Source organism: Chiloscyllium plagiosum, unplaced genomic scaffold (genome assembly GCF_037043375.1).
Source record: "Chiloscyllium plagiosum isolate Xiang-an unplaced genomic scaffold, Cpla_swu_hap1 HiC_scaffold_1, whole genome shotgun sequence".
Taxonomy (NCBI): Eukaryota; Metazoa; Chordata; class Chondrichthyes; order Orectolobiformes; family Hemiscylliidae; genus Chiloscyllium; species Chiloscyllium plagiosum.
Window position 1 is genome coordinate 11,046,737 of NW_028270139.1, and position 288,358 is coordinate 11,335,094.

The following is a 288,358-nucleotide window of genomic DNA, read 5'->3' on the forward strand; positions in this document are numbered from 1 at the left end:
GGATGGATTAAAGCGTGTCTGTTACAATGCAAGGAGAGTCAGGGATAAGAGTGATGAACTTGCAGCATGGATCAGTACTTAGAAATACGATGCTGTGGCCATAACAGAGACATGGATTTCACAGGGGCAGGTATGGTTGCTGGATGTTCCAGGGAGAAGAACAGGGAAGGGAATAAAAGAGGAGGGGGAGTAGCATTGTAAATTAGAGGGTGCATCACAGCTGCAGAAAAGAAGGTTGTTGAGGAGGGTTTGTCTACTGAGTCAATATGGGTCGAAGTCAGTAACAGGAAAGGAGCAGTCACTTTATTGGGTATTTTCTATAGACCCCCCCAATAGCAGTAGAGAGATGGAAGAACAGATTGGACAGCAAATTTTGGAGAGGTGCAGACATAACAGAGTTGTTGTTATGGCTGACTTCAGCTTCTCCAATATTGATTGGAACCTCATTATTGCAGATGGTTTGAATGGAGCTGATTTTGTCAGGTCTGTCCAGTAAGGGTTCCTGACTTAAAATGTAGATGGGATGACGAGGGGGAGGCCATATTGGATTTGGTGCTATGCAACGAGCCAGGCCAGGTGTCAAATCTTTTGGTTGGGAGAGCATTTCGGTGACAGTGACCACAACTGTCTCACCTTTACCATAGCCATGGAGAGGGATAGGAACAGACAGTATGGGAAGGTGTTTAATTGTATTTAACGGGGGGAGGGGAAATCATACTGCTATTAAGGCGGAGCTATGGAGTATAAATTGGGAACAATTGTTCTGCAGGAATGAACAATAGAAATCTAAAATTGTAAGGGGCATGAATAGGGTAAATAAACAAAGTCTTTTCCTTGGGGTGGGGGAGTCCAGAACTAGACGGCATAGGTTTAGGGTGAGAGGGGAAAGGTATAAAAGAGACCTGAGGGGTAACCTTTTCACACAGAGGGTGGTACGTGTATGGAATGAGCTCCCAGAGGAAGTGGTGGAGGTTGATACAATTGCAGCATTTAAAAGGCATCTGGATGGGTATATGAATAGGAAGGGTTTGGAGGGATATGGGCTGGGTGCTGGCAGGTGGGACTAGATTGGGTTGGGATGTCTGGTCAGCATGGACGAGTTGGACCGAAGGGTCTGTTTCTGTGCTGTACATGTTTATGACTCTATGGCTCGAAATGTGAAGGCTGCTAAGGAGCACTTGTTGCGCACTTTGGATAACTTTGTCCCACTGAGACAGACAAGGAATGATAAGGAGAAGGAGCCTTGGATGACAAGAGAAGAGAAGCTTCTCATCAAGACGAAGTAGGAAGCTTACTTAAGGTTGAGGGAGCAAGGTTCTGGCACAGCTTTAGAGGATTACAGGGTAACTAGGGAAGAACTCAAAAATGGACTGAGGAGAGCTGGGAGGGGGCATGAAAAAGCCTTGGCAGGAAGGATTAGGGAAAACCCAAAGACATTCTACACTTAGGTGGGGAATAAGAGAATGATCAGAGAGAGGGTAGGGCCGATCAGGGATAGTGGAGGGAACTTGTGCCTGGAGTCTGTAGAGGTAGGGGAGGCCCTAAATGAGTTTTTTGCTTCAGTGTTCACGAGAGAGAGGGACCTTGTTGATAGTGAGAATATGGTGGACCAGGCTAATAGGCTTGAACAGATTGATGTTAAAAAAGTGGACGTGCTGGAAATTCTGGGAAGCACCAAGATAGTTAAGACCCCAGGGCCAGACCAGATATATTCAAGGTTACTACGGGAAGCAAGGAGTGAGATTGCCGCACCTCTGTCGATGATTTTTGCATCCTCACTCTCCATTGGAGTAGTACCGGATGATTGGAAGGAGGCGAATGTTCTTCCTTTGTTCAAGAAAGGGAATAGGGAAATCCCTGGGAATTACAGACCAGTCAGTCTTACGTCTGTGGTAAGCAAGGTACTGGAAAGGATTCTGAGAGGTCGGATTTATGACTATTTGGAAAAAACATAGGTTGATTAAAGATAGTCAGCATGGCTTTGTGAGGGACAGGTCATGCCTCACAAGCCTTACTGAGTTCTTTGAGGATGTGAAAAGACAAATTGCAGGTGACATGATGGCTCAGTGGTTAGCACTGTTGCCTCACAGTGCCAGGGACCCAGGATCGATTCCTACCTCGGGTGACTGTCTGTTTGGAGTTTGCACATCCTCCCTCTGTCTGTGTGGGTTTCCTCTGGGTGTTCAGTTTCCTCTCACAATCCAAAAATATTCGGGTCAGGTGAATTAGTCATACTAAATTGCCCATAGTGTGAGGCACAATAGTCAGAGGTAAATATAGGGTAGGGGAATGGGTTTGGGTGGGTTACTCTTTGGAGCGTCGGTCTGAAATGTTGGATTGTAGGGAATTTCCATATTGTGGGGAATCGAACCTAATCTAATCTAAAATTGACGAAGGTCAAGCAGTGGATATGGTGTATGTGGATTTCAGTAAAGCATTTGATAAGGTTTCCTTCGGTAGGTTCTTTCAGAAAGTTAGGATGTATGACTTACAGGGAAGTTTGGCTGCCTGGATACAGAATCAGCTGACTGAAAGAAGACAGTGAGTGGTAGTGGATGGAAAGTATTTCGCCTGGAGGTCGGTGACCAGTGGCGTCCCACAGGGATCTGTTCTTGGGCCTCTGTTCTTTGTAGTTTTTATAAATGACTTGGATAAATAAGTGGAAGGGTGGGTTAGTAAGTTTGCCAACAACACAAAGGTCAGTGGTGTTGTAGATCGTGTCGAGGGCTGTTGCAGGCTACAACAAGACATTGACAGGATGCAGAGTGAGGCTGAGAAGTGGCAGATAGAGTTCAACCTGGATAAATGCGAAGTGATTCATTTTTATTCTGAATACACGGTTAAAGACAGGATTCTTGGCAGTGTAGAGAAACAGAGGGATCTTGGGGTCCACGAACAGGGATCCCTCAAAGTTGCCACCTGAGTTGATATGATTATTAAGAAGGCTCATGGTGTTTTGACTTTCATTAACAGGGGGATTGAGTTTAAGAGCCGCAAGGTTTTACTGCAGCTCTATAAAACTATGGTTAGACCACACTTGGAATATTGTGTCCAGTTCTGGTTCCTCGTTATAGGAAGGATGTAGATGCTTTACAGAGGGTGCAGAGGAGATTTACCAGGATGCTGCCTGGATTGGAGGGCTTGTCTTATGAAGAGATGTTGAGTGAGCTAGGGCTTTCCACACTGGAGAGAAGGAGGAAGAATGGTGACTTGATCGAGATGTACACGGTAATGAGAGGCATAGATGGAGCAGATACCCAGAGACTTTTCCCCAAGGCAGAAATGACTGTCACGAGCAGTCATAATTTTAAGGTGATTGGAGGAAGGTTTAGGGGAGATGTCAGAGGTGGGTTCTTTACACAGAGAGTGGTGGGTATGTGGAATGCACTGCCAGCGGTGGTAGTAGAGTCAGATACATTAGGGACATTTAAGTGACTGCTGGACAGGCACATGGATGGCAGTAAATTGAGGGGTGCGTAGGTTAGGTTGACCTTAGATTAAAATAAGTGCTTGACACAACATTGTGGACTGAAGGACCTGTTCTATGTTCTTTAGGGCAGTGAGCTTGACATCTGTCTTGGGGAAGGTGTCAGAATTAATCATTAAAGTGTCTGTAGCTGCAAACTTAGAAAAACCCAATGTGGTCAAGAAGATTCAGCATGCTTTCAGCAAAGGGAAATCATTTTGAATCTATTGTTAGACTTCTTTGAAGGAGTGGATGCTGGGAGATGTACTGCACTTGGATTTCTTCAAGGTTTTTGACTGGAGCAGGCACTAAAGGTCATTGTGCATAATAAAAATTCAAGCTGTCGTGGGTGACATAGTAATCTGAATAGAAGCTTAGCTGGCTAACAGGAAGCAGAGAGTATGTATGAGAGGGTCTTTGTCGGACTGGTAGCCTGTGACAAACGGATTCTACAGTAGTCTGTGCTAGGATCTCGACATTTTGCAATTTATGTCAATGACTTAGATGAGGGGAGTGAAGGCATGATGGCTAAATTCACAGATAACACAAAGATAGATAGGAAAATAAAAGATGGCTTTGCAGAATTATAATCATATCATAATATAATAATTGCAGGTTGTGTCAGTGGGTGTAAATCTCGCAGGTAGACTATAATTTGGAAATTGCTCATTTTGACAAGAAGAAAAAGCAGATTATTGCTTAAACAGCGATCGACTGGCTAAATCTGAGGTACAGAGGGATTTAGGTATCTCTCATAAGTCACAGAAAGTTAGTCTGCATGTTCAGCATTGCAATCAAGAAAGTTAATGGGATTCTAACCCTTATTATGGGAAGAGTTGAATACAAAATTAATATTGCATTTCAGTTACACAGGGCATTGTTAAGCCCATATCTTGGATTTTGTACGCAGTTATAGAATATAGAACATTACAGCGCAGTACAGACCCTTCTGCCCTTAATTTTGTGCTGACCTGTGAAACCAAATTGAACCCCATCTAACCTACACTATTCCATTTTCATTCATATACCTATCCAAAGATAATTTAAATGCCCTTAAAGTTGGGCACTACTACTATTGCAGGCAGGTCATTCCATACCCCTACTAGTATCTGAGTAAAGAAACTACCTCTGACATCTGTCCTGTATCTATCACCCCTCAACTTAAATCTCTGTCCCCTTGTGCTAGCCATCAACATTCAAGGAAAAAGGCTCTCATTGTCCAACCTATCTAATCCTCTAATTATCTTATGTGTCTCAGTTAAGTCACCTATCAACCTTCTCTCTAACGAAAGCAGCCTCAAGTCCCTCAGCCTTTCCTCATAAGACTTTCACTCCATACCAGGCAACATCCTGGTAAACCTCCTCTGCACCCTTTCCAAAGCTTCCACATCCTTCCTGTAATGCAGTGACCAGAACTGTATGCAATACTCTAAGTGCGGCCGCACCAGAGTTTTGTACAGCTACAGCATGACCTCATGCCTCCAAAACTCAATCCTGCTACCAATAAAAGCTAACACACCGTATACTTTCTTAACAACCTTACCAACCTGGGTGGCAACTCTCAGGGATCTATGAACATGGACACCGAGATCTCTCTACTCATCTACACTACCAAGAATCTTACCATTAGTCCAGTACTCTTTATTCCCATTGCTCCTTCCAGAGTGAACCACCTCACACTTTACCGTACTAAATTCTATTTGCCATCTCTCTGCCTAGCTCTGCAGCTTACCTATGCCCCTCTGTAACCTGTAACATCCTTCGGCACTATCCACAACTCCACCGACCTTAGTGTCATCCGCAAATTTGCTAACCCATCCTTTTACGCCCTCATCCAGGTCATTTATAAAAATGACTAACAGCAGTGGCCCCAAAGCAGATCATTGCAGTGCACCATTAGTAATTGAACTCCAGGATGAATATTTCCCATCAACCTTGCTGCTAGCCAATTTCTGATGCAAACCACTAAATCACCCTCAATCCCATGCCTCCATATTTTCTGCAATACCTTACCATGGGGAACCTTATCAAATGCTTTACTGAAATCCATATACACCACATAAACTGCTTTACCCTCATCCACCTGTTTGGTCACCTTCTCAAAGAACTCAATAAGGTTTGTGAGGCATGACCTACCCTTCACAAAACCGTGTTGACTATCCCTAATCAACTTAGTCCTTTCCAGATGTTTTTAAATCCTATCTCTCATAAAGTTTTCCGACACTTTAGCCACAGCCGAAGTAAAGCTCATTGGTCTATAATTACCAGGGCTGTTTCTACTCCCCTTCTTGAACAAGGGAACCACATTTGCGATCCTCCAATATTCTGGTACTATTCCTGTAGAAAATGATGACATAAAGATCAAAGCCAAAGACTCTGCCATCTCCTCCCTGGCTTCCCAGAGAATGCTAGGATAAGTACCATCCATCCCAAGGGACTTATCTATTTTCACTCTTTCCAGAATTGCTAACACCTCCCCCCTGTGAACCTCAATCCTGTCTACTCTAGTAGCCGTATTTCAGTATTCTCCTCGGCAACATTTTCTTTTTCATGTGTGAAATATGGTCTCCTTATTTAAGGAAGCTTGCAAACGCATTGGAAGAAGTTTAAAGATGTTTTATTAGACTAATTCTTGGAGTGAGTGGCTTGTTTTATGAGGAAAGGTTAGACAAACCTTGCTTGTTTTCACTGGTGTTTAGAGAATAAGAAATGACTTGATTGAGTTGTATAAGATCCTGACGCTTTTCACAAGGTTAATATAGAAAACATGTTTTCTCTTATGGATTACTCCAGAACTAAGAGTCACTGTTTTAAATTAGGGGATGCCTTTTGAGGACAGAGATGAGGAGACTTATTTTCACTGAGTGTTATGGGACTTTGGAACTCTTCGCCTGAGAAGATGCTGAAAGCACATTGGATATTTTTAAGGCAGAGATTCAGCAAGGGAATCAAACAATTTCAGGAGTAGAGAGGAATATAGAAATTAAGTCGAAACAGATCAATCATGATCTTATTGAATGGTGGAGCAGGTTCAAGAAGCCAAATCATCCATATCTGTTCCTATCAAGTCTATGTAACTCTGCAATATTAAAGAAATATTACTGGTTATTATTGTTAATAAACTTCAAGATATCTGTCGAGTTTCTCTGAGTTTTTCTTTCTTTTTCTTTCAGATCTCCAGCGTCAGCAGTATTTTGCTTCAACTTGAGTTTACATCATGTTGCCATTAACCAGGTGAAATGATCAACCAGTTCCTAGGCAGATGTCAAGCCAAATGTAACAAATGTGATTTCATTGAGGCTAACATGGCTGTTGGCATTTGGAATTGATCGAAGACCCTTCTGAATGAACCTAAGGAATTTAAGGTCAGATATGGCCGCAAGAGTCCTACCAAACCATAGGGCTACCCTCCCATTAGAGAGAGCTGATTGGTGGTGAGGGTCACCACCTCTCCGATGAGGGGAGAGGTGGAGAAGGAGAGTCATCCATTATTACCTTAACTGGGGTGGGAATTGAATGTGGAAGAATATACTTAGATCCTGTATGAAAAGAAGGATAAAAGCTTGAAGCAGTTCGAGCAGGCCAGCAAGATGTGGAAGTGCTTGACTCTGCATCAACTATTACAGCTGTCCACAGGTTGAATGGGACATCGAAATCTTGTATTAGTGCATCCTGCCTCACCCACCTAGACAGTACCCAGAATTAAATGTCATATGAAAGTTATGTTTTACACAAGAACATTGGACTAAAATGTGTAAAAGAAATTCAGTCACCCACAGAAACCCAAGGTCCAACATGACGCACCACAGCATCATGTGAAGAAGAGACAACCAAGGAAAAATACCAAAGAAGCTTCCAGAGTTCCCTCCATGGCATACAAGTTTGTTAACAAATCCTCAGAAAGTAGCCACAAGGTTCTAGCTTGTACACCCGAGTCAGACAGTAAACATGGTAAACCTGACACACACAGACACCGTCAGAAAAGTTAAATGAAGCCTTTACCTCCATCCAAGTGATTACATCCTAAAATGAGTGAACAACATGCACTATATATCTAAATCAACACTGGTCTAATGCAAATTCATCCTTTAATGAATCTTAAACAAGATGTTTTCCAACGTCATGATTTAGTTCACGCTACATTTCCTGCAGTATGGAAACAGGCCTTTCGGCCCAACAAGCCCACACCAACCCTCCAAAGAGTAACCCTCCCAGACCCATTCGCCTAGCCTATATTTACCCCTGCCTAATGCACCTCACATTGTGGGCAATTTAGCATGGCCAATTCACCTAACCTGCTCATCTTTGGATTGTGGGGGAAACCCAACGCAGACACGGGGAGAATGTGCAAACTCCACACAGACAGAGGTAGGAATCAAACCCGGGTCCCTGGTGCTGTGAGGCAGCATTGCTAACCACTGGGCCACCAAAGAAAAGCTAGCTACTTTCAACAGATCTCGATAGCTGTGTGCTTTGGCATTGCCTACAATAAGTTGCAAATGTCAGTGAGCACTCCCTTATTGAAATGCGGATGTCAGAAGTAATACTCCTCAGTGAGGTTGAGACAGGAGAGTTGTTTCCTTCTTCCTCCCTCTTTGAGCAGCTGCCTTCCTCTGAACTGTCTCAATTCAGTCTTCTTATTATGTTGCAAGTCAAGGTCATTACAGGCTGTAACAATCACTGCCCTGGGAACTAATGACTGGGAACAGAAGCGTATCTTAGACTGTGAAAGCAGGATCAATGCCTTCAATGTGTACCATATATAGAGGAGATAATGGCCTAATAATAGAGAGTAGGTATACTTAAAAGTGAAATGACAACCTGGTGAATCAATAAAACAGGACAATTTGCATACCATATAAGGTGAAAGGCATGTGATAGACCGAGGTGAGCGATGTCAAAACCAACAGATCAGATCTAAGCTCTGTAGTCTTGCAATATCCAGTTGTGAATAATGGTAGACAATCAAACAACTCATTGGAGGATGAGATTTTAACAATATCTCCATTGTTAATCATGGAAGAGCCCAGCCCATTAGTGCAAAAGATAAAGCTGAACCAATCTTCAGCTCGAAGCACCAAGTGGATGATCCATCTTGGCTTCCAGAGGTACCCAACATCACAGACAACAGTCTGCAGCTAATTTGATTCACTTCACATAACATCAAGAGATTGTTGGAGCCGCTGCGTACTGCAAAAGCTCTGGGCTCTGTCAACATTCCAGTAACTGTACTGAAGGGTCTTGCTACAGAACTTATCGCCCAGCTGTTCCAGTGCAGCTACAACACTGGCATCTACCTGACAATGTGGAAAATTGTCTAGATATGTCCTGCGAACAAAAAGCAGGACAAAACCAATCCAGTCAATTACTGTCCCATCAGTCTATGCTCAATCATCAGACAAGTGATGGAAGATGTCACTATCCATATTTTTGTACAGGATGTACTCAGCAATAATGTCCAGTTTGGATTCTGCCAGGGCCATTCAGCTCCTGACCTCATTGCAGCCTTGGTTCAAACATGGACAAAGGAGCTGAATTCCAGGGGTGAGGTGAGGATGACAGCCCTTGATAGCCAGGCCCCTTTCAACTCATTGTGTCATCAAAAGGATCCCGAGCAAAATTGAAATAAATGAGAATCAGATGGGGAACTCACCGGTGGTTGGAGACATACCTGACCCATCGAAAAATTGGTTTCGGATATTGGAGGACAGTCATCTCAGCTCCAGGACATCTCTGCAGGTGTTCCTCAGAGGAGTGTCCAAGGCCTAACTATATTCAACTGCTTTATCAGTGACTTTCCCTCTATCATAAGGTCAGAAATGAAGATATTCACTGAAGATTGTACAATTCCACACCATTTGCGACTCCTCAAATGCTGATGCAGTCCATGTCCAAATGCAACAAGACAATATTCAGGCTTGGGCTGACAAGTGACAAGTAACATTCACACCACACAAATGCCAGGCAATGACCATCTCCATTAAGAGACAATCGAATCACCAGCCCTTGACACTCAATGGTATTACCATCACTAAATCCCCCACTATCAACATTCTGGAGGTTACCATTGATGAGAAACTGAACTGGACTTGCCATGTAAATACATTGGCCATGAGTATACGTCAGAGGCTAAGAATACCGCAGCAAATAATTCACCTCCTGACTCCTCCAAGATTTGGCCATCATCTATAAGACACAAGTCAGGAGAGTGATGGAATACCGTCCACTTACCTGGACGGGTGCAGCTCCAATAAAACTCAAGAAGCTTGCCACCATCCAGGGTCAAAGCAGACAGCTTGATTAGCACCACACTCACAAGCATCACTCCACGTCAATGTTCAGTAACAGCAGTGTGTAGTATCTACAAGAATCACTGCAGAAGTTTACAGGCAAAACAGGCTTACGTGTGGACCCCCTCGCAGATACAGGTCCAGTGCTGGTCGGAGGAGGCAGAGGATCAACTCCAGTGCTGTGTGGAATCGGCTGATTGGGCCGTGTTCAAACAGGCCGCAGGTACCTTGGGCGAGTACACCACCATCCTCACAGACTTTCTCAGCAAGTGTGAAGAGGACTGCATACCGAGGAAGTCAGTCCAGGTGTTCCCCAACAGGAAACCCTGGATTAATCAGGACATAGCGAACCTGCTTAAAGCCAGGCAAGAGGCCTTCAGATCAGGAGACCCACTCAAATATAAGGAATCCAAGTATGACCTTCGCAGAGTCATTAAACAGCCTAGGACTAAGACTGATTCAAACTAAAGACCCAGACAGACACCCAGCGACTATGGCAAGGACTGAATGACATCACAGATTCTAAAAAGAGACAGTGCAAGATAGCAGTCGATGACACATCCCTCCCAGATTGTCTCAACACCTTCTATGCTCTCTTTGAGCAGAATTTCAGTGGAGAGGTAACACCTATTCTGACAAGTCCTGACGAACCTATCCCAACAGTCAGATCAGTTTTCCTTCGTGTGAATCCAAGGAAAGCAGTGGAACCAGACGGAGTACCAGGCTGTGCACTCAGAGCATGCGCAGATCAACTGGTAGAGGTCTTCTTGGACATCCCTGCAGCAGGCTCCTGTCCCTGTCTGTTTCAAGAGGGCCAATATCATCCCTGTGCCTAAGAAGGCTCATGCAGCATGTCTCAATGACTACCGCCCAGTGGCCCTAACTTCGGTGGTCATGAAGTGCTTTGAAAGGCTGGTCATGGCATTAATCAACTCCAGCCTCCCCACTACTCCTGACCCACTCCAATTTGCCTATCGGACCAACAGATCGACATTATTTTTCCCTTATCACCTGCCCTTCACTCCTCCCGAGAACATCTTGACACCAAGCACAGCTACATAAGAATCGTACTCATTGACTGTGGTTCAGCCCTCAACACTATTAATCCCCTTGAGACTGATTACTAAACTTAGCAATCTTGGACTAAGCCCCACTCTCTGCAACTGGATCTTCAGTTTCCTGAGGCTACAATCAGTGAAGATTGGGGACAATATTTCATCCTCATTAACACTCAACACTGGAGACCCTTGGGGTGTGTACTCAGCCCCCTACTGTACTCACTATATACCCATGACTGCATCGCCAAATACCAGACTAATGCCATTTACAAGTTCGCTGATGACACCACCATAGTCAGTTGAATCTCAGATGGCAACGAAACAGACTACAGACGGGAGGTGGAAGACCTGGGAAAATGGTGCACTGAGAACAACCTAGCTCTCAATGCCAGCAAAACCAAGAAACTCATAATTGACTTTCAGTGGGATGTTACTCATGCCCCCCTATACATTAACATGTACATCCTGTCCCTCAGGATTCCCTCCAACAACTTGCCCACCACCGACATCAGGCTCACTGGTCTATAGTTCTCTGGCTTGTCCTTACCACCCTTCTTAAACAGAGACACCACATTAGCCACCTTCCAGTCTTGCTGCACCTCACCCGTGACTATCTATGATACAAATATCTCAGCAAGAGGCCCAGCAATCACTTTGCAAGCTCCTAGGGTACACCTGATCAGGTCCTGGGGATTTATCCACCTTCAAGCGTTTCAAGACATCCAGCACTTCCTCCTCTGTAATATGGACATTTTTCAAGATGTCACCATCTATTTCCCTATATTCTATATCTTCCATGTCCTTTTCCACAGTAAATACTGATGCAAAATACTCATGGAACAAGTGGAGAGTGTCAAACTCCTGGGAGTGGTCATCAAGAACAGGCTTTCTTGGACTCTTCATGCGGATGCACTGGTTACAAAGGCCCAACAAATTCTCTTCTTCCTGAGGCAGCTGAGGAAATTTGGCATGACGGCGAATACCCTTGCCAACTTTTATAGGTGCGCCATCGAGAGCATTCTGTCTGGATGTATCATTACTTGGTATGGCAGCTGTACCATTGAAGATCAGACACAGTTACAGAGAGTGGTGAACTCAGCCCAGAAATTAACAAAGGCCACCCTCCCATCTATAGAATCCATCTACCAGGCCAGTTGTCAAGGAAAGGCCGCCAGCATTCTCAAAGATCCATCCCACCCTGGCAATGTTTTTCTACAACCTCTACCATCGGGGAGAAGGTACAGAAGCCTGAACACACCCACCAGCCGATTTCAAAACAGTTTCTACCCTACTGTTGTTAGAATACTGAATGGACTCACAAACACTTAACATTCGCCTGTACCTGTGTTTTTTGTTTTTGCCGCTGTTTACCTATTATTTACTTATTTATGCTACTTAACTCTGTGATCTGCCTGTATTACTCACAAGACAAAGCTTTTCACTGTGCCTCGGTACACGTGACAATAAATTCAGTTCAATTCAATTCAATTCAATTCAATTTAACGAGAATCCAGAGAACACATATTCCTGTTGAGAAAAAGGAAAGGTTGGTAGGTGTAGGGAATGCTGGAGAACTAACGAAATTGAGGGTTTGGTTAAGAAAAAGAAGGAAGCATATGTCATGTATAGACAGGATAGATTGAGTGAATCCTTAGAAGAGTATAAAGGCAGTAGGAGTATACTTAAGAGGGAAATCAGGAAGGCAAAAAAGGGACATGAGATAGCTTTGGCAAATCGAATTAAGGAGAATCCAAAGGGTCTTTACAAATACATTAAGGACAAAAGGGTAACTCGGGAGAGAATAGGGCCCCTCAAAGATCAGCAAGGCGGCCTTTGTGTGGAGCCGCAGAAAATGGGGGAGATACTAAATGAGTATTTTGCATCAGTATTTACTGTGGAAAAGGACATGGAAGATATAGAATCTAGGGAAATAGATGGTGACATCTTGAAAAATGTCCATATTATGGAGGAGGAAGTGCTGGATGTCTTGAAACGCATGGAGGTGGATAAATCCCCAGGACCTGATCAGGTGTACTCTAGAAGTCTGTAGGAAGCTAGGGAAGTGATTGCTGGGCCTCTTGCTGAGATATTTGTATCATAGATAGTCATAGGTGAGGTGCCGGAAGACTGGAGGTTGGCTAACATGGTGTCTCTGTTTAAGAAGGGTGGTAAGGACAAGCCAGGGAACTATAGACCCGTGAGCCTGATGTTGGTAGTAGGCAAGTTGTTGGAGGGAATCCTGAGGGACAGGATTTACATGTATTTGGAAAGGCAAGGACTGATTAGAGATAGTCAGCATGGCTTTGTGTGTGGGAAATCATGTCTCACAAATTTGATTGAGTTTTTTGAAGAAGTAACAAAGAGGATTGATGAGGGTAGAGAGGTAGATGTGATCTATATGGACTTCAGTAAGGCGTTCAATAAGGTTCCCCATGGGAGACTGATTAGCAAGGTTAGATCTCATGGAATAGAGAGAGAACTCACCATTTGGATACAGAACTGGCTCAAAGGTGGAAGACAGTGGGTGTTGGTGGAGGGTTGTTTTTCAGACTGGAGGCCTGTGACCAGTGGAGTGCCACAAGGATAAGTGCTGGGTCCACAACTTTTCGTCATTTATATAAATGATTTGGATGTGAGCATAAGCGGTACAGTTAGTAACTTTGCAGATGACACCAAAATCGTAGGTGTAGTGGACTGTGAAGAGGGTTACCTCAGATTACAACAGGATCTGGACTAGATGGGCCAATGGGCTGAGAAGTAGCAGATGGAGTTTAATTCAGATAAATGCGAGGTGATGCATTTTGGGAAAGTAAATCTTAGCAGGACTTCTACACTTAATGGTAAGGTCCTAGGGAGTGTTGCTGAACAAAGAGACCTTGGAGTGCAGGTTCATAGCTCCTTGAAAGTGGAGTTGCTGGTAGATAGGATAGTGAAGAAGGCGTTTGGTATGCTTTCCTTTATTGTTCAGAGTATTGAGTACAGGAGCTGGGAGGTCATGTTGCGGCTGTACAGAACATTGGTTAGGCCACTGTTGGAATATTGCGTGTAATTCTGGTCTCCTTTCTATTGGAAAAATATTGTGAAACTTGAAAGGGTTCAGAAAAGATTTACAAGGATGTTGCCAGGATTGGAGGTTTTGAGCTATACGGAGAGGCTGAACAGGCTGGGGCTGTTTTCCCTGGCGTGTCGGAGGCTGAGGGGTGACCTTATAGAGGTTTACAAAATGATGGATAGGATAAATAGACAAAGTCTTTTCCCTGGGGTGGGGGAGTCCAGAACTAGAGGGCATAGATTTAGGGTGAGTGGGGAAAGATATAAAAGAGACCTAAGGGGCAACATTTTTACACAGAAGGTGGTACGTGTATAGAATGAGGATGTGGTAGAGGCTGGTACAATTGCAACATTTCAGAGGCATTTGGAAGGGTATATGAATAGGAAGGGTTCGGAGTGATATGGGCTGGGCGCTGGCAGATGGGACTAGATTGAGTTGGGATATCTGGTCAGCATGGACGGGTTGGACAGAAGGGTCAGTTTCTGTGCTGTACATCTCTATGACTCTATGACTCTAATTACTAAAGATCCTCAGAAGGACTTTCCAAACCCACAACTAATTCCATCCACAAGGACAAGGGCAACAGATACATAGGTATATACTACCAGCTGCAATTACCTCTCCATTTTATTCACCGTCCTGGCTTGGAAATATATTGCCGTTCCTTCTGTGTTGCTGGGTCAAAATCCTGGACTTCCCTCTCTAACTGTATTGTGAATCTCTACCTCCAGTAGATGGGCTTCAGCAGTTCAAGAAGGCAGCTCACTACTCCCTTCTGAAGGGTAACCAGCAATTGGCAATAAATGTTGGTCAGCCAGTGTTGCCCACATCCCACCACTGAATAAATTTAAAAAAACACAACTCCCCGAGGATTTCACTAAGTTTAAATAACAGTATAAACATCAAAACACTACTGCTAACAAAGCAACAGCTAATAGAAATCAGTCAGGAAGTAACTTGAAAGCAGTTGATGATCTCTTTGAATTGCGCTGCTTGGTTCTTCATGCTGAATTCATGTTCAGCTGGCTGCAAAATGTCATTGCTAGTTTCAAATGAGCAGTAAACACTCACAACCACCCTACTGGCGGTTCCAGAGACTGACACAGATATATTCACGAGAGAAAGTTGTTCATGTGCATCCGACCAGTACATCGTAAAACCATGACCTAAATTTTAACTCAGAGGGTGAGATAAAATATCTTGTTTCATTAATTCAGCAACATCGTGGCGAGTGGCAACACAATATTGAGTCACTATGGATGAGCTTAGTCAGCAGCTAACTTGCATTAAAATGTACCTGGATGTGTTTAATTTTGACACAGAGCAAAAATGAATGTAAAATATTAATTGATTGATTTAATTGTCACATATACTTGTTACACGTATTCGTGAAAAGTGTTGCAAAATGTCGCCATTCTCCGGCACCATCTTAAAACACCGAAAATAAATCAAGGCATGGAATGGAAAGGTACAAGATAAGGAAATGAAGTTAAGACTTCAACTTTACAGTTGTTCTGGTGAAATGCTGAACCATGGGCCTGGATTTTAGGCTGCTCCACCCTAACGTTGAGACCAACATCAGCACGATGCAGTTTGGCAGCCTCGAGTCCCTTTGCCACACTGCTGCCACGGTAACAGAGTTGCATTTCTTCAGCGCCATCTTGCTGCTGCTGATCTCAGCAATGTAAAGTTCAATGTTACTCAAGTCAGGCTTTATTGAGAAGGAAAACATGTAAAGTGCCCCTTGTGAAATGAAGTTCATTTTGAGACATTGAGTAGCAGTGGAACAAAGGTGCAGAGTATATATTTCTGAGTGAATATTATGGTACCAGGCAGTTAAGATCCTGTTGTGGTTTTCGGTGAACAGCAATGCAGAGCTAATTAACATCGAGATAACCTTTGCAGTGTTCTAGTTGGCTGTTTTTAGCAATAAAAGGAAATGAGGCAAGCAAGGATAAAAGAGGTTAGTTGACATGTTTTAATCTACTTTAAAGTCGTAACGGTGCTCAAAGGCCACTTTTATTTGATTCGTGACTTAAGTATCTGCCTACAAAAAATTCAAACGGGAAAAATAATCATGGCATATCTGACATTTTTTTCCAAACTACTCATCACTATTGGTAAGTTAATTCTCTTTCTTTTAAATTTATTACATTATAATTTCCTTCTTGTTAGTAAAGGAATCTCTGTGGGTTTTTTTTTTAAACTGAGCTAGTTTTGATGTTGTAATGTGCAATTCTTTGATTATTTGCTAAGTGTTATGCTCCTTATTGGTGCTCCTTGTGCAACACCATTGTGAGCACATGACCTTCTGTACTAAAGTGTGATTTTGGCATTCTTTCTAACTTCCATGCCCATTACTATTCCAGGACTAACCAAATAGTTCTAATTTGGTTAGTTGGATCCATTCTAGTATCCATTCTTGCGTCCATTATAGTAAATTAAAGTATAGTCTGGTTTCCTCCCACAGTCCAAAGATGTGCAGGTTAGGTGAAGTGGCCATGCTAAATTGCCCGCAGTGTTAGGTGAAGGGGTAAATGTAGGGGAATGGGTTGCTCTTCGGAGGGTCGGTGTGGACTTGTTGGACCGAAAGGCCTGTTTCAACACTGTAAATAATCTAATCATTACTTTGCTCAAATGTTTGGCTTAAAAATGACAAACTAAGAGGGAAGGTCCAAAACACTCATCTTGAGTTCATTGAACCACTTAAGCCCTTGAATGATATTCAAATGTTACTAGTTTTTTTCTGCTTTTAATGCCCATAATGGATTAAAGGTGATAAATGGCTTCGTAACTGGAGGACATGTGTTATTCAGTGAAATTTGTAGTTCCAGAGAAAACTATACTGTAAACCAAGATTTGTAACACCTTTGTGATTTTTTTAATACCAGAAATCATGGTAAATTCAGTATGCAATCAACATGCATAATTTTAATTGTATTTTAGTAGCAGCCTTGATTATTCAGTAGTGGGCATTATGCCCCTCATTGATGTTATTTTGTGCTATAGATCTGTAGATCAGGAATTGTGTTCATTTTTGGGAAGACAGATTCCAAAAGCAAATTGTTCTTTTTTATAGCTGTGAAAGCAGTAATTCTGAGACCCAGCTACCAGTGAAGGCAGTTTTTAAATCTGTTAATATTAAGCAGTAATGAGCCCTGGATAGTAGATGCATCTCCTTTTGAGACACACACACACGGTTAGCGAAAAGGCGTATCTCATCTGGAAATGACATTTTTTCAAAACTACGAACTTACTGGAAGGCAGAAATGTCTTATCATGCCAATTTCTTCTTTTGGCTAAACTTGAAACTGCCTGAAGATCTGACCAAAAACTCCATGCTATATTGTCAGCTAATATACATGTTGTTAACACAAGTTTCTAGTAAATCCTTAAATGCAATTGTTTTCAGATTGATAATCATTTTACGGTCTGAAATCCTGTTGCTAAAGATAACACTTTTGCCACCTCCATATCCTCCGATAACAAAATGCAAACTGTTCAAAGCATTTTGGGCTATACTCTTGTTTATGTCTTCAACAAACTAAAGCCTGAGATTTCTTTTCAAATTTTTTCTGGAAATGTTTGAGCTAAGATTGTCGCAATAATATTATTTTAGATGTGGCTCAAATGAGCTGGGACATGTGCATGATTTTTAGCAGCAAGATGCTATTGCCATATAATTAAATAATATCGAAAATTATTTGATTAAACAAAATGAATCTATTTGATTAGACTCTGGATCAGATTTTCATTAGATATACTGCCAATTGCATGTGGAAACAATATTTTTCAATATGTTTGAGTGAATAACCAAGAAATCTGAGGTTTCTTTTGAACTGCACATCCTGTTTATTTCTTTAAAAACAATCAAAGAATACATGTCTGCAATACAGTAAAGGAAGGCCAAGTACTTGCTTTATTTAGTGTGAAATGCCAATTCTTGTAAAAGAATCTAACACATCAGGTTAAGAGAGTGTCACATCATTAATACTTCATCTACAAAACCTTATGATTACAAAGAATTGTCACAATCTTCTGTTTTGTTCACTTTTGCCCTTTATCAATAAATCTATGTTTTATTCAAACATGAGCGCTGAGGTCTCATGAGATGCTTTTATTTGCAGTCCATCAACTATTTGTCCATTTCCAATAATACCTTCTCTGCCAGCTCTGTCCTATTTCGAAAGCAAGTCAATATTTGGAAGTGTTAATGTGGAACCATACCCCTCAGCCAAACTAGTCTGCGTGAAACAAAGAAAAAGCGTCACTGGACTCGAAACATTGACTGTTTTTTTCTCCATAGATGCTGCTAGACCTGTTGAGTTTCTAGGTCAAGATTAAATTGGTGCTGGAAAAGCACAGCAGGTCAGGCAGCATCCGTGGAACAAGAGAGTTGATGTTTTGGGAGAGAGCCCTTCAGTTTCTTCCAGCAATTTCTGACTTTGTTTCCGATCTTCAGCATGGGCAGCTCTTTGTTTTATTTTTACATTTAATCGTCTCACCTCTTTTATCAAAATACATTACCTCATGCTTTTCTGTAGAAAATTCCATCTGCTACTGAAAATATCAATTCTGTCAGCCTCTCCATGCCCTACGACAGTCAGTTAATATGAGTCTTACTCTTTATTACCCTTCCAAATTCACATCATGGGCAAAATATTAAAAGATTACTCTGCACTCCAATATTCATGTTGCAGATCTGCAGTGGGCGTTGATAAATCTACATAATGAACGTACCTCCATAGAGATATGTATGAAATTCCTCTTATTCATACATGACGGCAGAATGCTGTCTTTCCATGTTGCCATATCCAGCCTCAGCCAAGATTAGAGCTCTGGATGTCCAAAGTAGTGGCTTTTCTCCTTGTACTGGCTATTCCCAGTCCTTTTATAGTAGCATCTACCTGCAGAATGACACATTTCTTTCTGTGAGAAAGTGAGGATTGCAGATGCTGGAGATCAGAGCTGAAAATGTGTTGCTGGAAAAGCGCAGCAGGTCAGGCAGCATCCAAGGAGCAGGAGAATCGACGTTTCAGGCATGAGCCCTTCTTCAGGAATTCCTGAAGAAGGGCTCATGCCCGAAACGTCGATTCTCCTGCTCCTTGGATGCTGCCTGACCTGCTGTGCTTTTCCAGCAACACATTTTCAGCCCACGTTTCTTTCTGTCATAATATGACAGAAATATCTCCTGGTACATTACCTTTCTGTCTTTTTCAAAATCCTTGTTGTATACTTTCTCAAGTAAGTCCAATAAAATGGGTATCATGATTTCCCTTTTACCAAATCATGTTGACTCTATTTGATTATTTTGAATTTTAATATTCCCTGCCATAATATCATAAATAATAGTTTGAAACATCTTTCCTATGACAGGTGTTAAGCTAACTGATTAATTGTTTACTGCTTTCTGTCTCTGTCCCTTTTTGAATAAAGGTGTTGCATTTACTATCTCCTCCAATCTAGGGAGTTTTATCAGACAATTATTTTAAAACTCTACGCTAAAGTCCATCAGGATCCAGGGATGTATAAGCCCACAACTCCATCATTTTGCTCAATATCACCTCCCTGGTGATTGTAATTTTCTTGGATTCCTTCCTCCCTTCCATTTCTTGGTTTATAACTAATTGTAGGATGTTTTTTATAACTTCAAGAATAAAGCATGATGCAAAATGTCTGTGTAATTAACTACACTTCTTTTTATTTTTCTTTATTAATTCCCCAGATTCATTTTCTATCAGACAAAAATTCACTTTGTTAACTTTTCTTTTTGAAATATCTGTAGACACACTTACTATCTATCTTTATATTTCTAGCTAGCTTTCTGATATTCTAATATTTGTCCCCTTATTAATCCTCTGCTGATTGTTATTTAATATTCTGTTCAATATTTAGTTCTGCCTTCTGTCTTTGGACAATTATATAACTTCTCTTTAAGTTTAATACGAACTTTAACATTTCTCGTGAACCACAGGTGGCGGCTCAAACATTTCCTGCTTTAACTTGTGCCTCCACCTTGGACCCAGATATCATATGTTGTTCCTTTATATTCTGTGTATGTCATCACTAATTCTTACTGGAATATATCCTGCCTTATTTTAAGGCCCAAAGGTCGATATAGGAACTTGTACCATCCAAAGGGTTTGGGGAATAGCACCAGCAGTGGGTATCTCACATCCTGTTTTATACTTCTGGCATTAATCTTTCTGAAAACATTCACCCCCTGCCAGTCCTGGTGTGATCTATTCCAGTGTTGGAATAGGGAGAAGATCCCCCTTTTTGTCTTGATTAAGATCTTTGGAATTCAGGTAAATTCCCGACCCCATCCATGTGGCTTCCCTTCATCATGTTGTAATCTTCTCAATCTGTTGTTTCGAATTCTGGAGGTCGCCTGCTATGTTTTCCATTTCTTGGAATTCTCTTTCAAGCTTTTCCTTCAGTTCTAATGCATTTTACATGGGAATAAATCACTGAACTCATTGCTCAGTCAGTATGATTGTCCTCAAAACGATCAAAGCATCCAACCATTTTATCGAAACATTTTGGATTCATTTGCAACAGATCTTCTCTGCAGCTGATTCTAAGGTACTTTTCAATTTGTTAACAATCTTCAACCCTCAGTATAATTTACCTCATGATTTGCTGAGATAACTTGCATCTCTCTTCAACTGTTCAGCCCCAGGATAGCAGGAACACTAGTAATGCAGAATATCTAATAAGCATCTTTTCCTTTGTGGATCACCCCAATTTGAATTGCTCAAATCAGTTCCTCAATATCCAGCTGGCATCATATTGTTTAGATTCAGGACACCTTTCCTTGGATAATTATTTTTTTCTGACAAATGTTCAGAAAAGAACTTGCAGTATCGTCTGAGGAGGGTTGACCTTGCTCTGTGCCCCAGTATCAAGCTTCACCCACTCCCACTGAAATGGGCTTTTTTTTCTCTCTCACTATCGCCCTGATCTGAACGGTTGTGAAAATTTCTTTTCTCCAGGAACAGTCACAGTCATATTCAGACATTAATATAATTCCAATGTCTAGAGTCGAGTGTACGGTGCTGGAAAAACACAGCAGCTCGGGCAGCATCCGAGGAGTAGGAGAACTGACGTTTTGGGCAAAAGTTCTTGATGAAGGGCTTTTGTCCGAGATGTCGATGCTCCTGCTCCTGGGATGCTGCCTGACCTGCTGTGCTTTTCCAGCACCACTCTCGAATCTAGTCTCCAGCATCTGCAGTATTCACCTTCGCCTGATTCCTATGTCTACCCTGTTCTCAAACCCACTGGCATCTTCCAGGTTACTGGATTTTCCCTGTATCTCCAGCTCTGGTGATTTTTCTGTTACCCTCTTCCTTTTGTTCAACTTTCCCAGTAATTGGCCTTTCCATCAACTCTGCTGATCTGAGGTTATGTGAAGTACATCTTTCTGTCTGGGAGTTCACGTGGTCATCCATAGCTTCAGTGCATCTTTCTCGTTAAGCAAAAAAAAAAATTGAAAGAACTACAAATGCTGGAAAACAGAAACAAAAACAGTAATTGTTGGAAAAACTCAGCAGGTCTGGCAGCATCTATTTCAAGAAAGCAGAGTTAATGTTTTGGGTCCAATGATCCTGCTGAGTTTCGCCAGAAATTTCTGTTTTCATTTGAAATAAATGAGAATTGGCATTCACTTGTTCCTCCCATGGTGGTCATTCATGAATGGACAATGAATTGCCATTCTATTGTTGGAAGCTGTTTTATTAGAGAGTATCATAAACCCAATTGGTCCTTACCCAATGTCTACATATATGTACAGGAGTCACTTGATAACACTTCTAACAACCCAAGGTCAATTCGAGTTGCCAAATTCACAGTCTACTTAAAATCAGCTCTTGCATCATGGACTAGAAAATGCATTGATCTGAATGGCTCAATTTCTCAGCATGTGGGGTCTGTTACCATGCTGTATGACTCAATATGGTGACATGTAAATAGTTGGTAATCGGGTCAGGTCACAGCAGAAATTATATTCTTGGTCTGAAGAGCTATTCGAATAAATGGCAAACTAATTAGTTTTCTTTTATTAAAGGTATCCTGGATGCGGTAACTGATGGTGAAGCCATAATCTCAAGTCAAACAAATGTAACAGAGTTTTTTCAGTCTGCTTCAGTATCTGATCCTGAAATGAATTTCAGCACAGTTTCACCCAGTGGAGAGACTTCGAATCCTAAAGGAACATTGGATCTTGGAATCATAAAAGCTTCTGACTACCATGCATCTGTAACTACTGAAATATCTAGTCATCTAAATACTAGTGACACTCAAAGTCTTAATCAAACAGAAGAATATGGTAACAACTCCTTCCCAGTTGACAGCTCCAGTGTCAGAACCACAGTCCTACCTAGTTCAACAGTGTCACAAAAAATACCAGTAAGTCAGATGCCAGACATAGACGTGTCTTCAGCAGCCACCATGACTTCGATTGTCAGCACTTCAGGTTTCAAAGGAAGCAGCTCTCTTTCACCTTATAGCACTTCAGCTATTCCTGATGGAGCAGCAAACACTTTGGGTAAGTCATTTCCACATTGTACCAATTAACGTTGCACTAAGACCATGGATCAGTTAAAAGAAAACCAACCAATGGAAATCAAATCTAAAACAAAAATATGTCTGAACGGAATTTTGTGTTGCAATTCCAGAAAGATTGTCAGATCTGACCCTGAGGTGGGGCTCAGTTATCCACTCATGTTCATTGTTATGTTGGGTCAATGGAGAGAAGATGAACAGAAGCAGTTTGCATGCAACTTTATGAGTGATGCTGTTTTTTGCTGCTATATTTAAGCACCACCTATGTTAACATTGCAGAGCATAGTCATGCCAATATGCCTGAAAGGGGTTGATAAAGGATGTTGAAATATTTTTATGGCTAGGATAAGCATTCCTTCCTGTGATGCCGGAGCAATGTTCCAACCTGCTTACTCACCTTCCACTGCTGCCGACCACACATTGCTCTGATTTTCTCTTTGAGTTTGGAACTGTCAGTCAACTCCAGTAGTGGGCACCAGACTTTCTTCCTCCCAGTTGTAGGTCGTGCTGCAAAGGCACAGGCAGCATACCGGTCCAATCAAATGGAAACCTGACCATCGAAAGAGTTTGATCTCTGCTTGGGGACATTGAGCAAGCATCTTAGTTTTTCTTCCCACTACATCTCACATCAAAATCAACGATCCTCAAACAAATTCTTCATCACGTAATTATGAAAGTATAAACAAAACCAGTCTCTGTGGTGCAAATGGTCAGCGTGTTCGGCTGTTAACCACCCAGGGACACATCTATCACTGTTCTAGGGTGACACGGTGGCTCAGTGGTTAACACTGCTGCCTCACAGCACCAGGGACCTGGGTTCGATTCCAGCCTGGGGTAACTGTCTGTGTGGAGTTTGCACATTCTCCCCATGTCTGCGTGGGTTTCCTCTGGGTGCTCTGGTTTCCTCTCACAGTCCAAAGATGTACAGGTTAGGCCGAATTGGCCATGCTAAATTGCCCGTATTATTAGGTGCATTAGTCAGGGACAAATGTAGGGGACTGGGTCTGGATTGGTTACTCTTTGCAGGGTCGGTGTGGACTTGTTGGGCTGAATGGCCTGTTTCCACACTGTAGGGAACCTAATCTAAAATATACAGAGGAGCTAAGTTCATGCTGTCACTGATATCTGTTGGAGTTGGAATTCTATGAAGGTTCTCCCAATTGCCTGCCTTAAGTTTAAAGGAAAAACAGCAAGCATCAAAGAAACAGCATGAACAATGTCCCAAGGGATTTCCACTAATGTTTCACTGAGATTATAATGGGTGGTCAAGAGAAATTCCTACGTAAATGCTAAACCTCAAGGGTATCTCATTGGTAGGCCGTAAACCAGGACCATCCTTCAAACACTGAATTTTACCATTTCTATTAGTTTCAAGAGCTTCCGACTCTTGAATTAATACAGAAACATAAAAAATAGGACCAGGAGCAGGTTGTTCAGCCAACTGAACCTGCTCTGCCATTTAATATGATCATGCTGATCCTCTATCTCATTGCCATAGTCCTGCTCTCTCCCGAAATCCCTTAATGCAGTTAGGAAACTGTTCCTTTCTTATTTATTTTCAGTGACTTGCCCTCCACAGTCTTACTGGAAAAGACATCCATAGGTTCACGACATGCTCAGTAAAGACATTCCTCTTCATATATAATTGGTAGGATAATACGTCAGACTCTCTTTGAATATTTTATGCACCATCAGTTAAATCAAAGCTGACCCTGAAAGGGTTTGGAAGATGTCATAATCCAATTTGACCCTGTTTTTAAAGTTATCAAGCTGATGTATGAATGTTTATGGTTGTTGGAAAGAAAATAATATCTAAGACTGCAGGTGTACTGTAGTTTCAGTGTAATGTCCTCAAATGTACAGTGTTATCTTACTTCACAGGAATCATGATTTTAAGTGTTCTTTTTGAATGTTTAAAAATGCCAATTGCTGCTAATTCCTGATGGCAGAAAATAGCTTTCTACTCTGTCAACTCTTCAATTGTTAAAAGTTACATCTACAGCAAAGGCTGGGAATCAGCACTTTGTCCGGACTGATTGCACATTGAATGGAGCTCTGTTTTCTCTCATTCAACACCAGTGCAACTGAACCACATAAACATGGTTCCTCACTCAAATTACTATGAGAAGGGTAATTGTCTGTAGTAGTGAAATCAGAACTTAAAAGAAAAGCATAAACTTAAATTTTATGCTCATTAACCATTTTAGGAACCAATTTTTTTTAATTGCTTCAAGACACTGATTACATTTTGTAACCATGTTACTTCAATCTAAATTATGTAGAATAACAGATACAATGTGATAAAAATTAACAGATAACAAGCTTTACTGTAGGAATAGACAAAAGATGAATATATCACATATCATATGAATATATTAATGTATTTAAACCCATAGGACTTCTGATTATATTGTGTTTTATGCGAAGTAATTACTGTTGAAGTGCTTATACCACAGAGAAATGAAGAAAAGCTTTAAAAGAAGACAAACCAGTTAGCAGTAAATTCTAAGCTGAACTGTACTGAATTAGTTTGATGTCATGCATATGCATATAAATAAATGCACAAGGAGAAAAGATGTGATTTAACTGAACAGAATTGTTCCATAATGTGTATTGAGTACGTCAGCGGATATTTGTTTTGGTTTAGTATCCAGTACCTTAGCAGCAATACCTCATCAGTCAGATGCCATTCTCATTGGCAAAACTGTCTCACAGACATTTAAATTGATGACAGTTCCAGCCAGCATGGAACTGTACTTAATACCAGTGGAGACACATGCTTGAACCATGATCTCACGTTGAAATGTTCTAACAGTTGCCCCGTATGATCTCATGTCCTTTTGGGTATAGGTCTCCTTCTCTCGGAAACACTGGGCATTGCATTCTTACTGTTGTGAGATCATCGACTACAAGTCTATTTTGGTCCAGGAATCATACCCATGTTTTGATCCTCAGCCCATATCCTTAAATGTAGTCCTCTAATCTAGCACATACCGGCCCCCCTCTCCCAATAACCAAGTCCTTCTGTGACTTTCATATGCTTCCTTTGTGGAAGTGAAGGACGAACTAAGCTTCCTCTTGCCATTATTGGCCAAAGTATTCCAGATGCTGGTAAAACGAAATGCAAAATAAACAAAATAGGAAAGTTATGATTAATGTCTACCAAATTGTGTTTTGATTAATACATTTCTTCCATTGCCTTGGTCTGCATAATGAACATACTGTAGAAGAAAATATCACATATTTCAGTTGAATTATACACTTTACAAATATGTGTTTCTGGCATCAAAAGAGAAAATGCTGGAAAATCGCAGCAGGTCTGGCAGCACCTGCAAGGAGAGAAAAGAGCTAATGTTTCAAGTCTAACTGACCCTTTGTCAAAGCTAAAAAAAGGGGAGAAATACCTTGTTTCTGGCATGTTTAAAAATCACTGCTATTGAAATTATATCATGTTAAAATACAGAGTTTTTAAATTCTTCTTGGTTGCTGGATACAATAGAAAACATTTCTCTTCTTTAATGTTCTAATAATTAGAATTAAATGAAACTTCCTTATCTAATGACATTCATACCAGTTATAGATACTGGTCAAATAACCACTCAGGGAGCTATTTACTTAATAAGCAATTTACTTGACCATCCTTAATCTTGAGGTCTAATCAAGTACAGTCAGAACTTGTCATTACTCATTAAATCTTGAACTGAACTCGACTATTCCCTACTTCTAATTACCAGCAGGAATCCAGCAGTGCAATTTGGGAAAAAAAAACTTTCAATTTCTCTAACCCCCCCCTATCTTACCCCATCCTTCACTGTTAGCAGCAAACCTAAGAATTAATACAACAATGATTTGAGGAATGGCTCTGCACTAATTCTATCCATTCAACTTGTGGGGGAATCTTTTCTCTGATTGTTCGCTCCCATTATGGGAGTTTTGAGTTTTGGGACTTTTAGGAGCAAATTTGCTCCCTACTCCTATCTCAAACCTCACCCCCGTGTAACTTGAGTGTTGAGTAGAACGCTTCATTTCACTAATGAGCAAGTAGAATACTAATTTTAGCATGCACAGATTACTTGGAACGGAAGTTGGTGTCTCGAAAGGCAACAAAATTTCTGGTTGTATTTCTTTGTCCTTGCTACTTGAGAGGTTTACATCAATGAACGGAAGCATTCTTAGATTAATTAAAAGGACAGACCTGAATAAAGCTTCTGGTGAATCATTAACGGTTTAGAGAAACAACGTCAATTGACTATTGAAATTCAGCAAAACCATCATTGTTGGGTGAGGAGATCATCATCGGCACGTAAAAACAGGAGTCTTTCTCAGATGGAACATTGTGGCCATATCAAGGAAAGTCTACATTGATTGAACACAAGAGCAAAACAGATAAGAACACATGGAATGGGAGATAAGAACACTTACTCAGACCCACTGTAATTTGATATAATCAGGGTCGATCTACTACCTCAATTTCAATTGACCTTTCGCTCCCCAAATACATGATTCACTAAGAGACGAAAGCTCAATTTCTTTACAGCTTTATATAAACCCAATGATGAAGCATCCAAAACTCTCTTTGGTATGCACTCCAGTGGTATCCTCTCATTGAAAGCAATAGTTCCTCATTTTAGTCCTAAAGTTCCCTTATTCTAATACTCTGTTGCTATGTTCTAGATTCCCCAGCCAGCAGAAACCATCCAGGAGAAGGTGAGGACGCAATTGCTGGAGATCAGAGTCGAGAGTGTGTTGCTGGAAAACCACAGCAGGTCTGGCAACATCCGACGAGCAGGGGGATCAACGTTTCAGGCCTAATGAAGGGCTCCTGTCCGAAATGTCGATTTTCCTGCTCCTCGGATGCTGCCTGACCTGCTGTGCTTTTCCAGCACCACACTCTCGAGCAGAAACCATCTCTCAGTTTCTACTAACTCCAGACTCTTTAGCATCTTGTCTGGTTCAATGAAATCACCTCTCATTCCCAGAAGACATTGACTTAATTTATTCAACCTTCCTTCACAGGATAACCTCCTTCATCCCAGGAATCAATCAAAGTAAATATTGCCTTCAAGAGAATGACATCCTCCCTTAGATATGGATACTAAAATTGCACACAGTATTCCAATATCACCAAAGCTGTGTACAACTATAGCAAGACTTACTCACTCTTGTAGTCCAAGTCCCTTGCAATGAAGGTTATGTGTTGTTTGCATTCCTCATTACTTGCTGTACCTGCATGCTATCTATTTATTTTTCCTATATTAGCACACTCAAGTATCTCTGAACATTAACAATTAGTAGTGTCACGCTGTTAAAAACACATTGTTGTATCCATTCTTGCCATCAAAATGAATAACTTCCTCTCACTCACAGGCAGAGCTTCAGCCTTTAGAGAGGCAGTAATAATTATAATATTCTGAAATCAGCCCCATGAGAGAGTGCAACATGATAAGGATTAGAAAAGACCGAATCTGGAAGTAGCTGTGTAAGAGATGACGTCTAAGGCCAAATTTCTATGATGAGCTAATGAAGCGACCCAGAACAACAAGGGTCAGACATGAGCAGTCACATCATCTGAGCTGGTACAACAGAGAGTCTTCTGACATGCAACAACAGTGCGTCTTCTGAGATGGTACAATGGAGCTTGATTTCTGAAAGTCAGAGTGAGAATGTTCAGAGAGATGGTATCAGGAGCAAGACTGTGTCAATAGGATTTTAACTTATTGTTGAAATGTAGACTTTACTCTGTTTGAAGTGTTACCTGACCATCTTGATCGAACATGAAGTTGGTGGGGTTTAACTTGAAAAAGAAGCTCACGAGGAGAATGTTGTAATACCTATGAAGAATGTGTTGGAGAAGCAAGTAATGTTCTTTTACATTAAAGAGAGATTGGTACTGATGTCATTTGATTTTTTTTTATAAATGAAATAAGATGGTATCTGCTTTGGCCCATGTCAGTTGGATATGAATGAAATGGTTTTGTTATTGCATCATTGCTGCTGATTTTGCTTGGGGATAGTCCCTGAACTCTTATTTTTCAGATGTTGCGAGTTATTTAAATTATGTCTATGTGTAAAAATAAATCTGATATGTGATTACATCCATTCTATGCAATGAACTTTTATTTGACACTGATGATGGTCATGATGATCATGGTGTTCTGTTGTTACAATAATAATCACACAATGTTATGTTATTCTCAGTCGTGAACTTGATGAGCCGTAGATTGTGGAATGGTTGTCTGCACAGCTCACTCTCAAGTGAAAATAATGGTCATAGTCAGACACTAATATATTTATTCAGAACTGTTGACATATAGATCTGCCACAGATAAACCGCACTCTGATCTGACTCATAGTTAAAATAAAACTTGCACTGCGAGTTTATATCTGCTAACAGGATGATACTGCAGACTTATACATGTCTGCCAAAAGTAAGCTGTACGGCAATGAAATGAGTAAAAGAGAAAAGTGCTCATCTTTCTTAAAAGTTAATTAAAGTTTCTAACATTACGAAGAGACTGTTGGCACCAGCTACCTAAATTTCTTCTCTTTTCAAAATACAGAATAATTTTCCTATTTCTTGTGTTCAGCAAATTACTTGAAATTTCAGACCCATCTTAAACTATAGGTCTCCAATTCATCACAAGCAGCTCATAAAAATAATACAATTTTGAGAGTTGCTATCCACGACAAAAAGGACTCCGCAATTTGAGTCTGAAGCTAACATACATTATGCTGCTCAGAACAGCTATATTACTCAGTGTCTTCTTGATTTCTGTCTGCCATTTTTACCAGTCTAAGCTCAAGGCTCATATGACTGTCATGGTACAAATTTTGTTGACTCTGCCAGGAATAATTGATTTTCTGTCATGAAGGCACTTGAGGTTGCTTCGTGAATGGATGCATAATGCAGAAAAAAAAGTCTTTAAATTAGGCTGAATAACTTTAGCACTCCCATCGAGTTAGTTTATATGGCACTCAAATCATGACTTCTCTCAGTTTCTCCTGCTCTGTTGTTATTAATTAAGAAAACGGTTTTCTGTTTATGTTAAGGTGGCAGTGTAGGAAAGTCCCTGAGAAAGTTGGCCCGCTTACATTTCAAAACTATTTTCTTCCTTGCTCTTTCCCTTGGGTTTTATTTCCCCACAACGTTCCATCACTTGAATGACCAACAGCTCTCAGGCCTCCTCAGATACAACTGCAAAACACATTTGATTTGGATGCTCATGAAAGACAACTCAAATGTTTTTTTTCTCTGTCTCATGAAGGATTGCTCACATACACCATTTAAGTTTAACATATGAGCAATGATTGCATTAAAGCAAATCCACACTAATACCACCCGCAGTGGTAACCACAAGGGACAGATCATTACTTTTAGTCATTTTTCAAAATAAATAGTCACTGAATAAACAAATTGCCCTCTATGCATGAAAGCTTTGTAACTGAACCAAGGCTTAGCCATTTGATAACACAAAGATTATTCTTTCAACCAGCCAATTGTTTCCAATCATGGACGTAGGATGCTATGTAAGAATAAAGTTGCTATAGTCTTACCCGAACATAAGGTTGCTCTCTCATTGGAGAGAGACAACTTGTGGAATTTAACCTAATGGTCACAACACCTTCAGTGAGGAGAGAGATTTAGAAGTGGAATTGTTCATGGTAACCTCAGCTGGTGTTGGAACTGACCCCATGCTATTAACATCACTAACTAGTTGTCCAGCCAACTGAACTAAACCAACCCACATGCAAACAGATAGACAAGACATATGAACTAAAAAAAGAAGCTGGATTAGCCCACACACCCTCTCAAGCTTGCTCCACTGAGTATGATTTGATTTAATTTATTATTGTCACACGTACTGAGATAAATGAAAGGTCTTGATTTGCATGCTATCTAGACAAATCACAATTGGATAAATACATCAGGGTAATAGAACCAAATGCAAAATATAGTGCTGCAGTTGCAGAGAGGGTGCAGAGGAAGATCAACTTTAATGATAACAATGGGGAAGAAGCTGTTCTTAAACCTTGGTAGTTTTTTCAAACTTTTGTATCTATTGCCTGATGGAAGATGGTGTAAGAGAGTATAATTGGGTTGGGAGAGATCTTTCATTATGTTGGTTCCTTTCTTAAGGGAAGTATGGATGGAGTCTATGAATGGACTGGGCTGTGATCACAACTATCTGTAATTTATCGCTGTCTTGGGCAGAGCAGTTGCCACATCAGGCTGTGATGTGTCAGAACAGGATGAATCAGATCCACCCCTCAACTTCTTCTCTACTCCAAAGAAAACAACCTGATCTTATCCTGCCTCTTTTCAAAGCAGAGATGCTCAATCCAGATATCCTCTGGTAAATCTCAACTGCTCACTCTCCAAAGCAAACAGATCCTTCCTATAACATGGTGGTCAGAATTGCTCGCAGTACTTCAGCTGCGACTTAAGCAAAGTTGTGTACACCTCCAATATGATCTCCTTGCTCTTATAATCAAGGTGAATTATTTCACAGTTCCTCAGATTCCGCTCTATTCTCACTTTGTATCCCATTCCCCAAACCTATCTATATTTCCTTGCGACCCCTTTGCGTCCTTCTCTCATCATCAAACTTGGATACATTATTCTCCATTTCTGTTAGTCATTAATTTGGAGTGCATATGGCTGAAACTCCATCTCTTTTCAAGCATCATTAAGAGGCCATCACTTAAATAATGGTCAGAAAATGTGGTATTCTCTAAGCATTATTTAACATTATGACCTAGGTTATGGTGTGAATGCTGACTGAACAGTGTCATTTTCTTTTCAACTTTCTATAGATCTTTGAGCTTGTTGTTGTACTGGTTAGTGTCCTCATCAAGGAGTCTGAGATCTTTGCCATCAGGGCATCCAATTGTGAGCCTCTTTTGTCAATCAGATTGAAGGATTCTTAATTACTACTGAGAAATATATGAAAACAAAGTAAGCTAGAATGTATAGTTGAATGCTTCTTCAATATTTAAGAAAGAAAACTTAACAAAATAAGGAAGTATTAAGCCAGGGATAGAAAAAAAAACACATAAAGAAAAAGAGAGACAGAGATTGACACTATCCTCTGTGGCAAAGAATGAAACACCTGAAGGCCCCATAGCAGGAAGCAGCACGTCTGCTCAGGACTGGAGAGGAAGTTACAGTGTGAGAGTAAAGATCTTGTCATCATGGAACTAATGACAGTCAAGGCAAAGAAAGATCTTTTGCATGGTTTATGAGAACCTAGGGACCAACTTTTCTTTTGTTGTTAATTAATTTTACTACAGTGTTTAATACCAAGTCAAGTATAGTTTGAATGAATAAGTTCCCCCCCCTAAGAAAAGTTAATGCTTAAAGCGTGGTCATTTAGGAGTAATTAAACTTCTCAGACTATGAAAAATTCATTTGCATCAGAATGGACAAGGGCCAGCATTAACTGACAAGTTTAGTCAGTATCCGTCAAGTAAAAGCAGCAACTTGGTACATTTATTGTTTGGAAGCTGAATTTCCTAGCGAGGTACTCGATAATCGCTGTGAGGAACTGGCAAATTTGGAGAACAATTTTCTTCTATTTGTGAAATTCCTAGAAGTTGCTGTCCAACTTAAGCCAAAATAAATCTGATAGCCTCATCATTATTTTTATCACAAACGTCAGGCCAGTATGTTTTTAGGATTTTGAATCAGATTATTTCCTTGTGCTCAGATCCAAAGGTCACCCTGACTTCTGAGCTTTGTTGCTCTGTTGATCCAATTTTGTATGTCGTGTAAAGGTCAAATTAGAAGTTCAGGGGTTGAAAGATGCACTGTTTTTAGTTCATGCAAAACATCACAAGCCATCTTAAGACCTCTTCCACTTTGCAAAATGGTAAACACTCTGATTCCATGGTATTGGCTATAAGTTATGGAATAGGTTTATTAATAATAACAGATAAGCCACAGCAAAGATAATACTGGAGATTTTTTTTGATATATAGAATTGCGCTTTCCCTTTGGTTACCAAAAAATAAACAAATGCAATATTTTGCTGATTCTACTATACTAAACCTGCAACTGGGCAGTGCTAAGGGTTATTTGAGTCAAAAAAAGTCTTGATTTTCTAAATGGCCATCGTGATCTTTGCAAATGGATCAGATAAGGAACGATTATGCCTATGTTATTTCTCATATTAAAGGAAATGTGTACTTATTTCACAGTGATTGCACTTACAGGAAATAATGCACCAATTCAGTGCTCACTCATTTAACTCAATGAAAATCATTCACCTATAAAGTCAAAATTTGGTCAGCACTGAATCAGATTATGGAGGTTTACTTTGTCAAGTGTGGTCAAAGCACTTCCATTTGGTTGTCACATGGCAGTCAGGTATAAGTTGCACTCAAATTTACATTGATTTTTCCTCAAAGTATTTGCATCATGAAAGCAAAATATTCCTATGCCATAGGCCAACGTTTTTTAATAAATAATTTATTACTTTTTTCTTAAAACACTTGAAATATTTAAGAGGACTAACCTGGTGCAGTTTTATTAATGTAGCTGCAAATTGTTTTTATCACAAAAACTGCATTTTATGTGTCATAGTCTTGTCTATCATCTCTGACTAAATCCAGCATGACTTAATGCAAAATCTAGGTCAAAAATGTGCAGTCCAGCTATTTTGAGTGTGCCAGCTCAATAGAGTTCCATCTCACCACTGTAACCCACACCTACATTGGACTATGAAATAGAGCTGCATTAAATTACACAGGCTCCAGATTTTGGTCCTCATTTGGCACATATACTGTTAATCTAAATGATTTCCTGCTTTTATATATGCTGTGGTTAAAAAGGCTGACCGTCAACTTAAGACTTTTTTAACCTTGGTTTTTCTTTTGCCTGAACATCCTTGCTTCTTTGGACAGTTAATGCCCTCTAATGCAGGAAATGTCTTAGGTATAGCTGAGCCTCCATTCATAGCGATATTGGCAACAACCAGGTACTAGACTGAGTTCAAAATGTTTATTCAAAATGTTTATTCAAGATTTTCTACTCTGGAGAAAATAGTCAAAGCAGAGATAGAATGGATTTTTGTCTGTTGGGCATATGGAGAGTATTATGAGCAGCTAGGAAAGTGAAGTTGAAGACACAGCTCAATCATGATCATGTTGAATAGTGGGTCTGGCTTGATGGACTGTATGATCTTCTCAAGCTCCTGTTATACTCTTACATTCTTCCTTAACGTATTATGCAGGAGCAGAGGTTGTTTTCTTGGTAGGTTCCTGAAGCTTTGATTTGATTTGATTTGATTTATTGTTGTCGCGTGTACCTGAGTACAGTGAAACGTTTTCCTTTGCATGCAGCAGAGTCAGATCATGACATACACGACATACAGATCACAGGGTGATTTAATAGAATGAGACGTACAGAGTCATGGCTACACAGGAGGTACACAAAAACAAGATCAACATTAGATTTGAAGTTTGAGGGGTCCATTCAGCAGTCTGATAACAGCGAGAAAGAAGCTGTTCTTGAACTGTTGGTACATGTATTTAAGCTTTTGTAACTTCAGTCTGAGGGAAGAGGTTGGAAGAGATTATAACCGTGGTGGGAGAGGTCTCCAATAATGTAGGCTGCTTTTCCGTGGCATAAAGAAGTGTAGGTGGAGTCAGTGGATGGGAGCTTGACTCGCATGATGGTCTGTGATGTGTTCACAACTTTCTGTAGTTTCTTCTGGTCCTAGGCAGAACAGTTGCCATACTAGACCGTGATGTACACAGATGGCATGCTTTCTATGGTGCATCTATAAAAGTTGGTGAGGGTCCTCATGGATGAGCTGAATTTCCTTCGACACATGAGGAAGAAGAGGTGTTGCTGTGCCTTCTTGACCGTCGCATCTACGTGGGTGGTCCAGGACAGATTGTTGGTTATAATCACTCCCAGGAACTTGACGCTTTTGACCCTCTCCACTTCAGCTCCATTGATGTTGCCAGAGATCAGACCTACAGGGTTGTAGTCATTGAGGCTTGCTGCATTTGTTTTCTTTGGTATTGGGATGATAGTGGTCCTTTCTTCCTGTAGTTGATAATCAGTTCTTTCATTTTACTGACATTGAGGGAGAGATTGTTATCTTTGCACTATAACACCAAACATTCTATCTCCTTCCTGTATTCTGTCTCATCATTATTTGATATCTGGCCTATAATGGTGGTGTTGTCAGCAAAATTGTAGATAGCATTTGGATGAAATTTGGCCATGGGTATACAGAGAGTACAGTAAGGGCCTGAGAACCCATCTTTATTGGGTGCCGATGTTGAGGGTTATCATGGAGAAGGTGCTGTTATCTAATTTCACTGATTGCAGTCTATGGGTGAGGAAGCTGAGGATTGCAGAGGGTGAAGCAGAGATCTCGGTCTTGGAGTTGGGAGATTAGTTTTGTCGGGATTATGGTGTTGAAGGCGGAGCTGTAATCGATGAGTATTAGCCTGACATAGGTTATAATCCAGATGTTCCAGGGATGAGTGATGGGCTCGGGAAATGGTGTCTGCCCTGGATCTGTTGAGCTAGTAGGCAAATTGCAAGGTAGGTTGGGAGGCTGGAATTGATATAGGCCAAGACTAGTCTCTCAGAGCACTTCATAATTATGGAGATCAGGCCTACAGGGTTGTAGTCATTGAGGCACGCTGCATTTGTTTTCTTTGGTATTGGGATGATAGTGGTCCTTTTGAAGCAGGTGGGGTCTTCAGGTTGTAGCAAGGACAGGTTATAGGTGAAAGATGTCAGTGAATACCAGCTGATCTGCATAGGATCTGAGTGCATGACCGGGGACTCCAACTGGGCCAGTCGCTTTCCTTGCGTTCCCTCTCAGGAAGGCCAATCTGTCTGTAGCAGTGACTGAGGGAACAGATGTGCTGGGGCTGTCGGGACAGGTGACACCATCCCACTGGCATTCTGCTTGAACCAAGCGTAAAAAGTGTTGAACGCATCAGGAGGGATGAGTTTTTGTCTGTTATTCTGTTCTGCTTCATTTTGTATCCTGTTGTGTCGTGTAGATCTTGCCGCAGTTGACAGGTGTCCGTGTAGTTAGGTTGGGTGTCTAACTTGGTCCGGTATTGCCTCTTGGCATCTCCAAAGGCCTTGCAGAGGTTGTATCTGGATTTCTATAAAGGTCTGGGTCATTGGATTTGAACATCACACGCTTGGTCTCCAGTAGGCAATGGATTTCCCAGTTCATCCATGGCTTCCAATTGGAGAATATACGGATTGACTTCTTTGGCACGCAATCGTCTACGCGCTTGCTAATAAAGTCTGTGACACTGGTGGTGTACTCGGCTAGGTTGTCCACTGAGCTCTTGAAAATGGCCCAATCCACTGATTCCAACCAAGCTCTTCTGCTGCCTCAGACCAGTATTGTACTTCTTTGTGTGCTGGGTCCTCACGTTTCTACTTCTGTTCGTAAGCGTAGTGATCTGACTTTCCAAAGTGCGGATGGGGTATGGAGCCATATGCACCTTTGATGATTTTGTAGCAAGGATGTTCGGCCCCCTGATGGAATAAGAGACGTTGATGGAATCTTGATAGCATCTTCACCTGATTGAAGGGCTTTGATGGAAAATGGCTTGACCTCAAGAAGGCGCATTGTGTAATACATCAGTTTGATGAAAGCTTTTAACAATTGGCAGGTGACTTATCAAAGGCTCAAATTACTATCAATAAGCGGTCATTTCCTAACGTGAAAACAAATGTTGCCGATATTAACATTATCGGTATGCACAATAAATCAGGTTTCAGCAACTCCGCAGATGATATTGGTTACTTGCCCTTTCCGCAGGCTCTGAAAGGAAAGCCGTTATTGCTTGAGATGAAAGTACTAAAGAGTAGATGAAACTTCAATGTTGCACAAACTGATGAATTCTTGACTATGAATCCTAAGGTCCTGGGTTTATGTCCCATTCCAACATTTGAGTACACAAAAACCAAGATTGATAACACGGTATAGAAAATGCTGTCTGTTATCTTTCAAATAAGATGTTCAACTGAATCCCCAGTTACCCCTTCAGGTGAATGTAAAAAACGCTAAATCACTGTTTTGAAGAAGACCATTTATAACCTGTCAAACCTGCTCAGATATTTAATAAGAAAATGACTGATCTGCTTGTTCTCAAAATTCCACACTCTGCACTTACCCATGACACCCTTTGAGATCCTAATCTAACAAGAATCCACCTCCAGTTTAAGAAATATTCAATGACTTTATCTCCTCCAGAGAGTTCCGAAGTTGGATATTCTCTGAGAGAAGAAATGTTCCCTTAGCTCCACCCTGAAAGGGTAATCCCTAATTTTGCAACAGTGTGTCCCTTACTTCTGGACTCACCCACAAGTGTCAACATTCACCTTGTCAAAGTCATTCGTTGAATTCATAAAATTTAAACAAACCACCACACTTCCTCCCCCCATTCATTGAAACCGAGTGAACACAAACCTGGCCTATCCAATTTTTCCTCATAAAACAACCCATTCCTTCCAGTTACCAATCTAGCAAACCTCCTCTGAACCATTTCCAAATAAGGAGACAAGACTATAGACAGAATTCAATGTCTGCTCACTAACCTGTTGTAGCTGATGCTTTCGGAAATCTCTGAACCTTGAGCATCAGCAGTTTAAGTAATACTAGAATATCTATCCCTGAATCAATATCAGAAAAGATGATTATCTGGTCATTGTCATATTAATAACCACATGCATAATTTTAAATGAAGTGTTAATGAAATGTGGCTGTAAGTTGGTGATGCTGATCCAAATGACAAAAAGAGAATTTTTTTTATGTTTCCTTTTGTGACCTCTGGCATTATCAAAATATTTTGCAGCTATTGAAGTATTTATGAAGTGTAGTTACTGTTGACAAGTACAAGTACCAACTTGCATGCATCAAGATTCCACAAACGTAGAAACATTGGAGCAAGTGTAGGCCATTCAGCCCTTTAACGCTGCTTTGCCATTCTAGATCATGGCTGACCACCAACCCCAATGCCGCTCATTCATTACCCTCTGATGTCATTAGCATATAAAAATCTATCGATTTCTGTTTTGAAAATACTCAGTAATCGAACTTCCATATCCCTCTGAGGTAGAGACTTCTAAAGATTGGCTGCCCTTTGAAAGAAAAAATGCTTCCTCATCTCAGACCGAGATAGTTTGCAATTTTGTAAATGTTAATGAGATGATGTCTCATTGGTCTAACCCTTAGAGGACACAGGTCCAGTCTCCTCAATTTGCCCTCATCCTGAACTTAGTCTGGTGAAGCCTTAAACTAAAATAAATGATCTGGCTTGGACATTTAATAATGACCAGGACACTAGCAGAATCATTTCTTTTTGAATGGTGCCGTGGGACTTTAACATTCAAGGGTAGTGTCACTTGAATATTTCCACCTTCCTCAAGACTGCCAGATTTTGGTATCATACCCAAAGACTATTTTAAAGACATTTATGAGCTACACCCAATTCAGTTCAAATGGAAACAGATGTTATTGAAGTTTCATCTAGCTTATAGTTCCTGTCTCACCTGAGCTATATCACGGATAACATTCGTTTCTTCTTCCTCACTGCCCCTCAGAAAACTGCCCCCGCTCCCCCAGGATCCTTTAGATTGCCTCATTGCCTGTTTCAGGTGTATAGAGCACAGCCGTGGATGATGTGTTCAAGGCTTTGGAGTGGGGTTTAATCCCAAAACTGCCTGAAGTGAGAATTCTTCAATAGGAATCTGATGCAGTATACCACAAGACAAGGCCTATGGGCTGAATCTGTTTATTTTTTTGTTGGCTAAGTCTGAGTTGTGGTGAAGGATTTGCAGGATGCTTCGCTGCAAGGCCCAACAAGTTTTCTGATTGCATGTTATCAAACTTGCCTCATTACCCACCCTGGCCAAATGAATCATAGAATCCGACAGTGTGGAAACAGACCATTTGGCCCAAGTCCACACCGCCCCTCTGAAAAGTACCCCACCCAGACCCATTACTCTGCATTTCCCCTGACTAATGCACCTAATCTACACATCTCTGAACACTATGGACGATTTAGCATGGCCAATGCACCGAACCTGCGCACCTTTGGACTGTGGGAGGAAACCGAAGCACCCGGAGGAAACCCACACAGACACGTGGGAGAATGTGCAAACTCCACACAGACAGTCGCCTGAGGTTGGAATCAAACCTGGTGCTGTGAGGCAGCAGTGCTAGCCACTGAGCCACTGTGCCGCCCCTGTCTGTTTCATCTGATTTCTGCCCATCTTACCAATGGCCATTCCCAGAACAGTTCACCACTCAGTGGATATCTGCTGAAACATCAATGCTCCTTGGAGTGCATCATCTTTGAATGACCGCTGTGGAGCTCGACAATATTGGCAATCCAGCCTTGCCTTCACCAATAGAGCAATGGCACAGTAGGCGATAAATACAGACTGGCCATGGCACATAACCAGCATGACTTACACTCCTTTGTACATTCAGCTCCATTCCCTCACTCTAGTTGCTGTTTAACCACCAGGCCACAAAGACTTCCTATCTGTAACTACATCCCATCTGTGTCAATGCTACCCCACTCTTCCATAGGGGAACATCACACAAGGTAAGCAATAGGACAAGTACCTAGACAAATGTGATCTCTTATTTATATGAAGTAAAAAAGGAACACACAAAGGCAACAGAAGCTAACCGTCACCCCCACAATGCCAAGAGATTTTGGCGTCACGCCCAAATATTGTTTTACAGACAGTTGTATGCTGCATCTAGTTCAGCTTACAAGAAATGAATGTCATTGACATTTCGCCTGGCTTGTAGTGCCTGCCTCACCCCAACTTGTCCTGGGTAACATCAGCTTTATCCTCCTCACTGTCCTCCTCCTTCTCCTGCTCCTCAATAAACTGCTCCTGAGCCCTCACTTTCCCTGCATCCAGGTCATTGCCCCATTGTCTGTTCCAGTTGGATAGAGCACAGCACAGCCTGGATGGTGCAACCCACTCTGATTGGATTGGACTGGAGGCCCTCTGTCCCCAAACCCAGCCTAAGCCGCCCTCTACCTTGCTCCACAACTGCCCTGGTTGAGGCATGGGAGTAATTATACCTGTGCTCTGCACCACTCAGGGAATTGTGTAATGGTTTTATGAACCGCAGTTGTTATTGGCAGTCCTCCTCCCTAGTAACCAGCTTTGTCAGGCTCTTGAATCATTAAACACACCAGGTACATGGGACTGCTGCAGAATATAGAAATCATGGCAGCCGCCAGGGTAGCAGACAGACATCTTGGGGAAGTGGTAACAGATCATCTGAACATTAATCAAATGAAACTTCTTCCCGTTGATGAATCCCACTCCCAGTGCCACATGTGTGCGTTCAATGGCACTGTGCACGTGGGAGATACCAGTTATTTTCTGAAATCCAACACCTTGGCTACAGAACTGACCACATCATGGGAGAATCCCATGAGCTCACACAAGTTGCATTGGTCACTGTCCTGATACACTTGTGGGTACATGACTGAAAGATCCAGCACAGGTCATCCATCACTCCCTGGAAGGAACCAGTTGCATAGCAGTTTAATGTCACAATTACCTTCACAGCCACTGGGAGAGGACAGTCTCTCATTCCTCAGTTTGTCTGAGCTGGGTGTTCCACAATTCCTGATGAAGGGCTTTTGCCCGAAAAGTCGACGCTCCTGCTCCCCGGATGCTGCCTGACCGGCTGTGCTTTTCTAGCACCACAGTCTCGACTGCTCCACAATCAGCCTGGTGCTGGTCCCGGTCTGGCTGTCAGTCCTGATCCTCTTGCATCTGCCTTTGCCTTCTTAGGAAGGCAGGCATAATAACCAACAAACCGCCGGCAGCGGGATCCTGGACTCTTGTTGGAAAGAGCCTAAGTTGGACACAGAAGGAGCAAAAGAGTTTGCTAAAGCTCAGAACAGCCATTGATGGAACGCCCTGCAGCTGAGGGATGAGCACAATACACCCGCTGTGAGACATTCTGCATACAGACAACGTGGGTATGTCTGCAATGGACATCCACATTCAGGCTCACCTTGGTGAAGGTGCCATGCCATGAGGGTGACTACCCAGTACCATCAAGAAAGGAGAGTTTGTGGCACAACACCACCCTTTAAACCCTGCACCCATATTTACCTTCAACTGCACTCTGCACAGACCAGCGTTCCACTTACATGACAGATGAGGACTCAAACGTGTGTGGCTCACACACAGGAGCCTTGGAGGTGGACTGAATGGTGGATCCCCTTCAGCTTGGCCTTTCGTGTCATCATTGCTGCTACATCAACGTCGTATTTGGGAAATGGCTTTTGACCAGCATCTGTATCCTAAGCCCCCTCCCCCTGAATGTATATAAATGGGTGATGCAACGATGGCAAATCTGATGTTGCTGCAACTTACAAACGGCTACGTCATGTTTAAGTTGGGATCAACATTATGGCATCCACTAAACTTGAATTCGACGTTTTACCTATTTACTTTCGAATCAACCCTTTCAGAAATGTTGCCACACTACTTCTTGAAGTAAGTGGGACTTGATCCTGGATCTCCTATTAAACTGACACCCCCTGGGTGTTGCTGTAACCAGTTTGTAGTTGCACTCCACCTCTCGAAGATGAAAAGTGTGATGGCTGGGAATGCTGCTAACAGTGGCCCCCTCCTGGTCAACCGGTTCCAATCCCTTTCTCTCCCCAAATATATTTCCTATTAGCTCACACTTACACAGCAACCCACTCCAACCTATACACCTCAACATTCAACTTCAACTAGAACTGTCCTTTCTGCCCTCTCAACCCTGGCATTACACCTTGCGGATGTCCACACTGCTCCTTTATGCTCCCCCTTTCGATGGCCAAGGTGGCAGTCACTATCACTAACCCCGCTTTCCAAAACCCACCATACCCTCTGACACTTTTCCACATTCTCCTCAATCACCTTCATGTTTCCCGCATCACAGTCCCCATCCCACTGCTCCAAATGCCTCTGCTATCCCACCCCCGGCTTTGACTTTCCTATTCCTTCTGTCACTAATCTCCTTGTTACTCATCCAGACTCCACCCCCTTGAACCCTCCTGAAAGATGGAGGGACAGGATGCCCAGGACTGTATTTACCCCAGACCTGTGAATGGTTTAAATGAGCAGTCCCCAGACTGAGCAGCTCCCTGACTGATAGGACATGAATGCCTTGACTTCTGGTGCTGCCCCTCTAAAGATTGAACGCTGGACTGTACTAGGTCAGCTGTGAGCATCCTAATGGATGACTGAGTGTTGACCGACAGTGAACCCCTCACTTGACTGGACTGAGGATTAGCCCCCAACATTTTCCCGCATTGTCATTTGGTTGAATGAATACACATTGTGCTTTCTGCACAGCATCTGGCGTTAGCTGTAGGTGTTAGAGTGACATCTCGGAGTGCAGTTCAAAAAGGTGTACCCTCAGGATAAGTCCATGTTAACAAGTATAACAAGCACCCTGTCTGTGTGTCTGTATTAAAAACACATCGAAATGGCATTTGTGACAGCCTATGAGCTGTTGTGTATTTTGCTCTGACTGAAGTGCCAATGTGCTAACAGGCATGGCATCACTTGACCAGACATGCTACAGGTCCATTATCATGGAGTTAGGAAATAAGTGAGTGAATGCTAAGATCAGTGAACAAGCCTGAGGTACGGCAAGTGAGTACTGCAGATTAGAGTGTGGTGCTGGAAAAGCACAGCAGATCAGGCAGCATCCGAGGAGCAGGAAAATCGACGTTTCGGACAAAAGCCTTTCATCAGGATTCAGGCAGGGATCCTCGGGGGTGGAGTGATAAATGGGAGGGGGGGGGTGGGGTTGGGGAAGGTAGCTGAGAGTGCAGTAGGTGGATGGAGGTGGGGGTAAAGGTGGTAGGTCAGAGGAGGAGGAGAGGGTGGAGCAGATAAGTGGAAGGAAGATTGACAGGTGGGACAGGTCATGAGGGTGGTGCTGAGCTGGAAGGTTGGAACTAGGGTAAGGTGGGGGGAGGGGTAATGAGGAAAAAGATGAAGTCCACATTGATGCCCTGGGGTTAGAGGGTCCCGAGGTGAAAGATGAAGCATTCTTGCTCCAGGCATCGGGTGGTGAGGGAGCGGCGGTGGAGGAGGCCCAGACCCTGCATGTACTCGGCAGAGTCGGAGGGGGAGTTGAAATGTTTGGCCACGGGGTGGTGGGGTTGATTGGTGCGGTATCCCGGAGATGTTCTCTGAAGCACTCTGAGGTACAGTCTGGTCCAATGAATGAACTGAGTTCCTGCCCCTATGCGCAAAGTATTCTTGCTGTAAGGTTTCAGTGCTCATTGCTGGTGTGGCCTATAATGCAAGCCTGTGCTTCCTAAGCTGTCTGAAAGTTTATCAGAGAGGTACCATGATAGTCACGATATGTTAGTGGATGTTGGATGTCAGTGCTTGATGGGTGAAGGGTGAGGGTGGCTGGTGACCATGGAATTTGCCCTGAGGTGTTATTGCCTCGTATCCAACATGGCATGTCTTTGGAGTAAGCAGGGAGCTGAATCCTGCTGTGGTTTTCTTGTTGCGGTTTCCTGATGGCTAGCTGATTTGGTGAGTATAGTAAGCCAGGAGGCTGAATATTAAGGTGGTGAGTTGAGCATTTAACAAGTGATAATCCCAGTTAATTGCCATCTGTCCATTACCTCGCAAAAATCTCACCATGCATAGAAGATGGAGCGAGGTGATCTCAATGTCACAACGGACCTCACCAAACTTTTTGGCTGATTCTTCTCCAAATTTCATTAAAGCCCACATTGCTCAGACAACTTTAAGAGTTCACTGTGTATTAATAACTTGCAATATTCTGCTTTCAGCAAACCAGGTTCTTGAGAATTTCATGTCAGTAAAGTTTACTATTTGCCTCTTGTGAGTTGTTTGTTCACTTACAAAAAAATCCAATCGCAAGAGATCTGACATCAACGAATTATGCTGCAGGTCAAAGTAATTGGAATAGGGACTGTCTATCTTAGTCATGATACAAGTAATAGGCATGATTTAGAGTCCCTGCTAGATAGACGGGTGATAGCCTTTACAAAGAAATAGAATCGAGAGTGTGGTGCTGGAAAAGCACAGCAGGTCAGGCAGCATCCGAGGGACAGGAGAACCGACATTTCGGGCAAAGGCCCTTCATCAGGAATCTGCTCTCATGCTCAGGTTCTCTCCTGCTCCTCTGGTGCTGCCTGACCTGCTGCGCTTTTCCAGCACCACACTCTCAACTCTGATCTCCAGCATCTGCAGTGCTCACTTTAGCCTTTAAGAAGAAATAGACTGGCTGGTGGAATGGTGACAGATGAAATTTCATACAAAAAAGATTGAAATAGTAATATCATAGAATTATAAAATGAATACAACGCAGAAGGGGCATGGCCCTGTCAGGTGTCTGCAAATCAACTCTGACAATCCCACTCCCAAGCCCTTGTCCTATAGGCCTGCAATTCTTTATCCTTTAGGTGCTTATTCATTTTCCTTTTGAAAGCCATGATTGAAAACCTGTACCACATGTCAGATCCTCACTGCGTAAATAAATCTTTTCCTTCTGATGTTTTGATTCTTTTACTGTTCATCTTAAGCCAGTGTCCTCAAGGCCTCCACTCTTCTGCTGACCGGTTGGCTTACTCTCAGCGGTGAGAACGTTTTTAGAAACAATAGCCTGAGACTATATTAACAGGGATTTTAAGAATTATACATTAATTAAGGAATGCCAGCACACATTTGTTAAAGGTAAATAGTGTTTGACTGAGTTTTCTGATGAAGTAACATAGACTGTTAATGAGGGCAATATGGCTGAGGTGGTATGAATGGATTTCTTAATGGAGTCAGCAGCTATATGGATATAAAATTGATTGATTGACAGAGCAGAAGCCCTGGTTTATTGGAGTGGAGGAAAGTAAACAGCAAGGATCCTCACAGGTCATTCATAAAATTATTACTTTTCTTGATGTAGGTTAATAGCATAGCTGTGTCCTCCTCTTCTTATGGGTTTCCTGCCTGAAGGCAGCTCTGACCCAATACCATGACCTCTAGCACAGGTGAGGCAAGGTGACAATTTCAAATCCACTCTGGCCAGAACAGAGATCAAACTTTGTGTGAATTTGATCCATGCCAGCCAACCACGGGTGGCACGATGGCTCAGTGGTTAGCACTGCTGGCTCACAGTACCATGGACCCAGGTTCAATTCCAGCCTCAGGCAACTGCCTGTGTAGAGTTTGCACATTCTCCTGGTGTCTGCGTGGGTTTCCTCCAGGTGCTCCGGTTTTCTCCCACAGCCCAAAGATGTGCAGGTCAGGTGAATTGGCCATGCTAAATTGCCCCATAGTGTTAGGTGTATAAGTTATAGGGAAATGGATCTGGGTGGGTTACTCTTTGGAGGGTCGGTGTGGACTTGTTGGGCCGAAGGGCTTGCTTCCACTCTGTAGGGAATCTAATCCAACCAATTGAGTCAACCAGCCTTCCCAATTCAGCAACAAATGCATACGTTTATTACATGTATGTTGTTACCTGGTGCTACGGATAGAGATGGGAGAGGCTCCAATTTTCCTTCATCAGATGGCTGGATCAGGAACCTTTCTCCCTCTTACCACCTTCCAATGTTGGAAGGGTTTCCAAGGTGATACTCAACCCGTTTGCGTTGCTACGATTCCGTATCTGCCTTGGTCAACACACCCTCAAGTGGGACTTAAAAGCTGCAACTTCTGGCTGAGAAATAAGGATGCTAAGACTAGGGCTCACAGGTCGCAATTTCAAAATGTGTTGATAACATAAAAGTTGGAAACATTGTTAACCATCAGTAGGATAATGATATTTGTTAAAAGTATGTGGGCTGGTGGAACGGCTGGACATGAGACAGGTGGAATACAATGCGGAGAAGTACGTGGGAGATAGATCTTTGAAAGTTGAGTCACAGGTGTTTAGCTCATTTTCCTTCATTATTCAGACCGTTGAGTGTAAGAGTTGGGACATTATGATGAGTTCGTACAGGACGTTGGTGAGGTCACTTTTGGAGTGCTGTCTACATTCTGGCCATCCTGCCATAGCAGGATATTATTAAATCGCAAAGATTTACCTGGATGTTGCCAGGACTACAGGGGGCACTGCTGCCTCCCAGGACCTGGGTTCAATTCCACCTTTAGGTGAAAACCTCTGTGGAGTTTGTGTGAGGTTTCTCCAGGAGGTCTGGTTTCATCTTACAGTTCCAAAGACATGCAGGTTAGGCAGATTGGCCATGCTTTATCGCCTGCATTTCCTGATGAAAGGCTTTTTGCCCGAAGCGTCGATTTTCCTGCTTGTCGGATGCTACCTGACCTGCTGTGCTTTTCCAGGACCACACTCTGGCCTGTAGTGTCCAGGGATGTGGAAGCTACGTGGATTAGCCCTGGGAAATGCTGGGATACAGGGATGGGGTAGTGGGGTGAGTCTGGGTGGCATGTTTTTCCACGGGTTAGTGTGGACTCAATGGGTTGAATGGCCTGCTTCCATGTTGAAGCAATTCTATGATTCTATGGAGGGTTTTGAGTTGTAAGGAGCGGTTGGATAGCCGAGGATTTGTTTTCGCTGGAGCATAGGAGTTTGAGGTGTGACCTTATATAGATTTATAAAATAAGACAGGCATAGGTAATGTGAATAGTAAAGTCCTTTTCCCTGGGGTGTGGGATATTTTTCAGGTGAGAGGAGAAAGATTTAAAAGTGACCTGGGGGAAAACATTTTCAGACAGAGGGTGGACAGCATTTAAAAGATAAAAGCAAATTACTGCGGATGCTGGAATCTGAAACCAAACGAGAAAATGCCGGAAAATCTCAGCAGGTCTGGCAGCATCTGTAAGGAGAGAAAGAGTCAATTACACTCGAAACATCAGCTCTTTTCTGTCCTGCTGAGATTTTCCAACATTTAAAAGATATTTGGACAGATACATGAATAGGAAAGATTGAGAGGGATATGGGTCAAATCGAATTAGTTTCATTTAGGAAACTCGATGAGCATGGATGAAATGGACCGTAGGGTGTGTTACCGTGCTGTGTAACACTATGACTATGAAAATTTGGGATGAAGTACAGGGAAGACAATAGAAAATAAGACATATAATTCTAAAGGGGGCGTAAGACAGAAATTATACAAAACACTGGTTTGGCTTTAACTGGAGTACTGTTTCCAATTCTGGATATAATTCCGGCCTGCATACCAATTCTGGACAAAATTTGGGAAAAGTTTAAAGTCTTTAGAGAGGATACAGATAAAGATTTGTGAGAATTGCGGCAGGAATGAAGGACTTCAGTTTGGCGTGCTTTGCAAAACCTGCCATTGTTCTCCTTCGAGAAAAGGAAGTTGATTGGAGATTTGTTCCAAACTGTGAGAGAAACAGAAGACAGGAATAGCTTAATTAGAAGGTGGATCAAGAAAAAATGGCACTGATTCAATCATAGGATCTTTATAGCACAGCTGGAGGCTATTTGGCCTATCAGGGCCATGCTAATCCTCTGAAGACCAATCCCGTTCCCTGTGACCCCTTACCAACCACAGCTAGCCCACCCACTCTGCACATCACATGGCCAATCCCCCTAACCCACACCTCTCTGGATTGTGGGAGGAAGCCAGAGCATCCCCTCCCCCCCCACGAGGAAACCCAAACAGACAGAACACGCAAACTCTATACAGGCAGTCACCTAAGGCTGGAGTTGAACCCGAATCCCCTAGTGCTGTGAGGCAATATTTCTAACCATTGTGCCACTGTCATTGAGTTGCCTAAAACATTGTTAGCAGAAACAGTTTTTGCAGAGCACGAGGTTATGACCTGCAATGCGCTGCCTGAAATGGCAGTGGAGACTGACTCAATTATGGATTTCAAAACAAAATGAAAAGGACCCCAAGGAAAATGAAAAGGGTAGGCAAGAAGACAGGGGGGATTGATCAGTCAAATTGGTCTAGCCTAGCTCTTGTGGGCTGAATGGTTTCCTTCCGTGCTATAAATATTCCCAGTCTACAGAGAAAATTGTCAAATTTTATGAGGATCAACTTTAAACATTTGAGAAATATCATCAAAGAGGGATGGGAAGTTTAAGTATAGATGGGGTTCTGGAAAAGCACAGCCGGTCAGGCAGCATCTGAGGAGCAGGAGAATAGACGTTTCAGGCATAAACCCTTCATCAGGAATCGGAATTTCTCCTGCTCCAGGGATGCTGCCTGACCGGCTGAGCTTTTCCAGCACCACACTCACGGCTCTGATTTCCAGCATCTGCAGTCCGGGGTTGGAAAACCTGTGGAGTTGCTTGCGGAGGTGATTATAAATGCAGTAGACTAATATATCCAAATGAAAGGTACCAAGTTCAAAAGCAGTTACGCTATATTTAAATAACAATCAGCTCCTAAGAAGGACTAAAGGAAACAATGAAGAAAACTGGTTCTGAATTAAGCCAGATTCTGGATTAGTGGTGCTGGAAAAGCACAGCACTTCAGGCAGCATCCCTGGAGCAGGAGAAATCAAGCCAGAGTCAACCCCAAATGTGTAAATCCTATTAAGTAAAAAGAGCATTGAAGTGAGAAATAAAAATTGGTGCTGGTGGGAGAAATTTAGCTACATGAGGAGGAGAAGATAAGGCACTGTGGCTCAGTGGTTAGCACTGATGCCTCACAGTTCCAGGGTCCCAGGTTCGATTCCAGCCTCGGGCGACTGTCTGAGTGGTGTTTGCACATTCTCCCAGTGTCTGCGTGGGTTTCCTCTGGGTGCTCCGGTTTCCTCCCGCAATTAACAGATGTGCAGGTCAGGTGAATTGGCCAGGCTAAATTTCCCATAGCGTTAGTCAGAGAGAAATGGGTCTGGGTGGGTTACTCTTTGGAGGGTTGGTGTGGACTGGTTGGGCTGAAGGGCCTGTTTCCACGCTGTAGGGAATCTAAGTCTAATGGGGAGGGGCATCAATTGAAGGCATGGGAATCGCAAAAGTGCAAAATAAAGTTTCTGCCTCAGTGTTGACTAAGGATAGAAAGGTAAACTATAAAGAAATCTATAGTTTATTGCAGAGCCATGTTGTGACGCAGCGCAAGTTGCGGCTGTGTGGTTGAAAGCTGAGTGACCTTCCTTTTTGCCTTCTTGACTTTATGACAACCAGCATAGTTACCAAACGGGTGTGCAAACTGAAGATAAATAAATCTCAGGAAACGTACCCAAGAACTCCAAAGGAAATTGGAAAGGAAGATGCCAGCACTCCGGGTCACATTTTACTGAGATTATGGAAGGCTAGACAGTTGTCTAGACCTGAGAAAGATCCATCCTGCAACTTAGAAAAAAGGCAGCAAGAGTGACCCGGGAAGTTCCAGAGCTTGACATCTATGGTGGGCAAACTTGTGGAAATTGTTATTGACAGTAACAACAACAACAACAACAACAACTAGGATTTCTATAGTGCCTTTCAAGAAACAAAAGGTATCATTGTGTCATTATCAAGTAGAGGGAGGGGGAAGCAGTTAGATTGGATAGCTAGTTTGTAATGTAGAATGATACGAACATCACAGGTTCAATTCCTGCATCACCTGGGGATATCATGAAGGACTCTCCTTCTCAATGTCTCCCCTCATCTGAGCTCTGGTGACCCTCAGGTTAAATCACCACCAGTCATCTCTGTAATGAGGCAGTAGCCCTATGGTGTGGTAACTTTACCTTAATTTTATTAAAGATGAAGATGGTGTAATATTGCAAACCAATCAGGTGATGAAGGATGAACGTGGAATTATACTTCCATAAACATGTGTTTGCAGAGTTACATATTGTACACAATGTCTCAGCTAACAACTGTAGTTTCAACTAATTCTTTCAATAGGGGACAAATGAATCTTCAATGAAAGTTGGGCTATCTGACTACACAATTATCATATCAGCAACTGATGAGACGCCGACTGGGGCAGTCTTATAATCGTCATATCCTGAGCTGAGGGATGGGTGAAGGCTTCAGCAGCAGATGAGCTGAAACAGTGGCAGGAAGAGACTCTGTTACAAGCAGGTGTAATGGATCTTGGTGTTTTTTTACATTTGTTCAGCGGATGTGCACATTTCTGGATACGTCAGCATTTATTTTGATCTTGAGCTGTCTTTGGTAGTAGTGAGGCTCCTCCTTGAATTGCTGCAGTCTTTGCTGCAGTAGGCACCGTCGTTGAAGTCTGGGTGGATAACTGGATTTGTTGTCAACATAAATGATAGAAACGGAATGCTTTGATTGTGGAGTAAGGAGTTAACTATAACCCTTACTTTTAGAACAGCTACTGAGCATGTGCTTAAAGAGCTACGTCAGAGTGACATCAGGTCACATGGAACTGCCAGCAGAGTCTGTAGGGCTCCAGAAGATGTTTTATCTTACCAGCACTCGAATAGGGTTAAGTTTTGTCAAGTCTCTTAATGCTCACTCACCTGCTCATGATGTTACCACAATAACTCGTCAACAAGTCCATTACTAGTGTCTTACGTAGCTGAAAGGGTGGGAGATGGAAAACTGCTTGGGCATTGGTCTTGCAGTTCTTCGGTGCTTTATACCAGCAAGGAATCATAGTGCGTGCTGCAAGGAAAAGGTTGGCAGTCATAATCTGAGAACTAAACAATGTAGTGGACCTATTATACCTGTGGTTCTACGCACAGAGACACAGCAGCTTAGGGTGTGGTTCAGCTCCACTGAGCAGGTCACCATGTACAAACTGTTTCCTGGACAGACACCCACAGGAATTCTATTTATCTGTTCTTGCTAATATTTTCCAACCAGCAAAGGAACACATTGATATAAACTTTTGATTAACTCACGTTAACAGCCACATTCAGGAATTTTAGCAGTAGGGTGAAGTTATTTATGTCTATTTCGTGGGCAGTTGTGTGGTGTATAGATTTTATTACCATGAGTAGACAAGTTCGTGGTTTCTTGATGTTTTTTAATCTTCCACTAAAAACAGGAAGCTCTGCATCGACATTTGTACCAACCAGTCTGCCCTTCAGTACTCATTTTTAGAAAATGTAAAGCTTTATTAGTACATCTCAGACATCGAAATAAAAATCAAGAATTATATTCGAAGCCATTTTCAATATTTGAACTGACAAAGTTAAAATGGGCTACAGTCTTTGCTTCTTGTTCTCATTTTGTATTTTTACCTCACAATTTGAGGTTTCACTGCTTCATGGTTCATGTTATAGGTATAAATTCAGACTTTTATTTTAACTTGATCTTTTGCCATGATTGTTGGAGGATACTCTTCTTGCATGCTTGATACAGGAAACGTCTGAGTTTTAACTAAGCTCCCCGTTACGACGGCAGCGCATTGATTAGGAAATTGTCCAATGATAGGTCCTTCCTCACAATTCCGCGTCATTAAGTCATGGAACATTAAAGGCTGGATTCTTGTGCCAACCATATTAATGATAAAATGGGGTAAAGCTCCCTTTGTTCTGTGTCAGCCTTAGTGATTTAAAGTCAGCGAACAATGGACAAAGGTGGGTGACATCAATTCTCCATTCATTTTGCCGTGCCTGACTACAGCTAGACAGTAGGAGAAAGTGAGGGCTGCAGATGCTGGAGATCAGAGCTGAAAAATGTGTTGCTGGAAAAGCGCAGCAGGTCAGGCAGCATCCAAGGAGCAGGAGAATCAACGTTTCGGGCATAAGCCCTTCTTCGAAACGTCGATTCTCCTGCTCCTTGGATGCTGCCTGACCTGCTGCGCTTTTCCAGCAACACATATTACAGCTAGATACTTCAGTTTTACTGAAATTTGGCAACAGAAGCTAAGCAAATAGACCATCCAGGTCATAACCGTGCCAATAAAATGCCTCAAATTAACTCCCACAGCTAATTTCCTGCCCCAGTTTATATAGACACAGGGTGCCATCTTAGATCACCATGCTCCATCCAAATTTGTACCTTTTTACAGAGGTTCTCCACTCAGCTTTATCCCTGGCACTATCTTCCTCATATCCCTCAAATCAATGTGTCGTCCTCCGTTGCCAATCTGAACCTCTTTTCCTACCTTTGCCCCTCAGTTCAAGCTGGTATTCTTTTCTCTCCAGTTTCATCCCCCAGTTCAACATCACATTCTTTTGACCATTCAATTCTGTTTAAACTCTTTGCACCTATCCCCATCTGTGCTGGCAAATGGGTATAGTAGCATAATGATTATAATGCTGAACTAGTACTCAAGAGGCTTGGTCCAATAATCTGGAGTCCATGGGCTAGGGTTTCACCAGCCCTCTGGCAAAATGCTGGGAAGGGGGAAGAGTTATAATATTGCAGTGAGGTGTGAGAAACCGAATGCCTGTAGGTTGCAATGAGACATTACAAAAGATGGCTAGCCTTGGGAGGACCCCATGCTGAAATATGACAAGAAGGTAATTACATCCATTAAATAAGAATTGATGAATTTTTGACCAGTATTTTAAAATTTTACATCAGGCACAAAGGATCAACTTATTCCTGGAGTAAATGACTTGATTTATGAAGAATTTTTGAGGAACTTATGCCTATTTCTGTTGGAGTTTTAGAAAAATGAAAGGATCTAATGAAAAGTATAAGAATTGAGGGACATGATTGTGTGGATACACAGAAGATAGTTCCTCTTATGGGAGAAATTAATAGAAGGGAACATTAATTAAAAAGTAAGAGGTCTCACTTTTAAGATGGAATTGCAGACAGAGAAGTTGAGTTGAAATGAAAAGCAGATGAGTCAGGTCAGCCACGGTGTTATTGACGGGCCAAATGGCCTATTCCTGCTCTTAGCTTCTATATTCCTATCAATAATCTGATGAGGTATAAGCAGATGATGTTAGAAATCACACAAGAGCAGGTTATAGTCCAACAGGTTTAAATGGAAACACTAACTTTCAGAGCACTGCTCCTTCATCAACCACCCGATGAAGGAGCAGAGCTCTGAAAGCTCGTGCTTCCAATCAAACCTGTTGGACTATAACCTGGTGTTGTGTGATTGTAAACTTTGTCCACCCGAGTCCAACACCGGCATCTCCATGTCATAAGCAGATGATGAACTTGTGGGAAAGCAGAACTGACTTCAGATAGTAGCTGGCATGAATGATAATGCAGTTAAACATCATGGCCAACTGGAGCGGCAAGTGGGGGCACAGGAGGGTGTACTGCTTGACAGCCATCTTGGCTTTTACTTCAGAGTAATTACAGGGAGCTACGATGGGGGCATTCACTCAAGGCCTTCTGTGAGGCAGAATATCACAGAAAGAGAGACAGAACTGCAATCAGTGAGCAGCAGAGCTGGTCCATGCGAATTGTCAAAATTATTCTTTCACGGGACATGAGTATTGCTGGCTAGCTCAGCACAGTTTTCCATCCTTAATTGCCCTTAATAGTGAGCAGTTTTCTTGAACTGCTGCAGTCTGTCTAGTGCAGGTACATCACAGTGTTGTTCGGAAAGGAGTGCCACATTTGTGAACCAGCAGCAATGAAGGAACGGTGATATAGTTCCACCTCAGGATGGGGGGGTGAGACTAGGAGGGGAAGTACAAGTTGTGGTGTTCTCATGCAGTTGCTGTAGCCATCTCAGGTTGTACATGTTGGGAGTTTGGAAGATGAAAGAGCCTCAGTGATTTGATAGAGTACATCTTGTAGTTGATACACACTCTGTCACTGTGTATAGTAGTTGGTGTCAAGCTTTTTGAGTGCGATTGGAGTTGTATCATTTCATGTGCAGTGTTCAGCCCACCTGGTTTATCATAGTGCCAGAGTCTACCAGGGATATGGTGTTAAATAAAATAAAGTGGAAGGTGACTTGGAGTCATAGAGATGTACAGCACAGAAACAGACCCTTCGGTCCAAGCTGTCCATGCCGACCAGATATCCCAACCCAATCTAGTCCCACCTGCCAATACCCGGCCTATATCCCTCCAAACCCTTCTTATTCATATACCCATCCAGATGCCTTTTAGATTGTAATTGTACCAGCCTCCACCACTTCGTCTGGCAGCTCATTCCACACAAGTACCACCCCCTCCTTGAAAAAGTTGCCCCGTAGGTCTCTTTTATATCTTTACTCTCTCACCCTAAACCTATGCCCTCTAGTTCTGGACTCCCCAACCCCAGGGAAAAGACTTTGTCTGTTTATCCTACCCATTCCCCTCACGATTTTATAAACCTCTATAAGGTCACCCCTCAGCCTTTGACGCTCCAAGGAAAACAGCCTCAGCCTGTTCAGCCTCTCTCTATAACTCAAATCCTCCAACCCTGGCAACATCCTTGTAAATCTTTTCCAAACCTTTCAAGTTTCACAACATCCTTCCGATAGGAAGGAGACCAGAATTGCTCGCAATATTCCAACAGTGGCCTAACCAATGTCCTGTACAGCTGCAACATGACCTCCCAACTCCTATACTCAATACTCCGACCAATAAAGGAAAGCATACCAAACGCCTTCTTCACTATCCTATCTACCTGCGACTCCACTTTCAAGGAGCTATGAACCTGCACTCTAAGGACATGTGTTCAACATAAAGACCAGCATGGACTAACAGAGCATGTTCCTATGTTGTAAATCTAAGTCATTCCACAATATTCTTCAGTAGCAGAATATATGCAATGAAGCAGTTTGAGATGTTCAGATCTTGTGAAAAGCCCTATATAAATGCAATAACTTTACTTTTAAAAATCCTGTGCAATTTGATAAAATGCATCTACTCATGACAATTGTTTTTCTTACTTGTTCCTCAGTGATGCGAGTGGCCAATAAAAGGAGACGGGGAAACAAAAAAAAAAACAAGCTATTTTATGAATCGGTAGTAACTGCCCACTCTTCAAGGCCTCCTGAGTCTAGGGGCACATCAAGATAAAATGACATGTGTTGCATTGCACTACTGAAAAAGCAAGCCAGTGTTTCAAATGTAGTGCAAATTTGCCTTCTGGTTAGGTTTAGGATTTGGGTTAGGGTTCAAGCCACAGCCACAGCCACAGCCACACAGAAATAAAATTAACCCCACTGTCTCTTTTCAAATACTGAGTAAATTTGACTATAGTCCAGCCCTGCTGAGAGAATGGTTCTCTCACATTTGCCACTACTCTTATTAAGTAAAAATGACAGCTTGCTGCCGGCTGGTAACAATGGAAAGTCCCTCAGAATGTGTTACTCATTTTCACATGCCGGTGCAGCACCTATCTGTAATTAGATTGCATTGTGTTTTGTTAGCAGGAAAACGTGCAATAAACCTAAATGCAACAACTTTAAAGGAGGTGCAGAAACAGAGAGACCAAGCGGTGCACATACAGAAAACAAAATGACATACTGAAAACATTTTAAAATACATATGTGAGGGAGAAGTTGAGCACCATCACCATCACTAATGAAGGAGTATCAGGCAAGCTAATGGAGCTGAAAATAAGTCCCGTAGCCCTGATTGCTTACATCCTAGGATCCTAAAAGAATTGGCTACAGAGATTGTTGGTTGCAATTTTCCAAAAATCCTTGGATTCTGGAGGAGGAGCAGAGGAGTGGAAAACTGCCTTTTGTGACACCCCTATTCAAAAAGGGAGGGACACAAAAAATGAACAACTAAAGGTCAATTAGCTTCACGTTTATTGCTGGATAATGGTGGAACCAATTGTTAAAGAAATAATAATAGAATATTTGAAGTTCATAATCTAATCACGCAGAGTCAGCATGGATTCATGAGAGGGAAATCATGCTGACTAATTCATTAGAGTTTCTGAAGGAAGTCTCAACCAGAGCGGATAGAGATGAACCATTAGATGTGCTGTACTTGGACTTCCAAAAGCCATTTGACAAGGTACCCCACAAAAAATTAAGCCCTAAGATAAGACTCTATGGTGTTGGAGGTAGTGTATTGGTGTGGATAGAGAATTGGCTCATGTGCTGGAAATAGTAAGTGAGGATAAGAGTTCCTTTCCAGGTTGGCAACTGGGTTTCCACAGGGATTAGTGTTGGGACTCTAACTGTTACAATGTATATTAATGACTTGGAGGGAAGTCGCAGACGTACTGCAGCCAAATTTGCAAACAACACATGAAATGGTTGGAAAGACATGTTGCTAAGAAACAGTTGTACAGAGATGTATCAATAGGTTAAGGAAGTGGGCAAAAAAGGGAGTATATTGTGCCAAAATGTGAAGTTGTTCATTCTCGAAAGGAGAACAACGGAGCAGGATATCGTTCATTTGCAGATAAAGCTGCAGAAAGCTACAACACAAAAGGACTTGGGCTCCCTAGTGCCCAAAATGGAAAGATACAGCAGGTAATCAGGAAGGGTCATGGAAGGTTGGCCCTTATTTCAAGAGAGTTGGAGTGTAGGAGTAGGGAAGTCTTATTTGAACTGTATAAGGGCTTGGTGAGACCACATCTGCAGGACTGTGAGCAGGTCCTTTCATTGTAGGCAGCTCAGGGAAGGGTAATAAGGATGGTCCCTGGCATGTTTAATGAACAAAGGTGAAACAAGTTGGGAACTCTATTCACTGGAGTTTTGAAGAATGAGTCATGAACTCATTGAAACATATAGAATTCCTAAGGCTTGGAGGGGGGTTCCTTTGACCAGACAGCATAGTCTCAGAGTAAAGCAATGTCAATTTAAGACTGAGAGAAGGAAGTATCATTCTCTTACAGGTCTTTGGAACACCTTGCCACAGAAAGCTGTGATCTAAAGATTCCCTACAGTGTGGAAACAGGCCCTTCGGCCCAACAAGTCCACACGGACCCTCCGAAGAGTATCCCACCCAAACCCATTCCCCTACCCTATTACTGTACATTTGCCCCTGACTAATGCACCTAACCTACACATCACCAAACACTATGGGCAATTTAGCATGACCAATTCACCTAACCTGCCAATCTTTGTGCGGGAGGAAACCGGAGCACCCGGAGGAAACCCACACAGACACAGGGAGAATGTGCAAACTCCACACAGACAGTCTCCCAAGGCTGGAATCGAACCCGGGTCCCTGGTGCTGTGAGGCAGCAGTGCTAACCACTGAGCCACTGTGACCCCCATATTTCTAAGGTTGAGATAGATAGATTTGTGATCAGTCGGGGAAACAAGGGTTGTGGGAAAATGCAGGAAAGTGGATATGAAGAATTTTGGATCAGCCGTGATCCTGCTAAATGGCAAATCAGATTCGAGGGACTAAACAATCTAGTCCTGTTCCTATTTCTTATGTTCTTATATGGGATCTTACTTTATTAATATCATGATAGAATGCAAAAGTAAGAACATTATCCTAAACTTACGAAACACTAGCTAAGCCTCAGCTAGAGTAGCGTTTTCAATTCTGGGCACTGCCCTGTATAAAAGATATCAAGCCTTTAGAGAAGGGTGAAGTGATTTATTGGATTTATTGGAACGGTACTGGGACTCAGGCATATCAGTTATATGGAGGAATTCCATAGACTGGTGTTATTCTCTTTCAAAAAGAGAAAGGTGATTTTCGTGGAGGTTTTCCAAATTATGCAAGTATTGTGATCAAATAGATCATGAAATAATTTCGGTAGAATAAGGACTTGTATGCAGAGTTTGTAGGTTTAGGAATTTAGAAAAGAACCGTTAGGAATTAGTGGAGGCGATATTATTTTGCACAGTAATTTGTCGTGATTGAGGATTTAATCCCTGAAAAAGTGGATGAAGTAGATTCAACATTGAAATACTTGAAGGGACCACGGGGAAGATTATGGGGAAGCATATGGCACTGGCATTACCTGCATAGGTTTCCCAACAATTCAGCACAAGCACAGCTGTCTGAATGCTCTCCATCTCTGCACATAATTCTACAAAGATTTGTATTGACTTTTATTTATTTATTTATTTATTTATTTCTACATGATGAGGCTACAAATGAAATGTAGGTATTTAATTTGGGGGTGTCACATTTCTGTACAAAATTGACACTCCCCACACACATGTTGTGTGACTTACTTGTAGCACATGTATGGGACTATGATTTAGTTTCTATACCTGATTGGGAATGATCTCAGAACCCAGTTGATCTTGACCCTGCCTGTTCACCGGAAGCTGGATAGCAGATGGTTACATTGGTTGATAAAAGCAAAATACTGTGTACGCTGGAAAAGTCTGAAGTTAAAACAGAAAATCCTGGAGAAACTCAGCAGGTGGGGCAGCATCCGTTCTGAAGGAAAGTCTTATTGAACCTGAACTGATGATTCTGTTTCTTTCTCCACAGATGCTGGTAGCCCTGCCAAATATCTCCAGCACTTTCTGATTTGATTTAAAATGGCTTCAAGGGTGACTTAAATCTATTTTTATCTAAGTTATACTTTCAGTGGCTCTTTGAGCCTGTATGAGGGAGATCTCTCAGAAGGGGTTGGGGACCTTCTATACATTTGCAGATATATTGATAATTATTTCATTGTAGCTTGACTGCAATTTCAATTTCAAGCAAAACTGGCAACAGATCAAGAGCAACGCGGAAAGATTGCTCTTTTGAGCCCAGCAACGCCTTCTCTGCTCCAGGTTTCCTTTCCCTTTCTCTTTCTCTCTCTCTCTTTTGGTTTCTCTTTCTTTCTCTCTCTCTCCACGAACTTCTTACCTGAATTCTAGGGAGCGCTTAATTGTGCTTCTCGAAGGATTGTCCAGCCTATTGAATTCCAGCCCTGTTTGCCCTTCAGCTGGCACTTCCTGATGGATTCTGTGGAAAGGTTGATGCAGATGAGGACTGAAAGTTAAAATCTCCCCTGCTTCAAGCTGCAAAATGCCTGACAGCTTGGCATTCATCACCCTCACAATGACAATAAATTATGATTTATCCATCTCCATACCCAGCACATGCCAATATTTGGGTCAGCACAATGGCTCAGTAGGTAGCACTGCTGCTTCAGGGTCCTGGGTTCAATTCCTGCCTCAGGTGACCGTCTGTGTGGAGTTTGTACATTCTCCCTGTGTCTGCGTGGGTTTCCTCCTACAATCCAGAGATGTACAGGTCAGGTGGATTGGCCATAGTGTTCAGGATGTATAGGTTAGGTGCATTAGTCAGGGGTAAACATAGGGGAATGGGTTTGGGTGGGTTACTCTTTGGAGGGTCAGTGCAGACTTGTTGGGCCGAAGGGCCTGTTTCTGTTCCCACACTATAGGGATTCCATGAATTTCGGAATGTAAGAGAAAAATTGTGCTAATAATACTGCGGTGACAAAATAAATTATGATTTTTACATAACTGAATTATTCTTGTTTGACTTCCTTTTGTATTTGTTCACTTAAGTAAAATAGTGATTTCATGCTTGATAGTGCAGTAGACTGAACCCTCTTGAACTGTGTAGGTAATTTGTTTTGTGAATTTTGTATTGAATTTTTCTTGAAAATGAAAGTTTGGATATAAAATCGGAATAGTACTTCAAGCTCTTCACCAGCAGGTGGCAGTCATGGCCCACTTGCTGGTGGAAATGAAAGTTGAAAATTAACCTCACTCACGAAAAAGGCTCAGCAAAATCTATAGAAAGTACAGCGTATGAACAGCCCTTGGCCTACCATGTCTGTGCCGATCTGTGCCATTCTAAACTAATCGCGTCTGCCTGCACATACCCCTCTATTTCCTGCGTGTTCATGTTTCTGACTAAGTGTTTCTTAAAGATCGCTATCATCTCTGCTTCTGCTACTTCCTCGAGCAGCAAGTTCCAGGCACTTACCACCCTGGGTTTAAAAAGCGTTCCTCACACATCTTTGTTAAACATTTCCCCTTTCCTCTTTAACCTATGCCCCCTAGTATTTGGCATTTCCATCCTGGAAAAACATCTCTGACTATCCACACTATCCATGCCTCTCATATACTTCTGTCAGGTCATTCCTCAGCCCCCGATGATCTCATGAAAACAATCCAAGTTTGTCCAATCTCTCCTTATAGCGATTAAACTCCAACCAGGCAACATCCTGATAAACCTCTTGTGCATCCTCTCTAAAGCCTCCAGGTGCTTCCTACAGGATGTTGACCAGAACTGCACACAATACTCCGAAGTGACCTAACTAAAGTTTCATACAGCCCCACCATGACCAGCCAACGTTTATACTCAATACCCAGACTGATGAAGGCAGGAATGTCACACGCCTCCCTGACCGCTTTAACCAGTTGGGTTGTCACTTTCAGGGAGCTATGGACTTGCCCCCCCAAGATCCCTTGATATTAATGCTCTTGCGGGTCCTGTTGTTTACTGGATACTGTCCTCTTGCATCTGACCTCCCAAAACGCATAACCTCACAACTATTTGGATTTAACTTCACTTGCCATTTCTCTACCTGACTTTCCTATCTGTCTATATCCTGTTAATAACCTTCCTTACTATCCATAACTCCACTAACTTTCAAGTCATCTGCAAACTTCCTAATCAGGCTACCTACATTTACACCCAAATCATTCATATTTATTATAAACAACAAAGGCCCCAGCACCAATCCTAATGGAACACCACTGGTTACAGACCTCCAGTCAGAAAAACACCCCACCACTGTTTCTATGACTGAGCCAATTTTATATCCAACTTGCTAACTCTCTACGGATGCCATGTGACTTAAACTTCTGGACCACCCTACCATGAGGGATCTTGTCAAATGCTTTCATAAAATCCGTGTGGACAATATCCATTGCCGTACCAAGAATCATCTTCGTCACTTCCTCAAAACACTCAATCAAATTTGTGAGACAAGAATTCTCCTTCCGATTATCATTAATGCATCTACTTTATTAAGTTGATGAAGACAACCACCTGATGAGGGAACGGCGCTCTGAAAGCTCGTGCAGCCAAATGTTGGACCTGTTGGACTATAACCTGGCGTTGTGTGATTTTTAACTTTGTCCACCTCAGTCCAACACCGGCTCCTCACATTAAGACTTTATGAATGGTTGATGAAAAACAAATAGACATTAACTTCCTGTTTGCGTCCTGCAAGGAGTGTTGGCTCTTCAGTTTCCTGCATGAAGGTAGCAAGTTAAAAACATTCGGGTGTAAATGAAATTCTCAAACTGCCATGATGGGATTTGAATTCACCCAGGTGGGATTTTCCCCTCCCTGGAGTGGGAAGAGCAACTACGAGAATATTGGAAAAATAAGAGAGAAGAAATATAATTAGAATCTTAATGTCAAGAGAAAGGTTCCCAATGGTACATTCAGTCCAATATTCCAGAACTGATGTGATTCAGAATGAGTCCTGGTATCTCTACCAATCTCCTTGTGGGTCACATTGCTTCCTTGTAGTACATGGTCTTTAGTGTTCAGTTGCAGACTGTCACTTTTTGTAACTTGCGTGGCATTTTAGCGTAGAGGGAGAGGCAGCTGGTTTGTTACGGGTGAGAACTGAGCAACCAAGAGCGTAGACATGTCTCTGCTTTGGAGGGTCAGTCCCTGCTTTGCAATTGGGTTTGACTTACCTTGTCATCCATTAGCGGAATGGCCCAATTCTCCAGTCCATCAACTTCATTCAAGGCTATGTTTTCTATGTCAGCAGTCAATGCAAAGTTAAATTCACAGGCAAGAAGTTGTAAACTCAGGCCTTTTGTTAATTAGGTGTTCATTGGAAGTAATCTTTGGGCATCTGTCTCAAAGTAAATCATTTGGTAATGCAATGGTGTAGCATAGTCTCCCCAGTGTCTGTCCACCAACTGCAAAGCACTAGTCAAGAATGCGATGGAATACTCCATTTGTCCGGATGGGTGCAGCTCCAGTAACATACAAGAAGCTTGACACCATCCAGGACAAAACTGCCTACTTGACTGACACCGTATGCCTTCTTAACAACCTTATCAACTTGGGGGGTAACTTTCAGGGATCTATGCACATGAACACTGAGATCTCTCTTTTCATCTACACAACCAAGAATCTTACCATTAGCCCAGTACTCTGTATTCCTGTTACTCCTTCCAAAGTGAATCGCCTCACACTTTTCCTCATTAAACTTCATTTGCCACCTCTCAGCCCAGCTCTGCAGCTTCTCTATGTCCCTCTGTGACCTGCAACATCCTTCAGCACTATCCGTAACTCTACCAACCTTAGTGTCATCCGTAAATTTACTAACCCAACCTTCGAAACCATCATCCAGATTATTTATAAAAATGACAAACAGCAGTGGCCACAAAACAGATCCTTGCAGTACACCACTAGTAACTGAACTCCAGGCTGAACATTTCCTGCACCAATCAACCCCACCACCCTGTGGCCCAACATTTCAACTCCTCCTCCCACTCTGCCAAGGGCATGCAGGTCTTGGGCCTCCTTCACCGCCGCTCCCTCACCACCCAACGCCTGGAGGAAGAACGCCTCAGAACCCTTCGACCCCAGGGCATCAATGTGGACTTTACCGGTTTCCTCATTTTCCCTCCCCCCACTTTACCCTGGTTCCAACCATCCATCTCAGCATTGTCCTCATGACCTGTCCAATCTGCCCCACCCTTCTCTCTGACCTATCACCTCCATCCCCACCCACATTCTTCTATTGTACTCTTTGCTACCTTCTCCCCAGCCCCCCCCCCACCATTAATCTCTCCACGCCGGAGGCTCCCTGCCTCTATTCCTGATGAAGGGCTTTTGCCTGAAACATCGATTTTCCTGCTCCTCGGATGCTGCCTGACCTGCTGTGCTTTTCCAGCACCACTCTAATCTAAACACTGGTTTCCAGCATCTACAGTCCTCACTTTTGCCCTGAACATTTCCCACCAACCACCACCCTCTGTCTTCTTACAACGAGCCAATTTCTGATCCAAACCGCTAAATCACCCTCAATCCCATGCCTCCGTATTTTCTGCAGTAGCCTACCATGGAGAACCTTATCAAACACCTTACTGAACTCTATACACACCACATCAACTGCTTTACTCTCATCCACCTGTTTTGTCACCTTCTCAAAGAACTCAATAAGGTTTGTGGGGCATGACCTACCCTTCGCAAAACTGTGTTGACTATCCCTAATCAACTTATTCCTTTCCAGATGTATATAAATCCTATCTCTTATAACCCTTTTCCAACACTTTACCCACAACTGAAGGAAAGATCACTGGTCTATAATTTTCAGGATTGTCTCTACACCCCTTCTTGAACAAGGGGACAATATTTACTATCCTCCAGTCTTCTGGCACTATTCCTGTTGACAATGATGACATAAAGATCAAAGCCAAACGCTCTGCAATCACCTCCCTAGCTTCCCAGAGAATCCTGGGATAAATCCCATCTGTCCCAGGGGACTTATCTATTTTCACACTTTCCAGAATTGCTAACACTTCCTCCTTGTGAACCTCAATCCCACCTAGTCTAGTAGCCTGTATCTCAGTATTCTCCTCGACAACATTGCCTTTTTCCTGTGTGAATACCGACAAAAAATATTCATTTAGCCCTTCCCCTATCTCCTCTGACTCCACGAACAACTTCCCACACTGCTCTAATCTTACCCCAGTCATTCTTTTATTCCTGATATACCTAGAGAAAGCCTTAGCATTTTCCTTGATCTTATCTGTCAATGACATCTCATATCTCCTCCTTGCTCATCTTTGCTCTCTCTTTAAGTCTTTCCTGGTGAACCTGTAACTCTCAAGCGCCCAAACTGAGCCTTCACATCGCATCCTAACATAAGCCTTCTTCTTCCTCTTGAAAAGAGATTCAATTTCTTTAGTAAACTACAGTTCCCTTGCTCGACAACTATCTCCCTGTCTGACAGGTACATACTAATCAAGGACACACAGTAACTGTTCCTTGAGCAAACTCCACATTTCAATTGTGCCCCATCCCGTGCAGTTTCCTTCCCCATGCTATGCATCTTAAATCTTGCCTAATCGCATCATAATTGCCTTTTCTCCAGCTATACCTCTTGCCGTGCGGTATATACCTGTCCCTTTCCATCGTTAAAGTAAACATAACCGAATTGTGGTCACTGTCACAACATGCTCACCTACCTCCAAATCTAACAGCTGGCCAGGCTCATTACCTAGTAACAAATCAAATGTGGCCTTGCCTCTTGTTGGCCTGTCTACATACTGTGTCAGGAAGCCCTCCTGCACACATTGGACAAAAACTGACCCATCTATAGTACTTGTACTATAGTGCTCCCAGTCAATATTTGGAAAGTTGAAATCCCCCATGACAACTACCCTGTCTCTCTCACTCCTATGGAGAATCATCTTTGCTATCCTTTCCTCTACATCTCTGGAACTATTCAGAGGCCTATAGAAAACTCCCAACAGGGTGACCTCTCCTTTCCTGTTTCTAATCTCAGCCCATACTACCTCAGTAGATGAGTCCTCAAACCTCCTTTTTGCCACCGTAATACTGTCCTTGACTAACAATGCCACACCTCTCCCTCTTTTACCACCTTCCCTGTTCTTACTGAAACATCTAAATCCTGGAACCTGCAACAACCATTCCTGTCCCTGCTCTATCCATGTCTCTGAAAAGGCCACAACATTGAAGTCCCAGATACCAACCCACGCTGCAAGTTTACCCACCTCATTCTGGATGCTCCTGGCATTGAAGTAGACACAATTCATACCAACTTCTTGCCAGTGCCCTCTTGCGACCTTAAAACCTTAGATTCAGGCAACAAGTCTGGCCCAGCCACCAAAGCCTACTTTTCCCAATTAAAAAGAGAGAAAATGACTTCATTACTGTAACATTGAGAGAATTCATAGCTTTGTTAGCAAAACATGGAATGCCCTAATGATTTTGATCATTTATATCTTGTCTTTTTGAATACTTGTAACTCTAAAAGTATAATAACGGGAATTGCTCATTCTATCCAGGATCACACTTTCCAAGGAAACGGAAATATTTTTTGCCTCCAAACCATGACTTGTGGATGTACACCATATGTCCAGATATTCTCCAAGGCACTCTAAGCTGTGGATGAGTTGGTAAAAGTGGTGGCAGTGGGGGACTTGCTTTAATTGAGCTCCGTTTGCCTTGCTCAGAGCAGTAGGCTAGGGTTCACACTTTATTTGCTATCCATATATCCCTGCTGGGAAATTGGAACATGTGGGCATTAGGTATGGACAGTGTTTAGTTTTCTAAGCAATGTTCAATATTATCCAGGAGAATACAGCCAGGGAGGCACGATGGCACAGTGGTTAGCATTGCTGCCTCACAGTAGCAGGGTCCCAGGTTCGAATCCAGCCTTGGGAGACTGTCTGTGGGGAGTTTGCACATTCTCCTCATGTCTGTGTGGGCTTCCTCCGGTTTCCTCCGGAATGAATTGCCCATAGTGTTAGGTATGTTAGTCAGAGGGAAATGGGTCTGGGTGGGTTACTCGTTAGATGGTCGGGTTGGGCTGATGGGCCTGTTTCCACACTGTAGGGAATCTAATCAGCATTGTTACTGTTATTGGAAAAGAGCATTGCAACCCATGCTTCACTCCCAATGGGACTCCTGTTTCTGAGAAAGTGAAATCATCACAAAGTCAAAAAAAAATTGAATTGAACTGGAGCAATCGCTATGCTGGAATTGTTCTTCTTAGTCTAAACATCAATTTCTTTAGCACTTCTCTATCTGCCTCTGCCATTTCAAAACATTTGTTTGAATTTTTTTTCTGTCCTTGATCATTACAGTGTTTGTTGTGTCAGTGGAAACACAAACTGTCCAGTTGATTGTTTTGCTAATTTAACTTCCATTTGTAACTATAAATAACGTAATAGGTTCCTTCTTCTCTGCTCTGTCATCCTCCATTATTCACAATCCATGACGGTAGCCTCTGCTGCAGCAGTATCCTGAACCCCAGAATTGATGAGTTACAGAAGGAAGCATTTGGTCTATCATACCTGCACTGGTGTGATTTTCCCAAATGAGCTATATGACTTCTTTTTCCTAGATTTGCTAATTTAATGCCAGTTTGTACAGAATTGTTGGCAATGTTATGCAGTGTCCATTGTATTTGATTTGCCCTTAATCTCTTTATTTTTCTTTTGTTTTAGGAAGTGTCTTACTTTGTATCCTGATCATTGCTTTGATTGTATTTCTCATTAGCATGCTGGTATTTTACCTGCACAGAAAGAAACGTGTAAGTATTCTCTCTCTATTCACACGAGTAAATTTATTCTCTTGAAAGGGTAACTCATACGCCTAAAGGGATTGTGATTTGCATTACGTCATTTAATTAACTGGACAAGTATTTTGTTTGCATGAACAAGAGAACCGTTGCAGATCTTAAAGAATCTTCTTGAGTTATCGGCCTAAAGGCAGATGCTGGGCAGTTATTTTTGCGATAAATAGAGCAAACAGGTAGATCCTTGAGTTTGCCTCAACCAAAATGAGGATCGAACCTGAATGCCAATTGACAGATTAATCACAAGGGGCAGTCTAGTTTCACCCCATTATGTTTCTTACCTGCATTTCTACCAAGGGAAGTGGAAACAGCCTGGTGGTGTTGCTGCTAGGCTGGTAGTCCAGGAACCTGGGAAATATTGTGCGGACTTGACTTCAAATCCTGATGAACCCGAAACGTCGATTTTCCTGCTCCTCGGATACTGCCTGACCTGCTGTGTTTTTCCAGCGCCACTCTAATCTAAACTCTGGTATCCAGCATCTGCCGTCCTCAGTTTTGCCTTCAAATCCCACCGCGTCAGGCGATGGAGTTTGAAACTTTAAAAATATCTGGAAATGAGAGTCTAATGATGGCCTTGCAGCCATTGACATAAAATCCAAGAAATGCGTTAATAGGACGAACTTAAAGGCTTTGTATCTTAATGCACGAAGCATTTCGAATAAGACAGAAAAAACGGAAGGTGCATGTCGAGGGAAATGAATACAATCTTATAGCCATTACAGAAACATTATTAAAAGCAGATCAAAACTGGGAAGTTAACATTCAGGGTTATTTGACCTTTTGGAGAGATGGGAGGGCTGGAAGAGGTGGTGGATAGCACTGTGTATGAGAAATGAAATGAGAACAGTTGTGAGAGATGATTTAAGCTCAGGTGGTGTGGATTTCATTCAGGCAGAGGGAACAAAACAGCAAGGGAATAAAGAAATTGGTAGGAGCAGTGTATAGATTCTCAAACAGTAGTCACGCTGTAGGAAAGGCTATAAACCAACAAATAACAGGAGCATGTAAAAATAAAGCAGCAATGATTATAGGTCGCTTTAATCTTCATATTAATTGGGTCAAGCAAATGGGAAAGGATGACTATGACAAGAATTCACAGTATAAATTATGGATAATTTCCCAGAGCCTCTATGTTATGGAGCCAACTAGGGAGTAGGCGTTCATGGACCTAAAATGGGGAACAAGGCAGGTTTAAGAAATGACCCCCAAGCGAAAGAGCCCATAATATGTAATTTAATATTCAATTTGAGAGTGAGAAACTTGGGTAGAAACAACTATGTCTAACTTAAATAAAGGGAATTGCAATGAAATGAGGACAGCGTTGGGTTAAGTGAAAAGCACAAGTAGACTAGCAAGAGTGACAGTCGGCAAGCAATGCCAATATTTAAGGAGGCAACCCGTGACTTTCGGCAAAAATATGTCCGGTAAGGAGAAAAGATTGTAAGAGAGGGATGAACTAACCAAAGCTGGCTCAGGTAGATTAGAAGAATATTAAGCTAAAAGAAGAAGCATATAAGGATGTAAAAATCATAGCCTGGAAGATTGGGAAAAATTAAGAATCCAGAAAAGGAGGAATAAAAACATAACTAAGACAGAGAAAATAAGCTGCAAGTGTAAACTAACAAGGAATATAAAAATATTAACAGTAAGCGCTTCTTTATAAGCGTTTAATATAAGGGCTTATTGTAAGCACCAGGGACCCAGGTTTGATCCCAGCCTTGAGTGGGTTTCCTCTGGTTTCCTCCCACAGTCCAAAGATGTCCAGGTTAGGTGAATTGGCCATAATGTTCAGGGATGTGTAGAGTAGGTGCATTTGTCACGGGTAAATATAGGAGAATGGGTGTGGAGGGTTGGTGAGTACTTGTTGGGCCAAAGGGCCAGTTTCCACACTGTAAGGATTCTATGATCTTGACTGTATTCTATGATCTAATGGAGTGTTGGCCCTTATTTCAAGGGGGATGGATAATAAAAAAAAGAAAAGTCTTACTGTAACTATACAAGGTAATGGTGGGACTACATCTGGAGTCCATTGATGTAGTCTCACCATTACCTTGTATAGCTACAGAACGATTAGTAGTTTGGACCCCTTATTTAAACGTTGATAACATATCATTGCAGGTAGTTCAAAGAAAGTTAACAAAGATGATCTTAGGTATTGAGGAATTGCTTTGTGTGCAAGGGCTCCACAGGTTGGGACTCTACTAACCGGAGTTGAAAAGGCTGAGAAGTAATCTCATCGAAACATATAGAAATCTCAAGATGCTTCACAGAGTAAATGCTGAGAGGATAATTCCTGTCTCGGAGAGTCTAGGGCCAGAGTACACAGTCTCAGAATATAGGGTCACCAATTTAAGACTGAGATGAGGAGTCCCAGGAATAATTGCATAATGAATGAGGGTGTAATTTGTGAAACATTATACTTCCTTAATATTTACTATGTCACACGTCTCAGTTTCAGACAGCCATGACTAATGAATGGTTGCCTTTGTATCATGAAGAACTATTCCTGGAATCAAATGAATGATGTCATATTCCTGGCTCTGTTAAATGAGCAATTTCCTAAGTTCTCACCCTTCCAATTTTCAATGATGACAAAACACCAGCATGCTGATCACATCCCAGAGGAGCATGTGTGTGTCAGGATACGAGATGTCTCTTTCCCAAGGAGCATAGAAAACATCATCCCAGGCCACTATTGTCACTCTGCTCAAATGTCACATCTAGATGAAAAGCAGGGCTTACAGAGGGAAAGACACAAGGTCTCTATGTACCAAAATGCCCTCGTAATGCAGGAAGGTAATTGTGGCTAAGGAGGAGCTATAAGTGAAGGAAAGTATAAAAAGGGAGAAATAGAATTCGTTTTCTTGTGATAAATTTCTCAATCCAACCTCCTGCTCAGATTTGTTCAGATCATACGTGACACATATTGGCTAGTTCAGGGAACTACAACATTTAATTCTGATCCTTTCAATGTAGGTCTCAGAATAAGCAAAATGAGGAAAGATATGACACCTCAAGTTTAGATCCAGGTTTATATAAACTTCTTCTTATCCTCTGAGGAAATTGAAGTCAATAAGTTTTAAAAGTATAGAAATTTTTTTAGATTAGATTACTTACAGTGTGGAAACAGGCCCTTCGGCCCAACAAGTCCACACCGACCCTCCGAAGAGCAACCCACCCCCATACATTTACCCCTTCACCTAACACTATGGACAATTTAGCAAGGCCAATTCACCCAACCTGCACCTCTTTAGACTGTGGGAGGAAACCGGAGCCCCCAGAGGAAACTCACGCAGACACGGGGAGAATGTGCAAACTCCACACAGACAGTTGCCCGAGGCAGGGATTTGAACCCGAGTCTCTGGCGCTGTGAGGCAGCAGTGCTAACCACTGTGCCACCGTGCCGCCCAAATTTGCTTTGAAATGCTTTGGAATTCAAACATTATAAAAGAAAAAAATTGCATTTGTATAACACCATACATGATGCGACAATACTTTTGAAGTGTGGTCACTATTATAATGTTGGGAAACTTGGGGGGTTGGTTTGCAATGAACAGCCTAATAGAACTGTGTGACCACTTTGTGGAACACCTACATTCTGCCTATAAAAGTGATCCCAAGCTCCCAGTTACCTGCCATTTCAAGACACCACCATGTTTCCTGGCCACCAACCCTGTCTTGGGCCTGCTGGAGTGCTCCAGCAAGGGTAGTTCAAACTGAAAGAACTGCATCTCATCTTCCACCAGGGAGACAGTGCAGCTTTCAGGACTCAATTTTGGAGTTTGAACACCAGCTTCCAAGTCCTTTACCCATCCCCACACCTCATATCCTGCCATGACACATATTGCTTTCAGTATAGTCAATCCATTTTCACCTCGTTGTGTGCATTATCAGCTTTTCTTCTTCCATGGCTTATTATCAACTATCAGTTTGTCTGTGATTTAGTTTGGTTGAAGAACACAGAGACAATATGAAATTAAAGGTGAATTCTAAAGAGATGTACAAGAACAGATGGGTTTAGGGGTATATGTGCATACCAATCATAATCTTCTTGAACAGCTTCAAAATAGGCTGAAGGGACTGCTCCTAGTCATAGAGTCATAGAGATGTGCAGCACAGAAACAGACCCTGAAGTCCAACTTGTCCATGCCAACCAGATATCCCAACCTAATCTAGTCCCATTTGCCAGCACTTGGCCTATATCCCTCTAAACCCTTCCTATTCATATTCCCATCCAGGTGCCTTTTAAATGTTGTAGTTGTAGCAGCTGGGTGGCAGCTGTAAGGCAGCAGGGTGGCACGGTGGCTCAGTGGTTAGCAATGCTACCTCACAGCGCCAGGTACCCAGGAACAATCCTAGCCTCAGGTGACTGTCTGTGTGGAGTTTACATGTTCTCCCAGTGTCTGAGCAGGTCTCCTCCAGGTGCTCTGGTTCCTCCCCCCCTCCCCCCCAGCCGAAAGGTGTGCAGGTCAGGTGAATTGGCCATGCTAAATTGCCCATAGTGTTAGGTGCATTAGTCAGGGGTAAATACTGGGTAGGGGGATGAGTTACTTTTCAGTGGGACGGTGTGAACTTGTTGGGCTGAAGGGCCTGTTTCCATACTGTAGAGAATCCAATACTAAAAAAATCTAACCAGCCTCCACCACTTCCTCTGGCAGCTCATTCCATGCACGCACCACCCTCTGTGTGAAAAGGTTGCCCTTTAGGTCCCTTTTATATTTTTCTCCTCTCACCCTAAACCTATGCCCTCTAGTTCGGGACTCCCCCATCCCATGGAAAATACTTTGCTTATTTCCCCTATCAATGCCCCTTATGATTTTATAAACCTCTATAAGGTCACCCCTCAACCTCTGACGCTCCAGGGAAAACAGCCTCAGGTTCTCTCTCAAATCCTCCAACCCTGGCAACATCCTTGTAAATCTTTTCTGAACCCTTTCAAGTTTCACAACATCCGTCCTATAGGAGGGAGACCAGAATTGCACACAATATTCCAAAAGTGGCCTAGCCAAAGTCCTGCACAGCCGCAACATGACCTCCCAACTCCTATACTCAATGCTATTCCTGTTTCTAAAGATCTTATGATTTAAAATAATTGCAAAAGAACAGGAAGCAATTTATTTAAAGGATGATTTACAAGCTTGTGGGCAGAACACTGGCATGAGTCTAATTGCTTAGCTTTTTCAATGAACCGTCAACCCTTCTGTGGTCCAAATGGAAACTTTGTGTGCTTGTGATTGTTGATACATTTTGCGTAGAATCAAAGCTTATGAGTCCTCACTGTATGCACGGAAAGACACCGGCAAACAGAGAAATCTGATATAGCTCAACTCTGAATTTCCACAGGGGATTTACCTACCTGATATGTGTGATATTTGATAACGATTATCTGTACTGTAAGTGTCACTTCTGATGGGATTGAACACATTGTAGAAATTTCAGTTCTCTTAAATTCTGTTTGTCATTCTTTGACAGGAATATTCTTGATGGTTTGAAAATTAACATGGCATTACTAACATCAATGTTAGTGATTATTTGGACCTAACAGTGCACTAAAATAATTGGCAAGATCCTCTGGGAAATGTTTTAAATTATATACCTGATAATAGGCTTGTCTTATTCGAGTCTGTATTGACAATGATAAGACTGGCACTGACATTATTATTTTACTTTGCGTTTTGCAGAGATATTCCTTTGACCTCTTCCACAAAACTGCTGAAGACGCTGACATTCCCTTGAGTGGTCCAATTAGCCGAGGTGCCTTTGAAGTATTTCCAGGTATCTCAATGAACCTTATGTCAGTTTTACAAAGGATTATTTTGAGCATAGGCCTCTCACGTTTCTGATGTTTCAATACCAAGTTCCCAATGTTTGTAAAAGATGATTTTTCCTGCTTGGTTTTGTAACCTTCAAACGGTGGTCTTTCTCAAGGGGAGGAGCTGAATATTTATAAGTTACTGCCAATCTAGAGAAAACCTCTCTGGATAATTAGCCTCCTAGTTGCTTCAGCTTGCGCCAAATTAAACAACCTGCCACAAGGAGAATTTGGTGCAGTGCCTAGCAAGGAGTGAGCCAGGTTATGAGGATGTGGGACAATTAATGAATAAATGCAAAGCATTGCATAGACGTCATTCCCAATTATTGGGTCAAAAGACAGGACTCTGTGCAGTGAGGCTGGGGTTGAGACTGTTTGAGATTGGCACTTTAGCCAAGCTAAGAAGTCTATTGGATAGTAAATTAGTTTGTTAAATACTATTCATTTTAAGAGATGAATTATTCATTCCTCTCTTAATTGTTAAAGCCCTATTTACTTCTGGTAAATAGACATATGCCATTTTGATTAGTAATTATGTTATTCCACAAATCAAAATCTACTTGCCAATCAATGACTTGGCCACACTTAATATGGACTGGGGCCAAATGGCCCCGATTCTTGGTGAGAGTGGTGTAGTAATTTTAAACATCATTCTCAACAATGTATATTGTGCTATCCATAGTGAGGCTGAAATGCACTCACCAAATGAAAATATGTGAAAAGAACAGAATTGTTATCGTGGGCAATTTTAATTTCTGCAGTCCTAAATGAGACTCCCTTAGTGTCAAGATTAGAGTGGTGCTGGAAAAGCACAGCAGGTCAGGCAGCATCCAAGGAGCAGGAAAATCGACGTTTCGGGCAAAAACCCTTCATCAGGAATGAGGGACTTCCTTAGGGCCAGGGCTCAGGTGGGGCAGAATTTGTTCGGTGCATCCAGGAGGGTTCCTGAAACAATGTGCAGATGGTCCAATTAGGGAAGGGTTTGTACTAGACCTTGTGTTGGGAAATGAGCCTGGCCAGGCGATTGACATTTCAGTGGGGAGCATTTTGGGAACAGTGATCATAATTCCATACGTTTTAAGGTAGTGATGGATAACGCCAACACTGGTCCGCAAGTGAAAGTGCTAAATTAAGGGAAGACTAATTACAAAAGTATGAGGCAGTATTGTGTGGATAAACTGAATTGTCAAGCATCTCTGAATATAGAATTCATTCATTACACGTCTAATCTATTTCAATATTTAATGCCATGTAATGTAGTACCAAGTTACACAATTAAACAGTGATTTTCTTTCATGAAATCAAGTAGGTAAATACACCTGTCTGATTCGCATTATATTTAAAGTATCATCAGACATCTAAAGTGTTGACTGAACAACGATTTTATTTCTCAAACAATTTGAACTTCCTTTCCCTTTCTTTTTTTTTCACAATTTAGCAAATAGCCTCAACAGAGTCTCATTAAATCATACTTAATATCTCTGAGCAAGATTTTCAGTTTGGCATCAAAACTCAGATCATTCAGCTTCGCAATTTTGAAGCCATAGTCAAAGGGACTGTTCTAAAGATTGTCGGGATCAATATGAGACAATTTTGTGTTGGCACTCCCTATTCTCTCACTGCCAAAATCTTAGAAACCGCATAAACAATGAATATAACACTGGGACCTTTTCATTTCCTTCACCAAAGTTACAATGAAGGTTTGGCAGAGGATATGTAGTAGTTGGTGTGTAGGTAGAAGTCAGGCAAGGAGTTAAACAGAAGATCTACTTTACAGCTTTAATTTAGAGATACAGTCATTTAAAAGCTGCACCTGCCGTGCAAGACTGAGTGCTGAATGAAGCATGTTGGTAAAGTGAGATGTTTGCTGAAAATGTGTTGCTGGAAAAGCGCAGCAGGTCAGGCAGCATCCAAGGAGCAGGAGAATTGACGTTTCGGGCATGAGCCCTTCTTCAAGAAACTGAAGAAGGGCTCATGCCCGAAACGTCGATTTTCCTGCTCCTTGGATGCTGCCTGACCTGCTGCGCTTTTCCAGCAACACATTTTCAGCTCTGATCTCCAGCATCTGCAGACCTCACTTTCTCCTCAAAGTGAGATGTTTGACAGACACATCAAACACAGGCAAGAAAGCAATTACAGTTGTTCACTTTTGTTACTTTGTTCACCTCAGCACTCAAAAAGCGATTCTCATCTAGATTAGATTATGATTAGATTCCCTACAGTGTGGAAACAGGCCCTTCGGCCCAACATGTCCATACCGACCCTCTGAAGAGTAACCCACCCAGACCCATTTCCCTCTGACTAATGCACTTCACACTATGGACAATTTAGCCTGGCCAATTCCCCTAACCTGCACATCTTTTTGGATTGTGAGAGGAAACCGGAGCACCCGGTTGTTCAGCCTTCATTGTTGCACCAAGCCACATACAGTTGAATCCTTATTGTGAAACTAAATTAATGCACCGCACTGGGAATTGGTTGCAAAGTGAATGCCCTCACCATTCTATTTTCAGTAAAAGTTAGCAGTTAGAAATTTCAGCCCATTGAATCACTGGCCTGAAATTCCCATGGTGGGGAGAACATAATCTAATTTCTAAGTAGCAGGTCCCCCCCAAAAAAGGAGACTATCTTCTGGTTCTGCAGAGGTCCCAAGTGTCTAGGCCAGTCCTTTAAATGTTGCTCCTTCTTGCAATCCTTTACTTTTTGCGTCTGGGCGAGTGGTGATCACCAGGAAATACTAACAGGAAAAGGCAAGGTAGATAAAGATAAACTATTTCCACTGGTTGGGGATTCTGGAACTATGGTTGTAGTCTCAAAACTAGAGCCGAACTGTTCAGGAGAGATGTTAGGAAGCACGACTCTACACAAAGGGTAGTAGATGTTTGGAGTTCTCTTCCGCTAATGGCAGTCGGTGTTAGTTTTAAATCTGAAGTAGATACATTTTTTTTAAGCAAGTGTATTAAAGGATATGAGCCAAAGGCAGGTGCATGGAGTTAGGCCACAGATCAGCCAGAATGGCGGAAAAGGCTCAAATAGAATGGCCTAATCCTGTTCCTGTGTGAAAGAAAATTTACATTCTTGAAAAGCCTCAGTTGAAATCACTCTAGACTCCCTTTTAATTAGCATAAAGGCCCCACAACTTAGTACAAGGAATTGAACCCCAAAGAAATTTCTAGCGAATAAACAAAAACAAGTAAAGAGAATTTGCTTTTTTGCCGGTTGGAATTTTTAAAGAGTTCAACTCGAGGTTAAAAAAAGTGAATTCGCTTGGATTGAGGAGGGCACTAACAACGTGCTCTTGCAGATTTTGACAGATCATATCACCACCGCAAAGGTCTCCTCCTTGCATTTCAAGTGCGATCCAGCCAGGATGAGGTCAGGTGGGATTTCCCACCTTCAGTTGCACCGGCAAAGTGGGTCCAAGGAATTTCTAGACTTGTGTCTCCCTTTTGTGTCCATTGTTTTCCATTTCTTCACCTGCCAAGCCCATGATTTCTACCTTCTAATTTGATGCTCGAGAAACGGAAGAATGCTTGTAGATACAGAACAATCCAGGCTCATATCTCCATTTGTCATCAAGTTTTTTTTATATTTCCAGACAAAGAAGACAACACTGAAGTTAAGGTGAACCAAGACATGGACAATCACGATAAGATTCCAGCAGACATCTTGAACCTGCCTGAGGAAGTAAATGAAAAACAAAGCAACTGTGAAAATGAAATAAACCACAGCCCAGGTAAATACCATTGGACATTATGAATAGGATTATCATTTATGCTGATTGATAGAACCATGTATGATGTTCAACACCAGTTCAGAAAATGAAATGTATTTAATCATCAACTCTGCAAGTGGAAATGATTATACCATTCTGGTTGTTTCTTGTTTTCTGTCATTTTTATCTGAAGTCTATTTGTACCACCTCTGAGGTATCTGCTAATGTTACAACAATCAGGAGAATCCCTGTGGAATTTCTAGCCCCATATTTATTGAATATGGAACAATTTGCAACCTCTTTTGGTGTCCTGAATGAAGGAACATTGTGCATGACGGCCAAATTAGTTAATGGTACAAATAAAGATGGGAAAGGGCAACATGGTGGCTCAGTGGTTAGCACTGTAGCCTCACAGCACCAGGGACACAGGTTAGATTCCACCCTTAGTTGACAGTCTTTGTGGAGTTTACACATTCTCCTTGTGTCTGCTTGGGTTTCTGCTCGGTGCTCTGGTCTCCTTCCACAGTCTAAAGATGTGTAGGTTTGGTGGATTGGCCATGCTAAATTGCCCATAGTGTTCAGGGAGGTGCAGACTAGATGGATTAGTCGTGGGAAATACTGGGTTACACTGCTACGACATGGGGTAAACCTCTGCTTAATTTAAAATCAACAACATAGAAAAGATTTATCCTGTGCAGTAATCTGTAAAGACTTGAGTGGCCAAGAACTATGCAAAGTAAAATTTAACAACTTTATTGCTAAAGGTATAACAGAGAATAATTAACTAACCACTATTTACAATTTCTTTGCCTAATCTATCTTTTACCTTCCCTTCTATAATATTAGTCTGATTAAACTCCCAATTAAGATTTACAAAACAACACTTCTTATCTCAAAACCAGGCAGCTGTAGGTTCTTTTATTCGGATCTCCCCTGTGCCTTCTTTTCTCCTTGTCAGGAATTTCTGCGTCACAAGTTACTGATCGAAAAGGGACTTTTAAGAGAGTTTTTTTTAAGCAGTCTGTTACATGCTAGGATTGGCAGTTCTCCCCTCAAATATTCAATTTGGCCCAGTCTTATACCCCAGACCATCGGATTGTGTCATTGGCTTTTAAGATTCCCAATATCCTCAATTCAAACTTGATTGGAAATTGGTATTTTTTCGGGGTATAATTTAAAATGATTGGACGAATTCAAATTTGTTTTTGTCTCCAAAGTTGTTCAACTCAGTGTTACATTGTTTCCTCAGTTAGAAGACTTGGTGCTGTGTCCGGTAGTTCTGCTGTTTTTAACTCTCTTCAAGGTACACCCACATCTTCATAATAACAGAGATAGAGTAGGGGGATGGTCTTTTAGAGTCATAGAGATGTACAACATGGAAACAGACCCTTCAGTCCAACCCATCCATGCCGACCAGATATCCCAACCCAATCTAGTCCCACCTGCCAGCACCCGGTACATATCCCTCCAAACCCTTCCTATTCATATACTCATCCAAATGCCTCTTAAATGTTGCAATTGTACCAGCCTCCATCACTTCCTCTGGCAGCTCAGTCCATACACATATCACACTCTGTGTGAAACAGTTGCCCCTTAGGTCTCTTTTATATCTTTCCTCTCTCACCTTAAACCTATGTCCTCTATATCTGTACTCCCCAGCCCCAGGGAAAAGACTTTGCCTATTTACCCTATCCATGCCCCTCATAAATCTCTATAAGGTCACCCCTCAGCCTCCAACCCTCCAGGGAAAACAGCTCCAGCCTGTTCAGCCTCTCCCTATAGCTCAAATCCTCCAACCCTGGCAACATTCTTGTAAATCTTTTCTGAACCCGTTCAAGTTTCACAACATCTTTCCGATAGGAAGGAGACCAGAATTGCTCCCAATATTCCAACAGTGGCCTAACCAATGTCATGTACAGCCGTAACATGACCTCCCAACTCCTGTACTCAATACTCTGACCAATAAAGGAAAGCATACCAAACGCCCTCTTCACTATCCTATCCATCTGCGACTCCACTTTCATGGAGCTGTGAACCTGCACTCCAAGGTCTCTTTGCTCAGCAACACTCCCAAGGACCTTATCATTAAGTGTATAAGTCCTGCTAAGATTTGCTTTCTCAAAATGCAGCACCTCACATTTATTGGAATTAAACTCCATCTGCCACTTCTCAGCCCGTTGGCCCATCTGATCAAGATCCTGTTGTAATCTGAGGTAACCCTCTTCACTGTCCACTTTGGAGGTCCAGTGTAGACTTGATGGTCTGAATGGACTGCTTCCACACTGTAGGGATTCTATAATTCTGTGAAAGTACGCTATAGGGGAGACACAAAATGATATATAGTGTTGGTTATTACATGTCACTGCTGGGAGTCCTTTTGGTAGTGGGGTATGTAAAAACGGTAGGCTGTCCAACCCAATAGTTAAGGTTTAATTGATCTTATTAAAAGTTAGCATTGGTAGGCAGGTGGCTGCAGATGGCTGATATTGTTTTGCAAGTTTATAACAATGTACACTCTTCAGAAGGTGATCATTATGCATGACTTCTTCCCTGCTTGAAACTTAAGAATCAAGTCCATTTCCCTGAGGTAGCCCTTCCTGTTACATGCCTACATTCAACAATCCACTTGGGCCTTTATCCTTCATTGCAACCTCCAGTATGGTGTTCTGATACCACTGGAACTGAGCTGCCAGCCATTCTAATTAACTGAATGGCTCATACAACTGCTGACAGGCAGAAGTCTCACTATCCACTAAGTGAGCCCACTAAATGAGCCCATGCGCAGCACATTGTGGCTGTGGACAGGCTGCCTCAGAGTCTGTGAGTTGACTAGAGTGAGTTTCCTCCAGGTGTGTGCCATGCATTGGCATTCATTCACAAATGGAGTATTTTTACTTGTGCTGATAAATAGAATCATCATGTAGGAAGTTCAATGTCAGTTCAGAAAATTAAATGTACCTTAATAATCATCTCTGCGTGTGGAAATGATTATATTCTTCTGGTACCCTTATCCTTCTATAGTTTGGGAAAACAGGAGGTTATCCGCTGTGGGAGGAAGAATAGAAAGCCAAAATATGAACATAAATCAGCGAGAGAGGTTAGTGTGGCAGAATGGTCTGGGTGACCTCTAACAACGAATCATCAAAACCTAGCGTACAGGTACAGCAATTAATATAGAAAGCAATTGGAATGTTGGTTCATATTGCAAAAGAGATGGAGAATAAAAACAGGAAAGTCTAATGTACAGAGGGTTGGTCAGAGCACAATACTGATCAATCCAGAATAAGAATAATCAACTGGCAGACAGCGAGGTTGACTGGCACAAGAACAGAGCTAAGCTGGGCTGGGTTGGTAAGACAGTACTTGAACACTGGGGTGCCTTTGAATGGTTTGAGTGCAGTCAAAGTATAATCCTTTAAAAGAGAAATGTAGAACAACTCAAACTCTCTAGGTGATAAATGAGATGTTAATTAATTTAAAGAAGAAAAAATGTGCTTATGAGGAAAGGCTGGGGGTCTTGGGTCTGTTCTCATTGGAGAGAAGAAGGCTAAGAGGGGATTTAATAGGGACGTACAAGATGATCAGAGGATTAGATAGGGTAGGCAGTGAGAGTCTTTTTCCTAGATGAATATGTCAGCTTGTATGAGGGGGCATAACTACAAATTGAGGGGTGATAGATTTAAGACAGATGTCAGAGACGGTTCTTTACTCAGAGAGTAGTAAGGGTATGGAATGCCCTGCCAGCCAATGTAGCTAACTGAGCCACATTAGGGGCATTTAAACAGTCCTTGAATAAGCATATGGATGATGATCGGATAGTGTAGATTAGTTCACAGGTCGGCGCAACATCGAGGGCTGAAGGTCCGTTCTGCGCTGTATTGATCTATGTTCTATGTTCACTTGGAAACTTGCCACAGTCCAGTAAGTATCTTTTTAAGCTGCTTGAGAAAAGTATAAAGGATGCAGCAATATTATCTAGATGTCACATCAAAAATTCCGACCCGACCACACGTTTCACCATAGCCTATGAGAGAAGGAGAAAATTATTCTCTCAGAATGTCATTACTGTTCAGAATTCTCTAGTCCAGGCAGTAGTGGTGACTGACTCATTTAATATATTCATAGCTGAATTAGATAAAATTTTGATCTCCAAAGATAGTAAAACCTAGTTGAGGCTGTAGTAAAGATGGAGCAGATTTAATTAGCCAATGGTCTTCTCTTACAGCTATACCTTCCTTTTCTACAATAATTTGGAATTAGAGCGGTACATATTATAGAAAGGTTAGAAGGAATACAGAGGGGATTGGAAGAGAATCAATCATTTAAAAACCTGGTCATTCAGTGTATGCTCTGATGTGGGGATGCATCAGAAGCTACCTTTACATTATGGTGGTGTTTGTAATATAAGCCTTGGGTTAGATTTTGGGCATGGTGCCTGGAAATTGGAGCTTTTTGCCCTCGTTCACTACCCAAGAGAATTTAATTAGGACAAATTTCTCACATTGTACGAATGTTGTCAACACTGGTTTGTAATGATGCTCATCCACTCATTCTAAAAGTTAGCTCACAATTACAAGATGATGAAATAAAATCACAACCAGCTGTGTGATAGCCATTGATAAATCAATCATGGTAATGAGGTTGAAATTCAGACAAATGTGATTATTTTTAGTTATTAAAGCTATGTGTTTGTGTTTGATCCTACTTACCAATTGTGACATGCTGCTCCAATAATGAAAGGCATTGGAGCCGAATTTTCTCTCTCAATGTCTTGTCCAGGAACTTAGTAGAGTAGTGTCACTTACCATAAATTTAGGCAGAAGTTTCTTTAAGATTCTTTTTAAAGCATAAAAGTATTCTAATAGAATTTGCTGCAGCTTACGTCTGAACTGCTGCCATCTCTATCTCTACACAGCAGACCATGGGCAAGGAATGATTGGCTTTTTGAACTCTGCATTTAACTAAAATCGATCACACTGAGAATTATATCTTAAGTCAACCTAAAACCAAGGGTTGGATCGTTATTGAGTTGGAATACTCTGCAAACATTTAAAAATTTCAGAGTTCCTGCGCTCATTCCTAGCATGTGAATTTTAAGGAGTGGGTGGGAGTGGGTGGAATGTAAAGTATAAAGGATAGTGGGCCTGCGATCAGTCTGTTACGTTTGTGCTAACTCTTCGGAGGAGCAATTCACCTCGTGCCACTTCCCTGCCCTCTTCCCATAGCCTCCCGTAGGCTTTTAGTACAGGTTTATCAGTAACCTTTTTGCTTTTGTATTCTATGATCCTATTGATAAAACTTTATTAACCGTTCTCTCCCCTTTTCCTATGACTTTATGGTTTATACACTTTTTACACTTTCCCTCGGCTCTCTCTCTCTTTCGAATTGTACCCATTATTTTATACTGTCTCTCTATCAAAATGATTCACTTCATACTTTTCGCCATTAAATTTCATTTATCATTGATCTGCTGGTTCCATCGCTAGGCTATATCGTTGGGCAGTTTAACACTGTCCTCGTGTCGATCTAAGTATTTTCCTACCATCTGATAATTTTGAAGGTGAGCCCTCTAATGCCAATGTCAAGATTATTGAAATACATTACGAAGAGCAGGAGTCTTACCATCGACATCTTGGGAATTCCATGGTAAACTTTTTTTTAGATTACTTACAGTGTGGAAACAGGCCCTTCAGCCCAACAAGTCCACACCGCCCCGCCGAAGCACAGCCCACCCATACCCCTACATTTACCCCTTACCTAATTTAGCATGGCCAATTCCCCTGACCTGCACATCTTTGGACTGTGGGAGGAAACCGGAGCACCCGGAGGAAACCCACGCAGACACGGGGAGAACGTGCAAACTCCACACAGTCAGTCGCCTGAGGCGGGAATTGAACTCGGGTCTCTGGCGCTGTGAGGCAGCAGTGCTAACCACTGTGCCACCGTGCCGTTCTTCTGTCCAAACATAATTAACCACTACCGACTGTTTTCTGAGCTATTTTCTATCAATGCTTCTATTGTCCTTGTTATTGTGTGATCACTAAATGCACACTTAAGTTTGTTAGGTGGCATTTTATTAAATGGTTATTGGAAGTTCATGTACACTGTTTAAACAGTATAGTACACTACTACTATCCTCATCAACTCAGTCATGAAAAAATTCAGCAAGTTAGTTAAACACGGTTTTACGATAACAAGTTCATGCTGACTTCCATTAATTAGCCTGAGTTTGCTTCAGTGATTCTTAATTTTTTTCCGAAATTATCATTTCCAGAAATTTCCCCATCTCCAAGGTTAAACCAACAGCCACGCATTTGCTGAAGTGTTTGGAACAAGGGTGTGATATTTGCAATTTTTCAGTCCTCCAATGCCAATCTGGATCTAAGAAAAGCTGTATAATTATGATCAGTATATCTGCAACTTTTACCCAAAATCCTTTAGTATCCTTAAAAGTGTCTGATCATGTTCCGATGCTTAACTAACTGTAAATACAGACAGTTTTTCCAAAACTTCATCCTTGGCAATTTTATCCCTCCCGCATGCCTGAACTAGCTACTCTTTCACTAGGATATGAGTAGCATCCTCTTCCTTGGTAAAGATTTCATTTACTACCACAAATATGTACCCTTTCCCCATGCAATAATCCGTTGTTTGTTCCTAATAGTGCCACTCCATATTTTACCACAGTTTTACAATGTATATGCTAATTTGGATTCATTTTTCAGGTTGGCTGCCAGTCTCTTCTCATACTCTGCCTTTGCTTCTCTTATTTGCTTTCTCAATCCTCACCCCCTCCCCCTTTGTTTCTCTTTTCAGTTTTTATGGAACAAATTCAATCTTATCAGAATGAACTTGGTTTTGGCTTTCTCTCAATTAATTGTTCTTACTCTGGACCATTTCTTGTTGTTTTCCTGAGCCCCTACTGACGTTTGAGTCACTTGGCATATCTCGCCTCCAAGGAATAGATCTACCATTGCCTCTTTTCTCACTGGAGTAGAAACACACTGCTGTGGAAAATCCTCCTGAGCACACTCTATGAATCGCTACCCTTCTCTTTCTTTACTATCCCAGTTTACATTAGAATAATTAAAATCCCCCATTTGGTATTGAACTCTTGCACTTCTCTAAAATGTCTTTGCCAGTTTGAAATTAATCTCACTCTAGCAAGGTTATTTAGAACATAGAACATAGAACATTTGAATGGATACATAAGAAAACACTTTTTACACATAAACATACCACACACTAACACCTCAGAAAGTAGTGTGGCATTGTGTTTAATTGACTATAATATGCACTTTAGTCTGTGGTAATAATGTCTGGATTAATCTGAATTAAGAACATACTTTGGTTTAAATTCAAGACACAATTCGGAGAAGCTCACGTTCAACATACAGAAAAGGAATGGTTGTTTGCCATTGCTTGCTGTTCTCCTATAATGCTGTAGTTGCATTCCAGTGAAAATCACTTAATATAAATAATGGGGTCAACGGGAAAAGTGGGAAAGGGGCAGACTAGCAAACCAATATCATTCACAATCGCTCCAAAATCACCTAAAAGTCGAACTTAAAGTATAGCGTAGCCTGAATGAAGGTTGAAATCGTATTTATTATGGAGTCATAGAGTCATTGAGATGTACAGCATGGATACAGACCCTTCGATCTGACCTGTCCATGCCAACCAGATATCCAACCCAATTTAATCCCACCTGCCAGCAACCGGCCCATATCCCTCCAAACCCTTCCTATTCATATACCCATCCAGATGCCTCTTAAATGTTGCAATTGAACCAGTCTACGAAACAAAAGTAAATTTAACATGTTACATTTAAAAAATGTAAGAAAGCTGCTGTCTGTGCAGTAGCTCTCACAGAAAGCTGCTCTGACAGCTGCTGACGTCGTGCATGAGCAGTATGGCCCAGAGACTTTGATGCATGTGCGAAATGGTGGTCAAGAATGATGCTGACATCACTCGTGCGCAGATAGCACGGAGATATTGGCGCAGAATGAAGTGCGCAAATCGATCGCGGTTGGAATGACACTGTTGTGAACAGAGGTCAAAAAGACTGTTCCCTAATTCTTCAGTGATGTTATAGCCAAATTGCACTGCTGAAACATACAAAACCCCAGATCTACCTCTATAGGCATTTTGATACTTAAATATCTTAGTAGTTTATTTAATATTGGAAGGTTCTGCTCTTGGAACAAGAAACTAGCAATAGAGGAGTGAAATACCTTTTTATATTAATTATGAGATGTTGATATTGCTGTCTCAGCCAATGTTTATTGCCCATGCCTAACTGGCCAGAGGAAGTTACGAGTCAATTACATTTCTGCGGGTCTGGAGTCACATGTAGGCCAGACTGGGGCAGAATGGCAGGTTTCTTTCCCGAAAAGACATTAATGATCAAGTTTTATGTGGTTGCCACTGGGCTGGCTTTTTGTTTCATATTTTTATTGAATTAAAATTTCCACCAAATTTCAAAACTAGAAGAAATTCAGAGTGAACGAGTCTAATTTGTAAGTTTGTGGATGATACGAAGATTGGTGGAGTTGTGGGTCGTGAGGAGGTTTGTCAGAAGATACAGCAGGATATAGTCAGTTAGAGGCATGGACAGAAAAATTGCAGATGGAGTTTAATCCGGACAAATGTGAGAAGCTGCATTTTCAAAGGTCAAGTATAGGTGGAAATTACACAGTGAATGGCAGAACCCTTAGGAGTATTAATATGCAGAGTGATCAGGGTGTGCCAGTCCACACATCACTGAAGGTAGCAGCGCAGGTAGATAAGGTGGTTAAAAACATCTATGGCATGTTTGCCTTCATCGGAAGGGGCATTGAATATAAGGATAGGGAATGGGGACAGATTTAAGTTGAAGCAAAATAAATGTATTGTGAAGTATAATTTCAACAAAGAAAGTATACTTAAGAGGGAAATCAGGAGGGCAAAACGGGGACATGAGATAGCTTTGGCAAATAGGGTCAAGGAGAATCCAAAGGGGTTTTACAAATACATTAAGGACAAAAGGGTAACTAGGGAGAGAATAGGGCCCCTCAAAGATCAGCAAGGCGGCCTTTGTGTGGAGCCACAGAAAATGGGGGAGATACTAAATGAATATTTTGCATCAGTATTTACTGTGGTAAAAGATATGGAAGATATAGACTGTAGGGAAATAGATGGTGACATCTTGCAAAATGTCCAGATTAGAGAGGAGGAAGGGCTGGATGTCTTGAAATGGTTAAAGGTGGATAAATCCCCAGGACTTGATCAAGTGTACCCAAGAACTCTGTAGGAAGTTAGAGAAGTGATTGCTGGGCCTCTTGCTGAGATATTTGTATCATCGATAGTCACAGGTGAGGTGCCGGAAGACTGGAGGTTGGCAAAGGTGGTGCCACTGTTTAAGAAGGGTGGTAAGGACAAGCCAGGGAACTATAGACCAGTGAGCCTGACCTCTGTGGTGTGCAAGATTTGGAGGGAATCCTGAGGGATAGGCTGTACATGTATTTGGAAAGGCAAGGACTGATTTGGGATAGTCAACATGGCTTTGTGCATGGACGATCATGTCTCCCAAACTTGATGAAGTAACAAAGAAGATTGATGAGGGCAGAGCAGTAGATGTGATCTATATGGACTTCAGTAAGATGTTCGACAAGGTTTCCCATGGGAGACTGGTTAGCAAGGTTAGATCTCATGGAATACAGGGAGAACTAGCCATTTAGATACAGAACTGGCTCAAAGGTAGAAGACAGAGGGTGATGGTGGAGGGTTGTTTTTCAGACTTGGAGGCCTGTGACCAGTGGAGTGCCACAAGGATCGGTGCTGGGGTCCTCTACTTTTTGTCATTTACATAAATGATTTGGATGCGAACATAAGAGATACAGTTAGTAAGTTTGCAGATGACACCAAAATTAGAGGTGTAGTGGACAGCGAAGAGGGTTACCTCAGATTACAACAGGATGTTGACCAGATGGGCCAATGGGCTGAGAAGTGGCAGATGGACTTTAATTCAGGTAAATACGAGGTGCTGCATTTTGGGAAAGCAGATCCTAGCAGGACTTATACACTTAATGGTAAAGTCCTAGGGAGTGTTGCTGAACAAAGACACCTTGGAGTGCAGGTTCATAGCTCCTTGAAAGTGGAGTCGCAGGTACATAGGATAGTGAAGAAGGCATTTGGTATGCTTTCCTTTATTGGTCAGAGTATTGAGTACAGGAGTTGTGAGGTCATGTTGCGGCTGTACAGGACATTGGTTAGGCCACTGTTGGAATATTGTGAGCAATTCTGGTCTCTTTCCTATCGGAAAGATGTTGTGAAACTTGAAAGGGTTCAGAAAAGATTTACAAGGATGTTGCCAAGGTTGGATGATCTGAGCCACAGGGAGAGGCTGAACAGGCTGGGGCTGTTTTCCCTGGAGCGTCAGAGGCTGAGGGGTGACCTTTTAGAGGTTTACAAAATTATGAGGGTCATGGATAGGATAAATAAACAAAGACTTTTCCCTGGAATTGGGGTGTCTGGAACTAGAGGGCATAGGTTTAGAGTGAGGGGGAAAGATATAAAAGAGGCAGCCTTTCCACGCAGAGGGGGGTACGTGTATGGAATGAGCTGCCAGAGGATGAGGTGGAGGCTGGTACAATTGCAACATTTAAGAGGAATTTGGATGGGTATATGAATAGGAAGGGTTTGGAGGGATATGGGCCGGGTGCTGGCAGGTGGGACTAGATTGGGTTGGGATATCTGGTTGACATGGACGGGTTGGACCGAAGGCTCTGTTTCCGTGCTGTACACCTCTATGACTCTATGACTCTAAATGCAGACTTTGTAGAAACGAATTTGCAGTCGTAAAACTCTCAATGAAGGAACCATGAAGACTCTGAGTGCAGGTACATTGAACTTTTAAACAGGATTGCAATTGAAAAAGATCTAAATCTAAATCAGAAAATTGGGTTCTGGATTTGATATTTGAGGCCATTGAATAGTAAAACAAGGATGCAATAATATGCAAAAATCAGTTTATCTTCCCATCTAGAAACATTCTAGAAACAATGCTGAATCCAGAAAAATAATGAACTGCTGCTTCACTGGGATGGGATCAGCAATGAGACAGTCTTGATATAGGATTGATCTCACTATAGACTAAGCAAGAGAATGAAATATAGAAATTCAAGGAAAGCACAGTGAAAATGCCAAGAAATGTCAAATTCTATGCAGATCTATCTGCCAACCTGATGTATACATCATATATAGATGTAAAGTTAAAGCCAGCTGTGGCACATCCAAACGACCAAGGCTTGTCAGTTTGTGGTTTGATGCATGTCAGACAGATGAATCCACATCAAAAGCAAAACCAAAGTATCATGACCACCGGAGGTTCTTGGAAGGCACTCTCATACTTTGAATGTGAAATTTCAACGCTGGTTTTCCCAAGCGCTTTTCAATTTAACTGTATAACGGATGTTTCCTGTGGTCGCACGTCTGTGTGTGTGTGTTTGTAATCAGATGAGAAAGAAGTCAAGCTGAATTAAGGCAGGACAGGTTGTTCTTTGGAATTCATGCCCGAAACGTCGATTCTCCTGCACCTTGGATGCTGCCTGACCTGCTGCGCTTTTCCAGCAACACATTTTTCAGCTCTGCTCTCCAGCATCTGCAGCCCTCACTTTCACCTGTTCTTTTGTATTGTCAATGTTATTGTAGAAAGTTTTTTTATTGTTTCACACAAAGCAAAGTTTCAGAAAAAGTTGAAAAAATGACAAACTATGTCAAATGCTTACTTGCAAAACATGTAATTCCAATGAACTGTTTTGCAGCTGTGATTTCCTTCTCTGAATTACGCCCACCATACATGCCTTGAAATGTGTAATAAAATAGCCCAGATTTTATGCTTTTGCATGTTTTTCATTTGGTGAGCAGTGTTCATTTCTGGAACCAGGTACAGCAAGTAATTTGAAAGACAAACAAAATGCTATTTATTGCAAAGGGAATAGAATATAAAAGCAGCTATGCTTTGCTTCAGTTATGCAGAACTCGATGAAACCTACATTGTGTTGTGTACAGTTCCGGTCTCCGATGCATGAGTAAAATTTAATTGGACCCTCTTTCCAAACTGTAAGCAGCTGCAATGGAGGTCACATGACTATGGCAAATCATAGTGTACCTTGAAATTTGTTTTGCTAAACTTCTCCCTTTTCATTACAAAGGTAGCATTTGCAACATCCAACCCAATGTGCATGGTCAATAAAGAAAATTACCACTAGTGACTAAAAATCTTCATTCTGGTCAGTCTAATTTTCATCAGTCTCTCTGCATGAAGAATAGGATTTTCCCGAACAGGAAGTCAGTCACGGTTAAATGCTCTCTAAGTGTCTCTTTTTTTTATTATTGGCTCAAAGAAACCCCAAAAGTGAGTTGAAAAAAATACACATGCAGATGCTGTCACTTTCACCAGCAGATCTGCTGTGACATTTAGTTGTACTCTTTGTTTCACCTGTGGAATGGCTTCTCCTTCTAAAACTATAAATAACTACAACAAACAACTATGGAAAGTCACAATGTACAGTGTACCTGCATTTGCATTTCTCCAGATGGACTTCACCAGTTTTCTCATTTCCCCTCCCCTCACCTTATCCCAGTTCTAGCCTTCCAACTCGGCATCAGCCTCATGATCTATCCTGCCTGTCCATCTTCCTTCCCATCTATCCACCCAGTCCACCACAACATGGAGTGTTGTTTCTCATAACTTCCATTCTTCACCCCATTAGTTATACAACCGTGCTCTGGGGTGCCTTTCTCAGGGAGAGGTGGAAGTTCTCACCTTCATGCCTCTGGCACCATATTGAAAGCCAGCTGCACACCAATTCACACATTGCAAGCCAGGAATTGGGCTTCATTCTGTGCTATTCAACTAATATCAGTAAGGATGCCGTCCAGAGGAAATGAAACTTTGCTCCCCACATTGCAGGCAAGTATCCGGAGGCATTGTTGGACAGAGTGGTGGAGAGGACAGTAATAGGTTTTCCAACTAGTCACCACATCACCAGACTAAGCCAACTGGACTCAGAGTGCAACTTGTACCTCAGAAGAGAAAGGACACCGAACAGTGCAGGAAGAAGGTCAATGATCTTCTGTGCTCTGTCAGGTTAAGTCTCACCACCTTCTTTCTGCTATCAGCGCTCACTCTAACTCTGCCACTGGACACACCTCTAATTAGGAATATAACTTTCAGTATTGTGTGCATTATATCCATTCAATGGTTCTTACCTGCCTTATCCTTTTAAACTATTAGACCTTCCTGTCTTCTTTGCTTCTCTATACTCACTCACTTGGAGATACCTCATCGCCTCACTTGGTCTTGCATGATCACCAACTGCTCCTTCATCATACACAGTCCCTCCTTTTGTCTCATTAAATGAATAACTGCCCCATGTCCACCCAAGCTTGATGTCTCCACAGCACCCTGACTGTACTCCCCAGACAGATTACAAGGCCTTTGACTAACTTTGGAAGTACATCTTGATTGATCATTGTCTTCCTTCATCCCGAAGAACGACTTCCTATTGACTTTTTCACACGGCTGTCTCCTTGCCGCACATGCAGCATGTTGCTTGCATTAACTGTTGGCATGTGTTCAGGTGAGACATTGCTGTAGCACTGTACATACAGTGGCAATCCACCCCTTTAGCTGTTCAGTGCTCTCCATCATGACAAACTGCCTGTCTCTTCCTCTGCATTAAAACTCCATGCAGGCCTCAAAGACCAGCAGCCTGTAACTGAGCACTAACGACCCTGTGTGCTAATATAAAGTCCTCACTCTGATTTACATGATCACAGAATTACAGCACTTATGGTGCCAAAGGAGGGAATTCAGCCCATCATGTCTGTATTAGCTCTTCAAATGAGCATCATTACCAACAGCCAGTCTCCTGCCTTTCCCCCTATACCTGCACATTATTTCTTTACAAATAATAATCCATTATTACCCCTTTGAACGCCTCAATTGAACCTGCCTCCACCACACTGCCAGGCAGTGCATTCCATACCTTACCCCCATGCTGTATAAAAAGACTTTTTCACCTCAGATTTGCTTCTTTTCCAAGTCATTATAAATCTATGCTGCCAATGGAAACATCTTCTCTATTTCTATTTTATTGATTCCCTTCATAGTTTTATAGTTTTCTACAAGATCCCCCCTCATTCTTCTGAATTCCAATGAATATAATCCCAATCTACTCAGCATCTCCTCATGAGCCCCATAAACCCACCCAACCCCCTGTTCACTGGTTACAGAGCTGATGTAAGACAGTTCTATCACAAATGTTCCTAGATGTCCTGACGTTGCTATGACTAAACGTCACTTGCCTCATCTTCGGAATCTCAGGAACCTGCCTGCCAGTCAGAGGCTAGGATCTTTTCAGTACCAGTAGTATCAATTATTGTACTGCAGTCGGCCTGATGATGAAGCCTATGGATGACAGAACCCTGATAAGTGAGACAGGATCTGTGGGGGCAGGTCAGCCACACCCTGCCAAGCAAGAAAGTCACTTTATGTTAAAGGGAGTCGGGGAAGGTTCATAGGTCAAAGAGTTTTCTCATTTGGTACCATGTTATGCATTGCGCCAAGCTCCTTCTGTGGAGTACAGGGTGCCCGAGCAGGAGGGACATACCTTCCAGGGCACTAAACATAAAAACATAGAAGATAGGAGCAGGAAGAGGCCATTCGGCCCTTCGAGCTTGCTCCGCCATTCATCATGATCGTGGCTGACTCAATAGCCTAATTGGGCTTTCTCCCCATAACCTTTCCCAAAGGTTATGTAGTTAAATGTAGTTAAATGGAGTGCTCACATTTAAAATACCTGTTATCCATAGGAATGGATGGACTGACAGAATTGGGACCAAATTCCTAGCTGGGGCATGTGAAATGTGCTTTGATAAAGTCACCTGCATTTACCATTTATCTAGCTGCCCCTTGAATACATTCAATGTTTTGGCATCAATCACTTCCTTTGGCAATGAGTTCCACAGGCTCACCACTCTTTGGGTGAAGAAATGTCTCCTCATCTCCATCCCAAATCATCCACCTCAAATCCTCAGACTGCAACCCCTGGTTCTGGATGCACCCACCATCAGGAACATCCTCCTTGTATCTACCTTGTCCAGTCCAATTAGAATTTTATGAGTCTCTATGAGATCCCACCCCTCATTCATCAGAACTCCAGCAAAAAAAAAATCCTAACCTAATCAATCTCTCCTCATACATCAGTCCTGCCAACCCTGGAGTCAGCCTGGTAAACCTTCACTGCACTCCCTCAAGAGCAAGCGCATCCTTACCAGAAAAGTAGACCAAGTAGACAATATCCAAGGTGGAGCCTCAACAAGGCCCTGTATAAATGCAGCAGCATATCCTTGCTCCTGTACTCAAAACCTCTCACAATGAAGGCCAGCATACCATTTGCTTTCTTTACCACTTGCTGTATCTGCATGCTTGTCTTCAACAACCAGTCCCACTGCACGCTCCTCTCTCCCAATTTACTGCCATTCAGGTAGTAGTCTGCCTTCAGGCCTGCAGGATATAGCTGGTAGCTTACCCACATGGCATGCCCTCCCCTCTTGATCCCTGACACCAATGGAATATGAACAGTGTGCTGGCTTGAGATCCTTAACTGACTCTTAATGAGCCACTTTAGGCTCAAGTCACTTGACCTTTGGGTTGGAAGGCCATCCTCACTCCTACCTGCCGTGTGATAATTGGGGCAAATTGGGAAGATGATGTTCTCCCTCCCCCACAACTTCCCGCCATCATTTTACAGTCCTACTCCCACTGTCTGTGGTAATTCAGCCATATTCTTTGAGCTCTGCTGTAGGCTGTGCTGAGGCACATTATACAATTCACTGCATTGGTTGTAACTTTCACATTTTGTGACGTATTTTGAGTGCCCGCTTTTTGTATCAGTGATGGATTAAACAAGAATTTTGGTGTTTAAAGCCCTTTCTCCAGTGTTAAAGTAGACTAGGAAGATCAGTTGTGCTTATCTGTTCTTTCTTGGCTTCCATGATTTAAAAAAACTGCAAGAATTGGGGTTTTTCGATGTTCCTGATGGTGTGGATGCTCTATGCCAAAAACAAAAACAGAAATTGCTGGAAAAGCTTAGCAGATCTGACAGCATTTGTGGAGAGATAACAGAGTTAACATTTCTGGTCCAGTAACCCTTCACAGAACATAGAACAAAGACCATTACAGCGCAATCTAGAGTGTGGTGCTGGAAAGGCACAGCAGGTCAGGCAGCATCCAAGGAGCAAGAGAATCGACATTTCAGGCAAAAGCCCTTCATCAGGAAAGCGCAGTACAGATCCTTTGGCCCTCTATGTTATGCCAACTGGTGAAACCAGTCTGAAGCCCACCCAACCTAAACTACTCCATTATCATCCATATGTTTATCCAGTGTCCATTTAACTGTTCTTAAAGATGGCAAGTCTACTACTGTTCCAGGTAGTGCGTTCCATGGCACCTACTACTCTCTGAGTAAAGAACCTACCTCTGACATCTGTCCTTTATCTATCAATTTAAAGTTATATCCCCTCATGCTAGCCATCACTATCCGAGGAAAAAGGCTCTCACTGTCCACCCTATCTAACCTTCTGATTATCTTATATGTTTCAATTAAGTTACCTCTCAACCTTCCCTCTAACGACAACAGCCTCAAGTCCCTCGGCCTTTCCTCATAAGACCTTCCCTCCATATCAGGCAACATCCTAGTGAATCTCCTCTGAACCCTTTCCAAAGCTTCCACGTCGTTCCTATAATGTGGTGACCAGAACTGTATGCATAACCCAAGTGCAGCCGCACCAGAGTTTTGTACAGCGGCAGCATGACCTCATAGCTCTGAAACTCAATCCCTCTACCAATAAAAGCTAACACACTGTATGCCTTCTTAACAACCCTATCACCCTGGGGGGCAACCTTCAGGGGTCTATGCACATGGTGACCGAGATTTCTCTGCTCATCCACACTACCAAGCATCTTACCATTAGCGCAGTAGTCTTTATCTCTGTTACTCCTTCCAAAGTGAATCACCTCACACTTATCCCCATTAAACTCCATTTGCCACCTCTCAGCCCAGCTCTGCAGCTTATCTTTGTCCCTCTGTAACCTGCAACATCCTCCGGCACTACTCACAATTCCGACTTTAGTGTCATCTGCAAATTTAGTAATCCATCTTTCTATGCCCTCGTCCAGGTAATTTATAAAAATGACAAACAGCAGTAGCCCCAAAACAGATCCTTGCGGTACACCATTAGTAAGTGAACTCCAGGATGAACATTTCCCATCAACCACCACCCTCTGTCTTCTTTCAGCTAGCCAATTTCTGATCCAGAAATCACTCTCAATCTCATGCCTCCGTATTTCCTGCAATAGCTTACCGTGGGGAACCTTATCGAATGCTTTACTGAAATCCATATACACCACATCCTGATCCACCCTGATCCACCTGTTTGGTCACCTTCTCAAAGAACTCAATAAGATTTGTGAGGCACACAACCTATCCTTTATAAAACTGTTTTGACTATCCCTAATCAACTTATTCCTCTCTAGATGATTATAAATCCTATCTCTTATAACTCTTTCCAAGACTTTACCCACAACTGAAGTAAAGCTCACTAGTCTGTGATTTCCAGGGTATTCTTTAGTCCCTTTCTCAAACAAGGGGACAACATTTGCTATCCTCCAGTCTTCTGGCACTAGTCCTGTAGACAATGATGACATAAAGACCAAAACCAAAAGCTCTGCAATCTCCTCCCTGGCTTCCCAGAGAATCCTAGGAAACATCTCATCTGGCCCAGGGGCCTTACCTATTTTCACACTTCCCAGAATTGCTGCGTAAAATACCAATTCTTGATTTCCTTGTAAAACATTCAACTACCTTTTCTCATTGTCTGTTTGATCTCCATTGAGATTTCTTTTATGCCAACATTTATCCTTGTCGAGAGTGTGGTGCAGGAAAAGCACGGCAGGTCAGGCAGCATCCGAGGAGCAGGAAAGCTGATGTTTCCTGCTCCTTGGATGCCTCCTGACCCGCTGTGCTTTTCCATCACTGCAATCTCAACTCTTATCTCTCGTTTTTGCAGTCCTCACTTTCACCTAGCATTTATCCTTGGCCAACTGTCAGTGCAGGAAAGGATATGTTCAATTCATCAGTCAACTTTCTTATCCATTATACTATTTGTCTACCTCCTTGGATTTGAAGACATTGATTACCCTGCTGCAGTTAGTGGCCTTGCCTCCATGCTTTTCCTCTGACTACTTTCTCGCTGTTGATTGGACTTGAGCTCAATTCAAAACGCCATTTCATTCATTCACACAATGGTATTGACCCGTTTGCTTGGTGTAGAGGGACCAGATGCTAAAGTAGGATTGGGAACATTGGGTGGAGCTGACATTATAGAAGTTGGCTCAGAACTACACGAGGGAGGAGATGGGAGGGGGAAGTGGGGGGATTATTGGTGGAGCAGCTTTTTTGAAAAGTTTAATTTTAACTTGGAGCAATATTGATTTAATAGATGCGAGTCAGATGAGGTCACAGGCACAAGTGACATACCTTTAAGAATCAGTGAGATGCATTGAGACAAGTTTGAAAAGTAAGGACCAGAAAGTGATTTGATTGTTGGTGTTGGCTGCATCAAAATATTACCATCAGATCTGTTCGGCAGCATTTCAGACATTAATACTAAAATATCTTTGGGTGGCACTGTGGTACAGTGGTTAGCACTGCTGCCTCATAGCGCCAGAGACCTGGGTTCAATTCCCGCCTTACGCAATTCTCTGTGTGGAGTTTGCACGTTCTCCCCATGTCTGCGTGGGTTTCCTCCGGGTACTCCGGTTTCCTCCCACAATCCAAAAATATGCAGGTTAGGTGAATTGGCCACGCTAATTTGCCCGTCGTGTTATGTGAAGGGGTAAATGTTGGGGAATAGGTTGGGATGCTCTTCGGAGGGTCACTCTTCGGAGGGTGGACTTGTTGGGCCGAAAGGCCTGTTTCCACCCTGTAAGTAATCTAATCTAACAGCAAAACTCAATCCATGAGGAAACAAAGAGAAGGTTACAATGATAACTAATGAATTAAGAGGATGTGGGTTTTTCAGCGTGATATCATTGCCTTAATTTAAAATTGCGAGCTCAGGATTTCCTGTGACTAACAATCTTCTCAAACTAAGACAAAAGTTGTCATTGTTCAAAGCCTGTCCTGATATCTGGATGCTTGGGTTTTGACATGCAAAGTGTCAGCTTACTTCCTTTTCTTCATCTGTCTGGGAAGAAAAGAGCATAAGCACACAATACCCTGAAAGCGAAAAGCTGAAGTTGGAAGCAGAAAGTTAGTGCAGCTTCACAGCAGGATTGTCTAGAAAATGTTTTGTTTTCTCAATATTGTACACTTTTATATTTAACAATTACAATTTATTTTCTAGAAGGAGGTGTTGCCAAATCAAAGAGAAAAACTCCAGTGCACCTCACCTTTTTCTGATCCTGTGCTCAAATATAGACCCTAACTCTCTCCAAATCCAGTGCCCAAATACAACCTCAGTCTCCCCTGATGAAGTCCTGACATACCTTGGCACTCTGCTAATCCGATATCCAGGTACAGGCTAATGCTCTTCTGATCCCATGTCCAAGTACAATCATTCCCTTTCCTGATCCAGTGCCCAAGTACATCTTAAACCTTTCCGGATCCGGTGTTCAGGTATAGCCTCTCCCCTTTGTGATCCCGTGTCCAAGTACAAACTAACTCTTTCTTGACCTAATGCACAAGTATACCATCACCTTTTTTAATATATTCACTCGTGAGACATAGGTGATGCTCACTGGCCAGTATTTATTGGTCATCCCTAGTTGCCCTTGAGAATGTGATGGTGAGCTGCCTTCTTGAACCGCTGCAATCTGTGCGCTGTGGGTAGACCCACAATGTCCTTGGGAAAGAAATTCCAGTATTTGGACCCTGCGACACTGAAGCAACAGCGATATATTTCCAAGTTAGGATGGTGAGTGGCTTGGAGGGGAACTTGTAGGTGATGGTGTTCCCATGTATCTGCTGTCCTTGTCCTTCTAATGGAAGTCACTGCGGGTTTGAAAGGTGCGGCCTGAGGATCTTCGGTGCATCTTGTAGATCGAGCACACTGCTGCTGTTGAGCTTTGGTGATGGAGGAAGTGAATGTGGTGCCAATCAAGCAGACTGCTTTGTCCTGGATGGTGTCGAACTTCTTGAGTGTTGTTGGAGGCACAGTCATCCAGACAGGTGCGGAGTATTCCACCACACTCCGACTTGTGCTTCGTAGATGGTGGACAGGCTTTGAGAACTCAGACTAATGGGCACATATTTAAGGTGAGAGGAGAGAGTTAAAAAAGACACGAGGACATATGTTTTCCACAGTGATTGGTTGCATATGGAATGAACTTCCTGAGCAAATGGTGGATATGGGCACAATTGCAAAGTTAAAAAGACATTTGGATAAGTCCATGAATAAGAAAGATTTGGAGGTATACAGGCCAAGACCAGGCAGTTTGAGATTACGTTTGGCATGGACTGGTTGGACCGAAAGATCAGCTTCCGTGCTGTATGACTCTGTGATTCTATGACTCAGGAGGTGAGTTACTTGCCACAGTATTCCTTGCTGCTGGCCTGCTCTTGTAGCACTGTATTTATATGAATAAATATGCTGACTTAAAATGTGACACTTGCCATATTCAGGTCTTCCAGTACCCAGGCCTGAAGCAAGCATTAATTCACTTGCATATGCGATATTGGGCCTAACAATCACTTCAGGATCCTACTACAACCCTGCACAACATGTAAATAAAAATAATTCTTCACCAAATCATTGTCCCAATCACCATTGTTCTCGTCTTACGATCCCTGATCTCCAATTTCTAGAATCTGACCTCTTCTGTAATCCTTCTCATCCAACTCTAAATCTCTACGAATGACCACCACTTAATATCCCAAGCCACCGATATCTCTATGCACCTGTCTTTCGATCCCTTTATGATGGGGGTGACACGGTGGCTCAGTGGTTAGCACTGCTGCCTCACAGCACCAGGCACCCAGCTTCGGATTCCAGCCTCGGGTGACTGTCTGTGGGGAGTTTGCACATTCTTCCCGTGTCTGTGGGTCCCCTCTGGGTGCTCTGGTTTCCTGCCACAGTCCAAAGATGTGCAGGTCAGGTGAATTGGCCATAGTGTTCTGGGATGTGCAGGCTAGGTGCGTTAGTCAGGGGAAATGTAGGGCAATGGGTCTGGGTTGGGATACCCTTCAGAGGGGCAGTGTGGGCTTGTTAGGCTAAAGGGCCTGTTTCCACACTGAAGGAATTCTAATTGAATACAAACATATGACCAAAGAACAAGAGCAGACAACTTAGCCCTTGGATACTATCATTGCTGAGCTAATTTCAATCTCAACTCTGCATTCCTGCATATCCCTGATCATCTTTCATCCCCATGATAATCAAGAATCAATCAACCTCTGCCTTAAAAAAAAACTAAATATTTTACAACCACAGTCATTCGAAGATGGGAATTCCAAAAGCTCACAAATCTCTGAGTTTTTTCCCCTCATTTCTGTTTTAAATGGATGCCCCCTTATATTTAAACTCTGACCAGTAGTGCTAGAGGAAAAGTCTTTTCACACCCACCTGGTGAAGTCCTCTCATGATCGTATATGTTTAAATTAAGTCAATCTGACTGTTCTAAACTCCAGAGGATACAGGCCTAGCCTGTCTAGCTTTTCCTCGGATCTCTAGGATTCCAGCCCCTGTTGTCCACTACCATCAGGTGATTGCAACCATGAAAGGAAATTAAAGATTAATCATGAACAACACCGTATTTACATGGAGTTAAGCCTGTGCTTTACATCTGATTGAGCAACTCATTTATTTGACTGTTCCTTCTCACCATGAAGTATCCTTCCCCAAAATGCTCCTGGGGTGCTGATTAGCTCAGTTGGCTGGATAGCTAGCTTGGAAATGTGTTGCTGGAAAAGCGCAGCAGGTCAGGCGGCATCTAGGGAACAGGAGAATCGACGTTTCGGGCATTAGCCCTTCTTCAGGATAGCTAGCTTGTAGTGTAGAGTGATGCCAAGGATGTACGTTCAATTCCCACACTGGCTGTAATTCCTTTAAAGAATTATTTTGTGATACAGTTAGCTGGAAGGCCGGTTTGCAATGCAGAGATGCCAACGGTGTGAGTTCAATTCCTGCGCTGGCTGAGGTAACCGTGACAGTCTCCTTGGAATGCCCTGCCTGACAATATAGTTCACATGGCCACATTAAGGAGATTTATACAATCCTTGATAAGTACATGGATGATGATGATGGGATAGTGTAGGGGGATGGACTTAGAGTAGTTCACAAAGGTCCTGTTTCGCACTGTGTTGTTCTATGTTCTACGCTCCTTCGGAGGGGTCCATTTGACCACTTCAGCTGCCCAGCTAAGTGCCTTTCTTCACCTTTGCACAAGCTGTTGTCAGTTCTGTTACACATACAATACATGAGGGAGGTGATGATGTGGTGATAATGTTAGTGGATTAGTGAGGTACAGCCTTGGGCTAATACTATTGACAATTGCTTCAAATCCCACCATTGCAGATGGTGAGATTTGAATTCAATAAAAAGCTAGCCAACGGTGGCCATGTAACTATTGTCAATTGTTGTAAAGACCCATCTGGTCCACCAATGCCCCTTTTCCTGCCGTCTTTTCCTGGTCTGGCTGACAAGCGATTCCAGACTCACCGCTGTATGTTTGACTCTTAACTGCCCTCTGAAATGGTCTTGCAAAACACTCAGTTGTATCAAGTCACTATAAAGTGTAAAGAAAGGAATGGAACTGGAGAGATCATTCTGCATTAACTCTGGGGGTAACAATGGCAAAAACTGCCTGTCAATTCTGCAAAGTCTTCCTTACTAACAACTGAGAGCTAATGCCAAACCTGCGAGGGCTGAAGACTATTAAGAAACAGCCTGACGTAATTATATTTGGGAATCACACCTTACAGACAATGTGTAAGCCAACATGATCACAACCCTTGGGTTTTGTGCTGTCACCAATGGCAGGACAAACCCGGGATTACACAGTGCTATACAGTCAGCCAGTTGCCCAAATCATTGCTCCAGACCTCAGGAAGTCTCATGGTATCAGGACAAAGAAAGGCAAGTAAAGTTCCTGCTAATTGCCATCCAATGCTCCCCTTAGTTGCTAAATTAGTATCCCTCCATGTGTCTTGAAGGAAGTATTGAGGTATCAAAGTATACTTAGGGTAACAGATTTCAATGTCCATCATGAAGAATGGCTTGGGAATACCAAGTTCTAAAAACATAGGTACTAAACCATGTAGAAGGATCCATGATGTGGGAACTCAGAAAAGGAAAATGAAACATATGTGACCATGCCACAGCCATGATTGTCCATGAGAATATTGATGGGGTTGACCACTGCACAGTCAATGTGCAACGGTAGGCTTGTTTACACATTGATGATACCTTCCACCATGTTGTGTGGCACTATGGTTGTGCTAAATGGAATAAACTTTGAACATATCCAGCAACTCAAAGCATTGTAGGCAATCTTTATCTGCAGAACTGTGTTTAACCAACTTTGTAACCTCATAGCCTGGTATATCTCCACTTTGCCATTGCCATTAAGCCAGGGATTAACCCTGGTTCAATGAAGACTGCAGAAGGACATGCCAGAAGTAGCAACTGGAATATCTGAAAATGAGGTGCAGCTACAGCCCAGGAATACTTTCACATCAAACAGTGGAAGTGACATGTAATGGAAAGGGCTGAGCAGTCCCAAAACCAAATGGTCAGAACTAAACTCTGCACTCGCATCACATCCAGTCGTGATTGGCGGTGAATAATTAAAGTACCAGGCGGATGATACTTTACAATTGTTCCCAAACTCAAAAATGGGGAACTTAGCACTTCAGTGGAAAAGACAAGGCTGAAGCATTGGCATCAGCCTTCAGTCAGAAGTGCCAATTGGATGATCTCTCTTGTCCCCCACTGATCTGGGAAAATTAGCAAACAGTGAAATTCACAACTAATCTTGGAGGAACCCCTTTGGAGAGGTCACAGCACAGAAACAGATAAGTGAATATTTTTAAGTGAGGCCTACAGTGAGTTGAGTCAGTTCTTCCTTGGTTACATGTTTTATCGAGATACGTCTCTTGATTAAACTTAAAAATATAAGCTATAGGTATTAAGTTAGCCTGGAGCAGTGCTTTGTAGAGAAATAAGACGGTGTTATTTTCAAGGATGTTGGCAGGGTTGGAGGATTTGAGCTATAGGGAGAGGTTGAATAGGCTGGGGCTGTTTACCCTGGAGCGTCAGAGGCTGAGGGGTGACCTTATAGAGGTTTATAAAATCATGAGGGGCATGAATAGGGTAAATAGACAAAGTCTCTTCCCTGGGATGGTGAGTCCAGAACCAGAGGGCATAGGTTTAGGGTGAGAGGAGAAATATATAAAAGAAACCTGAGGGGCAATTTGTTCATGCAGAGGATGGTACGTGTATGGAATGAGCTGCCAAAGGAAGTGGTGGAAGCTGGTACAATTGCAACATTTGAAAGGCATCTGGATGGGTATATGAATAGGAAGGGTTTGGAGGGATATGGGCCGGGTGCTGGTAGGTGGGATTAGATTGGGTTGGGATATCTGGTTGACATGGATGGGTTGGACCGAAGGGTCTGTTTCCATGCTGTACATCTCTATGACTCTATGTCCCAGAATCATATGTCCCAGTCTTCTACCATTCAATTCAATTCACCTAATATTAAGAAATGGCTGGAAGCATTGGGTACTGCAAAAGTAGTGAATATTGACTTCTAGCAATAAGACCGAAAGCAAATTCTCCAGAACAGGTACAACACTGGCATCTACCCTGTAATGTGGAAAATTGCCCCCAAGTATGTTCTATACACAAAAAGCAGGACAAATCCAACCCAGCCAATTATCACCCTATGAATCTAGACCAAATCATCAGCAAAAAGATGAAAAGGGTCATCAACAATGGCAGCACATGTAAAGGAAAAACCTGCTCAATTTGAATTCTGCCAGAACCACTCAGCACCTTATCTGATTACAGCATTGGTCCAAATGTGGATAAGAGGTGAACTCCAGAGAGCAAGTGAAGGTTACCGTCCTTGATATCAAGCTGTTTTGACAAAGTGTGGCTTCAAGGGGCTCTAATAAGACTGAAATCAATGGGCATCATGGGAAAACTCACCACTGGCATGTAATGAAGATGGCTATGCTTGTTGGAGGTCAATCATCTCATTCTCAAAGATATTGTCCCAGAAACTTCTTGAGATATTGTTCTAGATCCTACTATTCTTAGCTGCTTCATCAATGATCTTCCTGACATCATGAAGTCAAAAGTGGAGGTGTTCACTGATATTTGCAAAATACTCAGCGATATTCAGCACTTATGGGAAACTGAAACAGTCTGTGACCAAATACAGCAAGATCTGGACAATATCTGACAAGATATCTGACAATATCTGACAAGATATCTGACAATATCTGACCAAGATCTGGACATATCTGACAAGATATCTGACAATATCTGACCAAGATCTGGACAATATCTGACAAGACCTGGACAATATCTGAACATGGACTGATAAGTGGTGAGTAACAGTCACACTGCACAAGTGCCAGACATTGACAATCTTCAACAAGTCACAATGTAATCATTGCCGCTTGACCTTCAATGGCGTCATCGTTACTGAATCCCAGACTGTCAACTGGATTAGCCACATAAACACTGTGGCTACAACAGCAGGCCAGTGGTTGGGCGTCAGGTGGTGCACAGCTCATCCCCTATCTTTTCAAAGCCTGTCCACTTTCTACAAGGCACAAGTCAGGAGTGTGATGGAATTCTTTTTATGTACCTGGGTAGATGCAGCTCCAACAACACTCAGGCGGGTCAACCACCACCCAGGATAAAACAGCCTGCTTGATTCAGCCCCTTTGCTGCTGGTGCACAATGGTATCAATTTTACCATCTCCAAGAAGCATTGCCGCAACTCACCAAAATCATTTAACAGCACCTTTCAAACCCTGAATTCAGAACCCTGAATCTGGACAGACAAGAGCCAGAGAAACATGGAAACAGCCCTGCCGGAAATTTCCGTCCAAGCCACACACCATCCTGATTTGGAAATATAACGCTGTTCCTTCACTATCACGAGGATAACTTCCTAGGATTCCCTCCCTGCGCCCACGCACAGTGGCAGCACTAGAAGGCAGCTCACCACTATGCTTTCCAGGCAAAAGTGGTTCCTGCAGATGCTGGAGATTAGAGTCTAGATTAGAGTGGTGCTGGAAAAGCACAGCAGGTCAGGCAGCATCCGAGGAGCGGGAAAATCAACTTTTCGGGCAAAAGTCCTTCATCAGGAACGTCGATTTTCCTGCTCCTCAGATGTTGCCTGACCTGCTGTGCTTTTCCAGCACTAATATAATCTTGACACTATGCTTTCTGGGGCAATAAATGCTAGCCTTTCCATTCACACATACATCCCATGAATGTGTGAATCTAATATACTCCCCGACAGCAATGTAGAGGTGACACTAAAATTTATTTACAGTGTATTAAATATCTTAAAACTCACAGGGTTTTATGTACATGTTCATAGATTTGGTTTCTCGGGTTTTTTTCTGGAAGCTTCTATTTACTTTTAGCCAAAGAACAAAGAACAAAGAAAATTACAGCACAGGAACAGGCCTTCAGCCCTCCAAGCCTGCGCTGATCCAGATCTTCTATCCAAACCTGTCGCCTATTTTCTAAGGGTCTGTATCACTCTGCTCCCTGCCCATTCATGTATCTGTCTGGATACATCTTAAATGCCGCTATTGTGCCGGCTTCTACCACCTCTGCTGGCAACGCGTTCCAGGCACCCACCACCTTCTGCATAAAGAACTTTCCATGCATATTTCCCTTAAACTTTTCCCCTCTCACCTTGAACCTGTGACCCCCAGTAATTGAGTCCCCCACCCTGGGAAAAAGCTTCTTGCTATTCACCCTGTCTATACCTCTCATGATTTTGTAGACCTCGATCAAATGCCCCCTCAACCTCCGTCCAGCACCGTCCATTCTAGACAACATCCTGGTGAACCTCCTCGGCACCCTCTCCAAAGTATCCACATCCTTTTGGTAATGTGGCGACCAGAACTGTATGCAGTATTCCAAATGTGGCCGAACCAAAGTCCTATACAACTGTAACTTGACCTGCCAACTCTTGTACTCAGTACCCCGTCCGATGAAGAAAAACATGCTATATGCCTTCTTGACCTCCCTATTGACAAATAAGCTGGTACAGTGGCTCAGTTGTTAGCACTGCTGCCTCACAGCGCCAGGGACCCGGGTTTGATTCCACCCTTGAGCGACAGTCTGTTTAGAGTTTGCACATTCCCTCCGTGTCTGCGTGGGTTTCCTCCCACACTCCAATGATGTGCAGGTTAGGTGAATTGATCAAATTAAATTGCCAATAGTGTTTGGGGTAAATGTAGAGTAATAGGGTAGGGGAATGAGTGTGGGTGGGTTACTCTTCAGAGGTTCAGTGTGGACTTGTTGGGCTGAAAGGCCTATTTCCACACTGTAGGGATTCTATGATTCTATAAACTTCCCCCCCCCCCCCCATCCCCCTCCACATGCATGATCCTCCTGTGATCTTGCCTAAACAACACTTCCCCAATAGCCATGGGCACAACTCTCTTCTCTCTGACCATCCCTATTGAACTCCTACCTCAATCACACTCTTCCAACAGCCCAGGGATCCCCCCGAACAACTATAAAACTAGCATGCCCCCCCACCAGGCAAATAAACCTGTCAGTCAGGCTGTTGGTCAAGCTAAAATCAGGCTGGACTCTGGGCAGAGTGCCAATGACATGCCGTGTGGTTTTAAGTCGGTGATGTCTGAGTAAACCCACAGAGTTTCCTGATCATAATTTCCTCTGAAACCCTACCCCAGGGTCGCTGCCTTTGAGAATGTGCCAGGTACTATCTGAGGAAGCATTGCAAAATACCTCCACTTTGACTTCAACTTCATCAGCGAGCATGGAGATTAAGAAATGCTGGAGATCACAGTGGGTCAGGCAACATCCATGGAGAAAGAGCACGTTAATGCTTCGGGTTCTAGATGACTCTTCATCAGAGCTGGAATGCAGAGTGGAATGGTCAGCATTTGTGCTATAGCGGGAAGGGGGAGAAAGTTGGAGTGCTGGGGACTAAACTCTGACCCGCTCACCCCACCCCCCACACCCCAGCACATTATTGCATAAATGCTGCCCCTCTACATTTCGCTGCAGCTCTGATGAAGGGTTATCTAGACTCTAAACAGTAGCTTGCTTTCTCTCCATGAGATGCTGCCTGACTCGTTGTGATCTCCAGCATTCTTTTTGTTTTCAGCTCAAATTCCAGCATCTGCAGTAATTTGGGAGACTCCATTCCCTCATCTCCTTTGCCGATTCATGTCTCTCACCAAATGCAAATATTTGGTCCATCTCAACTGCATTTAGACATAACTTTTATTGAAAATGCCCATGACCTGAATCTTACCTGAGGTGACAGGATACAGTCTGGTTCTCTCCCTGCCATTTTGGCACACAGATTGTAACAATCAGTTCTACGTTTTACATCAGGTCATCTGTCACAATCGACTATAAAATGTCACTGGCAGTTCATTTACATCCTTCGATGAACCTTCTGACTTTGCTTTCTTATGTCTGGAGGTATAACAGTCTTGGGAGTAAGCCACTCCATGACACATGACTGTAGAAACATCTTCTGACTTCGCTTTAGTAACAGTAGCAATATGGATTGGTCTTGATCCTTTTTATTTTGACAATTAGCATACCTGACTTCAAATAATTACTCAACAGATGGGAATAGTTGAAACTAATGGACAGAAAACAGTATCAATTTATGTAAGCTAATTTCCTATCATTCAAAGTTCCATGTCAGTCACTAAAATTTGTATGAATTTTATCTCACCTGCCACCTTTTCCAAAGGAATTGGTGAAGAGTAATAAATCCTGGCTTAACCAGTGATACCGTGTTCCAGGAACAAATATAAAACCTCATCAATGTACATATCGTATGATCGACTATTTAACTGGTTATTTGAAACCTGCTTGTAGCCAGGAAACTGTTTGTCTTTGACCTTCTTGGGCACTGCCACCAATCCTCCAAACTTTGAAGACTGCCTTCAAGACGGTGACAATCTCAGATCAGGCTGCCAAATTCTGGTGCTGTGGACTCCTCTACCAGTCCTCTGGGAAAAGGATGGCTCTCCTTTTAACCATTCCCTCCACAAGGATCCCTGTGGGAAAATTGCAGCACCATCTTCCACTTCTCCAGCATCTTCTGACAGAATATCCATCACTGAACACGGCAGCTTAGGAATGCCAGCGCTTGTCCAGGTGCACCGTGCCCTTTGAAATGTGGCCGTGGATGAGGAAAAGCCTCTTTACTCAGAGAGTTGTCAGGATTTGGAATGCGTTGCCTGGGAGAGTTGTGGGGATGATCGCCACCGGAAGTTTCAAAAGAGAGCTGGATATACTTTGACAGTGATGAATTGAGAGGGCTATGAATGGGACGAGCTGGGTTGCTCTTCCAGAGCAGGTACAGACGTAATGGGTCGAATGGCTTCCTTCTGAACTGTAACATTCTATGATTCTATAAGAGTCATGGAGAAAAGGTAAGAAAATGGATGAGCAGGCCAGTCATGATTTTATTGAACGGGATGAGCAGATGGGCTGAACGGCCTGCTGTCTTATAATGAAGGAATGGTGAAACAGTTCCAAATTAAGATGGTGAGAGTTATCTAAAGGCATTGATGCCTGAAGCTGAGAGGTTCAGGTGGATCTGAGCATTACTGAGATTATTAATGAATACGCACATGATAAAATCATCACCTACACCTTCAATCACCTCTTTGTTGGAAAGAATGGGATAAGGGTCAGTAAGATTGATTCTGACCTGCTCTTTGTGGATCTCTCAGTCTACCTGATTGGCTCTAGTGACCCAAACCCCAGACCCCATTTTTCCTTTATCAGCATGCCTGGCTATTGATGCACTTTATACTACAACTGAAGCTCCAGCAATGGGCACTGTCAGCAGTGGCACTGCTGAGGTCAGTGAGCTGCCACTACTCTGCTTCAACTCTTGGGGTTGGCTATTCATCCTTAATGGGGATGGCAGCTCTGACAGTGGGCCACTGGGAATTTGCCTCCCTGTTGCTCTGAATGAATTGGTGGCAGACAGGCAGGAGGCTGGGAGAACGCAGCAAGCCAGGCAGCATCAGGAGGTGGAGAAGTCGACGTTTCGGGTGTAACCCTTCTTCAGCTCTGAATGCAACAGCTACTTCATAAAGGAGGAGAAAGTGAGGACTACAGACGCTGGAGATCAGAGTCGAAAAGTGTGGTGCTGGACAAGCACAGCCGGTCAGGCAGCAACCGAGGAGCAGGAGGATCGATGTTTCGGGCATAAGCCCTTCATCAGGAATGAGGCTTGTGAGCCAAGGGGGCTAAGAGATAAATGGGAGGGGTTGGGGCTGGGGGAAAGGCAGCTGAGAGTGCGATAGGTAGACGGAGGTGGGGGTAAAGGTGATAGGTCAGAGAGGACGGTGGAGCGGATAGTGGGAAGGAAGATGGACAGGTAGGACAGGTCATGAGGGCGGTGCTGAGTTGGAAGGTTGGATTTGGGATAAGGTGGGGGGAGGGGAAATGTGGAAACTGGTGAAGTCCACATTGACGCCATGGGGTTGGAGGGTCCCGAGGTGGAAAATGAGGCGTTCTTCCTCCAGGCGTCGGGAGGTTAGGGTTCTACCTCCAGGCATGGACTTCACCAGTTTCCACATTTCCCATCCTCCCACCGCCCTCATGACCTGTCCTACCTGCCCATCTTCCTTCCCACTATCTGCTCCACCCTCCACTCTGATCTATCACCTTTACCCCCACCTCCGTCTGCTTATCAAACTCTCAGCTACCATCCTCCCCATTGATCTCTCCACCCCCTCGGCTCATAAGCCTCATTCCTGGTGAAGGGCTCTTGCCCGAAACGTCAATTCTCAAGCTCTTTCATAAAGCCCCAGCTTTAGTCATAAACTTCCTGAGGGGAACACCTTGGGCTGGATTTTCAATCACCTATGGGGGTAACTTTGAGCACTGTTAGTTCATGAAAATTGCCCACTACATCACTGGTTCCTGAAATGCGGTGATGCGATAAGTCTTTCAAAGGCAGGGGATGTGCGGGAAGTTAACAAACCCCATTCCTGCAGGTTAGGGAATATGAGGAGGAGCAGTCAGTCAGTTTCACAAGTTCAGCACAAGGAATAGGAAGGGTTCAGAACCTATTTGCGTATACCTGCCTGGTATTTTTTCAGTTTATTCATCTACATGATTTGGGTCACCTGAATTTAATGCCCATCCCTAATTATTAGCGGACTCAGAGTCAACTAGATTTCTGTGGGTCTGGATTCATATGTAGGCCAGACGAATTAAGGATAGCAGATTTTCTTTCCTAAAAGGTATTTAGTGAATCAGATGGTTATCCAAACACTGACAGTGAGCAGCCTGAGAGAGTGTGTGAATGAGAGAGTGTATAGGATAGTTGGGTCACCTACAGTATGATATGAACCCGAGGTCCCACTTGAGGCCATCCTCATGGGTTCCGAACCCTTGAGCAAGCATGGGCCATTTTACTATAAGCAGATTACTTGCACAACTTTGGACCGTAAGGAGGAAACCTGAGCACCCAAAGGAAACCCACATAGACACGGGGAGAATGTGCAAACTCCACACAGACAGTCGCCTGATCGTGGAACCAAACCCGGATTCCTGGTGCTGAAAGGCTGTGCTAACCACTGAGCCACCATGTTAAGTTGGTTAAATTTGATTCCCTCATTCCTGATGAAGGGCTTTTACCCGCAACATCGAATCTCCGACTCCTCAGATGCTGCCTGACCGGCTGTGCTTTTCCAGCATCAAACTCTTGACTCTAAACTTGGATAAAATTCAGCCTGTGTCATTCTGAGGTTTGATAAAGGCAGCTTTTGTGTTTTGTCTTTCTGCAAGAGTGGCGGGAAGTTTGTAGTAATATTTAGAAAGATAGTGAGTGAGCAATGAGAAGAGCCCACTCAATAGATTCACTGGCAATGAAAGAATTCTTAGTGTTTTTGATTGAAAGTGATGGCAAGAGATCAAAATTAATCAGACATTTGCATTGCATTTATCGATACTAGGTTATGTGAAGAGTTCTTCTATGGTAATAAGTACTGCATTTCGATTGCGTACAATTTACAGCACATAAACTATTTTGCCAACTGCTAGTGCTGATATTTATATTCCATGAACCACTTCACACCTTAAATCATCAGCTGTTGACAAATTATCCTTTCTTTCACCCTCATATGTCTACCTACCCACCTCTTAAGTAAGAAAATAGGAATAGAAATAAGCCATCCTGTCTCTCAAACATGTTTCAGCTTTTAATTTGAACAGCATCTCAACTCGACTACCCTCTTTGGTTTTTAACACTCAATACTCTTTGCCGAACAAAAATCTAGTGAAACTCAGTTTTGAAATTTTCATTTGTTCTGTCCTAAACAAGCTTTCTGGGAATGAGCCCTTGCAGACTTCCACTACCCTTTGTGTGAAGATGAGAATTCTGACATCACCCCTGAACATTCAGCTCGAGCTTGTTATGCCTTCTTTTACCTACATCCTCAAAAATGCTTCAATCATCTACATATACCTCAATTGTATCATTCCTTAGAGTCATAGAGGTGTTCAGCACAGAAACAGACCCTGCGGTCCAATTCATCCATGCCGACCAGATACACCAACCTAATCTAGACCCATTTGCCAGCATTTGGCCTATATCCCTCTAAACTCTTCCTATTCATATGTGCATCTAGATGCCTTTTAAACGCTGTAATTGTACCAGCCTCCACCACTTCCTCAGGCAGCTCATTCCATGCATGCACCACCTTCTGAGTGAAAATGTTGCCCCTTTTAAATCTTTTCCCTCGCCCCTTAAACCTATGCCATCTAGTTTTGGACTCCCGCACCCCCGCTAATGGTTGGATACTTGGTAGTGTGGATGAGCAGAGGGATCTTGGTGTCCATGTACACAGATCTCTGAAAGTTGCCACCCAGGTAAATAGTGCGGTGAAGAAGGCATGTGGCGTACTGGCTTTTATTGGTAGAGGAATTGAGTTCCGGAGCCCTGAGGTCATGTTGCAGTTGTATAAGACTCTGGTGCGGCCGCATCTGGAGTATTGTGTGCAGGTTTGGTCACCATACTATAGGAAGGATGTGGAGGCACTGGAATGGGTGCAGAGGAGGTTTACCAGGATGTTGCCTGGTATGGTAGGAAGATCGTATGAGGAAAGGCTGAGGCACTTGGGGCTGTTTTCATTGGAGAAAAGAAGGTTTAGGGGTGACTCGATAGAGGTGTACAAGATGATTAGGGGTTTAGATAGGGTTGACCATGAAAACTTTTTTCCACGTATGGAGTCAGCTATTACGAGGGGGCATAGCTTTAAATTAAGGGGTGGTAGATGTTAGGGGTAGATTCTTTACTCAGCGAGTCGTGAGTTCATGGAATGCCCTTCCAGTAGCAGTGGTGGACTCTCCCTCTTTATGGGCATTTAAACGGGCATTGGATAGGCATATGGAGGATAGTGGGCTAGTGTAGGTTAGGTGGGCTTGGATCGGCGCAACATCGAGGGCCAAAGGGCCTGTACTGCGCTGTATTTTTCTATGTTTCTATGTTTCTATGCTGAGTATGGCACCATTGGATACTGTCCTGACTGACACTGATCTCTGTATAACATCGCTCTACTTGGGGCGGCACGGTGGCACAGTGGCACAATGGTTAGCACTGCTGCCTCACAGCGCCAGAGATCCGGGTTCAATTCCCGCCTCAAGCAACTGACTGTGTGGAGTTTGCACGTTCTCCCCGTGTCTGCGTGGGTTTCCTCCGGGTGCTCCGGTTTCCTCCCACAGTCCAAAGATGTACAGATCAGGTGAATTGGCCATGCTAAATTGCCCGTAGTGTTAGGTAAGGGGTAAATGTAGGGGTATGGGTGGGTTGTGCTTCGGCAGGTCGGTGTGGACTTGTTGGGCCGAAGGGCCTGTTTCCACACTGTAATGTAATGTAATGTACTTGATGTCACGTCTTCACATGATTTCAGCTCTTGATATGCCATAGCTAGAAATTGAACTCAAGTTTATTGTCCCATTGCCAGACAAACCTTTTCTATATCTAATATGCTAGTCATGCATGTCTTTCATGCTCCCTTGTTTTTCCAAGTGTCATGTCACATAGATAGAAATTTGAACGAGTGATGGCTTTGAAGGTTCTTTCTATCAAACATATGTTTGACTGGTGAAGGTACTCAGTATTGTTGCCCTTTGATATTGCATTGAGAATCCAACTTTGATTCATTGCATTAATGGATTTAACAGTACAAACCATGCACTCCACAAGACCAGTTAATTAGGAGCATGGGGCATTGACATAATGTAATTAATAGGAGAATCGATGTTTCGGGCATGAGCCCTTCTTCAGGAATCATTCCTGAAGAAGGGCTCATGCCCAAAACGTTGATTCTCCTGCTCCTTGGATGCTGCCTGACCTGCTGCGCTTTTCCAGCAACACATTATCAACTCTGACCTACAGCATCTGCAGTCCTCACTTTCTCCCCTAATGTAATTAATACCCTACTTTAGACACATGTCTTGAAATGGCTTGCATGTATCCTGAGGATCATTTCAGCTCTTGACATGCCATAGCTAGAAACTGATTCACTCTATTGAACTCAAGCTTATTGTCCCATTGCCAGACAAGCCATTTTTATATCTAATATGCTAGTCATGCAAATTGATCCAATTTGTTTTGGAGTTCCAAATAATGCATTGGCAATAGCTACATACGTTGCATTGTGTTGCTCTCAAATAAACCACCAGAAACCTATAAAATCAGTTCACTACTAGTAGAAAATCAACTTAAACATTAAGTAGGTTTTGTGGCAGTTCTAATCCATGAGTGTGATGGAGTTTCATGAGATATCAATTCCTTCTTCTGCAGGCTGGACTGATGTGTCTGATGCATCTTGCACATTCAAACTATCTTCTTTGTGTCCCTGCTGATCTCTGAACTGTATACCGTTTTTCACGTTAGATGTCTAGTGTGCTCAGTGTCCATACAAGTCTGGTATAGTTGCGATAGAATATCTGGTCAGAATGGTTCAGGTATTAGAACTTGTCAACCCTTCAATATTATATGCTGGAATAATCTTATTAATCTTGGTAGGGTCAAAATGGTCTTACAGTTTACTCAGCCTCTTGAATAGTATCAGGCCAACCTGTGAATATGGTTATCCGTTAAGCAATGAGGTCCTTGGATGTCTCATTTTGGAATTGCTGACATTTCAAAATTCATCAAATTGGTATGCAGTGTATCTTCAAATTCTGTGAATTGATTTCAAAATGGAATGGAATGCCTGCATTCTTTATTGATTCACCAACATTTAATGTCTCTTTTAAATAAAATAAAAACTGTGCTACATGAATTCAGAAAGATAAAACAAACCACAATTATCGATCTTATGCTCTAACATCTGACATAACATGAGGTACAAATGGAAGGTGGATGTGACCATGACAGATCCAGTGTATTTATTAACAACGCACCCAGCTTGGTCTAGCAATCATTGTGAGTCATTAGAATTGAGTTTACACTCTAGCCCCAATTTTTGTCGAGGATTGTTAGAAGAAATTCTGTTTATATGAGTCTAATCTTTAGAAATGGTCACCCCTATTTCCTTTGAAAGGATTTGTCGCCATCACTTTCTACTGTGTCGCCTTCTGTCATCCAGCCTATGAATGGCCATTTGCATCAGACAGGGCACAGCTGAAAGAATGTATCTTTCATCCTCTTCAGGTTTCCAATATGTTGACTTGTATAAATGGAAATTTGGATATGTAACAGCACGGAAGTGCCTTTTAAAATTACCCGTCAAACTAAAGTTTGGCTGATAGAGGTACTCAGTGGTGTTTCCATTAAATGTAGTATTTAGAATCTAGCTCTATTTCAAGGCGGGTAACAATCAAGGACTTAAAAACTTGAACCATGCACTCCACTAGACTGTTGATTAGGATTATGTAAAGGAGTAAAATTTTTCTTGGACCCAGGCGAATTGTACAGTAGCAAATCCGAACCTAGCCTTTCCTTGGAAAATCGGAGGGCTGTGATGGAGGTTTCCTGAAGTTGCATCCTGGCTGACGTTTACAAACCTGGAACTTTCGGGACAATAGGTGGAAAGTGAATTTTTAACAGATATCTCGCCAGAATCGTAGGCCAAATTACAGCCTCAGAAATTTCTGAGCTCTTGTGATGCTGACAGTCTGATTATCGTATAAGCCGCTTCTATCTAAAGGGAGAATGAGTGAATTGTTAATCCATGGGTTTGGCTGGCACAACATGTGTTCACGTCTGCACAACCTGGCAGCAGATCTGTCTTTGGTTAGTGTTTTCCTCAGAGATAATTTATGAGTATTTGTATACCAATCAATGCTTACTACGTGCTTTATGAATGCAGCCCCATTTACAGCACCACTGATAACATTGTTGTGTAATGACACAGAAAGCAATAATACATTGCAGGGACCAGAGATATTAATTATTTAGGTGCTACATTCTACACACACAAAGTTTTATGGATCACTGAACCGCAGTCATTTATAACATAAGAAAGCTATTTCACAAATTACTCCCTATGACATTCTGATAAGAGGCTTCTAATAATAGGCAAAATTAACATATTTCTTTATAAATGCCAAAGAACATAATATTTTGCTTTCTTCTTCTCTTCTTTCAGTGCCACAAAGTAAAGTGCAGATAGGTGATCTCTGATCGAGTTATTAAAATGTCTAACCTAGAGACCTGAAGTGAGATATCGCTTGGTTTTCATTCATTTCCGTAACATAGATACTGTATATCAAAGTCTCTAACTCAAATAAGTTAGAGACTTTTATATATCTATGTTACGGAAATGAAAGATGCAGGTTCCTGTGGAGGTTGGAAGCACTTGGTTGCTGCCTATTAACATGAACTCTGCCTGATCCCCACAATGTGTAGAAATCTGTGTAATAGTTGCTGTAACTCAATTGCCTTGGCCCTAATCTTGGCATCCCAAAAAAGCTCTCCACCTCTCATGTTTTGCCTGTAAGCCACTGTTCAAACACCCTGATATCTCCTCAATTGGCTTGTTATTGCAATTTGTTTACAATACTTCCTGGAAATCCTTGGGACATCTTATTAGATTAATAGTACGACATAATTATAAATTGTTGCATGACCTCTGCAAGTTGCTCCAGATTGTTTAGCTTCTGAAACCTTTTTTTTGCACAGGAAAAGCTTATTGGCAATTGCAGAGCCACTGCATTATGGCATTTAGTAACAGATGCAGGCTTGTGTGACATGAGCTCTTCGTTGACTCTAATTTGCAACTTATGATGCTGAGTATGATTCAAAGGGACATTGTTGACCTTAAGTCATGAGAGGGCAGTAAATATTGTTGATTAAAACACCATCGAAATGTAGCAGATTTTTTTTATAAATGGAAGATGCATGAAGTCAGCATGGGCTTTGGTTTTACTTTCCTATTAATGGCCAGAGTAGAACTAAAATGGTGGACAATCCCAGGAATCACATGTGCTGTCCCTAAATAGACGCTTGCCATTTCGGTAGCTCTACTGAAGTAGGATTTTGTAAACCCAGGAGTATGCAACCTAAAATACGCAGAGTAAACTTGTAATGGGCAAACCTGAACTTTGTGCATTTCTTTGGATAGCCAGGAGATAGGGAACCACAGAGGTCAGTATACCATCACCAAATCGCTCTTCATTTACATGTGCACGGTACCTGACACTGGTTTGGCTTCCTCAGAGTTGAGAGTGTGGTGCTGGAAAAGCCATACCCAATTCCTGATGAAGGGCTTATGCCTGAAACATCGACTGTCCTTCTCCTCGGATGCTGCCTGACCTGTTGTGCTTTTCCAGCACCACACTCTCAACTCTGATCTGCAGCATCTGCAGTCCTCACTTTCTCCCTTGGCTTCCTCAGAGCCAGGTCTCAGTCTGAGCAAAACCTCTGACATTCCTCTTTATATCTGTCAGCCCGGACTCCCCAATTGGGGCTCTTAACCTATTCAGTGAGGTCTACCTGGCTGACCTCATTACAATCACTACATCCCTCACCCTCCATATCCAGAGATTTCAGTCCATTTTTTTATTTTGTAGCCTCTCCTGTGCCGTTTTTGTATCGGGTCTGGTTCCTCTGACTCAGCCTCAGATATGAGTGGTATGTACCACACCGTAGCTCGCCTCTTGCGCACAGAGTGTCTCCGAAGAAATTCATCCTCTTCTTCAGGAGATAAAGGCATTGAGGCTGAGAGATTCCCCGTGTCTATTATTGTGGGGATCAAGCGTGAATGTCCACAGCAAAGGTCACCACCAGACACTGGCTGAACTCCACCAGGGTCTAATATATTGGTACAATTCTTAAGAGTGTTAATTGTAACATACTTCTGGGAAGTCTCATCTAAACGCAATTGCAATTAAGCATGCCTCATGTCCAGTTTTGAGAAAGATAGCCCTCCTGCCAGGTTTGCATGTATGTCCTCTATCCACGAGATTGGAGACTTATCCAGATGCAAAAAGTGCATTTGTTTAAAATCCCCACAAGAGGGAAATGACCCATCAGGCTTCACATTGCTACAACCAATGTTGCCCATCCCACAAACTGGATTGCTTTGATGATGCCTTCGCTTTCCAGCCTTCAGGTTTCTGCCTCTACTTTTGCCCATAAGGCAAACAGCACTGGGCGGGCCCTACAAAATTGTCAAAATTGCTTCCTAGTCAACATGCAAGATGGCCTTAGCTCCTTTGACAGTCCCTAGACCTTCCTGAAAAACCTCTGTGTATTTAGTTAGGACTTTACTCAGGCAGCCATTTTCCAATTTAAAAATGTTGAGCCAATCAAGGTGAATCGTTCTCAACCAATTTCATCCTATCAGGCTTGGGTCCAAGCCTTTTACGATAATCACTGATAACTGAAGCAGTCGCTTCTCATACAAACCTGGAACCAAAGTTGAATGTTTAATCTATAAAGGTCCCCCTGGTGTAGGTTCTCAGTCTTACACAAACTTAAGGGTTGCAGTCCAGAGTGAATTTTGTTAACGACTAGTTCTGCGATCACTGAAATGGCCGTCCTGGTATCGACATCCATTAGAATCATTTAACCAGATGTTTATTTTGATTAGCTCTGATTTGGGCATTGCAAAGTAATTTACCTTTCCCAAACCAGAAGTAGGTGGACCTTCCAGGGTGTGTACTCTCCTAGACAGCAGCCTCTGAGTTATCTTACTCAATTCAGGCTGGGTGGGACCCTTTTGCTGCCTTGAGTCCACATATCAAGCCAGGCAGCATCAGGAGATGGAGAAGTCAACATTTAAAGTGGAATCCTTCCTGACATTGACTTCTCCACCTTCTGATGCTGCCTGGATTGCTGAGGTCTTCCAGCCTCCTGTTTGGATTCCAGCATTTGCAGTTTGTTTGTCTCTAATTGAATCCTCATATCAGCAGAAACTACAATTGCTTGCCGGCCCAGATCATGAAGAAAATTTTAACCATTTGGCCAAGGCTTGGTTTGTTTTGGGGTTTTGCTGTGTGCTGACCCAGGGTTCCTCTGCTCAGGGTATCTCCTGAGGGAGGCGATGCAATTGCCTTTACAAAAGCGGTGTCCCTCCCAGCTCAGTCGGCCTGGCAAGGGTGACAGCTTCAATTGCATTCCACTTGCTGCAATTTCTCACCACAAAACCAATTGTAGCGCCTGTTTGAAGTCCATGCAGGCTTCAACTAGAAGGCGTTTTACATGGTAATTCATTAATTCCACACACAAAATGGTCCCTCAGCATTTTATTAAGAGTTAAACCAAAGCCACATGCTTTGCCAGTTGCCTTAACCTCGTCAAAAATCATGACATGGATTCCCAGGTTCTCGAACTGCCGAGTAAAATTGCTAAGTGTCTCAGAATTAGAGGAAGTAATATTGGGGTCGTAATATTCCTTCACTAAGTCCATCACCTCTCGAACGGTTTTAGCATCTGGTGCATCAGGAAACATTAGGTTCCTAATAACTGAAAAAGCTGTGGGAGAATTACTCATTGCAATTCGTCTGCCTCATCGCCCTTTCCACATACTGAGCCCAGTCTTCGATGGCAGGATCAGACGAGTCGAGCTCCCCAAATAATGGCATGATGCCAGAAATGCTCACCCAATTCAAAGACAACTGTTGTGAGTGAATTTCTTAAGGAGTATTTTTTCTCTCTCATTGCCACTGAAATAAATTCACAGAGGCCAGTATCCCGTCACCAAGTGACCCTTTATTGAGACGTGCATCGTGCTTGACATTGGCTCGGCTCCCTCACAGCCAGCTCTCAACATGAGAACAACCTCTGACAGTCCTGTCTATTTTTTTCTTTTCTTAAATGCTCCTGTTTTTTTTTATTTTTATTTTTTATCCTGCCTTCCGGCCCTTAGTGCAGATTGGCACTGTCCTGTCCATGAACCCACTGACAATTTGGGATGGGTGGCTAGGTGGGATTATGAAGATGAGTCCCAGGAGTTGTGAGTGTTTGTGTTTCAGACTTGTCCCATAAATATGTGATGAAGCTTACATGCTTACATGCTTTGGTGATACATTCAAACCGAATGCATACCTAAATAAGTGTGCGGAGCCAACAGTCCCATTAACTTACAATTTCCAGTAATTGAATTACATTGTCCAAATACATTAAGGACAAAAGGGTAACTAGGGAGAGAATAGGGCTCCTCAAAGATCAGCAAAGCGGCCTTTGTGTGAAGCCACAGGAGATGGGAGAGATACTAAATGAGTATTTTGCATCAGTGTTTACTGTGGAAAAGGGCATGGAAGACATAGACTGTAGGGGAACAGATGTTGACATTTTATGAAAAATTATCAAAAGGTATCTTGCTGATGCCTTTTGATCACCAGCTGCCTCTGGTGGTAAGGACTGGCACATGCAGCTCATCAGTAATGAACAAATGAATCCAGTCAACCACATTGCTGTGGTACTGCATGGTACTACACCAATCCTAAGGTGTAACATTTTGGGAAAGACAAATATGAATGTCACATCTTGTGGAGGAAAATGGACAGGGTGACGGGGAGAAGACCAAATGTACTGAGGAACTACTTGGTTCAGGAAAGTCATCTGTATAATGGGGAGGGGATCAAAAATGGGAAGTTATGTTGCAGCTGTACAGGACGTTGGTGAGGCCGCACTTGGAGTATTGTGTTCAGTTTTGGTCACCTTGCTATATAGTTCTGTCAATGAAGTTTCTAATCAATCAAACTTCATATGCAGGGAAGACCAAGCTGGTATAACTCCTGAACATAATTGTTAAAACATAGATTTCTGATCTTATGTTCACATTGGGAAGTCTCACCACACATTGCTTTGCTTAGGTGATTGAGTGCAATCCTAGTGAGTGAGACAATTTACCATGAACACAATGTAAATATCTTTAACATGATTGTGCAGGACAAAAAAGGTCTCTCTGATTTCTTTGGATGTCAAATAATCACCTGAAACTGGAGAAGACTAGGCAGTATACTATGCTCGCTCAAATTGGAGCTTGTCTAATTATCATCTTTTAAATAAATTTGTAAATAACATCCTCTCTTTTCTAATCCTAGCTTGTAATGCAATACCATCTCACATTGTTAACTGGGTAATTAAAGCAATGCTAACTCATTTCAATCTGGACATTAATTTTCATATACTTTATTTTCCTCTGTTTTGTTTTCCAGCAAATCATGACCAGGAGAACACAGGCAGCCTTGATGACTGGCCCTTCAAAACCCCAGGCTCAGAATTCACTGATATTGACTTGATGAACTGAGTCATTTCTGAGTGATTTACATGTTCCCATCAGAAGACCTCTCGAAAATCAATGAATTCATGTTCCTCTGATGCAAATTGTTACAGGAACTGATAATGTTAACTCCACTGATCCCTTGAGGATTTGCTTTTAGTCTAATGCTGCAAGCATGTGTTAGAATCTGGCATGAGTAAAATGATATATGATATTCCTGTACAGAAGTATAATACATACAAACTTGACGCAGAGCGTTCTTCACAGAAATGTTTGCAAAATTCTAGGGTCATCTGTATAATGGGGAGATATTTCTGTTCTAGTGTCTTGATGGATTGGGTGAAGAAAATTGGGGAAATGATTCTCGTCTGAAAGCCGTGTCAATTTTAGGTCATTTAATGAATACTCTTAAGTTTATTTTTAAACTATTATTTTAACCAGATCCTTCTATGCTGATGAACAGAGCTGTAATATCTTATCCAGTTGTGCATTTCCCCTGACCCTTATAGAGTTTGGCTGCCCTACATCACTCCCAAATCTGGAGTCAGCCATGTGCATGGTAGTTCATGATCTCCACGCCTGGTTTATCTTCCCCTCACTCTAAATATTTGCTCCTCCATTTCCATACTGTCTAGATGATGCTGATGACATTTGTAGAGTTATAGAGACGTACAGCACAGAAACAGACAATTTGGTCCAACTCACCCGCGCCGACCAGATATCCTAAATTAATCTAAGGATAGATGAGGACTAATCCCATTTGCCAGAACTTGGTCCATATCCCTCTAAACCCTTCCTAATCATGAACCCATCCAGATGTCTTTTGAATATTGTAATTGTACTGGCCTCCCATATAAAATTTTGATGGGACTGAACAGGCCAGGTACGAGAAGAATGTTCCCAATTATCCAGAACTGACCTCCTCCAGCAGCTCATTCCATATGCTCACCACCCTTTGCGATAAAGTTGCCCCTTAGGTCCTTTTTAAATCTCTCACCCAGAAAATAGCCCTAGACTATTCAGCCTCTCCCTGCAGCTTAAACCCTCCAACCCTGGCAACATCCTTGTAAATCTTTTCTGAACCCTTTCAAGTTTTGCAATATCCTTTCTATAGGAGGGAGACCAGAATTGCACACAATATTCCAAAAGTGGCCTAACCAATGTTCTGTACAGTCACAATAGAGCTCCCAACTCCTATTCTCAATGCTCTGACTAATAAAGGAAAGCATGCTAAACACGTTCTTCACTATCCTGTCTATGTGAGACCCCACTTTCAAGGTACTATGACCCTGCACTCTAAGGTCTGTTTGTTCAGCAACACCCCCCTCGAACCTTACCTTTAAATGTGTAAGTCCTGCCTTGATTTGCCTTTCCAAAATGCAGCATCTCACATTTATCAAGATCCTGTTGTATTCTTACATAACCTTCTCCACTGTGCAGTTTCATTTATTGCCATGCTTATTTTGTGACCCTAGACTTTCCCATGAGAGGACTCATGCTCTCAGCATTTATCTTGTAGAACCTCTTAAGAATTTAACATGTTTCACTGTGTTCACCTCTCATTTTTCTAAACTCCAGTGAGTAGACTCCCAACCTGCTTAGCCTTTGAAACATAGAAACACGAAAACATAGAAAACAGGTGCAGGAGTAGGCCATTCGGCCCTTCGAGCCTGCACCACCATTCAATATGATCATGGCTGATCATGCAATCTCAGTATGAATCCCACCCTCTCCCATACCCCATTGATCCCTTTAGTCACAAGGGCCACATCCAGCTCTCTCGTGAACATATCTAATGAACCGGTTCCACAGCTTCCTGTGGGAGAGAATTCCACAGGTTCACAACTCCCTGAGTGAAGAAATTCTTTCTCATCTCAGTCCTGAATGGCTTCCTCCTTATTCTTAGACTATGACCCCTAGTTCTGGATATTGGGAACATTCTTCCTGCATCTATCCTGTCCAGTCCCATCAGGATTTTATATATATCTATGGGATCCTACCTCATTCTTCTAAAGTCTGAGAGTACAAGCCCAGCTGATCCAGTTTTTCCACATATGTCAGTCCTGCCATCCCAGGAATCAGTCTGGTGAACTCTCGCTGGACTGCCTCGACAGCAAGAATAGAACATAGAACATAGAACATAGAACAATACAGCACAGAACAGGCCCTTCGGCCCACGATGTTGTGCCGAACTTCTAACCTAGATTAAGTACCCATCCATGTACCTATCCAAATGCCGCTTAAAGGTCGCCAATGATTCCGACTCCACCACTCCCACGGGCAGCGCATTCCATGCCCCCACCACTCTCTGGGTAAAGAACCCACCCCTGACATCTCCCCTATACCTTCCACCCTTCACCTTAAATTTATGTCCCCTTGTAATACTCTGTTGTACCTGGGGAAAAAGTTTCTGACTGTCTACTCTATCTATTCCTCTGATCATCTTATAAACCTCTATCAAGTCACCCCTCATCCTTCGCCGTTCCAACGAGAAAAGGCCGAGAACTCTCAACCTATCCTCGTACGACTTCCTCTCCATTCCAGGCAACATCCTGGTAAATCTTCTCTGCACCCTCTCCAAAGCTTCCACATCTTTCCTATAGTGAGGCGACCAGAACTGCACACAGTACTCCAACTGTGGCCTAACCAAAGTCCTGTACAGCTGCAACATCACTTCACGACTCTTGAATTCAATCCCTCTGCTAATGAACGATAATACTCCATAGGCCTTCTTACAAACTCTATCCACCTGAGTGGCAACCTTCAAAGATCTATGTACATAGACCCCAAGATCCCTCTGTTCCTCCACCTGACTAAGAACCCTACCATTAACCCTGTATTCCGCATTCTTATTTGTTCTTCCAAAATGGACAACCTCACACTTGGCAGGGTTGAACTCCATCTGCCACTCCTCAGCCCAGCTCTGCATCATATCTAAGTCCCTCTGCAGCCGACAACAGCCCTCCTCACTGTCCACAACTCCACCTATCTTCGTATCATCTGCAAATTTACTGACCCACCCTTCGACTCCCTCATCTAAGTCATTACTAAAAATTACAAACAGCAGAGGACCCAGAACTGATCCCTGCGGAACTCCACTTGTAACTGGGCTCCAGGCTGAGTATTTACCATCTACCACCACTCTCTGCCTTCGACCGGTTAGCCAGTTTTCTATCCAATTGGCCAAATTTCCCTCTATCCCATGCCTCCTGACTTTCCGCATAAGCCTACCATGGGGAACCTTATCAAATGCCTTACTAAAATCCATGTACACTACATCCACTGCTCTTCCCTCATCCACATGCTTGGTCACCTCCTCGAAGAATTCAATAAGACTTGTAAGGCAAGACCTACCCTTCACAAATCCGTGCTGGCTGTCCCTAATCAAGCAGTGTCTTTCCAGATACTCATAAATCCTATCCCTCAGTACCCTTTCCATTACTTTGCCTACCACAGAAGTAAGACTAACAGGCCTGTAATTCCCGGGGTTATCCCTATTCCCTTTTTTGAACAGGGGCACAACATTCGCTACTCTCCAGTCCCCTGGTACCACCCCCTTTGCCAGTGAAGACGAGAAGATCATTGCCAACGGTACTGCAATTTCCTCTCTTGCTTCCCACATAATCCTAGGATATATCCCGTCAGGCCCGGGGGACTTGTCTATCCTCAAGTTGTTCAAAATGTCCAACACATCTTCCTTTCTAACAGGTATCTCTTCTAGCTTACCAGTCCATTTCACACTCTCCTCTTCTACAATACGGTCCCTCTCGTTCGTAAATACTGAAGAGAAGTACTTGTTCAAGACCTCTCCTATCTCTTCCGACTCAATACACAGTCTCCCACTACTGTCCTTGATCGGACCTACCCTCGTTCTCGTCATTCTCTGGTTTCTCACATACGCATAAAATGCCTTGGGGTTATCCTTGATCCTATCCGCCAACGATTTTTCATGCCCTCTCTTAGCTCTCCTAATCCCTTTCTTCAGGTCCCTTCTGGCTATCCTGTATCCCTCCACTGCTCTGTCTGAATCCTGTTTCCTCAACCTTATGTAAGCCTCCTTCTTCCTCTTTACCAGACATTCAACCTCTCTCGTCAACCAAGGCTCCTTCACACGACCATTTCTTTCCTGCCTGATAGGTACATACATATCATGGACACGTCGTATCTGCTCTTTGAAAAAGTTCCACATTTCCACCACATCCTTCCCTGACAGCCTATGCTCCCAACGTATGCTCCTCAAATCCTGCCTTACAGCATCGTAATTTCCCTTCCCCCAATTATAAAATCTACCTTGTTGTGCGCACCTATCTCTCTCCATAACCAAGGTGAAAGTCACAGAATTGTGGTCACCATCACCAAAATGTTCACCCACTAACAAGCCCACCACTTGTCCCGGTTCATTACCGAGTACCAAATCCAATATGGCCTCCCCTCTGGTTGGACAATCTACATACTGCGTTAGAAAAGCTTCCTGGACACACTGCACAAACACCGCCCCATCCAATCTACTTGATCTAAAGAGCTTCCAATCAATATTTGGGAAGTTGAAGTCGCCCATGACTACGACCCTGTGGCTTCTGCACCTTTCCAAAATCTGTTTCCCAATCTGTTTCTCCACATCTCTGCTGCTATTGGGGGGCCTATAGTAAACACCCAACAAGGTGACTGCACCTTTCCTATTTCTGACTTCAGCCCATACTACCTCCAGAGGCAGATCCCCCTCAAACTTCCTTTCTGCAGCCGTTATACCATTTCTAATTAGCAATGCCACCCCCCCTCCTTTTTTCCCACCCTCCCTAATCTTACTGAAACACCTGTAACCAGGAACCTCCAACAGCCATTCCTGTCCCACATCTATCCACGTTTCCGTGATGGCCACAACATCGTAGTCCCAGGTACCGATCCACGCCTTAAGTTCACCCACCTTATTTCTGATACTCCTTGCGTTGATGTATACGCACTTGAGCCCATCTCTGTGTCCGCTAGTAGTCCCTGTCAGTGCTACCTTCTCCACAGCCCCCCTACAGTCTTGGGCATCCTGACAAACAGCTAACATACTTGCTGGACTACAAGTCCGGATCCCATTCCCCTGCCAAATTAGTTTAAACCCCCCCGAAGAGTGCTAGCAAACCTACCCCCCAGGATATTGGTGCCCTTCTGGTTCAGGTGCAACCCGTCCTGTTTGTACAGGTCCCACCTTCCCCAGAATGCAGTCCAATTGTCCAAATATCTGAAGCCCTCCCTCCTACACCAGCCTTGCAGCCACGTGTTCAACTGCACTCTCTCCCTATTCTTTGCCTCACTGTCACGTGGCACCGGCAACAACCCAGAGATGACGACTCTGTCTGTCCTAGCTTTTAGCTTCCAGCCTAACTCCTTGAGCTCTTGAATGACCTCCCCACCCCTCTTCCTACCTATGTCGTTGGTGCCAACGTGCACCACGACTTCTGGCTGCACACCCTCCCCCTTAAGGATTCTGAAGACACGGTCTGAGACGTCTCGGACCCTAGCACCCGGGAGGCAACAAACCATCCGTGAGTCTCGCCCATGTCCACAGAACCGCCTGTCCGTCCCTCTAACTAGAGAGTCCCCTATAACTAGCGCTCTCCTCCTCTCCCCCTTTCCCTTCTGAGTCTCAGAGCCACAGACCCCTTCACTGCAGCTTACACCTGCAACGCTGTCCCCCCCAACAGTTTCCAAAGCTGTATATTTATTTTTTAGGGGAACGACCACAGGGGAACCCTGCACTGCCTGCTTCTTCCCCTTCCCACCTCTAACTGTTACCCAGCTACCTCTGTTCTCCGGCGTAACTATGTCCCTGTAGCTTCTATCAATCACCCTCTCAGCCTCTCGAATAATCCTCAGTTCATCCAACTCCAGTTCCAGTTCCCTAACTCGTTCTGTGAGGAGCAGGACCTCCTTACATGAGAAGACCAAAACCGCACACAATACTCAAGGTGTGGCCTCACCAGGGCCCTGTGTAACTGCAGCAAGACATTCTTACTCCCTGATACTCAATTCATCTCACTCTGAAGGCCAGTATGCCATTAGCTTTCCTCACCATCTGCAGCACCTGCATGCCAACCTTCAGTGACTGTTCCACCGTGACACCCAGGCCTCATTGCACCTCACCTTTTCCTAAACTGCCACCATTCAGATAATAATCTGCCTTCCTGTTTTTGGTCATAAGCCAATTCCTCCATACCATGGATCATCCTCGTGAATCTGCTCTGAAGTGCTGCCAATGAAATGCTATTTTTCTTTAAATAAGGAGACCAAAGCTGTTCACTGTGCTCCTGACATGGTCTCACTAGCACCTTGTACGGTTTCAGTGAAACTTCCCTACTCTTATAGTCCAACCCACTTGAAATAATTCCTTAGGCCTTCCAGATGCCCTGTTGCTAGATTTTCATGTTTCATGTACAAGTATGCTCAAGTCCCTTTGTGGTGTAGCTTTCTGCAGCTTTTTTTCAATTTAAATAATATTCTGCCCTTTAGTCCTCCCTAGGAAAATGCATTTTCTCAAAGTCTACTCTGTTTACCATCATTTTGCGCACTTACTTAACCTCTGACTATTTCTCTGTATACTGTTTGTATCCCTTTTCACAACCTTCCTTTCCAACTATCATTATGTCATCTGCAAATCTGGTTACAGCACACTTGCTTCTTACCTCCAAATCACTAATATATATTGTAAACAGTTGTACAGTCCTAGCACTGATCCCCAAGGAACCCCACTGGTTCATGAGTAGTGAATCCCACTTGATCATGAGTAGCCAACCTGAACAAGAGTCCCTTATCTCCACTTGCTTGAGGACTGGGAGCTGATTTAGTTTTGAATTGGCTGATCAAGGGAGGACTGATGTTGGCTACCAACCACAGAGAATGCTATAAAAAGAAAGAGGAAACAAAATAAGAAGTGGTTTTGTATGCATTTTGAAAGCAGGAGGCACTGTCGTTTTGGAAGATGTTGGCCTTTTGTTTTGGTTTTGTCTTATCTGGTTAATCTCCAGTTATTAACCTGTTGAAAGTCCTGAGAAAAGAATCCCAGTCTATAAGCACAAAGAAAATGTCCTCCAGATGTCTGCGGAAGCTGTTTGCATTGACCAGTGACTTTAGAATTCAAGTAAGATAAACAGTCATATGTGCCATAATACAATCATCAGATTTCATGAAGACTTGGTATTCATTGTTAAAATGGTTATCGACTGGCAAATTACAATTTTATTTTTTAAATTATCCCTAAATTTTGTCTGTCTCTCTGTCAGAATGTGAGTGGATTGGTGATCAAAGAAGATTGGGATTCGACCTTAGATTTAATTAGATTGCTTTTTAGTTCATCTGTGTTCTGCTCAATTTACGTCATTAATAATAAATTGCCAATTTTTGTTACTGCCTTGGTGTTCAAAGTCTGTTATTTGTAAAGTCTGGTGAGGAACAAATTATGCAATTTTGAGAGTCATTGAATGTTTTAATTTCACTGTGCTGTGAATCCAGAGTCAGCAAGTCTGATTTGCTTTGGTTTGCTTTGGCGAAAGAGTTGTTGAGAAATTTGGCTGAATCGTAAGCTGTGTTTTACTTGTTTATAAATCATCTTTGGCCGGAATGTTCCTAGCCCTGAACAATGTAAACATAGAAAGATAGAAAATAGGTGCAGGAGTAGGCCATTCAGCCCTTCAAGCCTGCACCACCATTCAATGTGATCATGGTTAATCATGCAACCTCAGTATCCCATTCCTGTGTTCTCTCCAAACCCCTTGATCCCTCTAGCCACAAGTGCCATGTCTAGCTCCCTCGTGAATGTATCTAATGAACTGGCCCCAACAGCTTCCTGTGGGAGTGTCATGGAAATTAAATTGACTTGACTCAACTATTAGCAAGAGCAAAGAAAAAGAACTTCATTATTTTTTAACCTCTGCATGCAGAGGGACCAATACATTTGGCAAAAATACCTTGTGTAAGGGCACTTGAGCATAATTCAGATACTCTTCTTATACCATTCTTATCACACTATCAAGGACAAAGACTGGGAAGACTTGAATTGTTATTTTTTTCATTCCCTTGTTGTGGACATACTGTTCTTATGTTTTCCTTTGGCTTGAATGTTTACAAAGTTCAAATAAAGGTAAGCTGTCTCCCCGACTGCAAAGTGTTTGCCAAGGTCGGCACAGTATTAAATTTAGAAAAGCATTTCAGATTTCACAGTAAATGTTAAATTTGTTAATTTTCCACTACAGGGAAAGATTTCCACAGGTTCACAACTCTCTGAGTGAAGAAATTCTTCTTCATCTCAGTCCTGAATGCCTTGCCCCTTATTCTTAGACTGACATGTACACATGTAGGCAACTATGATTCCAATGGAAAAAAAAATGTGAGATTTTAAAAAGGACTCTCAGCGTTGAGAAAAAAGTCTGATTTTCTACCAAAGGTTTTAATGAGATGAGAATCTGGTTATTGAGTGGTGAGAGGGCACTTTGCATGAAATAGCTTCTCATTGTTACCAATTCACCCCTCATTTATCTGCAATTTATTATTCTCTTACGAGAAACGAGATGGTGACAACTCCCAACGTGATAGTCAGACTAGGTACTTGGTGGCTTCAGCCTGTATCCCGTTCCTCATCCTGGCCAGCATTCCTCAATATTTCCAGGCACATTCCGTGGGCAACAAATGCCTGCAACCTTCATCCACAAATGTTGACATTGGACATGTACCAGTACCACTTTCAGCATGGCAAAGCTCTGGTTTATTTACAATTGGGGTCACAATGTCAATACCACACGTCAGAGTGCACCAACTGCTTTCATTGCAGTCCTGCTAATGGCTCTTTGCATGCAGGGACAGGACTTCATTTCATGTATCGAAACAGGGTGCATCGTCAGGCTCTTAGCATGTTCACTTACCGGTGCTTATTCAGATGCTCACAACATGTTTGCATTGTCTTCCTTTTTGCGCAGGAACTTGAATACAATCATTCGACTACCTGGGGTGGTCAAGGTCAGGGCTGCAGACGAGAAGGTGGGGTACGGTCATTTCTGCAGCTCCGGTAAGACCAGTCCAGGGGTCGGCAGTAAGTCAGCTGGGGAGTTGCACAGAGATAACTCAGGATTCTGATCACTCATCATTGAAGGCAATCACCCCTGACCCCAAGTCAGGGGTAAGCCACAGTCAGTCTCAGGGGTCTGTTCAGTGAGTGGTTTATCAGGGACCACTGCTCTGATGAGCCAATATGCTGAGATAGTATGCTGGGTTGCAGAAAGGTAAGAATTGTGACAAAGGTAGCTCATGTAAAGGTGGGAGATGATAGTACATTAGAGGACACAAGTTAATTGTTGGAATCCTCCATGCTGCCTCTGTCAAGGACTGTGCTAAGTTATCATTCATATGTGAATGCTGACTGGTGAAACTGATTTCACCAGTTTCCTCATTTGCCCTCCCCTCGCCTTATCCCAGTTCCAGCCTTCCAGCTCAGCACCATACCCATGACCTGTCCCACCTGTCAATCTTCCTTCCCACATACCTGCACCACCCTGCCCTCTGACCAATCACTTTTAACCCCCACCTCCATCCACCTATAGCACTCACAGCAAACTGCCCCCAGCCACACACCCCCTCCCATTTATCTCTGCACCTCCAAGGCTCCCAGCCTCATTCCTGATTAAGGGCTTTTGCCCAAAATGTCAATTCTCCTGCTCCTCGGATGCTGACTGACCTGCTGTGCTTTTCCAGCATCACACTCTTGACTCTAATCTCCAGCATCTGCAGTCCTCACTTCCTCTCATCACAGGGAAATGTGACAAAGTGATGTGATCTGGCACAAATTGCATTGGTAATGATTTGGATCCATTTGTGGATTGAAGACTGAGAGATCCCGCACAGATCTTTGGAAGGAGTCAGTTGCATAAAAATTTAGCACAGCTATCAGCTTGAGAGACACCAAGAGTAGGACAGATGAAAGTGAGGACTGCAGATGCTGGAGATCAGAGTCAAAAAGTGTGGCGCTGGAAAAGCACAGCAGGTCAGGCAGCATCCGAGGAGCTCAAAACATTGACTCTCCTGCTCTTCAATACAGCCTGGTCTGCTGTGCTTTTCCAGCACCATACTTACCCTGTGATGAGGTCAGTGCTGCAGCTCGGGCAGTTGGCTTTATCGATGTAGCTTCCCCTGGATGCACAACGTTGTAAAATTTACACATGATGCATTGAGAGCACCATATCATAATGAAGTAGATTTCACCAATAGAAAAAACTTCCATTCAGTAAATGTATAGGACATCTGTGATCATGAGAACCACATCTTAGAAGTCTGCACCAAATACCTTGGAAGCTGACATCCTTGACAGCTCTCCTGTTGTATTTCAAGGACCAGAAGCTTTCCAAAGATGGTTTCTGGGAAACAAAGGTCACCCTTTCTGCAACACCACTAATGAGTTAAGATTAGTGTGGTGCTGGAGAAGCACAGCAGGTCAGGCAGCATCCGAGGAGCAGGAAAATCGATGTCTCCGGCAAAAGCCCTTCATCAGGAATCAGGCTTTCGCCAGAAACGGCAATTCTTCCTGCTCCTCGAATGCTATCTGACCTGCTGTGCTTTTCCAGCACCACTCCAATCTTGACTCTAATCTGCAGCATCTGCTGTACAATTCCGCCTAACACCATTAATGACTCCATTACACAATCCCCCTGATTGAGGCCAAGGGTAGATACAAAGCTGTTCATTCTTCTACCATGATCATACGACAGCAGACTTCATGCCTCCAGGGATCATTTATCTGATGCAATACTTTTTGCCGTATCTTAGTACATGAGACAATAATAAGTCAAATCAAATCCTCAAGATGAGATTTCGATGGCTGGAACAGACTGGATTTCGAGGGAAGTCTGCAGTACAGTCCAGACTCCATCACCACAAATTATGTTTGCGGCTGGCAATGTTTGACCAGGTATACAGCTAGGCTTTAAATATGGCAGTCATGGCACAAATCCCAGCAGGTTTCAATGATGATGAGTACTTCTAGTGAATGAGTGTAGGTTAGTGCGAGAACAGCTCTGTTGAGGTGTGGTGCATACTTAATGGGGTGAACAGTGGAGAATTGTGCTAAACAACACACTGGAGCTCAATGAGAGGCTCTCCAAGAAACTCGACACTTAGCTTGATATTTGATAAACTTCAACTGAATGCCTATCATGAATCTTGCGTATAATCACTAAAAAATATGAATCCCTATGGTTATGGATAAATGAACAGTCCCTAAAAAGGACCTAAACCACGTATTAAAATCAAAGCTGAGTTCATACCAAAAGAGTGTTGGAATGAGGGATGGAAATAAGTATTTTCTGAAAATAAATGTGCAGCAATCAATCAGAATTTCCTTTTTAAACGTTAATTGATTTCAAACTTTTAGTCTTGGGCACTCTGAAGGGAAAGCTACTGCCTGCATCCCACACAATACCTCCTTTGTTTTATGTACAAGTCAGTGTGCTAAGATGTGATTGATGACTGGTTTCATCTCGCTGACATGCATCAACCAGATAGGAGCGGGAAGGTAGAATAGGATATGTGTATGTGCAGTATCATTGATCAAGAGAAAATCACTTGGTAATTAGAGTGGGCTGGCTTATCTAGTTTAATGCCCAATGAGGAGAAAAAGACATGTCAAGGTCCTTTTCACTGATGGCTATCACAGGGCACTCTTTAATCGCAAAGAGCCTGATCACTTTACTGTGCTGAGTCATGTTTTATGTTACAGCTAACATTTCTAGATATGCCTGTGGTTGTAATTTTTTTCACTTAATATTAAATGGTCCTGTAATGGATGTCATCTAGAATACACTTTGCAAAATTAGAGTTGGTTCTACTATAACGCGTGTTTCTTCAATGTGAATTGGCTTTAACACAATTGAAGAATTTACACCATTATTTGTAGAACATGAACTTTCTGTACTGACTATAATATGATTCCAGCCCCATTGGTTTAAATGGTGTAACTAGTGTGTGACTTCCTTTTAGTGCGAGTTCACATGAAAACTGAACTATCCTGTTATATCAGAACTGATTGTACTTAGAAAAGAAGTCAGATTAATGGATAATGGCATTTTGTATAATGATCGTAAAATTTCCAGGCTCTGAAGATTCAGTGAAAGTGACTTTTTTTGAGAGTGAACCTGAAGATGTTAACTTTCTCCTTTGTGTGAACCATCTACCAGGAGGTGGAAGGACCACTTCAGTAGCAAGTAAGCGAGACTAAATGCAGGACCATGCTCCTCAGCTACAGGAAATGGCAATGGGAAGGTCTGGGCCGCTGGAACATCCAATGGGGAAGCTTCTCGGAGTCTTTTGTGTAGGTCCTCCATGTTACGGTGTCTGCTGGCACCACTCCGGCCTCTCTGAAAAGGAAGAGCATCTGAAGTGAGATTGCGGCCCTCTTATCACTTTGCCATTCACACTTACAGCCAGCAGGCAGATGTGCGTGCGTGTCCTCTGATTGGGCAGTCGGCAATCTCTCCATGGAGACAGCCAGAGGCACAAATGCTAGAGTTAGCAATCTACTAACAGCATTGGACAAGTCCCTCACCCTTTTATCCAGTTTACCTGCAGCCCCTGACAAATTCAGCCATTGCTCCCGTGCCTGGCTGTACTTTGGCCAAACCATTAATGACCCAGGCCCATCTCTTGCTTGGGGCTGACTAGATACCTGTCTCTGCCATTCCTCGAAGTGCCAGAGACCTGGGATGCTTTCTACTTGACCAGCTGCAGAGATGTACCAGTGAAATGATGACTCGAGTGTGTGTCGCTATCTAACCTCGATAGAGTACCCACTGAGGTCAAAATCTTGGGTGGGAGGGTGCTGGAGCATCCTTTGAGAGTTTAATGACATCCTCCTCAGAGGTGGAGGTGGAACAGAGGATCTGTGGCACTGATCAAGTTTTGCCTGACCTTTGCTAGAGTCACTTAGTACCTGCATTACTGAGATAAAAGCTTGGACTAGTTAAAGATGAACCAGCCTTGGTGGAAATAAGAGATGAGCATATCACAATGCCTACTGCAGTCTTTCCATTGGCACATGCACCAGCGTGAGTTGTAGTTAATGAGCGTTGGTGAGAGGTGAGCGCAGTGCAAAGCTAACATGAGTGCGAGGTAGCAGAGAGTATACAGACTATTATTCACCTTCTTCCTGCACTGTTGTGTGCTGTGTTTGTTCTAGGCCACAGCACCGACTCAGACCACCAATTCAGTGCAGGCTGGCTGAGTCTATCCCTTTTGACACTCTGCACCATCGTCGTCTTCCCATCCTCAAGCATCTCCAGGTACGTATCCGTGAAGCGAGGGACCGGCTTCCCTTTCTGAGCCTTTATCTTTGCGATACAGGTTGAGCATTGTGGGAGGCTGGCTTGCAGCATCTGAAATGATCTTCAGCTGGATCTAAATATGTTCCCAACAGTAAAAACAGTCTAAAGGTCCCAGCAATCCATCCCCCTACTGTGTAAGGGAGGCAGGCTGCGTAAATAATTCAGTGAAAAGAAAAGGATTTTGTGGGAAAAGAAGCTCTTGTCCATGGTGGAGTGGAGCCAAGAATCTCACCTGACTCAATATGGAAAACAGGAAAGGTTCAGTGCAATATATTTCTCAACAAAGATGAACTTTTACCATCAACTATTGGCAGGAACAGGATACTGATTGTGGATGATCAGCCATGATCAAAATGAGTGGTGGTGCTGGCTTGAAGGGCCGAATAGCCTACTCCTGCACCCATTGTCTATTGTCTATAGCTGAATCAAAGACAATATATTTTGGGTAGTGAATTTACGGCAATATTTTTCCTTTGATGCCGGTACAAATCAAGATCCTTTTCAGCACTGCACGTTATTCGTACAAAAATCTGTTTGTGCCTTTATGAATTCACTACAAGTCTACGTGCAATGTCATTTGAAAGAAGGCAGAGCATAAATGGCCAATTCGCTCAGAATGATGAGATACTTCAGCTGTAAGACATTGCGATCTTTGCCCAATCATCCTGAAAACGATTTGCAATCACAATAACAAGCTGATCTCGGAAAGACATTCTCCAGGAATAAGCAAACAATTGAGTGGTCGAAGAGATTTTGAAATAAATGATGCATTGTCATTATCAAGCTGCATTTCAGTACTTTAAAAATACAGGGGAACCTTGATTATCCGAATGTCAATTATCCGAATATCGGATTATCCGAAGGAGATCTCGAGGTCCCGATAGAAACATTACATCAAAGAGGTGTTTCCAACATTGATTGTGTCTTTTGTTTATAATGATTAAAACACCACACTGAGGGATGGGGGTGGGGGAGGGGTGGTGGGGGCTTAGGGGGTGGTGGTGGGCCGCTGCCTCTTCTCCTGAACGGGGAGTGGACTTAACAGAAAACTCCGAGGAAAGGCATTAAATCAATTAACTGAATAATCAATTATCCGAATGAAATTATGCCCGCCCATCTCATTCAGATAATCGAGGTTCCTCTGTATTCAGAATATATTAGGGGACATATAGGTTTCCAGTATCGGAAGTTTAAATAGATGTATGGCCGTGATTTGTTTGATCTGCAGTTTACACTGTTTGTCAATAAAAACCCAAATAGATTGTTTTGTAGGGAATTTTCACTGATTATTTCATTTGCTTATTACAGGTCATTCTCCAAAACGCATGTTTTGTCAATGCAAGTTCACTATAACACTAATTGGTGATGCTGTTTCTAAAGTGTGAACTTTTAAAATGTGTGTTGGCTGTAACGCGATTACATCGCCAACATTTTAAGCGCTGTTTCTTAAGCGCGATTTTTCTATAATGTGGGGTTGCAAACATCGCGTTATAGGAGGATTGACTATATGAAACGTGGACACATTGATAAAGTCACAGATTATACTTTTAAAAAATGTTTGTGCATTAAAAAATATGGTATTTGATTTTCCAGGGTAGCACTCTCACTGTCCAGCTTCAAGCCTTACTCTGAGTCTTGAACACAAAAGTCAAAGCCGAGATTCTCTGATGGAGGGAGCATGCTTTATCCAAGTGCTGGAGGATGAAAGGACTTCAATCTAAGGCATTCTCTTATTTGAATAGATGTAAAAGATTCCATGGCAATAAAAAAAACACAGGAGGAGTTAATCTTGTTGTCCTGGACAATATTTGTTCCTCAGTCAAAAGCAGATTATGTGATCACTATTACCATATTGTTTGTGAGAGTTTACAGAGCACAGGGCAGCTATCATGTTTAGCACATTTCAATATGTGCTTTGGGCATCTAATTGTCAAAAACAGTGCTACAGGTGGCTCAGTGGTTAGCACTGCTGCCTCACTGCACCAGGATCCCCTGTTCAATTCCAGCCTCGAGTGACTGTCTGTGTGGTGTTTGCACATTCCCCCCCTGTATCTGCATGGGTTTGCTCCAGTTTCTCCCACAGTCCAAAAATGTGCAGGTCAGGTAAATTGGCCATTCTAAATTGTCCATAGTGTTAGGTGAATTAGTCAGAGGGAAATGGGTCTGGAATGGGTTGCTCTTTGGAGGGTTGGTATGGACTGGTTGGGCCGAAGGGCCTGTTTCCACACTGTAGGGAATCTAATAAATGCAAGTCTGTCTTTTACCTTTCCAGCCTACTTCAATTGTCAGTTGCCTTCTTTATTTTGAAGTCACAGGAGTAAGTGGGAAAGAATTACATAGTTAATCAGGAAGCAACAATAAAGCAATCATATCCTTGACTTTTATAAGCCTGTGGTTTGTGAAGTGGACAAACGATTGGGTTCCTGCAAACAACTGAATACGGTCGGGATACTGTGGGATCATTTTGACTTTAAATGATAAACCTAGTTCTTAATTTTTGTTTCAATTGCTATCAGCGGAAGTAAACTTTGGAAGGATATTTAATACATGTTCATGTCAATAACATGTATTTTACAGCACTACCCGAAGTCAAAATGACTTTTAGTGATTTCAATAGTGAGGTTGTTGGATGTCCAGCCAAAAATTCATAAAAATATTTGGTACAGTCGTATTAACAGAGCAGGGAGGAAAAGATGTTTCAACAGAAGTTCATTTTAAAGTGAGAGGTCATAGGCTTTATAGTGTGGTTTTTGTAGGACAATCACATCTTAAAAATGGAAAAACATCTCAAAATGCTTCACAAAGGTGGAATTAGTCAAAAATGGATATCAGATGTCCTCAGCTCACTGGTCTCGGATGCTGCCTGACCTGCTGTGCTTTTCTAGCACCACACTCTCGACTAAGTTAATTGAGGCCTGAGGCCTAATTTTCATAAGGCTTCAAGCTTTGTTCCTGCTTGAGAATTATTCCCCGTGCTCAGGTTACACTGGTGGTCAGCGCTGTACAATTTCCTCCTTGGAGATGACGTTTTACAAATAAGGTGACAAATAAGAACAGAGGAGAAAGTGAGGTCTGCAGATGCTGGAGATCAAAGTTGAAACTTTATTGCTGGAACAGCACAGCAGGTCAGGCAGCATCCAGGGAACAGGAGATTCGACGTTTCGGGCACAGGCCCTTCTTCAGGAATGTAGAACAACTGAACAATAAAGAAGTTAGCAACCTAACGTAATACTATTATTGCAAAATAAGCTTTTCAGGCTTCATCTGCTTGATGGAAAGTTGCAAAATTTTAAGCAAAATTGAATCTACATCTTTGGTTGGTATTTCACACAATTGCATGCCTCAAGACTGCCAAGGCCCTGAAATAGAGGAGAAAGCTATCTTGAATCATCTAAGATCAGTGCATTGTCTAGATTCTCATTTCAGAGTACAAGTATAACCTGAATGCGAGACATGGCAAAAACCAGAGTCAACGGTTGTGGTTTTAACTGACAAGACAAACGTTTGCTTGGATATTTGGTGACAGCTCAAGTATGTGTTTGACAGAAATGGTTTGTGGAGCTTCTCATTTGACCTCTCCTAAAATGAATGACTCTTCACCCACCTTTTCTAACCTTGCTATGAATGATTAGCAATAATCGACTAGAGTTCTAGCTCACCAAAATCTCTATCTGGTAAAATTCAATGTCTAACATTGTCATAGTCAGACGCAAGTGAAGAGATCCAATAAGTCATGCTTAGTTTTTTTTCTCTCTGACAAAAAGCAAGGGTTTTTTTGCTGCAAAACTGGAAACTATAGAGAAGAATGTAAAGAGAACTGAAGGCCAGCTCTGGGGACTGTCTGTCATTCCAGGTGGATTGCCTGATCAAGTTACAGGTTTCAGCTTCCAGGCCACACATTTTTATGCAATCTGCCCAGACCTGCAAATGTACAAATCAGTAAAAGTTTCGAGATAATAACGAAAAAACAATGATGAAACTATTAGTTTTCAGTTTTTAAAAAGTGCATTGTGTTTATCATTTGCAAGATTTTCATATTAGACTCTTGCCTTACATTAATGAAAACGACTGAGATGTTTTCAAGCACATCAATCTATTAGGCAGAAGCTTTGATTGTGTAAAAGCAGCAGCATGATAATTACAGCGATTTAGATTTAATTTATGATGTTGTGCTCTGTGTTCTTTGACAAAGTACATCATTTACTTTTTCTTCTGGCAATTCATTTGATGGGGAAGTGCCAATTTCCCCATGACCACAAACATCAAAATGATGAAGTATTTATGTAAATATAATTAGTGTAAATACAATTAGAATTATTCATTCAGCTAAGTGCAAATGCTAGAAAGGTAGTCTCGTGGATGTGTAATGAGGATGTTCTGGATAGGAAACATACAAAGATGCTTTCCTCTTACTTGGATATAGAGACAACAGATTTGTAAGTGCAGATTAGACAATAAAGTTGACATTCTACATTCAAACAGGTTTTTATACCTAGATTTTGTTTCAACTTACATCGGTGTTCTTAATGCAGGAAACTTGTCATTATAAAGAATAATCCATTATGATTCCCTTGAATAATAAAATTGTTTGGTTCTAGATGATATCTGAGGAATGTGACTGTGCTGTCAAAGACTGAGTATTCAGAAAGGTAAAAACAAGGACTGCAGATGCTGGAAACCAGAGTCTAGATTAGTGTGGTGCTGGAAAAGCACAGCAGGTCAGGCAGCATCTGAGGAGCAAGAACCGAAACGTCGATTTTCCTGCTCCTCGGATGCTGCCTGACCTGCTGTGCTTTCCCAGCACCACACTAATCTAGACTCTGAGTACTCAGAAAGCCTGGCACCTTTTTCGAACAGGACATTCAGATAAATAATTTATTACGTTGGAGTTTTAAGGGGTAACAGAGTTTCTTAGTTTGATGAGATTTAAAAACAAAACTTACAAAGGAGCTATTCATTAAACTAAAAATATCTACATGCAATCATTTATGAATTAAAAGCAAATTTACATGCTATAACGTAAAGGAGAACGCAATGTGGCATTGTTAAAATCAAGGCAAGTGTTGCGTAATTTAAACAGTCTGTAACAAACCTAAACCATGCTCACTCCTTTTACAAACACAGAGCTGCCTAATATGACAATAATTGATATTTCAAGAAGTTACTTCTCTGCCAACTGCAACTAAACCTTGGCAAAAATGAACAAAAGTATTATTGATCTGTTAATGATTTTGGGGTGATTAGTAAAACGTACACTAGTCCTTGCCAACCATGTTCCCAAACTGAACTAGTCCCACTTGTCTGCATTTGGCCCATATTCCTCCAAACCTTTCCTATTCATGTACTTACCCAAATGTTTTTAAAATGTTATAAATGTATCTGCACCCAACACTTCCTCTGGCAATTCATTCCACACACGAACGAATATCTATGTAAAAATATTGCCCATTCATGTCCTTTTTAAAATTTTCTCCTCTCACCTTAAAAAAATGCCCCCTACTTTTGGATTTCCCCACCCTCGTGAAAAAAACCTTTGCTATTCACCTTATCTATGCCCCGCATGATTTTACAAACCTCTGTAAAGGTCACCCTACTATCGGAAGGATATTATTAAACTGCAGAAGGTTCAGTCAAGAGTTACCAAGATGTTGTCAGGAATGGAGGGTTTGAATTTGATAAGCAGTCTGGATAGGCTGGGGTTTTTCTCATTGGACTGTAGGAGGTTGAGAAGAGGTCTCACGAATGTCCTTTCCAGCCACAACATGAGCAAAACATGACTGTTGCCTTTCTCTTCTTTGTGATGATTGATCATAACCATGGATTAGTTAACAGCATACTGAACGATCAAAAGATATAATGTTTTACTTAATTTTTTTTTAAAGAGAATGTACAGTCACATAAGAAAAACACAGGCTGCCAATTCTGAACAATGTAATTTGTGACTGTATGGCTCTGGAAGACTGAAAAGGCCAGTGCGGATTATCACCAGCCCAGAGGGAGATCATTGAAGATCACGCTTGATGGGTGTCAAATAAATTTTAAAGAAAAGAACTTCAAAGGGAGAGGTGCACTCCAAGCTGAACTGCTAGTGAAAGGGAAGTCTTCAGGGCATGGTGCTGCACATACAGAAAGCTTTGGTGTTGACTGCAAGTTTTTGGGCACACTACTTACTCCCAATCATGTGTGGTCCAGTTGAATTTCATTTGGGCTGCAGCAGGAGGTAGAGAGGGTGCAGAGGAGGAGGAGAAGCTGCTCTAGAGAGAGGATAAGATGGGGAGAAAGGATCTTAGTAGGAGGCCTTATCCAGCCAACATCTTCGTCTCCACTGAACCAGGTAATCATGCAGAAGGTGCTATGAGAACTCTGTCACTTGTTGACCTGGAGCCCCTACAGTGGAGAAGGAAGTCATTTGGCCCATCGCTGACCCTCCAAAGAGCATTCCATCCTGTACCCATGATCCCATATTTCGCATGACTAATACATCTGGCCTACACAGTATGGATAATTTGGCATGGCCATTTCACCTAACCTACATGCCTTTGGAGTGTGGGAGGAAACTGGAGCATCCAGTGGAAACCCATGCAGACACGGGGGAAACATGCAAACACCACACAGACAGTCATGATGGTGGCTGTCAGCCTGAATTTCTCCATATTAAGATCCTTCCAGGCAACAGATGTCTCATCTCCCATTTCCCTGTCCATTTGTACTTCACTGAGGTGATGGATGTTCTTTATATGAGGATTCAATCATTGTGTTGTCTCTGAAGAAAGGGAAGGAAACAGCAAGTTAAAGCCTGACTAACCTTTCTCTCTATGGTGCAACAACTGTATGGACATGGTTTTATGGGCACCATGTCTTATTGCTGAGATTTGCATTAATGTTGAGATCTGCCACAAATACAAGATCTTGCTTTCACTCAATGGGGAGGTAATATGTGACCACGCCCAGTATATCATATTTGTTAATGCCCACCCTGCTGACAGCAGTCACGGTGCTTTCATTCTGCATTCCTCTTCCCTTCCCTCAATCCTTCAGCCACTACATCAAACCAGAGAGTACCTAATTGCCTTTCCCTTTAAACCTGGGTTTAAGTGTTTAAATCTGACTCCATTCTGCAATGCAACAACGCATGGCCATTATGCAAAATAATGAAAACTATCTTGCTGTTAGAAAGATTAAGAAATGTTCAGGTAGAACGTTTGGTGCTGAAGCAATGGTTTCACTGCCTTGTGTGCTCTGGAAGAATCCTCCAGTAGCTGCCAGAATGGGTCACCTGACTGCTACATCTTGCCCTTACTACTGGAAAGGCATTTCCCTTACCACCAGGGTTATACTGGGCTCCTCAAGAGGGCGAACAGAAAAGGCAGCTAGGCTATCCTTGAGCGCTTCACTTGACATCAGTCCCCATGAACACAAACGCAAATTTACCTTCAGCAAAATTCCCCTAACCATCGCAGTGTGATAGAGCATCATCCCATCCTTCTGGCCACAGTACCGAATTCAAACACTTCATTTGCAACTTCTCTTACAAGCCACGCACCGTCCAGACTCTGATCATTGTTCCTTAGTGTCACTAGGTCAAAATCCTTATCTACTTACGGCATGTGAACTGCAATGGTTTAAGGAGGAAGCTCACATCGCCTACACAAGGGCAACTAGAGTTGGGCAATAAGTGCTGGTCCAGCACTTATTGCCCAAAAATGAATGAATTACACAAAAAAATTGTACTAACAAAATACTCAAGATTTCAAGCAAACTCTAACAGTTTGCTCATGTGCATTCCCTTGGTGCCTATCTGGCAGGTGGTTTTATCTGACATGGTGCTCCCATACCATGTCACTGAAGTGGTTAGAGCATGTTGACTTACACTGGGAGTACAGATTGCAGCAAGGGCAAATGCATTGGCAATGTGACACCCAGATGAAAGCAGGTTTGTGTTCAACATGACCATGCCCAAACCTCTTCATGGGCAGCACCACTGCAATCCTGGTAGTCTGCTGGAGTACAGCTTACTGGACTGCTGTGAGACCCTGCAATTCCCTTTGAATACTGGCATTCACAACGGTGATGACAACAGTCATAGCCTGCAGAATGCTGAGAGTGCATCACCTTAATGAGCTTCCACTGAACCAATCAGATACTGGGTGGCATCTCCTTGTGCTGCAAAAGAAACTGAGACATTGGCCAAAAGACTGGCATCATGGTCATCCCCGTGTTCTCATTTTCATCTCAAAGACAAGGAATCCAAAATCTGTGGGATGCCCTGGGCCAAATTTCTTCCAGATCCCTGCATAATCTGTGACAGGAACAGCTGGCTTCACAGCAAACCAGCCATTGCACCAAGCGTTTTGCTGTGCACATGCTCTTTCATTGTCTCACCTAATCAAAGTCCTCGTTTAATTCTTCTGTAGCATGACCCATGCGTGTTTCCTTGTAGTTGGTAGAGTGCCTGCACATTCTGAAGTGCATTTGTACCTATACCCTGCCTCTATGATCCTCTCTAAAGTATGTGCAGAGCCAATATCTGAGCTGCTAACTGCAGATTCATTGTTGGTGTGCGTTCTCATCACACCCTGTCGCAGTTCTTGTTTGTTGAAGAGAAGGAAAAGCACAACAATGGAGTTTTAGCGAGGGGATAAAGACAAGGTGGGGAGAGGTGCATTTGTACCATTTATGCGTCTTATGAAACTGAAAAGGTCTGAGGGATGAAGGGAAAATGGTTTGTGAGTTATGTGGTTACAAACCATCATCTCCACCTCTAGCCATGGTCATTTTGATGTCTGCACCAATGAGTGAGGACAGACTGACAAACCAGCCTCCTATAATTTAGCTGGTGCTTATGGAATTGTGTTCCAAGACACTACATTAAACTTCATTGCAATTTGCTTGCATTCCCTTCTCAGTGCTTGACTGAAAGTTCCCCTGTTCCCCTTTGGGAAGTGGACTTCTACCTTGTTCTCCATCTTCTTTTTCTTCTTGTTAAGGGTAGACAGCCTACAGCTCTGGACTGATAAGTGGTAAGTAACGGTCACACCACACAATGCCCTCTCTAATGTGAGAATCTTACCAACCTGCCTTGACATTCAACAATGTTACCATTACTGAATTGAGACTGTGGTTCTGGAAAAGCACAGCAGGTCAGGCAGATCTGAGGAGAGTCGAGAGAGTGGTGCTGGAGAAGGTGCTCTGACCTCCAGCATCTGCAGTCCTCACTTTCTCCTACCATCCCTGAATACCCACCATCAACATCCTGGGGTTTTTGTTTTCCATAAACTAAACTGAACCAGCCATTTAAATACTATGACCAACGAATAGGTCCTGACTCTCCAAAGTATTTCCAACATCTGAGACAGTGCTGTGATGGAAATTCCCCACTTGACTGGATGAATACAACTCCAACAATACTCAAGCATCTCAATACTTTCCAGGCCCAAGTATCTTGTTTGATCAGCATGTCAACCACCACCTCAAACATTAGCAGCCTCCACTATAGTAACAGAAGTATGCAGCACCCACAGGATTTACTGCAGCAACTCAAAGACGTCCCTTTGATAGCATCTTACATTCTCTGATCTACAAGACGACACAAGCAACAGATTGGCAACCTCCTGATCTGAAAGTTTCTATCCAAGCCACACAGCAACCTGGCTTAGAATCATATCACTCACCATTCTTTGACTGTCAAGGAGTCAAAAGCCTGGAACTCCCTCCTTAAGAGCCTCTGAGTTTGCAGACACTGTATGGTTTACAGCGGTTTAAGAGGCAGCTCATCAGCACTTGCCCAAAGGTAATTTATGGATGGCCAATAAAAGCTAGCCTGGTCAGCAATAGCTCAGATTAGATTCCCTACAGTGTGGAAACAGGCCCTTCAGCCCAACAAGTTCACACCAACCCTCCAACGAGGAACCCACCCAGACCCAGTCCCCCACCCCTGACTAATGCACCTAGAATTATGGGCAATTTAGCATGGCCAATTCATCTAACCTGCACATCTTTGGACTGTGGGAGGAAACCAGAGCACCCAGAGGAAACCCACATAGACAGTCACCTAAGGCTGGGATTGAACCTGGGTCTCTAGCACTGTGAGGCAGCAGTGCTAACCACTGAGCCACCATGCCACCTGATGAATGCATTTTTAAAAAAACACGTCCAACTCAGATGGAGTTTAATTTAGATAAATGAGAGGTGCTGCATTTTGGGAAAGCAAGTCTTAGCAGGACTTGTACACTTAATGGTAAGGTCCTAGAGAGTGTTGCTGAACAAAGAGACCTTGGAGTGCAGGTTCATAGCTTCTTGAAAGTGGAGTCACAGGTAGATAGGATAGTGAAGAAGGCATTTGGTATGCTTTCCTTTATTGGTCAGAGTATTGAGTACAGGAGTTGGGAGGTCATGTTGCAGCTGTACAGGACAGTGGTTAGGCCACTGTTGGAATATTGTTTGCAATTCTGGTCTCCTTCCTATTGGAAGGATGTTGTGAAACTTGAAATGGTTCAGAAACGATTTAGAAGGATGTTGCCAGGGTTGGAGGATTTGAGCTATAGGGAGAGGCTGAACAGGCTGGGGCTGTTTTCCCTGGAGCGTCAGAGGCTGAGGCATGACCTCATAGAGGTTTATAAAATCATGAGGGGCATGGATAGGATAAATAGGCAAAGTCTTTTCCCTGGGGTCGGGGAGTCCAGAACCAGAGGGCATAGGTTTTGGGTGAGAGGGGAAAGATATAAAAGAGACCTGAGGGACAACTTTTTCACACAGAAGGTGGTACGCGTATGGAATTAGCTGCCAGAAGGAAGTGGTGGAGGCTCGTACAATAACAGTATTTAAAAGGCATCTGGATGGGTATATGAATAGGAAGAGTTTGGAGGAATATTTGTTAAGTGCTGGCAATTGGAATTAGATTAGATTGGGATATCTAGTCGGCATGGACGAGTTGGACCGAAGGGTCTGTTTCCATGCTGTACATCTCTATGACTCTGTGACTATGACTCCTACCTTAGAACAAAGAAAGTGCAAGATTGATGAGTAATTTCAATGTAACACCTTTACCTCGAGAGCAGCAACTTCACTGATTGATAATTGGGGCGATGAGGTCAGTTGATCTATGAACTCCTTCATCTCCTGCATTATTGGAAGTCCTGGGAAGTTTTTAAGAGGCACAGCTTGAAATCAGGTTGTGGGTCAGGAGCATCAACTGGAGGGAAAGGATTGAGCACTTTTTTCAAAATGAATCCTCTACAAAGCTCTTGATAATGCATTCTCCAGATTCTCCATCTCTGATCTATGCCCGTAAATTGAATCTCAAATCTGGGGAGACCCAGGTCTTTCGGAGTTATGAATAAACAAATTACAGTCGTGGATCAATGGTGCTGGAAGAGGACAGCAATTCAAGCAGCATCGAGGAGCTTCAGCAAAATCGACGTTTCGGGCAAAAGCCCTTCATCTGGAATAAAAATTACAGTCGTGAGCTACTTGACGACTGGATACATTTTGGTTCCATCAGGAGCTATACTCGAAACAGTGACAGGCGACGTAAAATGCAGAAAGAATCTTGACAAATGGCTTACTGGTCACTCAAACAACACCCAAGATTTTGTGCACTTTGCTTTTCCCTCTCTCCATTCCAGCCCTTGTGTCTTTATGTTTTCAGGTACCCAAGATTTGCCACGTGGCCAGGTAATGTGCATGAAGCTGATATCTTACAGAAAGAACTAGCTGCTGGAGAAGAGATAGAGATTCACACTGTATGGACCAGAGGGGGCAGGATCCCAAAGGTTGCAACCAGGGCTGCTGTTTTATTTCACAGCATTTCATTTTGAATTCACACTGCCTGAAAAATAGTTAGAACTCTTCCTTCAAGTTTGTAATGTGTCAGAGGCAGAGTACTCATGGATATTTGTGATTTTCCTTCAGTACATTATAACCAGTCATTTCAGCAAAATGTAAATGACAATTTTCATAAACATTGAGGAAAGGTTCAATGCTGAAAGTTTCACTCTGTGGTTCAAGCACTGTAAGTAACATTTTACTACCAGAATGGAGTCTGCATTTCTCGGACTCCAGGGATTTGGCATCACTGGATTCTGTCCCACTGGTCTCTCTGCAGTTTATTTGTGTCCAATGACTCATCACTTACAGATCCCACTTCTATCCTGCTGTCTAAAGTAGATGCAGTGCTCATACCTGACCTGATGACTTGGATATTTATTTTGGGAAGGGGTGAGGGAATATTGGGGCATGTGTGCTGGCCTTATTTGCCAAGGATATTTCCTCTCTTCGACTTCTCGGTCATCGGTTCCAAACCTGATGCAGCCTAACAGAAACAGAGTGTTCAGAAACTGCGCGTCAGAAATGGAGGATGAGCAACAGAGATTAGTAATAGAGTGTCAAAAAAAATTGAATGAGAAACACAGCATCAGAAACAGATTTCAAATTTTGGGAACCCTCACAAAAAGTATATATTGTACCTTGTCGGTAAAAAGAAAATCACACTTAAGGACTTTGTGCATGCAGTTCTGCCTGCCAGTGGTCTGTTTTGGGTTTGTGCACAGCTCTCACTGAGGGTTAAATGCAAGGCTTCTTCATAAGGTACAATGTGTTCCTTGATGTTAAATAAACTAACTCCTGGAATTAATCGATCCGGGATAATCAGCTGATTATTAGATCATTGTCATTGACATGACATGATGAACAGCAGTTGAAAACATTGTGATAGTAAGACCTATCATCACCTTTGAAACAAATGGCTGAGAATGTTAAAGTATGAGCAAAAGTTGCAATGTTCAATCTGCAGCATTAGAGAGAGTTAAAACTACAGCTTGCTGGAAAGCCATCAAATCCCCATTGAGAGGTTAACCCACCTGAGAAAGGCAAATAATCAGAGTGCTTGCTGGATCGATTGTACGGAAAAAAAAGTCAAAAGGTATATTGTGGGAATATTCACAAAATACCTTTGTTTAAAATGAAACTCAGCAGATCTTCCACCTGAAGTAGAGTCACAGAGTCATAGAGATGTACAGTACAGAAACAGACCCTTTGCTCCAACTCGTCCATGCTGACCAGATATCCCAACCCAATCTCGTCCCACCTGCCAGCACCCGGCCCATATCCCTCCAAACCCTTCCTATTCATATACCCATCCAAATGCCTTTTAAATGCTGTAATTGTGCTAGCCTCCACCACTTCCTTTGGCAGCTCATTCCATACACACAGCACCCTCTGTGTGAAAGATTTGTCCCTTCTGTATTTTTCCCCTCTCACCCTAAATCTATGCTCTCTAGTTCTGGACTTCCTCACCCCAGGGAAGAGACTTTGTCTATTTATCCTTTCCATGCCCCTCATGATCTTATAAACCTCTGTAAGGTCACTCCTCAGTCACTGATGCTCCAGGGAAAACCGCCTATTTATCCTCTCCCTATAGCTCAAATCCTCCAACCCAGGCAACATCCTTGTAAATCTTTTGTGAACACTTTCAATTTTCACAACATCCTTCCGAAAGGAAGGAGACCAGAATGATGCACAATTTTTCAATTCTGGCCTAACCAATGTCCTGTACAGCCGCAACATGACCTCCCAACTCCTGTACGCAATACTCTGAACAATAAAAGAAAGCTTACCAAACATCTTCTTCACTATCCTATCTACCTGTGACTCCGCTTTCAAGGAGCTATGAACCTGCACTCCAAGGTCTCTTTCTTCAGCAACACTCCCTAGGACCTTACTATTAAGTGTATAAGTCCTGCTAAGATTTGCTTTCCCAAAATGCAGCACCTCACATTTATCTGAATTAAACTCCATCTGCCACTCCTCAGCCCATTGGCCCATCTGATCAAGATCCCGTTGTACTCTGAGGTAACCTTCTTCGCTGTCCAGTACACCCCCAATTTTGGTGTCATCTGCAAACTTACTAACTCTACCTCTTATGCTCACATCCAAATCATTTATATAAATGACAAAAAGTAGAGGGCCCAGCACCGAACCTTGTGGCACTCCACTGGTCACAGGCCTCCAGCCTGAAAAACAACCCTCCACCACCACCCTCTGTCTTCTACCTTTCAGATAGTTCTGTATCCAAATGGATAGTTCTCCCTGTATTCCAGGTGATCTAACCTTGCGAACCAGTCTACTATGAGGAACCTTGTTGAACATCTTACTGAATTCCATATAGATCATGTCCACTGCTCTGCCCTCTTCAATCCTCTTTGTTATTTCTTCAAAAAACTCAATCAAGTTTGTGAAACATGATGTCCCACTCACAAAGCCATGATGACTATCCGTAATCAGTCCTTGCCTTTCCAAATACATGTACATCCTGTCCCTCAGGATTCCTTCCAATAACCTGCCCACCACTGACGTCAGACCCACCGGGCTATAGTTCCCTGGTTTGTCTTTACCGCCCTTCTTAAACAGTGGTCCCACGTTAGCCAACCTCCAGTCTTCCGGCACCTCACCTGTGATTATCAATGATACAAATATCTCAGCAAGAGGCCCAGCAATCACTTCTCTAGCTTCCCCAGAGTTCTGGTATACACCTGATCAGATCCTAGGGATTTATGCATTTCAAGATATCCAGTTTCCCACATTCTATATCTTCCATGTCCTTCTCCACAGTTAACACTCATGAAAATATTCATTTAGCATCTCCCACTTCTCCTGCAGTTCCACACAAAGGCGGCCTTGCTGATCTTTGAGGGGCCCTATTCTATCCCTAGTTACCATCTTGTATTATTATATTTATAAAATCCCTTTGGATTTGCCTTAACCCTATTTGCCAAAAATATCTCATGTTCTCTTTCTGTCCTCCTGATTTCCCTCTTAAGTATACACCTACTGCCTTTATATTCTTCCAGGGATTCACTCGATCTCTGCTGTCTATACTGGATATATGTTTCCTTCTTTTTCTTTCAAAATTTTTAACTACCATTCTGAGCTGTGCTTTATATAGTCAGCGATCTGATGCAGAAAAACAATCCATTAAGATTGCTTTGAAATTGCTAATAAAGGTATGCAGAGATCTAACGGTGGCTCAGTGGTTAGCACTGTTGCCTCACAGTGCCAGGGTCCCAGGTTCGATTCCAGCCTTGGGCAACTGTCTGTGTGGAGTTTGCACGTTCTCCCCGTGTCTGCATGGGTTTGCTCCAGTTTCCTCCCACAGTCCAAAGATGTGCAGGTCAGATGAATTGGCCATGCTAAATTGCCCATAGTGTTAGGTGCATTAGTTAGAGGGAAATGGGTCTGGGTGGGTTACTCTTCGGAGGGTCGGTGTGGACTGGTTGTGCCGAAGGGCCTGTTTCCACACTGTAGGGAATCTATTCTAACAAATCAGGATTATGAGGCAAAAGATATGGACCACATTAGAAGATCACTTCAGAGTCAAGCTAAACTTCCATTTTCATCAATCAGAATTTATATCACCTGGACAGAAATCAATAAAATCTACAGACTACTGTGTGAGCAGATGCAGAGAACAGGGCTCACTACGTTATTTTTCAGCTGGGGAACAAGTGATAGAATTGCTGAATTGACAATTATGGTCTTCCCAATAGAAGCTTTCCAAAAGGATTTATTCAACAAATCAAAGACTTACGGCATCAAAGAGTCACTGAAGGATGTGCATAAGCGTGTGGAGCCCCTCAAAGGGTGATAAAGCATACAGGTTCTAAATACAAACCTAATAGTTGACATAATCAGTAGAACATATAAACATAGCATAACATGCAGAAGATGTGATCCTCTGCACATACTAAGAAGAGACCAAGCTTCCATTTAATTTCTTAAGGCATGTTACACAGGAGTTCATCAAGCAGGAGGCTGGAAGAGCACAGCAAACCAGGCAGCATCAACTGCAGATTTTTTAAGAAACAAGAATTTGAAGGAAGAATGAAATCCTTTGCTTCCCCCTGAATTCATGAAGCTAAAATCTCAGCTCTTTGCTGTGAAGGGAAAACGGAAAGTTCAGGAAGAAAAAGCTGAATTACCAGCTCGTGATAGATCCAGACTTGAGAATATCGTCTCTGAGATGATGAAGACTTCAGGGAACACTTTTGCTCAGCTCTCGAAAAAATGAACAAAGAGCGAAGAGAGAAAGAAAGGAAGTGACAATAGACAATAGATGCAGGAGTAGGTCATTCTGCCCTTCGAGCCTGAACCACCATTCAATATGATCATGGCTGATCATCCTTAATCAGTATCCTGTTCCTGCCTTAGCTCCATAACCCTTGATTCCACTATCCTTGAGAGCTCTATCCAACTCTTCCTTAAATGAATCCAGAGACTGGGCCTCCACTGCCCTCTGGGGCAGAGCATTCCACACAGCCACCACTCTCTGGGTGAAGAAGTTTCTCCTCATCTCTGTCCTAAATGGTCTACCCCGTATTTTTAAGCTGTGTCCTCTGGTTCGGCACTCACCCATCAGTGGAAATATGTTTCCTGCCTCCAGAGTGTCCAATCCTTTAATAATCTTATATGTCTCAATCAGATCCCCTCTCAGTCTTCTAAACTCAAGGGTATACAAGCCCAGTCGCTTCAGTCTTTCAGTATAAGGTAATCCCGCCATTCCAGGAATTGACCTCGTGAACCTACGCTGCACTCTCTCAATAGCCAGAATATCTTTCCTCAAATTTGGAGACCAGAACTGCACACAATACTCCAGGTGTGGTCTCACCAGGGCCCTGTACAGCTGCAGAAGAACCTCTTTGCTTCTATACTCAATCCCTCTTGTTATGAAGGCCAGCATGCTATCAGCCTTCTTCACTACCTGCTGTACCGGCATGGTTACCTTCATTGACTGGTGTACAAGAACACCCAGATCTTTCTGTACTGCCCCTTTACCTAAATTGATTCCATTTAGGTAGTAATCTGCCTTCCTGTTCTTGCTACCAAAGTGGATAACCATACATTTATCCACATTAAACTGCATCTGTCATGCATCTGACCACTCACCTAACTTGTCCAGGTCACCCTGTAATCTCCTAACATCCTCATCACATTTCACCCTGCCACCCAGCTTAGTATCATCAGCAAATTTGCTAATGTTATTGCTGATACCATCTTCTATATCATTAACATATATTGTAAAAAGCTGCGGTCCCAGCACTGATCCCTGCGGTACCCCACTGGCCACTGCCTGACATTCCGAAATGGAGCCGTCTATCACTACTCTTTGTTTCCTATCAGCCAACTAACTTTCAATCCAAGTTAGTACTTTGCCCCCAATACCATGCGCTCTAATTTTGCTCACTAACCTCCAATGTGGGACTTTATCAAAAGCTTTCTGAAAGTCCAGGTACACTATATTTACTGGATCTCCCTTGTCCATCTTCAGAGTTACATCCTCAAAAAACTCAAGAAGATTAGTCAAGCATGATTTGCCCTTCATAAATCCATGCTGACTCTGACCTATCTTGTTACTACTATCCAGATGTGTCGTAATTTCATCCTTTATAATAGACTCCAGCATCTTTCCCACCACTGAGGTCAGACTAACTGGTCTATAATTTCCTGTTTTCTCTCTCCCACCTTTCTTAAACAGTGGTACAACATTAGCCACCCTCCAATCCACAGGAACTGATCCCAAATCTATCGAACTCTGGAAAATAATCACCAACGCATCCATGATTTCTCGGGCCACCTCCTTCAGTACCCTGGGATGTAGACCATCAGGCCCCAGGGACTTATCAACCTTCAGACCTAACAGTCTCTCCAACACCAATTCCTGGCAAATATAAATTCCCTTCAGTTCAGGTCCTTCAGCCACTGTTACCTCAGTGAGATTGCTTGTGTCTTCCCCAGTGAACACAGATCTGAAGTACCAATTCAATTCTTCTGCTATTTTTTTTGTTCCCCATAATATATTCCCTGTTTCTGTCTTCAAGGGCCCAATTTTAGTCTTAACCATTTTTTTCCCTTTCACATACCTAAAAAAACTTTTACTATCCTCCTTTATACTATTGGCCAGTTTACCTTCGTACCTCATTTTTTCTCTGCGTATTTCCTTCTTAGTAATCCTCTGTTCTTCTTTAAAAGCTTCCCAGTCCTCTGTTTTCCCACTTATCTTTGCTATGTTATACTTTTTCTCTTTTAACTTTATATGTTTCTTAACTTCCCTCATCAGCCACGGCCACCCATGCCTCCCCCCTAGAATCTTTCTTCCTTTTTGGAATGAACTGATCCTGCATCTTCTGCATTATACACAAAAATATCCACCATTGTTCCTCCACTGTCATCCCTGCTAAGGTATTGCACCATTGAACTTTGGCCAGCTCCTCCCTCATAGCTCCATAGTTCCCTTTATTCAACAGAAATATTGTCACTTCCGATTGTACCCTCTCCCTCTCAAATTGCAGATTAAAGCTTATTGTATTATGGTCACTACTTCCCAATGGCTCCTTCACTTCGAGGTCCCTGACCAATTCTGGTTCATTGCACAATACCAGATCCAGAATTGCCTTCTCCCTGGTCGGCTCCAGCACCAGCTGCTCTAAGAATCCATCTCTGAGACACTCCACAAAGTCTCTTTCTTGTGGCCCAATACCATCCTGATTCTCCCAGTCTACCTGCATGTTGAAGTCCCCCATAACAACTGTGGTAACATCTTTGCGACAGGCCAATTTCAGCTCCTGATTCAACTTTCATCCGACATCCAGACTACTGTTTGGGGGCCTGTAGATAACTCCTAAGAGGGTCTTTTTACCCTTAGTATTTCTCAGCTTTATCCACACTGACTCTACATCCCCTGATTCTAGGTCCCCCTGCGCAAGGGACTGAATATCATCCCTTACCAACATGGCCACCCCACCCCCTCTGCCCGTCAGTCTGTCCTTACGATAGTGGAATGAAATGCAAGCTCTACATTAACAAACCAATTAAAGAATTAATAGTTTCCAGAAAAATCTGGATCCACTCACATATAAAATAGATTAGGTTCAGCAGGAACAGCTACAGAACATAGAACATTACAACACAGCACAGGCCCTTCAGCCCTTGATGTTGCGCTAACCTGCGGAATGAATCTGAAGCCCATCTAACCTACACTATTCCATTTTCATCCATAATGTTTATCTAAATGAGGATCTGAAATCTGAATACAGACTGAGGTAAATAGTTGTTGTCAAGATCTACCACTTAATGCATGCTCTTACTAACTTAGGTGGCAATAAAATGGCTTCTTAATGCAAATAACATAACAAAATGGCTTCTCGGCTGCAAATTGACAATTCTGCTCTAAGCTGCATAAAATGGCTTTTAACCCTGCTAAAGCTGCATAACTGACTTGACCACAGTCTGTCTCAACAAAGATTAGCAGACAATGCTTCCTTTACAGCATAAAAACAACTAGACTAGATAAGACACTACTGGCCATCCTAACTGACCTTCAAGTGCCGTTGCAAAAACTCAGTTCATGAGATAAGAATGGCTTAAGTTTTGGAAAACAAGGTTGGTTCCCAGGAGATATCATTGCGTTAAGTTGCTGTCAATAAAACCATTTCGTTAAATTGATTGGTAATTGTTTGAATGAACTGTACAATTGTGACCTGTACCTCACTTTAAGAAAAATATAAAAATGTCTTTGTTTTAAGCCCTGCGTGCTGTTCCTCTGAAGAACATTCAAGTGTTTAACCTCTGTGTTACTAGATGATCTGTGCCCGGCCGTGAGTAATAAAGTGTGAAGCCTTAAAGAACCAGACCGATTGCTCGTGTTTATTGACCGATAGTGGAACAGAGAGACCACCCCCTTCCACGGCTCCCCCTCCAGCATTCCCACCCCCTCCCCCACCCCCACCCCATCTGGGGTCCAGACCTTCAACCCCTCAGCCTCTGACATTCCAGGGAAAACAGCCCCAGCCTATTCAGCATCTCCCTGTAGCTCACATCCTCCAACCCTGGCAACATCCTTGTAAATCTTTTCTGAACCCTTTCAAGTTTCACAACACCCTTCTGATAGGATGGAGGCCAGAATTGCACGCAAGTTCTTATCATGGAAGGAAGTAAGTTTTTAAATTCCTTTAAGAGGATAATCTCACTAAGAACCATATAGCTGGTTTCAGCTTTTAATGCTTCTATCAACCTGTCAATATTATTTTGCTTAACCCTTTTGAAAACAATACAGCTTTGCCCCAGCTATTTCCCGAAATCCTGGAACCTTTGTTGATATGTCTCAGGCACTAACTTATATTGAGCCAATACAGTGGTCTTTCCATCATCAAAATCTCAAGAAACCTCTTCCAATACTGAAGTTTAAATTTCCTGTGCTTACCCTGTCAACTTCCTCTGCGTGGACAATGCAGAAGCGGCCCAAGCCATTTTTCCGACTTTCTCAAGTTATGTGAGGAATGCCTCCATATTCTTTTCCTCAAATTTTGGTTAGGCCTGTGCAAACTTAAACCTTTCCTGACTGGAATTCAAATTATGCCTGAGATTCTTCCCATGAATGGCATTAACATTTGACATCTGTTTCAACTGTAACATTCTCGGTTGATATTCATGCACTCTTGTCTTTTCCTCTCTCTTGTACTTCTAATTCTAGCTTACTCAGTTCCATTTCTTGTCTTCATAATTCCATCTCACTTTCCTTTGTACTTTCTTTATCTGCTTTTCTCTCATCTTTTTTCTGTCATCTCTAGTTTCTTCCTTTTTCAGCATGCTCAAACCACTTTGACTGTACCTGAGTATTACTTGATTCTGGTGTTCCACTTCTCAGAGTAAGTGATGGTCTGTGTTGTATTTCCTGGAAACCAAAGTGCCCTGCCAGTACTCAACTTATTGTTAAAGTACAGATTTGAGACAACCCAGGGTTATACCTTGTGGACTCAAACCTATAAGCCTCTCTCGGTTCGTCCCTGCGATTGTACTCTTTGGGAGCCTGGAATAAAAAACCTCTTACAGACAGTTTAGTTTAATTTTAGTCATCATCTTTATTTACCAATAGCATCACTCTTACAACATAACACTGATACCTATAAGCTAAACTAACTAGGTTCTAATAACCTAGGAGAGTAGGGAACCACTCTTCCTTCAAGAGCCCTCGCAGGCTACTCTGTCTTACTGTCACAAACAGGCTTCCTTTATACAAAAACTTTACAAAAAACACCGCACAACAGTAAAAGACAATAATTTGTAAGGAAGGAAAGTTAATTGATAGGTCTATGTGCACGTGACTGATCACTCCTTCAGGCCTTGAGCTATCCATCAGGTGGGAAAAACAAATCCAGCCAAGTTAGGCATCTGCTGGCGAGCTAAGTTCCTATAAAGAAGTACCAGCATGAATTAAGTGGGAGATGTCATAAGGTAACCTTGCACAGCTTGCATGTCTGATGTCATTGCTTTACAAAATGGCTTCTTAGCAAGGAGGGCAAACTTTTGACCATAAAATGGCATTCCAACAGATTGTCTCAGATTCTCTTCAATATTAGGTTTAGAGTAATTTTAAGCTGGGAGCAGACTCTTGCTTTTTATCTTAAGCACAGAATCATTCTGTACCTGACGCTGAAATGTTACGGTAAAGTTGCATTTAAACTTCATTAGTATCGAATTAAACATGCTATCTTTTCAGGGTTGTGATTCAAATTCAAATAAAACATAAGATCTGATTAGTTAGAATTGACAGTGGGGCAGTTTGTAAGGTCTGTAGAATGGTCTGCAAGAACAGCAAGTAAGTTAAGGCTTCATCAATATTACTTTTTACAGCGTTTGCATTTCATAACCAGTAATGGCTACTCAAAATCATCATAAAGTCTCAAAAATGCAATTAAGTTCAATCCTTGGCAAGTAAGCACAAAGAATTAATTTTCTACTGGCTTTGGCAGTTCTAGCACTAAAATGGTCTCTCTCTCTCTGTCTCTCTCTCTCTCTCTCTCCTTAGTGTCCTTTTGAACTCTCAAGTCAGGGACTTGTAACAGAAAACATGTTTTTCCTTCTGTGTCTGTCTAGCTTGCAAGGGGGAGTAAGAATCCATTATAATTGATAGGACCTGACGAGGCTTTTGACGATAACCGAGTTTCATTTCGAGGTCAGAATCAAACATTGTCATTAATTTTACAAGGGAACAGTCATGAATGTTCTCACTGATGTTAAGGCAAATGTTCTTAATTGCCTTTGAGCATCTTGTTATCACTTGGCGAGAACAGATGTTTTTATCGTCTGCATAACTTGGGTTCTCCCTTTTTTTTCTGAGCCTCTCTGCTTGTCTATTTTCCAGTGTGCAGCAAATGTGTTCTATAATGCAACATTACATTTCATTCTAAATGTTTAAGGACAAGTTTTAAAGCTATAAACTTGCTCATTATTTCGGCCTTCTTAGCTCTGCCAAGCAATGCTACCTTCAACGTAGCTACGAAGTCAATCAATGTGGTCTTTGAAATTTTCCTTATGCCTGCTAGCACAACTCTTCTACCTGCAGAAAATCATTTGTCATTTCCAGTGCCACATTTTAAATGTGTTGCAGAACCTGATGTTTCCCTTCACCTGTGTTATTTACCAATACCACAATCAGACCCTCATCGTCTCTGGGTTTGAATAAATCTAACTCAGACAAGGCATCAAACTTTGTCATATCTGCTGAGGTAACAACATTGGTGGGTGGCACGGTGGCACAGTGGTTAGCACTGCTGTCTCACAGTGCCGGAGACCAGGGTTCAATTCCCACCTCAGGCGACTGACTGTGTGGAGTTTGCACATTCTCCCCGTGTCTGCGTGGGTTTCCTCCGGGTGCTCCGGTTTTCTCCCACAGTCCAAAGATGTGCAGGTCAGGTGAATTGGCCATTCTAAATTGCTTGTAGTGTTAAGGTAAGGGGGTAAATGTAGGGTAAGGGTGGATTGTGCTTCGGTGGGTCGGTGTGGACTTGTTGGGCCGAAGGGCCTGTTTCCACACTGTAATGTAATCTAATCTAATTGGATATCAAACTCCATGACTCCCTGGAGTCACAAAAGTTAAAGATTTTAAATAGTATGTAAATAATCCCTAATTTATCTGATTTTCAGATCCAGGTTGATAGAAAGCATGGACCAAGATTCTGTACTTAAAAATAATTACTTTTTATTGCAAAGAAATACACTCTAGTTACAGATAAGCAATTTTGAACTGTCAGCATATTAAAACTGCAAACTTCCTATCACATACATGGGGAAAAGGGATATTGTGGATAAATGGAAAGACTGATAAGCAGCTGAGTGGTTCCTGTTCACAGTGTTGTTGAGATGATTCTTTTACTGGTCAGAATGATGCTACTCAGTCTTCCTTCTCTGGAGGCTTTCACTGGGTTTGCAGGAGGCACTGGGGTTTGGTTCATAAGTAATAAAGGTCTCTGGCGTATTAATTAAAAATAATGACTTCCAGCACTTCTGGAGGTTAAAAAAACTGAGTTAAAATAAGTTGGTTTTCATTTGGCTATAAGTAGCTTTTTACTGCAGAGAATAGAGAGACAATTGTCAGAATTCTCTGCATGCTTTTTGCTGCCCTTTTCGTTACCAGAGGACTAATCACATAGTTACTGGCACGCAGAAGACATCCATCATCAATAACTGGTCACTACTTCACAGACCAATTAGTTACTAGCTGACAACCACAGCTGTATTTGCATACAACCCCTTAGCTCCAGCTCTCTGCAACTATGTTGTAACAACTGTTTCCAGACCTGCTGAGCTGTATAATAACATTCACTATGAGTGCCAGGTTACATGCAGCAATCCTCCGGCAATCACAGGTTTTAGAACAGTTCTTTTCTCATTTCTGTCTACAAATTTTTAAAAATTGAAATATAAAATCACATGGTCTTTACAAGTAGGTCAACATAAATGCCAGATAAAAAGATAAAGTTGCAATAGTTTTCCCTAACTGTAGGGCTGATCACTCATGAGAGAGATATACCTGGTGGGGTTTAATGTGAGAGTGACTGTGCCTGAGGTGAGGAGGGAGGTTGAGAAGGCAAATTCTTCATGGTGATCTCAGCTGGTGTAGGAATTGAACTCATGATGTTGGCATCATTTTGCATTGCAAAGCAGATGTCCGGCCAACTGGGCTACAAACACTGGTGTGTCCTGCAACACCACGACTTTCACAACCTGTGTAAAGGTTTGTGAACAGGTGCAAAGGTTTACCAACATAGTAATCTAAAATTGAAGCCCTCAAAAGTAAGGTTAAGCTTATATGATAGTGGTTCACTCGTGTTGAAAGGACAAATTACTCTGTGGCCCCATTACAGCAGCATGAATATGGGCCTGGAGTTCCAGATCATAGATGGCAAGCAAATGCTACTCATTTCAACCAAAGCAAACCTAACTCTTGGACTGATAACTCTCAATGTGCCAAAAGAGATTTACAACATCATACAACAAACTAAGCTACTGACCATAAAATGCACCTTAATGAGAGCAATGATATGTCCACTGGATGAGGTAGTCTTCCAGGAGAATACATTCTCAAGGCAATTGGGAATGCAAGATCAATTCAACATCTGCCGAACTAAGTTCCAGCTGCCCTTAATGCTAGCCTGAAAAACTCAATTAAAACATTGGAAAAGAAAAAAGTAATCATGAAAGTGATGATTGTTATAGAATGGATTAGCCGCACGGTAGCAGTGAAATAACTTGGAAAATTGAGAATGCATTGAGCCAAAGAATCTAAATGTTGAAGACATGACATGACATGACATGACATGACAACCATTGAAGGGCTTTTGCCTCAAATTGCAAAGGCAAAAATCTTCACCACCCTAAATGTGAAGGGTGGTAACTGATAAATGGAGTTAAATGAAAGCAACAGCTTTCTAACTACATTCTATATGCCCTTGAGGAAATAGAGATAGTTGCACGTGTTATTTGGCATTTCCACTGCTCCACAAGGATATCAATGCAGACAACGTGAAGTAGTCAGTGATCTTCTCAGAGTGGAAGTTTGAGTTAATCTGCTCGTTTATGGATTCACAATGGAAGAAACCATGCAGACCGTAAGCCAAAGCTACTGTGACTGCTTGACAGAGCTCGCCAGTTCAACTTGACCAGTTCACCAAGAAAAAATTACAATTAAAGATACCAAAGGCAAGTAAACTGGCCAAGTACTAACAGCTACTGATGTTTTCCTGGATAGTGAAAGGTGAGGGCGTAACAGTGATGTAGTGATGAACAAGTGTAAAAACAATGCAATGGTTTGTTCAATTGGGCAACTATTTGTCAAAATCCTTGTTCAATTTTTTGTCGAAATGTGAACCATTTTGCTAACTCAGAGCCAGAGATGTGCAGTGAAAGAACAAGAAGTAGCATTCATGAAAATCATGCAACCCCTAGTAATGGCAATGGCAATGCTGTAATATGATGATATAAATGATGATGCAACCCTGCACTCTGATGTCAGTGAGACAGAGCATGAAACAAACCTAATGCAAATGGGTTAACCAGTGTATTTACATTCTATGGAGTTAACACAAATAAAAACTCATTGTGCCTGGATCAAGAAAAAGTGAGAATCATATCATAGAACCCCTACAGTGGGGAAGCAGGTCATTTAGCCCATTCCTCCCTTCTGAAGAGCATCCCACCCAGCTGCCCCATCCCTGTAAACCTGCATTCCCCACGGATAATCCACCTAACCTACACATCTTTGGGGAGAATGTGCAAACTCCACAAAGCCAGTCACTCGACACTGGAATCGAACCCAGGTCCCTGGTGCTGTGACTGAGCCAACATGCCATGCTTAGACATTGGCTTTGCCTGCAAACATTTTAATCAATACTGACTTGAAGAGACAACATGTTAAGTTCAACTACAAATCACTTTGAAGGATTTTCCTCAAACTGTTCCTATCTGCTCCAAAGCATCAGCAAAGAATTTTATTTTCAGTTATAGAGACATCACCTGGATGTGACAAGCAAGCAGGGAAACAGTTATGCATTGTAGACAGCCTTCCTGATAAGTGAAGTGGAAGAAACTACCAAAGAGTGTGAAATCTTCCAGATTCAGTGTGAAACAGCAGCATGACACGCTCTGGAAGTCATCACCCCGGCAAAGACACTGAATATAACAGACAATCAAGCAAGCTATACAAGAAGATGCAAATTTCTAGTTCATAGAATCATAAAGTCATGGAGATGTACAGAACAGAAACAAATCTTTCAGTTCAACTTATCCATGCTGGCCAGATATCCAAAACTACTCTAATCCCATTTGCCAGTACTTGGCCCATATCCCTCTAAACCCTTCCTATTCATATACCCATTGATATGTCTTTTCAATGTTGTAATTATACCAGCCTCCACCACTTCCCCTGGCAGCTCATTCCACACACTCACCACCTGCTGCATGAAAAATTTGCCCCTTAGGTCCCTTTTAAATCTTTCCCCTCTCACCCTGAACCAATGCTGTTTAGCTCTGAATTCCCCAACCCCAGGGATAAGACTTTGCCTATTTACCCTATCCATGCCCCTCATGATTTTATAAATCTCTATAAGGTCACTGCTCAGCCTCCGACGCTCGAGGGAAAACAGCCCCAGCCTGTTCAGCTTTTCCCTATAGCTCAAACCATCCAACCCCGGCAACATCCTTGTAAATCTTTTCTGAACCCTTTCAAGTTTCACAACATCCTTCCGATAGGAGGGAGAACAGAATTTCACGCAATATTCCAAAAGTGGCCTAACCAATGTCCTGGACAGCCGCAACATGACCTCCCAACTCCTGTACTCAACAATCTAACCAATAAAGGAAAACATCTTAAATGCCTTCTTCGCTATCCTGTCTATCTAGAACTATCTAGAACCTTCAACATATTGTCTAGCTATCACCATTGTTAACAGCTAACAGCTAAGAAAAAGGTTTTGTGATTTACATGTGAAAGAAGTGAAACTATCATGGTATTCTAACAGATGAAAGGCTTAACAGACAATCAATTTTTCAATGTATAATTTCAGTTACATCACACTTTAAATTTTTGCTATAAATTCTGTGTTAGGATTGAGCCCTCCACTACCACCTGATAAAGGAGCGACACTCCGAAAGCTAGTGTGCTTCCAATTAAACCTGTTGGACTATAACCTGGTGTTGTGTGATTTTTAACTTTGTACACCCCAATCCAACACCGGCATCTCCAAATCATGACCACTATCGACACCACTAACCGCCGGCTTAAAGTGGAGAGGATCTCCAAGAAGATTGCACATATCGACACAGACATCAAGTTTCTACAGGAATGCAGGCAAGCAGGAAAGATCCCGAAAGGATTACGGATCACGAACCCACTTAGGTCGACCTACAACACAGACTACGCAGAGAGACTTTGCCATCGGACCTCTTGTAAATTCCTCAATCATCTCGTACACCAACTCTACAGCAGGCGTCACAACCTTGAAATTCAGATGGAGTCCACACTCACAGCCTGCACACAGGGTACATCAGTACAATTACGTGACATCGCCAAATAGGCAAGGCAACAAAACTACACCACGTACATGCACGGCAAGAACAAAAAACTGGAGAAGCTTGGCATTCTCACCAGTAATAGCAAAGCCCGCCCTGGAACCACAGTAGACAACATTATCACTGCGGGGAAGTCTATTGTCAACTTATCGGACCACACCCTTCGACCGGAAGAGATTGAAGTCCTGAGTAGGGGTCTCAACTTCTGCCCCACCACCAAAATGGACCCGTTGGTTCTGGCAGCAGACACGGAGGAGTTCATCACACGAATGAGACTCCAGGAATTCTTTCAAGGTGCCGGCAGTGATCCCACTGAGCCCACTGATGAACTAGAACAGTCATCACAGGGATCTGTAGAGAAGCGATCAAAGAAGGTGTCAACATGGACCCCACCGGAGGGCTGCTGCCCTGGGCTTGACATGTATGCTCAAACTGTCAGGAAATATATAAATGCCAGATGCATCGGCCGTACCCACAAGGTAGAGCAAAACATCACCCGTTCACAACGCAATGCCATCCAGGCTCTCAAAACCAATGACAACATTGTCATCAAACCAGCAGATAAAGGAGGAGCCATTATCATTCAGAATAGAACAGATTACTGCAAGGAAATGTACCGACAACTGAACAACCAGGAACACTACAGGCAACTAACAGCTGATCCGACCAAAGAACACACCCGAGAATTAAACACACTGATCAGAACTTTGAATCCAGTCCTTCAGAGTTCCCTACGTGCCCTCATCCCACGTACTTCTCGTGTAGGTGACTTCTACTGCCTTCCAAAGGTACACAAAGCCAACACACCAGGACGTCCCATCGTGTCGTGCAATGGGACCCTCTCTGGCTATATGGAAGGCATCTTGAAACCTATTGTACTGGGGATCTCCAGCTTCTGTCGCGACACTACGGATTTCTTACAGAAACTCAGCACCCATGGACCAGTCGAACCTGGAACATTCCTCGTCACAATGGATGTTTCCGCACTCTACACCAGTATCCCCCACAAGGATGGCATCGCGGCAACAGCCTCAGTACTCAACACAAACAACTGCCAGTCTCCAAACACCATCCTACAACTCATCCGCTTTATCCTTGATCATAACGTCTTCACCTTTGACAACCAGTTCTTCATCCAGACACACGGAACAGCCATGGGGACCAAATTTGCACCCCAATATGCCAACATTTTTATGCACAGGTTTGAAAAAGACTTCTTCTCTATGCAGGATCTCCAACCAACATTATACACCAGGTACATTGATGACATTTTCTTCCTCTGGACCCATGGCGAGGAGTCACTGATAAAACTACACAGTGACATCAACAAGTTTCATCCCACTATCAAACTCACCATGGACTACTCTCGACTGTCTGTCTCATTCTTGGACACGTGCGTCTCCATCAAGGACGGACACCTCAGCACCACACTCTACCGCAAACCCACAGACAACCTCACAATGCTACACTTCTCCAGCTTCCACCCAAAACATATTAAAACAGCCATTCCCTATGGACAGGCCCTACGCATACACCGGATCTGCTCAGATGAGGAGGAACGTGACGGACACCTGGAAGTACTCAAGGATGCCCTCACAAGAACGGGGTACGTTGCTCAACTCATCGACCGCCAGTTCCGATGTGCCACAGCAAGGAACCGTAATGACCTCCTCAGGAGACAGACACGGGCTGCAACTGACAGGGTACCCTTCATTGTTCAGTACTTCCCAGGAGCTGAAAGATTATGCCATGTTCTTCGTGACCTGTGATACATTATCAATGAGGATAAGCACCTCACCAAGACCTTCCCCACACCTCCACTACTCGCCTTTAAACAACTGCCAAACCTCAAACAGATCGTTGTTTGTAGCAAACTGCCCGGCTCTCAGGACAACTCCATACAACCCTGTCACAGTGGACACTGCAAGCCGTGTCAGATTGTGGACATAGATACCACTATTACGCATGGGGACACCTCCCACCGTGTACATGGCAGGTACTCATGTGACTCATCCAATGTTGTCTATCTTATACGTTGCAGGCAAGGATGCCCGGAGGCATGGTACATTGGGGAAACCGATCAAAGGCTACGACAACGGACGAATGGGCACCGCACAACAATCAACATATAGGAGGGTTCCCTCCCAGTTGGGGAACACTTCAGTGGTCCAGGACATTCAGCCTCGGACCTTCGGGTGACCATCCTCCAAGGTGGACTTCGGGACAGGCAGCAGAGAAAAGTGGCCGAGCAGAGGCTGATAGCTAAGTTCGGTACCCATAGGGAGGGCCTCAACCGGGACCTTGGGTTCATGTCACATTACAGGTGACCACCATGCCACTATACACACACACAGACACTCCTACACACACACACTCTCACACACACACACACAGGGACTCCTGCACACACATACGCACGGACACACATACACACAGACGTGCACACAGACACCCACACACACCCTTACAGACACACACACTCCCACACTCACACAAGCACCCCCTCACAGACTTAAGAAACTCTGCACTCACTACACACACACACAGACATTTTCTCACACTCACAACCCCCACCCCAGGCAGACACACACACACACACACACACACAGACAAAGACCCACATGCACACATATATTTTGTGTGGTGAATTTGTACTTGCAGAGTTACATTGCACTTTGCTCAAAAACTGCATGCATTCATGTAGAACTCTGAGCTCAAAAACTGCATGAATTTATGTAAAACTCCGTTATCTCACTTTTTATATTAGAATCAATCTAAACATTATGGCATAGACAGAGAACACAGGGGGTTAACACCTTCAACATATTGTCTAGCTATCACCATTGTTAACAGCTAACCCAAGAATGCAACTTTTTTAAAAAAAGATTTTGTGATTTACACATGAAAGAAGTGAAACTATCACGGTATTCTAACAGATGAAAGGCTTAACAGACAATCAATTTTTTAATGTATAATTTCAGTTACATCACACTGTAAATTTTTGCTATAAATTCTGTGTTACGATCGAGCCCTCCACTATCACCTGATGAAGGAGCGACGCTCCGAAAGCTAGTGTGCTTCCAATTAACCCTGTTGGACTATAACCTGGTGTTGTGTGATTTTTAACTTTGTACACCCCAGTCTAACACCGGCATCTCCAAATCATATCTAGAACTCCACTTTCAAGGAACTATGAGCGTGCACTCCAAGGTCTCTTTGTTTAGCAACACTCCCCAGGAACTGGCTATTAAGTATTTAAGTCCTTTGCCTTTCCAAAATACAGCACCTCACAATTATCTAAATTGAACGCCATCTACCAGACCTCGGCCCATTGCCTATTTGATCACGATCTTTTACTTCAAGAAACTGCAATAAAAGGATTGCAGAGAGCATCAAGGACGTGAACATGCTATAAGCACATAACGGGGATAAAGAGAAGAATTGTCAGCCATTATGACACATTGTCTCAAAGCAATAAGGAGTTGAGTGGAGGGAATCTGGGGTGCATGCATGTGATCTGTTGGCCAAGTATGCAAAATGACATTAAGGACCACATTTAGACAGTGCAGTGCTGGTCATGGTGATGAAGCTAAAACAAGCTGGAGAGCAGCTGATGACACATGACATCCCAGACAGATAATGAATGAAGCTGGCAACAAATCTGTCACAGCTGACTATTATTCTTACGATTGGAAAGGGGATTAGTTGACTACAATGATTGTCAAAAACCCAAAAGCACTTGTCAACTGGTGTGACATTTCTAACATTGTGATGAGCAATAACAGCCTTCAGTTCACAAGTGAAGAGTTTCAGAAAAGATTGGCAAGTTCAACATCACACGTTGTCTCCTGACTATTCCTGTTAAATGGAAAGGCCAATGTGTCAGTGGAAATTATCAAAAAAAGTACAACAAATTAAGCAAATCCTGCAAAGATGTAATCCTTCAGTGCAGAAAACTCCTGAAAGGCGTGGAGAGTACAGCATTAATATGCCACACACAAGGGACTCTTCCAAAAGCAAAAACACGACTGAAGCCAAACGTAAAACCGATGTGAGTGAAACATATCTAGGTGAAGATTAGATTAGATTACATTACAGTGTGGAAACAGGCCCTTCGGTCCAACAAGTCCACACCGACCCGCCGAAGCGCAACCCACCCATACCCCTACATTTGCACCTTACCTAACACGACGGGCAATTTAGCGTGGCCAATTCACCTGACCCTGCACATCTTTGGACTGTGGGAGGAAACCAGAGCACCCGGAGGAAACCCACGCAGACATGGGGAGAACGTGCAAACTCCACACAGTCAGTCGCCTGAGGCGGGAAATGGCAGAAAACCAAATTTAATTTTGATGGAAAATCCCTAGGCTTTTTATCAAGTGCAAGAGGATAGCTGGAAAAGGGTAGGTCCACTCAAGGACAAAGGAGGGGATTCACACCTGGTGCTGAAGGATGTGGATGAGATCCTTAATGAATACTTTGCACCGGTATTCACAAAGGAGAAGGATATGGTGGATGGTGAGTCTAGAGAAGCCTATGTTAATATTCTAGGCATGTCAATATAAAAATGGAAGTGCTGCTGGGTGTTTTGAAAAGCATTAAGTTGAAAAGACATCAGAACCTGATGGGATCTATCCCAGAATACTGAAGGAGGTGAGGGAAGATTTGCTGAGGAGTTTGTTCAGAATCTTTATATCCTCCTTAGTTACAGGCAAGGGGTGGAGAATAGCCAACATTGTTCCTTTGTCTACGAAGAGCAACAGGGATAATTCAGGAAATTACAGGCTTGTGAGTTTTATGTCAATGATAGGGAAATAATTGGAAAAGATTATTAAGCACAAAATTTATTCACATTTGGAAAAATATGGACTTAATAGTGATAAGCAGCATGACTTTCTGTGCGGGAGGTCATGTTTACAAACTTGATTGAGTTTTTTGAGCAAGTGTTAAAGATGATTGATGAGGACAGAGCGGTGGATGTTATCTATATTGGCTTTAGCAAGGCATTGACAAGGTCCCTCATGGCAGGCTGATACAGAAGGGCATGTATCACAGGATCCATGGAGTTAGGGCTAGTCATGACAGAACAGCATAAAATGGCCGACGATAGCCCCCAACAAGCTTTGCAGGATATGACTGACAGACGAGTGTGGCAAAGACTTGTCTGAAATTCTTAGCAATCTTTAATAAGATTGGATGTGCAAATGTAGCTGCTATCCTAGTTAAGAACATTTGACACCAATTAGTTGTTTCTTTTAAGTATTTTTTTCTATACAAAATACTATATTATTAAGAATAGGTTTTAGTCAAGTTGCTTTAAGATAATCATAGATACAGATTTTGACGTAGTTATAACTTTCATATTTTTATATATATAATATAAAATGTATAACTACTTTGGAATCTATATCTTTGGTTACATATATATAAAATCACTAAAATCATTAGAAGGAAAGGTTTAAAAACTAATTATAAGTAATAGAAGCGCCTTCTCTTATCTTCCAGCAAGGACAGCAACTAGCAGAGTTTGTCACATACATTGAAATACAGTGCATTCCCTGTAGTGGCAAAACGTAAACGTCTCTTGTGTTACAACCTGGTATGAGATAACAGATTAAAATAAACTATAGCTGTCATAATTGGAAGACAAGTTTGTCAAGTAGGAAAAAATCTATCCAAATTTGAATTGAATTGAATTGAACTGAATTTATTGTCACGTGTACCGAGGCACAGTGAAAAGCTTTGTCTTGCGAGCAATACAGGCAGATCACAGAGTTAAGTAGCATAGATAAGTAAATAATAGGTAAACAGCAGCAAAAACAAAAACACAGTTACAGGCGAATGTTAAGTGTTTGTGAGTCCATTCAGTATTTTAACAGTAGTAGGGTAGAAACTGTTCCGAAACTGACTGGTGGGTGTGTTCAGGCTTCTGTACCTTCTTCCCGATGGTAGAGGTTGTAGAAAAACATTGCCAGGGTGGGATGGATCTTTGAGAATGCTGGCGGCCTTTCCTTGACAGCGGGCCTGGTAGATTGATTCTATAGATGGGAGGTTGGCCTTTGTGATTGTCCGGGCCCAGTTCACCACTCTCTGTAATTGTCTCTAATCTTGAATGGCACAGTGGCCATACCAGGTAGTGATACATCCAGACAGAATGCTCTCGATGGTGCACCTATAAAAATTGGCAAGGGTATTCGCCGTCATGCCAAATTTCCTCAGCTGCCTGAGGAAGAAGAGACGTTGTTGGGCCTTTGTAACCAGTGCATCCACATGAAGAGTTCAGGAAAGCTTGTTGTGGATGAGCACACCCAGTTAGAACTTCTTATGGACTAGAATTTCCCAAGCAGAACACAACAGCAAGCAATTACTAAGATAGCGTGGTGTACGAAAAGCCCAGTTATGGTTGGACAACCAACATTACTTATTCAATAGCATATAGGGGGAGGGAATATGTGCCACCATGTTAAACTAACAAGAAAATGTATAAAAATAAATGATTTGGAGGAACCGGTATTGGACTGGGGTGCACAAAGTTAAAAATCACATAACACCAGGTTATAGTCCAACAGGTTTATTTGGAAGCATTAGCTTTCGGAGCGCTCCTCCGTCATCAGACAGCTGTGGAGCATAAGATCTGAAGACACAAAATTTATAGCAAAAGTTTACAATGCATGCAACTGAAATTACATGTTGTGAAAGACCTGGATTTTTTGTTAAGTCCCTCATCTTTAGAATGACAGTGTTGGTTTCAGTTCTTTCATGTGTAAATCGTAAAACTTTTTTAAGATTTACATTCTCAAGTGAACTTTAATAACTGGTGAGATGTCGGCCCAGATAATGCATTAAAGGTGTGAGGTGCCCTGTGTGAGACTGTGCCACAATGGTCAGACTGATTCCAATCTAAAAAAAAGGATTTACAGAACCTTACATGGATTCATGCAGTTTTTGAGCAAAGTAAAATGTAATTCTGCAAGAACAAATTCATATGTATATGTGTGCATGTGGGTGTATGGGGGAGTGCCGAAGGGGGTTATCAGTGTGAGAGAGTGTGTGTATATGTGTGAGTGTGAGTATGAAGAGATATAAGTCTGTGAGAGGGTGCATGTGAGAGTGTGGGGGTGTATGTGTGAGCATATGAGAGGGTCTTCATGAGTGTATGTGTCTGTAGGAGTGTGTGTGTGTGTAGGAATGTCTCTGTATGTGCATCTGCTTGTGTGTGTGAGTCAGTGTGTGTGTGTGTGTGTGTGTGTGTGTGTGTGTCCGTCCGTCCGTTTCTGTGTGTGTGTGTGTGTGTGTGTGTCTGTAGAGTGCAATGGGGTCACCTGTAGTGTGACATGAACCCAGGGTCCTGGTTGAGGCCCTCCCTATGGGTACCGAACTTGGTTATCAGCCTCTGCTCGGCCACTTTGTGTTGTTGCCTGTCGCAAAGTCTGCCTTGGAAGACGGTCACCTGAAGGTCCGAGGTCAAATGTCCCGGGCCACTGAAGTGTTCTCCGACTGGGAAGGAAAGCTCTTGTCCAGTGATTGTTGTGCGGTGCTCATTCATCAAACCGTAGCCTCTGCTTGATCTCATCAATGTACCATGCCTCAGAGCATCCTTGCCTATAGCGTATGAGATAGACAACATTGGTTGAGTCACATGAGTACCTGCCACGTACATGGTGGGAGGTGTCCCCACATGTCATGGTGGTATCCGTGTCGACATTCTGACACGTCTTACAGCGTCTACCGTGACAGGGTTGTATGGTGCTGACCTAAAATCCGGGCAATTTGAGGTCTGCCGGTTGTTTAAAGGCAAGCAGTGGAGATGTGGGGAAGGAATTGGTGAGGTGCTCATCCTCATTGATAATGTGTTGCATGTCACGAAGAACATGGCGTAGTTTTTCAGCTCCTGGGACGTACTGGACAACGAAGGGTACCCTGTCAGTTGTAGCTCATGCCTGTCTCCTGAGGAGATCATTATGGTTTCTCACACATCAAAACTGGCGGTCGATGGGTTGAGCATTGTACCCCGTTTTTAAGAGGGCATCGTTGAGTACCTCCAGGTGCCCGTCACATTCCTCCTCATCTGAACAGATCCTGTGTGTGTGTAGGGCTTGTCCATAGGGGATGACTGTTTTAATATGTTTAGGGTGGAAGCTGGAGAAGTGTGGCATCGTGAGGTTATCCGTGGGTTTGCGGTAAAGTGAGGTACTGAGGTGCCTACCTTTGATGATGCATGTGTCCAAGAATGAGACAGATGGTAGAGAGTACTCCATGGTGAGTTTGATGGTGGGATGAAACTTGTTGATATCACTGTGTAGTTGTTTCAGTGACTCCTCTCCATGGGTCCAAAGGAAGACAATGTCATCTAAGTACCTGGTGTATAGTGTTGGTTGGAAGTCCTGTGTAGAGAAGTCTTGTTTGAACCTGTGCATAAAGATGTTGGAATATTGGGGTGCAAAGTTGTTCAACATGGCTGTTCATATGGAGAAGTTGTTGTCAAGGGTGAAAACATTATGGTCATAGATAAAGCGGATGAGTTATAGCACAGTGCTCGGAGATTGGCAGTTGTTGGTGTTGAGTACTGAGGCTGTTGCAGCGATGCCATCATTGTGGGGGATGCTGGTGTAGAGTGCGGAAACATCCATTGTGACGAGGAATGTTCCCGGTTCGGCTGGTCCATGGATGCTGAGTTCATGTAAGAAATCTGCAGTGTCGTGACAGAAGCTGGGCCCCCTGTACAATGGGTTTCAAGATGCCTTCGACATAGCCAGAGAGATTCTCACTCAGGGTCCCATTGTCCGTCACAATGGGACATCTTGGTGTGTTAGCTTTGTGTACCTTCGGAAGGCAGTAGAAGTCGCCTACGTGAGAAGTACGCGGGATAAGGGCGCATAGGGAACTCTGAAGGACTGGATCCAAAGTCCTGATCAATGTGTTTAATTCATAGGCATGCTCTTTGGTTGGATTAGCTGGTCGTTGCCTGTAGTGTTCCTGCTTGTTCAGTTGTCGGTACACTTCCTCGTAGTAATCTTCTATTCTGAATGACGATGGCTCCTCCTTTATCTGCTGGTTTGATGACTATGTTGTGATTGGTTTTGAGAACATGGATGGTGTTGTGTTGTGATCTTATGATGTTCTGCTCTACTTCGTGGGTGCAGCTGATGAACCTGGCATTTATATATTTCCTGACGGTTTGAGCATACATGTCAAGCCTAGGGCAGCGGCCCTCTGGTGGGGTCCAAATTGACTCCTTCTTTGGATCTCTACGGATCCCTGTGATGACTGATCTGGTTCCTCGGTGGGCTCATTGGGATCACTGCTAGCAATTTGAAACTATTCCCGGAGTCTCACTCATCTGATGAATTCTTCCGTGTCTGCTGCAAGAACCATGGGGTCCATTTTGGTGATGGGGCAGAAATTGAGACCCCTGCTAAGAACTTCAATGCCTTCCGGTTGAAGGATGTGGTCCGATAAGTTGATGATCGACTTCCCCGCAGTGATAATGTTTTCCATTGTGGTGCCGGGGTGGGCTTGGCTACTGCTGGAGGTGATGCCAAGGTTCCCCAGTTTCTTGTTCTTGGCTTGCATGTACGTGGTTTAGTTTTGTCGCCTTGCCTGTCTGACAATGTCCCGTAACTGTACCACTGTATCCTGAGTGCAGGCTGAGAGTGTGGACACGACCTTAATTTCAAGGTTGTGGCACCTGCTGTAGTCGACCCACTCAAGTCGACTGACAACGCAGACTACACGGGGAGAGTTTTACCACCGCACCTCTCGCAAACTCCTCAATCATCTTGGGCATTAACTCTACAGCACCAACTCTCAGCCTGCACTCAGTACAGTTCTGGGACATTGCCAAGTTCAAAATTCAACAAAGAGTTGGAGTTATGCCAAGGTTGGGGAAAATGGGGACAACGTAGCAAATGTATTTGTTCCGGAAACTCTGAGAATTGCTAACCCACTTGACATATTTGTCAAAACATCATCTCATGAGAGCAAGAAGAAAGCTCAAGAAGGTGCATGTACCCCTCTTTGACCATAGGATGACCAATAGACACTCTCATGGTTTTATAAAAAATATGAATAGTCTTTCGCCCTTAACATTTTGCATTCCTCGCTCCATCCCTTTCACCTTTCGATGATTTCACCCTAATTGCTGGCATTCTTTTCCTGTATTTTTTTATGACCTGCTGAGGGGGTTGGGAATTATGATTATGATTTGAGGGGTCACCTACCACGACCATACTACTGGTGAATAACCAGCTGGAGACAGAAACAATGTGTCATGTTGTTTGATGAGGGCAGAGCGATGGACGTTATCTGTATGGAGTTCAGTAGGGCATTCAAAAAGGTTCCTCATGGGAGATTGATTAGCAAGGGAAGATCTCATGGGGTACGGGGGGAACTAGCTATTTGGATACAGAACTGGCTCAAAGGTAGAAGACAGAGGGTGGTTTTTCACACTGGAGGCCATGTCATTCGGCTTTAAAACCCCACTGCCTACTAGCCCACTGACGGGTGGAGGTGTGTGTGTGTGTGAGTGTGTTTGTGTGTGTGTGTGCACGCGCGCGTGTGTGTGTGTTTGCGTGCATGTGCACATTGGTGTTGTAAAATTCTACCGACATGTTACTTTCTCAGACAATAGCAATGAATCACTTTTTGGCTGAGAAATTGCACATCAACAAACCTAGATCACTAGAGTTTGATTTATTGTGAAGCCCCAAAGTGCAGGAACTGACTTATTGAGGAACTTCTAAAAATTGAAACATTCAGTCAAAAGCCTGGGTACTTCAAAGAAAACCACAACTTCTACACTATTGTGTGCATGCTGTTGTAATATTATTAAGTTTCAATCAAATAAAGCATTACCTATGTTTATATTTGAATGGAGATAACTATTACCATCAAAAGGTCAAATGACTCAGTGTGAAAAAAGGTATCTTGACCTAGGGAGAGTGAAAATGAAACAATAAGGTGGCATTCCAACAGAGCCCAACCAATTTTCAGTAATGCAAATCTGCTTCAAAGGGATTTGTAGAGTCATAGAGCTGTACAGCACAGAAACAGACCCTTCGGTCCAACTCGTCCATGCCGACCAGATATCCTAACCTAATCTAGTCCCATTTGCCAACATCTGGCCCATATCCCTCCAAACCCTTCCTATTCATATGCCCATCCAGATGCCTTTTAAATGTTGCAATTGTACCAGCCTCCACCACTTCCTCTGGCAGCTCATTCCATACATGAAAAAGGTGTTCCCTTTCACCCTGAACCTATGCCCTCTAGTTCTGGACTGCTCCACCCCAAGGAAAAGACCTTGTCTATTTATCCTATCCATGTCCCTCCCCAAGACATTATAAACCTCTATAAGGTCACCCCTCAGCCTCCGACGCTCCAGGAAAAACAGCCCCAGATTATCCAGCCTTGCCCTATAGCTCAAATCCTCCAACTCTGGCAGCATCCTTGTAAATCTTTTCTGAACCCTTTCATGTTTCACAACATCCTTCCAATAGAAAGGAGACCAGAATTGCACACAATATTTCAAAAGTTCCATGTCCTGTACAGCAGTAACATGACCTCCCAACTCTAAACTCAACTCTAATCAACTCTAATGAACAAAGAGACCTTGGAGTGCAGGTTCATAGCTCCTTGAAAGTAGAGTCGCAGGTAGATAGGATAGTGAAGAAGGCGTATCCTATCTACCTGCGACTCTACTTTCAAGGAGCTATGAACCTGCACTCCAAGGTCTCTTTGTTCAGCAACATTCCCTAGGACCTTACCATTAAGTGTATAAGTCTTGCTAAGATTTGCTTTTCCAAAATGCAGCACCTCACATTCATCTAAATTAAACTCTATCTGCCACTCCTCAGCCCATTGGCCCATCTGGTCAAGATCCTGTTGTAATCCGAGGTAATCTTCTTTGCCGTCCTCTATACCTCCAATTTTGGTGTCATCTGCAATCTTACTAACTGTACCTCTTATGTTCACATCCAAATCATTTATATAAATGATGAAAAGTAGTGGACCCAGCACCGATCCTTGTGGCACTCCACTGGTCACAGGCCTCCAGTCTGAAAAACAACCCTCCATCACCACCCTCTGTCTTCTACCTTTGAGCCAGTTCTGTACCCAAATGGCTAGTTCTCCTTGTATTCCATGAGATCTAACCTTGCTAACCAGCCTCCCATGAGGAACCTTGTCGAATACCTTACATGAAGTCCAAATAGATCACATCTACCCCTCTGCCCTTATCATTCCTTTTTGTTGCTTCTTCATTGGATGCCACTTCAAAAAAAGCAGTGCTGCCTGTTTGGGATCAGCTATCAGTCATGGAGACTATTAGAATGCAAACCAGCTCAGAAACTGTCTGACAGGATCCAAATGTATTCAGATTCTGCAACCATTCATGATCCAATAACATTAACACTTATGTGATCATTGGTGGTGGCTGACAGTGGCTAACAAGTATAATTGGCCCCCTTGGAACTCCTGTATTTTATGTACTCTTTTCACTGGAACAATCTACCTACAGCAAGAGGAAGAAACCAAAAAAAGTTATCAGAAGGATTCCTTGGCTTGTCATAAAATGACAGACCGAGCAGTGTCTAACTATGTATCTTCTCAGTCTTCAAAGGAAAAACATAATGGGTCCGAATATCTACTTTGGGTGTAGGTGGATCCAGGTTGGACTTGAAATTAGGCTTCAAGCTTTCAAAATGATCAAAGGCAAAATCAGATGTTACTGGAAAAATTTAGCAGATCAGGTAGCATCTGGAGAGAGAAAGCAAAGTTAATGCTTTGAATCCAGTGACCCGTCTGCAAAATGGGTTTTCATTTGTAAAATTGTAAGCTTCAAACCTTCCATGAACCAATGCAAATTAAGTTTTACTTTTTCAAAAAATAATTCCTTTACATATTTGAGGTAACATACATTTAATTCAAAAATCAAGCATTTGTAATCAGACTGTAGTTTAATATGGATAAATGTGTAGTTACCCACTTTGGTGGCAAGAACAGGAAGGCAGATTACTACCTAAATGGAGACAAGTTAGGTAAAGGGGAAGTACAACGAGGTCTAGGTGTTCTTGTACAGCAGTCAATGAAAGTAAGCATGCAGGTACAGCAGGCAGTGAAGAACGCTAATAGCATGCTGGCCTTCATAACAAGAAGAATTGAGTATAGAAGCAAAGAGGTCCTTCTGCAGCTGTACAGGATCCTGGCGAGACTGCACCTGGAACATTGTGCGCAGTTTTAGTCTCCAAATTTGAGGAAGGACATTCTGGCTATTGGGGAAGTGCAGCATAGGTTCACGTGTTTAATTCACAGAATGGCAGGACTATCATATGTTGAAAGCTTGGAGCGACTGGGCTTCTATACACTTGAGTTTAGAAGGATGAGAGGGGATCTGATTCATGATCTAATAACATTAAAGCTTATGTGATCATTGGTGGTGGCTGACAGTGGCTAACAAGTATAAAATACTCCTGTATTTTATGTACTCTCTTCACTGGAAGAAACCAAAAAAATTATCAGGAGGATTCCTTGGCTTGTCATAAAATGACAGACCGAGCAGTCATTAAATTATTAAACAATTGGACACTCTGGAGGCAGGAAGCACGTTTCCGCTGATAGGTGAGTCCAGAACCAGAGGATACAGTTTAAAAATAAGGGGTAGGCCGTTTAGAACAGAGTTGAGGAGAAACTTCTTCACCCAGAGAGGGGTGGGTGTATGGAATGCTCTGCCCCAGAAGGCTGTGGAGGCCAGGTCTCTGGTTACTTTCAAGAAAGAAATAGATAGAGCTGTTAAAGATTGTGGAATCAAGGGTTAAGGGGATAAGGCAGGAACAGGATACTGATTGTGGATGATAGGCCATGATCATAATGATTGGTGGTGCTGGCTCGAAGGGCCGAATGGCCTACTCCTGCGCCCATTGTCTATTGCCCATTTCTCCACATCTGACTAAGCTGATTTAAAATCCCTCTGAAGATACTGGAATGCATATGAAAATGAGGGTTGACATATGTAATACCAGCCATAGTAGGTACATCAATCCTGCCAATGTTATTTCTCATCAAGTACATGATAAAATGCCTTAGGGTGATTACATCTTCAGGGCGTCCCAGAACACATCAGTCAGTGAAGTATTCACTTTTGTTATATATAACAATTTTCATGATATTCAGTTAAATACAAATCATTGTGTTGCCGTGATTCGTACCTCTAAAATATATTTTCCCTCCGATTAGCACAAATGTGAAGAGTAATTGATGATAAGCAGTTTTAATTGTTATTATATTCATAGGGGCATATTAGTAGTTTCTGGTATATTTCAATATTAATCTGTTTTCTAGATCGAGGTAAAAACAATGACTGCAGATGCTGGAAACCAGATTTTGGATTAGTGGTGCTGGAAGAGCACAGCAGCTCAGGTAGCATCCGAGGAGCTATAAAATCGACGTTTCAGGCAAAAGCCCTTCTGTTTTCTAGATCTGCCTATTGAAAGCTCTGAAGCTTTTTGCGTGCAGACTAATCTCTAATTTTGCCAACCCAACAATAAGAATACCATATATACTCAAGTAAATGTTGATCTCATGTAAAAGACCCCTATTTTTGGTGAAAAAATTTGGAATTTGCCATATATCTTGTATAAAAGTCAACCCTAGTTCTTCACAGATAACAGATCAACATTTGTGAATCAAGCTATTATCCTGTACATCAATGTTACAATGAGGAAATGAATCCTTTTTCACGCTATTATTGCCTTAATGTACAATTCACACCAATTTGGCGCACAAGTTAAAGACGCATCAGGTCAGAGTCAGGTGACGTCCTCCTTTGTGTGCAGCTCAGCAGAGCTCAGTTCTCCTGTAGCACTCAAGGAATACTGTAATTCATTGTGATTTTTCTCTTTATTCATTTAGAGATCAATGGTGTTTCTGCTAATGCTACGGTATTTTAGACTGTCGCATGAATTTCAGCCCCTCACAAGTAGTATCCATGTAATATTCGACCTCATAAATCAAACCTTAAAAAATAGCCTAAAAAATTTGACTTCTACACAAGCATATACAGTAATTATTTTCGTACATTGTAGCGGTCTATTCATTAGCATTGAACTGCGAGATTGTTCTCTGCCTTTTTTTAATTCCTGTCTAATCCTGTTCCATCCTAACCCTCCCTAACCATTGGAAATCAGACAGGAGACCAATTTAAAGTATGTGTGTATTTATCTATCTGCAACTGACCCCCAAGTGTAACCAGCAGGACTCCACAGGATGATGAGGCAAATAGGAGTTCCCACTTTCAAAGGGATGCCATAACATTTTAACTGGTTCCAAGTTGAAAGATTACTATAGCTTCACTGTCAGGCTAGGGCAGGGGGTGGGAAGGGTGAAGCACTCATTGGAATTGACCCGAAAAATCACAGCCCCTCCTGTTTCGATTCCCTCTTCCCTGCCATTAAAGAAGCCTGAATACTTGAGTAAAGAAAGAATATCTTTAAAAAAAAGTTGCTAACTCTAAACTGACCTCCTGAAGACCAATCAGTGACTTTTACATTAGTGAATTAGTCAGACCTCTCTAACAGAGTAACAAAGCATTTCTTTCACTCAACGCAAAGTAAACATATGAGTTAGGAACAGGGGTAGGCCATTCTGCCCTTCCAGCGCGCTCCTCCATCAACAAGATCATTGTTGATCTATTAATCCCCATTTCCACAAACCCCAATAACTTTTCTCAACCTTGTTTATCAAGAATCTTTCTTCCCCTCGCTTAAACATATTTGAAGACAGTGCTTCCAATATTTTCAAGGGAGTTCCAAAGAGACAGAACATTCCAGAAGAAAAAAGTTCTCCTCATCTGTACTATGCGTGAGGCCATTTATTTTTAAACCATGACCCAATGCTCTGGAGCAGAAACAGAAACTGATGGAAAATCTCAGCAGGTCTGGCAGCATCTTTGAAGAGAAATCAGAGTTAACATTTCAGGTCCAGAGACCCTTCTTCAAAACTTTAATTTTGATGCAGAAGATAGGGTGGGGGGAGAGGTGAGGGGTAAATGATGGATGGAGATAGAGTCCAAAGAGAGAGAAGGAGAAACAAAGGAGTGGATAACCATCAGCCTGGGGGGACGAATGGCTACAGTTGAGGACTATTAGTGGCTAACAATGGGTGGTGTGATCATGTTACAGTAAGGCCTGTTGTGCGGGGTTTTGGAGTAAGGACATGGGAGAAAGTAGTTAAAATTGTTGAACTTGATATTGAGTCCAGAAGGCTGTAGAGTTTCTGAGTGCCGTTCTTCCAGCTTGCGCTGTGCTTTAGTGGAGCACTGCAGCAAAAAAAAAAGACAGAGGTTGGCCAGGGAACAAACTAGTGTGTTGAAACAACAGGCAACTGGAAGCTCAGGACAGAATATAGGTTTTCTGCGAAGTGGTCACCCAGTTCTTGCTTTATTTCCCCAATGTAGAGAAGACCACATTGTGAACAGCGTTCTGGACTCATCAACAAGAAGGAATATCTTTCCTATCTTTCCAGGATCTTTTATGTTTTAATCAAGTCACCTCTTACTCTTGTAAACACATCTTTAAAAAACCCGCCTGTTCAAACTTTCCTTCAAAGATGACCTGACAATCCAGTTATTACTCGAGTGGCACTTTTCTGAACTGTTTATAAGATACTTGCATATTTCATTATAGAAAGGAGACAGATGCTGGACACAATATTTGAGATGAGGTCTCACCAATGCATTTTATAAAGGAAACAAAGTCCTACTTTTGTATACAATTCCCTTCCTAATCAACATTGAGTTTTTCCTGTTCGATTTCTTACTGTACCTCTACAAGCTTTCTACAATTCACATACTAGGATACTCAGATTCCTCTGCATTTCAGAGCTTTGCAATCTCACCATTTAGATAATATGCTGCTTTTATATTCTTTCAGCCAAAATAGTAAATTTCACATTATCCCACATTGCACACCATTTGTTCAGTCTTTGTTAACTCACTTAACCCATGTATATCCATCTATAGTGTTTAGATTAGAGTAGTGATGGAAAAGCACAGTGGGTCAGGCAGCATCCGAGGAACAGGAAAATCGACGTTTCGGGCAAAAGCCCTTCATCAGGAATGAAGGGCTTTTGCCCAAAATGTTGATTTTCCTGCTCCTCGGATGCTGCCTGACCTGCTAGACTTTTCCAGCACCACTCTAATCTAAGCCCTGATTTCCAGCAACTGTAGTCCTCACTCTTGCCTATCTACCTATAGTGTCCTTATGTCATATTCACATCTTACTTTGCCATGTATCTTTTTGCGAGAAACAAGTTGGGTTGTTGTCTCTGGAGCAGTGAAGGCTGAGGGGAGACTTGATAGAAGTCTATAAAATTATGAGATGCATAGATAGGGTGGATGGTCAGAATCTTTTTCCCAGAGTTGAAATATCAAATATCAGGAGGCATGCATTTAAGATGAGAGAGGGAAAGTCCAAAGGAGATGTGAGGGGCAATATTTTTACACAGAATGGGAGGAGGCTGGAGCGTGCTGTCAGGAGTGGCGGTGGAGGCAGATGCATTCAGGGTTTTTAAGGGGTTTTTAGATAAGTACATGAATATGTAAGAATAGAGGCATATGGATCACCGGCAAGTAGAAGCAATTAGTTTAATTTGAGGTCATGTTCAGCACAGCATTGTGGCCCTAAGGGTCCGTTCCTGTGCTGTTCGATGTCCTAACTGTATCAGCCATTGCAGTGGATCCTTCATCCACATCATTTATATAAGTTGTAAAATGTTGAGGCCCCAACTCTGATGGTACCTTGCTAGCCATTTATGCCTGCTCTGTTTCCTGTTGACTTCCCAATCTTCTTTGCATGTCAAGATATCATCTCCTCCACCAAGAGTTTTACTTTCAGCAAAACCCTTTCCTGTGGCACTTTAAGAAACGTCTTCTGGAAGTTTAAGTACAGTACATTCAGTGTTTCCCCTTCAATAATTTTGGAATAAACAGTTTTATGAAGCCCAATGCTGTGGTAATGCAAGTTGGTATCCTGCATGTTAATGAAGGTGTGGATTTAAGCCCAATCCTTGATTTAACTAATTTTGATAAGAGTGCTTTGGAATAAGGTGACTTGGTTATCGGCAAAGAGGGACAGGACCTTTGCTGATATATGCTGTAGAACTTTGTGTTTACTTAGTCCACCTTAGTCTCGCTGATGACACCACCATAGTTGGTCAAATCTCAGATGGTGATGAAACAGACTTACAGACAGGAGGTTGAAGACCTGGAAAAATGGTGCACTGAGAACAACCTAGCTCTCAGTGCCTGCAAAACGAAGGAACTCACTATTGACTTTCGGTGGGATGTTACTTATGCTCCCTTACACATTAACAGCACAGAGGTGGAACAAGTGGAGAATATCAAACTCCTGGGAGTGGTCATCCACAACAAGCTTTCTTGGACTCTTCATGTGGACGCACTGGTTACAAAGGTACAACAATGTCTCTTCTTCCTCAGGCAGCTGAGGAAATTGGGCATGATGGTGAATACCCTTACCAACTTTTATAGGTATGCCATCGAGAGCGTTCTGTCTGGATGTATCACTACCTGGTATGGCAACTGTACCATTCAAGATCGGAGACGGTTACAGAGAGTGGTGAACTCGGCCCGGACAATCACAAAGGCTAACCTCCCATCTATAGAATTCATCTACCAGGCCCACTGTCAAGGAAAGGCCGCCAGCATTCTCAAAGATCCATCCCACCCTGGCAATGTTTTTCTACAACTTCTACCATCGGGAAGAAGGTACAGAAGCCTGAACACACCCACCAGCCGGTTTTGAAACAGTTTCTACCCTACTGTTGTTAGAATACCGAATGGACTCACAAACTCTTAATATTCAGATATACCTGTGTTTTTGTTTTTGCTGCTGTTTACCTATTATTTACTTATCTATGCTACTTAACTCTGTGATCTGCCTGTATTGCTTGCAAAATAAAGCTTTTCACTGTGTCTCGGTACACGTGACAAAAAATTCAATTTAATTCAAATCTATGGTCATGGCTTTACAACACCCGAAGTAACTGTTTGTTATTGCTGTTGTTGTATGACATTTGAATTGGTTTAATAGATTTATTTTTTGGATTTGCAGCCTTAATTCATTACTCAAATTTGTACTCCATCAGTGGGCAAGACTGCTGCAAGATCTTGGTTGACATGTCTCATTCCTCGGCATAACCTACTGGGTTGCTCTAACTGTTTGCCCAGGAACAAGACATGTCAACCAAGACCTTGTGGCAGTCTTGCTCACTGACGGAGTACAAATTTAATGAGGGGAAAGGAAGGCAAGAAGCAATGGGCAGGACAATATGAATACCATCGAGGTTTCATCTCATTTCTTTGGGAACATTGACAACAGCAACTGCAGAGAAGCCTGTGGCCCAGACCGCACTATGATGGCTTCAGTCAAATGAGTCAATGATGTAGAGTCCGAAGATAAGAAAAAAAAAATTAAAGGAGAAAATCAGTAAGAATTGTAGTGGTCTGTATTGTTTTTCCATCACTCACAAAATTGACGATCATGATCAATGGATGATTCATTCTTAATCCTTGAGAGATTTCAAGATATCATCTCCTCCACCAAGAAAAGAATGGAATGCAGAAGGATGGGCATATGAACTACCAAGTATGAACTGCCTATCCAAATGTTAGCTCTCAATTGCCAATGAAATATAGTCACTGAATTATAGTCATTCTTTTGGAGTAGAATAAGGGCAGCTCAGTGCTCAGCACTATTGCTTCACTATGCCATGGACCTGGATTGATTCCTACTCCTATTTTTCTGGAGTTTGCACATTCTCCCCATGTCTGTGTGGGTTTCCTCTGGGTGTTCCGATTTCTTCCCACAGTGCAAGGGTGTGCAAATTAGATGGATTGGTCATGCTTAATTATCCAGACTGTTCAGGGATGTGCAGGCTAGGTGGATTAGCCATGGGAAATGCAGGGTTACAGGGATGGGGTAGTGGGGGTGGGTCTGGGTTGGATGCTCTTCAGAGGGTCAGTGTGCACTCAAAGGTTGAATGGCCTGCTCTCACACAATAGGGATTTTATGATAAAACCTGGCAGCCAAATTGTGCTCAGCAAGCTCTCATAGCCTGCAGGGTAAGAATGATCAAATCATTTTCTTTTGAATATTAGTTTCAGGTGGACTGGATTAAAATGCACCTCAGTGAGTTTCCCTTTCTTTTATTTTTACATTTCATCTGTAATAGGAGTTATGGAGCCAAATGATAATTTTGAATTAATAAGAGATCACATTAATAGAGAGATGAAAACACAGCTGTATTTTGCTGCTGGTATTGATTCTCCGCTGCAGGTTTGAGTGTAATGGTGGTGAAGTAGCCCATCAGAAGTCAATGAGTAGGAGATGACCATTGAAGAAAAAGGATATTTAGTGTGGGATAGGTCTGGGAGGTCAAAGATCCCCTTGTAGTGACTGCTCATAAATACATCTGTTGCTGACACCGCAGACAAAATTGCAATAACATGGTTCACTGATGTTATAGATTCCTGCCCTGGATCTCTTAACTGGGGTGACATTAAGGTTGGATGACAATGCACACAGTCCAGTGGACAAGCCACAGCACTTACATGGTGCAAATGTATTAAGGAATTAGCTGGATGGCCTGCACTTCTCATACACTTGAAAGAAAGATGGGCCATTGATCATTTTTTGCCACACACTAAGCAGAAAGTCTTTTGATCTAAATTGTAACCTATTGTGGAAGTAAAGGGAATAATTCTCCTCTTGAAGGGTGTTTGTACAGAACTTAAATCAAAACACTTTCAAACTCCATTGTTTACTCCCTTTCATTCATTCATTCCCTCATTCCATGATGACTGTTTTCATTTCTGAGTAGCTCCTAAAGTCTGTGGTCTTATTCTATATAATAAACATTAATTTAATCATCTTAAATTTATTCACACCAGTATGCTGTCAGGACCTCAGCCAACCTGAGAGGCTTTGCCATTCTACATTATGACTCCATTTGCCATCTTGACATGCAGTACTCTATATTTCAGCACAACTGTGTATAATTTATTGAAATATTGTCAGTGATGTTTAATTTTGGAATCCTGAAGCACAATTGCCAGGGTGTGTCAAATTTCATGTGATGGCATTTGTTTCTGCGTCCTTTTGTATTATGTGCGTTGCATTTCTTTGTTTTTGTCCAGAAGTAGTTAAGATTTCAAATTAATCCGAGGCATTCCAAAAACTTTAAAATGTTATTTTAGTGATTAGTAGAAAGTTGGATTGATTCAGTACAGTTCAAACATACATAAAACGTTTCATCTCTGAAACTGAACTCTGATGTCAGTTCGACAAATTAACATTGTGTCAAAGTGTTTTTGATTAAGATGACTGTGCGTCCCTGCTGACACCTTCCTGACACCATTCTAACAGGCTTCAAGTCTCCCAACTCATAACGTTGGTAAAATTCAACCCCTGTTTTATGATTGAGGTGGGGGTACTGATGGTAGGCCTTTAAAGCAAGAAATACGTAACCATTGATCTGTAACACCCAGGGATTGTCATTTGTCATCAGATGAGCACTTTCACTCATTTGATCTGTAAGAAATTGAGTGAATAAGCAGGTAAATTATTTCAGCAGTGATGGAAATGTGTTGCTGGAAAAGCGCAGCAGGTCAGGCAGCATCTAGGAACAGGAGAATCGACGTTTCGGGCATTAGCCCTTCTTCAGGAATGAGGAAAGTTGGTCCAGCAGGCTAAGATAAAAGATAGGGAGGAGGGACTTGGGGGAGGGGCGTCGGAAATGTGATAGGTGGAAAGAGGTCAAGGTGAGGGTGATAGGTCAGACTGGGGTGGGGGCAGAGAGGTCGGGAAGAAGATGCAGGTTAGGAAGGCGGTGCTGAATTTGATGGATTTGACTGAGACAGGCTGGGGGGAGGGGAAATGAGGAAACTGGTGAAATCCGAGTTCATCCCTTGTGGTTGGAGGGTTCCTAGCCGGAAGATGAGGCGTTCTTCCTCCAACCGTCGTTTCGCTGTGGTCTGACGATGGAGGAGTCCAAAGACCTGCATATCCTTGGTGGAGTGGGAGGGGGAATTGAAATGTTCAAGGACCACAATTTCCCCCACGACGTGGTCGACGATGCCCTCCACCGCATCTCTTCCACTTCCCGATCCTCCGCCCTTGAACCCCGCCCCTCCAACCGCCACCAGGACAGAACCCCACTGGTCCTCACCTACCACCCCACTAACCTCCATGTACAGCGCATCATCCGCCGCCATTTCCGCCACCTCCAAACGGACCCCACCACCAAGGATATATTTCCCTCCCCTCCCCTATCAGCATTCCGTAAAGACCACTCCCTCCGTGACTCCCTCGTCAGATCCACAACCCCCACCAACCCAACCTCCACTCCCGGCACCTTCCCCTGCAACCGCAGGAGGTAAAAGACTTGCGCCCACACCTCCCCCCTCACCTCCCTCCAAGGCCCCAAAGGAAACTTCCATATCCGCCACAGATTCACCTGTACCTCCACACATATCATCTATTGCATCCTTTGCACCCGATGTGGCCTCCTCTATTTTGGGGAGACAGGCCGCCTACTTGCGGAGCGTTTCAGAGAACACCTCTGGGACACCCGGACCAACCAACCCAACCACCCTGTAGCTCAACATTTCAATTCCCCCTCCCACTCCACCAAGGATATGCAGGTCTTTGGACTCCTCCATCGTCAGACCACAGCGAAACGACGGTTGGAGGAAGAACGCCTCATCTTCCGGCTAGGAACCCTCCAACCACAAGGGATGAACTCGGATTTCACCAGTTTCCTCATTTCCCCTCCCCCCAGCCTGTCTCAGTCAAATCCATCAAATTCCTAACCTGCAATCTTCTTCCCGACCTCTCCGCCCCCACCCCAGTCTGACCTATCACCCTCACCTTGACCTCTTTCCACCTATCACATTTCCGACGCCCCTCCCCCAAGTCCCTCCTCCCTATCTTTTATCTTAGCCTGCTGGACACACTTTCCTCATTCCTGAAGAAGGGCTAATGCCCGAAACGTCGATTCTCCTGTTCCCTAGATGCTGCCTGACCTGCTGCGCTTTTCCAGCAACACATTTCCATCTCTGATCTCCAGCATCTGCAGACCTCACTTTCTCCTCAAATATTTCAGCAGTGATACAAACACAATGCAGTGCAACAAATACACAAGGCAGCTCATCACCAGTTTCTTCAGACCATTTGGGGATGGGCAATAAATGCTGGTCTCACCAGTTGTGCCCACTACCCATGAATATTTTTTTTAAAAATGAAGGTACACTTACTTTATTTTGCTTTTGGGGATGTGATACTTTGACTATCCCATTCAATATTTCACTGATCAACCCAACATTTCATTACCAGGCAAAACATTACTTTCTCCAGCCCGGGTGAAAATCTGTCTGTTCTCTCAAGCCTCTGAATTTATGGCTCAAATGCAGATCATGCCAACCCGGATTATTTTTGTCATTGTGTTACCTTTTTTTCCCTTCTTTGTTCTTTGATTCTCGGGAAGCCAAGCAAAGTGATTGAGATCTTAAGAGAATTGTGGCCAGATCTCAACGTTATGTAAAGCTGAATCTTGCTCCAGTTACACAAACAGGAAAACTGTCGATTGGTTCCTATGGCCTGCTGAAAAGCTGGCATTAGTCGAATCGCTTTTGAAAAATCTTGCCACAAAAATAGAAGATTGGAATCTGACTTTGCACTCTGAGACTGGTTTAAGAGAACAAAGGTTACTTTCCATGCGTGAAGAAACCATTTAAAGTTTGGAATTTTTTTACCTCCCTCTTTTATCAAGTAATTAAACCAATTAATTTGTCACAATTCCGTACAGATATTTGATTATTTCAGGATACGCCCAATGCTGAAAACAAATGAAAAATCAACTAGGTCAAAGCATGTGAATTTGCACCAAGTTTATTTTTGAGAATTGTCATAGCATTTCTGATGTCATTTCAGCTTGAAGTAGCATTCGTGCACACTTTTAGAAGTCTTGCTTTAACAAGAAAATTAATCCTATATTGACAAACAAATGAAACGTTCTGCACTCTTTCTTGTTTATTCTGAAGGTGACAGTTATGATGTGTACAATAAAAGCAAAATATTTCTGGACATCGGAAATGGGTTGGACAAACTCAGGAGGTCTGGTAGCATCTGCGGAGAGAAAGAGTTAACATTTTGAATGTTAACATCTGGAAGTGATATTTATGTTATGATATTTATTCCACTATTGCTTTTTATACTTGAAGTGTTGTCAATGATCCTTTTCTCTCTCCGTGTAATAGTTTAAAAGTTTGTCAAAAATATAGTCATAAGAAAAATGCAAATTGTTACTAATTAATCTGAGCTTGTATTGAATTTGTTATTTTGTCAATGAAACCAAAGATCAGCTAAATGGCTCATCTGCATTTGCAAGTGTAGAATGAAAAATGTAAGCCGGGGCTTGATGCATTTAGAGTGGTAATGAAAATGTTCATTTTGTAATATACCAATCAAATAATTCATTATCTGTAAATTCCATGTTCACGGCTGATATTGATGACGTGCAGACCTTAAATGTTTTGCATGAAGATGACAATACAACAAAGTGATATTTTGTACTTCTCCATTGAAGATGCTGGTAGGATTTTGTTTATAATATTGTTAGTATAAAAAATCTTCAACACATTAGTCTTACTTTAGTTCTGTTAATGGTGCTATTATGAATTAATAAAGTTACTTACTTGAATATTATGTGTACTGCAATTTGTAATGACACTATAGTGTCTTCAATATTGCTAATATATATGACATTTTAAGAATATGCGTGAAAATTGGTACCTTAATTTAAATACCAATAGTCACAGTAATATTTGGTTCCGTTCAGTTCATTTGGATAGGGAGCTTTAAGCAAATGAGGAAATATTAGAATTATTTTATTCCCTTTTTCTGTTGATTTACTGTGAATTTTCATTTACAAACCAAATAAAGAAATTACAATTGGGTAGGTATTATGGATTATGAGAACACAGTATAATCTTACTAACTATCAGGCAAAATTGATCTCTGCACTTTTGCAAAGGATCATAAATAGATGTGTTGTTCAAAAAATATTTCCATTATTGTCTAGATGGAGATTGAACACAATAAAATGCTTGAATTGCAGACTGATCTTTAGATTATCAACATCAGAAATATGCAAATATATTCCAACATTAGCCTAAGATACTTCTCACAGTTAAACCCCCCCAAACTGAAGACATTAAAATCAAAGAAAAGGACAAAGAGCAAATTTTAAAACCCCATGTTTCGTCATCCTTGAAATATCCGAGCATCGCCATCATAGCTGACAGTCTCTAATTGATTTGCATTCTTTGGAAATAGGTTGATGGTTTTGTTACCAAATAAATATTTTCATCATGATTCAAATTGTTTGAAAGAACAGAGGCACTAATAAGTCTCAAATGAGTCTAGTTGTTTTTCTCTTGTCTCCAGGATGGAAGGTTATGGTTTCAGAATGCACTCCATGGTTTGAGCATGTTTGACTGGACTTTGAGGCTGGTGTCACCACTCACTGTTCACTGCCTTTGCACTTGGCTATGTCACACTAGCAGTACCACCAGCAGGCGTAGTTCAACATCCCATACCAGGCATTGGTCTGCTCAGGGTAAACAATGATATGTCTCATTGACCTATCAGATGCAAGAATTGTTAATAAGTAGAATAGTATCTGAACTGGAAGTGTCTGTTAGAATATTGAATTCTGAAAGAACAAGCCTCAAGCCTTTAACTTGCAGAAGGGTTTTGGCTGTAATGGAGATTCTCACCCATAACAAATTCTCACTTTTTCGCATGAGTTTCATTCATATATGTAAGGTAAGTACAGCAACCTCACACTGTTCAATACATTTGAGTGTTGAATCAGGTAACAAGGCTTGTTATCAGCAGAACTTGCCAAACAGCAATTTCCCAATTTTGAGATTTTTCCCCTGCAAATGTATAGTGGACAGAAGGTGCTTTTCAAATGTCTCCAAAACAAGGGTGTGTGCATTTAATCGCACCACCGTTTTTATCGCAAACTTGAGCCCATTATCTAGGCTGACATTTTAGTGCTATACTAAGGGAATGCTGCATTGTCAGGTGAAATGGTGTTTGTTCTGGCAAAGTTCATGTGATCTGATCCCACTGTTTGTAGAAAAGTACTCTTGATATGTTTCCGAATATTCCTGCTGCAACCAATACCATCAAAGATACATTAATTCGTTTTTCATTTAATTTTATTTACAGTTATTTGGTTACATCAAACTTGAGTATTGCTGATATCTCTTCTTTTCAGCAATACATTTTTATGTGTGGATCACTGTTGCATTTGATTAGACTAGATTCCCTACAGTATAGAAATGGCCCCTTTAACCCAACAAGTCCACACCGACCCTCCGTACAGTACCTCACCCAGACCCATTCCTCATATTTACCCAGATTAATACACCAAACACTTTGGGCAATTTAGCATGGCCAATTCATCTGACCTGCACATCTTTGGATTGTGGGAGGAAACTGGAGCACCCGGAGGAAACCCACACAGACACGGGGAGAATGTGCAAACTCCACACAGACATTTGCCTGAGGCAGAATTTGAACCCAGGTCCCTGATGCTGCGAGGCAGCAGTGCTAACCACTGAGCCACCGTGACACATGTTTGCTATGTAACATGAGTACATTCCAAGCAACCCTTTGCATTCTGTGCTTTGGGATTATTTTGAGAGATGCGTTTTGCAATATGAATGTCGGTCCTTATTCGATTTGTGTACACCAGTGTGTCTTGGATGTTGCTGAAAATGGGCACAACACACTAAAAGACAGTCCAGAAATCACTGTGCTGAAACTCAGGTGACCAATTCCACACTTTCTGACGGAAGGTACTGCCTGTCTTCCCGTCTAATACTAGCACTCACTGTGTGATGTTTCGGCTATTCATAATTTCGAATAGGATTTTGAAGCACTGTTTGATTTTTGGGGAATGTTTCAGTTTTTCAGTTTCATGATGTTTGAGCTTTTGTTCTGGGATTTCGTTATTGGTTAAAAACAATGCAGGATGCAAAAAAGGAAATATTTTGAAATGGATTGTCACTGTTGTTTTTTAATCTGTATAGTTTTACATCATTCCTTTGACGCCGAAACCAAAACTATAGCAACCAAGAAAAATACCATAATTGAGGAGATACATTCAGTCAATTTGACAGGAGCCTGCTAAATAGAGTAATTGTAAGGAAGTTGTCCTGAGGATTAATGGGATCAGGACGGCATGGTGGCTCAGTGGTTAGCTCTGTTGCCTCACAGTGCCAGAGACACGGGTTCAATTCCTGCCTCGGGCCACTGTCTGTGTGGAGTTTGCACATTCTCCCAGTGTCTGTGTGGGTTTCCTCCCACTCTTCAAAGATGTGTAGGTTAGGTGAATTGGCCATGCTAAATTACCTGTAGCGTTAGGTGCAGGGGAATGGGTCTGGGTGGGTTGCTCTTTGGAGGGTTGGTGTGGACCGGTTGGGTTGAAGGGCCTGTTTCCACACTGTAAGTAATCTTTAAAAAAAATCTAATTCCTTCTACAGTTTAACTGCTTGAGACTTTCACAACAGAGACCAAATGGCATTGTAAGTTGGTTCAGCAGCAGTCAGCAGTGTCGCAATCTTACAAATACAGCTTCAACATGACTTGGAGTGATTCAGATAGAACCTACTGTTGATAATGATACACATTCTCTTGAAATTCTTCTGGCCTGCCATTTTAGTGGAGGTTTAATAATAGACAGTGCAACATTTATATGTGTGTGTGTGAATCAGTTGCGCGTTAATATTGCTGACAATACATTCTAATTTAGAATGGCTATAATATCTCAGTGGACCCAACTAGGCAGAATCAGTTCCAGCAACAGGCTGCGCTAAAGCATTCATGGCCACACTGCCATGCTTGGGTGCAGTGGTAAATGTGTGTGACAGTAGACTTCTCCCGGTGGAGGTTATGAAATTTCTGCAAGTGACACTCCCTTAGGTGTCCAGTGCTCCAGAATTCTCAACTTGTGCTTTCTATTATTTGTAGTGTGTTTATGTCAGCTCTGACCTGGTAAATTTTGAGAGGCTGTACTGAAACATGGATCTCTGCTGATAATAGGACACCCCTCACTTCCAACTTCCCAAGTAGTCAGCAAATGTAATAGCCTAATGTTTTATTTAATGTAGAAAATCGACCAAACCATTCGCTTTACTGGACATAACCAGTGCTATCAGGAGATTGCAATGAAGTCTGGCCACATCTAAGCTATGAACAAGGAATATGCCAGTGAGATAATATCTAAGAGAAACCAGGGTTGTATAAGGTATTCCGATAAGTCCGGCAATAGTTGAACTTTAGCCCACAGGACCAAGGGAGTGTGAAGTGTATGCAATATGTTTTCTTTGAGATCAGATAGTTTTAGGAACACATAAACAAGAATAGATCAATCAGACCTTCAAGCCAGCTGTCCCATTCAAGGAGATTGTGGCTAACCTGCACCTCACATCTGTTTCTCTAGCTTTGCTAATGCCCTTAATGAAGATAAAATTTAAAATATCTGTTTAAAAGCATCCACTTTCTGTTGAGGGAGGGAATTCCAGACTTCTGAAGTCCTTTCTGTGAAAACGTTAAACGTGTTCCAGTTAGGAACTCTCCACGTTAAAGGTTTAAAATGTTCTGGAGAGTGTTCCACATAGCACAGGACTCAGCATAATGGTAATTTGCAACAGTGTAAATGTTATTTGACAAAAATGCAAAATGAATATATAACTGCTAAAAGAATAATCACTGGATAGAATTTAGAGCAAAATGGTTCTGCTGTGCAGATAAAAGGGAAGCAAAATCTGAGTAAACATTGTGGCCTTAACACAAACTTCTTGCTACAGAAGAAAATTAGGGGGATAAAGACTGAACTAATTTCCATAAAGGTTACATTTTTGTTCATTAACGATGAACGGCCAATAGTTAACATCTTGGGTCTTGTGCATTGATTCTGAAATTGTTGGATTTTTGTGTAAGTCATGCAATACGCAAAAATAAACAACAAAAGCTTGAGTTGAGTTGTAGAGAAACTAAGATTTCTGTAGCATTTTGCTAAAAAGTGACAAAATAGACACTGAGCATTCCCTGGTTGCGATCCCCGCAGTTACAACAGATCATGCATGTTAGTACTCTCTAATACTCATCTCATCAGATTTTATAGGGTTAATGGTCAGCACACCATTTTGTGTGGATTGCTGATACCATTTGCCACTTCTTCCAGAAGCCTGACCAAAATCAGAAATGGTTGCGCAATCTCGCCCTTTCTTGGTAATAAATAAAATTGAAAAATATCCCAACAGTCCCGACTCAAATCTTCTGTGTGGTGCACCTATATGTTTATTTTTCACTCCACTGAGTATTTCGGTCTCACGGTAGGCTTTTGACAAGCAGAGTCTGAGCAACTTCAAATTTGGGAATCCAGCCAGTCAAATTTATGTCAGGAAAGTTGTAAGGGATAGGTAAGGTCTTTCCATTTCCAAGGTGTACGGAATCCTTCCACGGTCCTCCCAGGTGCCCAAGTTACAGCAGAGGAATGCCAGAAGCGCAGCACAATTCTGCCCCCATTCTCTTCAAATTATTTTGAAACAATTTTCTGCTTCAGAATCTGGACCGCAGAGAGACCTTATTTTTGGAAATAGGTGGGGATCAAGAATACTCGATGCATTACAGAAACAGGTCGATGTGGTTTTGAATATATACCTAGATTTGAGTCTTGGTATTTGTATCTGGCTGACACAGTTTGGAAAAATCTCCTTTCTTTCCTTCTCATTGTCCTTCTCTTCTCTTCCCTCCCTCCCCCTCTCAACAGCAGCTGGTTCAGGTCCAAAATCAAATGAGTCTGAATAATCTTCATTTCGTTTTTTGTGAGTTCCTCTGACTGTTTTTACCAGTCACAGCTGTTGTGAAATAAAGAAGACAAAATTTGAGTTGCTGTCTTTGTGATGGAGTATAAATTGCGTTGACTTTGAGGTTGTGATAAGTGACGCATCCCAAGAGGAATAATTCATTACTTTCGTTGGATGCCTGGGAAACAAGAATAATTGAAATTCAGGGGATACAAATTGTATGTCATGCATTTAAATATTTTACAGTTTTTGCTGATGTTAGATATAATTCTTTTTACTTGGACAAGATGATTCTTTTTTCTCTTTCAGATCAGTGATTTTTTTTGTATTTGTTCTCAACTCTTAAATGGTTCTAAGTGATGGGTACAGCAAGATTATGGGCTGAATTTTACGGGGTGCCACGGTTCACACTCCTCTCAGCTAATAAATTGATGATTGGCAGAGGATCCACTGCAATCCTGTTGGCTGCCCTACCCTGCACCAATTTCATAGTGGGAGTAGGTGGGTCTTCCACCCCTATCTTGGACAGATGTTATGGCTTCAGGAGTTGGTGGCCAATGGAGATGATCTGCCCACGTCAAAGAGCCAAAGTAAATCCAGTGTTGTGTCCACAGTGGGGCCAGGACAATGATAGTGGAGGGAAAAGTGACCTTGAGGGGGAATGCATCACCCAGCATCATGCTGGGCAGACATAGTTGCTACACCTCCCACAAGGATTGGGCGTTTCCCGTCATTGGTAAAGTACCAACAGGATGAGGCTAATTATTGGCTACTTAAGGGCATCAATATGCCCAACTGCAGGTGGGTTGTCTGATATCTCTCCTGTCCCCATCCAATTTCAGACAGATTTGGACAGGCAACAGAAAGGGCTGTCTGTTGGTTACTGTGTGGTTTCCTCCCTTCAAACAGACCAACGTGTCCTGAAGGATCAGGCTGGGACAGGAAGGTGGGGACCAGGTCTAACAGCATTTCGCCAGGCCAGGACAAGTGAGTTTGGGGTCAGGTACAGGCTGGGTAAGGCATGGACAGATGGGGAGTGGGTCAAGCATGGCAGGACAAAGTCAGGACAGGACAGAGGGTCTATTGTTTCCATTCTTAATTCATTGGGAACTACTGCCTGGGCAAGCATTTGTTGTCCATTCTTACATGACATTGAGAAGGTTGTGGTGAGCTGCTGCCTTGACTTGCTGCAGTCTGTTTGTTGTGGATGTTGTTAAATTTGAGAGGGCGCAGAAAATATATGACAAGGATGATGCCAGGCTTGGAGGATTCGAGCTATAGGGAGAGGCTGAATAGGCTGGGGCTGTTTTCCCTGGAGCGTTGGACTCTGAGGGGTGACCTTATAGGGGTTTATAAAATCATGAGGGGCAAGGATACAGTAAACAGAAAAAGTCTTTTTCCTACTACAGGAGAGTGCAAAATTAGACGACATAGGTTTAAGGTGAGAGGGGAAAGATTTAAAGTGGACCTGAGGGGTCCTTTATCATGCAGCGGGTGGTGTGTAAATAGAATGAGCTGCAAGAGCAAGTGTGGAGGCTGGTACAATTACAATATTTAAAAGGCATCTGGATGGGTATATGAATAGGAAGGGTTTAAAAGGATATGGGCCAAGTGCTGGCAAATGGGACTCCATCACATTGGGATATCTGGTGGGCATGGACGAATGGGAGTGAAGGGTCTGTTTCCGTGCTGTACATCTCTATGACTGTGTTTACATTCCCTATTACCTGTTGAACCTGGATGATAGCTTGTTGTGATTCACAATGATTCCCAAAGCCCTCTGTTCTGTGGGTTTTTGCAGTCATTGACCGTTTAACTACTATTCACTTCATATATTCTTCCTGTCGAAGTACAAAACCTCAGTTTCCCATGTTATATTCCATCTGCCAAGTTTCTCCCTGTTCATGTTACCTATCTCCATTGCTCTGAAGTCTGTATGTGCCATCCTCACCACTTGCTACCCCAGCTATGTTTGTGACGTCCTCAAATTTGCTCAAGTACAGGTCATTAATATGTATGGCCAATGATTGCAGCATCACTTTCATGACCCTTCAGAATTTTGTGTATTTGAATTTGATCAGCTGTCTTATCAACATTAATCTATCCTTCTGCATTTTAATTATTTAACCAACCTCCATCCTTGGCTCTGTTGGCAATAGATGTTATATAGAGCAAAATTGATGAATGAGCACAACTATAGGTCAATCCTATTGCTCATTTTTCACGGCTATTTTAATCTTTCAGAATAAAGTAGCTTTCTGCTGGCAGTATCACATCTTTTGAAGAACTTATTACAATTGATCAAAAAAAAGTAAGCTTTGCTAGTTGCAGCAAAGGGTCAGAAGACATCCATCATAGTTAACGTTGCTGATTTTATGGTGGCAATGTACATAATAAAGCTATCATTTTAAAGCAATAACAAGTAAGAGTATATAGGCATGCCAGATGTTGGCAACAATTAACTTTGACAACCAGTTTTCCCACTGGGAAAGGACATGCACTTAACACATCAGTATGACATATCAAACTGCACAGTAATAGATACGAAAAGAGCATCTGGCCTGCTCTTGTTAATAACTCTGAAAGAGACAATTAAAGCCCATGCCAGTTTGTCCTTGCAGACAACTTGGCAGGAAGAGGACAAGAGAGATTAATTAGAGCAATTCGTCTGCTCGAGAAGCTTTTATACAATGATTGCCAACAGCTGGCATAGTTTGAAGATATCTTGTTTGGTGTGGATGAATTATGGAGAAGTTGTAGCCAATGAAGCTTAGTCAATCCAAGATTCAAATAAAGTACAAGCACAAATTAATGTAACATATCTGACAATATCACTGGTAGCCAAAAAACATGTTTACTGAGTTAATAGTCTTTTACATACAGTGAAGGTATCAAGAATATGGAACAAAGAATGTAACAGCGCAGTACAGACCCTCGATGTTGCACCAACCTGTGAAACCAATCATAAGCCCATCTAACCTACACTATTCCATTCTTGTCCATATGCCTATCCAATGACCATTTAAATTCCCTTAAAGTTGGCGAGTTTACTACTGTTGCAGACAGTGTGTTTCCACGCCCCTAATACTCTGAGTAAAGAACCTACCTCTGACATCTGTCCTAAATCTATCACTCCTCACTTTACACTATGTCCCCTCATGTTAGCCATCACCATCCGAGGAAAAAGGATCTCACTGTCTACCCTATCTAATCCTCTGATCATCTTTTTATGTCTCTATTAAATCACCCCTCAACCTCTCTAATGAAAACAGCCTCAAGTTGCTCAGCCTTTTCTCATTAGACCTTCACTCCATAACCCCTCCGCACCCTTTCCAATGCTTCCACATCCTTCCTATAATGCGGTGACCAGAACTAGAACATAGAACAATACAGTGCAGAACAGCCCTCTATGTTGCGCCGACCTGTGAACTATTCTCAGCTTGTCCCCCTACACTATCCCATCATCATCCACTGCCTCTGACATCTGTCCCAAATCTATCACCCCTCAATTTGTACTTATGCCCCCTCGTACAAGCTGACATCATCATCCTAGGAAAAAGACTTTCACTGTCTACCCTATCTAATCCTTTGATCATCTTGTACGTCTCTATAAAATCCCCTCTTAGCCTTCTTTTTTCCAATGACAACAGATCCAAGTCTCTCAGCCTTTCCTCATAAGACCTTCCCACCAGACCAGGCAACATCCTGGTAAATCTCCTCTGCACCTTTTCCAATGCTTCCCATCCTTCCCGAAATATGGCAACCAGAATTGTACACAATATTCCAAGTGTGGCCGCACCAGTGTTTTGTATAGTTGCAGCATGATACTGCGGTTCCGGAACTCAATCCCTCTATGAATGAAACCTAACACACCGTATGCTTTCTTAACAGTACTATCCACCTGGGTGGCAACTTTCAGGGATCTATGCACATGGACTCCAAGATCCCTCTGCACATCCACACTACCAAGAATCTTCCCATTGACCCAGTACTCTGCCTTCCTGTTATTCTTCCCAGAGTGCATCACCTCACATTTAGCTGCATTGAACTCCATTTGCCAACTCTCAGCCCAATTCTGCTGATATCCAAATCCCCCTGAAACCTGTAACATTCTTCCAAACTGTCCACTACTCCACCGACTTTAACATTGTCTACAAATTTACTAATCCATCCACCTATGCCTGCATCTAAGTCATTTATAAAAAGGACAAACAACAATGGTCCCAAAACAGATCCTTGTGGCACACCACTAGTAACCGGACTCCAGGCTGAATATTTTCCATCAACCACCACTCGCTGCCTTCTTTCAGAAAGCCAGTTTCTAATCCAAACTGCTAAATCACCCTCAATTCTATGCCTCTGCGTTTTCTCCAACAGCCTACCATGTGGAACCTTATCAAATGCTTTACTGAAGTCCATGTATACCACATCAACTGCCCTACCCTTATCTACATGCTTGGTCACCTTCTCAAAAACCTCAGTGAGGTTTGATTAGATTAGATTAGATTACAGTGTGGAAACAGGCCCTTCGGCCCAACAAGTCCACACCGACCCGCCGAAGCGAAACCCACCCATAACCCTACATTTACCCCTTACCTAACACTACGGGCAATTTAGTATGGCCAATTCACCTGACCCTGCACATCTTTGTGACTGTGGGAGGAAACCGGAGCACCCGGAGGAAACCCACGCAGACACGGGGAGAACATGCAAACTCCACACAGTCAGTCGCCTGAGGCGGGAATTGAACCCGGATCTCTGGCGCTGTGAGGCAGCAGTGCTAACCACTGTGCCACCATGCCGCCCACATGTTTGTGAGACATGACCTGCTCTTGATGAAACCATTTTGACTATTTGAAATCAAATTGTTGCTTGCTAGATGATTATAAATCTTATCTCTTATAATCCTTTCCAAAACCTTTCCTACAACAGTCAGTTATCTACCCCATTGCTGCAAAACTACCATTTTTTAGACCAAGCTGTAACCAGAGATAATGTTCTTGAGGTATCTCACCATATGGGATTGACATAGCCAATATTTTTGATGTGCAATCAAAGAAATTAATATAAATCAGCCTTCAAATAGCAGTCAGCTGCAGCTTCATTCAACAAAATTACATTGGATTTCAGGAAAATACAGCAACAGGTAATAATAGGAGTGCATTTCATATATAAAGTGATTTCTAGTAGTCTGTGTTAATTTGCAATTTCAAGCCCAAAGCTTGGTTATGGCAGAGGGAATTATTGCACAATGCTCATTCTGCTGATAAATTAGCCTTAGGTAGAATTTGTAGCATTTAGTGTTGAGCTTGACTCCGTCTATGACAATCTTTTGTTCGAATGGGTAGCCATCTGCATTGGGAATCTTAAAAGTTTGTAAAATGAAAACTCGCTGTGTAATAACAAGATGAGAAGTACTCCTGAGAACTCTACAGGTACAAGAATATTGTCTTAAAATCTATTTTAGTTAATGTTAATGTACTTCTTAACTTGGTAGGAGGAGGGCTTATGTCCGAAACGTCGATTCTCCTGTTCCCTGGATGCTGCCTGACCTGCTGCGCTTTTCCAGCAACACATTTTCAGTTCTTAACTTGGTAACCTAGTTTGGTGATCTCATCCTGCTGATTATCCATAACAACCTAAAAGCTTTATGTTAGAATCAGAATTCAGATTCCTCATTGAAATGTGAGGAAATAAAAACACTGATATCCAGGAAATCTGGTCGACAGGCATTTCTGAACACTCTAGTTTCAGTCATACCAGGACAGCAATCAAAACGTAAACAGCAGAATAAATATGACCAGCCACAGCAAAAATCGCGCACTAGGATGAATTCAATAGCTACTGTGTAACTCGGAATAAACAGTTAACCTTTGTGCAATCATTTTACTGTCTCAACAGTTGTGGGAGGGGTTGCAGGAGTGGGATCAGAAATTGTAATTTGCACACTGTTGTTATCAGGGGGATTTTTCTGGCCATTTTTGGCATTAAAGCTGTGTGTATTCCTCGAGGCATTTAACAAAACAAACAAATTCTAAGACGTTTTGTCTGCACTCCATTTACTTATGGAGGCAGGGCCTCAAATACAAGTCTTTGCGAAACAGCTATCCTCCCCAATTTGATAGGTTGGCCTGTGTTTTGGGTCCCAAAGGGATGGGAACGTTTTTGGCTCTACAGACCCGATCTTGGAGAAAGTGCCCCGAAAGTGGGGATTTTTGTCATGACCACTGCTCCTATTGGGTGTTTGGAGACTGCCTGATGTGGAGACATGCTGGGGGAGAGGCCAGTCTAGTGATCTGCCACATAGAACTATGAAGGAAATAATCCACTTAAAGGAAGAGCTCTGTGACCTCACTTCCTCGACCCTCCTCATACTCTCCATTCCATATTCCATGCCAACCCATGGCCCCACCCATCCCCGTGGTCTGTCACCTCCTTCATACCAATGTTTACTCTCTACTGACCCATCGTTGCCCTTTATAGCTTGTATGTGAACTTTATGTCAATTGATGACAACCCATGCCCATTACCTTTTGCCGTTACTCCCTTCACACCACTTCACCCAATGTTAGACAATCAGACCTGTGCTGAGAATGAAGAGTTCACAATTTAAATAAAAACCATCAATTGATTAAAAACCCACTTGCTTTACTTAACTTCTTTTAGACCGCTTGTAAAAACAAGCATTTATATTTGTAGTCCCACATAAAATATACTGTAACCACTTGGAACTGTCAATCAAACTGTGAACTAATTGTGAAATGCCTGTGGTAATACTAGGCTGTGAAATCAGTCATGCAGCAGTGAGAACCATCAGGTGCGTATCAAGGGACAATATGAAATAGAAACGTTGACTGATTTTAAATGCTGCAGATTTTTTTCCAAATATTTAAAGGGGAGGAATTTTAAACGCTTTGATAATTCCCTTTGACAATTCTGTTGACAGGTCCCATTGACAGTGCCAATACGCTTGACAATTTCTTTGATTTTATTCACTTTTTATGGGCATTGATGTCTTCTTTTAACAATCTTAAAGAAAATCTTATCTTTCTTAGAGTGCAAGTTATCTCTCCCAAAGGAACAAGATGTTTCTCAAAGGTGTTCCCAGACCATATTCAAAATGGTGTTTTAAGTTTCCAAAACAAACCTATCTCTCAAAAAATCTGACAACCTTATACCTTCTTCTATTAGATCTAAGTAAATAAGTTCTGTTTTGGATGTCCCATTGGCAAAAAATCAGGTCTGACTGAGGCTGCTGCACCTCAACATATGCAGTTACCTGAGTGAGCTACAGCTATACAGTCTAGAAACTCCTTCGCAATTGGGAAGTGATGTTGGCAGGGGGATAGATTTCCAAGTTCAGCCATCCTCCACCATTTTTACTAACTCAGGTCCAGGAGTCCATTTATAGAGAACAGTCTCTACAAACACGGTGATTATCTTTATGATAAATGCCCAGGAAGGCCATTATCTCCAGGTTCCCCTTCATGTCACACTTCATCCTGACTTCGAACTAATACATCATTCCCTTAGTCCTGCTGGGTCAAAATCCTGTAACTCCCTCACAGTGCTGTCAGTGTACCTAAACGCTAAGGGACAGTCAGGATTCAAGAAGACCACTCACCACGATCTTCTGAGGAGTATTTTGGGATGGGCAATAAATGCATTCCCAGCCAATGATGCCTATGTTCCATGATTGAATCAATTAAAACACACCTGTAAATGTGTGCTGTAGAGTCAATGTCGTGTAACAGCATGTTCAGGCATCTTAAGCTCACTCTGCGATTTCTATCTTGCAGGACGGCACGGTGGCTCAGTGGTTAGCGCTGCTGCCTCACAGCGCCAGGGACCTAGGTGTGATTCCATCTTTGTGTGGAGTCTACATATTCTCCCTGTGCCTGCGTGGGTTTCCGTCAAGTGCTCTCGTTTCTTTCCCTAGTCCAAAGATGTGCAAGCTCGGTGGATTAGCCATGGGAAGTGCAGGATTACAGGTAAAGGATAGGGTCTGGGCCTGGGTGGCCTGCTCTTGGAGGGCCAGTGTGGACTCAATGGGCTGAATGGCCTGCTTCCACACTGTAGCATTTGTATGATTTGTTGAAATCATGACTAAACTATATCTTAACTTCACCCACCAACCTCCATATTTCTTATTGTCTCAGCAAACATTGTCTCCAACTTGGAATTAATCTTTTGAATTAAGTGAACTTCTGCTCCTATTAGGAATAGTCTGTTGCCCCCTTCCCAAAAGAATATTGAAGAACATGACATTGCTTTTATTTTGAATGATGTTAACAGAAAAACTAACTCATCACACAACACGAATAACCAGCACCAAGGAGCTTTCTGGTTAGTTTCTCCATATCATGTGATCTGAACAACAGGACTGCAGTTTGTGAGATATTTAACATCCATTTGTTGCCTTTTAAGGGGGGCAGGAGAAGAAAGTATTTTTCCTAAATGTAGGGGATTAGGGGGTAAAACAAGAGGGAGTTCATTATAGAATAATCACACAGGGTCTCTGGATTGGTTTGTTAACTTTTCCTTTCTCTATTCTGTGTAAGAGATCAAAAGAACTAAATAAGCAGGACATTCAGTAATGTCATCCTGCTTGTCACATTTGATTAAAAACTTTCAATGAAGGAGCATCGCTCCGAAAGCTAGTGTGCTTCCAATTAAACCTGTTGGACTATAACCTGGTGTTGTGTGACTTTTATCTCTGGAGGAAGCATTGTTTATGTTAGTAAGTTTCAACACTGCAGCCAGACAGTAATCCATTTGTAAATGTAATTAGATGATAATGACATGACAGTAATGAGAATTTGGTTGTGTAAATCAGAACTATTTGGTACAAGACTTGCTATGTTAGTACAGCAGCGAAGAAGCCAATTCAATCAAAATCAGACAGATGAAGAATTTCACAAGTATGCTGATGGACTGAAACAATTGCTAATCAGTTCTGCTTTGTTTATATATACTGTGTGTACTGTTTCCTTTCAAAATGACAATAGAGAATTATAATCTAGTCAAGGAAATTAAATGCTTGTAATGCTGCTACCAGAAGATAAATGGAACATAAAATAGTAATTATATCAACATTCAAAATTGAAAATAGCTTGAACGTGTGAATTCCCATTTTAATTCTGCTTTGATGGCATGCTGAAATGTCTCTGAAGAATAGAGGGTTTTTACATTCTCTTTCCCAGTCATCAATAAGTTAAAAATCACACAATACCAGATTATAGTCCAACAGGTTTAATTGGAAGCACACTGGCTTTTGGAGCGACGCTAACCTGTTGGACTATAACCTGGTGTTGTGTGATTTTTAACTTTGTACACCCCAGTCCAACACTGGCATCTCCAAATCATGATCTATAAGTTATGTTACATCAGGGAACTTACCAGTAATATACATCAGACATATGAAGCTTTCTTATTGGCACATTAGAACACAAACTTCCAAACTGAATTAAGACACTATGATTGAACATCCATACTGGGTATGGATTCAAGTATGATTATGGGGATGTGATGGAATAGTGATGTTATTGCTAGACTATAAATCTAGAGACCCTGGTAATGTTCTGGGGAGTCAGGTTTGAATCTTGCCATGGCAGATAGTGGAATTTTGATTCAATAAACATCTGGAATTAGGAGTAATGACCATGAAACCATCGTCAATTGTCAGGAAAAGCCCATCTGGCTGATCCTTTAGGGAAGGAGATCTGCCATCCTGACTTGGTCTGGTCTACATGTGACTCCAGAGCCAGATGTAGTTGAAACTGAACTGCACTCTGGACAATTAGAGATGGATAATAAATGCTGTCCTAGCCGTGATGCCCACATTCCATGAACAGATAGGAAATGTGATTATTCTGTTGCGGACTTCCCGCCTGCACTGCATGTTGATCCCCTCCATGAGAGAGTAAGAATTGTTTTCTCCTACCTCTCTTCAAACCAAGACTTCATGTCTTGACGTGTGAAGCATTTGCAGCAAGTTAGATAATTAGCAGCACAAATAAATATAATTATGCGTGGCACTTTTGATATAGGGAGACATGGTTTTGTGGTGACCAAGGATGACAACTGAATATTCAGAGATATTCAACATTTAGAAACCGCAGACAAAAAGGGAAATGTTATGGTGTAGCATTGTTAATAAAGGGAGATATCAATGCAACAATCAGGATGGATATTGGCTCATAAAAGCATGATAGGGGAATCTTTATGGGTGGAGATAAGAAACTCCAAGGGGCAGGAAAGATGATTGGGAGTTATCTGTAGACCCCCCCTCCACCTAGTGTAGATGTAAAGGTAGGTATTAAACTAGAAATCCAAGATGCATGCAATAAAGATATAACTGTATTCGTGGGTGACTTTAATTTACATATAAATTGGATAAACTAAGTTAGTAAAGAGACTGTGGAGGAGGATTTCCTCGAGTATGTAAGTGATTTATTTTTAGACTAATACTACTGGGAAGTTGAAACTTTATTGCTGGAACAGCACAGCAGGTCAGGCAGCATCCAGGGAACAGGAGATTCGACGTTTCGGGCACAGGCCCTTCTTCAGGAATCATTCCTGAAGAAGGGCCTGTGCCCGAAACGTCGAATCTCCTGTTCCCTGGATGCTGCCTGACCTGCTGTGCTGTTCCAGCAATAAAGTTTCAACTTTGATCTCCAGCATCTGCAGACCTCACTTTCTCCTCTAATACTACTGGGAAACCAACCAGAGAACAAGCTATTCTGGACTGCATGCGATGAGATAAGAAAAGATTAACTTGCAGTTTGGGGAACCAGGGTTATTGTCTGTCCTTACGTAGCAGGTTGTGAAAGTGACAGGCAGGTGCAGCAAGCTCTTAGGGAGAGCGTTTTAGCCTTCATTGCAAAGAGTACCGATGTCTTACTGTAGATATACAGGGCACTGGTAAGACCACACTTGGAATATTGCATACAGTTTTGGTCTTCCTATTTAAGGGAGAATACAGTTCCCATTGAAAATGCAGCAGAACTTTACTAGAGCTTTCTTACGGGAAGAGATTTGTTCAAATGGGCTATCTTCACATTTTGAAGTTTTGAAGCTGAGAGGAGATCTGATTGAAATATTTTTTAAAAATCTAACAGGGCTGAAGGTTTTGGTGGAGAGAGGAGTTTTCCTTCGTTCGGAGTCTAGAACCAGTGGTCAGTCTAACCATGTGAGACAGGCCATTTAGGACTCAGATGAAAACTTCCTTCACTCAAAAGGTAGTGAACCCGAGGCATTCTGCACACAGAAGGCTATGGAGGCCAAATCACCGAATATATTCAAGACAGAGATAGATGCATTTTCAGACTTTAAAGGCATCAAGGTGGAAAGGGGAAATGTGGGAATATGGCATTGAGATGGAGGATCAGCCTTGGTAATAGTGAACGAGAGAGCAGGTTCAAAGGCCAAACCGCTTGTACCTGCTCCTCATGTGTATGCTCCTGTGAAACAATTATTAAATATTTCCATAAATCTGATTAATTTCAAAAACTAATTATAATGCTGAATATGTCGTTTTGTTGCTGGGTGTGGATGTCATGCTGGGTTTTGATGGTCAAGGCATCCGTACTTATTGTTAGATCAAATCTATGCTGAAAGATTATTTAACCTGATGTATTCACTGTAAATTAGTTGAAGATTCTATGTGTTTTGTGGGAAGTGGGCATTTTTGGTGAGGTCGGCATTTACTACTCTTCTGTAATGCAGGAAGCGGTGATGAGCTGCCTTCTTAAACTGCTGCAGTCCACATAGTAATGTGGGGACAGTACATCCACAGCGCTAGGAGAACTCAGGGAGGAATGGCATCATGGTTCAAAGTCAAGGTGGTGTATGGCTTGATCGGGAACTTGCAGATAGTGATCATTCCACGTCTCTGCTGCGAATGTCTTTCTAAGAGGCAGAGGTCATGGATTTGTAAGGTGCTGTTAAAGTAGACTTGATGAGTTGACACAGTGCATATTTTATGTGGTGCACACTGCTGCCACTGTGTAAGTGGTGAAGTGAGTGAATGCTGAAGGTGGCAGATTGGATCGACCAAGTGGGCTACTTCATCCTAGATGTTGTCAGCCTTCCTGAGTGTTGCTGCTGCTGCAAACATCCAACCAAGTGGAAAGTGTTCCATCACACTCCTGATTTGTGCCTTGTAGATATTAGGCAGGCTTTAGGAAGAAGAAGGATGAGTTGTCACTGCAAAACTCCAAGACTCTCCAAGACTGTTGTCATCACTGAGTCTATAAGCTGGTCAGGTAAAATTTTGGATAGATGGTAATGCCTAGGATGTTGAGGGTGCAGGATTCAATGATAGTAACGCAGTTGAACATCTAGGGACAATGGCTAAATTCCTTGTCGTAGGAGATTGTCATTGCCTGCTGCTTGTGTGTCAAAAATATTACCTGCCATTTATCACAGCTCCTCTTACACCCAACCCCCAGTCCTGAAAAAGGGTTATACCTGAAACGTTGACCTCTCCACCTCCTGATGCTGCCTGGCTTGTTGTGTTCTTCCAGCCTCTTGTCTATCTACCTTGGATTCTAGCATCTGCAGTTTTCTTGTCTAACTAGTTATCAGCATTAGCTTGACTGTTGAATCTTGCTGCATTTGGGATCCTGAACAGCTTCAGTGCCTGTCTTGATGGATGTGTTTCATGTGTTTGTAAATTTTCAAGTTTTTTTCCCCAAAGTTGTAGAATTATGTAATGGTAAGCAGTTTTTAAACCCAGAAGGAAACATACCCTAAAACAAAGCAAAGAACTGCAGATGTCTGAAATCTGAAACAAATGTCAACAGAAATTGCTGGAGAAACTCACCAGGTCTGGCAGCATTTGTGGAGAGAAAGCAGAGTTCCTGTTTCAAATCCAGTGACCCTTCTTCAGAACTGACAGCAGCTAGGGTAAGGTGATATTTGTGTTGATATTTATGTGGGTGTTTGTGGAAGTGGGGTGGGAGACTGCTTGATGTGGAGGATAAGGATTGAGTGGTTAGGTGGAAAGGGAGCTTGGAGAGAGAGAGAGAGAGAGAGAGAGAGAGAGATAAAAAAGATGGTCAGACAAAGAAGTCGTTGCGAACAAGCCAGGGAAGACGAGAAGCTAGATAAGTGACAATGGGTAGCTATGAGTTGAAAATGGGTTGGTTGTACTGAAAGCAACCCATTTCATGAAAAGACCTGGGATGTGGGGGTGAATAATGGACATGGAAGGAGGTGTTTGTGCTCTAACATTGTTAAACTCGATATTGGGTTCTGAAGAATGTGAGATCCCCAAGTGGAAGGTAAGAAGTTGTTCTTCCAACTTGCATTGAGCTTTCCTGGATAACTGCAGCATATTTTAGACAGAAACTGTTGGCATGGGAATATGATGGCGTATTCAAGTGGTTGGCAACTAGAAGCTTGGGGTCTTTTTTATCGAGAGATTGTACATGTTCCACAAAGTGATCACCCAGTCTGTGATTCGTCTCCCCTATGTACAGCAGACTGCATTGTGGCAGGAAATGTGCCCTAATGGCTAAAATGTTGGCATTATCCGTTTGCTGCTTGAAAATTCTGAGTCAATAAAACATTGAAAAAAGTTTGACACTGACTCAAATATAAAGATGTGCCAGAATTCTTTTACCATAATTCAGTCACTATCTCAATTTGTGAACCCAGACAAAAATGGCAGTACATCTCTGTTTGAAAGCTGCAGCATTGCAAACGTAATCATGAGGGACTGAAAATTATCAGGTGATGTCCCATGGTTAATGTCATATCAACACTAGATGTTGATAATATTGTAATCTTGGTGTCAACATCACTGAGTAAGCAGGGAGCCTAAGATAAAAAGATGAAATTTAAATAAGATTTAGCTAAATTTGTCTGAATGTAGGGAGTTTCATTCCATCAGAAATTTAAGTAGTTTAAGAAATTTGCTTCTTTGTGCCCCATGGTTGGCCAGGTTAAGCTGCTGGAGATTTCTCATCCATCTCTTCCTGAACCATGCAAATCCCATCTAGGGACCTTGGCATTGATGTGCAACTAGGTTCAAAGAGCTACCAGTACCTGCACTTTCAGACACACATTTTGTCTTTTCATAGTTTGGTGGGACTCCCATATGATCAGTAAATAGAACAGAGAACAGTAAAGCACAGGCACAGGCCCTTCAATCCTCGATGTTGTGCTGACCTTTTCTCCTACTCTAAGATCAAACTAACCTACATACCCTTTATTTTACCATCATTCATGTGCCTATCCAAGAGTCGCTTGGATGTCCCTAATGTATCTGACTCTACTACCACTGCTGGCAGTGCATTCCATGCACACTCCACTCCCTGTGTAAATTACCTACGTCTGACCTCTTCCTTAAACCTTCCTCCAATTACCTTAAAATTATGCCCCCTCATGATAGCTATTTCCGCCCTGGGAAAAAGTCTCTGGCTATCCACCCTGTTTATGCCTCTTATCATCTTCTATACCTCTATCAAATCACCTCTCATCCTTCTCTGCTCCAATGAGAAAAGTCCAAGCCTTCTCAACCTTTCTTCATAAGACATGCCCACCATTCCATGTAGCATCCTGGCAAATCTCCTCTGCACCCTCTAAAGCTTCCACATTCTTTTTACAAGGTGACAATCAGAACTGAACACAATATTCCAAGTGTGGTCTAATCAGGGCTTTATAGAGTTGCAGAATAACCTTACAGCTCTTCAAACTCAATCCCTCTGTTATTGAAAGCCAGCACACCATACATCTTCTCAACAACTCTATCAACGTGAGTGGCAACTTTGAGGGATCCATGGACCTGAACCCCAAGATCTCTGTTCCCCCACGCTGCCAAGAATCCTGCCTTTAATCCTGTAATCTGCATTCAAATTTGACCTTCCAAAATGATTCACCACTTTTTTCCAGGTTGAATTCCATCCACCACTTCTAAGCCCAGCTCTGCATCCTGTCAATGTCCTGTTGCAACCTACAACAACCCTCCACACTATCCACAACTCCACCAAACTTCGTGCCATCCACAAATTTACTAATCCACCCTTTCGTTTTCTCATCCAAGTCATTTATAAAAATCACAAACAGCAGAGGTCCCAGAACAGATCCCTGCAGAACATCATTGGTCACTGAGCCCTGAGCTGAATACTTTCCAGCTACTATCACCTCTGTCTTCTATGGGCCAGCCAATTCTGTATCCAGACAGCCATGCCTTCTTGCTTTCTGAATGAGCCTACCAAGGGGAACCTCATCAAATGTCTCGCCATATCCATATACACCACATCCACTGCTCTACCTTCATCAATGTGCTTTTTCACATCCTCAAAGAATTCAATAAGGCTTATGAGGCATGACCTGCCCCTCACAAAACCACACTGACTATCTCTAATCAAACTATGCTTTTCCAAATAATCATAAATCCTGTGTCTCAGAATCCTCTCCAATAATTTGCCCACCACCGACATAAGACTGACTGGTCAGTAATTCCCAGGGTTATTCCTATTCCTTTTCTTGAACAAGGGAATAACATTTGCCATCCTCCAATTATCTGGTACTACTCGAGTGACAGTGAGCATGCAAAGATCACCACCAAAGGCGCAAGAATCTCTTACCTCACTTCCCGTTATTGCCTTGGGGATATCCCATCCAGTTCAGTGGACTTACCTATCCTCATGCTTTTCAAAGTTTCTAGTGTATCCTTCTCCTCAACATCAACCTGTTTGAGCATATCAGCCTGTTTCACGCTGTCCTCACAAACGTCAAGGTCCCTCTCACTGTTGGATACTGAAGCAAAGTATTCATTAAGGACCTCCCCTACCTCCTCTGACTCCAGGCACAAGTTTCCTTAGCTACCTCTGATCGACCCTCCCCTCACTCTGGCCATCCTCTTGTTCCTCAAATAAGTGTAGAATGCCTGGGAGTTTTCCTTAATCCTACCCACCAAGGCTTTTTCATGCCCCCTTCTAGATCTCCTAAGTCCATTCTTCAGTTCCTTCCTGGCTACCTGTAACCCTCTAGAGGCCTGTCTGAACGTTGCTTCTTTAAACTTAAGTAAGCATCCTTCTTTCTTTTGACTAGATATTCCTCATCTCTTGTCATCTAAGCATCCTTCACCCTACCATCCCTTTCTTGACTCAGTGGGACAAACCTATCCAACACTCGCAGCAAGTGCTCCCATTTCTGTCACCCATTTCCCTGACAATATCTGTTCCCAATTTATGCTCCACAGCTCCTGCCTACCTGTATTGTAATTATCCCTTCCTCAATTAAATACTTTCCCACATAGTCTGCTCCAATCTTTCTCCATGCCTATAGTAAAGGTCAGGGTGTTGTGATCACTATCACCAAAATGCTCTCCCACTGAGAGACCTGACACCTGACCTGGGTCGTTGCCAAGCACCAAATCCAATATGGCCTCCCCTCTAGTCGGCCTACTTACATATTGAGTCAGGAAACCTTCCTGGACACACCTGACAAAATCTGCTCCATCTAATCTATTTGCACTAAGGAGGTTCCAATTAACATTAGGGAAGTCGAAGTCACCCATCACAACAACCCTGTTACTTCTGCACCTTTCCAAACTCTGCCTCCCAATCTGCTCTCCTGCATCATTGCTATTGGGGGGGGGGGGGGTCTATAGAACGCTCCCAACAAAGTGACTGCTCCTTCCCTGTTTCTGACTTCCACCCATAATGACTCAGTTGACAAACCCTCCTCGACGAACTCCCTTTCTGCAGCTGTGATACTATCCCTGATTGGCAATACCACTCCCCCACCTCTTTTACTTCCCTTCCTATTCCTTTCAAAACATCAAAGCCCTGGAACATCCAAAACCATTCCTGCCCCTGTGATTTCCAAGTCTCTGTAATGGCCACAGCATCATAGCTCCAAGTACTGATCCATGCTCTAAGTTCCTCACTCTTATTCCTGACAATCCTTGTGTTAAAACAGACACACTTCAACCCATCACAGTGGCTGCAATTTTGCCCTATCAGCTGTCTATCCTTCCTCACAGACTCTCTGCACACTGTATCTGCCAGTTCACTAGCTACCTATAACTTCATACCTCCAGTTCCTATCCCCCTGCCAAACTAGTTTAAACCCTCTTGAAGATCTCTAGCAAACCTCCCGTCCATGCCTTATGAGAGAATGAGGCCTTCAAGTAAAAACAGTAATGAAGAGCCTCAAAACTACATGAATGCAATCACGTTATTGAAGATTGTCATGTTATTATGAAATATGAAAATCGTTCTTATAGTGTGGATGATCTAAACTTATGGTGAACACCAGATATTTCAAAAAAATTCTCTCAAAGTGTATCCAAGAGGTGTTGTGATGATTCAGTGGATGAAATTTTATACTGGTAAGTTCATCCGATTACTCTTACAAAATTCTTCTCCTCATAAGTACCAAATTGTTCCTCACGAGTATCTTTCTGCATTAAAAAATTGAATGTTCCTTGTTTGTCTTATTCTGATCTGTGCTGTGCTACTTTAAGCCTATTTTCAAAATGTGCTATCCAAGATGGCTTTACTGTGTTTGGCTCTGGCGTAGAGGAAGGGTGTACAGGAGGAAAGGTGCACATATTGTTATGATTAGAGTCTAGGGGATCCGAATAAGTTTTCCAATTCAACATAATTCCTAACGGAATATCCCAATCTCAAACTTCCAGTTGAAGTGAAAAGAACTGGCTCCCCTTCTTTATTCACCCACGCCCTTTGTTTGTTGCAACAAGTTTAATGTAAAGATAACCCCTTCCCTTGTGAATAGTTTTTATCTAGACCCAAGTTAACTTATGCTTTAAAAGGAGCCAATTTAATTAGGTTTTCTTGAATTAAGTATTAAATGTAAATAACTAAATGTAAAGTCGTCACAGTCCGACTGAAGATTGGGACACAGACAGACTTTAACCTCTGACCTTTAATGCATTGTCTGAGCTGAGATGGCACCTATTGTTTGAAAAGTCGAAGCTATCATGAGAATATAACCAGAAAGGAGTTCTTGGATTTACACATTAAAGAACTGAAACTAGCATATCCCATTCTAAAACATGAAAGACTTAACCTAAATTTGTTCAATATATCATTCTTGCTCCGTGACACTGTAACCGTTTTGCTATAAATTCTGTGTCTTATGATCCTGCTCCAGTGCCACCTGATGAAGAGGCAGTGCCTCAAAAGCTAGTGCTTCCAAATAATTTTGTTGGACTATAACCTGGTGTTGTGTGATTTTTAACTTTGTCCACCCGAGTCCAACACCAGCATCTCCAAATCATAACCATAGAAACCAATGCTAAAAGAACGCCAAAGGCAATTCGGTTTATGAAATACTTTACAATTTAGTCAACCTGAATGGTTTGCTTAATGGTGCTGTAAATCCTGTAGCTGCAAGGAGGCATTTATCTTACTGAAAGAAATGGCAGCTATGAGAGGTTGTGAATAGTTAAGTTTCTTCACTGGTATTTATGGAATTTCACAGTCAATTCCAAAACAGTGTAAATTTACACTAATCTATTTTTATAACATTTGTGACCAGATCTTGCATCGTTTTTCATTTATTCTGATTACCAGAGTACTTTTCATTTTCACAGTGCAGAAACAATTTACTTGCTCCACCAGCAGAGGTCACAAATAGAATCACAGGGCATCCGAATTAATGCTCTGTGTGCACGGCCCTTTGACATGTTAATTAGTTTAATCTAATTTCAAATCAGGGTTTGTTGTTTCGCGGTGCACAGAGAAATTTACAGCCAGCGGCACGAGGGATAGAACTGAGAACAGTGTCAGGCTCAAGCATGCATGGTTCCAATTTGGAGGGGGTAAGGGATAAGACATCATTGTAAGCACAGATAAAATGGGTCAAATTGCCCACTTCCCTGCTTTCTGATTGAACAGGCTGAATTTAAAGTTGGGAGTGTTGTGGGGAGAGCGGGGGATGCATTGCAGTGAGGGTAGTGTCTGGGGAGAGAAAGGGTCACTATCCCAGGTGGAAGAATCTGGAGCAAGGTCAACGCTATTGGACGAGCTCACCCTGACTGGTTGTCCGGCTATAATTTGGCTTGATGCAGTCCATATGCCCCTAATGGGGAAGAAGTCTCACCTCTAAAATTCTGCCTGGCCAATCAAATGGTCAACTACTGTCTTGCCTTGGATTGCCACTGAGAGCGGTGGCCACTGCTGGAATTGCAACAGATCATAAAGAAAGCTTTCAGTGATGGCGCCTGAATGAAATTATATCCTGGATCTTGCTGAGTTGCTCTGGCAGGCGGCAATGTGGAGAACAGCGGATGCCAAAAGACAGGGAAGCACGGCAGATGTCAAAGTTGCCACCAGCCTTAATGTTTTTGACTCTGGTCATTCCAGGATGTGCAGGAGATTTTCTCGCAGTTTTACTATGGCTGTCCAGGAATGTGTTCCACAGGTGACGAATGTCATATAGAGTCACAGAGATGTACAGCATGGAAACAGACCCTTCGGTCCAACCCTTCCATGCCGACCAGATATCCCAACCCAATCTAGTCCCACCTGCCAGCACCCGGCCCATATCCCTCCAAACCCTTCCTATTCAAATGCCCATCCAAATGCCTCTTAAATGTTGCAATTGTACCAGCCTCCACCACATCCTCTGGCAGCTCATTCTTTCTCTCTCTCTCTCTCCTGCACTGACCTCACCTTGTGCTTCCTTTGTCTGTTCTTCTCCCTTTTAAAACATATATTTACCAGAACTGAAAAACACGTGCACCTTTCAACTGAACGGGGCCAGATTTGTATGAGTTTTGTGGAAATGGCAGGTTTTTCATGAGTCCAGGGAAACAGATCCTTAAGACTAACATCCTTTCATTGCAGGGATCAATTCAGTCAGTCAATCTCCATGAACTGTCCTCCAGTGTACTCTCCTTGAATAAGAAATCCAAAACTGTATGAAGAGAGTGAATATTCTGTAAGGTGGTGGCAAGACTGGGTCGAATCTGAATGATGTGAGTCAGTGGTGAATTGGTTGAGGTGGTTATCTTGACATTGAGACCTGCTCTCCAAAGCTTACCCATTTTGCTCATCGTGAGATTCTCACCAGGGAACGGTGAGTACGCATTCGATGATTGATATTGTCTGTTAAAAGGTAGTTAACAGCCGGAATTCACCACAAATTGCAATCTTGCCAACCATGCCAAACAAAGAAAACTCGACATGGAAACCAGAGCAGGTTCAACTTGCTGCTTGTTCCAGGGGATGCATGTTGACCACAAACAAGCTTAGGAGCAGGGCATGATCCGCCAGCACCCAGCCACACTTCCACCATGAAAATTGGCATTCTACTTTCAGGGAGGCATTGCCACCAACATGGGATCCTCCAATGTACTGGCACTGTGTCCTGCAAGGGTATTCTGGTCGAGGAGGGCAACCAGCAGTGCATGGCTGCACTGGGTACAGTTACTGCACAAGGGAAGGAAGCCATTGCATTGTTTTACCAGGCTGCCCACCAGCGCTGCTTCCTTGCTCTTTCAGCAGCATTCGCCTGGTGCCTCCTGACATGTTCCCAGCATGCATAGCTTGCCCTGTCCTGTTGTGCAATGCTTTGCAGCAGCAATTGGCACAGTCAGATAACCAGGCATGTGGCCGGGATGTGCAGTGATTTGCAGTAAAGGGTGAAAACCTTTGGAAATTCTGGACACAATATAGCATTCTAAACAAACTATTTACGCCAGGTGTAATGGTCTACAAACAATGTAAAGTTTTCCAGCCATCACCAACATGTGCACTGATTCCCTCCTTTCCTCCCATTGCACCACAGTGAACTCCCCATCTCTGCAGTCTCCTGACTTGAGACTGTCAAGTGGTCTGAGAGTTGCTCCTCCTTGACTGGGTGTGCCCTGGCAGCGCCCTTCCTCTTTGTGAAGGACTATGGTCAAAATCTCTATCGCACTCTCGTCTTATCTTTGTGTGCAATTGAGTGCAGGTGTTGGTGACTCTCCAGTAGTCCCTGAGGCTGCATTATAGCCACCAACCGTCCATGGAGGCAGACAGACAGACAGTCGTAAGACTGGCTACACTGCAGCAGCATCCGAGCATGACAAGTAGGGAGTCAATGCAGTATCTGGATTGCTAAAGTTTCTCAATAATGAGGGCCAATGTGTCCTACATGTCTTCCTGCTGCTGCAACAGCTGCTCTTCCCTGTGGTCTGCAAGAAATTCATCATGTGTGAGACAACAGGGTCATCTCCTGCCACAGGCTCTGTACTGCCTGGTCTCCATCAGTTGACGAACCGCCAGTGCCGTGGGACATTTTCCCTTAGTAAATGTCATAGAGCCTAGTGAGATCTTATTGACTATCCTGCTGAGGGGTCCAGGAGCCTGTGGAAATAATGCTATCTCCAATGCTTCCCACGATTACCTAGAAAGCTCAAGGAACTCTCTTCAGTGTGACAAGTGCTAGTTCTTGTGAGGATTGATCAAACTGTAAGATATAAGAGGCAAAAGACATTGTGCACACTCATTATTTGTTACATTTGTTGTTCTCCAATCTCTTGAGCTTTTTCAGAATCGGTCATATCCCTATCTCTAAGTCAGAAGAGCACAATGGAGTCAAGTCCCATCATAATATGTCTGACTAGGTTGATTAAAAATATCTGCAAACAATTCTGTAACTTTGCAAACATTTAATATGTTAGGACGAAGGCTGTCAGATCAAGGAAACCTGTCAGCCTTTAGTTTTCTTAATACTTTTATTTTTTGTTGATGTTTGTTTTAATATCTTCCCTCCCATTTGTTTACCTGAATTTCTATGATTATTAGGATGTTAACGAGTTTTGAGAAGGTTTGTAGCTCAGGTTGAGGTTCTGGATGTAGGTTTGCTTGCTGAGCTGAAAGGTTCATACTAGGTAACATTATCAGTGAGCCTCCAGATGAAGCACTGGTGGTACAGCCCGCTTTCTATTTATGTGTTTAGGCTTCCTTGGGTTGGTGGTGTCATTTCCTGTGGTGATGTCATTTCCTGTGGTGATGTCATTTGAAATGGCAGAAAATGAGATCACCAACCCAAGGAAACCTAAATACATAAATAGAAAGTGGGCCATGCCACCAGTGTTTCATCTGGAGGGTCACTGATGATGTTACCTAGAATGGTAACAAAAAGTCTGAAAATGAACCTTTCAGCTCAGCGAGCAAACCTACGTCCATTATTGGGATACTTTTCATGTCTACTGTGAAGGCGAATACAAAGTACAGGGTATTTGCTTAAATTATTTGGAAGTTCCTTATTTCCCATTGTAAATTCCTCACTCTCATCTTCTAATGGATCAATGTGTTGTTTAGTTGGTGTAACCTTGTAGATACTTGCAGGGGGAGGTGGTATGTAGTGGCATTACCACTAGACTAATAATTCAGAGGCCTAGGCCATGTTTTGGGGATCAGGTTTGAATTCTGATGTGGCAAATGGTATAATTTGAATTCAATTTTTTTTAAAAATTGGAATTGAGAGTCTAACAATGACAATGAAACTATTACTGATTGTCAGGAAAAGCCCATTTAGTTCACAAAAATCCTTTAGGGAAGGGAAACATGATGTTCTTACCTTACCTGGCCTACATGTCAAGAAGATAATTTGTGTTGCCAGACGTTTCGTCCCTTGTCTAGGTGACATCCTCAGTGCTTGGGAGCCACCTGTGAAGCGCTTCTGTGATGTTTCCTCCAGCATTTATAGTGGTTTGTCTCTGCCGCTTCCGGTTGTCAGTTCCAGCTGTCCGCTGCAGTGGCCGGTATATTGGGTCCAGGTCGATGTGTTTGTTGATAGAATCTGTGGATGAGTGCCATGCCTCTAGGAATTCCCTAGCTGTTCTCTGTTTGGCTTGTCCTATAATAGTAGTGTTGTCCCAGTCGAACTCATGTCATCCGCGTGGTGGCTACTAAGGATATTTGGTCGTGTCGTTTCGTGGTTAGTTGGTGTTCATGGATGCGGATCGTTAGCTGTCTTCCTGTTTGTCCTATGTAGTGCTTTGTGCAGTCCTTGCATGGGATTTTGTATACTACGTTGGTTTTGCTCATGCTGGGTATCGGGTCCTTTGTCCTGGTGAGTTGTTGTCTGAGAGTGGTTGTTGGTTTGTGTGCTGTTATGAGTCCTAGTGGTCGCAGTAGTCTGGCTATCAGTTCAGAAATGTTCTTGATGTATGGTAAAGTGGCTAGTCCTCAAACTACTGGACCTGTGCCTCACAACACACTTCACATTCAACAACCAAATATATGAACAAATCAACGGCACACCCATGGGCCCACCCATCTCTGGACTCATAGCAGAAGCGGTAATGCAAAGATTAGAACAAACAGTCTTACCGCAAATTCAACCCAAACTCTGGGTCAGATATGTGGATGACACCTTTGTAATCATTAAAAACACAGAAATAGAGAACACACACCGGATCATCAACGCCACACTCACAGGAATGCGATTCACTAGAGAGGAAGAAAAGGACAACCGACTCCCATTCCTAGACATGATGGTACAGAGAACACCGAATGGAGAATTCACCACAAAGGTATACAGGAAAGCCACACACACAGACCAAGTCCTGAACTACGAAAGCAACCACCACAACACACACAAAAGAAGTTGCATCAAAACACTGTTCAAAAGGGCCACAACACACTGAGTACACCAGAACTGCAAAAAGAGGAAGAAGAACACCTCCACAATGTATTCGGCAAAAACTGATATCCCCGCAATTTCATCAACTGATGCCTAAGGGAAAGACAACGGAATGAGGACATGCCACAACCCAAAGGTCTAGCCACGTTACCATACATCAAGGACATTTCTGAACTGACAGGCAGACTACAATGGCACTAGGACTCATAACAGCACACAAACCAACAGCCACTCTCAGACAACTCACCAGGACAAAGGACCCGATACCCAGCATGAGCAAAACCAATGTAGTGTACAAAATCCCATGTAAGGACTGCACAAAACACTACATAGGACAAACAGGAAGACAGCTAACGATCCGCATCCATGAACACCAACTAGCCACGAAACGACACAACCAGCTATCCTTAGTAGCCACACACACAGATGACAAGCAACATGAATTTGACTGGGACAACACTACTATTATAGGACAAGCTAAACAGAGAACAGCCAGGGAATTTCTGGCATGGCATTCATCCACAGATTCTATCAACAAACACACCGACCTGGACCCAATATACCGACCACTGCAGCGGACAGCTGGAACTGACAACCGGAAGCGGCAGAGACAAACCACTATAAATGCTGGAGGAAACATCACAGAAGCGCTTCACAGGAGGCTCCCAAGCACTGAGGATATCACCTAGACAGGGGATGAAACATCTGCAACACAAATTCCCAGCTCGGCGAACAGAACCACAACAACGAGCACCCGAGCTACAAATCTTCTCACAAACTTTGAATGTCAAGAAGACTTCACATGATGAAGGAGCAGTGGCCCAAAAACTTGGGATTTCAAGTCAACCTGTTGGACTATAACCTGGTGATGAGTGACTTCTGACTTTGTCCACCCCAGTCCAAAACCACCACCTCCATATCATACTCTTTCAGTGCCCCAGCAACATTGCCTTACCCTGTAGCCAGTTTAATACCAGTAGATTGTTCGGTCATTTAGTTCATTGGTAAATATGGGATCTTTTTGGATGCAAATTGATTTTTGTGCTTTTTTAAAAAATGCAGCACTGATTGTACTGCAAACATAGTACCTAATTGACTGTAAAGCTCATTACACTGAGCTGAGGAAACTTACGATGCTTGATAAATGCAAGCTTTATCTTCTTCTCATACTTTAGATTCTCCATTACTATCATCGATTTCCCGAACAGTTGAGCAACGCTCCATAGTTGATCTTTTTTTTTCAGTCATTGTCAGTGCATTGGCTATGCATTTGCAGAGACTTTCTGTGTCATCTGCTCTAGCTCTGCCCTATCTCCACTTCCCGAAGTAGAGTTCTATACTGTCAATGAGAGCAAGTCAGTTTGAACATCAACTCAGCTCAGAAACAAAATTCTCCTCCCTGAATTAGTGAACAACATTCTAAACAAGACTGTATGTGAAGCATGAAATATCTTAATGGCGTTTAAGTATTCATCACCTTTTATTTCTTAAGTAATTTTATTTAGAGTAACTTAGAAAACCTTTATTGTCATTATTTATAACAGGCTTCCAGATTGAGAGTTAACCAGCGAACCAGAATCACTCACAATAGCTAAACATTTTTGGTTCCTTTTTATAGTTTTAAATGAGTTCTTAATTTAATATTGTTCAAAACAGTACTATTGTATTTGAATGCTGGTACTTTCTTGGAAAATGTGGAAATGCATATATTTTTCAGTATCTGAAGCATAATGCGTGTATAACTGACTTTCACTGCCTCATCAGTGCCAGCACGTGTGCGTAAGTTAGTTAGTTTGCAGCAGTGTGTTCCCATATGCCACCACTTTGACCCTGTGTCCCAGACAACTGTGTATCGTCACAAATAAGATATTTCCATATTGTAACCGCTATTCTAGCTGGTCTGAAAGGGGTGAAAGGATATGGATCTAGCTGAAAGGCCTCTTCTTATTCACTTCTTTGTATCTTGACGATACTAAGTGGATTAGTAGAGTTAATACGAACAGAGGTTTCTCAGCTTTAGTTAAGCTTTGATAGCAAGACTAATAGGCAAATTCATGTCTGAAGTCAGGAAGGATTCTTAAAAGGAAAGGGCAAGAATTGTTACATGTATTGCTCATTTTTGGGGGCATAAACGGGGTGAGGTTAGGGTTATAACATATCTTGATTTCTAACTAAGAACTCTGTTTAACGTGCTGGTCTGATGCACGTGAATACAGGTCCACAACATAGTGGTTGACTCTTAACTGTCCTTTGCAAGCCACACAGTTTAAAGACAAACAGGACGGGCAACCAGTGATGCCTACATTCCATGAAATAATAAAGCAGAAGACTGGGAGTTGCTAGCAGATACTGTTTCCTTCTTGCCTCCCTCATTTCTCCTCAATAATTGTTGTATACTTTTGACATGAGTTAAGGCCAGAGACATTTGAATCTTTCTACTGTTACTAAACAGCCTTATGAGATCTGAGTATCACTCACAGGATGAGAATCACAATCCTGTGAGACAGAGAGGCATAATCTTCTCATTCATCAGCTTACATGCAACAGCTGCTGCTGGTTTTCCAGACAGCTGGAAATGAGCATAAATAACGAATTGAAAGTGTAAAATATAATATATAACTAGAAGTGTAAAATATATTGAACACTACTCTTGGTTGTCATTTACCTTTGCAGTGTGTTTTGTAAGCTAGATTGGATAATGTTTCCTCACTTCGCATTTTGAAATCAGTTTGAACAATGTAACTCAGTTCCCAGTGTGAGAGGCCAGTAAATGGATCAGGGATTGAAAATAATATCACATTATTTTGCAATTACAGGTGCTCTTCTGAGTTTCAGGAACATTTTTATGATAGACAAAAACATGTTTTACAGTGATTCTACTCCATGCTACAATAAACTAGGAGAAATTCACTGAGATTTGACGTTAATGAGAATAATGTGTACAGAGATCTCATATCAATGGGTGCCATATTCAAGTTAGAAAAGCATACTTTCAAATTTATAAAATTATACCTTCATCAATGTGGCTAGAACATTTAAATTAAAATTGAAACTTAAATTTGTAATCATATTGGACAAAATTTAAATGTGTATCAATTTAAAATTCAAGAAGCATACTTACCAGGCAACTGTAAAAGTCACACATTTTGAAAAGAATTTAGGAGAATAGTAAACAAATGCTGTGAACAAATGTGGTTTCTTTCGTACTTTTAACAGGCCTTTGACATGGATGCCATTAAAGATTTTGTCTGTAATGGCCACCCATGCAGTCTCCAATAATCCCCCTCACAGTGCAGGGCATTGCTACAGTTTAACTGAAACAATTGAGGTTGTCAGCCTTTGAAATATTGAGAGTTTGCAGCTGTCACTTGTGTGGGAACAGAGGGGGGAAAAAAATGCTTACTCCCCTCAAAAACAGGACCTAAATAATCAATGTTGAAAGTATTTCAGATGAGGTGCTGTTTACTCATTGTAAGTGAAGGGCGTGGCACTCATCTGTGCTAAGCGACACTTGTTGTTACCTTTCAATAGTCTTAATGATGTCGATGTTTATGTTTAGCCTCCCCTCAAGCACCTGACTTTGAACAAATTAATACCAAGGAAACATTTTAGTTTTTCATACGTTCAAATTTTAGGGTTTTTTTTACCTTTTCTGTCATTCACAATAATTCCCAATTTATCCCACCGATCTGCATAGAACGGTCTTGAACTCAAAACAGTCATAGTCCTGCACAAAGGCAAGATTAAGAGATGGATTTGTCACAGGTGTCAGGTGAATTGAATGAATGTTGTTTTTCTGGGCACAGTTTATCCTCCTTACATACAGAGCCATCATTGCCTTCCCTTTGGATCTGTTCGCCGAGCTGGGAATTTGTGTTGCAGACATTTTGTCCCTGTCTAGGTGACATCCTCAGTGCTTGGGACCCTCCTGTGAAGCGCTTCTGTGATCATTCCTCCGGCATTTATAGTGGTTTGAATCTGTTGCTTCCGGTTGTCAGTTCCAGGTGTCCGTTGCAGTGGCCGGTATATTGGGTCCAGATCGATGTGCTTGTTGATTGTGCTTATCCACAGATTCATCGACCTGGACCCAATATACCGGCCACTGCAGTGGACAGCTGGAACTGACAACTGGAAGCGGCAGATTCAAGCCACTACAAATGCCGGAGGAAAGATCACAGAAGCGCTTCACAGGAGGCTCCCAAGCACTGAGGATGTCACCTAGACAAGGGACGAAACGTCTGCAACACAAATTCCCAGCTCGGCGAACAGAACCACAACAACGAGCACCCGAGCTACAAATCTTCTCATAAACTTTGAACCTTCCCTTTGGAGCCAAGCATGACGTGTGCAAGAATTTTCTTCATGAGGAATACAAGTGACACCTGGTGTCTGGGAGCCATTTACCTTTCCACACCAGCATTCACAGTTTACCTGATACTGCTGCTGTTGTTGGTGCACAAGCTGTAAATCATGAAGCATGCCCTGGGTGACACTACAATACACTTCTAATTCCACTGCTAGGGCCACAACAATTGGCCAATTACATTGCAAAGTTGCACAAATATTAAAGAAGAACATTTTCAGAATTTTTTGTTTGGTAAACTAGCAGTAGATTACTGATCCACACCGAGTTCAGAAAATCAAACTTTGACTGATGGGGTAGGAGGTACATACAATGCTATGCGAAATTAAAATTTGACGTGTCGAAGCACAGGAAGAAAAGAAGTTAAAAATCATTCAACACCAGGTTATAGTCCAACAGGTTTAATTGGAAGCACTAGCTTTCATAGCGACGCTCCTTCATCAGGTGGTTCTCCTTCATCACACAACCACCTGATGAGGGAGCAGCGATCTGAAAGCTAGTGCTTCCAATTAAACCTGTTGGACTATAACCTGGTGTTGTGTGATATTTAACTTTGTACACCCCAGTCCAACACCGGCATCTCCGAATCATGAAGAAAAGAAGGCTATTCAACCTTTTCAGCTGGTCTCACTTTTCAGTGAGATCATGACTGATCTGTGACCTTATTCATTACATCGACCTATATCCTATATCATTTAATAACTCTCGTTAAAAGAAACCTGTCAATCCCACGATTAAAGATTAACAACTCACCTAGCTTTGATTTCCTCTTGCGCAGAAATGTCTCCAAATTTCAGGCCATTTAACCCATGGATGCTGGGTCGTGGCTGATCACATATCTCAGTGTCACTTTTCCATGTCATTTCCTATGGTGATGGATCCTTCCATACAGATAAGGAAGGACACCACTTCGACTGGGACAACACACCCATCCTAGGACAAGCCAAACAGAGACATGCACGAGAACTCCTAGAAGCATGGCATTCTAACCAGAACTCTATCAACAAACACATTGACCTGGACCTCATTTATCACTCCCTGAGAAAAAGAACAGGAGATGACATCACCACAGGAAATGACATCACCACAGGAAATGGCATCACCAACCCAAAGAAACCCAAACATATAAATAGAAAGCAGGAATCAACAGCAGTGCTTCGCCTGGAGGCTCACTGAAGATGTTACCTAGTATGATGATGAAACATTTGAAAATGAACATTCCAGCTCAGCAAGCAAACCTACATTCAGTATATTTTGCATCTCCCGCAGGCATGGCAATTTGACTTCTTCCAAACATGTATCTGTACTGAAAGCCATCTCTCACAGTTTTGCCTATTCACTTAATATTCTCTGTAATTTTATTCCTAGGTTGCCCTTCTTTTGGTCCAGAATAAAATGAGGACTGCAGATGCTGAAGATCAGAGTCAAAGAGAGTGGCGCTGGAAAGGCATAGCCAGTCAGGCAGCATTTGAGGAGCAGGAGAGTTGATGTTTCGGGCATAAGCTCTTCATGGAAACATGGTAGGGAAATTGAGAATGAGGGAACAAAATCTGAAATTCAGATCAAGATCATTCTGCAGATGAGTTAGGTAACACATTCCTGATGAAGAGCTTATGCTCAAAACATCGACTCTATTGCTCCTCAGATGCTGCCTGACCGGCTGTGCCTTCTATCTGTCCAGTCAATCTTTAGGTCATTGAATGATTTGGATGAACATCTCTCTATTGTGTTATCAAAATCATTGATAAATGCTTTGGGTAATTGAAAACCAATTCAAGCCTTTGTGGATCATTGCTAGTCACTACCTTTTAATTTCCTTCCATAGCCATTATTCCTACTCTCTGTTCGTTCTAATTGTATCTGCACTAATTTGGTTTTGATCCTCACAAGCTATTGATTTAAATGTGTGAGGTTTTTTTTGCCTGACAACCCAGCTGTAGTAGTCTAAAAGGATAGTCATGCTCAGCCTCAACATAAACTTCTCCAACTGTTGTCACCTGCGCAACTTTCAGGGAATGTTATTCTATCGACTCACAAATTTCTAAACAACTCAATCCTTTGCCTTCAGTTGCAAGAGCTTTGATTTTAGTTCAGAGTCTAAAGCAGGTGTACTCCAGATATGCTCCTGATTACTTTGATCATACAGATTGATGATTGTATAAAAGCTAGCAATACACCTTCACTAATTATAATCCAAGACTTTTTCATGAGCTCCAGCCACTTTGAGGAGGTTACTTATCCTAATGCAGTGATTCCAGAGAAAGAAAAAACTTGACTGGCAAACGGATTGAAAAAGTCCAAAGATGTACAGGTTAGGTGAAGTGGCCATGCTAAAGTGCCCATGGTGTTCAGGGATGTGCAGGTTAGGTGAAGTGGCCATGCTAAAGTGCCCATGGTGTTCAGGGATGTGCAGGTTAGGTGAAATGGCCATGCTAAAGTGCCCATAGTGTTCAGGGATGTGCAGGTTAGGTGGATTGGTCATGCTAAAGTGCCCATGGTGTTCAGGGATGTGCAGGTTAGGCGAAATGGCCATGCTAAAGTGCCCACAGTGTTCAGGGATGTGGAGGTTAGGTGAATTGGCAATGCTAAAGTGCCCACAGTGTTCAGGGATGTGCAGGATAGGTGAAGTGGCCATGCTAAAGTGCCCACAGTGTTCAGGGATGTGCAGGTTGGGTGAATTGGCCATGCTAAAGTGCCCATAGTGTTCAGGGATGTGCAGGTTAGGGGAAGTGGCCATGCTAAAGTGCCCATAGTGTTCAGGGATGAGCAGGTTAGGTGAATTGGCCATGCTAAAGTGCCCATGGTGTTCAGGGATGTGCAGGTTAGGTGAATTGACCATGCTAAAGTGCCCACAGTGTTCAGGGATGTGCAGGTTAGGTGAAATGGCCATGCTAAAGTGCCCATGGTGTTCAGGGATGTGGAGGTTAGGTGAATTGGCCATGCTAAAGTGCCCATGGTGTTCAGGGATGTGCAGGTTAGGTGAATTGACCATGCTAAAGTGCCCACAGTGTTCAGGGATGTGCAGGTTAGGTGAAATGGCCATGCTAAAGTGCCCATGGTGTTCAGGGATGTGGAGGTTAGGTGAATTGGCCATGCTAAAGTGCCCACAGTGTTCAGGGATGTGCAGATAGGTGAAGTGGCCATGCTAAAGTGCCCACAGTGTTCAGGGATGTGCAGGTTAGGTGAAGTGGCCATGCTAAAGTGCCCATAGTGTTCAGGGATGAGCAGGTTAGGTGAATTGGTCATGCTAAAGTGCCCATGGTGTTCAGGGATGAGCAGGTTAGGTGAATTGGCCATGCTAAAGTGCCCACAGTGTTCAGGGATGCGCAGGTTAGGTGAATTGGCCATGCTAAAGTGCCCACAGTGTTCAGGGATGAGCAGGTTAGGTGAATTGGCCATGCTAAAGTGCCCATGGTGTTCAGGGATGTGCAGGTTAGGTGAATTGGCCATGCTAAAGTGCCCACAGTGTTCAGGGATGCGCAGGTTAGGTGAATTGGCCATGCTAAAGTGCCCACAGTGTTCAGGGATGTGCAGGTTAGGTGAATTGGCCATGCTAAAGTGCCCATAGTGTTCAGGGATGTGCAGGTTAGGTGAAGTGGCCATGCTAAAGTGCCCACAGTGTTCAGGGATGTGCAGGTTAGGTGAATTGGCCATCGTAAAGTGCCCATGGTGTTCAGGGATGTGCAGGTTAGGTGAAGTGGCCATGCTAAAGTGCCCACAGTGTTCAGGGATGTGCAGGTTAGGTGAATTGGCCATGCTAAAGTGCCCATAGTGTTCAGGGATGTGCAGGTTAGGTGAATTGGCCATGCTAAAGTGCCCATAGTGTTCAGGGATGTGCAGGTTAGGTGAATTGGCCATGCTAAAATGCCCATGGTGTTCTGGGATATGCAGGTTAGGTGAATTGGCCATGCTAAAGTGCCCAAAGTGTTCAGGGATGTGCAGGTTAGGTGCATTTGTCTGGGAAAATGTAGAGTAACAGGGTAGGGGAATGGGTCTGGATGGGATACTCCTTGGAGGATTGGTGTGGACGTGTTGGGCCAAGTGGCCTATTTTCATCCTGTAGGGATTCTATGATTCTATGAAAACACAGCTTTGTATATTCATACCAACGTTATGGCATTGTATATGGATGCACATAAAATTTCACAGTGATGTGATTGGGGATATTAACATTCGATATTTGTTTTTGCGTAATTTGGAATAGCAAAAATATTCCAAGTTATCGGTTGAAACATAACTGAGAGCTTTTGTTTCTGATTACCTGTGTTTTTGCTTTATCCATATATTCTGTGGAACCAATTTGGGAACTTCTAATAATTTAGGAATCCTTTAGGAATAATAGCCTTTGTCCACATAATGTTTGTTAACTGTGTGCTGAAACTGTCCAAAAGGATGCTGAACAGGAAATGTGGTCAGCTAGAAAGCATATTGCCCTTCCATCGCTGTCATTGGCTGTTCAACTTAGGCTCCACAGGTAATGTGAATGACTCCTATCTCTGACAACTTGCCATTACTGAAAAGGGATTTTTTAAAAGCCATCATGTACCAGCACATTAGTCCAGAGCACTCATTTAAGTAGATATTTTTAAAAGTATTATGGCAATCATAGTGACATGCTGCATTTAATACTTCACAACTTATTTTGATAAAATACTGCAGGGAAAGTTCTCCATTGCATATGATCTGTGTTATGTCAGGAAAACCGATGATATCATGCTATTGCTTGCCATATAGCAGGATGCTGAACAGCTTTGATGTTTATATGTGCATAATATCACATGTATACATTCTAATAGGGCCACCTTTGGAATATTGCATACAGTTTTGGTTGCCACCCTATCAGAAGGATCTGGAGACTTTGGAGATGCTACAGAAAAGGTTTAGCAGCATACCTGGGGCAGCATGGTGGCCCAGTGGTTAGCTCTGCTGCCTCACAACACGAGGGACCTGGGTTTGATTCCATCTTGGATGACTGTCTGGAGTTTGCATATTTTCCCTGTATCTGTGTGGGTTTCCTCAGGGTGCTCTGGTTTTCTCTCACAGTCCAAAGATGTGCAGATTAGGTGGATTGGCCATGCTAAATTGGTAAATATAGTGTCCAGGGATGTGTAGGCTAGGCGGTTAGCCTTGGGAATTGGAGGGTTACAAGGAGAAGGTAGGGGAGTGGGTCTGGGTTGGATGTTGTTTGGAGGGTCAGTGTGGACCCAATGATTTAAATGGCCTGCTTCTGTTCTGTAGGGATTTTGTGATCCCTGTGTTGCCTGGTCTGGAGGATATTAGCCATGATAAGAGACTGGATAAACTTTATTTGTTTTCACTTGAACGTCAAAGGCTGAAGAGCAACTGGGTAGAAATTTACAACATTATGACAGATATGCACAAAATGGATGGTTTTTCCCAGAGTAGAAATGTCAATTACTAGAGTATATAAGTTCAAGGTAAAAGAGAGTAAATTTGAAGGAGATGCAAGGGGCGAATTTTGTACAAAGTGGATGATAATTCCTTCTAATGTAGTGCCAGAGGAAGTGCTAGAACAGCAACATTTAAGTGGGATCTTGACAAATATGAGACTAGACAGGGAATAGAGGGATATGGACCTTGTGGAGGCAAAACATTTTTAGTTTAGAAAGACATCATATGACTTGGTGAGCGGAAGAGCCTGTTCCTGTGCTGTACTGATCTTTGATCTATGTTTCAGGCACATGTATTAGTACTCCTAAGTATAATTATACCAGTATAAATGAGAGGTTTAGACACAGTCATGCTTCCACTTTTGAATTTGTGTCGAAATGGGTTTTGAGGTGTATCAGGTGACGAGTAGCAATTTATTTTCAAAGAGAATCTATAATCAAATACCCCTCCTTGAGTGTGTCTCAGAGGTTTACGTCTGCAGTTAGAAGAGTGTGTAGTATTTGCTCTGTTTGTATTGTTGGCACCTTGTGGCATCTGCCATCTGTGCCAACATGTGATACTGCATAAAGCTTGTTTCAATTAGTTCACTGCCACCCTAAACGTAAGCTAAGTATTGAGCAGTGGTCGAGTTTAGTCCACTGGTGACTCTAAACAGATGAGTCATATGACTTAGGTAATAAGGTAGTTAATTGCATTAAAGTAATAGCGCAACTTACATTAATTGGATATAATTGCTAAACACTCTCAGGGGCTGTACAGAATGTATCTATTCCCTGTAAAGGCTAGTGTAGAACCCTCTGAATCATTGTGGAATATTATATCCCCTTACATTTTTTTCTTAATGTCATTTATTAATTCTCATTTCTGTAAAGCTGCCTTAGATGTCATTCCACTACTGCATGTAATCTGCATGTTTTTGATCGGGTACTCTTGTATTCAATCAAGCTATTTAAGTTCAACTACTGTAAAGTTTGATGGATTCTGCACAGTATTTTATTTGTTTGCCAGATGTTCGAAACCTTGTTTTGCTCTAACGCTGTAAGCAATGCTTTAAGTTGTATTACTGCTTGTTCTGTAGTGATTGACTGCTTCAAAGTTTTAAAGTTCGTTTTCTTTGTACTGCAATAACTCTGTACTAATTACTAGTTTGTACATCCATTCTCGGATTTTCCTGCTATTTCTAATAATTAAGTTTGTGGCTCTTGCCTTATTTTTTAAGGTTTTTAATGTCTTCTGCAACCAGAATGAGTTTCCCTCTTCCTCATGTTTTGAATAGGGGAGGTGATTGCCTCGTAGTATTATCACTAGACTATTAATCCAGAGACCCCGTTCATGTTCTGGGGACCCAGGTTTGAATCCTGCCACAGCAGATGGGGTAATTTGAATTCAATACAAGAAAAAAAATCTGGAATTATGAACCTACTGATGGCCATAAAGTCATTGTTGACTGTCAGAAAAAAAAACAATCTGGTTCACTCATGTCCTTCAGGGAAGGAAATCTGCCATCCTGACCTGATCTGATCTAAATATGACTCCAGACCCACAGCAATGTGTTGAATCTCAGTTGCAATGATCAGTGGTAGAGGATAGACTATTGTTGAGTCTAAACAGAAAAGGTATTTGTCTTAATGCCCAAGCTGGTTAATTATATTAAATACAGCTTGCATTACAGTTGAGCATTATTACTAAGAACTCTTGGGACCTATACAGAATATACCTGCTCCCTATGAAGACTAATGTAGAATTCTCTGTCTCCAGCCAAAGACTGAGTGTGGCATAGACAGATTGGGTACAGCTAATGCAAGTTTAACATGAACTCTGTCAGAACTATTACCTTACATGACAGAGTATAACTCCCATTCCAAAGTATATGGATACTCTTGATGCAAATAAATATAAAATGTTATCTCATTTGGTGCAACTAAAACACATATCCTATGTATGATATATTTTAACATGTTTAAACAATTATTCAGTACATTGATAGATAAATCTACATACTTACACCATAAAGCAAATCTCAGCTGCAAACAAGTTGTCGGTATTGGTTTATTTTCATATAAAATAATCTTTTTGTTTTGTTTGAACTGGGATCTGTTCCAATTGCAGGTTGTTTTTATGAAGAAAATATATTCTTCAAATGATATTTCTTGGAATGCATTTTATGCATAATTTTAAATAGCTGACAAAAAATGTCATCAGAATATATGTCAATGAATAGTGGCCTGTGAAATAAGATATTGCCATCATTGAAGTAAGGCAGAAGTGCAGTTGTTAGTAAATATTTCATTTTACTTTGATTTATACTTGCCTATCATCTGTTGCTGGACGAGACTTAATTTAAGCATTCTGTCACTGAGACTCATGACATGATAGTTTCAGATTCTATATCTTTAACTCTGAGTAATTAGGTATTTTTCTATGCTGCATTATGGCATCAGTAACAGGTTGAGATTTTGCACTGAGCCAATAGGGAAGAAAGAACTCAGCTGGTGTTTAAATGTGATTTAGAGATGCCGGTGTTGGACTGGGGTGTACAAAGTTAAAAATCACACAACACCAGGTTATAGTCCAACAGGTTTAATTGGAAGCACACTAGCTTTCGGAGCGTCACTCCTTCATCAGGTGATACTATCACCTGATGAAGGAGCGTCGCTCCGAAAGCTAGTGTGCTTCCAATTAAACCTGTTGGACTATAACCTGGTGTTGTGTGATTTTTACCGGTGTTTAAATAGAATGTGAGATCATGATCCAAAAGGCCTTCTGTGAGACACATGAGAATCTTCACCATGGTGTTGATGATGGCTGTTGAACATAGAGCCAGGCCAAAGATTATTTGACTTCAGAGGGAAGATGTCCAAAGCTCTGCCTGACTTCAGACAGTTCTTTCCATGTAGGAAGTGGCTTTATGATACAGCTGCCCACTGGTGACTTTATTCTTCTTTCCGAAACTAACAATACTTGACATTGTTGATGTCAGTATAATCATACTGCCTGAGAGAGCCGAAGCTCCAATGTTTGCCCCACACGCCTCCCTTCAATAAGGGTCAGCAGGAATTCAATTACATCTCAGCAAGAGAAAACAAGACACTATTGTCTCTTACAACACAGTAGCATGCAGTACAGATCACGGAGGTTATTGCATTCTTTATTAGAGACTCATGGGCTGACCACGGATTGGCATTCACAGCAAGTTTTCAATTCAAATCGCCACTGTCCTGAATGGGGAAGAATGGGTCTTGTAAACATGTCAGTATGAACTCTGTTTCACATGCTAATCCTTCGGAGCACAGAATGAATTTTGGTCCATCTCAGAGCACTTTCTTTGTTCAGGATGAAGAACTATCACTGGTGTTGAATCCCATTATTCTATTCAAGAAACCTTAATGTTTAAACAGTCATAATTTGCAATGTCACTTACCAAGAATCAATCATAGCTATTATTAACCCTAACAACAGGAACAAAACAAGTGACTGAATAAAGTGGGCCATTCTGATTTCCCATATTTCCGGCAGAAACTGGCCGACTCAAGTTTTGTTCTTGAGATCCTCTGCCCAATTACATCTGAATTTATGTGGTGTCTTATTAATCTTATCAAAGAGGTTAGTCAGTAAGGGTCTCAAATTTAAAATGATTGATTGAAGGATTAAAGGGAAAAATGAGGAAAATATGATTTTTTTCCACCCAGAGAGTGGAAGGTTAATTGAGGAAGAACCTCTCAACTCATCTGAAAGGTCTTGAGATATGCACCTTTAGGACTGTAACTTGTAACAGGGACACAGACAAGTGCTGGAAAATGGTATAGGCATTTCTTTTGGCTGACACAAAGATGATGGGACAAGTGGTCTCTTCTGTACTATAAACCTTTGAGTCATTGAGTCATACAATGCAGAAACAGGCCTTTCGGCCCACTATATCTATGCTGACCAACAAACAACAAGCAATATTCATCCCATTTGCCTGCCCTTAGTCCCTAGCCAACTATGCCCTGGAATTGTAGGTGCCCATCCAGACACTTCTTCAGTGTTGCAAGAGTACGTGCTTTCGGCACATTCCATATTTCTGCCATCCTCTGGGTGAAAAAGATTTTCCTCAGCGTCTTCCTGACTTGTGTAGTTGAACTTGCTCCAGGCCCACCTGAATCTGAACGGAGGCTTGAAGCATTTACAACGATGATAACTCTGTTTTCCTCTGTCTGGTCAGTTTCACGGCTATGTCCGTTGGTGAGTTTAGCTGTTGGGTGGTGCCCAATGCATGGAGAGGTACCATGGGTGCACACAGGACTGGGACTCATGTTACAGTTCCAGCTGCTAATGGGTGGTAGTGACAGAATGCTTTGTGCAGAATGAAAATGGTTGAAATTAAGGAGAACCTGACAACAAAGTTAACCCTGGCTGGAGAAATTGTTGTCGCTGAGGGAGTGGCATGAGCAGGCTCAGGTAGCATCTGGATGAGACAATGGATTTGGTTAAAAGCGATAAAGTGATTGGGAGCATTTATATGAGACAACTTAGATCAATGAGTTCTTCTGTGTGTTGAACCTCAGGTGATTAGAAAGATACTAAATGAATATTTTGCAATTTTACTGTGAAGAAACAACAGGAGGTTGGAGATAAATCAATATTGATGTTTTGAAACCAACTCACAATACAGAAGAGCAAGTATGAGATATCTTAGAAAGCAATTTTTTAATAGAACGGAATCCCTACAATGTGGGAGCAGGCCATTTGGCCCATTGAGTCCGTTCCAACCCTCCAAAGAGCACCCCATCCTGACCCAGCCCCCTAATGTGTATTTCCTGTGGTTAATCCACCTGGCCTCCACATCCCTGATCACTATGGGAAATTTAGCATAGCCAGTTAACTAACCTGCACATCTTTGGATTGTGGGAGGAAACTAGAGCAACCGGAGGAAACTCACACAGACACGGGGTGAGTGTGCAAACCCCACACAGACAGTCGCCCAAAGTGGGAAGCGAACCGAGTCCCTGGTGTTGTGAGGCAGCAGTGCTAACCTCCGAGCTGTGCCCCCCCATAAAGATGGATATGTCTCCGGGACCTGATCAAGTGTATCCCAGGACCTTGTGGGAGATTAGGGAAGAAATTGCAGGGCCCCGAGCAGAAATATTTGTATTATACATAACCATGGCTGAGGTACCAGAGGACTGAAGGATGGCTAATGTTATGTCTTTTTTTATAAGAGAGGCTGGAAGGAGAAACCTGGGAACTCTAGGGCTGTAAGCCTGACATTGGTGTTGGGTAAGTTCTGGGAGGTGATTCTGAAAGATAGGATTAATATGCATTTGGAGAGGCAAGGACTGATTTGGGATAGTCAGCATGGCTTTGTGTGAGGGAAATCATGTCTCACAAACTTGATTGAGTTATTTTAGTGAAGTAACCAAAAAGATTGATGAGGGCAGAGCAGGAGACGTTGTTTACAACGACTGTAGTAAAGCCTTTGACAAGGTTCTGCTTGGTAGGTCACATGGGATTCAGGGTGAGCTTACCAATTGGATACAAAATTAGCTTGACACTAGGAGACAGATGGTGGTAGTGGAGGGTTGTTTCTTTGACTAGAGGCCCATGACCAGTGGTGTTCTACAGTGATTGGTACTGGGTCCACTTTTGTTTGTCATTTATATCAATGATTTGGATGAAAATATAGAAGGCATGGTTAGTAAGTTTACGTATGACATCACAGTTTGTGGTTTAGTGGGTGGTAGAGAAGATTATCTAAGGTTACAAAGAGACCTTGATCAGTTGGGTCAATGGGCTGAGTGGCAGATGGAGTTTAATTTGGATAAATGCGAGGTATGGCATTTTGGTAAAACAAAGGCAAGACTAATGCAGTTAATAGCAGGGGCCTAAGTAGTATAGATTAGATTCCCTACAGTATGGAAACAGGCCCTTCGGCCCAACAAGTCCACACCGACCCTCCAAAGAGTAACCCACCCAGACCTATTTCCCACTGATTAATGCACCTAGCACAATGGGCAATTTAGCATGGCCAATTTACCTAACCTGTACATCTTTGAACTATGGGAGGAAACCGGAGCAAACTCACGCACACATGGGGAGAATGTGCAAACTCCACACAGACAGTCACTCAAGACTGAGAATCGAACCTGGGACCCTGGTGCTGTGAGGCAGCAGTGCTAAGCACTGAGCCAGTGTTGTAGAACAGAGAGATCTAGGCATTCAGGTACATAATTCTTTGAAATTTAAAGCACAGGTAGACAGGGAGGGTAAGAATGCATTCAGCATGCTTGTCATCATTGTTTAGATCTTTCCCTTTAGGAATTGGGATGCCACGTTGAGATTGTACAGGACGTTGGTGAGACCTGTTCTGAAGTTTTGTGCACAGTTCTGGTCACCCTGATGTAAGAGGAAAGGCCTTATTAATCTGGAGAGGGTTCAGAAAACATTAGCTAGGATGTTGACAGTAATGGAGGGTTTGAGATGTCTGAAAAATGTGTTGCTGGAAAAGCGCAACAGGTCAGGCAGCATCCAAGGAGCAGGAGAATCGACGTTTCGGGCATAAGCCCTTCTTCAGGAATGAGGAGGGTGTGCCAAGCAGGCTAAGATAAAAGGTAGGGAGGAGAGACTTGGGGGAGGGGCGTTGGAATGCGATAGGTGGAAGGAGGTTAAGGTGAGGGTGATAGGCCGGAGTGGGGGTGGAGGCGGAGAGGTCGGGAAGAAGATTGCAGATCAAGAAGGCGGTGCTGAGTCCAAGGGTTGGGACTGAGATAAGGTGGGGGGAGGGGAAATGAGAAAGCTGGAGAAATCTGCATTCATCCCTTGTGGTTGGAGGGTTCCTAGGCGGAAGCTGAGGATCTTCCTCCAGGCATTGTGTTGAAATGGTCTGGCGATGGAGGAGGCCAAGGACCTTGGTGGAGTGGGAGGGGGAGTTAAAGTGTTCAGCCACGGGGCGGTTGGGTTGGTTGGTCCGGGTGTCCCAGAGGTGTTCTCTGAAACGTTCCGCAAGTAGGCGGCCTGTCTCCCCAATGTATAGGAGGCCACATCGGGTGCAGCGGATGCAGTAAATGATGTGTGTGGAGGTGCAGGTGAATTTGTGATGGATATGGAAGGATCCCTTGGGGCCTTGGAGGGAAGTGAGGGGGGAGGTGTGGGTGCAAGTTTTGCATTTCTTGCGGTTGCAGGGGAAGGTGCCAGGAGTGGAGGTTGGGTTGAAAAATGAAACACATTTTTCAGCTCTGATCTCCAGCATCTGCAGTCCTCATTTTCTCCTTTGAGATGTCTGGTACGGTTTGAGCACTTGCCCACTAACCTGACCTTTTTCATTTGGCAACATCCTGTATTCAGCAAACTGTCCAATTCTATTCAACTGAAACAAGGAACTGTGAATGCAGGAGATCTAAAACAAACAAAAACAGAAATTGCTGGAGAAACTCAGCCAGTCTGACAGCATCTGTGAAGAGAAAATTGCATTAAAATTTCAAGTCCAGTAACCTTTCTCATGTTATTGTTGAATCCCATTCCCTTAATTTGAATGTAAAATCTTGACTGACTCTCAAGTTCTGTTGAACAAATGATGTACTTCCTTGAGATGAAGTATTGATCAGAGGTCCTGTTGTCCTTTCACATGGATGTAAAAAATCCCAGTGCACAACTGTGGCTATTCTTCATAAATACATTTTACTGAATTTAAGGCATTTGAGATTTGGAAAGCTGGTATGTCAGTGTGAGTCTTTTCTACAGTTTGAAATACTTCACAAAACTGTTCGAGAAATGGGTCTGGATTTTAAGATACTGAAGTCAGCATTCCACCTGCTATTTTGAAGAAAAATCATTAACATGCATCTATTAGCAAGCCAATTGGACCCAAACATTAGGCAGGTCATGCCATAATGTGGTTGGCATGAACAAGCAAGTAATAGCAGGAAGGCGTTACATTTTTTTTGCAACACTGTTGGAAGACAGAAAGAAAATGGGAGACATTGTTAAGGGGGTGCCTTGTGTGCATTGGAGATAATCCTCTAAGATATTACTCCACTTTGTACTTCCCATCTGGCCTCCAATATAACCTCCTTTGGTTAAGTGATCTTTCTCAGTACAAAACCCCAAACTTGCATCTGCATAGGCCTTGACCCCACTTCATCCAGGGCACTCATTACAATTGCATCAGTGTCTTCTACTACCGAGTTCTAGCACTACTGGGACTGCACAAATTCTTGGCCACTCAGTTTAACTGGCAACTCCTGAGGGTGGGCTTTCTCCTATGAAGGATGAGAAAACGTTCCTCTACTTTAGGCCTCCAAAACCTATTTACTGTTGCAGGGCAGTATATTTTTAAGTTGGTCAGTTTGTGACCAAATTGTAATGGGATTGGGTGGGGAATATACCTGTACAACCCTGTAAAATTCACTGCTTGGTATTGCATTTAATTTTTACAAATTGGTTAATCTTCAAACAAAAGTGTTTTCCCCCTTTGAGAAACAAAAGCTCACTTACTTTAATAATTTCAGTCCGAGACAAATATCTGAATAACAGCTTCTTTTTTATTTATACACCTATAGGTGGGTGCCTTGTCTAATTACCAGGTAAGGTAATTACAGAATGCACACTATATCCAAAAACCCCTCGCAATTTATACCATATTTTTTTCCTTATTCCATTGTCTGTTCCCTGCTTCGCTTACGTCACTCATTTCCTTAAGACTTATCCCACAACTTCTGTTTATCCTGTTTTGTCCATGACAAACTCTTATCTCTGACTCCCATAAGGGTGTTTGACGTCAGTCTATTATAGATTATTGATTAGGCATATCTTTTCTTCTATCAGCATCTATTTCCATCCAGAGGCCACTTTGACCTCTTTGATTAGGGTTAGTTCCTGTGTCTTCAGGAAGGGAAACAGATGCTTTCCTGTTTGCCCATATATCCACCATTGTTCTGTATTCATGTCTCATGCTCACATATCCTTTGTTTTTGCTGAATATGTATTTTCTCATTCCTATTCTGTATCAGAATTTATACTTGCAGAAATAACATGAATTCATTTATATCCCACAATTTCCCCTTTTTCTTTTCATTACTATCTGTTATCTTCTGCATTTTTGTCTCCCTCTTTTTTTTTTTAAACATTGTTCCCAAAATTCGCAAGCATCATTTCAGAGATTTCATCCATCTTAGTCTCACTCATCTCCTTATTAATTAGTTGATAAAGTCCCTCTGTCAAATTTCCCCTCAGGGGCATTCTTTTCATCAAGGCTGTTTCAATCAGCCTCTGGGTGAGCCCTCGTATACAGGGTATGATACAACAGCCAATGGCCACCAATACCCCGACTACTACTATCAGGGAAGTAAGGATAAAAACCGCCACCCCCTTCCATTTTCCAAATCAGGATTCAAGCCACCCTGTGAGAGATGTGTCTACTCCTGAATTCTCAGCCAGTTCCTCTGCTAAGGTAGTCAATCCCCGTAAGGCCCGAGTAATCGAACCATCAGGCGCAGTATTATTAGGAATAAAGGTACAACAGCTTCCTCCTAACATCACACATACACCCCCTTTCTCTGCTAAAATCATATCAAGGGCTATTCTATTTTCCCATGCCATCCTACTCGTCGCATCAAGCTGTTCTGATATTCCTTTAACCGCCTCTCTTGTATAATTTATAAATCGCTGTTGATTATAGAAAATGTAATTTATCCAATCTACATTTTTATTAATTGTTACCCACCAAAAGAGAGCTGACTCAAAGCCTGCTGCAATCTGGTTACGAGCCTTGAATTCATCAGGTACCCCCCTAGGAACTCCTACCGAATCAAGATAAATCCTGTCATCAAAAGAAGTATCTAACAGTAATCTCTTACCCCTTCCCCTTTTTCTTACTATCTTCTCCTTCTCAAATGCCAAGGTAAATGGAATTGCCAATTGTACAATTGCGCATATCCCTTTCTAATCCGGAGGTAGGGTGGGTCTCAATATTTTTCCTCCACAGTACCACCACAGATCCACTCGGGGAACCTTTAATGCCGAGTAGCTCCCTCCCTTCTCCGTTTCGGTAACATTCTTAATCTCTGTACACAATTTCAGCTCCCCCAAATCTCTCGACCGACTCGTACCTCGCCTGTGCACACATGACGTGTGATTTCCAACTGCGGCGGAAAATGTGGGGGGAACTTTTGCATCTTTCTCCTCCAAGGGAGGGAACATCAGAGATAGGGAGGTACAATTCCTATCATTCCATGCAGTCTCATCCTGATACAGGGCTATCATACATTTCATGGCCTTCCTGTCTCGCTTCCACCCGAGCGGAAAGGGAACCACCTGGGCCACTGGCCGACCGGAGGCACATGCAAAGCAATTGCTTTTGTTCAGACTTTTTACAGTATACTTGACCCATTCAACCCAGGCATTTGTATCCCCGTACCCAGTCTCTATCTCGATGGTCTGTTTCAAATCCTTTACCTCTATAATTTTTACTACTTTAGGATCATCGGGAGGGGTGAAAGGTTGTATCTCATTACCCAGTAATTCTACCCGTTTTCCCTGTCCTACGCTAATTCGAAAACAACAGCCCACAAATTCCTTCCCATTTGCTTTCATTTCAATCCCAAATGTTTCATTTAATTGTATCTCATAAGTGCCACCTCCCAAAACTGCTTCGTGCCATGTGGTTTTCCTTATCGTTAAATATATGGGGTTACACTTCTTATCGAGACAATCGCGAGCTGGTCAGAAGGGGGCCCGGTGTAATGTGACAAGACCATTATACCAGGTACCATCCCCGAGGCCATCCCCATAGGACTTAAGATGTATCTCTGAGTTGCGGTATTGTCTCTGATTAGCTACATTCCCAAAATTTACTAAGCTACATACATCAGTGTCTATTACTTGTGGATTATCAGACTCAGGAACCATTAATAATACATATGAAAATGATATTTGACAAAATCCTAATACCAAGAGGGCTAGCATCATAACTCTAAGCATTCCCAGTATTCTAATCACTATGCTAAAACACAAAAAGGCTTAATATACAATCTTACAGAAATAATCCCGCACCCGCGTCGCCACTGTATAGTCAATTACTCAAAGTCTCTTTAGTCTGAGTTTCAGCGGGTCTTGCGTTGATTCGGCTGTCCAGACTTCTTCCTCAACTGGAGGGTCCACTGGCCCTTTGATCCGAGTGTAATGAATCCAGCCTTTTTCCGCCGTTCTTATTGCCGTTTCGGTAGTCAAAAGAGCCTGGTACGGCCCTTCCCAGTCTGGCTGCAGCTTAGTTTCTGTCCATGATTTTATTAAGACCCAATCTCCTGGCCGGATGGGATGAACAGCAAATTCAAGGGGCGGAGTCTGTGCCAATAGACCCTGTTTTCTGAGGAAAGATAAAGAGGAGGACAAGCCCAGTATATACTTCTTTAAAAACAAATCTTTAGTTTCAGGAATTGGCAATTCTCCCTGCGTTCCCAAATAAGGTAATCCAAATAAAATTTCATAGGGGGATAGTCCCAAATCTTTCCTCGGGGCTGTTCGTACTCGCAAGAGAGCTATAGGTAAACATTTGGTCCAAGGGAGTCTGGTTTCTATGATCAATTTAGAGAGCTGTCGTTTGAGTGCTTGGTTCATTCTCTCGACTCTTCCTGATGATGGTGGATGCCATGGAGTATGGAATTCCCAGGAAATCCCCAACCCCTTCATTACCCCCTGTAACACTTTAGAGGTAAAATGAGTTCCTTGGTCGGAATCTATACGGTTCACTAACCCATATCGGGGAATTATGTGCTCTAATATTGTTTTAGACACCCCATTTGCAGTGGCGGTAGCCAGGGGGTATGCTTCAACCCAATCAGATAAATGATCTACTATGACCAACATATATTTTAATCTTCCTACTCTAGGTAGTTCAGTATAATCTACTTGTATACTCTGAAAGGGTCTCAATCCTGGGTCTCTTCCTCCATGGGCCTGTTTTCTCAGAACTTTTTATTTACCTTTCTGCATATTATGCATCCCTCACATATTTGTTTAGCAATGGTATATATCCCTTTACATCCATATTCCCTGAGAACTAAATCACACATTGCTTGTACTCCCCAGTGACTGCCTTGGTGTAGGATAGCCATAATCTCTCGCATCATCATTTTGTTTAACATTTCCCTTCCATCAGATAACTTCCAATGCCCGTCAGCTGTCTTTGTAGCCCCTAAATCTCTCAATTCTCTTTCTTCCTTTTCAGTAAATATAGGAGCTTCCCTAGGACCTGGAACAGTAGGTATTAGGGAATGAATCACCACTTCTTGTGGGTTTAGGGCAGCTTCTCTAGCCACTTCATCAGCTAATCTATTTCCCCTAACCTCTGGTTCATTTCCTTTCTGATGACCATTTACGTGCACTACGGCTATCTCTTGGGGGAGTAATAAAGATTCCAAGACCCGTTTAATCAATTCTTCATGAACTAATTCCTTCCCCCGGCTATTGATCAATCCTCTTTCCTGCCATATCTTTCCGAACGTATGCACAACACCAAATGCATATTTAGAATCAGTGTATACTGTTCCCTCTTTATTTTCTAATGTCCTAAGGGCTCTCTCCAATGCATAGAGTTCGCAGGTCTGAGCTGACCACCCATTTGGCAACCTTCCTGTCTCCACCACACGACTTTCTGTCCCGTCTACGACTGCATACCCATTATGCCTTTTCCCTTCAATCACCCGGGATGACCCGTCTATAAAAAGTCTAGCCCCTGCATGAAGTGGAACATCTCTCAGGTCCATACGGACCTTAGTTTGGTATTCAATAATGTCAAGGCAGTCGTGCCCTGGATTCTGAGGAGAGTCTCCTTCCCCTTTCCAAAGAAAAGCAGCTGGATTTAAACAATTGTCGGTGACCAACACTAAATCATCCTTTTCTATCAGTATTGCCTCATATTTCAAAATCCGCGAGTCTGTCAACCATCGCCCAGCTTTTTGGTTTAGGATTGTTCTCACTTGATGTGGAGTGCTTACTATTAGGGCTCCCCCAAATGTAAGCTTTCTGCTTTTCTCCACCAACAGTGCAGTGGCAGCCACAGCCTGCACACACTCAGGCCACCCCCGGGATACTGGATCCAATAGCTTTGAAAGATATGCTACTGGCTGTTTCATCCCTCCCCACCTCTGGGTTAATACTCCTAAAGCCGCTCCCTTATCTACGGTGACAAAGAGGTGGAAGGGTTTATCTAGGGAGGGTAAGGCTAACACGGGGGCATAAATCAAATCTCTTTTGAGTTTCTCGACTAGTTCTTTTTCCTCATCATTCCAATTTAGATGTTCTGGCTCCCCCTCTATTAGTTTGAGATATAATTTCCTAGTCTTCTGAGCATAGGAATCTATCCACAATCTGCAATATCCCGTTAGACCCAAAAATTTGCGTAACTCTCGTTTAGTGCTGGGCAGTGGCATCCCCACTATTCCCTCTATCCGCTCCGGGCTTATCTTTCGCTTACCCTCACTCACTAAATGTCCCAAGTATTTTACTTCTTGCTCCACATATTGTAATTTGTTTTTAGATACTCGCAGGCCCTGCTGGCCCAGAAAATTCAATAATGTGTAAGTGGCTTCTACTACTCTTTCTCTTCTTATTTCTGATACTAAGAGGTTGTCTACATACTGCAACAGGGTAGTCCCCTTGGGGCTGCTAAATTTCTCCAATATTTGTTCTAACTTCTGTCCAAATAAATTCGGGGATTCCGTAAACCCCTGGGGGAGCATAGTCCATCGGTATTGCTGTTTCCGCCCTGTCTTGGGATCCTCCCATTCAAAGGCAAACACATTCCTACTTCCCTCCGCCAAGGGACAAGCCCAAAAGGCATCCTTTAAATCTATCACACTAAACCATTTGTGGTCATGAGGGATCTTACTTAATAACGTATAGGGGTTTGGCACCACTGGGTGCCTGACCTGCACTATCCGATTTAATGTTCTCAAATCTTGCACCAATCGATAAGTTCCATCAGATTTCCGTACTGGTAGAATTGGGGTATTATAAGGAGACATACATGGTTCCAACAGCCCATCTCTAATCAGTCCCTCAATTACTGGCTGCAGTCCCCATTTACCTTCTTTGGAAATAGGATATTGTCGTTCACAGACAACGTCCCCTTTCCGTTTTAAATTTATTGTAAGGGGAGGGATCTGTAGTTTTCCGCGATTCCCTTCTCTAGCCGATACTATAGGGTCTATCTCTCTCTCCACATCCTCTGTCAACATTGCCAGTTGTACAACTAATTCTTTTTCCTGAATTCCAATCTCCAGTCCTAAAAGGATAATTAGGTCTCTCCCCAGTAAGTTACTTCCTATATCAGGGATATACAGCAGTTCCCCTGTAACCCTACCTTTAGGACCTTCTATCATCATAGGTTCAAATAGTGGAACAGTAAATCCTTCCCCTTTCACTCCCGAAACAGTAATTGACCGTGTTAACATTTCTACTTTCTTTGGTTTAAAATTTAGCGATGACCGTGCTGCCCCCGTATCTACTAGGAAGACTACCTCTTCCCTACAGGGTCCCACCTTCAAGTTTATCAAGGGTTCCTGGTGGGCCCCCGAGGGCAGGAACCCCTGACACCCCTATTCTTCATCATAATTCATAAGCGGAATTGCCTTTTCTTCCCTTTGTAGATCAGGACACTCCCGCTTAAAATGCCCTATCTTTCCACAATAATAGCATCCTGCCTGTAGCGACTTCCATCTTTGCCCCTGTCGCTCAAACCCTCTATCAAATGTTCCCCCTTGTCCTCTCCCTCTCCCTCTCCCTCTCTGTCCTACATGCTGCCTCCTGCCACTCCGGTTGCTAACTATTGGTTCCATTCTCCTCTTAATTACCTCATCAACCGTAGCTACCATCATTTTCGCCTTCTGTTTTTGTCTCTCATCCTCCCTCTTTACAAACACTTTCTGTGCCTCTCTCAACAATTCATCTAATGGTTTTTCGCTCCAACCTTCTATCTTCTGTATCTTTCTCTGTATGTCTGGCCATGCTTTTGTCACAAAATGTACTTTCAAAAGACCCTGTGCCACTGGGTCCTCAGGGTTCATTCCAGAATATTTCCGCATTGAGTCCCTTAATCTTTGCAAGAAAGCTGAGGGAGTCTCATCTTTCTCCTGTCTAATTTCAAAGGCTTTAATCAAATTCTGTGACTTCGGAACTGCCTCCCTTATCCCTTTTAGAATCAGGTCTTTCAATTCCCTCATTTCTTCTCTATGCTCCGGGTTATGGTTTTCCCACTGGGGGTCTCTGAGGGGAAACTTCACCTCTCCCTGTCCAGCATCCCCATCTCCAATCGGGTGTTCCCTGTCCCATATTTTAATGGCAGCTCCTCGTATAAGTCCCCTCTCCTCCCCAGTAAATAGTATATTCAAAATAGACATTAATTCAGCCCAGGTATACAGACTGGGCCCCAAAAATTGATCAATTTGTTCAGACAACCCCACAGGATCCTCAACCAGGACCTTCATTTCCTTTTTAAATGTTCTGACCTCCCCACTGGTGAGGGGGGCACTTACAAACCCAATCTCTTTATCCTCTATGGGTACCTCCCGAAGGGGATAAGTCGTTACGTTTTTCCCCTTTTTCTTTTGTTTTCCCCCCTTAGACTTTGATTTAGATTCTCCGGAGGCCTCCTCTACATCTACTGTAGCTTCCCTTTCTTTTGCTGAGAATTGAGGGTCAGGAACAACAATATCCCCAGCCCCTGTCCCTTCGTCCTCCTCTTGTGAATCATCTGTTCCCTGTCTGTCTGTCTGTCTGTCCTCCTTCCCCTTGTTCACCTAACCTGATTTTATGGTACGGGGGGGGCAAACAGTTAAGAGGATCCCAGGGACTGGGTTGGGCAGAGGGGGAATCCTTTGTCTTTACTAACATCATTCCCAAACTGCCTTTCCACCAGGACGCATAATCCGCCTCCTCTTGACTAAAAGGTTGTTTTCCATTCACATACAACCCTAAATACTGACAGACCCAATCCTCGTCCGAACCATACTTTGGCCAGAAGACAGCCGGACGAAGGATTGGTTCTTTGGTCCATATTAAACAACAATATTTAATCATTTTCTTTTTATCTTTTGCCCTTGTACAAGTATTACTTGTCCAATCCCGCAACATCCTCCCCAACGGACTTTCAGGAGGAATGTTACCAGGGACTTTTTCATCCCTTACTCCGTGACAGCTACTCTGCCTACCCCCCATTTTCCCGGGGCCCTCGCTAGTCCCCCAGCGAGTAAATTCCTCTTTTCCCGGCCACCAAGGCAATACTTAAAAGTCAATTTTCTTACCTTGGTCTGTGCACAGAATTGTCTGGCCCCTTTTGTCACCGTATCTTCTATCGAGCTCCTATCACTGTCTGATTCAGATGTCTCTCTTGTGGGATTCACATCAGTCACCCAAGGGAGCAGACCAAACCGGGACACGAGACCGCTCCTCAATGGGGAACGGGACGCGTCTTCCCAGTGTCCAAGGCCAGCTACTCCCCCCTGGTGATGGAAGAAAATCCCGGACACGAGCCCCCAATTTTGAGAAACAAAAGCTCACTTACTTTAATAATTTCAGTCCGAGACAAATATCTGAATAACAGCTTCTTTTTTATTTATACACCTATAGGTGGGTGCCTTGTCTAATTACCAGGTAAGGTAATTACAGAATGCACACTATATCCAAAAACCCCTCGCAATTTATACCATATTTTTTTCCTTATTCCATTGTCTGTTCCCTGCTTCGCTTACGTCACTCATTTCCTTAAGACTTATCCCACAACTTCTGTTTATCCTGTTTTGTCCGTGACAAACTCTTATCTCTGACTCCCATAAGGGTGTTTGACGTCAGTCTATTATAGATTATTGATTAGGCATATCTTTTCTTCTATCAGCATCTATTTCCATCCAGAGGCCACTTTGACCTCTTTGATTAGGGTTAGTTCCTGTGTCTTCAGGAAGGGAAACAGATGCTTTCCTGTTTGCCCATATATCCACCATTGTTCTGTATTCATGTCTCATGCTCACATATCCTTTGTTTTTGCTGAATATGTATTTTCTCATTCCTATTCTGTATCAGAATTTATACTTGCAGAAATAACATTAATTCATTTATATCCCACACCCCAAATAAATTAGACTTTAGGTCTGTAAATGCAACAGCTTTGTTTTTAATGTCCCCTAATCTTGGGACTTAACATCATATCACAGAAAATGATGGTGCAGCAAATGCATTTGAAGACATTTGTAACATCGGACAAACATGACACAGTTTAGTGGCGTGATGTTTATCATACAAAACTGGTTGATGTTATTGCATCAGTGAAAGAATTGAAAATACCTGTCAAGCACAGTAAAACTGATTTGAAGATGCCAGTGTTGGGCTGGGGTGTACAAAGTTAAAAATCACATGACACCAGGTTATAGTCCAAGAGGTTTATTTGGAAGCACTAGCTTTCAGAGCGCTGCTCCTTCATCAGGTGATTGTGAAGAATTCTCCACAACCACCTGATGAAGGAGCAGCTCTCCGAAAGCTAGTGCTTCCAAATAAACCTCTTGGACTATAACCTGGTGTTGTGTGATTTTTAACCCAGTAAAACTGGAACAACAGTGGAATGACTCATTTTGCATTGTTTCCACACTTCACTTCCTCTACCAGTTTCCTCATGAGGTCAGGTCGTTGCCAGTTCTGGCCTTTACCTCCATGCCCACTGGAGCGAAGCTTAGCCTCCTTTGATGGTCAGGCTGCTTCAAACTGGCTTTTAGGTTGGTGTTAGGTTGTCAGAACATGATTATGACATTTACAAATCTATTTTGTAGCAAGATTACTTCCAGTCCACCTGATCTAAAATGGCCACGTGAGATGAGAAAATGTAATTAAGGTTAGCTCTGGTGAAAATCAAATGCTGTAATTGATGTTTGTTCTAAATATAGAAGAAAATAAACACATTTCAAAACAGAGCTGGTTTTACATTTAAAAAAGCTCTTGATTTTACTTTTAACAAGTTAAGATCTTTGTTAAAATTGTAGACAGAGGAATTTAATAAGAATGTGTTATTATTGCCTATTGCTGATATCCAATGGTCTGATTTCAAGGCACTGGGTTCAGTATTTTAATAAACTAGATCAATATTCTTAGCGGTTCATGTAAACATCTTTCAGGAATGTCTCAATTTCAGTGGATTGCTTTGAAAAGCACACACAGTTATGTCGACAGAGGCAGCAGTCATTCTGTGCACATAAGATTTTAAACTAGTAACAAAATGTATGACAGTCTAGTTTTAGTAGTATTTATTGAAAAACATGTCAAACGAGATTGACAATGTGAAACGAAGCACACAGATATTGTTAGCCTTGAGTCACAGTGGAGAGAATTCTCACTTTTGAGGCAAAGGGGTTTAAAACTGAACTTCTGCATAACACGTAGGCTGTTATTGTCTTGCAATACCGAGAGGCTGCTGCATTTTCAGTGATGTTGTCTTTGTAATGAGATGTTAGCCCTTTACTTGATGTTAATGAACATAAAACATTCCACATCACCATTGGCAGAACAATTCATGTGTCCCATTCAACACCACCGAATATGGGTGGCACAATGGCTCAGTGGTTAGCACTGCTGCCTCACAGTACCAGGGACTGGAGTTCGATTCCAACCTTAGGCAACTGTCTGTGTGGAGTTTTCACATTCTCCCAAAATCCAAAGATGTGCAAGTGAATTGGTCGTGCTAAATTGCCCATAACATTAGGTATGTTAATCAGGGGAAACTATAGGGCAGAGGAATGGGTCTGGGTGGGTTACTCTTCTGAAGGTCAGTGTGAACTTGTTGGGCTGAAGGGCCTGTCTCCACACTGTAGGAAATCTAATTGTTTGTTTGCTTCTGAGACCTTGCAATGTGTAAGTTGCCTTCTATGTTATGAAACAATAACTATATTTCAGACTTAATTCATTGACTCTGAAGTACTTTGTGATATAGAACAAAATAACCACAGAGTGGTTACACTATAGAAGGAGACCATTTGACTGATCAATACCTAGTGATAACGGAGTCCAAGCTCAAGGTAGGGCAGGTCTGGGTGTTAAACATTCCTGGTTACAGGATGTTCAGAAACGATAGGAATGTGAAAAAAAATGAGAAAGGGTGGCACTTATGGTTGAGGAAAGCATTGCAGCATTGGAGAAAAAGGATATTACATGGGGTTGGAGGACAGAAGTGATTTGGCTACAGCTAGGGAATAAAAAGGGTGTAATTACATTACTTATAGTTATCTTTTGATCTTTACATGACATAGAGGAACAAATCTGCAGTGCAAGTACAGAGATATACACGTCATAGTTATCATGAGGCTTCTAATTGCCCATATGTAGAATGCGATAATTGTATTGTAGGGGGCAGCAAGATGATGGGTGTTCAGGAGAAATTCCGACAGCAGTATGCGTCCACTTCCACAAGTAAGGAGGCACAGCCAGATCAGGTTCTTGGGAATGATGTAGATGAGATAGATCAATTGATGGTGGGAGAATGTTGAAGGACAATGATCATTGTATCTTAATGTTGAAGATGATGGTCAGAAATAACATAGGTCAATCCAGAGTAAGAATAGTCAACTTCCAGAAAACTACAGCAGTTGGTGGAATTGGAATTTAGGTAATAAATTTGGAACTAAAAGCTAGATTCCATATTTTTTTTTTAGATTAGATTACCTACAGTATGGAAACAGGCCCTTCAGCCCAACAAGTCCACACTAACCCTCTGAAGAGTTATCCACCCAGACCAATTCCTCCAACTAAAGCACTAAACACTATGGGAAATTTAACATGGTCAATTCACCTGACCTACACATCTTTGGACTGTGGGAGGAAACTCACACAGACACAGGGAGAATGTGCAAACTCCACACAGACAGTCACCCAAGGCGGGAATTGAACCCAGGTTCCTGGCGCTGTGAGGCAGCAGTACTAACCACTGAGCTACCATGCCTTTTTGGTGACCATGAAATGATGACGATAAAAACCCATCCGGTTCTCTAGTGTCAACTACACCTAAGCGACCTTCTGTTTAAAGCTAGCCCTTAGTTCCATTACAATATATCTGCCTAGCTTTGATTTCATGTTATCTGAGATAGACCTGTTTTAGTCCCTTTAAAACTGGCATTCCCACAATTAATTAATTTGATTGCTACTTGTCCTTTTCCACAGCTAATCTAAATTTTACAACAGGATCCCAAACACATGAACAAAAACACTACACTCCATATTCTCAGATACAATGGTGACTTTGTCATCAAGCCTGCCAACAAGGGTGGTGCTGTTTGTAGTCTGGCGAACTGACTTCTACCTTGCAGAGGTTGAGTGCCAGGTCTTCGACACTTCCTATCTCTCCCGGACATAACTCCATCATCAAACATCAGGCTATCGTGTCTGTAACTGTCACTAACATCATTTTGTCTGGAATTTCCTCCCCATAGTCTCCTAGCATATAATCCCGCAACCCCTTACAGTTCATTCTACCTTCTTCCCCAAATCCACCAGCAGGGTTGTCCGGGCAGACTCATTGTTTCTGTCATTGTTTTTTCTCTCTCCCATCATCTAGTCTCTTCCCACTCCTACCCGTGACTGTCCCGACACTTTACATCAGGTTTCAGAGTTTCCACTTTCCTGTCACCAGCTGCTTATGGATGTGCAGTCCCTTTTCATGTTAATCCCCCATCAGGATGGCCTTACGGTTCTCCACTTCTTCCTGGAAAGAAGGCCTGAACTGACCTCATCTACCACCACCCTCCTCCGTCATCATTTTGAACAACTTCTCCTTTAACTCCTGTCACTTTCTTCAGGTCAAAGATGGAGCAATGGGACCCATCTCTTTGTGGAGTATGTGAAACATTCCTTGTTCCAGTCCTATTTGGGTCCCTAACCATTACTATTTCTCCAGTACAGTGGGCTGCACGGTGGCTCAATGGTTGGCACTGCTGCCTCACAGCGCCAGGGACCTGGGTTAGATTCCTGTCTTGGGCGATTGCCTGTGTGGAGTTTTCATGTTCTCCCCATGCCTGCATTGGTTGCATCTGGGTGCTCCAGTTTCCTCCCACAATCCAAAGGTGTGCAGGTCAGGAGAATAGGCCATGCTAAATTACTCATTGTGTTCAAATATAAGTAGGTTAGGTGCATTAGTCAGGGGTAACTGTAGAGTAATAGGGTAGGGGAATGGATCTGGGTGGGTTACCATTCGACAGATCAGTGTGACATGTTGGGCCAAAGGTACTGTTTCCACACTGTAAGGATTCTGTGAGCCATTTCCTACAGTTCTGCCCTCACCCCTCCCCATAACAATGATGCACTCTCTAGTCGTGACATCCCACCCCACTGGCATCCATATCAAAAGGATTGTATGCCACCATTTATGCAAATCTCCAGCAGGATGCCAGTGCCAAACACATCTTATCCTCCCCTTCCCTGACAGAATTCCACAGGGACCATTCCCTCTGAGGCATCCTGGTCCACTCCTCCACCACCCCCAACATCTCCCCACAGCCATGACATCCTACCATGGCAACACACAGGGTGAAACACTTGCTCAATTACCTCCTCCCTCCTCACTATCTGAAGCCCCAAACACACCTCCCGAGTGAAACAGCAATTCATCTGTCAATCACGTCTACCATATTCACTGCTGATAATGCAGTCTCCTCTAGACTGGAGAGATAAAGCTCAGACTGAGTGACTGGTTTGTCAAACACGTACATTCTATCTATAAAAATGACCCTGAGCTTCCAGGTGCCTGCCACTTCAATACCCCACCTTGCTGCCTGGCCGATAGTTCTGTCTCAGGCCTGCTGCCGTGTACTAAAGAAGCTCAACACAAGCTGGAAGAACAACATCTCATCTTCTGTTTAGGGACCAATTCAACATTGAGTTTAGCAATTTTAGAGCCTGATCACCTCTTTCCATGTCCATTACCCACCCTCACAGCCCAGGTCCTGTCATGAAATGGGATGCTGTCAGCGCAAACAACCCAGTTGCTACCCACTCACCACCTCCATTATCACCTACCTGGCCACTCCACGCCCCTGGTTTACTTACTTTTGTCTGCCCACCTTTTTCCTTTTTTTTAGATTAGATTCCCTCCAGTATGGAAACAGGCCCTTCGGCCCAACAAGTTCGCACCAACCCTCCGAAGAGCAACCCACCCAGACCCATTCCCCTACATTTACCCCTGACTAATGCACCTAACACTGCAGGCAATTTAGCACGGCAAATTCACCCTGACCTGCACATTTTTGGACTGTGGGAGGAAACCGGAGCACTCAGAGGAAACCCATGCAGACACTGGGAGAATGTGCAAACTCCACACAGACAGTCGCCCGAGGCTGGAATCGGACCTGGGACTTTCTTTCTGTGGGCTCTGTCTCCATCTACCACTCACTTTTTTTGTCCCTTACCCTCTATCATCAGCGTAAGTATCACCTTTTCCTAGCTGCTAACTGGTCTGAACAGGGATCACTATTATTTCCTGTTTTCTGCCAGACCTGCTGAATTTGTGGGCGGTACGGTGGCACAGTGGTTAGCACTGCAGCCTCACAGCGCCAGAGACCCGGGTTCAATTCCCGCCTCAGGCGACTGACTGTGTAGAGTTTACACGTTCTCCCCGTGTCTGCGTGGGTTTCCTCCGGGTGCTCCGGTTTCCTCCCACAGTCCAAAGATGTGCAGGTCAGGTGAATTGCCTGTAGTGTTAAGTAAGGGGTAAATGTAGGGTTATGGGTGGGTTGCGCTTCGGCGGGTCGGTGAGGACTTATTGGGCCGAAGGGCCTGTTTCCACACTGTAATCTAATCTAATCTAATTTCTCCAGCAATTTCTGGTTTTGCTTGTTTCCGATCTGCAAGCATCTGCACCTCCTTGTCTTATTTATCACATAGTCATAACGTTTATAATATGATCACTATCTGCAAATTGTTTCCTGACTGCCAGTTGTTCCACTTGATCCAGCAATGTCTGCTACCTCTTTGGATCAGATTTTGGAGATCTTATGTAAATGGACGTTCTTCTTTGGTTCTACCAGTTGACATCAACAATCTACAAAGACTGATCTCTCGTTTGTGAATTTCATGGTCCAAGTAAACGATCCTTTATCTGAAATGGTCAGGAACAGCTGTTTTCCAGAATTCAGAATAAGTGACAGTTTAATGGTGCATTTTTAAAAAAATATCTTACCGGAGGAGCAGACTTCTGAGACTTCAGTGAGAAACCAGGCTGGCTGGTGCTGGGCCACACACCGTCACATCTGAGTGACATGCATCAAGTGAGTGTTAACTTGGGTTAACTGTTTGCACGCCAAACAACCTTGTTAATGAGAAAAAAACTTCGCAAAAAAACCTTCGGATTTCGGGGCTTTCGGATTTTGGATGTTCGGATAAAGGATTGTCTACCTGTGCCAGATAAGAAATCTTTTGACAGTGTTTCTTCCTTAACAATGGTTATTCAAGACAGAGAAATCAAACGTATTAATGGTGGAGAGTGTGGAAGGGAATAGGCAGATGGAAAGGGAGGCGAAAGTAGGGAGGTTAAGATTTGTCGCTTAAGATAAAAATGATTGATATTGGAGAAGATGATCTGTCAGCACTGAACCCGAAATATCAACAGGCACATTTAGTTCAGCATCTGAACGAGAAACGTATATTGATAAACTGAGTGGGACCCTTCACTGGCTGGAGAAGCTCTCCTAATATTACTGCTTAAACGTGTATCTGATAGTTTATCCTTTGATGCTATTTTTGTACATACAGCTATGAGGTGCATTCTAACTTGAAAATTATCTTCCAATATCTAAATAATTTCATATTTATTGAAATTCTCGTTTCATGGTTTTGTTGCCTCTGAACTCGGACCTATGCTTTACAATTTCATTCCAAACCTACCATGCCTCCTGCCTCTTCTCCTTTACGATCATCCTTTAAACGTATTTCTTTGATGAAGGTTTTGTTCCACATGAAAGTATTTTGGTTGCTTTACGTCACTCTGAGCCATCCAAAGATGCTTTGTCTATATCAGAAGTACATTATATCTGCAAGTTGTCGCTGCATCCCAATAGCAATTTGGATTTTCAAAGAACATCTCTGACAGGATTCAGTCAATACTTACAGAAACTGCTGCAAGTGTTGAAAAGTGAATGTTGAAGTAATTGTGTAGAAAGAGCTCTATGTTGAAATAAAGGATACTGCAATCCTACTTGTAGTCATTCCTGCTTATAACAAACTATGCTCAGTACCACAGTGTATTGTTAGATCTTTTGTTTACCTCCAAGATTCTTTTGAAGTTTAAATGCCTAAAGTATGTTTCTTTTTCTCTCTCTCTTAATCAGCCAGGATAGAAAACTGGCTAACCGGTCGAAGTCAGAGAGTGGTGGTAGATGGTAAATATTCAGCCTGGAGCCCAGTTACAAGTGGAGTTCCGCAGGGATCAGTTCTGGGTCCTCTGCTGTTCGTAATTTTTATTAATGACTTGGATGAGGGAGTCGAAGGGTGGGTCAGTAAATCTGCAGACGATAAGAAGATTGGTGGAGTTGTGGATAGTGAGGAGGGCTCTTGTCGGCTGCAAAGGGACTTGGATATGATGCAGAGCTGGGCTGAGGAGTGGCAGATGGAGTTCAACCCTGCCAAGTGTGAGGTTGTCCATTTTGGAAAGAAAAATAAGAAAAAAAGAAAAAAAAAGCTAGGACAAATGCTCGGCACAACATCGTGGGCCGAAGGGCCTGTTCTGTGCTGTACTGTTCTATGTTCTATGTTCTATGTAGGAGGAAGCAAACTGAAGAGTCAGCTATTCCATCTGAACTGGGCTTGGAGTGAGGATATCACCAAGTGGATGAGGGCTCCGGGTTTCGAGAAGAGACATTGAAATGAAGAGGCTACTGAGCAGAAACATTCTTCATTGGTAAGCATCCTTTTTCCATGTATTTCTGTTCTCACTCTGTTTCATTGTAGCCACCTCAAATATTGTTGGTGTTCAAAGAGAGTTCAAAGAGAGATTGATCCAACGCTTAACTTAAACAACGTTACAATTGAAAAGAAGTTATGAATATCTGTATTTAAAAGCTCACTCAGCTTAGACAACCACTTTGCCCCCCAAAGAGCATTGGAAGGAAACCATATTGAAACATATTCCATTCTTAGGCGGCTTGACAGGATAGATATGGAGATGTTGTTTCCCTTTGTGGGAGAATCTAGGACCAGAGGGCATAATCTCAGAATAAGAGCTTGCCTGTTTAAGACAGTGATCCTGTGGAATTATTTATTGCAGAGGGCTATCAAGGCTGGGTTGTTATGTATATTCGAGGCTGATTTTGAATAATTAAGGAATCGTGGAAAGGCACCAAAATGGAGTCGAGGATTATCGAATTAACCATGATTTCATTGAATGGCTAAGTGGACTTGATGGCTGACATCTGCTCCTATGCCTTATGGTTATCGGGTCATTCTGAGAGCCCTAATTAGTCATCTTGAAGCCTCTTGACATGAAGACATTATCTTTTACAAATATTTCCCAAGGAAAGACATTAGTGCTCCCCTATAGGCCATTTTTGTAATAGTTAGATTCCCTACAGTATGGAAACAGGCCCTTCAGCCCAACAAGTCCACACTGACCCTCCGAAGAGTAACCCACCCAGACCCATTCCCCTACCCTGTAATTATCCCTGACTAATGCACCTAACACTTCAGGCAGTTTAGCATGGCCAATTTACCTCACCTGCATATCTTTGGACTGTGGGAGGAAACCAGAGCAAACCCATGCAGACACGGGGGAGAACATGCAAATTCCACACAGACAGTTGCCTGAGGCCAGAATTGAACTCGCGCCCCCAGTACTGTGAGGTAGCAGACCTAACCACTGAGCCACCGTGCCGCCCCACGATGAAGGGCTTTTGCCTGAAACATCGATTCTCCAGCTCTTCGGATGCTGCCTGACCTGCTGTGCTATTCCAGCACCACATTCTCGACTCTGATCTCCAGCATCTGCAGTCCTCACTTTCACCCATTTTTGTAATATGTCAGCTTCCAGAAGGAGATTGTTTTGCAACTCGAAACCAAGGGGAATTGATCAATGTCGTCCCTCGAGTCCAGGTGTGTTCAGGAAATGTCACTTTTAGAAGGATCTTGCTTCGGAATAAAAATTAATGCTCGTTGGGGTAACAGTATTTTAAGTTAATTTATATGAACTGCAGAAGCCAGTGTTGGACTGGGGTGTACAAAGTTAAAAAAACCACAACACCAGGTTATAGTCCAACAGGTTTAATTGGAAACAGCTAGCTTTCGGAGCGTCGCTCCTCCATCAGGTGATCTATAACTTGGTGTTGTGTGATTCTTAACTTTATATGAACTGCAGTTTAGATTAATCTTGCACCTTATAAACAGAGCCACAAAGATGACCAGAAGACCATAAGAAGTCAGAGCAGAATTAAATTGTTCAGCCCTTCGAGTCAGTTCTACCATTTAATCTTGGCTGGTCTGCTTCTGAACCCCATCCTCATGCCTTCTCTCTGTAACCCCTGATCCCCTTACTAATTAAGACCCTATCTATCCCTGTCTTAAATGCATCAATGACTTGGTCTCCACAGCCTTCTGTAGCAATGAGTTCCACAGATTCATCACTTGGCGGCTGAAGAAATTCCTCCTCATGACAGTTCTAGAAAGTCATCCCTTTACTCTGAGGCTGTGCTACCAGATCCGAGGCTCTCGTACTAGAAGAAACATCTTCTCCACGTCCAGTCTATCCAGGCCTCTCAGTGTGCTGTAAGTCTCAACGAGATCCTCCCTCATTCTTTTAAACTCCATACTGAGAGTCTTCAACCTCTTCTCATGTGACAAGCCCTTCTTCCTCGGGATTATTCTTGTAAATCTCCTCTGGACCCCTCCATCACCAGCATATCCTTCCTCCGATATGGGGGCCCAAAACTGCTCACCATGTTCCAAATAGAATTGGACCAGAGCCATATAGACAGTACATCGTCATTCTTGTATTCTAGCCCTCATGAAACAAATGCTAACACGGTATAAGAGATAGGATTTATAATCATCTAGAAAAAAATAATTTGATTCAGGATAGTCAATACGGTTTATCGAAGGGTAGGTCGTGCCTCACCAATCTTCTTTGAGAAGGTAATTAAAAAGATGGATGAAGGTAACGTGCATGATGTCGTGTATATGGATTTCAGTAAAGCATTTGATAAGGTTCCCCTTGGTAGGCTATTGCAGAAAATACAGAGGCATGGGATTGATTGTGATTTAGCGGTGTGGATCAGAAATTGGCTGGTTGTAAGAAGACAGAGGGTGCTGGTTGATGGGAAATGTCCATCCTGGAGTTCAGTTACGTGTGGTGTACCACAAGGATCTATTTTGGGGTCACTGTTTGTCATTTTTATAAATGACCTTGATGAGAGCGTAGAAGGACAGGTAGTAAATGTGCGGACAGCGCTAAGGTCAGTGAAGTTGTGGATAGTGCTGAAGGATTTTGCAGGTTACAGAGAGGACATAGATAGGCTGCAGAGCTGGACTGAGATGGCAAATGGAGTTTAATGTGAAAAAATATAACGTGATTCACTTTGGAAAGAGTAACAGGAATAGAGAATACTGGGATAATGGCAAGATTCTTGGTGGTGTAGATTAACAGAGAGCTCTCGGTATCCATGTACATAGATCCCTGAAAGTTGTCACCAGGTTGATAGGGTTGTTAAGAAGGTGTATGGTGTGTTAGCTTTTATTGATAGAGGGATTGAGTTTCGGAACCATGAGGTCATGCTACATCTGTCCAAAACTCTGGTGAGGCCACACTTGGAGTATTGCATAAAGTTCTGGTTACCACATTGTAGGAAAAATATGGAAGCATTGGAAAGGGTGCAACGGTCCTTGTTCAAAATTTGTCTTTTTTTTTTAGAAATACAAGAGAACTTCCCACATTCTGGCTCAGCATCTATTGTCAAATTAACATCTGAATTCTTACATAAAAGGAGGACGTTCTAATATTCTTTACATTAGACTGCTTAATATTTTCAATTTTTATAAAATATAAATTTTCTCATTTAAAAATAAAGTTATTCATAATGATTCAATTTATGTTGCATTGTATAGTCTAAAATGTGCCAAATGAAGGTGATGTGAATGCACTTGTATCACATTTGCTTGTCCCTCCGCCTGCTCAGATTTGGAGATGCCGGTGTTGGACTGGGGTGTACAAAGTTAAAAATCCCACAACACCAGGTTACAGTCCAACAGGTTTAATTGGCAGCTAGTGTTTGAAATATGGCAGGTACAAACGAGAGGTGTGTTAGCTGCTTCAAGGGGTAGATCAAATACAAAAATCCATTGCATCATGAGGAATGTCAGCACTTCAGAAATATGAAGGAACACATTTAAAATGTCTGCCTTTTGAACAGTTTAATATCTGCAAGATATTTTACCTGGCTTTCGATAAATTACAGGACATGACTCCGTGCCGATCATAACCCTTTCCACTGTTTTTTTTTGCCAACTCACCTTTACTTCATTAAAACTGAATTTAAGAAAAGAAGAGACAGTTCAGAGAACAAAACTCACATTGCAGCACAAGGGCTCTCAGACACAATGGTGGAATTTGCCATGGTTGTCGAATATGAGCAGGGCTTTCAGATGAGGTTGTTGGCCATTTTTTCTCTCAGTTGCAGAACATCAACCAAAGGAAGAAAAAGTTCAAGAAGAAACTGCGTAATTTGTGATAAAGAAATAAAAGTGACTCAGTGCACCCAATTGCTTTCTTTCTTTATCATAAAGAACATATTACATTTTAGAATAAAGCTTCTGTGTAATTCAAATAATACAAACTTGCCCCTCTGTCCGTAGAACCTAATGAACAAGAATGGACAGCAGAAGGAGCTCAACACTAGTCTCAAATAGCCCCAGAATCTTGCCAACTCACAACATTAATCCGTTCCTACATAACAATAGTTACTACAGTCCAGATAGGATTTAATTGCTTTTTTCTGAAGTCTTAAAAAAACACAAAAGATAATTTCAAGTTGTTTTATGCGAAGATGGCAAATTCAGATCTGACCTGGAGCAATGACACGTGTAATGTATTCAGGCCTATTCTGCAGGTACAGCCACAAGGACTATTCCAAGCACCATCTTGTCCTACTCTGGCTCTATAACCCGTCCACAGGATCATATCAGTATAATTCGATTTGACAAAGACGAAACGGAAAAGTTCTGTTGCATTGTCATCATCGATGATTCGCCGTATGAAGTGGATGAGAGCTTCAACATCACACTCAGCGTGCCCATGGCTGGTCAGGTTGGAAAACAATACCCCACCTGTCATGGCATCAATCTTCCAGATTTAGCTGATAGGAAGTAATGCATACTTACTGTAGTCCTGCGAGTTATCCTGATTTCTACTGACATTATCTTACACTTGTCACAAAAAGCACAATTGGTCAACAAATGATTTGATTGTTAACCAGAAATACTGTCTGCTAGTTGCAAGGTATTTCTTCCAGTGGGGCTTTCAGCTGTGTAGAAGCATCCAGCTCTTTGATAATGGGAAGGCATATCACTGGTTTGTATTTGAACATAAATGGAAGGAAGAGCAAAACGATCTTGGCTGATAACCAACTTATCTCGGCAAATCCCCGTTGGCCCTTAATACCTTTGGTCAACAGAAGTCTATCAATCTGTTTTCAGGTAAAGATCAATCTTGCCATTTGATCTATCTCCCAAATTATATTTAATTTTTTAGAATGTTGAATTCTATTCAAACTTGCTGTAAATGATATGTAGACCCAGAGAAGCAATTTGGAGATCCTAATGCAGCCAGGGTGGACTGGAGGAAGTGCTCCCTGGCACAGAGGTAGCATTGTAAGGTGTTGGGAGATAATGCGCAGAATGTAGGCATGGTGGGGATCAAACATGTTCAGCAAAGAGGAAAATGTGGCCTGAGTAGAGACCATGACATAATTGTGGAGCTTGGAGAAATGCTCTTGGTCCTCATTATTAATGAGGAAACCAGCACAAATTTTTAAATTCTGTATTCTTCAGCCTTTTTTTGGACATGGGTCCATCCCCGGCCAGATAACCCAAGCATTTTTGTCACTCAGTAAGAGTCACACAACTAAAGGCTCAGTTAACGTTGGAGACCAAGTTATGTCACTGACCATCAAATTTTGAACATTTATGAAGCTCTTGCATGCAAATTGCGAGGATTTCATGAGCCTCATGAAATGCAGGAGTGAAGGTACCAGTTGCTGAGGATATGGAGTGAAGTTAGAAGTAACCTACCCCTAATTTAATACTTTATAGGGCCTGTTCTCATCATATGCACGGGTAGGCTGTGTCACGAGACCAGCTGGGAGTCTGTGGGTGTTATTTGGAAAGGTAACCATCCAACTTTATCGATTGGCCCTAAAAATATCTTTTCACATGACTGAACATCAATTAAAGTTTGAGAAATTAATTGGTTAATATCATAAATCACAACTTAACTAAGTAATATATATAAGAAGAGACTACTTGAGAGATGTGTGTGCTGTTCTTGGACATCCAAACCAGAATTGTTAAAACAAAATAGAAAGAGTGTTTAATATTTAAAAGGCATACAATAGTCAGTCGTGTGTCTGGAGGATGACTGCGCTCAATAAATTGTCACAATTTATTCAAACTACAAAGCCCAGGCGACTGGAAGCTCCAAGACACAGTAATACAGCACAGTTGGGTAAAGTGTTTCAAGTGTTTGAATTGTCTAAGTGTGAGATTTACACTTTGGTGGGAAAAATGGAGATGCAAATTATTTTCTAAATGGGAAAAGCCTTCAGAAATCTGAAGCAGAAAGGGACTTAGGAGCCCTAGTTCAGGGTTCACTTAAGGTCAACATGGCGGTTTAGTTGGCAGTTGTGAAGACAAATGCAATGTTAGCATTCATTTAAAGAGAGCGAGAACACAATAGCAGAGATATATTGTTGAGGCCATATAAGGCTCTGGCCAGACTGCATTTGGAATATTGTGAGCACATGCAAGGAACTATGTGCTGACATTGAAGGGGGCCCAGAGGAGGATCGCTAGGACGATTCCAAGGTTGAAATGCTTATCGTAAGAGGAGCTGAAGAGGACACTAGGTCTGTAATCAGTGAAGTTCAGAGGGATGGTGGGAAGGTATCTCACTGAAACTTACAGAATACTGAGAGGCCTGGATAGAGTGGACGTGGAGAAGATGTTTCCACTAATAGGAGAGACTAGGACCCAAGAGCACATTCTCAGAGTGGTGTGATAACCCTTTAGAAATGAGTTGAAGGGGAGCCAGAGGATGGATAATTTGTGGAATTCATTGCTGCAGAAGGGTGTGGAAGCCAAGCCATTGAGTGTCTTTAAGACAGAGATAGGTAGGTTCTTGATTAGTACGGGGATAAATGATTACGGGGGAAAGGCAGGAGAATGGGGTTGAGAAACATACCAGTCATGATGGAATGACGGAGCAGATGGGCTGAATGGCAAAGGGTTTGGCGAGAGAATCACCAAGGGGATCAGCAAGGGTAGACAGCAAAAAGTTCACCGAGGGGATCAACAAGATGGCGGCAAGTGGATATTGAGTAGATCAGTGGGACGGTTGGCAAACAGTGAGCAGGTTGTTGAGTGGATCAGCGAGAAAGTTGGCGAGAGAATCACTGAGGGGTTCTGTGAGGGGAGGACCAGGAAGAGGACCACTGAGGGGGTGTGGTGAGAAGGTTACTGAGGGGATCTCTTCATCTGTGCGTATCCTGGGAAACCATTTCTCATGGTAAAGTGCTGAGTGTGATTACCTTACCATCTGCTAGCCTCATTGGGGTAAAAAAGTAGGTTCATGCAAGGTGTTGTCAGATGGATCATGACTAGTGGTGGGAATAGTGACAGCGTTAGCAGTAAATGTTCCCAATCAGCTGTTCAGCAACCTGAAAGGTACCATATGGGCCTTGTTCTTGGAAATGTAACTTGTGTGCAAATAAGTACCAAACTATTTAAAGGGACCATACAATTAAAAAAGGAGTAAGCTGCATACACCCACTAAATTTTAAAGGCGGCATAGGTTAGCAAAGGATGATCTGAGGAAACTCATTTGGAAAGAGTGATATATTTGCTGCCTCCATTTCTGTCATGTCATCAGTCTGTTAATACCCTGTGGAATTCAGAGGTTTGTAAAGGAATATGAGAGCTGCTGAATGCGAATGTAGCCAGTCACATCCTTACCTTCAAAAGTGGAAACTAAAATTTGTCAGAGTTACTCCAGATCAAAGATGCTCAGGGGATAATAATTTCTTTGAGTAAATTGTTCATGAACTCAGCAGCTTAGTGTTAGATATTTTATAATCAAACTGTTCAATGATGTTATTAAACATATCTGCAGCAAGTGGAACTCAATCCTACGTCTCCTGTAGGGAGGCTGTCACTTCACCACAAGAGCCCTTGCAGACAGCTTTTAAGATGAGCAGAACTCTAGTCCAATATTCAGCATGAAGGTAGCATGTAAAATATAAGCAGATTTCTCATTTAAATTAATCTTTGGCAAAGTTGTAGCAACATGATTTTATTACACAAGGTGACCTTAACAGTCACCTCTAAAATTGGGGAGCATGGTGGCTATGGGTGACACGATGGCTCAGTGGCTAGCAATGCTGCCTCACAGTGCCAGGGTCCCAGGTTCGATTCCAGCCTCGGGTAACTGTCTGTGTGGAGTTTGCACATTCTCCCCGTGTCTGCGTGGGTTTCCTCCAGGTGCACTGGCCATGCTAACGTGCCTGTGATGTTAGGTGTAATAGTCAGGGGTAAATGTAGGGGAATAGGGCTGAGTGGATTACTCTTTGGAGGGTTGGTGTGGAGTTGTTGGGAAGAATGGCCTGTTCCTATACTGTAGGAAATCTAATCAAATTATGAATATACACACATCAATACACCCTTGTTAAATGTTGATATGTCATTCACCTGTTGTAACTGACCAGAAATTAATTCCTATTGCACTTCAAGTTAAAAGCCGAGCTCACTTATACATTGTGACTTTGACAAGGGTTTCATTGTTTCTTATTGTCAGTGTATTGAAGCGTTCTGAACGTTTCAGTGAAAGCTGTCTGTTGTGAAGACCTTGCTTTCAAATACTCACTGCTGAGCTTATATTTTGGACAATCTGTAATTTAAACTTGACACTGTTTCAAAGAACATTGTGCCAAGCAATCGTCTGTTTTGAAAATTCCCAGGTTAAATGATGAATGAAGAATTCTGGTTCAATCAAGAAAACAAAGATGAGACATATCTGCAGGTGATTTGGGATGATTTAGAAAACATGGCACACCGTTTCCCCACCAACAGAATATTGTTACAGGATATTACCTTCCTTCTTGCCTCATCTGTTTTGGTGCTCACGAGAGTGACCTCACAAATGAAGGTGTTCAGATTGCGCTCAGTACAACATGAGCTCAAGCTTCTATATCACCAACTGCATGAATGCACTGCTCCATTGTAACATACATAACTGACCCCTTGGCTTAGAGTCAGACTGCCAATATCATTTTAATTGCAACATTTTATTCATTCAGGGGATGATCAAATTCTTTGGCTGGCATGGACAAATTTAGTGATTTCTTTTCTCCTGGCAATACATCATTATCAGTGCCTTGTTATGATGGAAACAGTTTGTTAAGCATTAACAATTCTTAAGCATTTAACCAAAGCTTAAATTGTAAAACATACAGCTTGTAAGCAGTTAATCATATTAACATTTTAATGGTCCAGATCAGATCATAGAGTTGTACCACAGATGAATTCAGCTGCCAGATACTGTATAGTCTGTTTTGATATAATGGAACAGTTCCGTTCCTGTGTGATCCTGTGTTATAAGAAAATTGCGTAATAGAAGCACCATTTAAACCAATGAGACTGGAGCCAATACAGGAAAGGAAAGTTCACATTCTAAATTCTTCAATTGTGTTATAGTCAATTCATGTTGAAGAAATGTTATAGCAGAACCGACTGTAGTTCAAAGCATCATGTGCCGCCCAATGATGTGTAAATGTCAGATGGTTTGAGCTTATCCATTGATCAAATAGTTCAGTTGGTTTGTGATCAGAACAGTATTATAACAGGCAAACTTAATACCCAATAAAAATAGCACTAGGTCAGATGATTTCCACTCCTCTCGTCACTATTGTTATTCTGCCTGTTTTGTTGATTATAGATGTATAAACTAATAAATGGCCCAAAGAAGAGAAAGTGAGGACTGCAAATGCTGGAGATCAGAGCTGAAAAATGTGTTGCTGGAAAAGCGCAACAGGGCAGAGGAGATGACCTGAGGGGTGCAGTGAGAGAGGGACTCACTGAAATCCTTGTAGAGGGAGGAAGAGAGCTTCTTCAAGGAAGGCATCCTTGCAAGACTTCAAGGAAGGCATCCTTGCATTCATTCCTGAAGAAAGGCTTATGCCCAAAGCGTCGATTCTCCTGCTCCTTGGATGCTGTCTGACCTGCTGCGCTTTTCCAGCAACACATTTTTCACCAAAGAAGAGAAAAACTGCTTGTATTTTTTCAGCATTCCGGAAATGAGCCTCCTGTTGGAATATCACTGTCTGGAATTGTACATGCTGTGCTTGATGTGTAGACACAATACTTCTCAGTGGTAATTTTTAATGGCAATGTACAGGACATTGGTTCGGCCACTTTTGTAGTGTGCAATTCTGGTCTCCCTGCTATAGGAAGAATGTTGTGAAACTTAAAAGGGTTCAGAAAAGATCTGCAAGGATATTAGAGGATGCTGCCACAGTTGGATAATTTGATCTATAGGGAGAGGCTGAATAGGCTGAGGCTATTTTCTCTGGAGCATCGGAGGCTGAGGGGTGACCTCAAAGAGGTTTATAAAATTATGAGGGACATGGATAGGATAAATAGACAAAGTCTTTTCCCTGGGGTGGGTGAGCCCAGAACTAGAGGGCATAGATTTAGGGTGAGAAGGGAAAATTTAAATGGACCCAAAAGGCAACCTTTTCACGCAGAGGGTGGTGCATGCATGGAATAAGCTGCCTGAGGAAGTGGTGGAGGCTGATACAATTATAACACTTAAAAGGCATTTGGATGGGTATATGAATAGGAAGGGTTTAGAGGGACATGGGCCAAATGCTGGCAAATGGGACTAGATTTGTCTAAGATATCTGGTCGGCATGGATGAGGTAGACCGAAGGGCTTGTTTCTATGCTGTACTTCTCTATGACTCTATGACTCTAAGTCCTTCTAAAATATCGTATCATACAGTACAATGCAGACTTTTCATTTCTGAAGTGTTTGAAATCCATTTTACTGAGTAGCTAAAAGTGTGGTAATAAGAGATTCTAATGTAAAACCAAGACACTTCATAATGTTATTGGCCAGAATCTTGGGATAATACAAGTTACTTGTTAAAATAGATTGACCAAAGCCCCTAAAAACAAAATAGTGTTAGAAAATGGAAGACTATCATTCTACAGATTTAACTGTGGTCTCACTTAACTGTATAGAGCTTTGCATTTACCAACTATAAGAACGTGTAGTCCTTAATCCATAACAGGTTTTAAAATTAATGGAAATTTAATCAGTAGTAGAGAGATTATAAAGCTCCAGTTCATAAACATTCAAACTGAGATGTTATGTGTCTTTTCTATTTTTTTTTTAAAAACAGGAAGAAAGAATAAAAGAGGAATTAACCCATTGTTGGAAGTAAATGGCGGGAAGTACATTCTCTTTAAGAGCAATTCACTTAACAGCTCAGGAACTGGTAAAAAATCGAACTGCTTTACAGCATGTGTGACTGGAGGCAGTTTTGTTGATAAAACAGAATTTTTGTTTTGCTTTTTCTCCTTGTTTCATGTTAGCATAAAAACTGAGAGATTAATTTTGCATACTTTTGTGGTCACTAATTCAACCGAAGATTTTGTTAAACTGCTAAAATTATAATCTCCACGATTATTGCTTATGATATCATCAAAGAAAATATTAATTTGTTCATATGACGTTCCACTGTCCATTCATGGAATGGGGGCATTCTCTATTTGAAATAAAGTGGATGATGCTTCCATTAAAGCAACAGACAAGCTGGCATCTGTGTTATAACTTCCCCTGAATCAAAGCCGAAAATAAAACTACGGATGCTGTCAATCAGAAACAAAAAACAGAAGTTGCTGGAAAAGCTCAGCAGGTCTGGCAGCATCTGTGAAGAGAAACCAAAGTCAATGTTTTGGGTCCAGTGACCCTTCCTCAGAATGGGACCCGAAACGCTTACTTTGATTTCTCCTCACAAATGCTGCCAGACCTGCTGAGCTTTTCCAGCGACTGCCGTATTTGTTTTATAATTTCCCCTGTTTGGCTGAAATGTGACACTTGCAACCAGAAATTCGTCAGCTGCAACGTCCACCTCTATTAGTATCTTTTAAAAAACATAGAGGTTCAAGATCTGCCATCAGGTCAATAAATAATAAGTGCAATTACTTGGCTGTTCTTGCCAGATTGAAATTCTTGTGTGTCTGGAAGAAAAATGTACAAGGGTGAGGTTGTGGAAAAGCACAGCAGGTCAGGCAGCATCCGAGGAGCAGGAAAATCGATGTTTCGGGCATACTGATGAAGGGCTCCTACCCGAAATGTCGATTTTCCTGCTCCCCGGATGCTGCCTGACCTGCCGTGCTTTTCCAGCCCCACTCTAATCTTGACTCTAATCTCCAGCACCTGCAGTCCTCACTTTTGCCCCAAGGGTGAGGTTGTGCCAAGAGTAAGAGATGAAATTTAGAGTCATATGCTTATATTACCTAGAGCTCATAAGTTAAATGAGAAGACGGAATTGGAGGGAGTTGTGATGTGCAAAGGATGATTCTGTGTAAGGATTGATTATCTTCATTGGATTCACCCACACTGCTCGCAATGTGGATAATAACCATACCCCTCCACTATGCAAGTATTGAAACGTGCAACCAAGTCTTCACTGTTTCGAAGGTGTTCTAACTAAAATAGTGCTAACAATAATGGGGTCCCTACTGATGAATGTAGCCAATTAAATGCATTTAGTACAGGATGCAGACAATTAGTGGAGAGCACAAAGATATGCATTGCCTACATTACATTAAACTGGCATAGAGTATTTGTGTTTGTTATAAAGTAATGAATCTGAAAGGCTTAATGTTGGAGACTGCATTAAGTGCCTCAAAATGTGAAGATGTCACTGGGGAAAAACTAAAAGCTTAGGATCTCAAAGAGGACAGACATATTATCCTAGGTCTCCTCATCTCCTTAATAGAAATTTTAACTGACTAATGTAATGAATTTGATTGTTATCATGCAAGAAACTACTTGTGTGGTACTTGTCTTAATTAAGGAAATAGCCTCTTCATGTTAATGCACATTAGTGGATTTCCTTCACGGCTGTAAACTGCGCAGGCCTTTAGACTCAGCAATGGGAGTGCTCAATGAATGATAGGACACTAGGAAGCCCAGAGGAACAGAGGGATCTTGGATTGCTTGTCCAAGGATCCCTGAAGGTGTGGGACGGGTTAACAGTGTACAGGATGCCTTTGTCAGTTGAGGCATAGATTATGGTGGGGAGGCTGCTGAAAGATTTAAACAGTTTATGAGAGTGGTCCAGGAAATGGCTGATGAAATTCAACATGAGCAAATGTGAGGTCTTGCACTTTGGAAAAAAGAAAACAGGTGTGGATTATTTTCTAAACGGTGAGAAAATTCATAAAGCTGAAGTACAAAGGGATCTGAGTGTGCTAGTCCAGGATTCTCTAACGGTTAACTTGCAGGTTGAGTCCATGGTTAAGAAAGTGAATGCGATGTTGCCGTTTATCTCAAGAGGGTTGGAATATAAAAGCAGCGATGTGCTTCTGAGATTTTATAAAGCTCTAATTAGACCCCATTTAAAATATTGTATCCAACTTTGGGCGCCACACCTCAGGAAGGACACATTGGCACTAGAATGTGTCCAGTGGAGATTCACACTGATGATCCCTGGAATGGTAGGCCTAACATACGATGAACAGCTGAGGATCCTGGGATTGTATTCATTAGAGTTTAGAAGGTTGAGGGCAGATCTCATGGAAAGTTACAGGATAATGCATGGCTTAGAAAGGGTGGATGCTGAGAATTTGTTTCCATCAGGCGGGGAGACTAGGACCCGTGGGCACAGCCTTAAAATTAGAGGGGGTCAATTTAGAATGGAAATGAGGAGACATTTCTTCAGCCAGAGAGTGGTGGGTCAGTGGAATTCATTGCCACGGAGCACAGTGGAGGCCGGGACATTGAATGTCTTCAAAGGCAGAGATTGGTCAATTCTTGATCTCGCAAAGAATTAAGGGCTACGGGGAGAGTGCGGGTAAGTGGCATTGAAATGCTCATCAGCCGTGATTACATGGTAGAGTGGACTCGATGGCCCGAATGGCCTTACTTCCACTCCTATGTCTTATGGTCTAAGGTCTTATAAGAGCAAGGAGATCATGTTGGAGTGCTACTCAATTCCACAGCCGAAGTTCTGTTTGCTGTTCTGGTCAGCACACTATAAGAAGCATGTGATTGAACTGAAGGGAAATTCACCAGGATGTTACCTGAGATCTAGTAGTCCAGCTCTGAAATTCGGCCAGTTTTCTTTGGAGCAGAGAAGATTGAGGGAGGAATCTGATAGAGATGTAGTATGAGGCATGGACAGAGTGAATAGTAAACAGCTGTTTCCCTTCGTTGAAGAGGCAAGAGCAGGGGGCACACATTTTTAAATTGATGCTAGGGTCTGGAGTGCACTGTCTGGGAGGATAGTTGAGGGGGTAACCTAACAAGCTATAAAAGGTATGTGTACGAGCACTTACCTTATCATAATATTCATGGCTACGGGCCAAATGCTAGAAAGTGGGATTGCTGGTGGTCACAGGTTCAATGGATGGAAGTGTGCTGTATGAGTCTGTGACTTTATGAAATGCTTAGGAGTGTCAATCAAATGATATTAAAGCAGCATTTCCATAGGAAGATTCAAGAAGGAACTGTCTCTTCATCCTCAAAAAGAGTTGCCAAATGAAGTGACAGCCTACTGCAAGATGTATACAGCTTAAATGATACCTCTGCACATTGCTATTTCTTTGTACGGCATGGTGGCTCAGTGGTTAGCATTGCTCCCTTACAGCACCAGGGACCTCGGGTCAATTCCTCCTGCAACTATCTGTGTGGAGTTTGCACATTCTCCCTGTGTCTGCGTGGTTTCCTCCCACAGTCCAAAGAGGTACAGATTTGGCGAATTGGCTGTGCTAAATTTCCCATGTTAGGTGCATTAGTCAGAGGGAAATGGGTGGGTTATTCTTTGGAGGGTCAGTGTGGACTTGCTGGGCTGAAGGGCCTGTTTCCACTTTGTAGGGGATCCAATCTAGTAAGGTCTGATGGGTTTCCTCCAGGTGCTCCAGTTTCCTCCCACAGTCCAAAGATATGCAGGTTAGGTGAATTGGTGATGCTAAATTGTTGGGTACATTAGTCAGAGGGGAAATGGGTCTGGGTGGGTTACTCTTCAGAGGGTCGGTGTGGACTTGATGGGCCAAAGGGCCTGTTTCCACACTGTAGGGAATCAAATCAAATCTGATTTATTAAAATTGAATGCTTTCAGTTAAAAATAAGCCCAGTCATGTTTTACGGGCCGCATGAGGAGCAGCTTTTAAGCATCTTTATGGGGCACACAAATGTATTTTCATGGAGTGAAAACAGTGAATTTCAAAACATTCTTCATATCTTACCAAACCCATCTCATTAATTGGGGTTGATAAAATGTGGAACTGGAAAAACACAGCGGGGGGGCAGTATCAGAGAACAGGAAAGAATTCGGACCCTGTATCAGGACTGGGGAAGGGGAAGGGAGCTCGGAGATATATAAAGGGAGCGATTGTGGCTGGGGGATAGGTTCTTGGGATGGTAACAGGAGGGTGCAGGTAGGGGGTTATTGTGATTGGTCAGTGGGAAGAGTGGAGCAGATAGGTAAGGTAGGAAGATGGACAGGTTTGGTCAGGTCAAGGAGACAGGGAGGAGCGGGAGGGCTGGGCAGGCGATAAGGTTGGGGTAGGGGAGATTTTGAAAATGGCAAACTTTGCATTAAGGCCATTGGGCTCCAAAGGCAGAATATCAGGAGTTGTTCGTCAGTTTGCATGTGGCTTCATTTTGACAGCAGAGGAGGCCCAGAATGGATATATCGCCAAGGGAGGGGGAGGGGGATTTGAGATGACCAGAAACTGGAAAGTGGTGCTGATTGGAGCAAACAGAGCACAGATGCTTCGCGAACCGGGGTACTCTAGTCTGCTCTTGGTCTCTCCAATGTAGAGGAGACCACCTCGGGAGCAACGGAAACTACAGACTAGGTTAGAGGGAGTGCAGGTGAATCTCTGCTGGATTTGGAATGATTGTTTGGGGCCGAGGATGGAGGTGAGAGGGGTGGTGCAGGATGGGGTGTTGTACTTCCCGCGGTTGCAGGGAAAGGTGCCGGGTGTGGAGGAGAGGTTGGTGAAGAGTGTGTAACTGATGAGGGATTCGTGGAGTGAACGGACCCTACAGAAAGCAGATAGGGGTGGGGAAGGAAATATCTGTTTGGTGCTGGGGTCTGACTGCAGGTGACAAAAATGGCTGAGGATGATGCATTGGATTTGGAGGTTGGTGGGGTGGTATGTGAGGACCGTGGGGACTCTAGCCTTGTTATGGTTGGGGGAGGGGGTTTGAGGGCAGAGGTGAGGGAAATTCAGGAGATGCATTATTAATCATGCGAGAGGGGAAATTACAGTCCTTGAAGTGGAGGACATCTGGGATATCCTGGAGTGGAACCCCTCATCCTGAGAGCAGACGCGGCAGAGGGAGAGGAATTGGGAGTAAGTGATCGCATTTTTGCAGGAGGGCAGGTGAGAGGAGGTGCAGTCGAGGTAGCTGAGGGAATCAGTAGGTTTGAACTAGATGTCGGTGCTAAGTTGGTTACCGGAGATGGAGATCCAGGAAGGCAAGGGAGGTGTCAGAAATAGTGCAGGTGAATTTGAAGTCGGTGTAGATGAGGGGAGGGAGAGGAAGAGGGACTGTCTAACATACTCTACAAAGAGGCAGGTGTTGCTGGGACCCACGCAGATGCATGTAGTCATCCCTTTGGTATGCAGGAAGTGGGAGGAGTCAAAGGAAAAATTGTTAAGGGTGAGGACCAGTTCTACCAAGCAAATGAGTGTGTCAGTGAAGGGGGACTGGTTGACCCTTAAGGGGGATACAGATGTAGAGAGAATGAATGTCCATCGTGAAGGTGAGGTGTTGGGGCGCAGAGAATTCATAGTCTTGAAGAAGGTGGAGGGTGTGGGTCGTGCCCCGATCGCAGGTGAGGAATTTCTGGACCAAAGAGGAGAGGGTAGAGTCGAGGTAAAAGGCGATGGGTTCATTGGGGTAGGAACAGGCAGAGACAATGGGTCAACTGGGGCAGTCAGGTTTATGGATCTTTGGTAGGAGATAGAAACAGGCAGTGTGGGTTTGGGGAACTATCAGGTTGGAGGCTGTGGATGGGAGATCTCTCAAGGTGATGAGGTTGTTGATGGTCTGGGAGATGACGGTTTGGTAATGAGAGGTGGGGTCATGGTCAAGGGGATGGTGGAGGAGGTGTCAGAGAATTGACGTCTGGCTTCAGCTATGTAGATGTCAGTATGCCACAATATGCTACAAAAACAAACAGAGGATAACAAAGAAAGAAATAAGGAAGGAGAGGACCAAATATGATGGTAAGCTAGCCAGTAATATTAGAAATGATACTAAAAGTTTATTTCAATACATAAGAAACAAACAAGAGGCAAAAGTAGAAATTGGGCCACTCAAAATTGCTGCTAGAAGGCTCGTGCTGGGAGATAAGGAAATAGCTGAAGAACTTAATGAGTATTTTGCCATCAGTCTTCACAATGGAAAACATGAGTAATATCCCAACAGTTAAGGAGAGTGAGGGGGTAGAGTTGAGTATGGTAGTCATTACAAAAGAGAAACTGCTAGAAAAGCGAAAAGGTCTAAAAATCAGTAAATCTCCTGGCCCCAATGGGCTACATCCAAGAGTTCTGAGGGATGTGGCTGGGGAAATAGCAGAGACGCTGACTGTGATCTTTCAAAAATCACTGGAGTCAGGGAAAGTCCCAGATGATTGGAGAATCGCTGTTGTAACCCCCTTGTTCAAGAAAGGATCAAGACAAAAGATGGAAAATTATTGGTCAATTAGCCTAACCTTGGTTGCAGGTAAAATTCTAGAATCCATCGTTAAGGATGAAATTTCTAAATTCTTGAAAGTGCAAGGTCGGATTAGAACAAGTCAGCATGGATTTAGTAAGGGGAGGTCGTGCCTGACAAACCTGTTAGAATTCTTTGTAGCGGTAACAAGTAGATGGAAACCCAGTGGATCTCATCTATCTAGACTTCCAAAAGGCCTTTGATAATGTGCCTCATGGAAGGCTGCTGAGTAAGGTGAGGGCCCATGGTGTTCGAGGTGAACTACTGGCATGGATTGGGAATTGGCTGTCTGAGAGAAGGCAGAGAGTTGGGATAAAAGGTTCTTTTTTGGAATGGCAGCCGGTGACAAGTGGTGTCCCGCAGGGTTCAGTGTTGGGGCCACAGCTGTTCACTTTATATATTAATGATCCGGATGAAGGGACTGGGGGCATTCTGGTGAAGTTCGCCGATGATATGGAGTTAGGCAGACATACAGGTAGCACTGAGGAGGTGGGGAACGATTTTGAAAGAATTAGACAGCTTAGGAGAGTGGTCTAGGAAATGGCAGATGAAATGGCAGATGAAATTCAATGTGAGGTCTTGCATTTTGGAAAAAGGAATACAGGCATGGACTATTTTTTAAATGGCGAGAAACTTCATAAAGTCAAAGTCCAAAGGGATCTGGGAATGCTAGTCCAGGATTCTCTAAAGGCTAATTTGCAGGTTGAGTCCGTGATTAAGAAAGCAAATGTAATGTAGTAATTTATCTCAAGAGGGTTGGAATATAAAAGCAGCGATATGCTTCTGAGACTTTGTAAAGCTCTGGTTAGGCCCCATTTAGAATACTGTGTCCAGTTTTGGGCCACACACCTCAAGAAGGACAGACTGGCACTGGAGCATGTCCAGTGGAGATTCACCCGGATGATCCCTGGAATGGTAGGCCTAACATTAGAGTTTAGAGGTTGAGGGGAGATCTAATAGAAACTTACAAGCTAATGCATGACTTAGAAAGGGTGGATGCTGAAAGTTGTTTCCATCAGGTGGGGAGACTAAGGCCCATGGGCATAGCCTTAAAATTAGAGGGGTCAATTTAGAATGGAAATGAGGAGACATTTCTTCAACCAGAGAATGGTGGGCCTGTAGAATTCATTGCCATGGAGCGCAGTGGAGGCCATGATGTTGGGTGTCTTCAAAGTTAAAAATCACACAACACCAGGTTATAGTCCAACAGGTTTAATTGGAAGCACACTAGCTTTCGGAGCGACGCTCCTTCATCAGGTGATTGAATCAGCGTCGCTCCGAAAGCTAGTGGGCTTCCAATTAAACCTGTTGGACTATAACCTGGTGTTGTGTGATTTTTAACTTTGTACACCCCAGTCCAACACCGGCATCTCCGAAGGGTGACTTCAAGGCAGAGATTGATAAGTTCTTGATCTCGCAAGGAATTAAGGGCTACGGGGAGAGTGCGCGTAAGTGGAATTGAAACACCCATCAGCCATGGTAAAATGGCGGAGTGAACTCGATGGTCTGAATGGCCTTGCTTCCACTCCTATGTCTTATGGTCTTAATTCCATCACGCACCCCCTTGTCAGTGGGTTTCACAATGAGGTTGGGGTTGGAGAGGAGGGAGCAAAGGGCTGCGAGTTCCAATGGGGAGAGGTTGGTTAGATAAGAAGGATGGAGAGATTCCAGTGATTGATGTCAGGACAGCAGTTGGAGATGAAGAGGTTAAGGGAAGGTAGGACACCGGGAGGAGGTGTCAAAGAGGCTGCAGTTTATTGGAGGCAAGAGAAGGGGTCTTCAGAACCCACCCTCTGAAGACTCCTTCTTCCACCTCCAGCAAACTCCATCTTCCTGGACACCCACCCCCGCTCCCACCCTCCCTCACATCTTCATCTCCAACTGCCTTTGCAACGTCAATCACCAGAATCTCTCCACCCCCTCACCTATCCTAACCTTTCCCTATCAGAATGCGCAGCCCTCCGCTCCAACCCAACCCCATTGTGAAGCCCGCTGACAAGGCGGGGGTGGGAGGGGCACGGTGGTCGTATGGTATCTATGTCGCTGAGGCCAGACTTCAGCTCTCTGACACCTCCTCCAACATCCCCTTGATTATGACCCCACCTCAATTTCACTCACCTCTGCCCTCAAACCCATCCATAACAAGGATAGAGTCCCCACGGTCCTCACATACCACCCCACCAATCTCCATATCCAATGCATCATCCTCAGCCATTTTTGCCAACTGCACTCAGAGACCCCAGCACCAAACAGATATTTCCTTCCCCACCCCTAACTGCTTTCTGTAGGGTCCGTTCACTCCACAAATTCCTCATCAGTTACACACTCTTCACCAACCTCTCCTCCACACCTGGCACCTTTCCCTGAAACCGCAGGAAGTACAACACCCCATCCTGCACCACCCCTCTCACCCCCATCCTCGGCCCCTCGATCCAAAACCAGCAGAGATTCACCTGCACTCTCTCTAACCTAGTCTGTAGTTTCCGTTGCTCCCGAGGTGGTCTCCTCTACATTGGAGAGACCAAGAGCAGACTGGGTACCCCGGTTCGCGGAGCATCTGTGCTCTGTACGCTCCAATCAGCACCACTTTCCAGTTTCTGGTCATCTCAAATACCCCTCCCCCTCCTTCGGCCACATATCCATCCTGGCCTTAATGCAGAGTTTGCCAGTTTCAAAATCTCCCCTACCCCAACCTTATCGCCTGCCCAGCCCTCCCGCTCCTCCCTGTCTCCTTGACCTGACCTAACCTGTCCATCTTCCTACCTCACCTATCTGCTCCACTCTTCCCACTGACCAATCACAATAACCCCTTACTGCACCCACCTGTCACCATCCCTCCTACATTTCCCACATCCACCTGTCACCATCCCATCTACCTGTTCCCCAGTCCCACTACCCCACGCTCCCTCCATTTATCTCCAAGCTCCCTTCCCCGTATCCAGGCCTGATGAAGGGTGCTGACTCCAAACGTTGACTTTCCTGTCCCTCTGATGCTGTCTGACCTGCTGTGTTTCTCTAGCTCCATATTTTAGTGACTCTGACTTCCAGCGTCAGCAGTCCTTACTATCTCCTTCATCCGATTTCCACCCCATTTTACTGAACACTGCTCCCAGAACCAACCAGGTTTTCCTACGGTTCTCAGCATCCATTGCCTCTGTGCCAGCTTTGAATGACAATTCTACGCCCGGGCAGCACTGTCCATTCAGAGCTGCCCTGGCCAGATGCTGACAGTCTCCCTGGATATGGCAGACAGGAGAAATTCATCGCCCCACTTCGTGGATCCATTTTCTTTTAAGGTCCTGACACAGAATTTCAGCTTCTCCCAGGAACAGGCGTCAGGACCAGGTTGGTCCACCATTAACATCTGAGTTTAAGCATTGTCAGCCGTCTGTAGAAATATAAATGAAGAAGGTCAATATCCTTCTCCATTCTACTAACTTACGGACCAATTCCACTCCAGGACATCCCAGATGGCCTCCTATTTCAAGGACCGCAATTTGCTCTCCCATGTCGTTCACAATGCCCTCCAGCACATCGCCTCCACTTCCCACGACCTCTGCTCTTGAACTCCACCCCTCCAACCGCAACAAGGATAGAACCTCCTCCCCGCAACCCCCCCCCCCCCCCCCCCCCCCCACCCCCCCTTGGTCCTTACCTTCCCACCTACCTTTCCCCCCACCCCACATACCCACTCAACCTATTTATCTCTGAGCTCCCTCCCACCTTCCCAGTCCTGATGAAGGGTCCTCACTCCAAAGGTCAACTTTCCTGTTTCTCCGATGCTGTCTGACCTGCTGTGTTTCTCCAGCTCCACAAATCTCCAGATACAGAGCATCATCCTCCACCATTTCCATCACCTACAGTCAGACGCCACCACCAGAGATATGGTTCCTCCCCACTCCTATCAGCATTCTGCAGGAACCATTCCCTCTGCGACTCCCTCGTTAGGTCCACACCCCCCACCAACCCACTCTCCACTCCCAGCATCAGCCCTTGCTGCTGCAAGAGGTGTAAAACCTGCGTCCACACCTCCCCCATCACCTCTGTCCAAAGCCCCAAAGGATCCTTCCACATCTGGCAGAGATTTTCCTGCATCTCCAAACACCTCATCTACTGTGTCCATTGCTCTCAATTGTGGTCTCCTCGACATTGGGGAGACAGGACACCAATGCGTGATACATTTCAGAGAATATCTCTGGGACACACACACCAAACAAAGCCACCATCCTGTGGCCAACCACTTCAACTCCCCCTCCCACTCTGCCAAGGACATGCAGGTCCTGAGCCACCTCCACTGACAAACTCTAGTCACCCGATGCCTGGAGGAAGAACGCCTCATCTTCCATCTCGGGACCCTGCAACCGCATGGCACCAATGTTGATTTCACCAGTTTCCTCATCTCCCCTCCCCCCACGTCATCCCAGGCCCAACCCTCCAACTCGGCATCACTCTCTTGAACTGTCCCACCTGTCTATCTTTTTTCCCACCTATCCGCTCCAACCTATCACCATCCACCTCCACCTCCCCCCCGCCCCCAATCCTTGATGAAGGGCTTATGCCCGAAACGTCGATTCTCCTGCTCCTCGGATGCTGCCTGACCTGCTGTGCTTTTCCAGCACCACATTCACGACTCTGATCTCCAGCATCTGCAGTCCTCATTTCCTCCTGGCTTACATACCACCATTCTCTCTCTGACACCTTACACTTACTCTATCCCTCTGCTACTGAATCTACTTGTCACCAAAGCACATGCTCTGTCACTCTCACTGTTGCCTGCAGTATCTTACTCACTGGGTCTCAAATACACCAAGCAGACCACCATTAATCCTGCATGCCCTCTTCATTGCCTACCCTCTTGCTCATGATGTCTCCCCACACACTCCAACGACAGTAAAAACAGAAGTTGCTGGTGAAACTCAATGTGAAATGTTAAGATAATCTTGGATAAGGTCGTCAAGGAATGATTACTTTGTTTTACCAAACGTAATGGACAGATGCAAGGTTTTGGACAGGAACACTTTTAATCTGCCATAGGAATGACTTGGAATTCCCTGCCCATTGAAAAGTGAAGGAAGACTCAATCCGTGAAATCCAAAGGCATATGGATGCTAACCTGAAAGAAATCATATCAAAACAAAGGAATGAGACCAACTGAAAAGGAAAAGAGCTGCGGATGCTGGAAATCAGGAACAAAAACCAGAAATTGCTGGAAAAAAGATAAACAAGTCTGGCAGCATCTGTGGAGAGAAGGCAGAGTTAACATTTCAGGTCGAGCGACCCTTCCTCAGAAGGGATGCGTTTGTGAATGAGGCTGACTGATTTGCTCTGTAGAGAGCTGGCAGAGATTCAATGGAATGACTTGTTTTCCTCTACGCAGTAAACAAGTCAATGATGGCAAGACACGAGTGAGGATTAAAATAAAAAGTTAGTTTCTAGCACAAACTCTGAGGTGATGAAAGCAAAAACGTCAAACTGACCTGAAACGGTTCCTGCTGAACCTAGTCACTGTTGTATTTTCTGTTTTTCAAGAAATGTTTCAAACTTCATGTTTAAGAAAAACATTCAGTGGGTCATGTGTTTCACTTCAAGTTGGCAACAATACTTTATTTGCAAAAAGAGCGATATGTTGAAGATGGCTTTTTTTTCTAGTTTGTTGCATCGCAATGTTTACATACTTCTGAGGTATAGCCAGTATCATATTCTAGGTCTCACTGACAATTGTGATTAGGTTTATAGGTGAAAGCTTCCTTAAAACGTGAAGGTATGTTACGTGCAGCACTGATTCTTCTTGCACTCTGTCTGACAGCATCTTGCCTTTTGGATTTTGCCTCTTCATGTTGTGGTAAACTTTTGTTAGCTTTTTTGCCTTTTTAGCTTAGTCTCTTCAGAAACCCACCTCTACATGACATCTGTCACTTTCCCTTAGCGATAATAATGTGTGACATATCGGGGCATAACTTACATCAGTGAAATAAAATGTGCAAGACAAGCATGAAAGAGAGTAGGAAAGTGAGGGATTTATGAGGTAAATGTGTTATATTCTTGTTTTGGAATGTGTGATTAAAATTTGTTAAACACTGTCCTGGTGCAGACAACATATTAGTCCAGCTGTGGAACCCTTATTAGGAGGCCAAAGCACCCTATTACCCCCAATAAGGTGATTAGATTTCAACTCCCCTTAGAAATGCCCCTTGGTCGAAGATATTATCCCACTGAGTTTGGTTGCAATTGGCCCAAGGAGGAGTTTACCAAAAAACACAAAGATTGACACTTATGTACACAGAGGAGCCTCGATTATCCAAACGAGATGGGCATGCACTATTTCATTCGGATAATCCATTATTCGGATAATCGCTTTTGCCTTAAATCAGGGAAGCCATACTGATCCAAAGCCGTGGTCTACTGGAGAATCTGTTTAAATCTATAATTTTAATGAGTCTGCCATTTAAACAAACTAATCCTTACAGTCTGCAAAGTACAGGTTAAAATGAGAAGGACTCACCATCACATAAATGCTGCATATCAAATCCCAGCATTAAACTTGGTCTCGAACAGCTTCTACGATTGCAATAACATTTGTCAGTTTCCTGGAACTCAGTCTCGTAATAGAAAGTCAGAAGCCCCGCCTCACGCGGGCGTTTACATTCTTAGTCTTTTTTTAAATGAACGGCCCGGTAAAGTGACAGGTATAGAGTAGTGTAAAACTGTACTGTACGTATACTGCTTTGCAAAGGGTTGTGTAACAACCCTGACCTAAAAAAAAAGTCACTGATGCTTGAGGCACATGTGTTTCCTTGTTTTTGCCAGTGTTTACACATCATCTTCAGTACAGGTAATCTGAATACACTTACCTCTTTGATGCGGGACCTTGAAATCTTCTTCGGGTAATCCGAAATTTGGATAATCGATATTCGGATAATCGAGGTTCCTCTGTATATGTAAACTCCCAAATGTGGTCTTGCTAATGTCTTGGACATGTGTTTCAGTCAATGATAAGTCGTAATATTTCAGAAATATTTTGATGAGATTTAAATTTAGGGAAAAATACATGAAAATAAGGCTTTCTGCATGTGGCTTTATACAAAGCAAGATAAAGCACAAAATGACTGAGGGAAGGTGTTGGTGCATCACTTATTTTCCCTTGCAGTGAAGAGTCTGAACGCAGTTCGCGATGGGTGATTTGAGAAGAAGAATTTGGAAGAAGAGTTAAGGGTGAAAGGCACAGCCAATGTCAAAGATTTTGAGAGAACTTCCGAGGGTAGCAAACCTTGTGTTAGGAAGAATCTTTCATGATGGCTGAGAAGTTTCCTTGTCAATGGTGGAATTTATGAAGAGTTAGGAACATAGAACATAGAACAAAATAGCACAGAACAGGCCCTTCGACCCCCGATGTTACACCAACCTGTGAACTAATCTAAGCCCATCCCCCTACACTATCCCATCATCATCCATATGCTTATCCAAGGACTGTTTAAATGCCCCTATTGTGACTGAGTTAACTACATTGGCAGGCAGGCAGGGCATTCCACACCCTTACCACTCTCTGAGTAAAGAACCTGCCTCTGACATCTGTCTTAAGTCTATCGACCCTCAATTTGCAGTTATGCCTACACATACAAGCAGACGTCATCATCCTAGGAAAAAGATTCTCAGTATCCACCCTATCTAATTCTCTGATCATCTTGTTTCTCTCTAACAAATCCCCTCTTAGCCTTCTTCTCTCCAATGAGAACAGACCCAGTCCCTCAGCCTTTCCTGATAAGACCTTCCCTCCAGACCAGGCAACATCCTGGTAAATCTCCTCTGCACCTTTTCCAATGCTTCCACAACCTTCCTGTAATGGGGCGACCAGAACTGCACACAGTACTCCAAGTGTGGCCGCACTAGCGTTTTGTATAGTTGCAGCATGACATCACGTCTCTGGAGCTCAATCCCTCTACCAATAAAACCTAACACACCCCTATGCCTTCTGAACAGCACTATCAACCTGGGTGGCAACTTTCAGGGATCTATGTACATGGACATCAAGATCCCTCTGCATATCCACACTACCAAGAATCTTTCCATTGACCCAGTATTCTGCCTTCCTGTTATTCTTCCCAAAGTGAATCACCTCACATTTATCTGCATTGCACTCCATTTGCCACCTTTCAGCTCAATTCTGCAGTTTATCCAAGTCCCCCTGCAACCTGTAACATTCTTCCACACTATCCACTACTCCACCAACTTTAGTATCATCTGCAAATTTACTAACCCATCCACCTATGCCTGCATCCAAGTCGTTTATAAAAATAACAAACAGCAGTTGTCCAAAACAGATCCTTGTGGCACACTATTAATAAGTGGACTCCAGGCTGAATATTTTCCATCAACCACCACTCGCTGCCTTCTTTCAGAAAGCCAGTTTCTAATCCTGGATTGCTAAATCACCCTCAATTCCATGCCTCTGCATTTTCTCCCATAGCCTACCATGTGGAACCATATCAAATGCTTTACTGAAGTCCATGTACACCACGTCAACTGCCCTACCCTGATCTACATGCTTGGTCACCTTCTCAAAAAACCCAATGAGGTTTGTGAGATGTGACCTGCCTTTGATGAAACCACGTTCTCCAATCAAATTGTTGCTCACTAGATGGTTATAAATTCTGTCTCTTATAATCCTTTCCAAAACTTATCCTACAACAGACGGAAGGCTCACTGGTCTATAATTACCTGGGTCATCTCTACTGCCCTTCTTGAACAAGGGCACAACATTTGCAATCCTCCAGTCCTCTGGTACCAAACCTGTAGATAATGATGACTCAAAGATCAGAGCCAAAGGCTCAGCCATCTCCTCCCTAGCATTCCAAAGAATTCTTGAAAAAGTCCCATCTGGCCCAGGGGACTTTTCTACTTTCACATCTTCTCGAACTGATAAAACCTCCTCCTTACTAACCTCAATCCTTTCAAGTCTAATAGCCCATATCTCATTCTTCTCCTCCACATTATTCTCCTTTTCCTGAGTGAAAACAGATGAGAAATATTCGTTTAGCATCACTCCGATTTCCACAGGGTCCACATACAGCTTCTCACTTCTGTCTTTGACTGGCCCTATTCCTAGCCTAGTCATCCTTTTATTCCTCACATACCTATAGAAAGCTTTAGGGTTCTCCTTTGTTCTACCTGCTAAAGACTGCTCATGTTCCCTCCTTGCTCTTCTTAACTCTCTCTTTAAATCCTTCCTAGTTAATCTGTAATTCTCCAAAGCCTCATCTGAACCATCTCATCTCAACATCACATAAATCTCCCTCTTAACAAGAAATACAATTTCTTTAGTAAACCATGGTTCCCTTACCTTATCACTTCCTCCCTGCCTGACAGGAACATACCTACCAAAGACATGCAATATCTGTTCCTTAAACCATCTCCACATTTCAATTGTCCCCATCCCTTGCATTTTGCTACCCCATTGTATGCATCCTAAGTCTTGCCTAATCGCATTATAATTGCCCTTCCCCCTTCTATAACTCTTACCCTGTGGCATGTTCCTATCCCTTTCCATCACTAAACTATGCGTAACTGAATCATGGTCACTCTCTCCAAAGTGCTCACCTACAACTATATCTAACACCTGGCCGGGTTCATTACCGATTTCCAATAGGAGCTGTGTCATTGATTAGAATTGGAAATATAGAGGCACTGCCTGAAGTGGGATAGGAAGAGGTTACAAATAAAGAGATGGATAAAAAAATGTGGAATTAAATTCCATTTGCAATTAACTGAAGTTAGTTCCTTACTCAACAAATGACAATTGAAAAGAAAATTGTTTCTACTGTTAACCTGCAAATGCAAGATGAGCACAAGTATTTTTACACAGAGAATAGTTAGTCTCTGGAACACACTGCCTGGAGTGTGTTGAACTTGAGGCATTCAAAGAGCATCAGACGATTATTCAAATAGAAGCAAAACATAGGCTTGTGGGGGAAAGGCAGGAGATTGGGGAAGTCAAAATACTCCCAAAAGCTGGTGCAATCGTGATGGGCTGAACGGCCGCCTTGTGTCAATAATTGGAAGTGAAGAGGTGAGGTGAGCAGTATAAGCAAGCAGGAAGCATTTCCATCTGCATTGCAAATTCAATACCATAAAATGTAATATTTTTAAGATACTTTGATAAGTAAAATAAAGTCCTGTCTCTGCACTGAGTGCGAAAAGCGGTTAATCTGACAGAAATGATACAAAACATTCAAAGCAGTTGACATATTGAAAAATAAGGCAACAGTGCAAGACCAAAAATGGTCGCCATCAATTGGGTTTCATGGCAGGGTGGAATTGAGAAGTAAGATTTCATCAAGTGCCTGTAAAGGATTAGCACAAATTAGCTGCAGAATTGGGAGAGGAGCAAAATTGAAAATACCTGCCCTGGAGGATTTTATTTAAAAGCCTTCAAATCCGATCACAATGACAAGGCTTTGTCTCCACCTCCTGCAGGCAAATTGACTATCAATAGATTAATCAGAGTTGCTGACATTCTATCGTAATGCTAACTGATGCTGTACGAAGGCTATAAACAAACATGTAGTCGCTGGATAACTTGCTAAAAGAACTTTAAGCTGTAACCCTGTTAGCCTGCATTGTATTCTTCTTTTGAATATTGGCCTGAGCTTTGGAGTATAATGAGTTAAAAAGTGATGATGAAGTAATGTTTGAACATTAGAAAATACGAGCATGTCCCTCACACCTGCTGCCTACCTGAATCTGAAATCTTGAATATTATCTAAGCTTTGAAGTAAAATTAGTCTCGTTACAACTTTAGCAAGTGAGGTACGAATTCTGGGTAAATAGGTAAGTATTTTACAAACAAAATAGCTAAATGGAATATACAATTTCTAAAGAATGTCTTAGTAATTGTCAGTTTAAGCTTGACCATTCTTCTGCTAGTGCATTTGGCATAGCCTGAGGTATGTCCCTAGTTTGCAAACCACTTGTAAATTGTTGACTCAATCCTTTGATATTGAGTGTTATCATTTCCCTGGATCACCCATGGACACACAGAACTTGTAAATGCAACAAACTAGAGGGCGTAGGTTTAGGGTGAGAAAGGGAAGGTTTAAAAGGGACCTAAGGGGTAAGTTCTTCATGCAGAGGGTGGTGAGTGTATGGAATGAGCTGCCAGAGGAAGTGGTGGAGGCTAGTACAATTCAAACATTTAAAAGTCATCTGGATGGACATATGAATAGGAAGGGTTTAGAGGGATATGGGCCAAGTGCTGGAAAATGGGACCAGATTAATTTAGGATATCTGGTCAGCATGGATATGTTAGACTGAAGGGTCTGTTTCCATGTTGTACATTTCTATGACTTTATGACTCTATCTGTATTTTTTTTTAAAATGCCAGAAGATGAGTGTAGATAGAAATTAAGGAGCTATCCAGGTAGGAACCCTGGAATGTCACACCCAAGAATTTGGGAAGCTTCAGTGAATTGAACTGTAATCTTCTCTGGGTGTCTTAGAATGTGAAAGCAGTGGGGAAAAAAAGGCACCAATCCGGCCAAGAGATGTGTTTTTTTGTGTGTTTTTCCCTTTCAAGAGGACACAAGGACAGGGATGAAGATCTACTTGCAATCCTGGATTATGTCTGCTCGTGAGTGAGGCGCTTGTGTGTCTTAGTTGGGTTCAACTGCTGGACTGCTGCAAAAGTCACAATCAATGAGATTCGATAGTCACCCCCCGCATTTAAGGAAGAGACTGTCTCACTCTAGATGCTGGAATCCAGCCAGCAAGCCAGTGCCAAAGGAAACAAGACAAAAGCATTTCAGTTTATCCACAAAGCCTAGAACCTCAACGTTGACTACTCAACTATTAACATTCCACTATCTGCTCTTCACAAACAATCCAAAGACAGATCCATATTTTTTCAGTCTCCCTTCTCATCTCTCGTCTCTCCCTTCTCATCTCTTGTCTAATGTATGCTTGTTGCGTTATTATTCTTAATTTCATGTTTAGTAACTAATAACCTCTTTTTCTTAACTTGAAGAAAGCCATGTTAAGCTGGGTCCTTTTAAAGTGTAAACACATTTTGTTCTGGGAGCCAGATATCCACAAGGAAGAAGGTGCTTTTTAATGAATTTTGTGGTGAGCAAGTGAGGGACGATTTCATCCCTTCTCACCCAGGAGATTGATAAAAAGGAGTACAGGTAATTTCTGGTTGTGAACAGGTTCCATTCTGCAGTCCATTTGCAAAATAATTTGTCTGCAAGTTGGCACACAATGCAGGCCACCATAAAGGAGCCATTCGCAAGTACATGAAATATTCCCGTGTCATGCCTTTAAACTTACATCCTGTACGAGATTGTGTTTTTAACTACAGGCATTTGTAACTGGGACGTTTGTAAATCACGGACATGCTGTATCCTGCCTTAACTTGGAGAAAACTGCCGGGTCCAATAGTAGCATGCAATATATAGTCAGTTAGTTAGTACCTGAACTCGTGAACTGAAATCATAAAATAAACTCTGTCCATGAGGAGGTCAAGGACAGTACACTGTTGGAGTGAATTAGTATTCATCTGAAGTTATTCTGGTGGTAAGTCTGTTTAGCTAAACAGTAGTATGTACTTACATAATGTACTGATTAGTGTAATAATTCGTCTGTCTCATAAGTGGTTATCATTTAATTTGGATGCAAAGTAAATCAAAACTTAAGCTTTTTATCTGTCGAAACATCTTTTCCCATTCTGTATTGGTGATGTTGGGCTGTACCTTAACATTGTTTTGGCCAAGTACAATTGTATCGAAATTTTTGGAAGGATTCTCACTGGAGGCTTAGCAGGATTTATCACTGTCGCTTTCTAAACTTACATCATTAAACACCTATCCTGTCCCTGTCACATCTCATACATTTGAGTCGATCCCATCAAGAGGGCGGCAGGGTGGCTCAGTGGTTAGCACTGCTGCCTCACAGCACCAGGGACATGGGTTCAATTTCAGCCTCGGGCGACTGTCTGTGCGGAGTTTGCACGTTCTCCCCATGAGTGCGTGGCCAGGTGAATTGGCCATGCTAAATTGCCTATAGTGTTAGGTGCATTAGTCAGAGGGAAATGGGTCTGGGTCGGTTACTCTTCGGAGGGTCGGTGTGGACTTGTTGGGGCGGAGGGCCTGTTTCCACACTGTAATCTCAAAAAAAAAGTGCTGTTCCAAGATCAACTCACCATTCAGTGGATGTCTGGCAAAAGACCAGATTCCTGAAGAAGGGCCTGTGCCCGAAACGTCGAATCTCCTGTTCCCTGGATGCTGCCTGACCTGCTGTGCTGTTCCAGCAATAAAGTTTCAAAAAAGACCAGATTCACTTGGGCCAGCACCATCTTTAAAAGACTATTGTGCTAATGGACAGACACTATCAGTCCAAAGCTGCCCTGCACAGGTTCTGACGTTTGTATCAGACATGGCAGACAAGGGAACATTGGTGCCCCAATGAACAGGGACCTGGAGGTCCTGCTGAACAGGGTAGTCAAACTCATTGGTGGAGGAGGCTTCACAAACATCCCAGTTGAGTTTTGTGAAGATTTGTAGCTCAGGTTGAGGTTCTGGATGTAGGTTTGCTCGCTGAGTTGGAAGGTCGCCTTCCAGCTCAGCGAGCAAGCCTACATCCAAAAGCATTCCAATCTTCAGTAATAGGGAGTCCAGCACGTTCATGCAAAAGACACCTGCTGCAGACAAAGCAGGACAAATCCAACTCAGCTGGTTACTGTCCCGGCAAAATACACTTGATCATCAGTAAAATAATGGACCGTATTGTTAACAGTGCTATCAAGCAGCGCTTGGTTAGCAATAACCTGTTCACTAACCATCAATATAGTTTCTGGCAGAGCCACTGAGGTCCTGTGCTCATTTCAGCCTTAGTTCAACATGGGCAAAAGTACAGAATGCCAGAGGTGAGGTGATAGTGACTGCACTTAATATCAAGGCTACATTTGACTTGAGTGTTGCAATCTGGAGTCAATGGGAATCAAGGGAAAGACTCCAGATTAAAGTCATTTCTAGCAAAAAGGAAAAATGATATGATTGTTGATGGCTATCTCAGCTCCAAAACATTTCTACAGGAGTTCCTCAGCGTAGGATTTTTTTTTTCTAATCAACCTGTTCAAGATGCTGATTGCTTCCTTTATAGAATACAACCAAACCCAGGTCCCAGCTTTGTACTTGTATGATTTGCCTTTTGTCAGGCCAAATCTGGATATTGTCCAGATCCTGCTGCATTTGGATATCGACTGGTTCAAATATCAGATTGGTCAGGAATGGTGGTGAACATTGTGCAGTCATTCGTGAACATCCTCACTTCTGAACTCATAATGCAGGGAAGGTCATTGATGAAGCAGCTTAGCACACTACCCTAGGGATTTCTTGCATCAATGTCCCAGAGCTGACATTAATGACCTCAATAACCACAACCATCTTTCTTTGTTCCCGGTATCACTCCAACCAGTGGAGAGTGTTCCCCATTTGCCAATTACTTCCGTTTTGCAAGGGATCCTTGATATCACATTTGGCCAAATGCAGCCTTAGTGTCAAGGGTAGTCACTCTCACCACATCTCTGGAGTTCAACTTTTTTGAAAACATAGCTGCAATGAGGTCAGGAGCTGTATGGCCTTGGTGGGAACCTAACAACCATCATCGAGCAGGTAATTGCTAAGCAAGTGTTGCCTGATGGCACTATTGTTGACCCCTTGCATCATGTAATTGATGACCAAGTGTCGACAGATGGGCCAGTGATTGTCTGGTTGGGCTTCTTCTGTTTTTTATATGTAGGTCATCTGACAGCCAGATGTCTGTGTTGTAGCTGCACAGCTTGGCTAAGGGCATGGACCATATGACCAATGGCCTATTTCTAGACCATATATTTGATGTATAAAAATTATGGGAATCCAAACACTCTGCAGCAGTAACAATATGTGCCCTATGATGACATGATCTATTTTGCAGGCTGGGCAAAAGATCGGTGATCTCTGTTGGTTGTGACCCTACTCAGCTGGCTGGAGAGGACTACACATGGCAGTGACGTAAAAGACAATGCCCAGATATTCTGATTGTCAGATAATCTTTGGAACGGCGCAGACATTGCACAATGAGGGCCTACAGAATCACAGTGACATCAGTCTGTGTGGGAATTGCCCGGGAGATTAGGGATTGGGGATCCCAATGGACAATTTCCCCAGCATTTGGAACCCCATGTAAACACCCAGGAGAAGTTAAACACTACCCACTTGGAAACTATCAATGTGCCACACTCCATATCTGACACACTATCCATTTAGCACCTATTCATCTGGCACCCCCAACCCATTAACAAGCAATCAACTCGAACCCCTTACCTTACCTTACCTTTTTTCAATAGACAATAGACAATAGCTGATGAAGCAACTAGCTAAGAAAGTGGACATTTAGATCTCATAAAATGGCTCACTGCTACAAATGATTTGACTCCCACTGACTATACTGCACTATAGGGAATTGTGTTGGTTTCAGCTATGCAGTTCTCTAGGAGCCAGGATCCGAACGCCCAGCTAAACATTCAGAGTTTAGTACTAACTTGAAATAAAGCAGTGTGGTTGCTACTCCCTGGAATATCTGGACCATGATTCATAGCTTGCACGGAATGCAATCTTTAAAACTGAGTGTGTTGAACTTGATACTGCCCTCAGGTTAAATTATCATACAAACTCCAATGCAGGCAGAAAGTTACAAGCGTAAGACTATTCACACACAGCTGCCTGCAGTGAAATAACTGCATTTTCTTTACAGCATTACCACCGCACTGCAAAACATTTCACATCCAGAAAAGCCTCGACAGATGTGTATACGTCCCACGATTGTCCCTTAATGACCATAAGACAGCTTTTCTCATGTCTTCTCGTGAAGTTTCAATAATCTTGGGTCCACTGCTTTTTGTCTTCTGTATAAATGATTTGAATGGGAATACAATGGAATGTTAATCAGATGGGCCAATGGGCTATGGGCTGGCAGATGGAGTTTAATCTAGATAAATGTGAAGTGCTGCACTTTGGTACGGCAAATCAGGGCAGGATTATACATTTGATGGTAAAGTCCTGGGTAGTGTTGCCAAACAAAGGAACCTTGTACCTTGAAAATAGAGATGCAGGTAGACAGGGTGGCAAAGAAGGCGTTTGATATGCTTGCTTTTATTGGTCAGTGTATTGAGCATTGGGGTTGGGATGTCATGTTGCAGCTGTATCGGATATTAGTTAGGCCACTTTTGGAATAATGTATTCAATTCTGGTCCCCCACCTATAGGAAGGAGGTTGTCAAACTTGAAAGGGTTCAGCAAAGATTTACAAAGAATTTGCCAGGGCTGGTGGTTTGAGCTGTAGGAAGATGCTGAATAGGCTGGGGCTATTTTCCTGTAACATCGGGAGCTGAGGGGTGACCTTATAGATGTTTATGTAATCATGAGGGGTACAGATAAGGTGAAAAGTCAAGGTCTTTTCCCCAGTGTATGGGAGTACAGGACTAGAGGGCATAGGTTTAAGATGAGAGGGGAAAGATCTAAAAGGGATCTAAGGAGCAACTTGTAAGTAATCTAATCTAATCTAATCTAATTAATTTAGGATATCAGGTCAGCTTGGATGAGTTGGACTGAAGAGTCTGTTTCCATGCTGTACATCTCTATCACCTTACATCATCCAAATTTAAAACTTGTTTGGGTTAGTGCAGGAATTTGTCCATTTAATTTAATAAGAGATATTACTGATCAGCCTGACTCTCGTTTACTGCCAAATGAAATCTCATAGTGCTTTTTAATCCTTTGCAATCAATTGCCACAAGTTGAGAGCACACAGGCATTTGTTGTTTATGTGCTAAATCATTTTGGACAGGCTGATCAATTTTTACCATTTGTGTGCAGTGTTTGAAAAGTTACCCTTTCACATTAGGCTGAAACAATCAAATGATATGGGCCAGTTGGAGGACTACAATTCTAATCTTTTAAAACATTTGTCAAATACTGGGCATTCATGTGTAAATAGTAAACAAAACGGACTTGCTGAGAAGTAAGATTACAAGTATATTTAAAATTAACTCTATGGAACCTCTCTCCAGATTGTTTGAAATCCTGGTTGCTTTGTTACAAATTTGAAAAAAAATGCCAAGCTAATGGCTTTAAGATACATTTATTCTGTAGTTTGTATTCAAGCCAAATGAATAATTGGACTTTGATTCATTTTCTTTCTGTTTAAGTTGTCAATGTATCACACCCAGGCCCTGCCCCTTCTCTACCTTGAGTTGTCTTGTCCAGTCTATTCGCTGCAGTATGCTACTAGTACTGACTTTGGGCCTTGCTCTATGAACTTTGTAGGGGGTCAATCTGTGTAATTCTACTCCTTTGTTGTACCTTCAGTGGAAGAGTTATGAAAACCTGGAAAAGTGGCATTTATTTCATTTTTACAGAATTGTTGTGTGTTTTTTTTCCCCAGAGCAGAAACCTCTGGAAACCTCTGTGTTTGACTGTCATTTGAAAGAATTTGTGTTGAAAAGTGTACGATTAACTTATATGGACCAACTTGCTTTAAATTTGTAGACTATTTAGATTGCATGACCAGTGTTTCATGTCATCCATGAAATATCGAGTGTTGATATCAACTGGTACACATGTCACTTGTTCTGATTGTTAGCCTGTGGGAGCTCAAAGATAAGGGTTTGGTAATGCTATTCTAAAGGAAATTAAGAGCAACTGATCCATCACAACCATTTGTTTCTCAGGCCATATATAATTTAATAAGGACAGTCTTGCTTTCATCATGAGCAACATATGACTTTGTTCAGAAGGCAGTGATGCAGCCAGATTGGGATAAAAAGTGTGGGCTGAAAATGTGTTGCTGGAAAAGCGCAGCAGGTCAGGCAGCATCCAAGGAACAGGAGAATCGACGTTTCGGGCATAAGCCCTTCTTCAGGATTATGCCCGAAATGTCGATTCTCCTGTTCCTTGGATGCTGCCTGACCTGCTGCGCTTTTCCAGCAACACATTTTCAGCTCTGATCTCCAGCATCTGCAGTCCTCACTTTATCCATAAAAAGTGAGGGGTTGATCGTCTGGCTGAATTCTAAAGGCTATTGCTAAGTCCAGTCACGTAATTATAATGACCATTTACCATGTACTCCAGAAGCTACAACGCCGGGCTAAAATCAGAAGGGAGTACACAATCTCCCCTTGTTTGATAATAAATGGATTTTAAAAATATCTCACCAGTCCCGACTCAAATCTTCTGAGTTTGGCACACCTCTATGTTTATTTTTCATTCCACTGTCTGTATCTTTATTGGAACCTTTTGATGTATTTTTAAAAGAGTCACTCAATGTACGTAGATATGCATTAAGCTGTTTTTTTAATCCATTCATAACACTATCTCCAAGTCTTCTTTATGTCCTTTTCACATCATACTCACCTACCTATCTTGGGAGAAAGATCTCCCTCATTCAGTGAAGGCATCTATAGATGACAGTTTGTACCACTCACTCTACCAACCTCTCATGCTGCTCTAATCAGTCAGCACCTCTTCCTGGCACTCAGGACTCACACCTCAGTTCTGGAGACACCAGTTGACTCTGACACACAGTTTCACATCCAAATACATTCAGCTATTCGATGCAGACAGGCACGCTGACCTGTCATAGTGCACCACAATCACTGACCTTCTGTACACTAACTTGCAGGACAGGATGACACAGAAGTGAAAGGAGCAGTGCAGAATGGGAGGAGGACAGGGAGGCCTGCAACTTTTGAACCCTATAGAGGAAATGCTGGCTGTGATGGAATCCACTGCCGAGATCAGAGTGGTGCTGGAAAAGCACAGCAGGTCAGGCAGCATCCAAGGAGCAGGAAAATCGACGTTTCAGGCAAAAGCCCTTCATCAGGATTTTGCTCGAAATGTCGATTTTCCCGCTCCTTGGATGCTGCCTGACCTGCTTTGCTTTTCCAGCACCACTCTGATCTTGCCTCTAACCTTCAGCATCTGCAGTACCCACTTTTGCCTATGCTATCCACTGTGCCTGGCACTACTGAAAACATTGAGAATGACTACATCTTCTTGCTTTATATCCCTTTTCACAGCTTAGCTCATTCTCTTCCTAAGTCTGGCATGATAGGCAAGCTGCCTTTGTCCCTTAAGCAAGCTGTCCGAACTGGTGATAAAATTCGATGAGTCAGATCCCAGAGTGAAATATGGCTTCATAGACTGTAAGTATTATTTTTTGTTTTTTTCACAAAGCTGCCAATGTACTTTAACTAAAGAATGTAAAAGTTTATTAAACAAGCTACATTGCATTGGACCAGAACAATCTCAACACAGATATCAGAAAGAAAGATTCATCACTTTTTCTCCAGCGATTTCCTTACATGTCCAAATACAACAAGTTCTTGACAATATCCAGGCTTGGGCTGACAAGTGGCCATTAGCATGTGTGCCACACAAATGCCAGACAATGACCATTCCAATAAGAGACAAAGTAATCACTGCCCCTTGACATTCAATGGTGTTACCATCATTAAATTCCTCACCTTCAGCGTACTTAGAGTTATCATCGACCTGAAACTCAACTGGTCTCACCACATAAACACAGTGTTACAAGAGCAGGTCAGAGGCTAGGAATACTGCGGCGAGTAACTCACCTCCTGACTCTTCAAAGCCTGTCCACCATCTACAAGGCACAAGTTAGGAGCACGATGAAATACTCTGCACTTGCTTGAATGAATGCAGCTCTAACAACATTCAGAGTGTTTGACACCATCCAGGACAAAGCAACCTGCTTGATTGGCACCACATCAACAAGCATCCATTCCCTCGACCATCAATGCTCAGTAGTAGCAATGTGTACTGTCTACAAGATGCACTGCAGAAATTCACCAAAGGTCCTGAGACAACAGTTTCTAAACTCATGACCACTTCCACCTAGAAGGACTAGGGCAGCTGATACATGGGAATACCAGCACCTGCAAGTTCCCTCCAAGTCACTCCCATCTTGACTTGGAAATATATCGCCATTCCTTCACTGTTGCTAGGTCAAAATGCTGGAATTCTCTCCCTAAGGGATCAATCTACAGCATAAGGACTGCAGCAGTTTAAGAGTCAGCTCACCAGCACTTTCTCAAGGGCAAGATGGGATGGGCAATAAATGCTGGCCAGCCAATGATGCTGAAATGGGAGATGGCATGGGGTAGGGTGACATTAGGCACATGGACACACAAGATGGCTGCTGAGCCATAAGTTGGCCATTTGACCGGCAAAATGGCTGCCGGACCACAATATGGAGAGAGACAGCAGAGCAATCACAGATACTGCCTGAGGCCACCTGAATGCCAGCATAATGCACCCATAACCTAGTTGATTAGTTTAAGGCAAGTGGGTTAGTATTTATACATGAGTAGCTTATATTGCCTGCCGAGGTATCTTGGTCCAGCCAACACCTCTTAAAGAAATGCTAACTTTATGATACTTACTCAATACAAAGAGCTAATAACCAGGGTTGCAGTAATTATCCTGTTCAGGAAGAGAGATTAGCGCCCATTGCTGAAGCAATGGACTTCTGCACAGATGTTGAAATTGACAATGACCGTGCTGAAATTAACAAAGGCTGTACTGGAACTGGCAATGACTGCACCAAAGCTATCAATGATTCTGCAACGTTTACAGTAAACAAACTATGTTACAATGACAATGACCTAATCACTGATCTATTATAATTACAAAATGTATAAGTGTGTCTTGACATGTACTCTGGTTGGAGAGAAGACTCGCAGCTGACCACTGTGCTGTTGGTGTCTCTCTCTGTCCCTGGAGCTCCAGTATTTCCTTGTACAATAAACTCTGTTGTTGAACCCTAACTCTGACTCAGAGGCTAGTGATTTTCCCCACAACAATGCCCACGTCCCACAAGGGAACATAGAACAAAAACACACATTGATATCTTAGTGAAGAGTCAATCATATCTTCACACTAAAACTCGTTGCTCAACGTACATGGCTGTTATATAGTTGGGGAGATCTACGGCACAGAAGAAAGGACTTTTGGCCCATTTTGATTGCGGCAGTGAGGAACAACCATCTAACTATTCTAGTACCATTTTGTGGCATTTAGCCAATAGCCTAGTATGCATTGGCAGAGCAAGTGCATATCTAAATATTTCTGAGCCCAGGTCTCGTCTGCATTGACAGCTTTTCTATTTGTTTCTTTTCTTGTTTTTTACTCTATGCTCTGTTTAATTTTCTGTTCTATTTTATTTACCTCTTGGTGAAGAACGTGGTTGCGTTGATGGCATCAGCAGCAGCGAGTGGGCTGAACTCCATGAACTTGTGGCAGTGGTATGGGAGGTACGTTTGGGTTCCTGGTGGAGTCAGCCTCTGGCACAGATCCATGGAGGTGGTGGCAGAGGCGAGGTTGGGCCCAGTACAAGTCCCGGTGACTTCAGCTGCAGCAGCATCAGCAAGGCAGATCTGAGGTGGACTCATGGCAATCTAAAGATGTGCGGCTGAGGTGACTTCGTCATACTAAATCGCCCATTGTGTTTAGGCATGTGTTGGTTAGGTGCATTAGTCAGGGGTAATGTAGAGTAGTAGGGGAATGGGTCTGCGTGGGCTATTCTTCAGAGAGTCGGTGTGGATCTCAGGGGCCAAATGGCCTGTTTCCACACTGTAAGGATTCTAAAAAAAATGACGGTGGTGGAGTTGGGTTTCGCCTGGAGGCCTCATAGTGGCGAGGGCAACAGTGGAGGCAAGATGGCGCCGAAGAGTGGTGACCTTTGTCCCAACAGCAGTACAACAAAGGGACACATGGCTGACCTTGAGGCCCATGGCCCATGATGGAGCACCTAACAAGAAGGTCAGTAAAGTTGGACACTTCCTTTATTTCTTCATTTTTCCTGCCTTTAGATTTTATGTTTTGGTTTACTTTTCTATACTCTCTGACGGCACCGGAGAGTAGCAACACAGTACAACATTTTCACTCTATCTTGTAACAAGATACATGACATTAAATAAACCAAATAAATATGTCAAAAATGTTATGAGGGCTTCTGCCTCCAACACTGTTACGAGTGAGTTCCAGATTCCCTGGAAATGTACAATTATTAAAATTTGAGGGAAGCCCATTTATTTAAATAGTGCTGTCATAATTGTAAATGATGGCATGAATATCACATGATCATTGAGCAGCCTGTTTCTGTGAATAGATGTCTAAATTAAACTTCTGACACTGTTGCTTCTCTTTATAAAACCATTATCCATCCTCGAGCATCATGCAACAAATTTTCCAACCAATGGAAGGAATCTGTGACTGATCTATTTTAATTATGCTAATATTATATGTAATAGTAAGTGTATTGTATATAGATTGAATGCACATGGGACATACAGATGTACTGTGATTGTAGTAGTTTGCACAGTCAGTTTATCTTTGGAGCTGTTCTGACTAGTAGCTTGAGGATTGATAGTTTTTTTTGTTGTTTATACTTTTCTTAATTTAAATGTTTTAAGGTCAATTGTATACATGTTTTTGTGAGTTATTAGATTTACTCTTCTCAAAGGCTCACCTTTCTTTACGTCTGGGAGAAATATGTCCTTATTGCAACTGTAGAATGTTTCCTTGTTTTTAATGTTAGAGGGAGAGGCATTTTATGAAAATGTGACAGTACCTTCTGCGATGTTGAGAGTAGTGACTCCTTTGTCAACTATAGGATGGGCATTGCCACTTTCTGATACTTCATTCTGCTGCGTCTCATAAAAGTAATAATTTCACAGCTTGCGAGACTCCATGAAAGAGCATTGGCCAGTCTTCCTGTGAGGTTGCTGCGAGAAAAAAGAAGATGGAACAGTTTGTATTTTATATAGTAGCCTTCTTGACTTCATGATGTCTCAAAGTGTTTTGCAGCCAAAGGCATGTTTTAAAGTGTAGTGAAAGAACAACATTGCAACAAGGGTTCATAAACAACAATATGATCATGACCAGATAGCCTGTTATTTTAGAAATTTAGATTGACAGGGAGGCCTTAAATGTTACTCTTGAAATGTGCTTTGGGATCTTTTATATCCATCTGAGAGAACTGATGCATTAACATCTAATCCAGAAGACAGAAGCTCAAAACTGCAATAAATCTAGGATGTGTTCAAATTGCCGGAGTCAGAAATGAACCCACCACTTTTAATTCACTATCTACTGAGCAATGACTGGGGAGCATACCTTGATCAGCAGGTAAAATATGTCCTGCATACCCAGAAATGAAGGACAACATCAAATGTGTCACCACCCAAAATTGCTACATCACTTTGATTACGTTTTGTCCTATCTGTCTTGTCAAATAACGATTCCTCAGTTGTCCAGAGTATTAGGAAACATGAGGGAAATCAGGATTGTTTGCACTAACAGCTGTGGGGTTGTTCAGATGCCATTCCAATATAAACTGAAATGTTTACATAATCTGGTGTGATGAAACGCCATGTAGTGAAACACAGAGTGGCAGGAAACTGCTGGAGGAATGGGTGACCAGTCTAATCCGTTTGTATTTTTTGGTAAGCATGTAACTGGAATGGGCTGAGTGCAGGTGTACATTTTTTGACCAAAGGCATTGTTGCACTTGTGAAAGAAGCAAATGTGTCACTATTAAGTAATATTTAAATAAATAAATATATCATACACTTTTGTATTTAATACTTCATGTCACAAAGGTAGTCCTTTTTTTTCTAAAAGCTGTTCCTTGGCTCAAGGATCTCTGTCCTTGATTTTCTTTTCAGTGGAGTAATAAACCGAGCTGGGCTCCGATCAGTCTGGAAATGTGTTGCTGGAAAAGCGCAGCAGATCAGGCAGCATCCGAGGAACAGGAGAATCGACATTTCGGGCAAAAGCCCTTCTTTCTGAAGAAGGGCTTATGCCCGAAACGTCGATTCTCCTGTTCCTTGGATGCTGCCTGACCTGCTGCGCTTTTCCAGCAACACATTTTCAACTCTGACCTCCAGCATCTGCAGTCCTCACTTTCTCCTCCGATCAGTCTGGTTTGGTACAGAGATGAAAAGGATTTTGAGGGGCCTTTTGTTTATATGTAAACAGTTGAGACTTCAGACCAAAGTGGTCATGTTTTAGAAGTGACCTGTATAATGAAAGGGGAGTGGTCATCTCTCTAGCTGAGCGGTTTAGTTCAGTCCAGAACTGGTTGGGAGTTCAACAGTGTGCTGTGTGGAAACTCTCTATCTCCCTTCTAACTTCAACCTGTAAGCATCTGACTCTTTCTTGTATTGTGTTTTAAAGGGGGTTTGATTATTGGGACTGTTGTGTATATTAGGAACAGCATACTTAAGCCAAGTTTGGATAGACTGAGGTCTGTGAGGTTCTTTATTCTGTTCGTTGTATTTCATTGTGTAATTTTGTGAATAAATGTTTTGTCTGTTTTAAACCTAATCAACCTCACTAACTTAATCCAGGTACTTTTCACTGCACACTTACCAAAACAAATTGCAAGTTATGGTCTGGGCTGCCTGCTTAAGAATGTTTTAAGTGGTCTGGCCTAGTCTGTAACATTTATCATGTGTTAATTTACATGCAGAATAACCCAGAATTTAATGACAGTGAAGATGGTTGGTTGTTGCTGTTTCCATTTCTGAAGTTATTGATTATGGTGCAACTTTAATGTGCTGCTGGCAAAACTATCACTCTGTATATCAGTTCACCATCAGTTTGCTTGCTGGTCACTCTGAAGAAGGGAAATGACTGGTTTGATGTTTCATTCTAAAGTTGATTGCAGGTTCCAAAGAGCAACTTCTCAATTCTTCTCTTTGCTCTTGTGCAAATAGTCTGGCTTGTTTGTTTTAATGAACAGGTTTGAGTGGCAGCCCTATTCAATGAAGCTAATTACAGCATCAGTCAGAATTGGTAAAGGACACTGCTGATGGCCATATGGTATTCTCCTTCCATCAGCAGGTAATCGTGCATGAATGTGTGATAAGAAACTTCCTAAATCATCACCTTTAGCAAATTACGTGAGGTTTCTTTTAGATCCCAGTCAGGAAAAATACATTGTGGAGTGAAGCTAT

At 42.6% G+C, this 288,358-nt stretch overlaps 1 protein-coding gene, 2 long non-coding RNA genes and 1 pseudogene across 5 annotated transcripts; 2 read left to right on the forward strand and 2 right to left on the reverse strand.

Moving 5' to 3' along the window:
- Positions 1-15,534: 15,534 nt before the first annotated feature.
- LOC122554243 (uncharacterized) lies at positions 15,535-119,341 on the forward strand. 2 transcript variants are annotated; one of them, XM_087976501.1, is made up of 6 exons: positions 15,535-15,829; positions 21,932-22,411; positions 65,326-65,411; positions 71,138-71,231; positions 74,867-75,004; positions 116,924-119,341. In XM_087976501.1, the coding sequence occupies exons 2-6, from the start codon at positions 22,027-22,029 to the stop codon at positions 117,013-117,015; spliced, it is 795 nt and encodes a 264-aa protein (XP_087832627.1). In that variant the 5' UTR covers positions 15,535-15,829; positions 21,932-22,026; the 3' UTR covers positions 117,016-119,341. The 2 variants fall into 2 exon arrangements, with proteins under 2 accessions (XP_087832627.1, XP_043554899.2); XM_043698964.2 differs by lacking the exon at positions 15,535-15,829 and adding an exon at positions 15,859-15,986.
- LOC148152069 (uncharacterized) lies at positions 46,468-58,084 on the reverse strand. The gene is made up of 3 exons (XR_015757136.1): positions 57,983-58,084; positions 49,856-50,000; positions 46,468-46,807 (listed from the first exon to the last, which is right to left on the reverse strand). It is a non-coding gene; the product is annotated as an uncharacterized LOC148152069 (long non-coding RNA).
- A 38,067-nt stretch (positions 119,342-157,408) lies between the features above and the next one.
- LOC148152070 (uncharacterized) lies at positions 157,409-163,310 on the forward strand (annotated as a pseudogene).
- A 1,913-nt stretch (positions 163,311-165,223) lies between these two features.
- Positions 165,224-245,111, reverse strand: LOC148152071 (uncharacterized). 2 transcript variants are annotated; one of them, XR_015757148.1, is made up of 3 exons: positions 244,963-245,111; positions 244,263-244,473; positions 165,224-165,335 (listed from the first exon to the last, which is right to left on the reverse strand). It is a non-coding gene; the product is annotated as an uncharacterized LOC148152071 (long non-coding RNA). The 2 variants fall into 2 exon arrangements; XR_015757145.1 differs by lacking the exon at positions 165,224-165,335 and adding an exon at positions 181,702-181,930.
- Between the last annotated feature and the right edge of the window lie 43,247 nt (positions 245,112-288,358).

Excerpts from the sequence above, each read along its gene's own strand:
- LOC122554243 (XM_043698964.2), top strand. The coding sequence starts at position 15,944 with ATGGCATATCTGACATTTTTTTCCAAACTACTCATCACTATTG. Across the intron at positions 71,232-74,866 it reads TGCCTTTGAAGTATTTCCAG|ACAAAGAAGACAACACTGAA; the intron begins GTATCTCAATGA and ends TTATATTTCCAG. Across the intron at positions 75,005-116,923 it reads TGAAATAAACCACAGCCCAG|CAAATCATGACCAGGAGAAC; the intron begins GTAAATACCATT and ends TTTGTTTTCCAG.